Source organism: Marmota monax, unplaced genomic scaffold, assembly GCF_021218885.2.
Source record: "Marmota monax isolate L192 unplaced genomic scaffold, Marmota_monax_Labrador192_F-V1.1 WCK01_AAM20220418_F8-fsc00015, whole genome shotgun sequence".
NCBI classification, from domain to species: Eukaryota; Metazoa; Chordata; class Mammalia; order Rodentia; family Sciuridae; genus Marmota; species Marmota monax.
In genome coordinates, this window is record NW_026692194.1 from 7,942 (window position 1) to 296,299 (window position 288,358).

At 40.6% G+C, this 288,358-nt stretch overlaps 2 protein-coding genes across 2 annotated transcripts; both read right to left on the bottom strand.

Annotated features, from left to right (window-relative positions):
- Positions 1-3,908: 3,908 nt before the first annotated feature.
- Positions 3,909-230,680, bottom strand: Antxr1 (ANTXR cell adhesion molecule 1). Its single transcript, XM_046422452.2, has 18 exons — positions 230,153-230,680; positions 203,283-203,354; positions 198,467-198,538; positions 171,917-171,998; positions 171,250-171,283; positions 169,840-169,919; positions 167,061-167,129; positions 165,564-165,644; positions 152,739-152,799; positions 141,220-141,318; positions 124,616-124,685; positions 123,174-123,252; positions 98,416-98,511; positions 82,628-82,669; positions 69,268-69,363; positions 68,576-68,743; positions 60,522-60,602; positions 3,909-7,773 (listed from the first exon to the last, which is right to left on the bottom strand). The coding sequence occupies exons 1-18, from the start codon at positions 230,302-230,304 to the stop codon at positions 7,513-7,515; spliced, it is 1,695 nt and encodes a 564-aa protein (XP_046278408.1). The 5' UTR covers positions 230,305-230,680; the 3' UTR covers positions 3,909-7,512.
- A 33,929-nt stretch (positions 230,681-264,609) lies between these two features.
- On the bottom strand, positions 264,610-269,656 carry LOC124077867 (gastrokine-1). The gene is made up of 6 exons (XM_046422395.2): positions 269,645-269,656; positions 267,922-267,975; positions 267,696-267,833; positions 266,583-266,693; positions 265,546-265,693; positions 264,610-264,837 (listed from the first exon to the last, which is right to left on the bottom strand). Exons 1-6 carry the CDS (start codon positions 269,654-269,656, stop codon positions 264,743-264,745), a joined length of 558 nt encoding a protein of 185 aa, XP_046278351.1. The 3' UTR covers positions 264,610-264,742.
- Positions 269,657-288,358: the final 18,702 nt, after the last annotated feature.

The window sequence follows — 288,358 nt, forward strand, 5'->3', positions numbered from 1 at the left end:
ACATAATGCCTAGACAGGATACCCCCCAACTTTTTTTTTTTTTTAAACTAATGATTCAAGATTGGATAAGGATCTCTTAAAAGCATATATAGAAATATAATATAAAAGTCCTGATCACTACATTAGAATGCTGTGAAAATCAACAGAAACAACAATAACAGAGTGACCAGGGGCCATTAAAACTGAGCACTTGTTTCAGTAGCTCCCCCTGCGGTTGAACTCAGGGCCTTGCAAAGGCAGACAACACTCTACCACTGAGCTAGGTCACCTGCCCTATTCCAGTGTCTTTCACAGGAGTAGTGAAGACTTCTGAGAAGTGTAGAGGTGGGATCAAGTCCCCCTGGATTTCTGTAGATCTTGTTCTTTGTAGTGATTATCTCACTGGGATAGATAGAACATAAACACTAGCGATGCCCTACAAATGCTCTTTACACCCAATTTTGCCCAGAGTGAAAAAGGCCTTCTATGTTTCTCAAATGAAGAATCTTCTAGGCCTTCTATTCTATTTAGCTTGAGAAAGGATTATCTGTTGTAAACATATGCATGCTTGAAGTAGTAAAGAAAGTTTCTTTCCAGGGAGAGAGTTTGGGTCCCACATGACTTCCCTTCAAAATGAGTTTGTTCACTTAGTGTGTGAAATCCACCATCTTTGCCACCATTTGGAACAAGAAGAAGTGAACAGAATCGAGTCCAGGCAGGAGAAGCCCATTCCTGCAATTTTGGATGAAGAGAAATGCCTTTAGGTCTTCCAAAAACCACTCTTTGGATTTATACAAAATGTTTATCTCCACAAAAGCTTGGTTGGAAATGCAGATTAATTTCAAACTTGTTTTTTTGTAGTATTTATAGGTGTTCCAAAATGTTAACAGCAAAAAGATATGAGCTCCATCCGAATCCTACAAAGTTGGAGTGGCATTCACAAGGACAGATATGTTGAAATGGTTGTATTTTAAAGATATGTGATAGCAGAGGCTGAATAGATTTGCATAAGCTATTCTTGGGGAGACACATTTTTTTGGAAAGGGTTGGTCATGGGTGATTGACGGTTCTCTTGCTTTATAACTTTTCCACGAGAAGAAAGTCAAGTTTTTTTGTACTCTTAGCATTCACAGCTAATATTTTTTGTACTTAAAGAAATGCAAGGGCTGGGGATGTGGCTCAAGTGGTAGCGCGCTCGCTTGGCATGCGTGCGGCCCGGGTTCAATCCTCAGCACCACATACAAACAAAGATGTTGTGCCTGCCGATAACTAAAAATAAATAAATATTAGAAATGCAAGAATGTAAACTACTTAACCAAGGGGAAATGTTTTATTTAAGAGTTACATCCATTTTAATGTTTACAAGAAAATCCCAACTAACGGTGACTGTTGAAGTCCTGAATGTGCACAATTAATTGAACTTCTTTGAATAGGGCTTTGCTTGGAGCTCTAGAGTGACAGACAAAAATCTTGTTATCTGCTGATGTTACACTGTGAAATGGCTCTTAAAAGTAGTTAAAGGAGATGCTGTACAAAATTAAAATGTCTGAAGTTAAGTAGGAAGGGAAGAAGCTATATAACTTGGTGACCATTTGCAATGTTGAGGACAAAGGAGAGACATCCAAGATGACACCTGGTGGGACTTCTAATTTATTTTATTTAGCTATGATTTACTTCAGGATGGGGGTGCAGTGGTTCCGGTGAACACAACACAACTGTGGTCAGAAGGAAAATCATCTGTTCTGCACACACCAACTCTATACCCTTTTATCAAGCCTTCGGTGACTGTGAACTTGACCTTGTTTACAATGTGCACGTGGGCAAAGTGTTATTCTGATTGTTTTCTATCTAAGTGATATGCCATAAATCACAGATTTATCTGAAGACAGAAAATGGGATTTAGTGATGAACAATTGTGGGTCTCAGACTCTGGCTCACTGTGAGCAGCCAGTAAATGATCTTATTCCTTTCATTGGTGATTCATTTCTTTACTTAACTTCATACACCGGAGCACTACTCAAGGTATTTAAAGTGACTTCATAAGAAAAATGATTGGTCATGTAAGCAATATGTGGAATTTCAAAATCTGTACCATAGACAAAACAGTTTTTTCACTTCTAGTACTTACCTTCATGATTTTGTTACACTTAAATATAGCCAGGACTTATTCTGATGTAAGGAGTAAGCTAGGGGCTCCAGATTTTGTTTTTCCTTCTAAGTTGCTAGCTGATTATCTCAAAAACATATATTGAGAATGTCATTTAAATGTCCTTCAATAGATGAATGGATAAAGAGACTGTGGTACATATACACAACGGAATATTACTCAGCATTAAAAGAGAACAAAATGATGGCATTTGCAGGTAAATGGATAGAGCTGGAGAATATCAGGCCAAGTGAAGTAAGCCAGTCCCCCAAAACCAAAGGCCTAATGTTTCCTCTGATAAGTAGATGCTGATCTGTAATGGCGGGGGGGCAGGCATGGGAAGAATGGAGGAACTTTGGATTGGCAAAGGGGAGTGGGGGAAGGTAGAAGGCGGGGGGTGGGTAGGAAAGATGGTGGAATGAGATGGACATCATTACTCTAGGTACATGTATGATTGCACATATGGTACGACTCTACATCAGTGCAACCAGAGAAACAAAAAGTTGTGCTCTATTTATGTACAATGAATTGAAACGCATTCTGCTGTCATGTATAAGTAATTAGAACAAATTTTAAAAAAGGATGTCAATTAAAAATGTGCACATGCCCAAAGATATTAAAGTGAATATTAATGAAATTTTGGAAAAAAAAATATGGCATGACTTTCTGTTTACAGATGGTTTTATTCCAATTAAAATAAATTCAATGCTTAATGAGCCCTTATAATAAATAAATTCAGGAGCTAGTAAGAAATGTTCTTCTCCCTATGAAAAATTTGAATGGAGGAGCTGAAATGAAGCTGTTAAGAGGAATACAGTTAAGTTGCATCATAAATGCACAAACAATAAAAATATTTTAAGTATTTACTACAGCATTATCTATAATTCGATCTGGTTTCTTGGACAGCTGCAAATCTCTGGACTCTGTCAGTAGAATCATAGTTACCTTCCTGCTTTGGCCGCCAAACATAATCCTAACAGACAGAGTACATTGTTTTTTTTTTAATTTATTTTTTTTGTTCTAATTTGTTATACATGACAGCCCAATGCATTTCAGTTCATAGTATACAAATGGAGCACAATTTTTCATTTCTTTGGTTGTATACGAAGTTGAGTCACACCATTCGCATCTTCATACATGTACCTAGGGTAATGATGCTCATCTCATTCCACCACCTTGCCTACCCCCATCCCTACTCCATTCCCCTTCCTCCCCATAAGTTCCTCCATTCCTCCCATGCTCCCCTCTCACCCCCATTATGGATCAGCATTCACTTATCAGAGAAAACATTCAGTCTTTGTTTTTTTGGGATTGGCTTACTTAGCATCATATTCTCCAGCTCCATCTATTTACCTACAAATGCCATCATTTTGTTCTCTTTTAATGTTGAGTGATATTCCATTGAGAGAGAGTACATTTTTTTTGTCCGTGTTTCTGTTCTTTTTTATTTTTATTGTTTCATTTAGTAAGGATTACTTTTTAAATTTGAAAATCATTACCATAGATAAAGAATATTTAATTTTTTTTTAGTTTTAGATGAACATAATACCTTTATTAATTTTTATGTGGTGCTGAGGATTGAATCCCATGCCTACCTCTGAGCTACAACCCCAGCCCAAATAAAGAATATTTTAAATGTTGAAAGAAATGACAGTAATCAAAATAGTTGAGTTTCGTGAAGGGTATAAAATAATTTGAGAAATGCAATTTAATGTACCAACTGACAATTATTTTATTACAATGGGCTGCATTTTATTTTTATAACACACAACCAGCAAAAGAATTGATTTTAGGAATTTATTTTTATTTTTTTTAAAAAAGCAATTTCCAGCAGGGTTTGTCACTATACAAGTTCAGCCCAGTCTCCTACAGCATGGTACAGTGATAACTTTTTTTTTAAAATTTTTATAACAATGACACTGAATATCCATAACTGAATTATCACAGAAAAAGAAAGAGAAGAGTTTAATGTTAAGTGTATTTAAAAACTCATATTCTAATTCTTTTAAATTGGTTATCCAAGTATGATAATATAGCAGAGCTCAGATAACTAGGAAAGGCAATTGACTAGAACACTCCATTCCCACCTCATGTGCATTAACAGGCTTTTTGCTTTCTATATCTTTATATAGTTTGCAAACTAATTCAACCCATTTTACACAGCATTAATTTTTTAAATTGAATTGGCACTGGACCGAAACCGTTGCTTATTAATTCATAATTATTATTTTTTGATGGATTATCCCCCATCTGATAAACTGCTTGCAACCTAGTATATACATGACAATTCAAGATCATCTCTGCTCATTCTAATCACATTTACAATGAGGTTACCCAAGGCTAGATATCCAAGACTATTAATGAATTTATCCACCAACCCTGCTCTTGATCTTGGTAAAAGAGAGACCTTGGGTCTCACTGAAGTGTGTTACCCAGTTCCAGGCAAGAAACTGCCATCTGGATGTCAACAGGAGAAACCACACTTCTTAGCAAGCTTCTTACTAATGCTGTGCAAACAAGGGTCTCGTCGTTTCGGTAACTGTTTGTACATTTATAAAAGCAATACAGTCATGGGAAAAACCAACAAGCACAGCTTGGTAGAAAAACCTGCCATGAAATATCATTGGCTTTATAATAATTTACTACAACTGTTCTTTTTATTCACACTGGATAGGAAATGCTTCCATCTAACACATGGAATACGAATATATACAACAAAAATTTGGCTTTTATATAAAAAAGAAAACTTCGTAAGGACAATAACACGGGGCTTGAAACAATAATTTTGTGCAGTTTCCTGATCACAATCATAAGTCTCTTGTCTTTCACAGGGAATGACACAGAACTGATAGTTTTTTTTTTTTTTTTTGTAAGCCAGTTGAAGAATTTTCCTGCCTGTAACAGCCTACTACAAGAGTATTACCTTGTTCATACAGTGTATAGAAATTTCTCCTTCTTAACTGTAATTCTGAATGACTAGGGATGATTTGATGGGTCAGTTTTCAGAACAAACCCTGCTGATCCTTTTGAAAATCAGCATGTATTGGCAGTTCCCTATTTCATCAAAACAATGTCGCCACAACCTCTTGGAAACTGCACAGGGGCATCTGGCGGATGCTGTTGAGATCCTGAAAATCGCCTTCTCACCTGAGGCCCGCCATCTTGAGGCACAACAATGTCAGCTACTTGGCTTGAACTTTCTGAAGGCCGCATGAGTCATGCGGTAGTGGTGTGGGGGTGGGCTGTTTTGTACTGCCAGCAGTCAAAACAGCTGCCATGGGCTCAAAATCTTTATGCTGTGAGCCCAGGGAACCCATTCGTCTAAGGAATGGTTTTCTGGGGCCCAGTCATGTCACTGCAGGTGGCTGTGACCCCTGTTTCATGAGGGACTACACTAAAGGGGAAGCCTTGTGTTCTAAAAATAGACAATGCAGTAAGGTTGGATGAGGGGGAGAAGGTTTGCTTTCCTAAGTCTTAAAGACCACCTCTGAAGTGGCAGCCGTGGTACAGCTTGGAGGTGTCAGTTTGGTGTTGGCACTATACCGTCACTCTCCTAGGTCTACTTTTCCTGACTGTACCTTTTATGCTGATGGGCTTCCGGTTCCCCCTCACAATCCCTATGTGTTCTGGCTTTCTAGGATAGGGATGCAAATAGGGTTTATCATTCTCAGTTCTGACTAGTGAGTGGCAGGTCTTCAGAGTTGTGACTTGAGAAGGATTGTGAAGAAGTCATTACATTGAATGGGCAATAGTGCTGTGACCAGCAATGTCTTCATGGGCACAAGAACTGGTGTTGACGGAATACATTCCTGGCCCAACACCTCTGTTCTATGCTAGGTGAGGGAATGAGGCTGGCTTAATGAGCTCTCCAGGGATCTTTGGAGACCACAGCCCAATGCACTAATTGCATATTTTCTGTTTTGTTCCAGAGAAATTTTAAGAATATGAGGGAGTTGGGACAAACTTTGAGGACCTGTGGAAAGCTGGAGGGGGAGATCATTTTGAGCAGGTCTTTGACCTATTTTTACCTGTGGGTGATACAACTCAATGTTTAGCAAGTGACTACAAGGCTTACTGATTAAGCCGATTCAGAAAGACTTGGAGAGATGGGTGGGTCCCAGGCATGGTGGGTATTTCAGGCAGAGCATTTCTATGTTGCATACCTGTGTAGTTCCCTTCTCTGAACAGCGATGTTATCTGTGAGCATATTGAAAAGCCAAGGAGAAATAGATTTGCATCTACACACATCTTTTTTTGAGAACCTGGGAATAATTTCCTTATGTCAGGACTGTGGTCTCTCAGCTCTACCTTGACATATCTTTATCAAGAAAGAAAAAGTAAAAACCAAAACCAAAACCAAAACCAAAACCCAAAATCAGTGATATCATGTGGTAGGTGCTAATGATGCTGTTTTGGAAGATCCAACTCATTTGGCTCGGGAAAATAGGTTCAATCACTTCATCCTATCTCTAGTGATTTAAACCAAAGCCAAAGCTTGATTTTCAACATGAGTCATTAACAGGTTGCTCTGCCATAGTCTGTTGATTTAGGGGATCACATCTGGCCAAAGCCACCCATCTCTAGCTACTGATGGCCTGTGGGTTTTAGAAACTGTCTGATGCTCCCATTGATACTCCCCTGCCTACACGCTCGACTGATTTCACTTACTCATCAACATGGCAACATTTCTCTTTCCCATCTGTAAATACCTGCTCCCTTCCTCACCTAAAGAAACTGGGAGAACTTGAAAGGAGAACAAGGCATATGTTTTTATACATCTGTAAATCCCAGGAGAACATCCTTTTGGGTACCTGTCTGATGTTGAGTTTCTTGTCACCCCGGGGACTCCATGTGTTTCCAAAGTTGCAGGCAAAGGTTTCCACCTTCCGCAGCGGTGCACAGGGGTGAGGATTCCTTGGTTCCTAGGCCAAGGATTCGGGGTCAAGTCACTGAGGTGGAGTGGAAGAGGGAGGGTGGCATTGAGAAACCCAGCAGTGTCTTTTCTTATCTGTCTCTGCATTTTGCTCAGCATTTTCCTTCTGTTCTCCGTGAGACATAATCCTGCTGAGAGCATCTTGGCAGTTTCACTGCCTCTGGAACCTTCCAGAGGCGATGGGTGGCTGGCTATAAATGTGGCTGCAGTTGCAACATGATTGTTTTCAGGCAATTCAATGTTTCTGTTTCTTTCCGCAGATCACAATATTTCTATTTCTTTCCGGCGATCACAATTGTCAGTGTATTGGCATCACCAACCAATTTTTAAAGTGTGTGAGCATCAGTGGGCTTAATTACCACTATCTCCTTTAGCTGGAGAGACTTGTTCTAACAGCACAGAGGAGCCTCCTCCCCGAAGTTTCTGAGACAGCCCAGAGCTTGGACTTTGGGTTCTAGACCGAAGGCCTTGGAGGAGGTCGGGAGGGGGGTGGTGCCCTGTTGGGAGGAGGAGCCTGAGGAGGGGGTGGGAGGGTGGAAGGGGGGGAGGGGATAGGAGGTGTGGGGGCACTGGGGGGAGGGGGAGGGCAGTGGGGAGCAGGGGGTGGGGGCGTGTAGATGGGGGCAGGGGGTGGGGAGGTGGTGTGGTAGGCGTTGTTGAGGGGGTACTTGGCTGGCTGGTTGTTCTTGACTCTGGTGAAGTTGATACAGCGCCCCTAGAAGAGAATCAGAGACAGATGTGTGAGCTGATGGCCGTTCAACAGGGCAGGTGGGAAGGCGGCTTGAAATAAATGGGTCAGTAGAAAGGAGCCATGCTGCCAGTGAGGGCGCTCCACTGGCATATGGTGACATTATGACAAAGTAGTCCCCCCAACTCAGTTCCTTAGACTGTGTTGCAAAATTATTTGTTAAAATTCATTTTTTCCTGGAGTCTTTAATTCTCTCAAGGTAGTGATGGGGAGGAGGGGAGAAGGACTGACCTTAATGGACGCAGGGGGTCAAGCTGTGTAGAGAGGTCACTGTAGTTAATCTCAACAGCCTTGCCAGCCACATGTTATGACCAAGTGTCCCATTTCATAGATGAGGAAGCTGAGGCTCAGAAAAGTCAGACCCTTTTGCCAAGGTCACATAACCCAGAATAGACTTCAGAACCTTCAGAGTTGGCTTCTAAGGACGGGGCCCCAAATTTTATAAACCAAAAAAAAAAAAAATAAAATTCTAATCACACTCCTGGAGGCAGGAGAAGGTTACAGTGGAGTATTACTCAGCCATAAAGAAGAATGACTTTATGACACTTGCCAGTAAATGGATGGATATGGAGACTATCATGCTAAGTCAAATAAGCCAGCCCACAAAGACTAATGGTGGAATGTTCTTTCTGATATGTGGACGCTAACCCACAACAAGGGAGGGGTAGAATAGAAGTTCAGTGGATTAGACAAAGGGGAATGAGGGGAAGAGAGGGGGGATAGAAAAAGGAAAGACAATGAAATGAATCTGACATAATTTTTTTCCTATGTTCATATATGAATACGCCATAGTGAATCTCACTATCGTGTACATCCACAAGACTGGGGTCCTAATTAGAATAAGATACATTCTGTGCTTGTATAAATGTATCAAAATGGACTCTATTATCATGTATAAGTAAAAAAAAATACAATTAAAAAAACATTCAAAGTCTAAAGCCACCCCCAAGTAGCCCTGTCTTCCAGGGGTGTTACCTCTCCACCCTCCCTCACCAGGGATTCAGATTCTTCTGCCCAAGGCTGGCTCTGTAAGGGAGGAGTCTCCTGCTGACCATGCTTCCCTTTTAGGGTGTAATCCCCCTTCACTTTCCCCCTAAGACTCTTTCCTCCTTGCAGGAGCAGGTGTGGCTCCTATGAACTCCGTGCCCCACCCCCGCCCCCGGGGGCTTATGGGGAATCAAACTGTTGTTTCTACTTGTGTCCTGGATGCTGTCAGAATCCCTCCCATGGGGACCAGTTGGGTCACAGCTCTTCCCCTCTCTCCTTGTCCTGTTCATTTGAAGTTCATTACTGTGATGGACTATGTCAGAGTCCTGGGACTGTTCCTGGTCTTGTCCACTAGATGGATGCTCGTCCTGTGGTGATGGACCCTGAGTGGGCATGTCCAGAGAGCCCAGAGGTTCCCTTTTAGGCCTTTGGGGAAGGACCTGAAGGAGGGGGAGGCTGCAGAACTGAAGGAACAGTTGGCTCTAGGACTAGAGGGACATGTGGGTGTGTCATTTGACGCTTGGCTCAGGGACATGCTGCATGCTTGTGGGAAATGACAGGGCTGAGCAAACCTTCCCTCACCTGTGCCCCTCCCCACTCATCCTGTAAGTCATACCCAAAGTCCCTTGTTCTCCACACTCTCCCCCCTGATAACTTCAGCTTCCACTGACCCTTTGCTTCTCTAAGTTCTTCTCCAGTTATCATCTAGACCAACTTTGGGGGTGTGGACACTCTAGATGTTTTATCTGTAAATGCCTTGCCTCCTTAGCCAGGTGGGAAACTTCCACAAGGGAGTGGCCTCGTTTTGGACTTTGGACTTTGATGTTCCACAACCCAGAGCTTCATGGGCTGCTTGCTCTTCATAGCAGGGAGACTCGGTCAAAATGGAGTTGTTGCAAGAGACTAGGGCAAAGCAGGGGCTTGGGCAGCATTAGCATGAGCTAACATTCCTTTTCAAGACATGGCATTAGCCAGAGAATCTTGGTGAGGAAAGACCAAGCTTGACTGGGCTTGGTTTGGAAATTACAGTTGGTTTGGGAATTACAAGTCCCTGTGTAGCTGTCTGCACCCTGTTTCCTCTGAATTTGTAATTCATAAAATTAGGCCAGGGCCTCACATTTTGGGGTTCTGCTTGGGGGTCCACTGCCATCCAAGCAGCCGTCTTTTATAGCTTCATAAATCCAAGCCACGGTTACAGTCTATTTATGATGCAGGATAAGCTCTTTCCTTCAAGATGTTATAGCCTGATGGTTACCATCTGTGATAAATTCCTGTAATGACAACTCAGAGTGGGGATTTACTGTACTACCTATTCTGCCCTTCATTCCTAGACATCAAACTCCTACCAAGAGCCTCAGAGAGATTCATTTCCTTTAAGGATGAAGGGAAATTCTGAGTCTGGGGAAAGAACTGCTGGTACCTGGGCTCAGGACCCCATCTGGCTGCAGATCTCCTTTGATGCTGGTCTCTGGGCTGGGAAAGCAAGGAGATAAGAGATCTGGAAGCCCACTTACTGGTTCCATCCAATTGTGACCCTACCATTTTTACCAGAGGCTGTTCTGCCCATAGACAGATCAGGAATCTATAAGCCATATTAGGATCCCCCAAATAATTCACCAAATAAAAGATAATCTCTCCTATCTGTCATCTGAAGATGGAACAACAGAGGGTTATGGGAATTGGGTCACAGGAAAGGCAAGGAGGCGCCCTTCCTACACCCTGGAGGTACACCCACAGGTCTCCTGCACAAGAGCACGTGTATGCTGGTTATTATGGACCCGAGGACAAAAACAACTGAATATAAAAGCCCAGAACTCCCATAAACAGACAGAGGGTGGGTGGAGGCAAGCTCACAGCCTTGTCTCCCACCCTTGGTGGGACTCCCCACAGTGTGACGTGGGTGGGGATCATCACACCACCTGCCACTGGCAGACATTCTGAGAGTTCCCTTAATCACTGCTGGTGAAGGGTCTGGAACAGTGCCCTGCATCTCATGCCCTGCTCAGACACAATAATGACTTTGTCTACAGTAGGCAGCCGGTTGGAGGTCCTGTCAAGTGTTCTGATTCCTGGACTCAGCAGATGCACCCCTGGGGCAATTTAACACTTTCTGAGTGATCTGCAATCTATAATGTCTACACCCTGCACCTGGCTTCTATAATAAAATTTGTAATCGGGAAAAAAAATGTAGCATGGGATGTGACTGAAGCAGCCTTGGAACCTGATTCTGATGCTCCCCTTTTCCTCTCCCATTGTTATATAACTCCTGTAACTTATGTCCTATAGGACCTCCTATGGTGTTTTGCAAATACAGTTGGAAGGATGATATATTTACATATATTTATCTTCCTGAGAAAAGGTGCAGACTCAGCAGATGCACGGAGTGGGGGGGTAGGGTGGGGGGATGGGGGGGCAATTTACAGTAAGACACAAGGTCTCCATAAGAAGGTGTGGCTGCAAATTAAGTTCTTAAAACCTGGTGCCAGAGGCGCCAACACAAACGCTGTAACACTTAGACCATATAATTGGCCTAAAGATTAGTTTACACGACATCATTTTTTGCTTGTGAGAGGATAATAGAAAGGCCAGATGTTCTCGATGTCATATATGCCAGCAAATCTGCACCAGTGTTTGGTTAAAAGGTTGCTAGGATGATTGGAGCTCTCGCTTCACAACATTGGTCTTTGGAACCCAGTTAACAGTACTGTTTTTGGGTGGTTTGATTCAGATCCAAGATTCGGCTCTGACCTCAGTTTACCTTGCCTTCCTCACTTAAAAAGCATGAATGTTGATTATTTTCACACATTAGCAACAAAATACTCTGATAAAATTCTAAGAAGAAAATGCAGTATCTCTTAAGAGATCAGGAGGATTATTAGAAATGTCCAGATACACCATCTTCTTTATTATCAAAACCGTATGTGCTGAGTATCCTCATCTTGATTGTACAGAAGAAAACAGGTCTCATACCCATTTAAATAACTTGCCAAAGACTACATACACAGTCAGGAAGAGGATGAGTGGGATTAAAACTTAATTCTACTTGCCTTAGGAATTCATCTCCTTTTTAACTGTATTAACTTAGATATTGATGATAAGTGCAAACAATTTCTTGAAGGACTTGTAGCTATCATCCCACAATATAGCACTTCACACAATCAATCAGCTCTTGACACAGTTGTCGAGAGAAATTTCCAGAATGTAAGTCCATAAATTACTCTCTAGCTCAAAATTCTTCAATGGCTTTTCTAATGCCTTTATTTTTTTAATTTTTAATTTTTTAAATTTATTTTAATTAGTTACATATGACAGTACAATGATCTTGACATATCATACATTTGAATCAAATGGGGTATAATTTCTCATTATTCTGAGTGTACAGGTTGCAGTATGACCAATGTGATCCTAATGCCTTTAAAATAAAATGCAGACAAATGAATGTCAGTAGAGGGGGCAGAGAGAGAAGAGGGGAGGGGAGGGGAGGGGAGGGGGGATAGTAGAGGATAGGAAAGGCAGCAGAACACAACAGACAATGGCAATATGGCAATATGTAAATCAATGGATGTGTAACTGATGTGATTCTGCAATCTGTATATGGGGTAAAAATGGGAGCTTATAACCCACTTGAATCAAAGTGTGAAATATGATAAGAAAGAACTATGTAATGTTTTGAACAACCAACAATAAAAAAAAAATAAAATGCAAACACCTCCAATAGCATGTGTAACCCTTTTGTGATCTGGTCCTTGCTTACAGCTTTCAGGTAATTTCTTATTCTTTTCCGGCAGGGAGTCTAGCCAGGCCCATCCTAAACCGTCCATAAATACTTGTTCAATGAAAGAATGTTAACATGGCACTTGGTATTGTTCTCTGACTGTTTCTTACTGACTATGATTGGTGAACATCTCTGAGGCATGCTCAAGGTCTCCTCTTGAACCTAGTGCTGCAAAGTTCAAGTTGGCACTCAACAAATGATGCTCCCAGACCTGCGGGTCTCTGAGTTGGAGCAAGATTTCTTAGAAAGTTCAGATTTCCTCTGTAAATTTACGTTCTCAAAATTTCAAGGGTCCCTTAACCCGATTATGAGTTTAAGGATCCTTAAGTTCCTCCCAGTGTCCTCTTTGACCATTTCTAGGCTCTTAATGGAGGCGCCTCAAGGATCCTAGGTGCTCCCTTTGTTTTTCACATTTCAAATGTTAACATGCTACCTTTAAAAGTACTTTTTGGATTACTTTTTATTCATACTCCAAAGAAAATGGCCCTTCCATAAAACCCTGACCCCAGATCAGAGGGGACACACTCTGAAAACACTATGGCAGACTTGGGATTGTTGACCAGGTTCTGGCTCCTTCCCAGGTTTGGCTGCAGACATTGATGTTCCAGGGAGCAGAAAGGAGACTGGCAGCTTGAGACTGTGGTCTTCCTAAGGGTTGGCTAGCAAGTGATCTGCCAGCGACGTCCACTAGAACCTCAGGCAAGACACTTTCTCTCTTTGGGCCTCATCTCCTTCATCTGTAGAATAAAGTTGTTGCACTAGCTAGATGGTGTCCAAGACCTTTCAGCCCTAATATTTTATGATTCCATCAACATTAAAGTGGCTTTGGAACTCTTCACTTGGATATATTAATTTGAATTCTTCTCGGGCAGCCAGTTTGCACATCTTTTTGTATTTCTTAGTTTGGCTAACTCTTTGTATTGCATATTTCCCAGTTGTTCATTTGATTTGGGAAATATTGAAAAATTGGACATTCAAAATTGGAAGCTTCACCTTCTGCTCTTATGTTACAGTGGTGAGGATTCAGGTCCGATCCGGTCTCTGAATTTGGGTTTGTGGGAGAAGAGCTCTGGGCTGATTGTGTGCAAAGGACTAGCCAGGGGTGAGCTCATGTGTGCTGAGTGTTATGAAACATCTGTTTGGGTATCAGGCACGCTCAGTGGAGAGGGAGCTGGCCTTCGGAGACGGTTAAAAATATGCCATGGCTCCCACAGATTAAACCAAATAGTTTCCTATGAACAGAGGTCATTTAAGGAAATTGGATTGCACAGGGAGAATACTAAAATAATTAGATGGAAAAAGCATAATATATATGCCAAGTTTCCTCTGACAAATACCTTTTTTCTCCATGGCCTAGTTCTCCCATTGATTGTCTTCTTTGGAGGGCTATAGGTCTTTCTCAAGTTACAAATGGATGGGGTTTCCAAAGTTTGTTCACAAGCCAGTTGTTTGGAATTAGGAGCATAGTTCCTAATTTAAGTCACTCTTGTAGGTGGGGGCAGTTCTCAGGCTAGACCACAAAAGATCACTGGCTTATTGAAGGCAACTGACGTAATCTGCTGAAGTTGGTGCTCTAGTGATGAGAGGATGGAGGCCTGGATTGGGCGACTTAATAGTGCCTTCTCACCTGCATATAATTCTTTTCATTTGTTAATGCAGAGTGCATGCGTCCTTTTGATCAGTGGCTTCCAAGTGTCAATTATGTCCTAGATATCTCATAAGTTACTGTAGACAGTGATAAGAAAGTGTTAATGTGCCTGCCCCCATGAAGAATATAGTCTAGAGATAGAAACAGACAATAGTCAAATGACCTCAAACAGATTGACCCCAGCAACCATATTTGTGATCTATGACCCTGACCTTGGCCATCATTGACTGGACCAGAGGTGGACACTTAACCTGAGCTAGGCCAATAAGAGGATTTAGAATGACCACAACTGATAGGCAGGCAGGCAGGCAGTTAGAACTGATTTTTTGAGAGGGAATGTAAGTGGGGACTTGATTCATTCTTCTGTCAGTCAGAGAGAAGCAGAGAAAGTTCTGATTCTACTTCTGAAAGATCCTTCATTTCCACGAGCTCCTCCAACTTTCACTGTTGCTCATCTTCTAAAACTGAAGCCACCAAGAAAACTAGTCTTCTGCCCTCAGCCTTTTCCCTTCTACATTGATATACTGGTTTCCATATAAAACACACATACATACACACTCACACACCCTCTCACACTCAAAGCTATCTGCCTCTTTAAACCCTGCAACACTTCCCCATCTTCTATGGGATAATATCCAACGTCCTCAGCATGAACTGGCCCCTGAACTACATTTCTCTCAGCTATCCCATGTCCTTTTCTTTCTTTGAACCCTACACCTTAGCCTCAGTCAATCATTTGAAATAAAACCTGACCACACTCTGGCTTTTCTAGCAACAGCATTCATGTCAGAGGCCTAATTCTATAACAGAGACAAAAATGGCACAGCCACCTGCCTTGGCTCCTCCCCAACACTGAAGCCGGAGCCAAGGCAAAGAGATGGTGTGTTGTGAATTGTGATTCCGGAACCTTCTCTCAACTCTCTTTTCTCCACCTCAAACTTGGCCTCTCTCTAAGCCTCCTATCTAGCTCGCCTTTTATGTTCTGTCCATGGAAAAAGATCCAAGGGCAGAGCTTGGTTATTTGATTCATTCTGCTGACACACATGTTGGCATGCTCTCCATAATAATGTCTTTGGATGCCAAAACTAAGGGTAAGATGAAAGCGCAAAGGAAATATTTGGTAACATGAGGAAACTAGAAAGATGAAGGAATGGGTAGAAATAAAAATGGCATGTCTTTAGTGGGACACGTATAAACATAAGGTTTGTCAAGAATTACTCCTGAGATATAACTTAACAATAAAATCCCCCTTTTTCATCTGATTAAAAGCTTCATATTTGTTGAAAATTTGGAAAAATGCAAAAACGAAAAGAGGAAGGGAAAAGAATTTTAAGTAATAGCAGTAAGAATTAACATTTTGTGCTTAGTTTTTCAGAACACACACACGTATTTACAAAATTGGGATCATCCTGTACAAAATTGGATCATCCTGTACAAAAATAAAAAAAATAAAAAAATAAATGCTCGGACCATGTCTCCCCTGCTGTTTTCAATGGCTGCATAATCTTCTATCACATGGAAGCACCAAATGCAGTTATTAAATTTTAATTGTTAGACATTAAAATTCTAATTTGTCTTCATTATAAACAATGCTGTGATAAAAATCACCTATGAATGAGTATTTTCATACATCCATCAACAGTTTTAGGATGCATGTTTAAGGTAGAATTGCTGGGTCAAAATCTATGCACATTTTAATAGTTTTGGATTATACCATCAAATTTTCTTCTAAAAGAAAGAAATATTCATTTTTAGCCCCAATGCTATTTATTTATGGTAGCTTCTGTTTCCCTGATAATTTTCTAATCAGAAGTTCTTCCAACTGAACCCTCAGAAGGGATGTATCATTATGTCCAACTTTGTTTTTTCATTACTGGTGAGATGAAATGCTGTTTAGATATCTGCTCGTTAATCCTTTGTTCTTCACCCTTAATGACTTGCTTGCTCATACACTTTGCCCACTTTCTATTGAGATTTTGATCTTGCTTTTCTTGTTAATTTTAAGAGCTCTTTGTGTGTGTGGGTGGGTGTGTGGGGGGGCGTTGTTGGGGATTAAGCCCAGGGCAAACACTCTACCAACTGAGCTACATCCCCAGCCTGATTTTAAGAGCTCTTTATAGTGTAATAGGAGTAATGATGAAATCTTGCTATGTAAGCTACTTTTTTTTTGGCTTGTGAGTTGCCTTTTGATTTTGTTCATGGTATAGACACATATCTTTATTTATTTTTATGTGGTGCTGAGGATCAAACTCAGTGCCTCACAAGAGCAAGGCAGGTGCTCTACCACTGAGCTACAGCCCCAGCCCCCTCAGGGTATTTTTTTGATATTTAGAATATAAACATTTTTGTAGGGATGGTCATTTATATCAATCCACAGAGTCTATTTTGCATATGCTTTAGAAAGTCTTTCTGAGGCCAGGGAAGTAGCTATCAGTGATAGAGCACTTGTCCAGCATATGCAAGGTCCTGGGTTCAATTCCTAATATTGGGGGAGGGGGAGGCCTTCATTATTCTTCTTTTCCTAGTTATTTTATAGTTTCATTTTTCTATGTTTGTAGAATATAGTCTCTAAAGCCAAACTACTAGGATCCAAAACTTGTGATATATTGGAAAATTAACCTTATTCTTTTTTTTTTTTTGGTAAATTTTCTTTTCTTTCTTTCTTTTTAAAATTGATTTTATTTTTTAAATACATGACAGCAGAATGCATCACAATTCTTATTACACATATAGAACACAATTTTTCATATCTCTGTATATAAAGTTATAAAGTATGTTCACACCAATTCATGTCTTCTTACATGTACTTTGGATAAGGATGTCCATCACATTCCACCATCATTGCTAACCCCCTGCCCCCTCCCTTCCCCTCTCACCCCTTTGCCCTATCTAGAGATCATCTATTCCTCCCATGCTCCCCCTCCCTATACCACTATGAGTCAGTCACCTTACATCAGAGAAAATATTTGCAATTTGTTTTTTTTGTGGGGGGGATTGGCTAACTTCATTTTTAAAATTTTCTATAAAATGGGGTTAAATAACTGGTTCTGTCTCATAAGATTATCATGAGGATTAATTGAAACTATGAATAACTTTGAACAGTGTCTGACACATAAAAGTACTCAGTAAATGTTAATTATCATCATCTAGAATATATTTTGGTAAAAGGTAAGAGATATGAAGTCAGTTATAATTCATCTTGTTCTAAATGGTTAACCAATTGTGCCAATCCCATCTACCATCTTCCAACCAATTTAATGTTATCCTAATCACATGGTAAGTTCTCATTAGTTCTTATATTAGTTTCTGGCATCTCTGTTCCATATTTCCAATGTATCTGTCCATATCTATAGCAGCAGAGTTCCAAGTATTATAATTTTATAATATATTTTAATATTTATATCATAAGAATAAATTTATTTTTCCTTTTCAAGATTATCTTCATTATTCTCAGTGTTTATTCTACCACTTTAGCTATTCATAATAATTTAATTCATGGATCAAATTAGGGAAAGTGGACTTTTATATTATTATAGTTTCTTATCTATAAATAGCACATTCAAGGAAAGATGTGTGGTTTCTTTCTTTCTCTTCTTTTCTTTTCTTTTTTCTTTCTTTCTTTTGGGGATGGAATCCAGAGTCTTTTGTATGTTCTACCACTAAACTATACCTCCAGATTCTCTCTCTCTCTCTCTTTTTTTTTTTTTTTTTTTACTACCAGGGATTAAACCCATGGGCACTCTACCTCTAAGCTACATCCCAAGTCCTTTTATTTTGAGACAGTCTACATTGCCCAGGCTTACTTTGAACTCAAGATCCTCCTGCCTCAGCCTCTTGAGTTTCTGGCATTACCGTTGTGTGTCACTGAACCCAGCTTCTGTGGTTTTAAAAAATAAAGTCCAGACTGTTTTTTTAAATAATTTGTTCCAATGTCTAAAAATCTAAGTGCATAGCTTACTGCGCAGGGATATCTACAGCTCTTCAGTCTATTGCTATCTTGGCAAGAAAAAAAAATTAAAATGCTGCACCATAAACATCATTGGAGAAAAGCCTCTTCAACAAATGGGAAAACTGGAAATCCATATATAGCAGAATGAAACTGAATCCTGCACAAAACTCAACTAAAAGTGGATTAAGGACTTAGGCATTAGACCAGAGACCCTGTGCCTAAAGAGAAAATGTAGGCCCACTTCTCCATCATGTGGCTTAGGAACCAACTTCCTCAACATGACTCTTAAAGTGCAAGAAGTAAAATCAAGAGTCAGTAAATGGGATGGTATCAAACTCAAAGGCTTCTCACAACAAAGGAAACAGTCAAGAACATGAAGAGAGAGCTTACAGAATGGGAGGAAATCTTTGCCACCTGCACCTTAGGTACAACATTAATCTCCAGGATATTCAAAGAACTCAAAAAACTTAACACCAAAACCCACCAAATAACCCAACCAACAAATGGGCAAAGGAACTGAACAGATACTTCACAGAAGAATGAATAGGAATGGCCAACAAACATATGAAAAAATGTTCAACATCTCTAGCAATTAGAGAAATGTAAATTAAAACTACACTGAGATTTCATCCATCTCCAGTCAGAATGGCAATTATCAAGAATACAAGTACCAATAAATGTTGGTGAGGATATCAGGGAAAAGATTCACTCATATATTCCTGGTGGGACTGCAAATTGGTGTAACCACTCTGGAAAGCAGTATGGAGATTCCTCAGAAAAATTGGAATGGAACAACAATTTGACTCAGTAATCTCATTCCTTGATATATACCCAAAGGTCTTAAACATACTACAATGATGCAGCCACATCAATGTTTATAGCAGCTCCATTCACAATAGCTAGCCTATGGAACCAACTTAGGTGCCCTTCAACAGATGAAGGGATAGAGAAAATGTGGTACATATACACAATGGAGTATTGCTTAGCCATAAAGAATGAAATTATGGCATTTGCTAGTAAATGGATGGAACTGAAGACTATCATGCTAAGTGAAATAAGCTAACACTATAAAACCAAAGGTTGAATGTTTTCTCTAATATGTGAATTCTAACACACAATAAGGGGTGGGGAGGAAAGAATAGAAGTTCATTGGATTAGACAATGAAGGGAAGGGAGGGGGGATGAGAATAGGAAAGACAATAGAATGAATTGGACATAACCTTCCTATGTTCATATATGAATTCATGACCAGTGAAACTCCAATCATGTACAACCACAAGAATGGGATCCTAAGTTATACTCCATGTATGTATAATATGTCAAAATACACTCTACTGTCATGCATATGTAAACAGAACAAATAAGAAATGCTCCAGATTCTTTTTCTTGAGACTCTGCTAGTTCTAGATCTTAACATATTTAAAAGCAAAAGTTTTGATGTTCTTCCTACCCAGTTCCCACCTTACAAATCACTATCCCTCCCGTCTTAGCAAATCGTAATCCCATTCTTCATGTTGTTCAGACAAAGACCTTGGTGCTATTCTTGTTTCCTTTCTTTCTTTCCACTCAACGTTGAATCCATCAGCAAATCCTGCAGGCTTATCTTAAAAATATGTTCACAATCCAACCTCCTTCTCACCATTTCTTCTGCTATCACACTGGTCAAAACTGCTGTTATTTCCCCCTCTGGATTAGTGCAATAACCTCGTAACTATTCCCCGCTGCTTATGTCTTTGTGCCTGTGAAGTCTATTTTTCACATCACAACCTGAATGATTTTTCTAGAAATGTAAATGATTATGCCTCTCATCTGCTCCAAATTCTCAGGTGGTCTCATTTTATACAAAGTAAAAGTCAGATGCTTGACAGTGATCTGCACCCACCTCCATCAACTTCTTCACCCACTGTTGCCTACTTCAGAAGTTCTAATACATCAAGCATCCTTCCCCCAACTACTTGCCCAACGTCTCACCTGGTTCCAGTTCTGTAGTGCTTGGCCTCAGACTGGGAGTTATGCTATTGGCTCCCTGGTTGTCAGACTGGGATTACATCACCAGCTTTCCAGATTTTCTAGCATACAGGTGGCAGATCGTGGGACTTCTTAGCCTCCATAATCACTTGAGCCAATTCCTATAATAAACCTCTCAGTTGTACCTCTATGCTATTTTGACTGTTTCTCCAGAGACTCTGGAGTAGTAATTTAGATATACATATTCTTACATTCAATATAAAACCAGTCCCTCATGTGTTTATGTGTGGATAAAAATGCATTGAGATATTAAAAATGTTGTTTATTATCCTGATATAGACAGTTAAATTTTGACATAGGAGTAAGTTACCAAGAACAAACTAACCAGTTACTCATATGGGTTGTAAATAACATATTTCATTAATTTCAGATATGTAGACTGGAAAAATAGTCTAGAAGCATTATCCCACCTCTCAAAGACCTTCACTTATGCAGAAAGGAACATCCTTATAATGAATAATGTGGTATATGTTAAAGAAAAGTATTATCCTGACACTTGTTAAAATTATAAGGAAGATTTTTTTCAGGACCATTGCCATAGGTGTTGGAACTATTGTGACAGGGAGAGACATAACCTACAATACCAAGGATGAATAGCCAAGGACCAATGACCAGTCTTGTCTAGAAGAAGGCTCAGAGAAGTCCAACTAAAGTGTGTCAAAGGAGAGAAGCTTTGTAACATAAAAGGTCATCTTGAGATTCCATATAGAGTTGATCTGTCTCCAAATATCAGTGAAAAATCAGCCATCATCTAATTTAACAATAGGCATCAATGGACCTTGCTCTAGGAATTGTGCTAAATATGGAGGAAATCAAAGGTGATGAATCCTGACTTGGAGAACTTCCACTCTCATAGGGAGGTCAAGGTGTAAATTAATAATTACAATGTGATACAGCACAGGCTTTAGTATAGAGGTGAAGAACATGTTATGAAATATAGGGTGTAGAGGGAATGAATGCTGAGAAGGGAAAAGAATAGATGTCAAGGAAGTCTTCAAAGAGGTCAAGAAAGTCTTCAGAGATTCTTTGGTTTGGGTTTTGATGGAAAGAGGAACGGTTTTCCAATTAGAAAAAAAGGATTGGAAAAAGGTCTTTCAAGGCAAAAGTGACAACCTTACATAGATTCAGAAATATAAAACAGCAAATGTGATAGCTTAATGAGAAATGTGGAGGAGTGTCTGGAGGGACATGGAAATGGGTAAGGCTGGTCATCACCTTGAGTCAGACGTGAAGGACATTGTACTTGGGCTTAACCCTATAGAAGAAAAAGAGGAAGGGAAGTAAGAAATAGGGTTTATAAAGATTTCTCTGGCACAAGTGGAAGAGGATGAACTGGAGAAGGAACAGATCAAAGGCAAAAAAGTCTAATTGGGCAGTTTCTGAAGAGAAAAACAAAAGAGGGTTCCAAGGAAAGCTAATGGTGTTGGAAAGGAACTATAGATTTAGAAGGTACAGATTTCCATTAGCAATTCCATATTATTTATAAGGAAATAGTGGGATTTAATAATGGCTTCCGGCTAGCCAGGTATTTGTGAAGACAGAGGTGGTATTAACAAAGAAGAGTATGGAGAAAACAAAAATAGATTGTGAGAGATAATGTGGTATATGTTCAATGTTGTGATTTAAGTGATTTGTTTTGTGTATGTTAAATACAACATGCTTGAGAGACTTTCAAGTCTAGATGTTCACTATACAGATCTGTGTGTGGGTTTGTGGCATAATGATGGGTAGAAATTGAGACAGGAATTTGAAATCACTTCAATAGAAATAGGAGTCTGAAGCAGTAGAGAATGAAAGCATACACAGGAAGACTATGTGAGAAGACAATCAAAAATAGCTTGCTGGGTGCACTCATACTTAACAAAAAGCATTGTGTTCAATAAAATAACTCATGTTTTATGTTATACAACTTCAACTGTTTCTAAGGAGGGTATATTAAGTTAACGAGAATAGCCTTGTTTAGTGAATATATTAGTAGGTTTGGATTAGCAAATTTAGGATATTCAAATTTACAGAATCACTCTGCAAATTAGAAAGAGTTAATTTTTTTTTTGGTTAAAAAAGTAGAAAAAAAGAGCAAAAAAAAAAAAAAAAAGGAAGGTTAGCATGCTTAGGAACATCATAGAAACTTTGGTGGGAGCTTTAGGAAAAAATGCCAAAAAAAAAAAAAAAAAGATATGAAGTTCAATGTTGTGATGTAAGTTCTCCCCAGATGGATGAAAACTTCAGAAAGTCTATAATTCATTGATGTTTTGTTTGTAGAGACATTGGCCTAGTCAGCCTACTTTTAAAATTCTATTTCTAGACTTCTTTTATTTTTGTTGTTATTAAATTTAATTTTTATCTATGTTGATATCCTAGTATTAGTATATATATTTTTGTATTGAATATTTTTTTCTTTGATATAATCTTTTAATTTCTAACACTCATCTCTTATTTTTCTTGTCTTATTGCATAGGTTAGAATGGCTAACTTTTTAATAACAGAAGTGATGTCAGCTATCCTTACCTTATTCTAGTCTTTAGTTATTTCATAAATAAAGTAGTTAGATATGCATACTTGTGTTAAGAATATCTTTCAATTCCTAGCTTAAGAGTTTAAATAATGAAAAACTCAAAAAACTTTTAATATAAACAAGATAAACTTTAATTTTTAAAATTCATATTAATAAAATAATTTTCTGTTCACAGTTGAAAGTTTTGAAAAGTACCATTTTAAAATTCATCAGATGCTGGGCATTGAGGAGCACACTTGTAATCCCAGCGGCTCGGGAGGCTGAGGCAAGAGGATCGCGAATTCAAAGACAGCCTCAGCAAAAGCGAGGTGCTAAGTAACTCAATGAGACCCTATCTTTTAATTAAATACAAAATAGGGCTAGGGATGTGGCTCAGTGGTGGAGTGCCTCTGGGTTTAATCTCCAGTAACCCCCCCAAAAAAAAATTTTAAAAATTCATCAGGTATCTTTCTTATATCAATCAAGATCATCCTATTTTTCTCTATTTTGACCTACTATTATGAAGAATTTTATAAATTTTTGTAATAAAAATTATCTGCACATTTCTGAAATAAGCAGAAAAGTTCTGGAATCAATTGCTAATCTTCAATGTAGGATTTTTGTGGCCAGTTTCATAGGTGAGATTGGCCATTTTCCTTTTGTGGTGTACTATTTGTCAACAGGGTTACGTCAACTTTATAAAACAAATGGGAAGGTTTCTATCTTTTAATATGTTGTATATTTTTGAAATAGCACAAGAATTACCGGTACATTATAAGCATAAATTTCAAAAAATTTCTAAACAGGCAGTTTTTCTAGATTGCAGTCCTTTGAAGTCTTTAAATATTTTTGTCAAAGGTATTGCCCTATTTAGGTTTTATATTTTTTCTTGAGTCTTCCCATAATATATTGTCTCTTATAAAATAATAGATTTGTATTTTGTACACAGGAAATTCTTACAGGTAAACAAATCTTTTTATTTGTGGTAATACCCCTTTTGACACTCTTTATGTGTTTTAGTTTTTTGATCTGTTTTTCAAATATCTATGAATGATATTGGTATTTCCAAAGAAGTTTTAAAAGACTAATTTTTCTTTGGGAAATGTGCCAAATTTCTCTTTGTTTTCATTAATTTGTTCTTATATTTATAGATTCTTTGCTTCTGCTTTCTATATATTTGTTTCATATTATTTTTCTAAATTATAATTGATGCTTACTTCATTTGTTTTCATTTTTTCTTGTTTAATAATGAAAGAATTTTAAAATATGATTCCTTTACAAATCCCACAAGTTTTTTTTATGATGTTCCAATTGTGAATATTTTCTAGAATCCCAGTGAATTGCAGTTTTGATTTCTCCTTAGACCTGACAGCAATTTATGAAAATGTTTTAAGACTTCTAAGTCATTTTTTTAAAAAGACAAATTTAAATCTCTTATTGCTAACTTGCAGCCTTTTTTGGGGGGGAGAGGGGTATGATGGGAAAATGTGGCCTGTAAAAATTACACTTTATTCTTTTTTTCAGTTTTTTTTTTTGTGGCCTCAGTTATAGTCAGTTTTTACAAATTAAAAAAAAATAATGTGAATCCTCTATTTGAAGACTGCTTTTAACAAATTCTCCATTAATCACCATTGGATTAGATGAAAGCCTCTGTATCTTTATTTTTTTCATCGGCTTGATTGAAGTCCGAGGGTGAGATGAGTTTATTAAGTTTTTCCCCCAATATTTTACACAATCATATTTGCTCAAATTTTACTTTGCTGTTTCAATTGCTGGGCCACCCAAGAGCAGCGGGGAGGCACCTCTCTCAGAGCCAACTGGGCAGAGAGAATTCCTTCTGTTCCAAAGAATTCTTGCTTCCTGTGGTGGTAGCTTGCCCACAAAGATGGCCACCTTTAATTCCTTCCCTTTTGTATGCCCTGCCACTCCCCCAGTGGTGAGGAGGAATCTAGGTCTCTACTCCCTTAAATTGTGTTGGCATGAGATAGCTTTGAATAATGGAATATGATGGAAGTGATATGCGAGCTTTGAGCCTGACTCTGAGAAGTCTGGCATTTCCTGCTTCCTGGTTTTGGTGCCCTGAGCCTCCATGGAAGAAGTCCAGGCTATGGTAGAGAGAGGTCCTATGGAGGATCAGTGAAGGACAGATGAGTGAGTGAAGAAGTTCTCCTGAATGTCTAGCCCAGTCAACCTTCCGATGATTTCAACTCCACCCACCATCTGCTGGCAACTCTATGAGAGACCTCAAAGGAGAACTCTCCAATGGAACCTGGTCAATCCACAGAACTGGGAGAAAAAACAACTTGTGGTTTAAGTCACATGTTGGAGTGGTTCATTATAAAACAAAACTGAAATAAGTAACAACTCATCTCTTTGCCTAGTAGGCTCTCTCATGGTTTGTGGAAGCTGGAGTTGTTGTAAGTTCCCCCCTACCCGCCACTCTGCTCCTTTTTTAAGAGTCTGAATTTGGCACCTTTCCCAAAGGTGCTGCTAAGGATTCAGATCTGTGCTCTACTCACTGCCTGAGTGGCTAGGACTTTGCACCACTAGATCCAAGGGCCCCCAGGAGAAAGGTGAGGTCCCTGGAATGACAGAATGCTACAACCTCAAAGGTAACCATCACAAATTGCCCTTTCTGTTTTCTTGATATTTTCCTGCACTTCCTGCACTTCATTTTGAAATGAAGGCTGTTACGGTGATGAGAAGCCTGAACTGAAGAAAGACAAGGAAATGTGTTGCAAATATTGAAAGGCTTTTGCCTTTTTACAGTTGTGTATGCTCACTCTTGTAAGCTGGGTCTGTGGCATTCTGCCACCTGCTTTCTTGCTGCCAGTGGGTGGCTCGAGGTTGAAAAGTCTCCCTTTATGCTCAAACTGCCAATTTGACCTGAAAGTCTTTAAAAATATTTTAATAAATAGTTTGACAGAGAGGAAACCCAAATGGGGATGAATGAACTCTGTCCTAAAGTCATAGGAAAGACTGTTAAGTGCTGTGTGTAACCTCTGCCTAAACTTACAATTAATTACTTCTCATATTAACAAATATATTCATAAGTTGAGAAGGAAGATCAATAAGCCACACTCTAGCCAACAGAATAAAAACATACTGGGTGATATCAGAAATTATTTTACAAACAAAACCGCCCTGTCTGATGCCTAAATCTCCCCTCTAATTAATTCTCATGATTATTCAAAACCATGGCACATTATTTTATATTTGTTTCGTTCTGACAATTTTTTTTTAAAGAAACAAAGTAGATTTAGAGAGAAGAGGTCCAGAAAAGGGATCAGGTGAGCAATGTGCCATCACTAAACAGGAACTAGATTTAAAAATTCAGACCTTTCAGGGTGGCAAGACAAAGACTTATGTAGAGATAACCTGGGTAGTGCATTTTATTTATTTATTTTTTTTGGGGGGGGCGGGTAGTGCATTTTAGAAAATAGAAGAGGTTGATAACATTTGTTGGTTCAAGAGAAAGAAAGTCATGCTGAATGGTGACCTGGTGTGGCAGACCCTGAATACTGTTGCATAATCTGACTCTCCTAAAACCCAGCCACTGGCACCGATCATCTTCTCTTCATTGGTGACCTGAAATCCAACGTACACTCTGTGGGTCCTGCCAAGCAGCATAGCAATTACTCCTCCAACGAGCCTGGTTTTAATCGACATTTTGGATGGGTCTCAGCGAAAATACTACTTTAATGCACTTTTCTAAGATTTAGAAGAAAACACTGTGGCATGGTCGTGCTGAGTGGGAGAAAGTCTGACCCAGGACAAACTAATTTTATGCAGTCTTCCCTTTCTCCCTGTCTCTCCCATTAATAATCTGGAGGGTATTTTTCCTGCCCTCATCCATGACTCCAGTTAAATGACTCTAACTACTTAGAACCATCATTAGTGTCGTCTTTCTATTTATTATTTTATTTATGTTGAGGTTATTTGCCTTAAAAAATTGGTGCCAGAAGATAGACTGACTAAGATCACTTGGCCAAGAGTATTATTTAGCTTGGATGTGAAAAGGTAAAATTATGAAATTACTTATGCATCTGGTGCATGGCTCAAACCTCATCCTCCTTTGTATATTCAAGCTCATGGAGGAAGGTTCATTTCCTTTGTTTGCACAATGTGAGGAAAGCCAGATGAGTTCTTTTCCTATGCCTGTAGCTGTCAAAGTGCTTTTTCCCGATGGAGATAATACTAATGAAAAAAATTAATAATTTTGCTTTTGGGATTTCTACAGTGTGGCCAATGGGTGGCTCTGTTATGGACTGAATGTTTGTGTCCTCTCAAATTCATACGATGAAGCCCAAACCCCCAATAGCATGGTATTTGGAGATGGGCCTTTAGGAAGTGATCAGTGTCCTAATAAGAAGAGACATTAGAGAACTTGCTCTCTTTCTTCATGTGCACACACTGAGGAAGGGCCATGTGAACACACCACCTAGAAGACAGCTCTCACAGAACCTGACCATGCTGGCACCCTGACTTTGGACTCCCAGAATCCCTAACTAAGAAAATAAATATCTGTTGCTTAGCCACCCAGTCCACAGTATATTGTTATGGCAGTCTGAATAACAAGACAGGCACCCCAAATGGGGATGCATCTGCTAGGTTCTCAGCACCTCAGTCATGGGCCATTTTCCCATTCCTTGACCTTTTCACACTGGCCAAGTTCCCTACTCACTCATTTGAGGGACCAGTTGCTTGTTATGAGATAAAAAGTTTCATACTATTTTTTTGGGGTGGGGGGGTACCGGGAATTGAACTCGGGGGCCCTCAACCACTGAGCCACATCCCCAGCTCTATTTTGGATTTTATTTAGAGATAGGGTCTCACTGAGTTTCTTAGTGCCTCGCTTCTGCTGAGGCTGGCTTTGAACTCATGATCCTCCTGCCTCAGCCTCCTGAGCCACTGGGATTACAGGTGTGCACCACTGCGCCTGGCTCATACTAATTTCATCTACCATTCACTGTGTGCTTACACTGGGCCAGGCTTGGTACTAGAGGCTTTGCATATATCGTCTCGTTTTGTCCTTCTAACAGCACTGGTGGTTAACACTACTATCCTGTTTCAAAAAATGTAGCAATGGGTTCAGAAGGGCTAATTTGTCCAGAATCTCTTTGGGAGTGACAGAATGGAGATTTAAATCCAGGTCTGTTTATACTCTGTGGTCTTTCTTTTAACTAACATATACTTTTAGATTGGAATTAATCTAGGACAGAATGAATCAAGAAGCACAGCCGCTCAGAGTTAGCTACCAGAATTATGTTGCATTTGAGAATTGGCTTTGGGTTTCAAGGCTGCTCAGCTCCCATGATTCTCACCCAGATTTCCATGCCTCTATTTCTTCTTTCTACAGAATTTAGTGCCCTCTGACTAACTTTTCTGAAGAAGGGCTCTGGGTATCTCCATATCTCCTTCCAATCAAAACTTGCTTGTCCTTGTGCCCCTCGTTTATACTTCTCTGTGCTAAGTGACAACACTCTAATCTGGCCGATGAGCTGGATTCACTAGGGTGGTCTCTTTCTTTTCTTGTTTATTTTTTTTGGGGGGGGGTAGTTTATTTCTTGATAGGCTCTATCTTTCCATCAGCCCAAAAATATACTGGGACAAAGTGGATAATTATCTCCTGTATCTATTTTCACTTTCTTCCTTTGGTAGTAGAACCTGAGCTTCACTGGGCCATGACCACCTAGAAGGACTACATTCCCCATGCTTAAGGTGGTTCAGAGGCAGTAAATGATGCTAAAATGCCTGACCTCATTGGTGCCTGAACTGCAGATGGGTGTAGCCTCCTTTGCATCAAGCTATATTCTTGTTAGTTGGATGTGAGTGGAAGTGATATGTACAAATTCTAGGCTGTGCCTTTAATGAAAGAGGCACATCTTCCCCCTTTACATGGTTGAACTATGCCGATGAGGACCACACTCTACAGGTGGAGGAGAAACAAGATAGAAGTAGCTTGGATCCCTGACAGTGTGGAGCCACCATATTGACCCTGGACAGCTTATGCGTGGAGGGATATTTGTGTGAGAAAAAAAGTGCTACTTTGATTAAGCATCTATTATTTTGAGTTTTTGCTAAATTAGCTGATCCTGTAAACCTAAATCATGTAACCCAAGAAATAAAATACCTTTACAGATGGCGTTTTATTCTAAAGGAGTGGCTTTGATACTGGGCATCTGGGGTGTTATGGCAGGCTCTTGTGGTAACATGTTGGAAGCAGGCTGGGTTTGGGGGTGTCTCTTAATTTTGACCAGGTAGTTGGCTGCCCACTTCAACATGAAATAGGTGACAGGGGTCCAGCTGGCCCCAAAGAGCCTGTTGATTGTTTCCTGGATTTGACTATTTTTCAGGTAGGAGTTCCTATGACACTGCCAAAATGCCTCTCAAACTGAAATCAAAGGAAGACAGTAGTCAAAGCACTAAAATATCATGGCTGATGTTTGCAATCAGTCAAGAGAAATGGAAAATTTATAGCACTCAAAATCTGGGATTCATTTAGGAGTGAAAAGCATTAATTTAAGTTATCCAACCTCAAAATTATTTTCAGGCCTCCACTGGGCCCCAGAACTCTTCCTAATTATGAAACCATGTAGAGTTGGACCTGAAATGAGACCGTGACCCAGTATAAAAAGATTTCATTGCCATGGTGCAGGAAACACCTCACTAATTCAATATTTGTGATCCTCCTCCCCAACCTGGACTGAGCTTAGGTTATGTATGATTTGAGAAGAAATGGTTTATTACGCTCATACTTAATACTACAGGGAAAATCTTTAAAAGGGAAAATTTTATCTTAAGTCCTTTGGAAAGATGCAAGGTATAAAGACAGTAATGATTTTTTAAAATTAGGAATAAAGAATGTTGCTAATTACCAATTAATTTATTGGCTCATGAAAAGCGGACTTAGCAGAGAGCTCCACCTGGAGAGACTCTGATTGGCACTGCCTGCTTTATTTCTATTTCAGTGGTCCCTCCTGGTTGTAAGGATTCTTACCAGAATGGCAAAAGTCACAACAGGTGCCTGTCCAGGCTTTAGTCTCTCCTCATGGGTTATGTTACTGCTCTTGGCTTTCAGAATTCCTTATTTCTTGGCCACTGTTTTGAGTCCTAGGCTCTCCTATTCCTACAGACTGATGAGCACTTTGTTACTTCCTCGACCTTTACCTATTTCTTTATTTAGACACAGTCTTGCTAAGTTGTCCAGGCTGGCCTTGAACTTGCAAGCCTCCTGGCCTCCACCTCCTGTGTAGATAGGGTTACAGGCATGTGCTGATGTGCCCCACAGGACTAGGTGGACCTTTGTCTCCTCCCTGGCTTCATGGCCTACTCTGTGTCTTTCTTTACTTGATTGGCCCTTCACCAGTCCCCAGTCTGCAGGGGCCAGGAATCCAGCTGGTCTCCTGGAGCCCGGTGACAAGAGATCAGCCCTGGAGTGAATGCAGCCAGAGAACCCAAGTCACCCTGTGAATCCAGGCAGTCCAGGGAGAAGAAAGGTGACCTCATGCTTAGTAAGAGCAATCTTTGTTCAGCCTTCAAAGACCCTGCAGTGAGTGTGTGTGGGGGGTGCTAGTGGTTTGGCACACTCTCCCTTCCAATGCCACAGCCACCTACCCCCTCCCAGTTCCACTAAGGGAGAGGATTCATGAGGCCGATGTGGCTGGGACGGAGGTAGAGGAATGCAGCTGTGAGGCAGTGTGGGAAGACACCACAATCCTGAACGGCTCATTCCGATGTGCTGGGGGCTATCGCTGTGAAGTGGTAAAATTATGAATAAACAAACAGCCCAACAGCAAGAGCAATGTGTCCTCTTTCTGGTCATCACCATTTCCACCTGGTCCTTGCATGTTTTCAAGCCTTCTTTCTTTGAAGCCAGAGGCTTTGTCATATTATGTGGTCTAAAGGAAACTTCTAGAATAGCATGGGACACTTGCTAGGTCTTCAATAAATAGGCTGCTGAAAGGGATTGAAAAATCATGTTGCAAAGCTGCAGATGGAGCTCTGGAGTTTGTATTGTCACTTTTTCTGAACTCCTTACTTTTCTCCTCTCAACGCTCTCCTTCATACCATCTCTTTCTTTGCACCTCCCCTGCCCATGAGGTGAATGTCTCTAGGAGTGACTTTAGTAGAACCCCAAATATTCCTTGCCTTGAAACATCCTTTCCTTACTTCCTGTCCAACACTAGGGTCTTCTGTGGGCATCTCATGCAGACCCCTCTTCAAATGTCAGGATGTCACCCAGGAGGGAAAGTCTCTGGTCATGGACATCAAGCAACATGCAGGTTTATCAACATAATTATCTATCTTTTGGAGGTCAGGGAAAAGACAGTTAAAATTTGAGGCTGATGGTGGCCTGGAGAAAAGGATACAGGAAGGGCAAATATTCATGGTGTTGGGGGAGGCAAAAGTGTCAAAGTGTGCAGGTCCCTGGAGAAGGGGCTGGAGAAGCTGGCTGGGAGGTTAGCACAGGAGCTTATCTACTTGGGTCAGGAGAAACACAGAAAAAGGAGGGAGGTGGCACCAAACACCTATCCAGGCCTCCTCTGGCCTGAGGCTCACCTTCCCACATTTGTGCAAGGAGCCCAAGAGAGACTAGTTTAATCTCCATGTGGATTTCTCTTCACATAAAATATAATGTGGACTAATCACTAAGTTTTTAATGTTTTGAGGAATACTTTCTTAAAAGATAAAAGTCACACCCCTCTGTCTCTTATGTAATTTTCAGAGGAAAATGATGTTTTCAAAGCTTCTAGGAGACACAGATTTACATGTTTGGGGACAGGGAGCAGCTGTGTGGGATGTGAACCAAGAGACACGCATCTCAGGACTGTTCTACAGAACCATGCAGTACACTTGACACTCCTTTGTGTTCTTGTGCAAAGAGTGCCCAAGAGAATAGCAGGCATGGAGGGCACTTGAGAACAGAATGCAAGCCCAGTTTGTGCAACTTGGAAGACAGACATTTACGGGTAGGTAGGGATTTGGGGGCAGGGGAGAGGGGTAGAGAGGTAAAAGTTGATAAGGCTAAATAGAAGGGCAGCAAAAGGACTCAGTCCTTCATTTTTCTCATGAACAAAACACCTTCATGGCCAATTACCATCTGGATTACCTTGAGTCTACTTTCAAAGTGTGCTGACACCATCTTCAGTCAATCAAAGCCAACAGGGTTCCAACTTACTGCTTGCAAGGAGATTGGACAGTCTATAAGCATCACTTCTTAGTAGACAATCTGAACTATCAGGTGCAACCTGACAATTGACAAGGGCAATATCTTTTATGGGAATAAAATGGAAATCCCTAAGTCTCTAGGCCTTGAAAATACTTTGAGTTTTTTCCTCATGTTATATATAACTTATTAGAATTCATACTGATACAGGTCACAGTAGTTGTCCCCCCCCCCCAATCTTAAATGCTGATGCACGGCCAAATTGTTGCTATACAGAGCTATCTGCAGGACCAGGTGGAGATGAGAACATCATTTGTGTTTCAGTGTTTAAAACTTGAAGGGGATGAGTAGAGATATGGGTTTTGCTCACCACATACCCAGTGGCTGAAATTGAGTGCACATCTATATCTGAGATCAAACAAATCTTCTGTAATTTTTAGCCATTTTTTCCCTCCAGGCAAGCCACATTTCCCTAGGCAGGGTCTTGCTTGATAGCAGATACTTCTTCTTTACCATCTCAGTTTGTGGTTTGGTTTCCGGGGAGCAACACACAATGAAAATATGAAAGCACTTTTTCACTTTAGGAAAATCTTCTCAAAAATTAAAACTGTTGTAGGGGTCATTTTGGTGGTGGTGAGGATGATGATACTTCAAGAAGTGCTGTCCTTGTTTGAACTGAGCTTCAATGGTGACCTTTGGAGGGGCCTTCCTGGAGACAATCCGGAGTTGTTCTGCTGATGTGCTGAGTGCAGTCCCCTCCACGGTGGCTTTCCTTATGTCCTTCTATGTGTGTAATAATGAAGAGGGAACATTCAGGATTTTCATCTCCTCAAGTTGGTAAGTTAGTAGGAAGGGCATTGACCAGATGGAAGAGAAAAGATCATGAGAGGAAGGCTGCAGGGGATCAGGAAAGGGAGTCAGCTAGAAGCCCATGTGGAAGTTGTCATCTAAAGAAAAGGAACTGGATCTGAGGAAGGCATGGCATTTCCTCTGGTTTGCTAATATTCCAGTTGTTGGTCACATGAGACTGAACAACTTTCCTCCTTATTCATACACCCTTGAAGCAATTCCAAGTCCTGGGCCATCTTCCAACAGGCTCCCAGGGGCCATCAGAGTAGAGGTTACCTGAGGTCAGCTCAGAACTGCTTTAGGTTGGAGGGGAGCCCTTTTCTTGCTTCTCCACAGGGGCCTCCAAGGAGTTTAATAGACTGATACCGCAGTCAAGGGCAAATCACCAAGACATTCTTTAAATAAATAAAGGGATACCCCTTCCCCCTCCTTAACTGAATGCACATTAAGGAACACAAATAGCATAAAAGTAATTATGAAATTGTAATTTATGCAAAAATGCAACCTCACAGAAGGTTCTGGGCCAGGCAAAAGTAGTTTATAGAACAAAAATGTCACGATCCCACCACTCCAGAACACAGCCCTACCTTTGGATCTCTCATCTTGTTAGGTCAGGGCCTGGATAGTGGCCCTGCTCTGTAGGAATCTAAGGAAACCTAGGCAAAGATGCCTCCTCATCCACTGCCCGTTCTCTCTTCACCCCCTTTCCTAACCATCCAGCAACTTCAAGGTCACTCCTCACTCTATTCTGGCTGGCTGATACCCCACTTGATGCTGGAGTAGCCTCCTAAATAGTCCCTGGCAGGTGAGTGGGGGACAAAGTTTTCTTGGGTTTTTGTTTGTAACTAGAGAGTTATTGCTATCGTTATAGAGAATGAGTAATTTCAACTTTGCAGTGGAGACAGCTGGGGACAACAATGGGCCCATCGCTCTGGAATTAACATCTGGCATAAAAACATCACTGTCTAATCAAGTCATTGAAAGAATACTGGACACGGGCTTTTTAAATTCTCAATGTTTTTCACTTTTTAAAAGTTTCAAATCTTGGGCTAGTCTGCCAGAAAACATTACCTCACCATCCACTGTCACTGGGTAAAGAAAAAAGAATCATGAAACAAATGAAGATTGAGTTTCATACCAAAGCTCTGAGTGTCAAAACCTTGGGAGATCACTAGACAAGGAGACAGCCAGAAGATTGGAGAATTTTTTTTTTTTGTTTGTTAAACAATGGTGAACTTGCATATGAGTGTCTTTGGAGACTGAGGCTGCAAAAGTATAGGTGATTTGGACATAACAAAAGCAGAAGTGGCCACTGCAGAGAACTTCTGTGTCCCTGTGTGACCAGCTACTCACACCTTCCCAACTGGACTTGAATGAAATGAGCCGGAACATTTTTTCCACCTAACAGGGAGGGAGTCTAGCTCAGACATCATTGATGTGGTTTTAAAGTTATCTCTTAAAGTACACATCTGCTTCTTTATCTCTCTTAAACTATCACTTCTTTCATTACATAAAAGCAATTAAGGGCATTAAAACATTTATGGGAAAAAAAAAGAGAGAAAAGAGAAATCTAGGTTCACTACCCAACAGGGCCATGATTAATATTCAGAAATCATATCTCTATTTCCACATTTCACCATTTCCCCATTTCATGGGTTCCCCATTTTCTCATAATTTGATAGGAAGCAGGGTTCTCCCCACTTCACGCAAAATTTAACTCACTCTGAGAGTCTTTGATGAACTATCCTGTGATCGGAACTAAGACTTCACTGAATCCCTTTTATTTCACGTGTAGATCTGCTTTTACTCTCACATTAAAAATTGAACTATGTGTGAGGGTCAAAATGGGATTTTATCTGGAAAATGAAAAGAAATCATCTTTCACGACTGGTAATGAGCTAAAAAGTCCCCCCAATTCTAATATAACTTATGTGAAATTTGTACTGTATTTAAGCACATAAAGTTGTACAGCTACTTTTTGAAAGGTGTCTTGAAGTGGGTCTCAATGGAAGGTAACTATTTTGGAGAACTGCCTCCACCGGGTTCTGGTCTGCTATCATTGGAGGGCTCTTACTAGTTCTTGGTCCATAGGTAGCTCTTATAAATGTGTGGTGTAATTTAAGGGTTCCACACTGTTACAAAAAACAAAACAAAACAAATGTCTTCCCCTGTTTCCACTTCTCAGTGAATAAATGAATATTGATAAAGCCTTTCTTGTGACATTCCATTCATCTCCTTTATTATTTAAATAATATTTTTTTTAATAGGACTTCACTTTATTTAGATGGTTCTTCGGAGCTGTGTGCATAGCACACATCAAACAAATTCACCTTCTATATTTGAGGTAATGATGATCTTTTCAAAAGATTCAAAATAAATATGATAAAGAGAAAGAAATCACTGGAATGTGGGGACCTCCAGGAGACAAGCTGTAAGCCAAGACTGGCCCCCAGCAATGCCCACTCAGGAAGACAACAGAACCTGTCTTTACAATCTAGCAGGAGAGTGGACATGCCACTCCCATTCATCTTAAGACGTACATTCTACTTAAGCCAAGATGTGGAATACGTGTCCCCAAAAGTTATAGATAAAGAATAACACATACACTCCTGCTTTAAGAGCAATTATCTAAACTTGTCTTCATTATATGGTGGAAAGCGCCTTTTATATCCTATATACAGGCTGTAAGTTTACTAGTGTCAAAGGCCCAGAGACTTCAATGCAATGATTTGCTGCCCTATTCACAACGCAAGGGAAAATTCAGTCATTGTTCCTGCCACAGATGGACAACAGGGTTCATGGGCAGGTTGCACCTCACATCCTGATGACTCCCAGCTGGAGGGTGCCTAACAGATGCAAGGGAGAATGGGGTCAGAGTGCTAAGGAAAACTGGATAAGCTGGAACAAGAGGTTTCATTAAATGAGATGGTAGTTAGGATTAACAACAGGTCTGGTGTTTAAATAAAAATAATCAATTGAGGAGACACTACGGAGCTAGCATGGGGGAGCCCCGGCCCAGTTACAGCCTATGTGAACAGGACCTGGAGCTTATGGACCATCTGGCCAACATGAAATAGCTGTGTTAAGTGAGGGCTCAAGAAAGCAACTGGGTTCTTTCTATCCTGGGTGATCAGCTCCTCTCTCTTAGTGGGGACACCACAGTCAGGAGGTCTTTGGGAAAACCAGGAAGCCTTTCCAGAGAGAAACCTGAGAATCAGCCTCATCTAAGCTACTTGCTAAAAATAGTTGAGAAAGTTCCACCCTGCACCTACTGAATTAGGCCTACCAAGAGAACCTGCCATTTTAACATATGCTGAAAGTGGTTCTTAGAATCAGGAAGTTTGGGATATGTGAAGACAGTGCCTGGCTTATGATAAAGGACCCAATTATCAGCAATATGAAAACTAAAGAACTTAAATATCTACTCTTAGCCAGTTGGTTAAGGGAGACAGATACTTTAATTTTCATCATTGGGGTGTGTGTGTGTGTATGTGTGTGTGTGTGTGTGTGATTTCTCCTTCTGGGTACTAGGATATTAACTAGGTTCAAGGTCCTTAAGTCAAAGGGATGAATCTTCCTCCTCTCAGGAAATTTCTGGTAGGTAGGTTGGGGAGATACTTATCTCCAGAGAAGTCTTTCTAATCACAGCACAGGCCTGCAGATCACTTTGTGTAAGCATGCTCTGAACGAGCCTCAAATTAGGAGTAGGATCACCAGACCCTGATAAGGATCTGGGGACTTCTTTCTAACAAGACGCTGGCTTTGTGAGAAGATGTCCACTCATGGTAGATGCAGAAGTTGTGATGTTGGGTCTTACTGTGATTTAATTCTTTTAAGCATTAAGTCTATTACACACATACACACACACACACACGTATAAAAATCATAACCATCAGCAAAACCAAGAATGTTTTTCTGATATCAAAACAGAGCAGCTATCAGGGCTCCTGGCTTGTTTTGACTGGATCCGGGCCTTTCAGAGCAAAGTTGTTCCAGCCTTTGGCACCATTTATATTTCTTCTGCCTTGAGGCCCCCACCCCAATGAAATGGTGAGTCTAGGTGGGGCAGGGATATTTAATAGGCCTTTGGTTTTCTGCAAGCCTTTTATTAATGCTGTAAGTTACAGCAGCCAGATGCTCTGGGCCGGGTTTCACCTTCTGGTGCTGGGTTCCCGGCTGTCCTGGTTTTGTTCCCAGTGTGATTTCTGAATCCTGCTGAAAGCTGGTCAATGTTAGAACCGGAAATGCGACATCGAACAGCCCCGTGACCCAGATGGGGATAGGTGCTTTATGAAAAAGTGGGCCTGGCTGCACCCTTGCCCTTCAGGGGTCTTCCCTGCAGTTTTCTGCTTTTTATCCATCCATGTCCCTATCACCCGGTGAGAAGAGCTGGATTCTGAGTTTTCTAAGCAGTCTGCATCTGTGACTATGGCACCTTGGATCCATGACTTTCAGACCAACAAACACAATGGAATCTCCCTGACGACTTCCCTTTAGTATGAGAATATAAAAGTATACCCAACCTTTATTATTTTTTTTTTCAGAACTGAATCATAAAAGAGTTCCCAGCTGCCTTAGTACTATTGCCTTTAGCTCAATAACTTTGAAAAGACCTTGGCTTTGCAAAGTGGTCCAGAAGATCTAAAACCCACTGCAGCTGAATCTTGCAGTTTAACTGTCATCAACAAAGGCATGGGTGACATTTCTGCAGTTTTGACATGAGGACTGGGCACATGGACCCTTTGCCTCCTGGGTTTGTACTGTCCTTCTGAGGGGCCTCCATCTGTCCCTGTCTCCTTAAAGCAGGAGACTTAAGAAGACTCTCTGAATTGCTTCTACTGAGTTCTCTGGGGACAAGGAGCCACCTTGATGAATCTGCCCATGAGATAACCCATGTGAACTTCTGGAAAGTCCTTCCTCTAGGACCAGCCTGGGGCCATTCCTCTAGGGCTTTGGTCTGAACGGGGGCAGCAGATTCACAAACCAGGTGACTGAAAGGGGAAAAACATGATTTCTTTTCCATGAGAATTCAAATTCTACAGGGAAGGGAGTCTTTCCTGTCCACCTCCTAGAACTAGAAAAACCATTGTATTGTGTATGCATGAATATCCCCCTCACAGATGAGCCCTTCGTGGAGGCCTGCCCATTCCCACCCCTGGCTTGTAGTAGTGGATCGATGAGGTCATTTTCTTATAACAACAATCATGCTGATATTCACCAGCCACAGTGCTGAGCACTTCATGCACAAAATTGCCTTCCATCCTCACAGCTCTCCCATGAGCTCATTTTCCAGGTTCAGAGGGCAATCAGCCACAACCACACAGTGAGAGGTAGGGCTGGGCTGCAAACCCAGTTCTGTTTCATTGTAAAGTCTCTGTTCTTACACTCTGAGCTAACCAATCCTGAGCTCTCAATAGGTGTTGCTGATACAGAAATAATTACACTGTATTGTACTTTCAACAGTCGAGTGGCCTGCACCCTCTGATAAAGCCTAAAGGCATTAGGGACCAAGAAGTCATTTCTGTGACCTGGACACTGGCCAGCAGCAGGGATGGGAGACCCTGAGGCCCTAAGCATTTTTGGTGGGAACTGCTGACTGGAGAGATGCATGTCAGGGCTTGGCAGGAAGCTAGGACAAATTATTAAACAGATGGCTTCTAAGTTCCAAAGACAGGAAACAGTGGTCATCTCTGTGAGCAAAGGTTCACAGCGAGTGAACTGTGCCAAACCTCATTTTTTCTGCAAGCCTTACTAGATTCATAGAGGAGGGCGGACAGATGTAATTTGTCTACATCTCAGAAAATCATCTCATACAATGTCTCAAAACACATTTAGGGGAAAGACAGAATGATGTAAATTGGATGTTTGATTGCAATTGAGAAGGCTCAGAGAAGGTTGAATGAACAGCATCCTAAGTGTTGGTTAATGTAGCAATGACAATGGTCATTTGTTGTGAGTGAAAAACACAGAGTCCAGGATACAGCCAGAACTGAGGGAATACTGGATGGTGGTATTAAACTCATGGGGAAGTCTTTCATGGCCCCATGAAAGGGTTCTTCCTTTGACTTATTAAATGTATTATTAAATGATTTATTAAATTTTATTATGTGAATACGTGTGTATATATGCATGTGCGTATGTGTGTGTATGTATATTTGTATATGTGCATATTTGTGTTAGTGTGTGTGGAGGTGCCCACTGCCCACCTAGAACCAGGCCAAATCCACTTATCTGTTTTTCCACACTGGGCTTCTGATAAGATTTCATTTAAATAAGTATTTCTCTTTTTGGCTCAAACCTGTTTGAAAAACCACAGAATCTGATACTATTTAAGATTCCCTCTAGCTGTAAAAATTCACTGATTCTTAAAAATCATGTGGGAGGATGGAGTGCTAAAGGCAAACTTTAAAAATTATTGGCTGTATCTCCCATTTCCTCATTACCTCCTGGCACATGCACTCTCTGTGGCCAATTCTCAAAGTGCCCTGCTTGTGGCCCACCATCTCCCTGCCTGTCAGGTATCCCTCTCAGCTCTCTTCAGGCCCCTGACACTGGTCTTCCAGCACCTTTCTTGTATCCAGTTGCCTTATGTGCAAATGGCTCCCATTTACCCAGTGGAGATATGTGTCAAAAGACACAAACTGGCAGAGAGAATCTGAGATTGGCAGAGTTGTAAGCAGTGTGGCCAGGTGAAGAATTTGAGGAAGGATGGAGGAAATGCTTTGGGGCAGTGGAGCCTCCATGAGTCCTGCCTAGAAAAAATGTGGTCTTTTTCTCAGGTTTATTAATTCATTAAGAACTATTTTTTTTTCAGTACCTACTATTGGCCAGCATTCTACCAGACCCTGGGGAGAAAATGAGTAAAAATCATCTCAGTTCCTACTCCTAAAGCTTACAGATTGGCGGGTGAAGGGGCTACTTTACTTAGTAGTTAATTCATTAACTTGATATTTATCCAGGAAGTGCCTATTATATGTTAGGCTATAGTAATGGATATACCAGATGAAGACCGTGCCCCCATGAGGCTTATATTTAAATGTGTAGGTAATTAAAATCTGAGATCAGTGTTCAATGAATGTTAAAATGGAAATTTTGACTAGATTCCAGGTTGTAAGAGATTCCAATGAGTTGCCTAACCAACCAAAGCCAAGGACACATCTATACACTGGCTCCATGAGGCTTGAACTTCTTAGATGAAGGCTATATAAGGGGTCAGGACAGGAGAAGGATCTATAAAGAAGCCTGGGAGAATGGACACTGTGCTCTGTGTCTCCAGGGGTCCTCTCATTAGGGGAAAGGGGTAAGGTTCCAGGGGCTTCACCTTAATAAGGAGGGTTGTCCCCATGAGGTTACTTGGAGATCTTGGAAATGAGTCCCCTGGAGATGGTGAACACAGATCTCTCATGACTGAGAGGGCCATCTGGCCTGTGGGGCTAGGATCCAGGTGGCTGCATTGAGGCTGGCTATTTCTGGGTTATAAGAGTGACTCCTGAGGACAGGTATGAGCCATGCAGAAAGGGATCTGGGCGGGGGTCCCCTTGGATCTACCCAAGAAGTCTTTCAGCAGGATATGGGAACTTTAGCAGCAAGAGTCTGGGGGTGATTGTTAGATCCTGAGGCTGTGGAAACTGTCACAGGCAAACACTGGAAATAAAGAAATGTCTGTCCATGTCAAGAAAACGGCAGAAAAGAAGAACCTAAAGAAGCTTCAAAGGGCAGCCTGTGGGAAAAACGAGGCAGCCTTAAACACAGCTGGGCCCACAGAGCACAGTGGCCCGACAAGGACCCTGTTCAAGGAAAATCCTCTGCCCACCTGGCCCTGCCTGAGAGGGGCGAGAACCTGGTTCACAGGCAGCGGTAGGGACTTGGGGAGAAGAGCAAAGTAGAGAAACAGAGGAGACAGCCCCACCCTCCCTCTTCACAGTGTGGAGGGTCCAGCTTGGCTAGGGGAAGAGTGAAGATTTAACGCTGGATCAAGTTTGAGGTTTTGATTTATCTCCTGGCTTGGGTTTGCTAACAACTGAATTCAGAGTGTTTTTGATGTAGGACCTGCCAATAATCTACAAGAAGGCAGAACAGTTCTGGGGCCTGCTATGCTTGTAACTGGTGGTAGGAGAAAAATTCCTCTCAATGATTAACATTTACAAGGAGCCAAGGGAAGCACAACTCAGCCACTTTTTGACCAAGTCTTCTTGTCCCATAAACTGGGGACAAGTGATGTGGAAGCTGGGGGGGGGGTGCTTGGTCTCCCTAAACTTGCGGATTCCAGGGTCACTTTTTCTTCTTCCCCATACAGGCCCCAGGAATACTCTCCTGCAGTGTCCTCTCACCCACGTTTACTCAGTGCCCTGACCCTGTAAGGCTGCCCGTGACTCAGTGTGGAGTTGCTGCTCTTGCTCTGGCCTCAGTCCTGCCCTGGCCAAGCCTGCCTTGCTGTGGGCTGCTCTGTGGACCAGAGGGGCTGGGCTGGCCTTTTCCCACACCCCATGCTGGCCTGTTATGTTTGTCATTCATTGCTGGCACCTGGGACATTGTCATCCGCTCACAGCTTGTAAAAGTCAGAGGGAAGGTTGACTGGAACCCAGGACTCCTGGCGTCCAGGCCCGGGCTCTTTCCACATGAACCACATTTGGGAGCCTGATTTAGGTGTTGCCCTGACACTCTGAAATGGAATTTATGCACAAGCATGAAAGAAATACATCTGGGCATTTAACAGAGTGTCAGAGACGGAGTCTGAGGAACCCGCCCAGCTGTGCTTCCATAGGATGAACTTTTCCAGGGTGGAACTCTGGCCTGGCTGCTGGCCTTTGCAGAAAGACTAGTTCCTTTAAGAGAACAAGTTTGTGAAAAGGGGTGGCCATTTTTGTGTGAGTTAGAATAATGAAATTGATATGGAAATGTTTCTTGTGTCTTCATCTCTGGCAACTGGCCATTTGCCTGAGAATGAGATTACCGACTGCCCAGCATAAGACAAGCTTCAAACAGCCCATGTAGTGAGTGTCCTGGACTGAAGCTGCTCTGAGGCCTTTGGGCCGCTTCTCTGCAAAAGCAAGACACTGGCTTTGGCATTAGGCCTCTTATAGCAGTAGCTTTAGACTTATTTAATTTGTACTTTTTTTTTTTAATACCAGGGATTGAACTCTGGGGCACTCAGCCACTGAGCCACATCCCCAGCCCTATTTTGTATTTTATTTAGAGACAGGGTCTCACTGAGTTGCTTAGCACCTCGCTGTTGCTGAGGCTGGCTTTGAACTCGAGATCCTCCTGTCTCAGCCTCTTGAGCCGCTGGGATAACCGGTATGTGCCACTGCACCGGGCTTTAAATTATACTTTGTAGATATTAATTTTAACATTTAGTACCACTGTAGAGTGTATTGCGCTGCTTTCAAAACCAACAAAGAAATGAAGATGTATACTGTTCTCTTAATAATGGAAATGTATGTTATGAGGCACAGGTTGGGGGAATGGTCACAGTCCGAACCTGCATACCTGATTTCAGTGTACCTACCACTTACAGTTGACGCCCTACAAATGGGCACCACCCTTCAACCAAGTGCCACAGGGGGCCATGTCCACATGCCTTGGCAGGTCCCATAAGGGGAACCTTGTAGATCTTCTTTTCCACAGTCAAGGCTGCTTCCCCCGGGGTTTGCCTCCCACCTATACTCAGAAAAAAGTATCATGCTAAGTCCTGTGGAATTTTCTCTGCTTGTCACCTCCCTGGTTTCCTTTCCTCCTTCTCTTCTACCTTTCTTGGTGCTTGTCCTCCTTCACCTCCTTTCTGCTTCTCCTCTTTTTTGATAGGGAATTTATTGAACACCTACCATGTGCCACATATCAGAGATAGAAAGTGGTAGAAATCAGACCCCAAATGCATGTGACATAAAACAGTGTCACATGGTTCTGAGGCAGGAGGCATCTTAAGCTTTCTAGAGAAGAAGGACTCCGGCAGAGTTACGGTGGGAGGAGAGGAAGGGACACAGTAATGGGGCTGAGGGGTGATGTGAGCAGAAGTACAGAGGCAGGAATAGACAAGGCACAGGGGCTGGAAAAAAGTCTTCAAGGACTCCTGAGAGGCAGGCAGGGTCTGACCGCCTGGAGGGCACCAGGGCAAATACGGCTCAGCCCACCGTTTCCCATAATGTCTCCAAAAGCACATTCATCCTGAGTGACGCTCTGTGAAAACAGATGAATAATTTATAAATTGGGCAAAGGTGCGTAAGATTTTCCCCTTTGAGGCATTCCAAGGCACGCCAGCTCATAAAGCATCTTTGAAGTCCCGCAGAGAGAAAAACCCACCTTACATTGTGAGTGCAGCATTTCCCAAACTTATGTGATGCTCAGGGACAACTGTAGAGTAAGTGTTCTGCAGAGCACACCCTGTGTGGGCCGGCAGTGGGAGCCAGTGAAGGATTTAGAGGGAGGGTAGCTTATTGATGTGAAGGAGTAAAAAAAAACTCCCTCATGTCAGAAAGAGGTGGGTGTGGAGTGTATGCAGATGTGCCTAACACCTGCTGCCATGGCTGATCTCTGTGTGTTCCTGGGAGGAAACTGGCTGTGTCAGTAAATGAAGGAGGGCGAGTTCTCATTCCTTAGAACTGACAGCATTTATTGCCCTTGGGGTATTAATGAAGCTCAGTGCTCATGCCAAGAAAAAGTTTTCACTGGCTGGAGAAGGAGCTGCATATACATCTGCATGCACATGCACACTTTTGCTGACTGGTAACCCGTTTTGATTTCATACCCTTCCTGTTTTCATTGTTTAGCCAAGGTCTGAAAGCATCCTCTAAGGAAACGCTCAAGTCACACCTCTTCTCTATAGTCTTTTCAGATCAACCCTGCCCTCCAGCTTGCCCTTCCATCCATGATCTCTCTCTTCATCTTACTGTCAGCAGCAGTAAATGAATAACCACTTAGTGGCACACCATCTGGTTCTCTTTCTCTCTTTTTTAATGAGAAAGGGTCTTGCTAGGTTGGCCTCAAACTTAAGATATTTCTGCCCCAGCCTCCCAAGTAGCAGGGCACACTGGTGTGTCCCACTGCACCCAGCTCCTCATTTGCTTCTTAAATACAGTCCCCTCCTCATTCCCTATGTAGGAGAGCCTACCCCATGCTGTGTCTAAGGATGCTCGGTCCATTTACAGATGATTGGCATATATGACACTGCATTCCTCTGCCTTTTCAGTTTCGAAGTGGTAGTAGGGCGAGTGAATGGACCCACAGCTCGTCTTCTGGCCAGCCAAAATGAGACTGAAAGGACAGAATCCCTTTGCTTTAATTTCCATCAAACAGATTTTGGAATACACCAAGGCCTTATTATTTACTATGGATGTGTTTCTCAAGGTCAAGAGGAATAAGAGGCTAACAGCTAGGCAGGACAGTGAGTTAACAAAACAAAAGAAAGGGGTGATAAATAACGATAATCTGCTCAAGTTGCATTCTGCTTTCTGAGAATTATTATGGAGTGTCTGGGGAAAGACACTGCAGGAGGTGAAGGAGGTGTAAAGAAGAATACAGTGTCCGTCAGCCAGACTCCTTGGCTTTCTCTCCACAATGCTTCCAGAATCCATCTGCTCCTCGCCACAGGGGCCCACTGCCGTGCCAAGACTGGTGCACCAACCTCCCCATGGATGCCCCAGCTTCCACTCTGGCCCCCCTACAGAATTCCTCCCACTGCCTCAGTGTCAAGGGCAGTCTTTGTAGAATGTGAATTTGATCATGTCTCTCCACTGCTGGCCCCTCCATTCTAGAAGCTTTCATTTACACCCAGAGTACAAGCTGAATGCCTTTCCCCAGTTTAAAAGCCCTGCTGCCGTTACCCCTGCCCTCCTCTCTGTGCCCACTGCCTACCCGTGTCCATTACCCTGGCCTGTGCTGGCCTCTGCACCTCCAGCATACCAAGCTCTTTCCAGCCTTTCGGGCTTTCCCTCACTGTCCCTTGATCATAACACGGCCAGCTTCCTCTTGTCATCAGATTTCATGTTCAAAGTCACCTCTTTAGAGACCACTATTCCAATCACATGGGCTAGACAGCCACCCCTTTTCTATTCAACACCCTAATTTAACTCTTAGTGTAGCACTTAACACTTGGTTGCTGTGGACCCTACAAGGAGGATATGAAAAGACATATCCTCCTTGTTCATCAGTGCTGAGCACAGCAAATAAGTGTGTAAGGAATGAATAGATGCAAGTTTCTCCATTGAGTCCCGAGCCCTGGAGTCCTCTGTAAAGAATCCCCTCCTGTGTAAAATGGGAACAAGAACAGAATTACCAAAGAAATGCATTAGAAAATAACTGCAGTAGCTGGGCGTGGTGGTGCATGCCTGTATTCCCAGCTTGGGAGGCTAAAGCGGAAGGATCACAAGTTCAAAGCCAGCCTCAGCAACTTAGCAAGGCTCTAGGTAATTTGGTGAAACTCTGCTCAAATTAAAAAATAAAAAGAGCTGGGGATGTGACTCAGTGGGTAAGTGCCTCTGGGTTCAATCCTTGGTACTAAAAAAAAAAAAGGAAAATAAATGCAAATCATGTGGCTCTTGGCAAATACTAGCTATCATTATTGCTCAAGTCATTTTCCTTTTTGGTGAAATGGAGATAATCACATATTTTGTCACTGCCATTGATTAATAACTTTGACTTTTGAAAAAGTTGTTTGAAAATAAAAAGGTTAAAAAAACAACTCTCTGGAGCCTTACTAGTCTCATGTTAAGCAAATACCCTAAGAATAAATTTGTAATTAGTGTTTTTTTCCATTTTTTCTTTTTGAGGGGAAAATTATGTTCAGAACCCACAGCTGCTCATAACATTTGCTTGCTTTCCAGGAACTTTTCAAAGATAAAGTAGAGCACATAATCCAATAAATATACAAATATTTAGAACAAAGATTTAAATGCTATAAGCCCTATTTTCCTCCCTAGTGGTGTAGGAAAGAAGCAATAGAAAGACTTTGTTAAGTATTGTTTGTTCATAACAAACCCTACCATGCTATTTTGGAGCATGTAAGACTTCTGGCTCACAAGAGAAGTTTGGGGTGGGAATTGCCCAGAAAGATAAAGTCACAGAAATCTAGGAAGGGCAGTGATCATAAGTTCTGAAATTCTTATTGCATCCACAAATGCAATAAGGATCCAGAATCCTGTCATCCTCCTCTCGAAGTGTCTCCCAGGCAAGTCCTCTGGACCTCGTGGTCCAACAGAAACAATGCGAACCACATGGGTGGTTTTAAGTTTTCTGGTGGTCATATTTGCAAATGTGAAGAGAAACAGGTGAAATTCATTGTAATAAGAGATGATATTTAACTTAATATATTCGCCCAATGTGTCTATCTTGGAAAATCCAGAGTGTGTTCTGCATTTATAGCACATCCTTCCTGACTTGCTACATTCAAGGGCCCAATAGCCACATGGGGCTAGTGGCTCTCTCCTTGGACTGTCTGTTCTATATTTTACTTTGGAGGTGTTCTGGGTCTATAAATCTCTTTTGCTTGTGGGAGAGAAAAAGGAGATCACAAATAATTTCTTAAAACATGAGCTCATTTGTAACCCCCTCAGGTTGCCTAGTGTTATACTCTATATAAGAGGACAAAGTCCTGGTAATGTTTTCATTGGCCAGTGGAGAGCTTAAAGGAAAGTTCTTTTTAAGACTTAAATTGCTATCATGGAAATACTTTTATCCTCTGGTCTCTACAGACTCATTAAGACATGTCAAACTGTATTTGAAGTTTCTATCTATCTACCTCAATTCTTTTCATCTATCTTTCTATATAACTTCTAGAAGTGATAGGTAAGAAGACTGCTCATTTAAAATGAAATCCTCTGATCCTAGTATTTCTGGGGAAGATTTATGAAAAGTTCTGTTTCTTTATAGAGGAGCAGTTTTGCCACAGTTTACAAAGCTAAAGAGTTTCAATAATGAAATTGTTGCCATTAAAACAAAATCAAACTTGGAAATGGATTAGAACCAAACATGTTATCAATGGAATGGGCTTGAGAATGCAAGAGAATGATCATGGAGTAAAGCTGTCTGAAAATTATGTGCTCTCCTTTGAACCATAAATCCATTATCAGCCTAGTCTTGGACTTTTTTTTTTTTTGGATGTGGATTGGGTGAGTTCCATAAAGGACAGCCATCAAAGCCTGGCTGTAGATGACACTCTGAGGGTCAGCACATTCAGTTCAGTACTGGACTCTCCAGTTATCTGAGAGATAACTTGGTGAAACTGGAATTTTCACATAGGCAGGTTACCTCTTTTACAAGCCTCCATGTTGCTTATCAGTGTCCTGGTGTGGGACGTTGGCTGGATGCTAATTACCTGTAAGAGCCAGTTTTTTTTTTTTTCCCCAGAGATTCTGTTTTGATCTAGTATCAAGCTCATTTGCAATTTCTGGACTTCCCAACAGAGGATCCAGTGCAGAACAAGTAGGGTAGCTAGCTAATGGGGTGTAGTGGGGACCATGAACTACAGGGAGTTCTCGTGTGTTTTTCCTGGCTTATTTTGGGGGATGGTATGCTTACTGTATATCATAGAAAGTAGTCCCCATTCTGCAGCTGTCTTGGCTAGAGACAGCATGGCATCCCCCAGGCCAACGAACAAGATGAGGCATTGAGGCAATGGCCTCATAAGTTCTGATACACTTGCTATTACTCCTCATCCTCCTTTCTATTTCCCTCTACCACCATGCCTAAGAACCCTAACCTGGTCATAATTACTTCCCTTGCTAGAAAAAAAAAGAAGGGAAACACTTTGTCTTGTGTAGCAATAGGGATGACTCCAGTGTGGACTTTCCATTGGGACCAATTTTATTAGTTATACCACAAAAAGGAATGTTGTCTGTTCAATTTATGTTCAATTTTCCAGACTCTGACATTTAGAGTTTCCCTTTATAATTCACTTTGGGTAAGCAGGAGAGTATATGGAAAAATTTATACAAGTTTTACTCCCATTTAAAGCTTGCATTCAGGTTGAAGCTCAGAGTCCTCCAAAAAGGAAGGATGCCAGTCCAGTGATTGGTGTCAGCTGCTAGGGCCACAACATTCAGTGGGGCAACCCAATCCAGATGTGGAGTGAAACCCAGAAACAGGGGTGTTGAAGCCTAGATGGATGGAATGAGCACCCCCAAGGCTAACTCTGTCATTACTGTGGACTCTGAAAATGACGTTGCTCTCAGTGGTATATTAGCCAAAAAGAAAAACGGAAAAACACTTAATATGACAAATTCATTCTTACGATATTTACTTGAGATGAGACCAGTAAAGTCTCAAAGGGTTGTTTTATTGATTAACATTCTATTTTCAAACACGTTTTTAAAAAGTCCAAGTTATTAATAAATGGCAATGAGAAAACTATGAATAGCAATTGAAATGAAAGTTTACTCTTCCAATAAGCTTCCATCAGCCCCATTTTACCTAGCGGTGCCTTTAGAAGACTTTGTGACCTTCTCTCTTTAGTAAAAGACAGAGGATTTACAATAGGTCTTTTTGCTCACTACTATAACACAGTTGCCTGTGAAGGGATCGCTATAAAGGTTTACCAACTGCTTGACTTGGGGGATTCAGAAAAAGGCATAATCTCCAAAACAAGGAAAAAAGCTGAGCCTTGTTCTCAGTGTCATGAGAGAAAGTAAAAAATCTATGAGCTACAGTCCTTTCTCTCAGATTTCAGCATTGTCAGGGAGTGAAAAGTTAGTGTTGGCTAAAAATAATTTGGCACTAACCTTTATGACACTAGCTATAAGCATAGGAGGAAGAAGGAGCCAGACAATGAGCATCAATTAGATGAGGTCTTGGAGGAAGTGGGACTTCAGCTGAGTACCTGAGGACCTGAAGGAGGTGATTAGATTTATAGAAAAGGCAAAGGCAGGAGTGGGGTGTGGCTGCTCTCACCTTCCTCTTTGGAGTGCTGGCCTATGTTTCCTCTCCGTTCTTCTCCCATTTGGACCCTCACACATGCTTTCTTCTCCAGCTAGAAGTCTTTTCCCTCACTAGGAACTAATCCTTCAGGTATCAGCCAAATATTCTCTTTGGAAGTCTTCCCTGATACCCTGGCCTGGGCTAAATCTCTTTGCTTTGTGTTCCCACAGAACCTCAAATCATATGGAAATATAATTTATATTTTAATTTTTGGGCCACTGGGATTGAACACAATGCCTCACACATGCTAGGAAAATACCATCTAGGTGCATCCCCAACCCTTTTTACTTTTTACTTTATCACCCAGGTTGGCCTCAAACATTTGATATGAAATTGTAATTTAGTGATCTTTCCTGAATACTTTAACCTACACACCACAAGGCTTTGTTGCTCATGTCAAGTCCTGTCTGCCTAGCCTGGTGCCTGATGAAGAGGAATGAATGAATTCCTCTCCACTGAATCAATGAGCATACTCTTATAGCATAGTGTGTGGATGGTTAAAGGGGAAGTTGGGGAGAGGTGAAATCCAGGGAAAGAAAAAAGACCATTAGGTAATCGGGGATCACAACAAAGTGTGCAGAAAAGCAGGCCAGTGGGGGAGGTCTTCAGCAGATGAGGCATGTTGGGCAGGGTATAAAAATGGGAAGATGGTGGAAAATGGGAGAAGGGAGGAGGACAGAAAGGGAGGTGATTTAGGGCCAAGGATAGCTCTGCCTTCTCAAATTGGATTTGGTCCTCTCTTCTCAAAACATCAAATCCAAACTCAACTGCCCCTTCCTCTCCTGACCTTGGATGAGGATTCAACAAGAGATAGGCAGTGTAGGGTTGGTGGGTTCTGATCTTGCCACTTGCACTAACACCCTCTGTGATCTTGAACAGTGCAGGAAACTTATCTAAACCTCATCTTTCTTATAAGCAAGGGAAGGATAAAGTAAGGTGTTGATGGAGAACAAATGAGATAATGTACCTAGGAGGGCTAGGGGATCTCCAGACCTTGATTTCCTCCCCACCTAAAACCAAGGGACTGGGATTATAAGAAATTGCAGGCAGTCCATCCATGGGGCTGTGGGTCAGGTTGAAGTAAGGTGGTCACAGAACTGTCAAGAGAAGATGAGTACATGTGAAAGAACATAGTAGGACAGCTCTTTCCTATATGGCTAATTCTCCAAGTTTATCTCCTAGGTCAGGTGTTGATATCTATGATTCAATCCATCATTTTCAGGCTAGAACAGAACTTGCTGCTAGCCTTGGTTGTGACAATTCTCAATAGAGGTCTGTCACTGAGTTGCAGATTGTCCCTAGAGATGATTTTCTTCAATGCCATCAGCTGAAGGAAAAGACCCACAGAGACCAAGTAGCTAGACAATCAACATCATGTTTGGGTAAAGTAGCATACTTCTTAAAATATTATGCACTTGGGTGAATTTTTGACCCTAGAGACAAGCCCTACTTCCCTCAATCCTGATTCTGTTTGAAAGGAAAAAAAAATAAGAATTTGAAGAGGATACTTGATTACCCAGCTCTTTCTTGTTCAGACTCTAGCATTTACTTCTCCCCTGTTTGCTATTTGCAATACCAGGACTTGACCTTGCCTTGTTTATAGCTGCTTGGGAGATGAGGCAAGTTGAAGTCAAAAGTCCTAAAAGAAGTTACAAAATGATGATGAGGAGCAGGAGGAGAAGGAGGAGTATGTGTGAATGCATATGCTTGTAAAAAAAGGTAGTTTGATTATGGGCTCAGGAAAGAGGGGGAAAAATGTGGGGAGGGAGACAGGCAGAAGAGAGAACATTCACCACCACCAATTACCGCACATTCAGATACACTTCCTATTATGGAAGGAAATTGGTCCAAGAAAAAAATAAACAGCAAGATGTTATATTTTTTGCAGCATCAATTTTCGGCTTGACTTCTCTGAAATAAGATAAAGTTTTCAGGTTTTGGTTATAGTTTGGTTCTGGCTGTGGACAGGGTGTTTTGAACTTGTTCTTTCCAAATCTAGGAAACTGTGCCAAGAATTCAAAGTACTCATCGTCCCCTTTCAATGAGACAGTGAAGGAAAGATTTCCAGGGGTGAGAACCAAATGAATACTACTGAGAATTCAAACATCCAGAGAAGGTGCTGTGCCAAAGTAAATCACACCCTCTAGGAATATTTCCTATAATTTGCTTTTTTCTTTCCTTATTCTTAAATGACCCACTTCTTACAAAAGTTTATAAAAGGTCAAGAGTCAGTGGCCAGCAAACCGGACTTTCTCTCCAGATCTGTTGGGGCCTTCAGCCTGGCGTTAGATAACGACAGAAATTATGAAGATCTCTGTTTATTCAAAGCCAATATAAACACATTGTTATTTGTGCAAGAAAAACTTGACCTTAACATAACAATTTCAATTTGTAGGTAACTTGATTTATTTTCATTATTGCTGATTTGAACATAAGAAAATAATTCTGGTGAAACATTTTTCATGTGTTGAGATGTCTGTCACTAAGTCTCTGAGATCAATTGCCACTTTCAGGGGGAAGGAAGGGAATAAAATGAACTCTCTTATCTATTTGAATGTCCTTTTTTTTTTTCCTTTTCTTCTTCTTTTTTTTTTTTTTTGGTAACAGGGATTGAACTCAGGGGCACTTAACCCCATCCCTGTTTTGTATTTTATTTAGAGACAGGGTCTCACCAAGTTTCTTAGTGCCTTGCTTTTGCTGAGGCTGGCTTTGAACTCGTGATCCTCCTGCCTCAGCTTCCTAAGCTGCTGGGATTACTGAAGTGCGCCACTGTACCCAGCTTAAATGTCCTTTTATTGAGTCCAGAAAAAAAACATGTTTCATTCACAAAGTGGAGACGTCTGCTTTGACAGGAGCAACAGGTTCCCAGGCATGGCTGTCCCCGCCGCCACCCCCCACCTCGTTCTCCCTCCTCAGGCACTCTGCTTTAGCTGCCGTGTTCCTTCAGCACAGAGATGGATGTGTCAAAGGATCCTTTCGGTTTCCTGTCCCCCTGTCCATACCTGGGCTCCACCACTGAGGTCACCAAGGAAGATGGCACTTCCTGGCTTCAGGATTTTTTTTAAAGTTCTAATTTGTTATGTATTACAGCAGAATGCATTACAATTCATGGTACACATATAGAGCACAATTTTTCATATCTCTGGTTTTACACAAAGTAGAGTCACACCATTTGTCTTCATACATGTAGTTAGGATAATGATGTCCATCTCATTCCATTGTCTTTCCTACCCTCATGCTCCCTTCCTCCCCTCCCTTCCCTTTGCTCTATCTAGAGTTCCTCTAATCCACCCATGCTGAATCAGCCTCCTTTGTATCAGAGAAAACATTTGGCATTTGTTTTTTTGGGATTGGCTAACTTCATTTAGCATAATATTCTCCAGCTCCATCAATTTACCTGCAAATGCCATGATTTTATTCTCTTTTAATGCTGAATAATATTCCATTGTGTATATATACCACAGTTTCTTTATCCATTCATCTAATGAAGGGCATCTAGGTGGTTCCACAATTTAGTTATTGTGAATTGTGCTGTTATAAACATTGATGTGGCTGTGTCCCTGTAGTATGCAGTTTCTAAGTCCTTTGGGTATAGACTGAGGAGTGGGATAGCTGGGTAAAAAGGTGGTCCCATTCCCAGTTTTCCAAGGAATCTCCACACTGCTTTCCATATTGGCTGCACCAACTTGCAGTCCCACCAGCAGTGTATGAGTGGTGCTTTTTTTCCCCACATCCTCCTGGCTGCAGGATCTTTACTCCTTTCTCCCAAGGGCTCCTGCATGGTATCCAGGAGCTTTTCTGCTCAACCTCTTCCTCTGCTGGGGTCTGTCACCAGCACTTAATCACACTCAGGTCTCCCTATCCTAATTAGATGATTCCAACTCCAGACTTCCTCCAGTTCCTGCTTCGGTTTCTCTCCATTCTCTGCTAAACTTCCTGGGGCAGCAAGATCATCATGACCTCTTCATTACTCATCTCCTAAGAGGACTGCTTTCAACTTGCTTCTAAATGTTCCATCATTTGACATTGTTGACCTACCCTCCTCCAGGATGTGTCATCTTCCCAAAGCTTCTAGGACCCCAGACTCACTGCAACTTCTCTTTCTCTGTCTGGTCCTTCTTAAGTCTCCCTCTTGCTCACCTTTTCCTTTCTCCACTCCACTTCTAGGATGTGACCCTTGGAGTTCAAGATTTAACCTATATCTCCTTTCTCTGTCTACTCCGCCTGGTTTCCCATCTATTCACATTGGTCTCCACTGCCATGCCGATGACTCCCAGATCTGCACCTCCAGCTCAGAACTCTCACGGGAACAAAACTGCTTCCTGCACAAGGCAGGGCTAAGGTGAGGTGTGTGGGTACCCAGGAAACAACACTTAAGGGAGTATTTGCTCCTCGGTCCCTGCTGGTGCTGATCCTGAATGTGCATGTCCCTGGGAGTGAGCACCTCCTTAGAATTTTTGCTGTGGATGCCTCCCGCTCCTCACCCCAGTCTTGGCCTGCTCCTGGCCACCTCTGTTGGGTGTTACACAGGCCCTGAGAACTGGGAAGTTAAAAAGCAAAGTCCACTCTGCCCTCCCAATGCTCTCCTCCCTGGTGAATTGCAGCATGGCCAGTTCTGACCTTTTCCATCCCGCCCTTGACATCTCCCTGAAGGAACTGAAGTCTCATCATCAGATCTTTGCTCTGGCTTCACTTTCCCTGAAGTACTCCCTTTCCCCCACTCCCTTCTGGTCTTAGCTCAGATGTCACTTTGAGAATCCACTTGACTCCAAGGCTGGTAAGAGGCCTTGCTGGGAGTATTTCTCACACCTCAAGTTCTCTGTTCCATCGTAGACTCTTTCAAACTGAGCAGTGCTTGGGGACTTGCCAGTCCCTGTGAAGGAGTTCAGGAATCCCCTCTGTGGACATTCAAGTCTGGAAGTCCTGAATTCATGCCTCAGATCTGCCTCTTTCTAGCTGGATGTCCTTAGAAAAGTTAAGAACTTTTTCTGAACTTTATTTTGTGCTCTGTGAATTGGAGATCATAGCTACCCCCAAAGCTATCATGAAGGGGTTTGTGCTTCTGGAACCACTTGCAGTTAACAGAATGCTTGACTCTCTTCTCATCCACACCACACACTGAGCTCCAGGAAGCCAGATTTAAGTTCTATGCTAGTAGGTATCTGTAGTGCCCAGCCCAGAAATGGAATCTTAATGGGAGTGCAAATGATGTTTGATTGTTTGAAGGAAGGTAGCCATGGCAAGCCTTAGAAATTGGCAGTGAAGGGGGAAAAAAAGGAGGAAATGCAGGGTAAATGAAGGGAGGAGAAGAGAAACAGAGAACCTGCTTTCTCTGAGGCTTGCTCACACTCCAAGGGACTCATCTGCTTTGGAAGGACCAGGCTAAGGATGCTCCCCCTGGGAGATAACCTGCTTAGGCCAATTCAAGTCAGTCTCTGCGACAGCCGGGCGACACAGTGCCCATGTGACAGGCCTCCCTTATTAGAAACAGCTGTGCAGAAGGCGGCCCCAAGGCTGGAGTTTCTGGAGAGATTTCACAACCTCTGGGGCTGTGCTTCAGTTGCATTTCAAACATTGTTTATGTGCATTTGTGTGTGTGTTTCCTCGGGTCTCTTCTGATTGTGAAGAGACCCAGCCTTGCAAAACAAGCTCAGAGTGTGCCTTTGGGTTGGGTGTGCAGATAGCAATGGAATGCACCAGCCTCCTGATGCCAATTCTGAGAGCAGCTAAGGAGTTGAAAACAAAGAAAAAAAAAAAAAGAAAGAAAGAAATCCAGCCCCAGTGGGTCATCTAGGAGCACGCAAAGTGGGTGGAGTATATGTTGGAGCAAAAAGACTGGGGAGGGCTTCGGTTAGTCCATAGATTGAATTTCTTCCAGGAAAGACATGAAGGAGAGTTCTGTTTTCTCATTGCCATCCTCTTTAGCCAAGCAGTAGCAATAACAGCTGCCAGAATCTAGGTTAACTATCTTCCTTAGAGGAAAAGGGCTGCTGATAGCATATGAAGATTATGCTTATCCATTTCCCTTATGCCTGTGAGACTCTTAGGGGTCCTGAAGGGATGTAAAGAGTTACCTTTAAATGGTTTCAGGCAGGCAAGAGGAGATGCTGCCCGAGTGAAAAATTGGAACTTGGACAGGCTTACTGACTCTCAGGTCTTGCTGCCCTTTAGAATCACCTGGGGAGGCTTTTAAAACTCCAATGCCAAGACCTCACCCCAGACAATTCGGTAGACTCTGTGGGGTGGGACCTGCTCATCAGTGCTTTAAAACCAGGAGGAAATCACTGGAGTCTATGAACTCTGATCTCTGAATTTCCTGACCTATCTGTGTCTGAAATTAGTCATCGAGGTACAGGACTGTCTGCAACTGGGAAGGATTTCTCTAAAACTGATTGTAGCTTAATATTTAGAATTAAGCTAGACTACTCATTTCCCAGACATGTCAATGGGTGTGCTACGGAGAAATATAAGGGAACAGTAACTTGGTGGTCAAATAAGTAGAGAAATGTTGACTTTGACTTAGAACTTGTTTTACCCCGTGTGGTAAGGTTAGCTACTGGGGCATCCGTCTCTGGTACCCCTTGTTCTGTTGCTAAAACTCACATTCTTCAGTTCCTTAAGATGAAATCTGCTTTGCTGGAGTATCTACCCGTAGTTCTGGTTCTGTCTGTTGCAATGACCCAGAGTAAATCTAAATCACTTTCAACATGTCTAAGATATAAGATACTGTTCTGGTTTGGCATAACATGATTCTGTTAGGGCTTCTAGTTAATATAATGAGGACCTCTAGTTTAACATGACACATAGCAGGATAGCTCTCAAATTTCCTCTGAAATACTCAGGAAGAGACAGAAGAAGTAACAACATACATAATTGCCCCAAACTAATATTGAGGGGTAAGCGTAGAAGAAAAAATTTGTGGTCTTTTGGAGTGTGGAAGATTGCTTTAAGTTTGACATCAAAGGCAGAAATTACAAAGATTTATACATTTGATAAAATTACTAGATAACTTAAGAATGTGAATTTAATCAAACTATTAGATAAATTATCTAATAATTATATTACCTATAACTTTAATATATTGTTAAAAAGTTAAAAGATAAATGACAGAATAGAAAGAAGTTGGCACTCTCTATATAATGCTAGACTTTGTTTCATGAGTAAGCACTATACCCTTAATGCATAGCACAGGGCCTACCACACAGTAGGCCTTCAAAATATTTGATTAACATATGAATGAAGATGAATTAGGAAAATAACCATACGAAAACCAATCTTAAAATATCTAATAGGAAAATAGTCCAACAGCCTGTATAGGCAATTGATAAAAGAGAAAAAAATAAACATTTGAAAAATGTTTTCCACTTTACTAGCAATAGAAAGTGTGAAAAAGAAATGAGCATCTATCATGTTCAATAATGCTGGGGAAATGAACTTCTTACAGATGCTGGCGTGAAGGTTAATTTGTATAATCTTTCAGGAGGGCAACCTGGCAATACGTACAAAAGCTTTAAAATTTTCCACACCCTCTGATCCAGTAGAAAGCTGGACTCTCACCTAAGGACATATTCGTGAATGTGTACAATGATTTGAAGATAAGGATACTGATTGTGTCTTCATTTATAATAACAAATACTTGGAAATAAATATCCAAAAAAGGTGGATACACAGTGAAACACAATCTTTTAAAATGACATTAGGCAAGGACATGCGATGGTGTGAAAATCTACTCCTTGAATGTGGTGAAGTGATTAAAAAATAGGTTTGAGCTGAGAGGCATAACAGGACCTCCAAGAAACGATCAATTAAAGAAGTTCTCACGGTTCCTTTAAATCTGCTTTCTCAGATCAGACATTCTAGATTCCTTCAATCACTTGTCCTTGGAAGATGAACACATTTTCTAAACTCAAACAGTGGCCCACGTGTGTAGGAAGCCTTGGGGACCATCCTGGAAAGACACTTCCTCACTTAGTCTCTGTCCAGTGTGTTCTGCTTTGGCAATGTCCTCTTTAAAGCATAGGTCTAGCCAGTGACTTTTAATGTTTACAGGGACACCATGGAGATGGTGAACAATATTACCAAGTTAATAGAAGCTTATTAAGTAGAGAGGATTGGAAAGGAATTCAAAGCACAAAAATTAGAATGTGAAAAGGTAAAGAGACAGGAATGTCCAGGGCTTGATGAGGAATTAATCCCTCCTAAGGAGTGTACCTGGGATAAGTAGCAGACTAAGTAGAACAGTAGGCCTTTCTTTTCTTTCTTTCTTTTTTTTTTTCTTTTAAAGAGAGAGAGTAAGAGAGAGAGAGAAAGACAGAATTTTTTAATATTTATTTTTTAGTTATCAGCAGACACAACATCTTTGTTTGTATGTGGTGCTGAGGATCGAACCCAGGCCACATGCATGCCAGGCGAGCACGCTACCGCTTGAGCCACATCCCCAGCCCTTTTTTTTTTAAAAATATTTATTTTTTAGTTGTTGGTGGACCCAACATCTTTATTTCATTTTTTATGTGGTGCTAAGGTTCGAACCCAGTGCCTCACATGTGCTAAGTGAGCACTCTACCACTGAACCACAACCCCAGCCCAGAACAGTAGGCCTTTCTAAACCAAGTTAAGGATTTGGGGCTTTTCCCATTTTTTTTGCAAGTCTGGAGCCGAGAAGGGTATGCTGAGTTCCATGTTTTAGAAAGAGCACCCAGTAGCTATTTACTGGAAGCAAGAGGATGGTTTAGGCAAAGGACACCATATGCCTAGTAAACTTGCAAAATTTCAGAAAGAGACATGTTACTGGTTTGCTACTTAAAAGTTTCTCTTGGTGTTTTCTCTTTTACGTTGGCCCAGGGATTTCCTGGGCGCTTCTAAGAAACACTGGAGCCCACCCCTGCTGAAAGGGGAAAACAGGTCACATAGATGGGAAACTGTCATGTCTCCTTCTATCCCATTCATTCTTTCCCTGACATGGGGGTTTGGCCAACTCTGAGGTTGGGTGCCAGTTCCTGGGAAGGGTGATAGCTCTGGGTTCAGGCCTCTCAGGCCCCGGCTCTGGGGTGGGTGCTGGAGACACTCAGGCCTTTGGGCTTTCTCAGGGGCTATGTTGGTGGTCTGTGCTGACATCCATAGTGAGGGGTGTATTAGCTGGGAGGAGGTTGGAGGAGGCAGGAACTGAGGAGGAAGAGTTGCCAGGTTTGTACGAGGTCAACATGTGTTTGAAGCCATTTAGAACGTCACTGAGAATGAAATTAGGTGATTTTTGTTTTTGTTTTGTTTTGAAGGAAAAATTCAGAACCTGTGACTCTTGTTCACAAGCACGTGGCTGGATATAGTCATTAGGAGTTTATGGAAAATGTGGTCAGTCCCATAAATCAGAGCTGAGGAATTCTTCAAGTCATCACTGTGTAAGACATGCAGGTCTGTAACGAGTCTGTTAAACTTATGTAAAACAAAGCAGAGGGAGCATGTGGACCAAACTATATTGTGGTCCTCCTCGACCCTAAATTTTTTTTTTTTTGTATAGCCATAAGGCAGCTTTGGATTCCCGCTCCTACTTCTTCTGTGACTGTTCTTGTGTAATTCCATGTGCCCACAGAGAAGTCTATGGCTGTCTCCATGAACACATGGACACAATTCTCTGCATCTGTTTCCCCCATGTATCTTGCAATTTTGGCAGGATTTCTATAAAGGAAGCCCATTTTAAAGTAAACTGAACAGTCATAAACTGTGAGAGGGCTAATAATATGTTCAAACCTATTCTGTCCTTAAAGACTTCCTATTCTTTAAATCTATTATTTTCTGTGACTGGGAATGAGAATTCAAGTTGGTATTGTGTTTCTCATTCAAATGATAATATGATAATATAGACTTCATTCAGAATTAGTAAAGAGGAAGAGATTCAATTTAGGTGTGACTCATTAGAGGAAATTCTGTTTTCATTCCATTGTTCTTGGATTTACACAATCAGACTTGTGCCCTATATCCTATTAATGATTAATGGTTCTTATATCCTATTAATGATATTTCTTCTTATCCTTCCTCTTTCCAACACTCCTTCTACTTCTTCTGTTGACCCAGTTTGTGGATTTGTTTCTGCCAAACTGATCAGTGGGGAATGGAATGTTAACATATTTTAGGGGAGATGTTTTTCAGTTGCTCAAAAAGAAAAAAAAAAGGATTGTGCATGAAATCAATATGTTTTGTAACAAAATGGTACTGCTGAACCCTACTTCAGATATCTTTTTTTTTAATATTTATTTTTTAGTTTTTTAGGTAGACACAATCTTTATTTTTATGTGGTGCTGAGAATTGAACCCAGTGCCTCACACATGCTACCACTTGAGCCACATCCCCAGTCCCTACTTAAAATATCTTACTATTGTTTTTCTTAATCTATTAGACAAGTCTCATGAATGCTAAAAATATTTCATTTTCCACAGAAAACAGATATATCATCTATAGGACCAAACACCCTCACTGAGTACTAACGTTATAACCTATGTTCACTTCTGTTAATTGTAGAGTTTTCATTTTATAAGTTGCTATAGAAGTTGGTTCTAGTTGACTTTCACAGAAAAAAAAATACAAATTCCATATGCCATTAAGGGCCCAGTCGACCCAACACTTATATAAACTGGTTTCATAACACCTTCCTGTTGTCCCAGTTACAACTTGGAGCATAAACAGTCAGCTGGTCAGTAGTTTGCACAAACTATGAAACTTCAGATCAAATTCCCTCAACCTCAAAATGCCCATTGTCACCAGGTGCAAGAGAGTTGTGTACCAGGCTTCACTCCACTTTGTTGGTGATGTCATATTGAAGGGGGCAAGGCAATGATGAGACATATCTAATACACACAGATTGCAATATGGCTTGAATTTGTGCATCAAGCATCCACAGACAGCAGAAGAACACACCACAAATAATCATAATAATATTTTTCACCTATGGGAGAGTTATTGAATGCTCAACAGTGGGCCAGATGCATGAAGCATTTGTCACACTATGAAGCAGTTGTTGTTATCTGCTTCATAAAGATGAAATACCGAGAGGTTGGGTGATTCCAGTCAGGAAAAAGTGATTTTTCAATCCCAAGTTTGACTGATTTGAAAAGAATTCAAGGTTAGACAGCTTTATATTGCTTTTGGTTAAGTGGGCCTGATTCCCAAGGATGAGTATGGAAGATGCAGGTTGCTGGCAGTGGAGGCAGAATTTTGTCCCAAGTCTTGCTCTGTAATAATTGTGGAGGAGAGACTAGCTCTTAGGAGAAGAAATAGCAATGCTATGATTTCAACGGAACTGAGGCTGCTTCCAGCATTGTTATTTGCTTTCTGAACCAGTACAAGTTATGTAACTTTCCTTGTCTGTTTCCTCATTTACAAAATGAAGGCATGGGCTAGATGGTTTCTAAGGTCTCCCTATGTCTCTCCTTTAAAACCACTTCCTAGTTGGAGACACTCCAAGTGTATCCCTATCAGTTCTGGATAAATCCACACCCAGGGTATTAGATCTCCCTATGGACCCAACACCTGCTGGAAAGTGGCAGGAGTTCTCTGTGGTCCTTATTCTGTCACCTGTTTGTGTGACACTGTCACTCTGTTCCTCGCCCCTGGCCAGTGTGGCTCAGGATCAACAGGCTTCCCTCTTGGGACTGCCCAAAGTGTGGGCCAGCCCTGCTCTCTCACTCACTACATGAAAATCGAGAAGCTCTCAAGTTCTAGGAAGTTAAACCCCACATTTCTGTCTTATGAAAACCAGAATTTTGAAAATTAGTATCTGATTTGTCACAATATGAACTAATAGTTGGACTTATATACATGGAATTCTAGCTCTACCAAGACCGAGGAAGAGGACAAAACTGTGTGTGCATGTGTGGGTGTGTATGTGTGCGCATGTGCATTAGGACTAAGGACTCCTACCGTCTCTCCTGGCTGTGGCCGCATCACCGACACACGATCATATCCTTTTCTTAGTAGGACCCACAAGGCATCGAGTTTTCCCTGAAATAAAATAAATGCACCAAGATTAGATATGAAACAGACGAATTGCTGGCCACCGTAGACACTGGGCCTTCCTGTGCTTCTTGCCATGTGCACAGCACACCTCTGCCAGCTTAGTTGTGATAGGACTAGTGACTCGCAGGCTCCGTGATGTAGGAGGAGAAGAGACACACAAAAGATGTTCATGAAGAATACACCCTGAGACCTGGGTGTAGCCACACATTTGCAAACACAAAGTTCATTCAGGCTCTTGGATTTTACCACATTTCTGGGCATATGTTCATATCACAGTCAATCTTTTCAACTTGCATTAAAATTTCTTCTTCCTACTTGGTGTCTAAAGTTCATAGATAATGACAAATTCAGGAAAATTCCTGAGCATGGACAAGGCAAAGGCCCAGTGAAAGGTCCTTGGGACACAGATCTCCTACTATTTTCTAGACAGTTAGTCAGGAGCCCTAGGCTCCAAAATAACCCTAGTGGGGAGGCATGTAATTAGCTGAAATTGGAAAGAACCAATATGTCAGGGCTGTTTTCAGTTCATGATAAAGTGACCCCTGCTCCCTGGAACCTGTGAATATGATACCTGACATGGCAAAAGGAACTTTGCAGATGTGGTTAAGTTAAGGATCTTGAGAGTAGGGGTTTCTCACATGGGCCCAATCCTGCCACATGGGTTTTTCAGAGAGGGAGACAGGAGGATCAGGGCTGATTCGACTTTGTAAACCAGCCCACCCACAGTGCTGTGTGCACTGATCATTCAGCTCCCTGACCCAGGAGGAGCCATGAGATGGAGCTGAAGAAAGACAATTTGGCTGTTGAAGAAGTGTATTAATTAATTCAGCAGAATTTTAAACCTGTATCATAGTGAAGGAACAGAAACCACTTAGATGTGTAGTACCAGGAGAAAAGCTAGTGAATTATGTTCAGTGTTTAAGAGCCCCTGGGTTCAATTCCTGGTACTGAAAAAACAAAACAAAACAACAACAACAAGAAGCAGAGGAATTCAGTGTGAGAAGGACTAAACCCAGTGTTGCCGGCTTTAGGGATAGAAGGGACCACAAGCCAGTGAGTGTGGCAGCCTCTATAACCTGGAATACACAGGGAAATAAATTTTCTCTAGAGCCTCTAAAAGGAACACAGCCCTGCCAACATCTTGATTTTAGCCCAGTGAGACCTGTTTTGAGGTTCTGATCTCTAGCACTGTGAGATGATGATTTGTATTGCTGTGAGCTTGTAGGGGTTGTTGTGTGTTTGTAGTAATTTGTTATAGCAATGATAGGAGACCAGTGCAGCCCTAATCACTAAAGCTAATGTGATTTGAGGGAGGTAAAGGGAATTGAAACTAGGAGTGCTCTACCACTGAACTATACTCCTGGCCCATTTATTTTTTATTTTGAGACAGGGTCTCACTAAGTTTCCCCAGCCAGCCTCAAAATTGCAAGTCATGGGGATTACAGGTGTGCACCATCGTGCCTGCTGCCTATATACTTTCTATTACACCAACTGCTGATTCTGCCTCATGCAGATCTTCTGGCTGGAATGCTTTAATGTAAGTCTTTAGAACAGGGTTTCTAAACTGTGGGTTGCCACCCTTTAAACTCTCATGAGATCAATTTTTGGGTGTTAAGACTAGAATTTTTAAGAAATAAAATAAAATAGAATATGAGGGTTAATTGCACAGAGTGAGAATAAATGTTATTTTGGGAAGATTTTTTCTTCCTCTTAGTTTTGTGCATGTGTGATGTGTGTTTGTGTGTGTGTGTATAGGGGTGCCTGTGTGGCATAATCTGGATCAAAATGTAAAATATCTTTCCTACAGGGGTGTAAGGAATGTCTGACAACACTGATCTGGAAGAGATCTTTGGATGGCAGGCTGGGAAGCCTGTGGATGTCTTGAGAGTTCAAGTTCTACAACACAAAGCAATTATAGTGGCAGCATTAACTTCTCAATCATCTCAAAGACTTTATGTTCTGAAATAATTCTCAGGCAGATTCTACACACATCTAAAAACTATATTCCTGAAACCTTATCAACTGTTCTTCAAGCTCCTGTAGGTTAAACTTTATCTTGCCAAGTGCAGTGTTTCTCTCCTTTGAAAAGAAATTTACAAAAGCATTTGAAAATATTTTTTGAAATGACTTTAGAGCACTGGCTAGAACAACTGCTGTGTTAGGCATGGTTTTCTGCATTAAATGATTTTTTGGGGATAAGCATTTATAGTTCAGGATATAAGCAGGTGGGCTTTCTGGCTCCCCGCTCTGCCTTTTTTGGGAGGGAGAGGGAGGGACTCCCAGCTCCCAGGATTTGACTTTGTAAACCAGCCCACCCACAGTGCTGTGTGCACTGATCACTTAACTCCCTGATAGAGGAGGAGCAATGAGATGGAGCTGAAGGAAGACAATTGGGCTGTTGAAGAGGTGTATTAATTAACTCAGCAGAACTTTAAACCTGTATCATAGTGAAGGAACAGAAACCACCTAGATGTGTAGCACCAGGAGAAAAGGTAGTGAATTATGCTCAGTGTTTAAGAGCCCCTGGGTTCAATTTTTGGTACTGAAAAAACAAAACAAAACAAAACAACAGCAACAAACCCCAAAAGCCTAAACTCCACAAATTGAATGAACTCTTTTCTCTCCCAACCTGCTCTTGCTTTTGCACACCCTGCCTTGGTTCGTGGATGGGAATATTGGACATCAAAGGACCACTCTGATCTCTCTGACACCTCCTCATTTCCAAAACAGACTATGTCTTGGCTATGGTCTCTGTAGCAGCTCTGCAGTCATCTCGCCCTGTCCAGTCCCACCCCAGTCTGTCTTGACCCAGGTCCTCATCACCTGTCACTCATTCTGTGAAGTATTCTGATTGGGTCTTTTACCTCTAGGCTCCTTGTCCTCTCTTGTTTATTAATTAATATCAGATTTCATTGCTAGCCCAAATGGATGCATTGTGGTTAATAAAATAAACCATGAACTATTACTAACAGAGTGAGTCTGGGCAAATATTTAACCTCTCCAGGACTTGGCTTTTCTATTTGCATTGCAAAATGAAAAGAGTAATGGTTTCTACTTTCAAGGCTTATTGTGAGAAATAAACAACTTGGAAGCACTTGGAACCTTACCCTACCTGCAGTGTGTGCATTAGGTGAGTCGTTGTCACTGGTAATTCTGGCCAAAGGGAGACTAGCTAGTTCCATTGTATCTTTGTTGTTCTGACTGTCTCACAGAAAAACCCTGGGTCCCTGGTCTGTGCTGCAGAAAAACAATGTGGGTAATCTACTCCTTCATCAGGTAGGAGTAAGCTTCAGAGAAAGAAGGGTACAAAAAGAGGATAAAAATAACTGACGGAAGTCAAGGAGAGGGGCAGAGGCTCCAGGGGCCTTGGTTTTCTGAATGAAGACAGAAGTCTGTCATTTAAAGATAGTAGCATTTAAAGTGATAAGTGGGCTTATTCATAATATTCCTTTGAGGCCAGAAGTCTCTCAGGGGATTTTCCCCACTGGTTCCCATCTTTCCCTGCAGCCCGGGAGACGCCTTCCGGGTTGGTGCCACCTCATGTCTATCAGGTCTGGGTGTAGACCCTGCAGGAGCCACCTCCACAGGATGCGTTTCAGACACTGGTCCTCACTTCCAGGCGAAATGCCCAACTGCTTCTGTGACACTACAACAGAGATTTCTCCACAAATCTCGGAACCCTCTGCCAGAGTGTATTAAGATGACACTTAAAAATAGCTTTTTTTCCTATGAGGTTAATACAGTTTGACTGCAAAATGAAAAATTTACCCATTCCAGACTTCCACACTGTTTCTCACTTAGCTTCAGACAATAATTTCACAAAGACAAACTGGAAGTTGTATGTAAACTCTGGCTTTTGCTTCTTTTTCCACAGTAAGTCTGGGCTGGAGATGTTTATATGGCCATCATTCAAAGCACCCTGCTGCATGGGTGTTTGTGGCTGGGTTTCTTTCTTTTTTCTTTTCTTTTTTTTTTCCTCTTCCCAGCCCAGCAACATCTGTGTCTTCTCTTCTGGTGTGTCTGCCTTAGCTGGTTGGAAGTTAGCCAGAGATGGAGAATTTTGAGGGTGGTACAACTTATAGGGCCACTACCGACTGACCCATGAATTTTTTTAACCTTGAAAAAAACACCTGGTAGATAGTGTGACCCAGGCTCAAATGAAATTCATGAATACATTTAATGAATTCAAATTAATGGATAAGGTTGGAAGCTTTCCCTGCACATGTACACAGAGGGTCATTTTTTACTATTTTTTTTACCCCCTTTGGGTCTTTTTTAAAGAAAATATTGGAATCATTCTAAAAAGTAGCCCAAGAGGGATGAAATCTGTTCACCATCAACAGCACATCTGACATTCAGTGCTTTGATATGTCTTGCTTAGCTACACACAGCTTCATCTAGTGCAGTGTCATGACGGAATGCTGCTTGACTACAAGGTCAAGGTCAGACTAGGGATCTGATGGGAAATAAATAAAGACCACCCGGCTCCCAGGCCCTGCACGTGGGGCAAGCCAACCCTGCCCCTCACAGTCTGCCTATCTTGTAGGGAAAAGCCTGCCCTGCCTGGCAGGGCAGGTTCTGGCTTTTGTCCTTTGGCTGTCATTTCTGTCACTTCCAGTCATGTGAAGAAGCTACTGGAGAAGGAGAAAAATGGTTTCTCTGAAGACTACAAGCCTTCCAACAAACCTACAGTTGGTTCTGCTTTTAATCTAGCTGGTGGCCATATACACAGGCATGACTTAACTTGTCTAAAATGATCAGTCCCAATTTAATGAGAAGCACGGGGTGTTATAAATCCAGGGGGTGAAAACCCAAGCAAAGGAAAATGGAGGCTAACTGTCAGGGAAAATTTCCTGATCATGAGCCTGGAATGAGGATGGGGGAAGTGTGGTTGTTGTGGTCAGTGCCTTCAATTAGACTGGGGGACGGTGGGTGGAAAAAGAGCCCACTGTAGCCTCTTCCCTCGCTCAGGTCTCACTGGGCATCCTCACAGAAACTGTGCTCACCTGATAGTTCCTGGAATACACGAAGGAAATAAGTCCAGGGCAATCCTGTGAGATGTAGGATTCTGGTTACTTTTTCTGGGGAGCATCTAGGAATCTTCCCAGGGCCTGCGGAAAGTTTTGCTAGATGGAGATGTTCTCCCCAATTAGAGGGAATGAAAGGTGGGCACAGTGTAGATAGATCTTTCTCCATGAGTTGCCTGTCCCTATCATTTATCTGAATTTCTCTGTCTTCCCTGCTCCAGGCCTTGGAAACCTGCCTCTATATCAATGGGCTTCCTTTGGCCAATAGGTGGCACTGGACCCAGAAAGAGATGAGAGCAAGCTGAGGTGCTTATTCCTCCTGCCCCTTCCACCTCTTCAGCAGTGGCTACAATTGTATGAGGCCATGGATCTGAAAACATTTTCTAGAAAGGGCCAGAGAGGAAAGATTGTAGGCTTTGTAGGTCAAGAATCAAAGCTGAGGATATTATATAGCCCCCCATATAATACTTGACCATGTCAAAACCATCCTTTGCTTGTGGGCATACATCAGGTGATGGGGCAGGGTTAGATTGCCTATTCCTGCTTATGGCATAGCTCCAGATGGGTGTTCTCTTCTCTAGAGCTGTGGCTGTCACTGGGCTCTAGTGTCACCATATCCTCCTTGCCCTACAGGCCTAGGGTTGCAAGAGATCCTGTTGCTAGGGCCTAGGGTCTCTCTACCTCTATGAGGTCTTTAATCCTGCCTACCCTTTGTTAGCTCAACCATTTGGAGGGTGCCTTGTTTCAACACAGCACTGTGATGACCTCTGTGAGAAAGTTCAAGAAGGGAGAGCAGAATTATGGCCACATGAGGTTAAATGTTTTGTCCCAGGGGCTAGCAAGTGACATAGGCATTGTAGCTAGAACAGGGCTCAGCATAGAGCATGTGTCTTGTTAAAACTATACAGGGCTGAGGTTCCGATGGCACATCTGTCTTTTTTCCAAATCAAGAGTTCACATTATTACTTAAAAAAATATTTTGTTTTAGTTATAGTTGAACACAATACCTTTATTTTATTTTTAGGTGGTGCAGAGGATCAAACTCAGTGTCCCACAAGTACTAGGCAAGCGCTCTACCCCTGAGCCACAACACCAGCCCCCACACAATTACTTCTGAATTCTTTTCAGCACTTCTATTCTTCTTGTTCCTGCCTTTCCTCACGCACTCAGCCCAGATAAACATTAAATGACCTCTTTTTCTCCTCCTTCCTCCAAGATGGCAAGAGGAATGTCACCTTCCTGGACAGAGAGTATTAATGTGGGCTGTGTGGTTGGGCTGGGAGGACGCTCTGGGAGTGGTTTCATAATTATATTGCATGCTTCAGCTCTTTAACAAGGTTTGGTGGAGTTCCTCTCTCTGCCTGGCACAGTGCTGTTTACTGAGGCTTCAAAGCATAATTAATTGGTGCCTGCCAGGGGTGAAATCTGGTGGAGAGAAAGCTCATAAACCTGAGTAATCACAGCAATGGCTCTCACCCATCTCCCACCTAGCAGAAGTAGGTACATGACAAACCTCATTGAACCACTATTAATTCCAAGAGGATGTTGGGAATGTTTTGGGATTTTTTTTTTTTTTTTTTGATATGGGGAATTGAACCCAGGAGCCCTTAACCACTGAGCCACATTTCCAGCTGTTTTTTGTTTGTTTGTTTGTTTGTTTTTTAAATTTTATTTAGAGACAGGGTCTTGCTGGGTTGCTTAGGGCCTCACTAAATTTCTGAGACTGGCTTTGAACACACGATCCTCCTGCCTCAGGCTCCCAAGCCACATGTTTTTGGATTTCTAAATGTTTTTGACCATATCTTTATTTATTTCAGGAAGCTCAGTCCTAAACTACCAGTTAACAGAGGAATAACATGCACTCAGGCAGAAAGTGGCTTCTTCAAACAGAATTCATGTTCTCTCAACGTGCAAGATTATAGAAACACAAATTCAGCTATGACCAAAGATACCGTGTTAGTCACAAAGTACAGATTCCTGAAAACAACATAATAGAAAATTCCCTCTCTTCTTCATCTCCGAGAATCTCCTCGGCTCCTTCCTGTCTGAACATGTACGCACGCCACTGCATGTTCCCCATTAGAAAAGAATCAGGAGCAAACAGCTGTTCTTCAAGCAAGTTGTTTCTCGCCCACATCTTCCCAGAGTTCAGCCCACTGCCTCAGGGGGAATCTTATCTTAAAAAAGAATCTCACTGCTTTAAACATGGCAAACCAAAGTGGAAATGCATTGCAATTCGTGGTGAACCCGAGTGAACTTGGCTGAGAAAAAATGACTACCAATGAAGTTTTCATTCCACTGTTGGAAATGGTATTTCTTTTGATTTTGTAAGAGAAGTGCTGATCCAAAATTAGCAAATAACTTAGTGGATGATAACAATTATTTTTGTTGTCATTCGGCAGGGGTAAGTCTGTGTGTGTGTGAATGTGTGTGTGTGCGCATGCGCGCACATGGGGTGGCTTGGGAGGCTGGCTCTCATACCCTTCCACGTAAGGTTCTGGAGTGGGCCCAGTCTGTTTGGAGCATGGAACTAGAGGCTGTGGCCTTGAGCTTGGGCCTTGAGTTCTAGCCCCCAGCACAGCATGGACTTTGCCTATCTCAGTTTTCTTCTCTATGAAACGAGGGCATTGTGTCTTTTCAATGATATTTTCTAGAGCTTTCTGAGAACTGGCACAGATGCTTAAGGACAAGGGTGAGAGAAGGGTTGATCCAATTATGTGAATTCAAAGCCATTTGCAACCCGGAGACAAAGAGGCCCTCAGGAAGCATTAACTGCTTCCTGCAGCTTAACCTTCCCAGGAAGCCAATGAGGATTTTAAGATCTGGAGCTGTGGGGGGAAGGAAAATGATAGAAAACTTTCAAAGGAGATTTGCTCTCAGCCAGGAAGAGCGAGTCCTAGAGGGAATCATCTGGAGTCAGGAGACACCTACCTTGATGGGAGAGTACCACTTCCGGGGCGAAGAGGGCCGGCGCATATTGTTGTTGAGATTTCGAGGCTCAGGGAACTCATACTCCTGCTCTGGCATCTTGACTCTTGCATTCTTTGCCTTTTCTAACTTGGCACCTTCTTCTGTGGATCCCTTTTCTCCCCAACGAACCTAATACAAATAAAATATAAGAAGACAAAGTGAAAAAATAAAATAGGCTGCACTTGGGGAATAAGGCTGACAAATAACCATGTGATGTGCCCTGCATGTGCGACCCATGCCTCATTGCTTGTGGGTTTTGAGGGCCAGGGAAGAGGGGGGCTGTGGAAAACAGAAGGAGAGTGGAAGGAACAGAGAGCCCAAGCCATGCGTGTGGATATTTAGGGGAGGAACTGTCCCGGCAGTGGGAGAGCATGTGTAGAAGGCCAGGCAAGGCCAGGCAAGAACTTTGGATGCTATTTTAGTGAGAAAAGAAACCAGTGGGGGAATTTGTCCTATGTGTGACCTTGCTCTGACTCACGGGGGTAAGATGGGGAGGTGCGCAGTTAAAAGGTTGCACCTCTCATCTCTCCATCCTCCTGCCTCACAATCCACTTCCCCACCAGACCGAAAGCAGGAGTTGTCGCCATTTGCTTTGGGTCCCCATCATGGTGTAGACAGAACGAGGATGAGTATGCACCAAGCTGTCCTCTTACCTCCATCCTTTTAATTCCTCCAACGCCTCGCCCACCATAGTAAGATGCATCTACTGTGGGCCATTTTTTCTTAGGTAGACCATCATCATCTTCTTCCTGCAGAGAGATTGTGATACATGAAGGACAAGGCACTGTTCCATGTGTCTGGGTCCACTATGGCAAGGTGGGGGTGGGTGGGAGCAGAGGTTGTGGAGTACAGGGCTAAATCCCAGCGCTTACTGGGATCCTAGGAAAATCACATAACCTATCCATATGCATTAAAAAAATAAATAAATAAAAGCAGGCCTGCCAGGGAAGGCTGGGATGCACTCCCGGGACCTGTTTTCCTCGGCAGCTCCATTCCTTTGAAGGGTGCTATGGTCTGAATGTGTCCTCCAAAGTTCATGCGTTCACTCCCCACTGCAAGAGTGTTAGGAGGTGAGGCCTAACAAGAAGTAATTAGGTCAATAGGGCTGTTCCCTCAGGAACAATGTCATCTGGAGAACAGGTTAGTTATCACAAGAGTGGCCTTTTTAGGCGAGTTGGGCCTCCTCTTGCACATACTTTCTTGCTCTTCTAACTTCTACCATAGGATGACATAGTAAGAGAGCCCTCATCAGATGTGGGTCCCTTGACCTTGGACTTCTCAACCTATAAGTCTCTGGCACTATTCAAAATGAATTTCTTTTCTTTATAAATCATCCAGTCTCTGGCAGTCTGTTACAATGGCAGAAACCAGACCAAGATAAAGGGCTTCTCATCTTATCTTGCCTACATACTCTGAACTCTTAATGTGACTTCATATTCATGTCTTCTCTTGAGAGCTAATAAACATCTCAAGGACATTAAGGCAAAGAGAAATCCTGATTTCCCCACCCAAACCCATTCCTCCTATCATCTTCCCTACTGCCTGAGAATCACTCTTGAATTCTCCCTTTCCCTCTGCTACCCCTTTTACACCCCATCCCAGTTATCAGCTGGTTCTGTCAATCCTACTTGTAAATGATCCCTCCACCTCTGTCTCCACCTCCACCACCCTGGGCACAAGGCCATGTGAGCTTTCATCTGGATACAGTAGAGTCCTCCTAACGAACCAAGCTGCTGTCTTCCTTCTTGTCTATAATCCATTGTCTGCACAGCAGCATAGCAAGTCCAAACTCTGTCCGCTGTGCCTCTGCTCACCCTCCAGCCTCTCCCCCACCAGCATCCACTTGCCATTTTCTGCTCTTCAAATACTCTGAGCACACTCCTGTCTCATGGGCCTGAGCTCAAACTGTCCTCTTGTCAGGGAATACTCTTCCCTGTCTTCTTTCTGGTCACTGCTTAGAGAGGCCTGGACATTCTTCTAAAAGTAGCTCCAGCCTACTGGTTTAATTTATTTATTTGGTACCAGGGATTGAACTCAGGGAACTCAACCCCTGAGCAACATCCTCAGCCCTATCTTGTATTTTATTTAGAGACAGGGTCTCACTGAGCTGCTTAGCACCTCGCTTTTCCTGAGGCTGGCTTTGAACTCCTGATCCTCCTGCCTCAGCCTCCCAAGCTGCTGGGATTACAGGCATGCACCGCTGTGCCTTGCTACTGGTTTTATTTTTAACTTTGGATCCTATCATGGTTTGAAGTTTTCCTTGTCAATCTCCCCACATTAGAAGGTAAATTCCACATAAATTTTGTTGGTTGTGTTCACTATCACAGGGTGCTCCAGGGATTATGATGGGATACATTCAGATACACCTACAGTGAGATGGAAATCTTGAGTTGAAAATGCATCTAACACACCTAATCTACTGCTCACCACAGCTTGGCGGCACAGTGCACTGTAGAGTAGTGACATTTCCCCTGGTAATCGTGTGGCTGACTTGGAGCTGTCACTCGCTGCCACTGCCCACATTATAAGGAACTATCATATTGCATATGGCTAGCCAGGGAAAGATCCAAACTCAAAATTTGAACTACAGTTTCTACTGAATGTGTATCACTTTTGCATCACTGTAAAGCTGAAAAATTGTAAGTTGGGGACCATCTATTATCTCTGCTCTTGGAATAGCACTACTTATCTGTTGAATATGTAAAGAAAGAAATAAGATGCTTCAAACAAAGCAGCCAAGTCAATGTCTGTGACTTAGCTCAGGGGCAGGAAGTTGGTCCTTATATCTTTTAAGATGAAGGGTGAAAACAAGAGGATCATGTAGTTTTATGGGTGGAAAGGGAAGGATAACTAGCAAAACTGCTATTCATCTTGTTGCTGTAATTACCCCTGTTGAAGGAGAAAAGTGTCACTATTCATAGTCACAGATGGATTATGAAGAAGTGCCTGATTTCTCTCCTGGGCAGAGAAAGAAAGGTGAAAAGGAGGTTTGTAAAACACAGGAAATGAGCCAAAGAGGATCAAATTGCTCAAAATGCCTAAGCCTGCTTCTCACAACCTTGGTGGGTGGCATTTGGGGAATCACACTCAGGGTGGAGTCCTACATAAGGCCACCACTGTGTGAAGAGGGGCATTTTATGCTGGATGCAAGGCACAAAGCAAGAAAAAGCAATCAGCAGAAAGGGCGGGGGTCAGGGCCAGAGGTTCCAAAGCAAGACGGGAACACATTAGCACATTGAGACTCCTGGAGTCAAGTGCTGTGCTTGGGATTGTCTGGCTTCTTTAATTTTTTTTAAAAATAAATTTAATATATATTTTTTGTTGTTCTGGGGATTGAACCAAGGAGTTCTTTACCATTGAGCTGCATTCCCCACCTCTTAAAAATTTTGAGATAGGGTCTTGTTAAGTTGCTTAGGGCCCCACTAAGTTGCAGAGGCTGACCTTGAACTTGTGATCCTCCTGCCTCAGCCTCCTGAACTGCTGAGATTACAGGTGTATGCCACCGTGCCCAGCTTTAAATTTAATATATATCTTAAAGGACACAGTGATCATAGCAGACTAGGAGATTTGCCACACTTGGGTATCTTCCTCTCTTTTCCAAATAGATCTGTACTTCTTCCCCATGGGACTGTGGTCCCTGATTGCAGAGTAGATTTTCTTGACCTTTGTATTCTAAGTGCATGGGAGGTGCTCAAAAAACACACACTGAATTCATGATCACACTACTGAATTTATGCAGCCTTTACCATTTATGTGCCAATCACTCTTCTAAGTGTTTTCATGTAACTATTTAATCTCACCACCGACCAGGGAGAAAGGCAGTATTATTATTCACATTTTAGAGACTATGAGTAGTGAGGTTCAGTGACAGGTCACTCAGCTTTCAGTGCTGGATTTGAACTCTGGCAGCCTCACTGCAAGTTCTGGGTTTGGTCCCTTTGTGTTTTGCTTTTTCCCATCATTTGTTGGTATCAGATAAATGCTGATTTTCTACTTCTCAATCCTTGTACCTGCCTATTGTGATAATTTATGACTACAAAATATGACAAAATAAAACTAAGACCTCCTAAATAATAAAATACCAGTTGAGTATTTTACCTTCTGCTCTACTTTCAGAAGGTTTCTGTCAAAGCAGGAATCTTATATATCTTACAGACATGGCTTCACATTACCAGTAAAGGTGGACATATAGCTCTCTGCACGGATACATAAACAATAATAGTGTGAATCCACAGAGCCTGGCATCCCTGATTTAGGACAGTTTACTGAAAGAGATAACAGAAGTGCTATCTCCTACAATAGAACACATCAGCAACAAGAATGTAAGAAAGTGCAAGAAGTCCCCCATTATTCAATAGGTGACTGAAATGAACATGAGTCTCCTAATTTTTTAGATTACAGGAATGCAAACATCAGAGACCATCTAAGGGGCTTTTTCATTGCACAGAAGATGACTATAAGAGCTAGAACAACAGAAGTGACCGATATAGGAGTCTCCTGAGGCCTTGTCCAGGGATAGCACCCCCTGACACCCCCCGCCCCCATACTTTATTATGAACTCCAAGAACGATTTAGAATGATTTTTCCTCTAATTCTCAAACTGCCTGAAAGCTTAGTTATAATAACAAGCATAAAGCTGCCTTCCTTGCACACCACAGAGCCCCTCCACTCATCTCTCCACTCTCCAGTGGGGCGGGGCCCTGGGGAAGGAGGGCGGGTCATCCCTGTGAGCATGCGCAGGGCCAGTGTTCACAACAGGAAATGCCTAGATGTAAAAAGTCTGCTCCACATGCTCCTGATCACCAAGCCCATCCTTTAGTCCTCTGGCCACAGCTTGCCTGCCAAATTCAGCAACAACAAGCACAAATCAACACAAAGGCCTAGGGTTTGACCAAGGGGAGAGTCAGAGTTTCCTTTGCAGCAAGCATGGGTCTGTTTACACATTTTGGAGAACTGGAGGGTTTTGCAATCCCCAGGAAGGGTAGGAAATCTTTGATGTTTCTTTTCATTTGACCAAAAATTGATGGAATAAAATTTCAGACCCCAGCAAGTCCACTATAACAATCAGTAATACCTGGGGGTGAATTTCTACAACTAAGTAAATTAGAAAGCCTCTTGGGACATTTCCCCCACCCTGCCTTTTAAATATGTATCTAGAAATTCTCAGTTTTCTCTCAAATCTCCCTCCCCATCTCTTTCTTTCTTTCTCTTTTAAGCAAAACAAAACAAAAACAATTTTGATGTCCTCAATGGGTACTGGGGACAGGACTGGCTAAGACATATTGTTTTATATGAGCAAGTAGCAGGAATCTGGGGTTTGGGCAGAAGAGGAGCAGAAAAGAGTGGAACTGAACTACCAGCTAACTGCTAGGGGACACTGGCAGAGGTGACCTAGAGTCCCTCCCAGTAGTGGGAATGACAGGGACAGAAAAGGTTGTCAGAAGTTATGTGCTGGCTGCACTGTGTGGTCACCCTGCCCCATACTTTGGTGAAAGCCCCTCTGTAGGGCTGGGGTTTGCCAGACGGTATCTTGCAAACTGGGGAGATGACCTAAGGCAGAAGCTGCAAGGAGTAGAAGTCAGTGGTGCCTGGGAGAAACCGCAGGACCGGGGAGTGATGCTGGTTTCCCAACAGGGGAAGTTGAGTTTAAATCTTAAAGGATGTGGTGGCCCCACATTGGCTAATGTTTGGGTAACACAAGTGGCAGCACATTCCTCAGATAGAACAGACCAATTCTAACCTGCTTGTCCTCAAGCAGACCTGAGTGTGCCCTCAACCTGGTCCTGCTCAGGAAGAATCAGCTGTAGAATTTGGAGTCTGGGTGTATGCATTTGGTGTTAGCCCATAATTGGATGAGTCATGTGCTGTCCTCACACACTGAACTTTTCCATCTTTCCCGAATGTGCTAGGCTTTTTGTCCAGCTCCATGCTTCAACATTAGAAAACCCTTCCCCAGTTCTTCTACCATCCCTTAGGACATCCTTCAAATGTAACCTATTCATTGAAGAACTCCTTGATCCCCCCCGAGAATTCAGTTTCCCTTCTTGTGTTCTCACAGCTCCTTGTATTGACCTTTACTCACCCAAACTATTTAACTATTAGTGAAACCAGTAGTTAGAAAGGGTGAGCTTTCAGATCCTGGGGCTCCCTCCTCCACAGAGACTGTGCGTTGGACAACCTTACCAATTTGATGTGAATAGTGACCCTCCCTCACCCCAATTCCATGCAGGGTACCTGGTGACCCTCAATTCAAGTTCTTTACCATTCTTGCTTTCCTAATATTCATTTGCTAGGAGAGCCAGATGGCCAGTTTGAACCAAGAGGATTCTCAATCCCAAACTCATCGTGGGTACCAATAGAAGAAGAACATAACTGAAACAGAATCTAGCCACAGAGAAATAATTTAAAATCAACTTTTGAATTAATTTTAAGTTTTATTCAACTGTAATATACCTTAAACCCATATGATGAGCCCTGTATGGCTACAAACAAGGGCCTTTTATTTGTCCAATCCCTTCACTCACTCAAGCAACTGTCGTTGAGTCCCCAATTCTTGTCAGCACGGTGATATATTTTGAGAAAAATGGAGAATGCAGCTGTCCACATGTGGTTTGCATTTATAGAGGAGTAAGTTTTGGGAGGTTGTGACATGAAGTAAGGGACAAAGGCCATAGAAACTTCTAGGCCTGGGAGGCTCTGGAGGGCAGAACTAAACTAGAACTGGCTGGACTGTCTTATCTGATCTTTGGTGATAAGCCAGAGAGACCCCCTTCATGTCAGTTTTGGAGGTGAATTCCAAGGAATGAAGTGGCAGGTCAGAAAAATTTGGCACCACTTCTGTTTGTACGTACAAACAATTCTAAAGGATTTAAGGTTTCCTAGTTCTGGGTGGCATTTAGCATGTCATGGCACCATGATAACTGAATACAATCATGAAGGCCAACACAATGATTGTCCTGTATTCTTTTTTTTCTTTCTTTCTTGGTGTTGGGGATTGAAACCAGAAGTGCTTTACCGCTGAGCCACATTCCCAGCCCTTTTCATTGTTATGTTGAGACAGGTTCTCACTGAGCTGCTCAGAGCCTTCCTAAATTACTGAGGTTGGCCTTAGATTTGTGATCTTTCTCACCGGTCTCCCGAGTGGCTGGGATTACAGGCATGAGCCACCACTCCAGGTCTATTCTGTATTCTTCAATAATGAATAGTGTTAATTTTCCTAGGAGGAATGTTCCTTTTTAAAAAAGGGTATTGAATACTGCATACTGTTCCGGCTGGAGTGTGTAAGGGTGCATTTGTGTGTGTGAGAGAATGGGTGTTTGATGTCCACTAGCAAGAAGACCCTCCAGGGTGGGGGCTACTCGAGTGTCTGTGCAGACATAGAGAGGTGCCAGGTCTGTGATACTGGGGAGTCTAACCTATCTGGTCCTAGACAAGTTGTCTAATTTTCCATAGCTCAGTTTTCCTCTCTCAAAATTTCTTGCCACAGAGAAATTGTTAGGGATCAGTGAGCCCAATAATAAACCTGGAAATAACTTCAGTACTTAAAGCCAGATGCTCATTGTTCTTTGGATGCCCACCCAGTGTCAGTGTATTTAATACACATTCCTCTGCTCTTGGATACAAAGTCCATGCTCGCTGTCTCTCTCCCTCACCTTCCCTCCCCTGCCACACTAACCCAGGGAGTTTTATTCTAGAGCATAGTCCTGAAACATGGCCATGGGGGATCGTGAAAAGGAAGACAGGCCAGGAAAGAGACCAAAAGAGCAAACGAGAGCAGAGAAATTAGAAAAGAATAGTCACACACGAGGGCACAGAAAATAAATGGCCATCTTCACACTCGTCTTTTACTTGATAAACTGATTATTAATTAGAGATAGGGTCTTGTTAAATTGTCCAGGCTGGCCTCAAACTCATGGTCCTCCTGTCTCAGGCTCCCGAGTGCCTGGGGACCATAGGTGTGCCCCACTGCACCTGGCTTCACATCAGTCTTAAAAGGGGCTATGGGCCCAGTCTGAGTGTCCCCTAGGTCTAGGTGAGGTGACACTGACATTCCAGAAAGGAGCTCCTGAGGCTCCTGCTGGACTGGAGGCTTCGCTGCTGACTGTAGGACCTATGTGCTCCCCAGGCTCAGGGAGAAAGGGCTGTACTATGCTTCCTCTCCAAGTTCAAGTTCAAAGCCCAGTCCCATCACTTAATTACAGTGTAATCTTGGATGAAATATTGGTTTAATTTGGTTGTGGAATGTTCCCCAAAGACCCATTTGTCAATGGCTTGGTCCCTAGCCTGTGGTGCTGTTGAGAGGTGGTGGAACACTCAGGAGGAGGAGCCTAGTGGGAGGAAGTTACATCTTGGAGGTGTGTCCACAGAGAGGATATTGGGACTCTGACCCCTTCCTGTTACTCTCTTTTGCTTTTCAGCCACCATGTACTTCCACCACAAGACCAAAGTATTGTGGCAAAGCAACTATGGACTAAAACTTCTGAAACCAGGAGCCAAAATAAACCTTTTCTCTTTGAAGTTGAATATCTCAGGTATTTTGTCACAAGGATGGAAAGTTGACTAATACAACTATTCTAACCTCATACCTCATCTTTTCCTCTATAAATGGGGTCATAATAGTGTGTCTTTGTTTTAGGGTTATTGAATAATTAAATGAAATAGTCTAGAAAAAAATTTTTTGTGCAGTTTCTTGGATATATAAATGCTCAGTAGATGTTATCCCTATTAATAACTCTTAGTATTAATTTTGATAGTCTCAGATCTGTAAATGGAGAATCTCTAACCTTCTTCCCAACTAGGGCCAATTAGGTCCACCTTATAAGCCTGCTGTTATATCCTCTCTTAAGGCAAGCTCCTGCATGGAATCTCAGACTTATTCTCATGGCACACAGCAGCACTCATTCTGGGGTTTCTGAAAGAATAAGAATTTTAAGCATCTATAAAACATGGTGGCTACCCACTGAAGTGGCACCCCCTTTCTCTACAGAAAAGTCTTAACTGGGCTTCTCCAGAAATCTTCACCATGGCTGATTTTAGGACTGTCAGCAAAAGAGTCTCTGCAAAAGAGTTCAATGTAGATAACCTTCCTATTTTCCTGTTGCCCTGTTTTACTTGGCCACTGGCCGAGAAGATACCAGCACTCCAGGTGCTGGACACCCTCTTACTAGTTTTTCACAAACATATCCTGTATAGTAGTTTGTAGAAATGTGAAAACAAGGCCTCTGGCCTTGAGCTGGGCTTCACAGAGATGTCTACATTTTTAAGATAAGTTACCAACTGGGTTCCATGATAACAACTGGCAGGAGAGGAAAGAAAGGGGAGAAGAAGCTCTCCCCTTCTCAGGTGTTGTCCTTGAAGAGTTAACTTGCCCAGAACAGTGAAAGAAAAAGCTGCTTTTATGTGAACTTCTGCAGACTGTGAACTTCTGAGCCCCTCCCCTTACATGCTGGGTATAAAACTCTGAAACTACCTGAACTCAGGGTTCAGGGGATTAATTGATTACTGCAAAAGCTGTGCCCTCTGAACCTGGCTGCAGCCAAATAAAACTGTTTCCTGCTGTCTTTGGTGCTTTGCCTCATTTGTCCCTACAACACCACAGACCTTTTACCTCTATCCTATTTAATTTTCCAAATATCAGAGCCTATAGGCCTTAATTTGTCCGATGCTAAAAAATACAATGTTTAAACTTTCACTGCTGAGGCCTCTAATTTGGGTAGTTTCTTGGTTTGTTTATGACAATACATTTAATTGATTAAGACAGAGAGCTTCAAAAGGAAATGAGGAGGAGGGGTCTAGGTTCCAGGAAGGGACTGTTTTGCTGTCATCAAATCAAATGTACTATTAATCTGTCTGGCCTGGGTCTGGCCAAGTCAGCATGATCAAGTTAGAAAATGGTAGGTGTTCATGGGAGCTCTATATTTCACTAAGAAAGAGATGGGAGTGAAGAAGACTTTTCTCTTTCCCACTATGTTTACTTCATATGAAGGTCTGTGTGTATCTGAGACATGACACTTCATAGGGCTGAGCCAGAACCAACTTTCCATTTAGTCATGGGGCTTCCTGTTATGTCTTCCCTGTCAAATGTGTGGACAGTAGGATCTTTGAGAACCCATATGAACTGCAGGTGGAATAAGAATATGGCATAAATTCTTAGCTATTGTTAGCTGTAGTGTGTGTGTGTGTGTGTGTGTTTTCCTGGGGGCTCTGTGCATGCTAGGCAAATGCTGTACCACTGAGTTATATCCCCAGGCCCCTAGCTGTTTGTATTTAATGAGACTGAAGTTTAGTTTATTAAACCATATTACACCAGAGAGGGTATGGTGTCTACACTAGGTCCCACATCTCCTTCCATCCAAGGGAATTTATTCTCTCCTTGCCGAGGGGGGCTGTGGCCTGTTAGGAAGCACATGGTTCTTCTCTTCAGCTGCAGCTAACTGGATCAGGAGGGGGCACTGGATCCAAGCACAGCCAGTCCACTGGTTGGTTGCAATCTGTGGTTTATGATCTATCGTCTAGAGTGAAAAGATGAGTTGGACCAAAGATATTCCCAAGTTGGGAACTGGGAGACAGAAACTGAGAGATTGAGGCTGTATTTTCTGGGGACAGAAGTTTACATGAAGGCCTGGGAAATACCAGCAGGGAGAGTCAGAACAGAAGGGACCTTTACAAACCAGAGTTTTGAAAGCATGGAGGAGGTCAGCTAGAGAGAGAGAAGGAGTAAATTCCAGTCCATGGGCAGAGATTCTGGGAGTGAGGGAGAATGGGGCCCATGAGGAAGTTGGTCTACCTGGGTCCATTCATCTTGAATTAGCCTTGAACTGGTCCCAATTAACAGCTCAAGTGGTCTCAAAACAATTAATAGTTCTACAAAGTCAAATCCTCTCTGTGCCATAAATATGAACAAGTTACGAATCAGTTACCAAAACTTTCATCAGTTCTGTAACTGTCATGTCCTAAGGAGAAATGTCTTTGCTTAAATAACTAAACTTAGACAATGAAGACAACTTTATGAATCTTTATAATGAGCTCTCAGTGGCCCTCTTAATAGGGAATATCAAAATGCACCATGTAAAAAAGCTATTCATTGAGTAGTTTACAGCCTAGTGAGCCTGATAAAAACTAAAATATAGTTAGAGAATCCACGGAAAGGTTTTACATTGAAAATAAAACCATCAAATCCAGTAGTTCATTACTGCATTCTCCCTTAAACTGCCAATTACTTGGAGTAGAGACCTGGTGAAGAAGTCTCACTCTGGTGCTAACTAAAGACTAGCCTTAACCCAGGATGTTCCTCTCTGAGTTGTTAACATTGAACTTCCTTGCTTTTTTTTTTAAGATCTCCAAATTTCAGGTAACCTTTTCTTTCATACTCTTTTTAAACACACTGTTGGTTATATGGAATCTCAGCAAGTCCTGCTTTTTTACATTATGCATGTTTATATTCCCTACTAAAGAGGATTCCATATTAAAAAGGATCATTATAAAGAGTTATACATTTGTCTTCATTCTCTAAGTTATTTATATAGTAGACATGCCTTCCTTAGAATGCCATGGTTATAGAACTGATGAAAGTTTGGGTGATTAATACTTGTTCACAGAGTGTTTGAATTCATACAGCTTGAGTCTTAGACATCATGTTAAGCTCTTTGATGATAAGTCAAAAAATAATTAGACATAAATCTTGACCTTCAAGTAGCTGATTGGCTTAAACTTTGATGCTGAGGGAAGACATTATGAAATACTCTGAGACTATGGAGAAGGAGAAAGGAAATTAATTTTTCTCTCCCTGCTGGTATTTCCCAGGCCCTTATATTAACTTCTGTCCCCAGAAAATACAGCCTAATCTCTCAATTTCTATCTCCCAGTTCCCAACTTGGGAATATCTTTGGTCCAACTCATCTTTTCACTGCAGACCATAGATCATAAACCACAGATCACAACCAACCAGTGGACTGGCTATGCTTGGGTTCAGTGCCCCCTCCTGATCCAGTTAGCTGTGGCTGAAGAGGATAGTCATGTTTTATTGATTGCAGCTATGCAGACGGAGGAATTAGCTTGAAGGAAAGAATCCCAGTGTGTTTGGGGGCAATAGGTGCACATGAGCCATGCTCACAGCAGTGCTAGGATCTGAACCCAGGGAACTGGAGAGACAGTGGTCTAGATTCAGACTGCCATTTTCAGAGTATTGTATAAAGAATTGTGCAGGGGCTAAGTTATACTATTTGTTTTTGTCGGATTTCTTCCCTTTTTTCCTGCCAAAATATATTAGGAAAGAGATTTGGGCCAACATACATGTTGAGGTGATCAGCACAGCCTGTACCTGTTTGGGGCCAGCCCAGAGCTCCTTGAAGCCTCATGCAAACCTTCAGGTCTCAAGTGTTCCAAGACTGTCATTATGTTTCAGACAGCAGGTCTGTTTTCTTTGGTTAAAAGTACAACCTCTATAAAAATATTCGATTCAACTGGAAAAACCCAGCTACTTCTATTTTCTTGCTTTTAGCTATTTCTTTTCTTTTGGGGGCTCCAAAATGGTATAGATGGGTTTAGTGCTGCATCCTACAAATAGCTGTTGAGTTTGCACTGTCTGTGGAACTCCATGCTAGTTGCTGGATCCTGGGGTAAACTAGACTCTCACAGTCTCATACCTGAAGGCTCTATTGTGCTGGGGCCACGGTGGCTGCCACGTCACCTTCTAAAGGCAAATGCAGAGCCAGCATCAGAAGAAAGAGCAACAATTTTTAACTGAATATAAGGGAGGGAGGGAACATTGTTCACTTCAGGGCCAACAGAGCAGCCCCACTGAGGGAGCTTCTAGCTCTGTTTTTCTTCGGGAATCTAAGAGACAGCTGCACATAACAGAAGCAAAGCCAAACTGGAATCATGGAACTAGCCATGGTGCCTTTTCTGGAAGGCTTTTGTGGATGTAAAGAGAGTTTTTTTTTTTTTCTCCTTTCTATTTGCACAGCAATATAATTTCCTCCCTTGATTTCTGGGCAGAAAGTCAGCATTCCAACAAGATGTGCTTTAATTGATTGCAGCTATTAAATCTCTTGGCTTCCAGGCATATGGTCCAGGGCATAAGAGACGCATGGAAATTTTAAATTTAATCATCTTCCTTTCTGTATGTAGGAAACTTGACAAAGGCATTGGGAAAGGGAAGGGTGAGGGGGTGGTGCTCGATTTCCACACCATGATAGCCTTTAGGGATTGAGGTAAGAATTTGAAATCTTATTAATATAGTTTTTGGTTCCCACTAAATTTTTGGATCTGTGTTCTGGTTTCTAAATTGGCAGGTGAGGCTTCTAGGGAGTGCAGCTCTCCCAGATTAGAAAAGCCACGTGCTATGCATTCCTGCCTAGCGACCCATCTTTCTCACGTTATGCCTTAAATGCCTCCATTATACTTCACCCCAGGCCACCCTTGCATCAGAACTGCTTACTGGATGAGTTAGTGGTAGAATATGAACATTTTTTTTTTCTTTAGATGATGAGGATTTAAGAGCAAGCAAGGCCAGGATATTAGCATATCCTCCTCCAGCATATTTTCATTACTGCCTGGCACATCTTTAGGTAATACTGTTTTAAATTAAAGAAAAATGAAATGCTTCAGCTTTGGGTTGTTCCTAGAACCCATGATTGTTTGAAGCACGTGGCAACTTTGCCCTGATCTACACACATGCAGTGGAATTCTGCAGTGAGAAGCGAATCCTAAAATGTTCAAGAGGAAAAACTGGAACCTCAGAGCTTTAAATAATTGTACTGATAAAAAACATTTATGTATGCATCATACATTTTATCTTTGTAGGAAGAAACCATTCTGCTTTTGGCTGCCAGTTTAGTTCAGTTCCTGGCTTCCCTGGTTAGGAAAGGGCCAAAGGCTTCCCTTCCTGCTGCTTCACATGCTGTGGGGCCCAGCTCTGCTTGGCAAGGGACTAGGTGTCTGGCCAGTCCAGTCAGCTCTCTGCCCCACTCTGCCACTCTGACCACCTGGCTGTACCCTGCTCTGGTCACTTACCTCACTCTCTTCAACGGGGGGTGGAGGGACCTCCTTGATAATCTGAAAAACAAAGAAAGAAAGAATAGGTCAGTGAAAATCTCCAGCCACCTGCTTTCTAAAAGGTCTGCTGTTAGGAGGCTGCCTTGGAAGTATGACCATATGACCAGGGGAATGGCTCCAAGCATGGCAGACTTACTCAGTGCCATGATCTACCCGGTCGGAATAGCTCAGTGAGTTAAAGCATAACCCATTCTTAATATTGTAGTTTTGTACAGAGAAATAGGTTCTATAGGTAAGAGTGTCACTTCTTCCCCAGGTAGCTATCTTGCAAATGTATTCACTCATTTATTCATCCAATCTTTCATGTATTGTATTGAAGCCCTCTTCCCTTTATCCAACGGTCCAACAAACCATGACAGACGTTAAGATGGCACTGCAGAGATGAACCAGATATGTCACTGGCCTCAGTGAATACTCATGAAGAGAGGATGTGCTGGTCAGTCAGAGCATTTCCTGACAGAAGGCAGCAAAGGCAGAATGTCTCCTTTTCACTGACATTTAGGGTCATAAACATTTGAATAACAGTTTTATAAGACAGTATTTTGCAGCTGCCCATCATCAGGGCTGAAGAGAGACACATGGACATTTTGGGCAGGCAAGTAATTAGGAACCCCTTCTAATCCATGAGAGGATGGATGACCCAGGGGAGGATAGGGGAGGATGAATGGATGACATGCTTGTCCCAACTTGTTCACTCTACTCATAAAAGGAAAGTCCTTGCAGTTCATTGAATTTAGGATTTCTGACATGGCAGTTTGGCCTTTATCTACTGTGATCCCTCAGGGGCTCCCTATCCTCACCCAAAGTTTATCATCAGGATTTTGAGGGGTCTCCTACATGCATTGTTTTTCTTTAGAAGGTTCTGGTAAGTTCCAAACTCCATCCTATAACTCTCTTGATGTCTCAGCATCAGGGCTGTCCACTTCATAGATGGGCGTTCAGGCATTATCCATGGGTCTCATTCTTTAGACTTCTAGGAAGAGAGCTTGTCCCTGGCTGTAGGACAGGCTGCCTAGTTGGCATCAATCTCCTCACCCTTTCCCTACCAAGCATATATCTCCTCTGATTCCATAATTCTGAGACCTCACTAGGGCTCTGATCTCTATTGCTGTCACTCACCCTACCCTAATCTGCAATGTCATCTCTGTAGGATGAGACCTACCAACTTCATCCTGTGTACGGAGACACCAGCCATCTGAAAGTATGGTATTCAATTAATTGAAGAGGCAGAGATAAAGGCCTCCAGGGGTTTTGAGCTATCATTTCATCTGCCTCCACTTCCTGGCTGCTGTGGGAAGCCATGATTTTGCTCACCCACTCAACTTTGGCTCAGAATTCCTCCAGGAGGTCTCTGGGGAGGACTTGTGACTGCCCCATGTTAATTTCCCATCATCTCAGAAGTAACGAATTATTTTAAAACAGGAAATGCCTGGAAACTGGAGGGGTGAGGAGCTGAGGATAGTGATTTGAGATGAAGAGAGGGGGGTTGATGCTTGATTTAATTTATTAAGTATTGCTTGAGTATCTTTTGAGTATCTCTTCTACATCCTACAATGTGCCAGACTCTTAGGGGAACCCAAAAGACAATGCCAAAATACATGACATTAAATATTAATCAAAGGGGACTAGTCTGATAATTAAGATTCCACATTATAAGCTGGATACTTCAACTTCTGAAAAAATGCCACCATGTTCAGTGGAAAGGAATTAGGCACTTCCAATCTGGTCTCACTGGTTGGGTGTCTGACTACGTTCAGCAAGAATGAGGAGAGGTCTTCCCATTGCTTTAAGCCTATGTACCACTAGTCTGCCCCTGGAGACAGGGAGCAGCTTGCCCATAGGATGGTAAGAGGGCTTTTCTTGTGATCCAGACAGGCTGAACTTGAAGTCATGAAATGATTTATTTCCAAGCAGTGAAGCTGGATGGGTTCTCCATGAGTGGGCCAAATTCTTATGCCAAGACCAACACATGGGCCACCCAAAGGAGTGTTCTGAGCATGGGGACATGTCAGCCCTCTTGGTGCCTCCCATGGACAGCCAGAGCCTGTGTTGCCTGAGAGCTGCTTGGTCAACAGCCTGCCTCACTCCCAAGCCTGCAGCACCACTGCAGCCTGGCTGCTCATGAGTGGCCATAGAAACACACATCTCAAAGGTCTGAGCTCAGCCTTCACTACTTAAAACCTGAAGATGGCTTCCTGTGGGGAAAAAGGGTAAAAATGCCAACTGGCCCCAACACTTCTCCACATCTTCTCTCCTCTTTGCTGTCTGCAATTCCTGCTCCTTCTACTTACTGTGCAGCTTCTCAGCTGCAGTGTCTTTTGCCTAACTGTTCATCTCCCCCTTTATAAAGCTCAGTCAAACCCCTGCATGCTCTGTTCCCAGCTCACTGACCAATCGCTAATAAGTGCATCTCCCCCAGAATCTCTCAGAATGGGCGAAGTCCCCTTTCTGGGCTCTCACAATGTGTGTGTGTGTGTGGGGGGGGGGTATCATTTAAAATCATAATTAAAGGGTAAATTGTGTGATTCTTTACTTCCAACCAGCCATGATCAGAAAGTCTTGATTTCTATCTAGAACACAAGTTAGCATCTGCTACAGAGCTGGGGCTGGGTTTGACCCATTTCCTCTGTGTAGGTTTTGGGAGGTTCTTCTTGCTTGTAGTAGGGTTTTCATTTCTGCCTCATTAAGAGAGACAAGGAGAAGATGGATAAGATTGAAGAGATCCGTAATAAAATATTTAAAAAGAAAACACCCCAACAAGCATATTCATAGGCCTCATGTGGGAGAACTGAATGGCAGTGCTGAGGGTGGCCAGCACCCCTTCCCCACTAAGTACCATCTTTAGGTGGTCAGGAAGTGACCATTTGCCTCTGTGGCAGAGCTTCCCTAGTGCCCCTTTTTCACTTATATTTGGGCTGGTGAAATAAAAGGGATAAGAAAAATGAGATGGATGAAACTTCTATTAGTGTTTCTTTGCCACCTGAGAATTTCTTGAAATTTCTCTAAGTTGGGAGAGGCATCTCCTTGCCTCTCTTATCAATGACTTGAATTCTGAGCTAATCTATCTCTGTTCAGGTGGACATGAAGTGGGTGAGATCTAACAAAGACTGTTGTACATATTTTTTAAAAGTCAGAAAGGCCAGGTAGACTCTTATGAAATTGAAATCTTACTTCTAATTGATTGAAATCATATTCAAGTTTTAATTTTTATTTTATTATTATTTTTTTTATGGTGCAAGGGATTGAACCCAGGGCCTTGTGCATGCAAGGCAAGCCCTCTACCAGCTGAGTATATCCCCAGCCCCATATTCATGTGCACCCCTGAGTGTGGCTGTTGGAAGCAGTAGTGACGAAAGATGTGGAGATTTATTTAGAATGATATGAATAGAGCAGAAAAACCCCATAAGCCAGGACCTATCTGATAACTTCAAAGTTTAACCACTGTGGTTTATTTATCAACTTCAACTGCTGGACCTCTGTAAAGCATCTGGTGAGTTTATTTTGCTTGTTATGCCTTTTTTTTTTCCCCCTCTGAAAGTACTAAAGTTTTGCTCCTAATTTGAAGTTCTGTTCCTTGCCTCTCTTTGCCCTTGCTAACCCTACTGCTATGGTCTTGTGCAATGGAATGCAAATGTGGTCCATCCACATTTTAACATGGGTGCTCCTTCCTCAATCATTTAATGTTGAGGGTCAGGCTACGTGAGGAGCAGGAGGACAAACAGGGCCCCTTGTTTTTCTCTGTCACTTTGTTAAGAAATCCTCCACCATGACTTCACAGTTCTCCTCCTGCTCTTATCATCTGTTTCTTCCCTCATGGCAGGAGTTGGCTATAGGATAATAGGGACAAGCTCCTGGGAGAAGATGATCATCTTGTGGCATTTGATGTGGGTCTAAACAGGAACTCTTTATTAGCTCTTTTCCTCTTAAGCTGAATGTAGCATTTCAGCATTCCTTTTTTAGGAGCTGCCTTTGGGACATCTCTGTACCTCCTCTACACCAAAGGCCTGGTCTCTTGGTTGCTGCAAAGGAAAACTTCCTTGACACACAGGCAACTCTGCTATTTAGACCAAATCCAAGAGAACTGCTTGAGATAACTACTTTATGAATAAAATTAAGCTCCTGTCCTCTAATTTTGGCCAGTGATTTCAAACTTTTTGAGAATCAGAATCACCTGGCTGGTTTCTTACAGCATAAATGTTCTGGGCTGCACTGCCCTATGTCTCATTAGCAGGTCTGGGGCCAGACACTTGCATTTCTAAGACATTCCCAGCTGATGCTGAGCCTGCTGGTCTGTGGACCACATTTGAGAAGTGCAAATTAGCTTATTTCTAATAACTCTGCACGTGAATTAGATATGTGGGGACGTATGGTTTGCCTCAGACCAGACAGGCACTCTGCTGACAGTTGCTTATGGATAGAAACACCAGGTTTGGAAATGTTTCATTCTAACAATGATGGTATTCTTGTTCTGTTGTCAGGAACTCTGGGCTCTCCAAGGCCTCCATTGTCCTTCTGTGGGGAAGACATAAACTGCAATGGAGGAGACTCTCAGCTCTTCTTGTAGGTACCCCTTTGCTTGCTCTAGTGAGCATTTGTATACCTGTGTGCAGAAATGGTATGGTTTTGAATCCTGGACCCAGTACTGAGAAAATTCTAAGCAAATAGTTCCCTGGGAATCGGGGGCTTAGATCTTTTACTAGCGGCACCATTGGCTGTGTTTGCATGAGCTGTGTTTGCATCTCTCTGGATTCTGTGTCTCTAGAAGACAAAGGTACACTTGGCCAGCTTTATCTTTGACACATAGCTCAGCTCCTATTACTCAGTCACTGTTTCTGGAATGAATGAATGAGGGGCATTCCTGTTGAGGGAATGGGAAAGGAAACATTTCTGATGGCCTTAACTTGCTTGCCTCTTAAGTAAGCATACGATGCAAGACTCACTTCTGGTCTTTCAATCCCCCATTGAAATGATTCTTTAGTGATTAAGCTGCTAATAGCCCCAACTGCCAAGAGCAGGTTGTAACCCTTGGATGCATCATGGGGATTTCATTAGTGTCATGGGTTGGACTTAATAATTAATCACGATTATTTACTAGACATCATCTATGTCCCCTTCTATCCCCTTAAGTCACTGTCACCAAGTAGATTCACTGCTTTGAGGGTCAAGATTCCACTTCCCAGTTCTGCATCCCAAGCTAATTTCCAAGAAAACTTCCTAAAATTTGAAAAGTACAGGTGGTCTCTATTATGACACAGTTATACAACATGTGAATTTGACCCCATGTGGTAGGTAAACTGAGAAACACACTTACTAAACTGTGAAATTGTGTTAGCTTGAAATAGGGCTTTTTTTTTTCTTCCTCCTAGAGGTAAAGGAGATGTTGATATGTATTTTGGGCTTTTTTATTTGTGTTTTAGAGACGGTGGCAGTAAAATTCACAAAATATAATGTTAACCATCATACACTGAAACTCACAAGGTGATTATATTTGGTGCCACTGAGTAACATAGGGTTAATGTAAAAATGCCGTCCAGCTTCCACTGATGACCTGGGGAAGTCTGTGCAAAATTCACGCACATCTCATCCGTTTCTCACTTCTGTTTACCCCTGCACGCGCGATGCAAACATAGATTGTGCTCCTGTGTGTGATTTCTTATCTTCACAGGAACTTTTATACAGCATCCTCAATATGAGGGTATGTCCTGGTTATAGGAACCAGGGACTGGACGGAGGAGGAGAACCTTCAGCGTGGGGAAGAGAAGAGACAGGGCAGGAGGCTGTGAGAGCGACAGGTGTCATGAAGCTTCATGGGAGACCCTGCTGAGAACTGAAGGAAAGACAGTGGAACTCTGAGCCTCCATGTGTCTTTACAGGAGAAACTTGTGAAGAACAGGCTGGAAGGCTGAGCAGCGGAATGGTGCTTTCATAGCACTGAATCTTATTCGGAACCACATAAATGGCTTTTTTTTTTAAATGAAAAAGGAACCTGGCAGAACAACAAAAGCCCATTTTCTATTTTAAGCCAGTGCATTAGGAATAACAAGACAATGAGTCACAGCCATTCACCTCTAGTTTTGCGACACTTGGTCCTAAGAATCTCCTTCCTTCCGACTCATCTCTAACTCCAAGCAACAGTGCAGGGCTATACTTGTGCCCACAAATGTTGATCTTTATAACAATCAAGGCAAAGGGCTATGTTTACTACAGCACTTTATTAAGAATTTAAGATATTTAAAATAGTGGGATGATTTATTGAGTTTATTATTCTTTTTAGCATATTATTTTTATAAGACTGTACAGTTTCACATGTTCTGCTCTGAACCATTAATTCTGTTATTTTCATGGGCCAAAATTCCATAATGCAGTGATATTTTTAGGAGTACACTTAAGTTATAGGAGAAATAGTGTCATTGAGAGAATTCTCAGTGCATCTGCTATTTAACAACTCTTGTTAACTTTGGAGAGAGCAAAGGAAATACTGCTGACAGGGCCTGACTTCTTTATCTGATTTCTGGTCTTTGGTGCTTTCCATATGTATAGTACAACCCCAAAGGGTCTGATTAATAATATACCTTGGGTTTTGGGTAATTCTAGATCGTGAGCTCATGTGTCATTTGCATTTATCCCGAGAATCTGATGAGGCTTGTGTTGAGGGACCAACCCACCAGAGGATTTAAGATTCCTCCTGCAGATTCCTAAGTTGTTCTTCTCTGCTTGTGACTTACAGAACCCCAAGGAGTATACACTTGAACTCAAAGACTCTGAGAGTTTATGGTCATGAATTCTCAAGGAAACACTTTAAACCTTTCCTTTCACTCAAGGACCCAACTTAACGCCTAAGACTCAATTCCAACTCCCAAGCTTTTAAAAACCCAGGAAAGGCTATTAAACCAGATTTATAGGTCACTGTGATCAGAAACTCTCTCCCTGGATAGCCACTGCTTTGGGGGTCAGCTGATCCTCTGATTTCCAGATCTTTCACTTTGGACCTGGAAATATCTCCTATTTTCTTGTGAGTCTGGCTCTGCATTTAAAACAATTCTTTCTTGATTTATGCAGGTTATATTTTTTGTTCTTGTTTTGCAGCATAGTCAAGAGTAATTGATTTTTCACAAATGCTTATTTCCTGCATTCTCTGTGGGGTTAGTTCAAATAAATGATGTATTGTGATGGCAAAAAAAAAAAAAAAGAAATGGAGTAAGACCATTGCTTATCCTTGGACTTCTGGGTTGATCTTTTACAGCCAACTCAGCCATTGTTTCCCTTACCAGGTAGGTTCTATAAGAGCAGAAGCCATCAGAACAGAGTAGTTTGTAAAAGAAATGCCAATTCAGATGGAAAAGCCATCTGCCAATGGCTTTAATATCACAGATAAAAGGGATGCTTGCTTTTTATATTCTAGCCTTCCACTTGGATTCCCAAGCCTTACAGGTAAAAATTCTTCTAATAAAAGTCAAGAAACCGAGGAAAATTGAGCAATGTGATATGGAAGACATTCAGGAAGGGCAAGAGTCTAGCTGATGGGAGATGAAGGGATCTTCCCACTATACAGACTGATGAAGTTTAATGGAAACCTCACAAGTGTTTGAGCTGGCGTCGGGCATCAGTGCTGTCCCAGTTCTGCCTGAAGCTTGTACTTATACACTGTAAAAATTTAGCAAAGGCTGGTGCTAAGGGTGTTGATTTGGAATGAAGTACAAGAAGTTTTCAAAGAAATGAGCTCAATTTTTTTTCCCATTTGGCATTCGAATTTCAAATAATTTTTGGTCTCTTATCTCCATGAATCTGGGATTGTTTAAAAGCCATCAATATTTAAGTGAGAATCATGGCAGGAATTTTAACGTGAGTTGATAAGTCCTAAGTGACTTACATGGTAATTTAGAAGAACAGCATGCATATTCTCCATTAGATGACATTCAGTGTCATTGCAAAACTTAGTAAGTGAAATGATAGAATAAATCCATGAATTCAGAACCCCTGAGGCTTGGCAGAGGAGCCTCTGGACTCTACCTGGGTTATGGGCAGGGTTACTCCAGCCACTAGCAGTGCCAGTGGGATCTGAGCAGGGAACACAGGGAAAGAGGATATGTTGATGATGTTTCACATATTTTCAAGCTTGCTAGCACTGGTGCAGCCTCTGAGGAGGGCAGGAAAGAGGCTGGAAGTTCCTCATAATCCAGGAACTTCATCTGTTTCAACATTCTCTAGGAGTGTGTTTCCCAAATATATTTGGTAGAATACCAGTGTCCCTCCAGATGTCAGTATTTGGAAGGTTGGATAGGGATAGGCCAAGGAAGAATTCCAGGATCAGAATAAGTTTGGGGATTCACAATGCAACTTGTCCTATTTAAGGCTCTGAGAAGTCTTGCAACAAAGATAACTATTTAACTTAGTTTAATGGTGTCTTTCAAACTTACTGTCTCACTATCTCTTGTTCTACGGTGTACCTGTTCCATATTTTGCAAGGTATTACTGTCCTGTGGACATAGTTTGGAAAAACTGTCCATGTTTATTTGCACCATAGTACCCTCAGGTATTTCAATGTATGACCATATTTGAGAACCACAGACCAGACAGTCTAGGAAGGGGGAATAGAGTCACTTACAGAAGGTTAGAGAGTAAGAAAACAACCGTAGAGATGACATGATGCCAATATTCTAATTTTTCACATGGGGGAAACTACTGCCAATGAGTTTGCTATTCTTTTAACTAACAGAAGCAGATGTGGTAATGGAAACTATCATCTTCCAAGCAGCTTGCTTCTTTCTAGTGCACCTGCAGCCCTGAGGACAGAGTGGGTTATAAGGCAAGTGGAAAGGTGCTCAGCAGGAATGAGGGGAACCATCAGGGAGAGGTGGGGATGAGAAAGGACTGGGTGTAGGGGATGTGAGGTGCAGAGCTCCAGAGGGGAGGGCAGGGCAGATTATGGAGAAGCTGTGTGTAGTGAGAACTAATCTTTTAAGCTGTAGAGTAAAAAGTGCCCAGATGGGAATGGGTGGAGGCTGGAAGGGGATCAAGAAAGCACTATTAGCCTGGATGAAGAGCTGCTTGTATGAATCATGTTTTAATTAAACAAACTGATGGTAAATCCCCCTGGTGATGTTAGGCTTGGTTGTCTTCTGGCCCTATAAATTAAATGTTACGCTTCATGGTGTGGAGAGCATTATTTGAGGACTTTATTTTTTACTTCAATTTAAGGTATATCAAATGCTCAATTAATTTTTTCCCCTTGCAATTTGCCATTGGAGATACCTAATAGATTTATCTGTTGAACTATCCTTGAAGTTCAATAAAGTGAATTAAACATGATCCTTTACATAATTCTTTAAAAACTGTATATAAGATACCTACAAGGTCATTGAAAATTAAAGGGAACAGAATTTTGTTTACATAGGGAGAAATTCTGAGTGCATGATCATCTCCTAACAGACTGAATGAAAATATTTGCTGTTATTTGAACAGAAATATGTTGCCTTGATTTGATCTACACAGCATGGAGGTTTAATTAGTTGCTGAAGAACTGCAAGCTTATAGCAGGATTTTTTTTTCTTTTTAGTTGTAGAAAATACCACAAAACATAAACTTTGCCTCTTATTATTTTAAGTGTAAGTTCAGTAGCATTATGTATATTCAAACTGTTGTGCAACTGGTTTCCATATTTTTCATCTTACAAAATACAGTAAGATCTTTTCACTCAGATTCCTGATATACCTATTACCCTCCTAATATATTGGGCATATTTCTAGGACTTAAAGAAATGGTTATGTCTTTTGTATGAAATATTTATGCATATAAATATTGCCTTTAACATATATGTAGGTTATGAAATACAACAATACAAACACTCAAGAAACCACCATCCAACAGAGTTCCATCAAATTCTGTGTGGGTTTCTTTTGTATCTAAACTTTTCTCCAAGATGTCAACTTTTTAGTATAGTTTGGGGAAAGAAAAATAATGTACTAAGCACCATACTCCATTTTAGAATTATTTTCTGTGATTAATTTTCCTTTTTCCTGAAGGAGTTCACAGTATAGTTACAGAAATACACATAAAACATGAACACTGTGATAAGATAGACAAATGTTCTAAGATAGGTTTGAATAAAGGTGCTCAGGAAACCACCTGAGGCAGCAGCTAATTTTCCCTGGGGTGGGGGAGGTGTGCTGCAAGCTCTGAGATGGAGTGAGTAATCATTGAGATGATTTTGAAGAAAGAGGAATTGTTGACAGAGTAGAGAAAGATGAAAATATTTCAGCAGAAGAAAACACGATGAGTCAAGAGATCATGGGAAAGAAGCACATGGCATGTGCCAATGTCCCCAAAGAGAAGGGTGTGCCTGGAGATGACCCTCCATTCAATTGAACTTCTCAATAGATTCTAAGATTTATTCAAGAGTTCTGAGTGAGGCACTATGTTAGCTGTGAGAATCTACAGTGTTAACTCCCAACAGCTTCACCTTGATAGGTGAAGACAGACAAGCAGACAGTTATAACAGCATTATCAGGGCCATGAAGGGCAGGCACAGTGCTAAGGTAGTCCCATGCACAGGAGGGAAAAAGGACATGCCAGGCTGGAGAAGTAGGACCAGTTAGGAAGAGCCTACACATGCCACATCAAGGAGTTGGAACTTTATTTGGGAGCCACTGAATAGTCAAGAGGATTTGGACAGGGGAGTGTGTAGGACAAAAGGTCTGATTTTCCTTTTAAAGAAAAATCTCTATAGTAAAGATGAGAAAGACTGAAAGAGCAGTTAGAAAGAAATAGCCCAAGTGGGAGCACCCTAGACTAAGGCAACGGAGTTCATTCATTCATTCATTCCTCAACGATGTTATAAACAACTGCTCAGTGTTAGGTACTGTGCATGTGTTGGAGTAGAGGGAGGGAGGTGAGGGGCAAGATGAGGTGTGAGAGAAGACTCTTAAGTGAGATCAGATGAGGCATGACAGAAGGCACCCGTGATCACTCTGCACTGGGCAGCTCTTAGTGTCACTTCCATGGTTGAAGAGCAGGTGTAGGCGATACGGTGATGAATTTAGTTTGGGACATGTTAGGCAAGATGTCTACATGGGAGAGGTCCACGGGGCCCCTATAATGTGGCCAGGTCCTTTGGAGCCAAGGCCCGTGATGGGTGAACACATCAAGTAATTGAAGTCCTGGGAGTTGGTGATTCTTCCCAGGACAAAGCACAAACATGAGCCTGGGGTTTGCTGAAGGCCTCGTAAAGGTGTCCTGGCCCATCAGCACCCAGGGGCAATTCTTTCCCAAGGTGATCAGTGTCTTGGGAGCGAAGAGAAAACACACAATTGTGTGAGTCTGGGTGTAGGGATGGGCAGGCCCTGAGGTAGGGAATTGAGGGTGTTCCTGGGAGTGTTTCCAGGGACTCAGTAGATGAGAGACCAGGAGGCACTGGTTCCCTCCTCCAGATTTTTGATGTGGAGGAGTCAGTCTCCAGGGCTAAGCAGAGTTGGCCCCTGTCTCACTACCTGCTGAGGCAGGGTGTGAAGGCGTTTGCCTGTGTGGAGTGCATCAAGCTTTCAGCCTGGCTGGGCTGCAGGCTCACCCTGGCAGCTAGGTGAAGGTGAGCTCTCAGGACAGCTTGTACTTTCTAGAACAGGGTAGTGCCCACTCTCACTGAATCATTGCTGACTTTTTTTTTCTGTAAATACTTAAGTTATTTATAACATTCACTCTTCTAAAACATTTCAACTTTCTTCCATGATCCTCTTCTTATTCAGATTTCCTTTTCTTCCTCTTTGAAAAGTTCAATTTAGGGATTTCAACAATATTGATTCTAACTTGTGAGTAGATGGAGTGGGCCTGGCATGAGTTGAGGAGCTCTGGCGACAGCCCCTGTGGAACTGGGGTGAGGCTTTCTTTCAGGTAGAACAACGACATATGAATTTTCATTTTGGAAACTCAATTAAGCCCAGAGGGTGCCTACTCCACTGCCTCTCTTGCTTTCAGTGTGGGTTTTTGTATGTGTGTGTGTGTGTGTGTGTATGTGTGTGTGTGTGTGTGTGCCAGTGACTAAATGTAGGGCTCTTAGAAGCCAAAGGTACCCCTGAAGGGTACTGATAGCCAATTTGGGAGGTACTGAAGGTTTCAATCTGGGTCATTTCCCCACTCTTTCCATCAGTTACTTCTGATAGACTCTACTTAGCTATGCTGATAATAAATTAATCTAAGTCCCATTCAGCTGGGAGTTAAGAGCCCAGATGAGAGTGGGGTCCTTTAAGAGAAGGAAGATGTGATGGGGAGTAACTACCAGCCACTCTCCTCCATCAACTTCATCCAGACAGGATGGGCAGGAAGCAGAAAGCATGCCAAGGCAGAGGGCAGGCCTGACAGTATCCACTGCACCTAGTCTGGTCATGCCGGTCACTGCATGTAAAAATGCTCTTTATGGTTAGTTAAAAGTATCTGCCCTGCCACCCAGGACTTTGTATCCCTTTCCAATATCCAGCCACTGAGGGGTTAATGTTTGGCCCCATTCGGGGTGGGCCTTGCAGACTGTCAAATATTTGGGGTGACTCCTGAAGAGAACATTGCGGCAGGGGAGAGACGGGCCTCATGCAGCCTGCAGCCCACAAGTTGCAGGGTCTTCCTGCTTTTTTTGCTTTGCCAGCAACACCAAGATGTAGTTTTGGTGCCATATCCTGGGCATTTCTCATACTTGGTGGAGGGGCAGGGAGGGTAACGGAGGTTTGGGGACCCCTGTTTACAAAGACAACAGTCCTCTGTTAGTCAGAGGACTGCTGAGGAGGGCTGTCACTCAGGGTAGAGAAACTTTCCAGAATCTTCTGAACCAGGGCCGTGGGGAAGGTTCATACTTGCCCTCCTGCCTACTCCCGTTCCGACAACCCATGACTGCCCCCCCACAGAACCTCATCACTCATCAAGGAGACAAGGGATCAACAAGTAGTTTTGGGGGCACATCAAGCATTGGAGCCCAGGCCAGCTTTCAGAAATAGGAGGTGGGGGCAGTTTTATAGACATTATAAACAGGAAAATTAATCTCCAGGATCTTCCCTCATGAAGAAATCCTTAGGGACTTACAAAACTAGACCACATTAAGACATTTGGGCTGCTTTCCAAAGCAACAGGGACTTAACCAGATAAATTCATTGAAAAATATTTTGAAAATTGCAAAACAATCTGGCCTTGGGTAACACTGCTTCCAATAATGAAAGGTTTGCTTTGAGAAATATTTCCCACCCATATAAGTTGAATGCCATACATCATAAATAGACTCCAATTTTAGCCAAGTATTTTTTTTTTTGTACCAGGGATTGAATTCAGGGACACTTGACCACTGAGCCACATCCCCAGCTCTAATTTGTATTTATTTAGAGACAGCGTCTCACTAAGTTTCTTAGCACCTCACTTTTGCTGAGGCTGGCTTAGAACTTGTGATCTTCTTGTCTCAGCCTCTCGAGCTGCTGGGATCCAGACGTGCGCCACTGCGCCCGGCTACTATCAAGTATTTTTTTAATAATAATAATGATACACAACCTTTGCTCTGTGCTAGGTGCTTCTAAGCATGACATGTATAAACTTCTTTAATCTTTGCCATCTACCTGTGAGGTCAGGCTTTTATTGTCCTCGTTATACCAAAGAGGAAACTGAGACACAGAGAGGTTAAGTAACTTGCCCAAGAAAACAGCCACTAGCTGGTGGAGCACTGCTAGGCTATCCTATTGTTCCCAGCTGTCCCCACCTAAGAGGTGACTGTAAAAATGAAAGGTGAACAGTATTCTAATAGATGTCCTGGTGTTCCCTGATTGCTGCCACTATCCCTGTCCATCTGCTTCTTTAAGAGTTTGCAGAAAGATTTTTTTTTTCCTTCAGAATGTTTTTGAATCATCATAGAAAGGGTTCTGGCTGACTCATGGAGATTTTTGATCCTCAAAATAACATGGTTATAGGCTTTAAGAATTTAAAACTTCATTTAACTCTTGGAGCTGCTGTGGCGAGAATCTGTTTAACATCTTGGGAAGATCAGTCTCGTCGGGATGGTACTAATTGACTGGAGACTTGGGTCCGTCCTGGGTCTGTCCCTGCACACACGGGTTCTGTCTGCCTTGTCATTCCTTTCCAGAGTTCCTGCCACATGGTCCCCATCTTGGCTGGCTGGGTTGCTCATCTCATTTATTTATTTGCCACCTCTTTAAAATGTCATTCGGAGGCATCTTCCCCTCCTTTTCAAGTCCAGCGCTCTCCATGGCTGTGGTCTGAGTTCACCTCAGTTCTGCCCACTGAGTCCTTGGTGCTGTGTGCTACGTGCTGGAGTATCAGAGATAGAACGGGACAGGCCACTGTCCTGGAGAGGGTCCCTGTCTAATTTCCCCTGCTGGCCCCTGCCTGGAAGGACTGAAATACAGGACTGAACGGAAGATGCCCTGGCAGCCAAGCAAGTGGTGGTTGCTTCCAACTCACTGTACAGCGCACACGCGATTCACACAGGCCTGCAGGGCACACAGGTGGAACTAGATGTGTTGGAGCTTGAGCTTTACTCTTTAGTTGGATATTACTTTTTGGGGGCTTTTTATAGTCTAGGGACCAGGGAATAGAAACTGATGACCAGAGCTGGGTGCCGTAGCACATGCCTATAATCACAGCAGCTGGGGGGCGAGTTCAAAGCTAGCCTCAGCAAAAGTGAGGCGCTAAGCAACTCAGTGAGACCCTGTCTCCAAATAAAAAACAAAATAGGGCTGGGGATGTGGCTCAGTGGTCAAGTGCCCTAAGTTCAATCCCTGGTACCCCTCCCCAAATAGAAACTGATGACAAGACATATATCTTTTGGGCACTGAATCAACAGGGCAGGTTATTGCAGGTACTAAACTATTTAGGGAGATGCTGGAGACAGGTGGTGACTCCAGATGACAGTGATGGGAGGAGGCAGGTTCTTATTGATCTTGTAGCCAAAGTGCTTGGACCAGTGGTACTGAGACAGGAGGGGTGCCCTATAAATGTAAGCTAAAGTTAATGAAATAAAGATGGGTGCCTCTCTTCTTTTTTCTTTTTCCTTTATTTATTTTTGGTACTGGGGATTGAATCCAGGGGTGCTTAACCACTGAGTCAAAACCCCATTCCTTTTTTATATTTTATTTTGAGACAGGGTCTCGCTGAGTTGCTAGGTTGCTGAGGCTGGCTTTGAACTTGCAATCCTCCTGCCTCAGCCTCCTGAGTCACTAGATTATGGAGAGTGCCTCTGTGCCTTGCTGGGTGCCTCTCTTGATTGTAAAAAATGAAGAGGCACTGAGACACTCCCTCAGATAGACAGAATACATGCTAAGATCATGGTGGTTTTGGAAGAGTATCAATTCAGGCAACTCAACAAGTGTGTGTGTGTGTGTGTGTGTGTGTGTATGTGTGCGCGTACACACGTGCATCACACACACACATGCATATACTGTATATTTACTACATGTCCAATAACACTCATCACTTAGGGTATCTTGTGTGTGCTGTGGATCTTTCCTAAGCACCAGACCTACAGTGGCCCCTCCAGCAGCCCTACCAAGGGCTGAGCCTAAGGGCAGCTCACACCCCAACCCACATTGACTACTCATGACTCGTGGTTCCACTGATCAATGACAGTTTATGTTGATTTTGCACAAGTTGTATAAAATATGTAAGATTTGTTCCCCACTGCTATAGTTCTTGATCCTTTTCTCCCTACTGGTGGCCCTGGGGACTTCATGTCACTGTTGCCTTGCATGACCCGAGGTTGGGGTACTTACCACAGTGCAGCAAAGGGGCCAGAACCACCAAAGCAGCGCCAGAGCCAAGAGCAGGAACAGAATCAGCAGGGCAATCGCCAGGATGGAACCGTCCGACTGTGGGGCCAAGAGAAAGGCGGTCAGGAGAGGATGGACCACGGGGAGGTCTTCCCTCCCCAAATTCCCACTACCAAGGGCAGAGCTGAGGCCCAGAGAAGCTCTCAGTTTGCCAAGATCAAGGCTGAAACTCTGCCCAGCGTGTTGGGTGAATAGCATCATAACATACTCGGTTTAGCCAATTTTTAAGTGAAATGGATTTGACTTTTCAGGAAGGCCCTGCTCTTCTCTTTAAGTAAGAATTGTAACCTTACAGGGCACTGAGATGGCCTCCCACTGCCCTCTGTCCCTGGAGCTTATTCCCTGTCCACTGACAGCCCCCAGCTCACTGAGACTGATGTTCTAGCCACTATCTGGGCAGACTCAGACAGTCCTACTCAGGATTCTGCCTTCTGCCCCAATCCGAGCCACACAGATCATGTAGCAGACTCCCAAGGCCATGGATGGAAGGCCTTGAGCCCCATGTTGAGATGCTGGGAGTGGAGGAGGGCAACTGCAGCTGAACCTGGGAGGTGAGGGTGGGGTGGCTGAGTCAGATCAAGTGCTGTCAGGGCAACGGAGGGAGGGAGGGAGACACTCGAGAACAATTTCACCCGTTTCCAAGCATGCCTAGGCTAGTCTGAAAATAGACAGGGTTGCTGTGGCTCAGATGGTGGTTAACATTTGCAAACAGAAGTTCCTTTGTGCATCAGCATTGTAGGCTGCTGATTCAAGGAAGCCACTTGAGATCCCAGGTCTAAGTTTCCTCCACGTTCCCTCCCTACCAGCAACTGAGAGCACAAATGGGCACAGCTCTCTGGGGAGGGGGCCTAGGGACACATCATTAGGGTATCAAAAGTGTCCTGAGTAAAACTGGCAGTTTGACTTTTGGCCTAAGAAAATATGGATGTTTGTACAAATAATAATACTAATAAAAGAGGAAAAGAACACAAATGTTTAACAATTTGGGAAGGCTAAATAATGCATTATAGAATTACCATTGAAATCAGGTACTATGTCACCACTATTTTGTGAAACAATATTTAAATGTAATGGGAAAACATTCCTGGAATAAGGAGGGAATTTCTGTATATATGGGTCAAGAGTCAGAGGACAAACTGTTTACTGAATCTTTCACTGGTAGTTTACTGATATTTACTCATGTATTAGCAGTAGTTTCATTAAGAGTAACTTTATGATAATTTAATTCTTTTTTGAAAACCTGTATTTTCTTTCTTCCTCTTTTATCATATCATAATGAGCAAACAAAATTACTGCAATTCCTCTTTAAAAATCCGGTGCCCATTCTGGTGTCAGAGCTCACTGAGTCCAGGGATTCTTATCCAGGTCAGTGGATCTATCCAGTCCAGAGATGGGCTTAGGAGGACGGAAGCTGGTGACCTTCCTGAAAGGACACCCATGATTTTCAGTGCCTCCAGGGGAGCCTGTTCACAGATTCTCGAAGCTATGGCCCTGCCCCACTTACAGAGAAGGGAGGTTGGGTGGTCTTTCCAGGGTAACAGAGCAGATTGAAGGGCAGAGCTGGAGGTGAGTCCCTCCCACTTGAATGCTCATCAGGGGCTACTGGAAGAGGTTTAAAGGCAGCTCTGACTCCCTGGAATTCTCTGGAATGTCTTTGACTGAAAAGCCAGGGAATTCAACACCCCCAGTCCCAAGCAAGAAGCCAAGGTTTGGGAAGGCCAGATTGCCCCCGAGGGAGCCACAGTCTTGGAAGCACAGGTGCAGTGCTGGGCTGAGGCAGGGGTGGGAAGAGTGCACGGGGGCCAGACGGGTGGACACAACCATGGTAGGGTGGATTCTCTGTCTCTGTCACATCATAACATGAGCTCTTGGTGGTGACGGGAAGAAATCACATGTTTTTTCTAAACTTATTATTAGTCAAGGACAATCCTCCTTATCTCTGGTTCTACTTTCCATTAAATGGAGATAATAAACCTCATCTGCCTCGTGGCACCAGTGAGGATAAAACATAAGTAAGATGAAGACAGAAACATCTGGGCAATCTGATGTAAGCCATCCTATCAAACACTGGGCTGTGATTTTCTCTCCCTCTGCTTCTCTGGACAATGAATACTGTGGGCATCTCAGATCATAAATCTGTTTGCACTTGGAATATAAATGTGGGCATAAACCTGTCAATATATCCCAAGTGGTATGCGGAGGGACTTGAGGAAGTCACCGGTTGTCACTGAGTCTCCATTTTCCTTACCTGCAAAACGGAGTGGTTCTGGCCACTGAGAAACTTATAAAACAAGTAGCCTTTTATCCAGACTTGGCATGTAATTTATTCATATCACACACAATTTCCATATTCTATTTTTTCATTTCAGAGAAAGAAATTGTGAGGACATGTGTTTATATCCTTGTGGAAGGAGAAGTTTCCCCGTGAGTGGCAAGGATGAGGGACACACCCACTGAGGTGCTGGGAAGGGACACAGTGGGGGATTTCTCAGATTTGCACAAAATGAGGCTGGCTGGCTTTTCTTTGGCCACCTCTGGTCTGCCTCTCAGGAGCCACAGTTCTGCCTGGCTGCAGTGGAGGGCTTAGAAAGGGGCAAGGTGCAGAGAAGGAGGCCCTGGGGGGTAAAATAACCTCTTGAATTGCTGGGATTACAGGTGGGTGCTACTGGGCTAGGTTCTTTTCTTGAAGAGCTTACATTCTGGTGAGATAACAATAATGATAATAACTGTCATTAGTATAGCTAATACTTATGGAGCACTTACTATGTGCAGTGATTATTTTTTCTGTGTACTAACATGCTTTCCATATGTCAGTTCATTTTATTTTGAGTTCAATAATTTTATTTAAATACTTAGGCAAGGAGGAGTGGGAAAACATGTCCAAAGCCTCACAGAGAAGCCAGAATTTAAATGTGGGCAACTTGGTTCCTTGTTTAACCAGCAGAGTATCGCTGTTAGAAAATAGCCAAGTGCTGAAGAACAGCGCCTGGGAACTAGCACTTTGCAGAGGAGGTGACACTCCAAGAAGCTGCTGCCTGTAGGCACAGGAGAAGCTGGCATTCCTGCACAGAAGGGCAGGCACAAAGCTCTGGGGTCAGGCAGGTATGGGGTGGGGGAATTGCAGAGAAGGTCCATGGAGTCTGCAGCAAGAAAGGAGGGGGAATCCCTGCTGTGACAGGCCCTGCAAGCCCAATGTGGCTTCTATCCTGAGTCAAGGGGAACCCTTGAGCACTGGGGCACTGCTGTCTATACTGAAGAGGAATAAAACTCGAGGAGGGAAGGATCAGGGGGTCTAAGGACAGGCAGGAGGCTGTTGCTAATACACCCAAGTCTTTAGGGATGGCATTTTACAGTGTCATTCCTGAGCACCTGCCTTTTATGAAATCACTCAGTACTGGCTTCACTAACAGTAGCTAACCACACCTGGAGAAAAGTTCCTGGTTTTAGGCAAAGTGATGTGTGGCATTTCTCCAGCCATGTTTGGTCTGCCCCTTAGGAGTCACATTTCCATCTGTGCTCAGTGCTTTCTTTGCATCCTCTTTAATTAGATGAGTTTCATTTAAAAAGCCTCATAGGAGAGGGTGTGGTAATCCCAGTGACTTGGGACAGGAGGATCACAAGTTCAAAGCCACACCCAGCAAAAGTGAGGCGCTAAAACAACTCAGTGAGACCTTGTCTCTAAATAAAATACAAATTAGGGCTGGGGATGTGGCTCAGTGGTTTTGTGCCCCTGAGTTCAATCCCTGATATGCAAAAAAAAAAAAAAAAAAAATTCCAGGGCACAATATGCTCAGCCCTGCTCCTCCCTTGAACCGCCAAATCCCTGCCTCATGGCTTTCTTGAATTCCTTCTGTTCCCAGATCCTGAAAGGAGGACATTACTTTGAAGACAAGGAGGGCATTGTTCTCAAAGGTATAGATTTGGAAACTTGCATAACAAAGACTTCTCCTACTTGGTTGGTGGAATCTAGGGATTCTGGATTTCTGACACATGGCAGGGGATGGGGGTGAGGAATCCCGTCTGGGCTTGTTTGCAACATGATAGGAGAGAGCCAGGCCTTGGATGATATAAACTCAGACACTGCTGCTCTGTTCTGTTTTGTTTTGGGGGTTGCCATGGAAAAGGGAGGAGCATAAAATGGAGAGGAATTAGCGGGAGACGAGGGGGAGTTCAACCAACGTAAAGAAACTTTATGAAATCCTACGTTGGACTTGCACTGGGTTCTACCTAATGCCCATGGCATGGGGTATAGTCAAGTGACTGTCCTGCTGGGCTTGAAGAACTGTCCGTCAAGAAGGGCACCTCTCTCGCTTGCTCCTGATGCTTCTTTCTATGTTGGGGCACAAAGTGTGTCTGACTCCAGGCCTGTCTCTTCCTCTTTACTCATTCAGTAAATAAGGAAAGAGTAAACTGGGTATGTTGGGATGAGCTCCGTCCTTTCTTTCTGGGGAGCCTGAAATCCACAGGAAGGGTTGTCCTCAGTTACCCCAGGCAAGGTTTTACGAGGCCTGATGCTTACACAATTTGGGGGTGGGGGATGAAGAAGCTCTTAAAGAAAAATAACATTACAATACAAAAGCAAAATTATTAGGGTTCCTCCCAGGGCCTTAGAAAGGCCTAGAAGGGCCTGTTCAGATGAGGGTCCCTAAAGCTGAAGCTAATCAGCTCCCAGAAACTTGGCCCCTGGCCGTGTATCTTCCTGGCCAGGCCCCAGACCTGTGATGAGCTGGTAAATCTATTTAATTCTGGGCTCCAGTTTCTAGCCATTTGCTGCCACACTCTGCCAAGGTCTTCAGCTCAGTCATAAAGACAACACTGATGCTTTCATATATCATATTTTGGCCTCGTGTCTCAGTTTATTCAGAATCCGGGCAGGGAAGAGACACGTTTTATTGCTCCCACTATGGTGATACCCACCCCCACCACCCCTGGGGTGTCCAGAATGAGTCCTGGTAAGTGTAACATTTACATTTTGACAGCAGCAGTATGCTCCATCTATTAATAAAGGGACTCTCAGAGCCTTGGCTGGCAGGGCGCTGGGTTTGTCATAGTTTTGGGGTCTAGCTTGGACAGATTCTCAGTATTCACACTGAAGTACAGAGGCCAGTTGGATGCTTTCATATGCATGTACTGTCTTGCAAATATTTAACATGAAAGGATGAATTAGTAGGGTTTATTCTGCCACATTGAAGGGATATTAGCCAGTCTTGGCCAGAGTATGACAGGAAAATAGCTGATGATCCATGAGCGCTCTCAAGAGCTGGCGATGCCGCTGCTTTGGATTCTCCCCTCCGCGGGCACCCGGGGACATGGCAGATAATGTGGGGCTTCCTCTCCCCTTCCTTGCATTCCCTAGTTTTCTAGAACAAGGTGAAGTTGTCTTTGAAGCACCATTGGGAGCCCCCAAGGGAAAGAGAACTTGCAGCCAGGCCAGTGCTGGTCTGTCCTGCTTGTGACTTCAGCAATGGCTTGTGAGAGGGACAGGGGCAGAGATCACAGACTAGGCTCCAAGGAGAGACCCTGGGAGCAGAGGGAGTTGGAGGATGTGGCAGCTGAGCTGAGGGAGGCTGGAGCCTGAGTAACTGCCCCCCCACTCAAGGCCAAGGCTGGTGCTTAGGAGGTGTCACATTCCAGTGCTCTGAAGTGGAATTTAGACCCATCCGAAGCAGCTGCTCTGAGCTCTGTTTCCTGCCCAGACAAAACTGGCAGAGCACAGGCAAGTTTTATTTTGAAAGGTGAAATTTAAGTCATTTTATTGCCGCTGAGAAGTTCTGGATGGGCAAGCTTGGAGACCAAACTTATTCTCTCTCAGAGCTTATATATTCTGACTGTTATTCCTGGAAGCCACCTTAGCGATTATCTAATTTACCCACCCACCCCACCCTGCATTTTATTGCAATCCTATTCCCCTGGCATCTGTGACAGTCCTCTCTGGACCCCCACCCCCCTTCCTATGTGATTATTCCTTTCCACCTTCCTTAGGGGCTTCTCCTGGTGCCAGACCCCTTAAATGTCAGTAGCCATCATTTTTTAAAAAATTTTCCACTTTAAAATTGTGTGTGTGTTCCATCTCTAGCTGTCAGAGAAATGCAAATCAAAACCACCCTAAGATACCATCTCACTCCAGTAAGATTGGCAGCCATTATGAAGTCAAACAACAACAAGTGCTGGCGAGGATGTGGGGAAAAGGGTACACTTGTACATTGCTGGTGGGACTGCAAATTGGTGCAGCCAATTTGGAAAGCAGTATGGAGATTTCTTGGAAAGCTGGGAATGGAGCCACCATTTGACCCAGCTATTCCCCTTCTCGGTCTATTCCCTAAAGACCTAAAAAGAGCATGCTACAGGGACACTGCTACATCGATGTTCATAGCAGCACAATTCACAATAGCAAGACTGTGGAACCAACCTAGATGCCCTTCAATAGACGAATGGATAAAAAAAATGTGGCATTTATACACAATGGAGTATTACTCTGCATTAAAAAATGACAAAATCATAGAATTTACAGGGAAATGGATGGCATTAGAGCAGATTATGCTAAGTGAAGCTAGCCAATCCCTAAAAAACAAATGCCAAATGTCTTCTTTGATATAAGGAGAGTAACTAAGAACAGAGTAGGGACGAAGAGCATGAGAAGAAGATTAACATTAAACAGGGATGAGCGGTGGGAGGGAAAGGGAGAGAGAAGGGAAATTGCATGGAAATGGAAGGAGACCCTCAGGGTTATACAGTGGAGGGGGTAGAGAGAGAGGAGGGGAGGGGAGGGGAGAGGAGGGGAGGGGGGATGGTGGAGGATGGGAAAGGCAGCGGAGCACAACAGACACTAGTATGGCAATATGTAAATCAATGGATGTGTAACTGATGTGATTCTGCAGTCTGTGTATGGGGTGAAGGTGGGAGTTCATAACCCACTTGAATCAAAGTGTGGAATATGATATGTCAAGAAATTTGTAATGTTTTGAACAACCAACAATAAAAAATAAAAAAAATAAATAAAAAAAATAAAATTGTGTGTGTGTATGTGTGTGTGTGTGTGTGTGTGTGTGTGTGATTTTTAAGTCTTCATTCAGCAGCCTTAAGTCTATTCACAGTGTTGTGCCACCCACGGGTCCATCCTTGGTCAGGGGCTGTGTTTCTTTCTAACCCTCTCCACGGTCTGCCTCATTTCCTCTCGTCGAGACACTGATTACTTAAATCTTTATCCTCAATCTAGATCTCTCCCTATTCCAGGCCCTGGTGAGATCTCACACTAACAGTTCACATTGAGCTCATGTTTTCCCCCATAAACCTTTTTGTTCTCATCCTCTCATTTAATGGTACTACTTAGCAACCCTCATTGGAAATCTGGAAATGAATCTGACTTTTCTTTTTGTTCCCCTGTTCTTTCTTCTCCAGGGTCATAACCTCCATCAGTATGTCCTGCTTCTCTGACCTAGATACTTCTCTAAATCTGCCTCTGTCTACTTCATCTCCAGTCTCATGGGTCAGGTTTAGAATCTCATTATTCCTTTCATACATAGTTGCAACGATCTCTTTACTGGTTTCTTCCACTTCAGTCTTCTTACCACTAATTCTATCCTCTACATTGCAGTTAAAGTCAGTCGCTTTAAATGTGATTTTGATAACTTGAACTCTTTACCAGCTCTTCATTGCCTACAAAAATTCTCAACATTTGGGAATTTGGTGACAATGATACATCTCTTTCCTCAGAAAAGTACACATTCACATGTACATACAAGCTCACATTTTTTTATGACAATTTCAGAGGGTCCACACAATCCCTGAATCCATACATGGACCTACTAGGTATAAGATATTGGGTCCTACGTCCACATAAGGCCTCTCTTATTTCTCTAACTGCCTCTCACCATCTCCCTCTTTGAGTTTTGTGCTCTGACGGAACTTTATACTGCTTGCCTTCTCTGATGTTCTTCCCAATATCCTAACTTTCATTACTTGCATAACTTTTTTTTATCTTTCAAGTCTTAGCTGGCTTAGATGGCTATACCTTTCATACTTCCCCAGCTTGCAAAGGAAGCAGTTTTCCTGATGCTGGGTTGTGTGTAAAAGAATACCAAGAATATTTTAGTTGTCACTTATTCAAGTGCTTTAAAGTTAATTTTTTTTTAAGGAAACAAAACATTGAGGCCACTGCTTTGGGCACTGAGTTAACTAACATCTGTTCTAGCAACCATAGTGACAGAAAAAGAATGCTAGCTATGTATGGCTTGTGGCACTGACCCTTGTTTTGCAGAGAAAGAAATTAAATCACTGACTTTTGAATTTCTTTGTTGTCCTAATGCATAGGTGAGAAAACTGTTTTGTAAAAGGAAAAATGCTAATATATTTTCTTAGGACTTAATCATGCTATAGTGACCAGAAGGAAGAGTTTGCCTGCTTTTTGGAAACACAAAAAGTGCAAATTTTTTTTTTCCCCAATAATACCCTGATTAGAAAATACACATAATGACCCTGGGGCAACTTGGGAGTTAGTGCAATGTGACATTGCCAAGTAGGACAATATGGTCTAGTTCAGGATGGGTCTCCTCCCATCCTGTGATAGTCTAGTCCACTGGTTGTGCCAGTTTTGGACTATTTAAATAGTTGGCAATTATTTCAGTGTTGGTAGAAAGAAGATGCTCTTAGGCTTTCATTGTTTTTGGTCCCTTTTGCTAAACTGTTAATCTTACCTATTCTCTTTTCTCTTTCCCCTTTTTCTTCCTATTTTTTCATCCTGCTCCCAAACTTATTGGATCTTCCTTCAATTTTGCACTCCTCCAATCAAGTTACTTTCTTAGCAGGGGCTTCTAATCTAGAAGGCTTAGCCTCAAAGACCCAACCATTTGGAATGACTTTGATAACCCAGGAGCAGGCACGCACAGACATGCTGGTCCTTCAGTAAAATCTGGGTACTCAGGGCACACATATTTTTTTCTCAAGTTCTTATTCAGAGGCTAGGAATTCTTACTTTAGATACAATTTATATGAGCTTGATCGTCTGATATTGGAGCACCCAGAAGCCTAAGTTGTCATATCAGAAAGGGGGCTATCTAGAATGGAAAACACATGTGTAATACCAAATAGTGAGAAACCAGAAAAAAATAGAACCATAAACTATACATTACAAAGCATAGTAATTATGTGATCTTAGGCAGAGTTAATATTGTCAAAATGGCCATACTACCAAACCTGCTATACAGATTTAATGCAATTCCTATTAAAATCCCAACAACATTCTTCACAGAACTTGCAAAAGCAATCATGAAATTCATTTGGAAAAATAAGAGACCCAGATAGCCAAAGCAATCCTTTAGCAAACAGAGTGAAGCAGGAGCCATTACAATGCCAGACCTTAAACTATACTACAGAGCAATAGTAACAAAAATGTCATTGTATTGGCTCCAAAATAGACATGTAGACCAAAGGTACAGAATAGAAGACACAGAGACCAATCCACATAAATACAGTTATTTCATACTAGACAAAGGCACCAAAAACATACACTGGGGAAAGGATAGCCTCCTTAATAAATGGTGCTGGGAAAATTAGAAATCCATATGTAGCAAAATAAAACTAAATCTCTATCTCTCACCATGCACAAAAACTCAACTCAAAGTGGATCAAGGACCTAGGAATTAGACCAGAGACCCTGCACCTAATAGAAGAAAAAGTAGGCCCAAATCTTCATCATGTCGGATTAGACCCTGACTTCCTTAACAAGAGTCTTAAAGCACAAGAAATAAAATCAAGAATCAATAAATGGGATGGATTAGCAAAAAAAAAAATTGTTTCTCAGCAAAAGAAACAATCATTGAGGTAAAGAGAGAGCCCACAGTATGGGAACAAATTTTTATCACATGTACATCAGATAGAGCATTAATATCCAGGATATATAAAGAACTCAAAAAATGATGCCAAAAACAAACAAACAACCCCACAACAACAACCCAATCAATAAATGGGCTAAGAAACTGAACAGACACTTCCCATAAGATATACAGTGATCAACAAATATATGAAAAAGTGTTCAACATCTTTAGTAGTTCGAGAAATGCAAATAAAAACTACTCTAAGATTTCATCTCATCCCAGCCAGAATGGCAATTATCAAGAATACAATCAATAATGAGGGTTGAAGAGGATATGGGGGGAAAAAGATACAATCAAACATTGCTGGAGGGACTGCAAATTGGTGTAACCACTTTGGAAAGCAGTGTGGAGAATCCTCAGAAAACTTGGAATGGAACCACCATTTGACCCAGCTATCCCACTCCTTGATCTATACTCAAAGGATTTAAAATCAGTATATTATAATGACATAGCCATGCCAATGTTTATAGCAGCTTAATTCACAACACTTACACTGTGGAAACAACCTAGATGCCCATCAATAGATGAATGGATAAAGAAACTGTGGTATATCTACACAATGGAATATTACTCAGCATTGAAAGGGAATAAAATTATGGCATTTGCAGGTAAATGGACAGAGTTTGAGAATATTATGCTAAGTGAAGTCAGCCAATCCCCCAAAATTCTCTGATTGGTGGATGCTGATCTATCATGGGAGCGAGGCATGGGGAAAATGGAGGAACTTTGGATTGAGCAAAGTGGAGGGTGGGGAGGGGAGGATAGGAAAGATGGTGGAATGAGATGGACATCATTACCCTAGGTACATGTATGATCGCACAAATGGTGCATCTCTAGATTTTGTACAATCAGAGAATTGAAATGTTGTACTCCATTTGTATGATGAAAGGAAATGCATTCTTCTGTCATGTACAACTAAGTAGAACAAATAAAAATTTTAAAAAGAAGCATAGTAATTAGAGAGTGCCAGGGACAAAGAGCCTTACCAATCAAGGGTTTCATAGTAATTTGGTAAATTTTATTTGGTGATAAAAATGGGGGAAATGAAATGTCAACATACAATGCTTCCCTCAGAAGGGAGACATAGGAGTAGGGGAGGGATGAACTCAGTGGGCATGTGTCTTCCTGGTTCCCTTGGTTACTGACCTCCAGCACTGCCCTTAACCTGTAGCAACACTGCAGGTGGCTCATCTTCCCATCCAGTTTGACCAGCGATGACACAGTTCTTTGGATATGTGTCATTCTGTTTCATCTCCTTCAGGCTCAACAAATAATTCCTTCCTTGCCTCTCTATCTTGTTTTCTGTTCTATTTTTACTTTATTATTGTTGTCCTTCTGTGTTTTGAAGGTATTTTCTCATCTTCTTCTCTGACTGGTCAAAATTTATGTTTAGCTAATTGACTTACAACTTTTCTTCTATTCTAACAAAACCACTTAAAACTATAAGTTTCCCTCTCAGAAACCACTTTAGCTGCATCCTAACTAAATTCTGGTATAGAGCATCTTGGTAGTTGATCAGTTCTGTGTATTTTTTCATTTACATTATGATTTTACTTTAACCCATAAATGATTTGAATGTGTGTTTGAAATTTTGAAACATGTAAGATTTTAAAATTGATTGATAACTTGATTGGCTATTGCTTTTCAATTTTTGTTTTCATTCCAGAATGTGGTCTGTATGGGCTGTCTTGATATTTGCTGACACTTGGCTTTGGCCTATAAAAGTACATAATTATTTTTATGAAAGTATAAAAGTGTGCTTAAAAAGGAATTGGTATTCTCTGTTGGGTGCAGAGTTGCTATAGACAGTAAGCCATTCTCCAAGAGAGACAACCTAGGTTCTTACTTTCCACTGTGCGTAGGGGTGAGTGTGGAGAGGAAATGACTAATCAGTTCTGTTTAGCACATGTTTCATTATCCTCACTTTTGGTACAGTACAGATTGATAGAAAATATTTCACTGGATTTCAGATTGGTCCATCGTAGGATGCCTCATTATTTTATGAGTCATCAGGGGGAGAAAACATTGCTCATTTAAATTGTGATACATTATTGATGAGCTGAGGCATCTCAATTTCAGAGATGTTAAAATGTGGGGGGAAAAGTGTCTTAGAATTGATGAAATACGACCTTTTTGTCATTAACATACAGCCTCTCATTTTATGCAACACCAGGCTTTGGAGTGTTATGCTGATCCTGATTGTGTGTGTACTAGATTATGTTTAATTATATTATTCAAATCATTTATGTTTTATAAATTCTTTTGTCTGGCTGATCCATTAATTACTGAGATGTATGTATATCTCCTTCCATGATGGTGCATTTATCAATTTCTCTTTTCATGTCTCAATTTTTTCCTTATTCTGAGGGTATGCCATTTAGTGAAAATTAGAATTATGATAACTTCTAGGTTAACTGTACTTATTGACATTACACAGTGGTTCTCTTTCTATCAAAAATTCTCTTTTTTTGCCATAAAGTTTACTCTATCCATATTAATATACTCACACTAGCTTTCTTTTCTTCATATTTAATGGGTACAACTTTTCTCACATTTTTATTTTCAATCTTTAGGTTTTCTTAATATTTTATTGAATATATATTTTATTGTAAATAGCATATAGCTGAATATTTTTAAAACACAATCTGTCAATCTGTGTTTTTTAACACCAGGGTTTGTTCTATTACATTTATTTTGCTTACGGATTTCACTTTTCTACCATATTACTATATTCTTATTTCAGGGTTTTCTAGAGCTTAGTTTCAGAAAAGCATTTTTTTTTCTCATTTACTCTCAAAACAAGGAAATTTCAAACTTAGGGCAAACATTCTTTAAAATACTTAGTGATAAAAATATTGAAAAGTCAATTTCTCAAATATCCAAGAAAAACAAATCAGCATGAATCCTCCAAAATATGTTTAAAAGATATTTTTATGCACACAAGGGTTATCAAAATAGAGATGTTGGCAAACTGTTTTTATTCCAGTTCATAAACAATATTTGAGATCTGAGTTCTGCATTCTGATATTTCTGTGGTCTTTTGCCCTTTCCAATGACAGTACATGAAACCACAGGCTATCTTGTTAAGATAACAATAATAAAAAATACTAGGACATTGTTTTTTTATTTTTTTAAATTTGAATTCTCTATGGTTCTACTGAGACTGGCTAATAAATAGAGGAGAATGATTTGTGACTGTTGTACCGACTGTTTGTTAATGAAAGGCTATGTTTTCAGGTTACTTGAAAATAGATTATTCTCAGGAGGAGTTTCAGTCACTCTGGTCTGAAATGTGATCTCGCTTGTATTAGGTAGAAGTTGGCCAATCTGAATACCACTACGAGCAAGTGCCTCCAATAACACCAACAAAGGTCTCTCATATTTATTTTCAAAATGTAAATGCCAAATTCATTGGTTATACTCTGGAGGACTGATGATATTTACCCTGCTCCTTTACTGACATACTCTTAGATCTGCAATCACAGACTCTCAGCACTGGAATCAGTCTGAAAGCTTTTCTAGTCGGATCACCTATCTGATGCATGAATGCCCTTTACATAGTTCTGCCAAGTTGTGAGAATAGGGAGGACAGGGAGCTCACTACCCCCTGAAGCTGCCAGATAGAAAGGACTTTTTAAGTTGGATGTGGTGGTGCAAGCCCGTAATCCCAGCTACAAGGGTTTGAGGCAGGAGGATCACAAGTTCAAGGCCAATCTGGGCAATTTAATGAGACCCTGTCTCAGAAAAAAATAAAAGAGCTGGGGATGTAGCTCAGTGATAGAGCGTTTGTCTAGCATATGTAAAGGCCTGGGAAGAAAGAAAGAAAGAAAGAAAGGGAGGGAGGGAGGAAGGAAGGGAGGAAAGAAAGAAAGAAAGAGAGAGAGAGAGAGAGAGAGAGAGAGAGAGGGAGGGAGGGAGGGAGGGAGGGAGGGAGGAAAGAAAGAAAGAAAGAGAGAGAGAGAGAGAGAGAGGGAGGGAGGGAGGGAGGGAGGGAGGAAGGGAGGAAAGAGAAAGAAAGAAAGAAAGAAAGAAAGAAAGAAAGAAAGAAAGAAAGAAAGAAAGAAAGAAAGAAACTGACTTTAAAAATACTGAGTGAGAAAAATTGTGCCTCTCAGCCTATTCTACTTCTTGGATTTACATAATAAATAATTTACAAAGTTGGTGTGATGGCAAAATCAAACCTGATTATAAAATGAAATTATAAAAATGTTATGGTAAGAAACCAATGCCTGGGAAAAGGGTCAGTTCCCCTCCTCTTCTAATTAACCACAGGTCCTTACCTTTTGGATTGTAAATAACTGTCTCTAGGAGTCTAAGTACTCCCTCTTAAAATACAAACACCCCTATGCCAGGTTTGCAAGGCTAGAGAGTTAACCAATGCCTATGAAAAGAGTGTTTCTTCTTATCTGTTTCTGTAAACCTACTTTATGTTAGAGACACCCCCTACAAACACAAGGCCTTCAGTCATGGTCACATAGATTCGGAATTTAAAACAAACAGACAAACGAAACCAATGATAGGATGGGTCTAAGATGACACTAAATCACATACAAATGTTGTGAGAGACTGTGGGTAAGGGCTCAGAATTTGGAGTTTGTTCTCCTCTGGGCGCATAAAATAAAGTTTGGAGTTCTCCTCCTCTCTGAGGGCTGCTTGCTGCTTCTCCACTGGTCTGTTTCCCACAACACTGGACTCCACATGTGCAGATGTACTCGTTTTAGAACAGCCCTTTGGATGTCGTCTGCATGCTAAATATGTCTCCAAGCTGAAGAGCTTCAATTCTGTATTCTACACAAAGGGCCATATTAGGTAATATTTCTCACACATTCAGTTTCTCTGGGTTCTCCCTAGAGAATACAATACTCAAATGGAGTTTTTTTTATCTTCACTCAGTAAGTTTCTATCACTTCCTTAGTTTTAGATACCACACTTCCAAGAATTCTGCCAGAAGTCAGAAGACCACTGTGCCAGTCTTACAGAGATGGCCACATCAGGGCAAGAAAATGAACACTGGGCAGCCACTGTGTATCAGGCCTTGTGCCACTATTCAGTTCAAGTTACACATCCAGTAAGTAGCGGAACAAGAATTTTAGCCACACTGATCTGACCCCAAAGCCTGTGCTCATTCTCATTTTTCCTGTTTGGCTAAGCCATGTATTTCAATGGATGTGGCCTTTTTAATTACAGCAGGAAAAAGTGTATACCTGGTCATTCTTTTTCAACGCTGAATATGAGGTTCTAAAGATTCATTTGCAGCCCCAGGGCTGTGGATCGGTCACTCTTGGTGCTCAGTTTCTTCAGCCCAAACAATGAAAAAGGGAACTAGAGCCTATTTCTTTTCCAAATGACCAAATTTATAAATTACTGGCCTCCAAATTGATACTTTTTTGTTACAGTTAATACACTTGGAGCACACAACTGCTGTGCATGAGTTTTCCTATAGTAATGCTTGTGCTTCCCTTGAATGACTACCTTGAGCCCAAACTTCATATTGTGTCATTCAAACTCTCTTCAGCATAGCACCTCTCTCCCCTCCAATCTGGACTTCCCTTACTTCCAGGTTATGTGAAGCTTAATGAGTAAGGAGAGGGGCAGGTATGGGAGAATTGGATGGAAAGTGGAATAATATTGTTGGGGTGAAGAAACCCACAAGGGAAAGCCAGTGTGTGTGTGCCTTGGTTCTGTCTCTTCAATTGGTTGTTAGGGAGGGCATTTTCTCCTTCAAGGGTTGATTCCTGGTATCGAGAAACAGTTTGGGAGGGTCTTTTTGGGGAAAAGACACTCATAATATAGAGTTTTGGAGCTGAGAAAATTATGAGCTATCTACATGTTATCCCTGAATTTCTGGGATGAGTTGTCCATTCCCCTCTGTAGAAATGGATGAAAAGCCTTCTTGGGTAACTTGGAAGTAACTCACAAGGCCCATTAAGTGACACTCTTCTGAGTGTGCCACATTTTTGCTAATTTATTTCTCCAAGGACCTGCCTGCATGGAACCTCATGCATCTTTGGAATGGTTGGGGGAATTTCTAAATTCCCAAACTGTGCAATATTTGCCTCTTGAGTGTATATCTTGCCTTGACAACTATACAATAGGCTTCTGGAGGGGAAGGGCTGCCTATTCTTTGAGTCCTTACTAGGACTGGTGTAATACACTGTGATTACACTGGTGTCATTCTGATTGTTATATCACTACCCACAACCTCCTCCCTGTACTTCTTGCCTTCATGAGGAGGCCTACACACTTATAGCTGCTGGTATGTATGATCTATCCAAAAGACAGATATCTGTTTTGATTAATGGACTGTTTTTCCTGAGCTTGGAAAAGAAATAGAAGAAAAAAGTCTTCTCTGAAGAGTGTGCAATAATTTTTTATTATGTTGGAAGGCGAGATTACCACTCAGAACAGGCTACTGGATTTATTTCCCTACCAGGCTGGTGAAATTCAAGAGATTTTGGCAAAGGTGTCCATGCCAGCTCTCTGTTTACCTAGAGAGCGGTCTGACTACAAAACCAGGCTGGATTTTTGTGTTCTCAAGTTCCTTTAAAGCAATTGGTCATGGGGAATTGAACTGATGTAGCAAATGGACCTGGGAAAAGGCCTTGGATAAAATTCTGCAGACAGGCCTGAGAGTGGTCCCTGTCCTTCCCCTGTAGCTTTTTACCTACAGCCACTGTAGCCTCCATTGGGAGCTCCAGCACATTCCCTTCGGAGCCAGCCCTTACTCAAGCAGACTGTGAACCCTCAGTCTTGGTTGGTGGCATCCATACTAGTTGTACTGCTGTAGTCTAAGTTTTTGGTATTCCAGGATGACCTCAGGCCATGTCATTGTCCCCTGAGTCAGAGCTGTTTCACAGTGGCCTCCATTCTCAGTCTCTACAGTTCTTCCTGTGTGCCTTGGGCTGCACACCCTCATAGACTGGAGGCCTGTTCTGAATCTTGATCCAGTTGAGTTGAGCTTGAACAGGCTATTTCTAGACCCTTTCTCCAGGTCTGCATCCCTGGCAGGGGTTTAAGGGGAGTAGATGCTCTTCTGGAGAGTTTTTTTTTTTTTTTTTACTATTACCCTGCTTGGGGGTGCTGGTTAAGTTTCTTACCTGGCAGATGGATCTCTTTTAAATTATGTTAAATCTCCTTGAATATAAAGATTGAACTTTTGACCATCCTTTTTGGAGGCCCAACCTCCAACCAGCTCAGAGCCTCCTGTTCTAATCTGACCTCATGCTGGCTCCCTTCCTTTCCTACCAACAGGTGCCATCATGGTCTAAGTCTGAATTTTGATAGAGTCCATTCATTCTTCTACTTGATCATCAGTTATTTTCTAAGTAAATATCTAGAGACATTGTGCCAGGTGTTGGACTGAAATAGTGAACAAGACACAGTCTGTTTTTCCTGAAGAAGCATATAGGCCACATTGTACCTAAGACACTTCCACTTTACAAGGGCTGTGCTCTCTTTAAAGTCTCCAGTTGTTCCCAAAGCTATGACATAATTCGGCCCCAACTGGGCAGCGGGAGGCCCACTTTCTTGAGAGCCACCAGGATCCATGAGTGTTAGAAACAATACTGATAGTAACTGGGCTCTTTCTTTCTAAAATAAGCAACAAATATATGACTTTCTAGGCATTGGTGTGGGAGGGGGACAGGAAGGGACAAGGAATAAAAAAAAGAAGAATTTAGAAAGGAAATTTTCCAATCTTTGATAACCAAAAGTGAGAAGATTGCTAGTTTGATCATATTGGGCTAAACTTATTCTTTCAGGTAGATTCCTATCTTTTTATCAAAACAAGGATTCCAAAAGAAAGAGCATATAGAGTGGGTTCTGAACTAAAATCTTGAAATTCTTACATGAATGGGATTAGAAGATAACTCATTTTTCTTAGATAAATTTCAATTTTTTTTTAAACTTTGGAGGACAAATTAGAATTAGGGGATTACAGTGTAAGGGTCCTGTGTGTTTAAGATTTACTTGGCAAACTTATTAAAATGCAGAATCCCTCCAAGGAATTCTGATTCTTTGGAATTTTTTCAACCATTGCACTATTGACACTTTAGACCAGACCATTCTTTGTCTTTGGGAGAGTGTTTCAGGTCTCTGTCTCTTTCTGAGTCAAAACAAAATATTTATAGAAAATATCACCTGCTTGGGGGAAACATCCATCTGCATTCATAAAAATCTGAAAGATAAAACGTTTTAAAAAATTCTAGAGAAACAAGTTGGTAGCAGGCGTGTCTCCATAGAAACCAAACCATACGGCAGAAATGGTGAGGTGTATCAGGCTTAATGCAGTCTGTGCTGAGACTGCAGGACTCATTTGCATGAAATGGTACTTGCTCCGGTAGAAGGCCTCCAAATATGCTCAGCCCGACAGAATATTTTAGAGATAATAGGAATTTTCCATGTTCTAATAGTGCATCCACTTTAATAAATACTTGTTTTCATTCATGCTTCTCAATAGTCTAAATGTTGCTCATGTGTTCCTACTAGATTCACTTAAAAAGCAGCACACAGAAGCTTCAAATCAACCTTGTTTGACTTATCACTGAATCTGATTTATTGGCATTTTCTTTCCCTTATTCCTGAAGTAACATCTTCATAGCCAATCTGTTCCTAAAATTCAGGCTTATTATATACTCAAAAGGGAATATGCTTTTTCATCAGGAGAAGTAGTTTGTTTATAAGCCACAGGGCATGTCCAACAAATATTTTAATGGGACAGGGGATGTTTGGTTGGAAAGGAAAGAGAATGAGGTCAATAAACTAATAAATGGCTGTCATTCTTAGACATATTGTTATAAACTCCAATACCTTTTATATATTTCATTTAATCTCCATTATAACCTGGTAGGATAAGTTCTGAGACAGGCAAGGTTAACTTGGGCAAGATCATCCTAGAAAGTAGAGGGGCCAGAATGTGAATTTAGAATTTTGGACAGAATATCCAATATTTTTAATTCCTTCCTTATGCCATAATTATAGAGCAGTGGGTGGCTCTTTTTTTAAAAAAATTATTGGTTCCTTTTAGTCATACATATAGCAGAATACATTTTGATATAATTATACAATCATGAAATATATCTTATTCTATTTAGATATAACTTATGGATGTACATGATGGTGGGATTGACTGTGTTTTCATATATGTAAATGGGAAAATTTTGTCAGATTAATTCTACTGTCTTTCGTTTCCATATCCCCCTTCCCTTTCCTCCATTCCCCATTGTCTCATCTATTGAACTTCTGTTCTTCCCTTCACCCTCCCCTTATTGTGTGTTATCTTTCACATATCAGAGAAAACATTTGACCTTTGGCTTTTTGGGACTGGCTTATTTCACTTAGCATGATGTTCTCCAGATCCACCCATTTGCTGGCAAATGTCACAGAAGAAAAAATACAAATGGTCAACAAATGTATGAAAAAATGTTCAACATCTCTAGCAATTAGAGAAATGCATATTAAAACTATACGGAGATTCCATGTCACTCCAGTCAGAATGGCAATTATCAAGAACACAAGTAACAGTAAATACTAGTGAGGATGTGGAAGAAAAGGATGTGGTGGAAAATACATTGCTGGTGGGACTGCAAACTGGTGCAACCACTATGGAAAGCAGTATGGAGATTCCTCAGAAAACTTGGAATGGAACCACCATTTGACCCGGTTATCCCACTCCTTGGTATATACCCACAGGACTTAAAATCAGCATACTACAGGGACACAGCTACATAACTTTATAACAGTTCAACTCACAATAGCCAAGCTATGGAGCCAACCTAGGTGTCCTTCAACAGATAAATGGATAAAGAAAATGTGGTACATATACACAATGAACAACTACTCAGGCTTAAAGAAGAATGACTTCATGACAGTGGCTCTTGTTTTAACACCTCAAATTCATTGAGTTTTTACCTTCATCCAAAAAAGAAATTCTCTGAACAGTGACATAGGTATTCTCAAACTTAATTAACCTTGTTGCTGTTTGTAGCCAGACTCTTTTTCATATAAATTAGGGGGGAAAGACATAGCTTTCCATTTATTTAGCGTTTATTTTAGAACATTGGGTCTTTCTTTAAGTTACCTTGCTTTTTTAAAAAAAATGTGATATTTTTTCAAATATAGTACAAATCAAATCCTGATCATAGTTAGCAGTAATAAGCACCTACTGTGTCTCATTATCACATAGAGGATGACCAAGATCTAGGACATGGGTTGTATATTGTAGGAGAGGAATAGTTGGCAACTCAAGAAATAGCTCCTGGTCAAAAGGCATGGGAAATTGATACAAAACGAGAGAAAAAGAAGAAATGGAGTCTGTGAGGAACCACAAACAAAACTATGCCAGCGACACATCTAGCCCTTGCTCGGCTTCGTTTTCTTTAGGTAATCATCTCTTCCAACCTCTTTACCTATACTGGTCATTTTTCAAATCACCACTCAGGAATAACCTCCTTTCTAAGGACCTCATGCCTTTTCCTGGCTCCATGCCCCCTCTGAAAGCCTGTAGCATTTATACCTGACTCATACAATCCTCTTCTTTATTATAGGCCTGTGGAACTCATCAATCCAACAGCAGTTTTCTAAGATGTGAGTGGGACGCTGGAGTGTCCCAGATATTTTCAAGAAATAGTTATGGATGATTCCCTGGATTTTATATTCTTTGGGTGGGAAATTACAGAATTGTAAAATATTTAAAAGAAGAAAAATCTTCATGAAAAGTTAAGGTACTAAAATTTGTTTGCTTTTTAATTAAAAGGATAGATGGTTTTACTTCCTTCAAGCAGTACCACATTACTGATTTTCTCGATCTATGGCTAGGGGTTGGGGAGGAAGAGGGAGACCAGTTAAGATGACCGAGATGGAGCACATTGAATGGGCTGGTGACAGAGGACCCTGGACGTCTGACCATTCCCTATAGTCAGGGAACACAGCAAAGTTTACCATTTGCATAGGAATCTTTTAATTCTTGAATGGAAAAATCTCTTTCCCGGAAAACTTCATGGAATTTCTGCCTCTGGCAGGGACCACAGTTATTCACCATGGATCATGAAAACTTGTGACGCAGTTGTCCAAACGGGCACCAAAGAAAGCGAAGAAAGTCTCAACTACATATTTTAAAATGATTTTAGGTTCCAGGTGATGGATTGGGCAGGCTGCAACTGGCACGGACAAGACTAACCCTTTACTCAGACCCAGGGGATCATTTCTGATCTAAAAACCGTGTCCTCCAAACAAACACAGGTCCAAGACCTTACTTCATCGGAGGGACCACACCTTCCACCTGCCTCTCAATTTTGCGCGGTGATAGTTTCGGTCTTTCATTTGAGCGTTTGCGTAGGGCCTACCCAGGGGCTGCAGTTATATGTTTGAATGAAAGTTTCTTTTCCTGGGTGATTTTGGCCATCTGGTCTGCTCCCCCTCCCATCACTTGAGATGGATTGAATGACAAATATGTACTCCTAAGGATGCATCTTGTCTCAGAAGAGCCCCTTTGCTATTACAGAGTTCTGAATCAAGGAGCCAACTCTCTGAGAGGAATCTCCAGTTACATCAAAATTTTTGATTAAGGCTCCACTATAAAATAGCTGACATTTATTGGACACTTCATACCTGCCAAGCCTTATCCCATAGCTACATGTATAGTTTCATTTAATGTTCACAGTACGGTAGGAGATATAAACTATTACTACCTTTTTTTTTTTTTTTTGCACTGGGGATTGAACCCAGGGTGCTCACCACTGAGCCACATCTCCAGCCCATTTTTGTTTATTTATTATTTTGAGACAGGGTCTTGCTAAGTTGCTGAGGGCCTCACTAAGTTGCTGAGGCTGGCTTTAAACTTGTGATCCTCTTGCCTCAGCCTCCCAAGCCATTGGAATTACAGGCGTGCACTACCACACGCACATCTTAGTTCTAACCATCAGTAAACGGAAGCACAAAGGGGCTAAATAACTCGGCCAAGGTCACACAACCAGTAAACAGCAAAAACAGATCCCCCAATTCCCCTCCTCACCCCAGATCTTCTCCTTTAGTCTTCCTCCTGTCTGTCAGTTTATGACAACCCTATTCTTTCAGTTACTGAAACCCAACCCTTGGGGCCATCTTTGATTCTTGTCCTCTCAGCCATATCCAATGATTCCAGAAATCCATTAGCTCTACTTTCAAAATATATGTCACTCTGACCACTTCTCTCCGACTCCACTGACCCTTCCTGATTTGAGCCACCTCTGTCTTTAGCTTGGGATATTGCCAGAACTCTCCTAACTGGTCACATGGCTTCCATTCTTGTCTCCTGTGTCTCCACAGGCTATTCCAGCAGCTGGGGTGATTCAAATGTATGTTAGAACTTGAGGCTCTTCTGCTTGAAAGTCCAAGTCCTAACAAAGCCCTGTCCTCTACCCTGTTACCTCACTGCCTGCTGCTGTTCTCACTCACTCTCTGCCAGGGACGACTATGGGCCTCTTGTTCTTCCTTGAACACCGGGGCTCTCTGGCCTCGGGGTCTTAGCAATATGTCTCTTGATTTGGAATGTTCCACTCTCCCATAGCATCATGGTTAATTTCCTTGCTATCCAGGTATCTACTGAAATGACACCTTAATGTATCCATTAGTTGATTGACACTGAAACACACTCACGAAACCCTCTGTGGTGAGAAGTAACACCACTGAGAAATGTCCATGTCTTGGCCATCTGAGTAATACAAAACCCTCTTACTCTATTTTTTTGTTAGCATGTGTTACCTTTTAACATTGGTATGTAATTTCTTTGTCATGTTTACTATTCTCTGTCCAACCTCTCTCTATAACCGAGATTTCTGTCTGTTGTGTTCTCTGATGTATCCCAAGCACCCAGGAGGGTGCCTAGTCCATTGTGATCAATGAGTATTTGTTGAATCAATGAATAAATGGATGTGGACCTCAAATCTTAGGGGGGTATAATTTTGTTATAGAATAATACAGAAAAGGAAATAATGCAGACTATATAAGGTAGTCTTAATCAAGGGTCAACTGAACAGAAAACTTACTGTATGAAATCATATGAGGGTATTATAAGATGTAAACAGAGGCTAGAGTCGGTTGGGAAAATATAGTGTGAGACCTTATTAGGAATTCTTATAATTTTGTAGTACATTAGCAAAAGGGCACCTTTTCTTCTTTACTTAGAGACCCAGATTTAAATTTGTAGCCCTATATTTGTAATACCAGAACATAGTCCTAGGATGTCCCTGCTTTCCTCTTTCCCTGCTCTTGTGGTCTCAAGGGCAGTAGCTATTTCTCTGTGGTATGGTCAGACATAATGAGAAATACAGGCACATATTGTTGGATCACTCAAAAGCTGGGAGGAATCTGGAATGGAGTTATTGGATTTGGGGTATTTTAATCATTTCCTGCAAGTTTTCAGGTTCCAAAAGAATCAATTTCCAAAAGATTCAGGTAGGGTACACTTGATGAAATTTCACTGCTTCTGCATACAGTTTTCAAATTTGGTGGAGTATTGTTCAGGTAGTCAGTTTTGAGGGTTGACCAGATGCCCGACACATGGACATTTCTCAGTGGTAACACTTCTTTGTGACAATCTTAGTTTCTTGCTTTACTCAAGTTAAACTTTTTCATCATCTATATCCATTTTACTGACTTTCTGGGCTTTCAGGAAAATAGGTTTGGCATTAATACAGGATGAAAAAGGAGAGTAGAGGGAATTAGGAAGAAGTAAGTGTCTCCCATTATGAGGCCTGGCTTCCTCTTTGTTTATGACGTAACTCATTTTTATATCATACGGCGGGGTTTTACCAAGATGTCTTCCAAAGGCAACAAGGTGGTAACCAGTGCAACTACCTGAACTGACCATCAGTCAGCTGCTTTAATGATCTAATGGAGAAAGTGAATTTTGTTAAAGAAACTAAATATTCAGACAAAGGTTGATGTGGAAATGCTCATTTTAGGGGCTAAATTCTTTACATGAGCTAAGCCCTGGCTGTCCCTGACAGGCTGAGCCCTGTGACAGTTACCATGGAGAGGAACAACTACGGAGGCTGAAGGGTTCCCAGCCAAGGCTGCACCCCACCTCCTAAAGGAGGCCTGAAACCACCAAAGCTAGGCTCACGCCAGAGATTTTGGCTCCATCCATCTGGCATGAGGTTGACAGCATTATTTTCCCTAAAAAGTTTTCCAGGTGATTTTACTTGTAGCCAGAAATAAAAACTACCTGACATGAAGGATCCAGAGAAGAGCTATCTGAGACAGTGGTAGAGAGAAAGTAGTTCCCACTCCTGTCTCTTCATCCCTAATGCAGGGGTCCCTTCTCCCCATCTCCTGCCCCATGAGTTTTCCATTTTCTTCTGGATTATTTACACAATCATATAAACAACTCTCAATTTGTCCTGTCCTAAATACAAAGTCTTCTATAAACTTCCTCCTGTCAGTGCCCATTTTCCTGTTTCCCTTGAGAGAAAAGCTCCCTAAGACGTGTTTTCTGAATATGTTGTCCAATCCTTTCTGCTCATTTTCTCTTAAGAGTGCTCTATGCAAGCAGTGACCCTCACTACTGCTCCGACTTGGTGCTTCTTACCCCCCTGGCCAGGCCAGAGCATTCGGGGCTTTCCCTCCACACCAGAAATGCGGAACTCAAGGACCCAACATAGGCTTCCTGGCATATTCCAGAGCATAGCACTCCCTGATCCATGGCTGGCCTCACAGTGCCAGGATCACAGCTCCATGAACAGAAAAAAAGATCCAGAAAACTTCCCAGGAACACATGTGGAGATTGGTGTTTGAGAAATGCTGGCGATGATAATAATGAACCCTTCAGTAAAGGGAGAGGTTCTGACTTACACAGTGCGTGGTAGTGATGATGACTGAACTGGAGATGAAAGAGAGGCCATCGTTCATGCTGACCTGTAGGGCGGCTTTCCTGAAATAACAGGGGAAACAGATGGAGATGAACAGTGGGTGGAGAGCTCCTAACTACCCTGTAGGCTCTTCCCTAAAGGGCCTGAGACTTCTCCTTATGAAATGTGGAGGATAGTCTCTCTGACCCATCCACCTGTAACAATCTAGAATGGTGTCAGGATATGCTTGGCTAGTGTCCCAAGGTGAGGCATTGAGGCCTCATATTGTGGTGAGTAGCACTGAATGAGCGAAGCCTGCTTCTGTTGAACCTACTTGTCACATTGTAATAGGACAAAGTATTATTAAAAAGTGATCCCGTCAAAGGAGATAAACTGGCTAGATGTTCTGCTGTCGTTATCTGGATAATTTGATAGGGGTGCTTTGTTACCATCCTGCAGAGGCACAGAGGTAAAACAGTAGAGAAACTAATTTGCCTGTGTCCTCCTCCCTTCTGTGAGAACTCAAACATGAGATCACATTTTGCAGCGAGGACCCTGAGCTAGTTTGTGAAATCCGTGATATCATAGGTTGATGTCAGACAACCAGAACAGAAGGGTTTACAATAAGATTAAGTGATTAACAGCAGAATTCAGAAGAACAACTTCCACTTTTTTTTCATTAAAGCCAATCTTATCAACAGGCTGTCATCGATACAATTTTGGAAAGGCTCTTTTCTGTCCTCTGCACCGACACTGTTTCCCCACCTAATTCTTCTCTTGCTCAGGTGCTAATTCTCTTTCTTCTGCAGAGGTTTTTGGTCACACTCGCATGAGCACTTACTATCATGATATTTCCCCCATAAATTAGTTCAGGGAGATGTCTGGGTGAGCACCCAATGCTCTGCAGAGAAGTAAGGAAGGGGCGTTAAAGGTGACAGTGAAGTCTGAGCCTGGGGTCTCAGTTTGTCAGGAACCAGTTGATCTCCCACTTCACCTCTCTAAGCCTTCTTTTTGAGTTTCCCTATCTCTCAGGAGGAGATAACAACCATCAAGCAGGAAGATCAGGATGATAGGGTGGGGAAATACATGTACGAACTTTCTAGAAATATAGCTGTGATTTAGTTACAAAGAACTGGAATTGAGCCTAGGCTCTTCCTCTGACTACTGTGTGAACTTGAGCAAGTTACTCAAATTCTCTCAGCCACATCTGCACATCTGTATAATGGGAACATCTGTTTATGGAGAACTGGGGAGGATGAAGAGAGATACTCTGTAAAACAATGATCTTAGTGCCTGGCTCTCTTTAGCCATTGGCGCCAGCATTACTGCAGGAAATCTAGAGAAAGTTTCCATCATGATAATGGAGAGAGTAATTTTCTTTTCCCTTTGTCTGGTTCACCTCCCTTCTCCTCCCTGTCTGAGAGATCATTGCTGGCAAAAACTTACATGCCAACTTCTTTTAAGATAGGCGCTGGACACAGCAAGTAAGTATCTTCCACAGTGAAGGGTTTCTCATCTGTAAAAAGAAGGAAGTAAGTGGGTTAAAAGAAGTGGACAAGCTTACAATTTCAAATCTATTAACTTCTAGAGATCATTGACCAAAAACCCAGGGAGACATGAGGAAGACCAAGCACTTTCTGAAATACAACCTCTACTTGTGCTCTAAAATCCATTAGCAGTGAACTCCAGGACTCCCGCCTGCATACTAGTCTTCTGACCCCACTGTATTCAGTTGAGTCAGTCAGAGCAACTAGAGACTGAATTCATAAGTTATGATCTGAGTTTATTTTCCCCTCAGAAATAACTGAGGGGAAACAGGAAACACTGGACTGTTCCTAACGTATTTCATGTCTAGGTCTAGTTTGAGAAAGAAGCCATATTCGTGGAAAAAGTGTGTGACCAGTACAAGAAGCAGCTAGACCAAAATATCATTGGGCTTCAGGAGACAGGGAGCTCCTTTTACATGGGTGACATGGTAAGGTCACAGGAAAATCCAAACCGTGAGCTTTGCTAGTGGAGAGAAGGGTAAGAGACAATAAGGATACTATCATGAACTAAGACAGGGCAAATGAGGTGTGTCTCAGGGCAGGGGGTTAAGTAGGACTTGAAAAGATAGTGAAGCCAGAATTAGGTAGTCAGTATAGATAGGTAAAATCAATCAGGTTGGATCAAGGAGGCCAATTTTAGCAAGTCTGGGAAGTTGGAGACTGCCCCCTGGGGGACTGAAATGTTAATTCCTTCAGAGCCCTTCCTCCACCCTTATCAAGAACTGCTCCTGCACCAACCTGTGGCTAAGGTAACCTGCCCCTCCCTACAGGGACCTATAAGGTTGTTGATTAATGTGTCAGGGGTGCTCCATCTTGCCCTTCCCCCCTTCAGCCCACCTGTTTCCCACCTTTTGGCCATCCCACCAAGCATTTCCTGAGTCTAGTCATGTAGGGAGGAAGGAGAGATAAGGGTAAGAAAGCAGGACAACCAAGGAAGCCTAGGATATATAAAAAAACAAAACACCCTCGCTGCTTCTTGGGATACCAGGATACCAGCTATGGCCCCCTTCTCCTTCCTGGGAGAAGTCTGTTTCCCCTTTTTAAAAATACCCTGCTTTATATGCTTGCCTTGGCGTGCTTCTCTGTTATGCTTCAACATGTGAGGGAGCAGAACTCTAATTAGTGGTATCAATAGTATAGAAAGAAGTTTGGTCCAAGTTCTCTGAGTTGGCCTGAGGGATTTGGGATCAGATCTATAAAATATGAAAAGAACTTGGAGGATTTCTGAGCAAAATCAAAATGACGAATTTGGAGAATTTAGCAGATATAGCTATGGAAGATGAATTACAGTGGAGAGGGAGACTCAGAGGTGGAGAAATTCTTGCTCTTATAGTTGATTAGAAAAACACTCAAGTACCTTTAATCTCAAACTCCTTAAGAACTTCATTGTGTCTTGGGGCACAGAGGCAGGGCTGAGAAGTTAGTAGACTCAGATGACAACAGTCAATCCTTCATGCCTCAGGGTTCATTGGCTACACAAGCTTTACAGAAGGCTGTGGTATGACCCATCAAAGAAACAAGGATAAATAAAACTTGTCTCTTTAATCTACCCATAGCTAGAAGATACAAAGGGGATACATATATTTTTGAAGGACAATTTTCTGCAACTGTTTTTTGCTATGAAATTGTTGTCTCCTAGGATCTGTGCAAGTCATGACTGCAGAATACATTTGATATCACGTGCTTGCCTGGGTGGAGATTAGTAATTCTTGGTTCCTTCATGCCTGGATTTAGGGACAGATTCCCCTGGGATAGGGGTTAGAGGACATATAAAAGCACTGTGTCCCTCTTGGAAAGTGGAAGAGGATGCTGTCTAGGTAAATCTTCCTATGGTGAAAAGTAGAGGTTCTTCCAAGTCATTTGTTCATTCATATGTCCCACAAATATTTGCTGAAGCCCCATGATGTGCTAGAAATATGGGCCTTTAGCAAAGAATTTCATGAATTTCATAGGAGCTACAGGAGAGATAGTCATTCAACATATTTCTTTTAATTTTTTAAATATATTTATTAAAAATACACACACACATGTTCTTTATGTGTCTAATATGTTCCAAGCACTGTATTAGGACTTGCAAGAACTGACAGGCTAGTAATCATACAAATTCGTATTTAATTATAACCAGGATGAGCACACACAGGTGCAGGGGAGCTGATCCTCATCCGGTTGAGCAGGAAAGGCTTCCCTGAGGAAAGGCTATTTAAACTGAAACCTGAAATTCAGGTGGGGAGGTGGCACTGCAGAAGTCCTGGGGCAGGAAGGAATCCAGACCTTTTGTGGTAAAAGGCCAATGAGACTTGAATTTGATCAAGACACACATGGCTCAAAATGAGACTAGAAAAGGAAGTGGGGTTAGATGACCAAAGCTGGGTCTTGGGTGGGACATGGTGGGACTTTCTGGGATTTTTTTTTTTCCTAAAAGCACCAGGGGTACTGTTGGAGGTTTTCCACTATATTGAGAATCAACTATTGGCAGACTGTGGAAGTACTGGAATGGGGAGGCTGTGTTATATAAAATTGTGAAGCTGATGATGACAGTAGGGGTCATGCAGTACCTAAACCTGGCATTATTGTTTTTTTTCTGGCTATGACGACAATGACAGCTGGGCTCACCTGGGGCATGCCACGTGTGGGTGCTTTCTAAATGCTTCACATGCATCGACTTAGTCAAATCTAACCTTCTAGCAGTGCTAGAGAGGGGTACTGCTCCCTTTATTTTAAAGGTGAGAACACACAGAATAAGTAGCTTGCTCAGAGCTGCATGTGGGCACCTAAATCTTCCCCCAGGCAGGCTGGCTGCAGTCCACAAGCTTATCTGATAGGCTGTTCTGCCGCCCTGGATGACAGCCATGATCACCCAGTCTCTCCACCTGATAGACTCGTGAGCTAAGGCGGAGCAGGGATCATCAGGCTCATTTTTCAGATGTAAAATGGAGGCAAAGGGAGACAACTGTGATTTCTGGTTACATGGCAAGTTGGAGGCAAAACCAGGACTACAATCGAATTCTTCTGCATTATTCCTTCCTCCCTAAAAGACTCTCCATTCCAGGAAAGACTTGCATTAGAGAACAAATCAAAGTGGGGACAGGCATCGCTGAGCAGAACCTATATTTATTTCCTCGTGGCCATGGCTTATCCTGTTGCACATGCCCAGCAATACCTGGGAGTGCAGCTTCCTGCCCACAGAGCCAGCCCACAGATCCTCGGGCAGCCACAGAACAGCCACAGGAGGCCTCGTGACTCTGGGCTGCATTCTGTGGGAAGAGCTGGGTCACGCTGAGGAGGGTGTCTGAGGTGGCACATGGCAGGGACAGAGCCAGGGTGAATGCAGGGGCTGTAGGCCCAAGTTCCTGCCTCAGCTAGTGTCTGAGCTCACTTCTGGGCTGGATACCTCCTGTCTCCTTCCCTCCATCCCAATTGGAAAGGAGGAGGAGGAGGAGGAGGAGCATGACCTAGATAAGTAGGTATTTCTTACTCTCTCCCTCTTTTCCTTCTCCTTTCCTGCCTGGGAGTCCAAATGTTTCTGGAGTAAGGCAGAGGAACACCTTGCCGGGAGGACCAAGAGCTCTGGTCACAGCTGCAGGACAGCTCTGATACCTCCTCTCAGCAGTTTGTCAGCCTCCAAGATTTGTGGGCTGCTCTGAGGAGCTGGCATTTTCTGCTCTGAGAGGGATTGTTTGGTTTGGAGCCTGTTTTCACTTTACCACAAAAATGAGTGGCTTTTTTTTTTCCCTTTTCCCCTCCTCTTTCTCTCTAAACAAAGGAGGGCCATTTGGTTTCCATAACTCAGATCATCTGACTCCTTCCTGGAATGTCCACTTGGGAAGCAGGGCACAAAGCCTTCCTCGTCTGCTCCCTGGCTGGGCCAAGCCTGGCTCAGGGGCCATGCTAGTGCCAAAGCCAGCGAGTTGTATAGTTTATGAGACCGTAATCAACTCTGAGGACAACCCAGGCCCCTTCCTCTCTGCCTACCAGGCAGCCACTTCAATGCTCCTTAGCACTGAGAGGCTAGGAGGAGTGGAGCAGCCTACTGAGCTCTTGTTTGCAACAGAGGGGGAAATAAAGGAAGTGTGAGGAGTTTGAGACCAGAAGTTAAATGGAATTACTAATAGATGATGTTGAAATATAAATTTTCTTGTCATTCCTAATGATATTTCAAGATTCTGTGCATCCTCATGACATAGGTTAACCTAAAGCATCTGTCTACAGGAGTCTGATAATCAAACAGAAGCTTGATTTCAATCAGGACTTGGGGATCAATGAGGGTAATCACATCAGTTAGAACAAAGCACCCCAGATCTAGGAGGTAGGCATCCCAGAAGCTGGATTCAGAGGGCACAGAAAGGGAAGAGGAGACTTTTAGAACCGACAGATTGAGACTACAGTCCCAGATCTTCCCCTTACTAGTATACAACTGGGGAATGACTTCATCTGTAAATGGTGATGACGGCATCACTGCACAGAGGTGTGTGTATGGGGTGGGGGCTAAATATGAAGGTACTAAGCATGACACTTGGCACTTGATAAGGACCCAGGAAATGTCACTCTATTACATGGATATTCACATCTTTAAAATAGACTACATGAATGTGTGGTTTAAAGTCAAAGAACTGAAGGTTTTAAATTTCAAAATTTCTGATTGCTTAATACAGTGGGTTCTACAAAACTAACATATTTTTAGACATCAGGAATTCCTAGAAAAATAAAAGCCTTTAGAGAATGTATGTGTGTGTGTGTGTGCGTGTATATATATATATATATATATACACACACACACACACACACACACACACACACATACATGTGTATATCTACATACACACAATAATTTTGTCTACTATTATATAGCCATGGTCTCATTTGGTGCTTCCACTATTATGGTTATTTGCAGTTTGGAAAACCGAGGCTCAGAGATGTTAGTTGAGTTAGTGCTACACCATGAGAAAGTATCAGAGCTGCAATGTGAACTCAGGTATTGCTGAAATGACTAGTTGGGGTCAATCCAACTGGTCTTATGATGTAGCCAAAAGTACTCCAGAAACTAAGGCTCTTCACACTGAGGTGAATGGTCAATACTGTCAATGGGCAAGGCTGGATACCACCAGAGGTATGCCTTCCAGGAGAGAGGACTAGGGCTGAAGAGCCCTATGATAAGGTCCAGAGTCTTCTGAGAGGCCCTGATCTAACAGGAACAGACCCATGTTCTGAAGTATACACTCAAGTGTATACATTCCCAGTTTTTGGCCTTGGGACTGGTGAAGAAGAACATTTCCAGAATTCTTCCCTGTAGTTTGGTAATTTTCTAATGGGTTTGAGATAAAACCAGGATTAAAATTCATCAGCCAAATCAAACACCGATTGGAGTGAATCCTTTTATAGGGCTGATTAAATAATTCAAATACTTTCCAAGTCTTGGCAATGTTTTCTTGATATAAATATTTATTTCTGGCAAAAAGGAAAAGAAAAATAACCCCTAGTCTTATCTGGGGGAGTTTGTTGAAACCCTCCAAAAGCTGATGTAAGCCCCCAAGTAGAGTTTACATTCCTACTGTGACATTTGCATTAGGTAGTGGGAAAAATAGTAGAGGTTAGGAACTGAATGAGCTCACCCTGCTGTTTCTTCCAATGTCCCCTGGGCCTAGGGAGCATTTTCATGGCATCCCAGAGCCAAGGATAACTGTCCAGCACCAAATTATCAGCTGGTTTGGGAATGTGGCTCCAAATGAAAGGAGAGCAGACAAGCTAGACTGGCGGTTCCCACCTTCTTGCTGCCTTCAAAAATAACCGGTTTAGAAAAAAAGTTATGCTTTTAAATATTATGCAAAATATTTGAAAAAAATCTGAAGTAAAATCATATTCAATAGGACTCCAAGTTGGTGAAATTCAAAGCATCTGGGTTGAGTTTTCTAGAGTCCCAGCCAGAAAGGGGGTAACTGTCCTACTGGGGCTTCTTCAATGATAATTCACAAACGTGGGAGTCTTGTTGAAAGCTTAGCGGGCTCCAGTGCTGAGAGCAGAAAAGAACCAGCATGTATTAGGTAATACTATGTGTCTGGCCCTGGAAGGATTTCATATGTAGGTGTGATACGAAGCGAAGGATTTTTTTTGGGGGGGGGGTACCGAGAATTGAACTCGGGACCACTTGACCACTGAGCCACATCCCCAGCCCTATTTTGTATTTTCTTTAGAGACAGGGTCTCACTGAGTTGCTTAGAACCCCACTTTTGCTGAGGCTGGCTTTGAACTTGGGATCTTCCTGCCTCAGCCTCTAGAGCTGCTGGGATTACAGGTGTGAGCCACCGCACCTGGCTAGCTAAGGGATTCTTTTGACACAGATGTTAAACTCTACCTCAGAGGACAAAGCAGAGATTTTGAAAGTATAGAGAATGATTTCTACTTGGAAAAGCTGAACTGTGGTTGTGAAGTCAGAGGACTGAGTAATGAAAGTCAAAACAAAATGAGAAGAGAGGGTAGAAGGTGCAGGTGGCCTAATCCTTAGACATAACTTAGACCTACCCATTCCTTTCCTGGCCTGGAGTCGTTTAGGATTTCCTTGGAAGACCTCACTGGTTACTTGCCATGAGATAAGAGGACAGGCTGGGTCTACACATAACTATTTCACCAGTTTCTGTATGCTCTAGGTATCCAGGATATGTTTCTTGCTTTCCCATCCTGTTCTGTGGGGCAGAGGAGAATAAGATGGGGAGCAATAAGCCCATGAAGAGCTTGTGCTATGGACAGCCATCATGGCTCTGCCACTCAATGGTAGTGTAATCTTGGGCAAACCTTCTCACCCTATTCATAACTCAAGAGTTCTGTCCTAGAAGATGGGAATAATACTCATTTCATAAATTGTTGTAAAAGTTAACAATGATGGTATTAAATGCCTAGCATTTAATAGGCCTTCAACACATGGGAAATATTATTACTAAGGTGTGGTACTATTGGCCTCATCATCTGTATAACACAAGGTGTAAATGTGTTTGAAAATTGAGCAGGTCTTACAACTTGCCCATCAGGTTAGGTCAGGAGTACATAGTATAGTGAGACAAGAAGCAAGTCCTATATCCAAACAGGATCTGTGGACTTGTATACAGTGCAGTGATCCTCAAATGGGGGTGATTTGCCTCTGAGGGGACAATCAGCAATGTCTGAGACTTTGTTTGTCACAACTGAGGAAGGAATGGTATTAGCATCTACATTGCACAGGGTAGCCCACGCCCCATGAAAAAATTATCCAGCCCCAAATGTCAATACTCCTGAGGTTAAAAAAAAAAATCTGGAATAATGTCTACCAGGGCCTAATACCTTTCTTTTGTCCATTTTAGAGGGACCTGGATATGTTACTGGGTAATTCACAGCTCTCTGGGTAGTGCTGCAATATCCAGAAAGTGCAGAGGTATTATAAGATGAGGAGTAAAGGAGGAAGGGGTAACAGCTAGAGAGGAACTGGAGAACAAGTCCTGGCTAAAGTGAGTAGAGGAGTTGGTAAGTTCCTCCCTGTAGGCTTAGCTGGGTCCAGGTGTTCTTTCTTAGTGGTAGATGGCATAACACCTGAGCCACTCTGCTTTATAAGAGAAATGGGACACTCTGGGAATGGATCTTATGTAGCTGCCTGGGCTCTGAGATGATGTGGGTGAGAAGGCTGTGGAGTCAGAGCACCTTATACTTAAACACCAATGTAGGACGCAGAGACAAGGGCAGTCCCAGAAGGACTCTGGCTTATCTTGGTCACTGTGTTCAAGAGCATCAAGATTACATCCTGGCCCCGGAAGGAGAGGAAGTAAAAGATCAAAGACCATCTATCCCAGAGGAGGGTGGGCCCAGGATGCAGCAGCCCTGGCATCTCTGGATTGTCTCTGTTGGGTTTACATTTTCCCAAGTCCCATGCAAGGTTGTGACCCCTATAGCTCTGGGAACTCCATTCTTTAGAACTGGTTGTCAACACAGCTAATCTGACTTTCTGGGATGTGAATTATCACCTAACCATATTGTTATGTTTATTAACTGTAAAATTATATACATTTAATATGAAAGTCTGGGAAATGTAAAGAAGTTGAAATTTTTTAAAAAAGTAAAAAGTTAAAATCCTTGATAATCCTAATTCCCAATGATAAACACTGTTAATGCCTTGGGGTATACTATTCCAGATTCTTTTCTGTGTATATTATTTTTTTATATAATTGGGACCATAGCATACACAACTTTGTGGTGTTTTGTATTTATATCTCCTGAAGTTAATAGGGCAGTTTTGGGGTGTTGCAAACTATATGAAGATAATGAGGCTCAGGGGTTCCTGCAGAGCATTTTATCCTCTTAATAAATCCACACCAAAAAAAAAATTCTTGACTGCTGACATCTGTAAAACTTACAAATTATCTTCTAAGTAAAGTATCAGCCTTTTAAAATTTTGTAATCCTGAGGTCAGAAAAACTGCTGCACTCAAAACAGCTGTAATTTACTGAGGATAAATATATTTTTAAAGCTTTGTTTTTACTTGCTAAAGGACAACTCAGGATTCATGTACAAGGTATGTGGCTTCTGACACATGAACTCTTGCAGCTGTGCACAATTAGGTTTGGAAGCATTTTACCTTTGGGATTGGGATGGAAGGGCAAGTCTACCAAAATGGCTAAAGACTTCCCTATGATCATGACTCAGCTTGTAACTAACAGTGACTTCTCTTAAAAGACTAAACCTGCATAGAAATGCAGACATGGGAGGAGATGCCAAGCACACACTTGATTAACAGAGAATGGCCCCTAAGCTACTAGGGCACGCAGAATAGGGCAGAGCTGAATCCAACAGAGGAGAGATCTACCAGTAGCACTTTCTTCCTTTTTCTCAGCAGCAGACAATTTTTCTAAATTCAAGTTGAAAAAATATTTCAAGTGTGAAAGGATACATACTATTAGCCTGCTTAGGGTTCCCAGGAATCTGGCCCCTACCAGATTTACCACTTTCTCTTCCATCAAATTATAGAAATGATAAGAAAACATGAGGAAGGGCATCATCCACCATTCACCTGCTGGTCACCATGCATGAAAGCCCAGACTTCTGGGATGCCAACTTGCCCTACTCAGGACAGCAGGGCTAGGGTGAAGGCAGGTTTCAGGGGAGTTCATAAGCATACCTCGCCCCCAACCATGCCTCAAAAAAGTGCTTTGTGGGCCTGAATCTGCACGAAGCTTTCAATTTTCACCTGGAGACCATTGTACATTTGGTAGAGCATGGGCCAAGTAGAGATGACTATTGACAGGCATTGCTGCAGCTCATTTTGTATTGTGCCAACTTCCCCCCAGAATGAGGTATCCTTATCCCAAATGAAAATCTTTGCCACCTTGATGCCTGTGGTGGAGAATCCCTACACCAGTCCAGATGCCTGCAGTAAATTTCAACTGATCTCTCTCTCTTTTTTTTTTCTGGGCCTCAAAGATGGGAATATGCACTAATACACTCTTTCCATGAGCCACTTCAAAAATCAGAGGGAAAAACCAGAGGACTGTCTGAAAGGATGGGCAAAGGAGAAAGAGAAACCACCAGATACACAAAAAGCTCCTGAGGCTCAAGAAAACAATGCCACTCAGGGACCCTCACCTGTGATTACATTGTCAGTGATGGGCACAGATGCTCTAAAGCCTGGGGTTCTTTCTTACTTGGTCTAGGGTCTTTTTGTCTTGAGCCTGAGTTCAAGTCTCTACTGCCTTACTAACATGCTCTGTGATATTGGTAAATATCTCTGAGCTCACTCAGTTTCCCATTGCAAAATGGGGAGAATCTGTCAAAATCAGTGTCCATAAAGTAGGTGCATCAGTCAGGTAACATCAGTCACCTAGGCATGGGGAGCCAAGGGTCTTTGGTGGGGGGAGGTGCGGCGGGTCCTGTGTTTCAGAGGCCATGCAGATAAATGGTCTAAGGCTTTTGGAGTTAGACTGTCTAAGTTCAAATTGTTTCCACCCCTGGCCTTCTGGGTGGTCTTGGGCACTTCACTTCTCTAAGCTCGTTTCCTCATCAACAAAGAATGGGGACACAAATAACTCTACCTTCACTGGGCTGCTGAGATGAGATAGGAAGGGTACTTGAACAATACCAGACACAAGATAGATGCTTATCGATCAGTAGCTGCTATAATTTGGATGCTGCTGTCTAGTGATGTGGACGTGCACTCCCAGTTAGAACAGGGAGACTCAAGCCTTCTTTATGTCTCTTCACTTTGAGTTACACAAAGCATCATCTCATCCTCTTCCTATGACCCCAGAGCCCCAGGGATGCATCTAAATTGCATTAGTATCTTTGACCAATATAAACAATACCATAACCCATGACAGAACAAACAATACGCTTCTGTTTAGGAAGTTTACAGTTCCTCCTCCCCACTGCCTTCCCCACTATCTGCCACCAAAGGTATATTCATGATCTCTTTAGAGGGTTCTCAGCAACCCTGGAGCCTAGATATTTTCTAAGATGTAGTTTCTGGAAATCTGGTCAGATTTTTAAAAACACACACACTGGAACTTCCATATTCAAATGAGTGTCTTTCTTAGGGACACTGAACCTATCTTTGGAACTCTTAGAATTGCCTTTATGACTAATGTTCAGTTTGAGAAAATATCTTCAAAGGGGGCAAACTTTTATCCTTTGGGACTATACAAAAAGTAAAGTGCAACCAGGCCTAGAGAATGAGAGCGTGCCTATGAAACCATGAAACAGATTTCTTGCACGGCTTATATATGAAATATTAGAGAGTTTGTAAAAAATTGGTTTCTTTTTGTTTACAGTCGTATGTCATGTGTCTCCATGCAATGCCAGGGTTAGACTACTTGCTAGACTGCAAATGTTTCATCATTGCATTACTAAAACGTCCATTTATTATTTACCGTGCATAAAATGGATCAATTCTCAGCTCAAACCCCAGTGTCTCCATTTTAGCATTCTAATCTCTCTGCAAATGGATTTTCAGTTGAAAGTAGATCTTTTCTTGGCACAGCATACTGAATACTGGAGTAGGAAAAAGTGCAGCCAGAATAAATAGAGTTTGTGTGAAGATTTCCAAGATATTTTCTTGGCCAGCAGAGAATTTGGCCTGTTGATTGGAGAACCGACCAAGCCCTAACTTTAAGATGTATGCTAGTTCTATATAATTAACAAGAATTTTAAATTAAATTTTAAATAACTTTAGTAAACTTTTTTTGCTTATTATATAAGGGATATATGATAGTCGAAAACTTAGAAAACACAAATAGAAAGAAGAAAATAATAGCATTCTCATTCAGAGGTGACTGCTGTTAACATTTTGATATGTTTTCCAAGCTTCTTTCTGTATGTAAATGTGTGTTTGGAGAAAGAAAAAGAGTATTCAGGTACTTTTTTGGTAACTGATTCTAACATGTGAAGCCATATCATTAACATTTTTCCACATCAGGAATTATTCTTGTACAATATTATTTAATTATTTAGGGGTGAAGTGTAGTTGATATTAGATTATGTATTGTGAAACATTTATTAGACCATCTAGATGTTTTCCTCTTGCTTTTGCTATATCATGATAAACAGCCACACTGTCCAGTCTTTGTGAACATTCCCAATTGCTTCTTTTGATGAAGTGGAAATTGAAATTCTGGGTCAAAAATGTATAAAAGCAGTTTAATTCATTATAAGAATTGTAAAAAGTTCTAAGTGCTGACTCACTGATGGTGAGCGAAAACCTTCTCCTCTACATCTTTATCAATACTAGGTATTATGTCTTTGTTCATCTTTGCCAGTTCGATAAAGTAAAAAATGACAACTGATTATTTCAATTTGCATTTCCTTGTTTACACAGGGCAGTTTCCATACGTTTATTGATCATTAGTTTTTTTCTTTAAAAAAAACTGATTTTTGGAGCTATCTTCATATTACGTATACTGACCCTTTGTTTTATATATATAATAAATCATCTTTCTAGTTTTCTGTTTTCATTTTGCTTTTTTGTTGGAGTGGGTAACAGAAGAATTTAAAAACACTTGCTTGAACTATTGAAATTTTCTTTCATGGTATGTCCCTTCATGCTTAAAAAGTCTTTGCCTGCCAGGCAATTATGCAAATATTTATTTTTGTTCCCTTCTAGTAATTTTATAGTTTTTCATGTTCACATTAAAATTTGTAGTTCATCTGGAATTTTTTAATGTAAAGTATGAGATAAAAATCAAATTTAATTGTTTTTCCAAGTGGTTAGCCAGATGTCTCAACAGTGATTTTGGAATAATTCACTCTTTCCTTACTGATTTGAAAGGTCACTTTATTTTATCCTAAATTCTCATAAGTACATAACTGTTTATGGACCACATTATGAAGCTCAGTTTGCCAATTATGATACCAGTTATACATTGTTTCAATTACGGCAGCTTTTTATACTTCCTGAAATTGATTAGGGCAAGTTTCCACATTTTTTTTCTTGGCTTTTTTGGGGTACAATTATTCGTCCATATAAACTTAAGACTTACTTCGTTAATTGAATAAGCAAGCCCCACTGGAATTTTCATTGAGATTGAATTAAAAGTAAATATTCATTTGAAGACAGTTGATGTTTTTACAACACCCAGTTACTGTTCCACTTAATAATAGTGATAATGATAATAATAAAGTCATACCTGTAGCCAGTAGCCATTGGCTGCTTACAGATGCTAGGCTCTGTTCTAAGCCTAACTCACACATTTAAACCTTATAACAACCTGTGATAAAGGTGCTATTGTTACCATACTTATTTTGGAGACAGAGAAACTGAGGGATGGAGATGTTAACTGACTTGCTAAGGCCACAGAGCCAGGATTCTTCTCCCGGTGCTTTGCCTCTTGAATCTGTGCCCTGCCTTCAGTTTATACCACTTCTCTATGTATTCAGACTTTCTTCATCTCCCTCACAAAGTTTTGTAACTTTCTTTCTAAATATGTTTACAAATATGATCAAATTAGTTATTACTAGATTATATATATTTTATTTTATTTTTTCCCCCTGGCACTGGGAATTGAACTCAGGGGCACTAAACCAATGAGCCACATCTCCAGCCCTAGTTTGAATTTTATTTAGAGACAGGGTCTCACTGAGTTGCTTAGTGCCTTGTTGTTGCTGAGGCTGGCTTTGAACTTGTAATCCTCCTGCCTCAGCTTCCCAAGCCACTGGGATTATATAGGTGTGTACCACTGTTCCTGGCTTATATTTGTTGTTGCTACATTTTTCCTAGGATATTTTCTAACTGATCATTATTGGGTTTTGGTAAAGCTATTGATTGTTTTATGTGAGGTATTTTATTTTGAAAACATTGAGCTTGATAATTTTCTTATTAGTCTAGTAGCTTTGCTAATTCTAGTTTTCTAGGAAAATACAAATATGTTAAAAGCAGTGACATTTTTCAGCTGTTCTCTTGCGCTATTATAATGATCGTGGCATTGGCCAATATGGTAGTCATTGGCATATGTGGCCAGTACACTTATATTGATTAAAATCAAAAGAAATTAATAATTCAATTCTTCAATTGCACTAGCCCTAATTCAAATGCCCAACAGCCACCTATGGCTTGTGGCTACTATCTTGGCTAGCATTTCAGAAGATTTCCATCATCTCTGAGAGTTCTATTGGACAGTGATGTAACACCTCAGATCAATGTTACATAACAGTGGTGAACTGGGTTGTGTTGTTATTTTATTCCTAACTTTAAAGTGAATATCTCTAAATAGAATGATGTTGTCTTTTGAGTCCAAATATCTAGATAAGTTTTTATTATGTTGAAGAAGTCTTATTCTATTCCTAATTTTCTCTCTATATATATTTTTTCAATTTGGGATGGATAATGAATTTTAATACCTTCTTGGCATCAATAAATTTTGCTATGGGAAAGGCAAATTTTCCCTCTTTTTTCAAAATTTTCTTAGCCTGGTCCTTTTGAAATGCATTGCTAGAAGCTACTTGTCAATATTTTATTTAGATGTTTATTTTCAGTGAGCTTCATCTAAAATATTCTCTATTTCTAGTGCTCTCGTCTAGTATTATTTTAAATTGACATTATATCACTGAATATATAAATTGAGAATCTGTTTATTTCTTCTCTGTAAAAAAGGTTGAAAAGTATATATCAGATATGGGTCACCTGTCCATAAAATTATGGTGAAAACAAATCTGGGTCTGGTACTTTGGTTGCGGGTAGCATTTCCTCTCTTTTAGTTCATGCATTTTGTCTGCACATATGTCTAATCACACTGGTTCATCCAGCCATGAAGTTGTGTTTTAGTGAATACACTTTTTCAATTCTAGAATTTACACTCAGTTCTTCTGCACAGGGGCACTTGCCAGGTGTTCTTCTCCTATGACTTCTGTGATCTCTTTACACATTTTTAATGTGTTTATTTTACATTCTCTTTCAAATTGTTCTATATTTCTCCCTTCTTGGTTGTTCTGCTGTTTATTTCATCCATCTTTATATGGTTTGTCTCTTGTGCCAAGAGCCCACCTTTAGAGGGTGTTGTTTGCTGCAGGGTGCCATGGGCTTGGGGGGTGTGCAGGTTCCCACAGAGGGGATGTGGAAACTCTGATGGCCTCATCAGGGCCACAGGGATCAGGGTCTCGTGAACACATTGGGGGTGGGTTTATAGATTTGATGCTTCTGTATCACATGGGTGGTAATAACAACCTGTGGACTTGGTTCTGCTACTTCCTTCCTTGCCCCATTTAATGTGTGGTATATCCCTTTAGGAGTGCTGCTTGCAGCATATAGTTGGATCAGTTGGCCTTTGTCTTCTTTAACTGTTAGTGCTGTGCTGGAAGCTAATTAGGTTTGTGGTTTAAGCCAACTGCCTAACCTAATGGTCTTTATTTCTTTTTTGAATATGAATGAGGCTGAGAGCCTTTGCATGTGTTGGTGAGTATATACAAGGAGAGGAGGGAGTAAGAGGATGAGCTGGTTTCATAAGAAATGAAATTCCATGGAAAAATTGAAAATAAGCCTTCAAAATATTACTGTACATTTGCATTTCATCTTATCCTAACAGAGCATCTTGTGGGACCTTTCAAGTAATGGACTATAGAATAGGCACTTTCTTCCATTTATCTTCATAGAAGTTGAATTTGAAATTTCTCTTGTCTGGGGGAGGTGAATTAAACCCCCAGGAATTTCTGATTAGACTTGGGTTTTTGGTTTCAGGAGAGGGAATGCAGATTTAAGTGACATCACAATTGAAGGGAAAAAGAACTCTGCAGGGAGCACTTATCCAACTGTCACACCTTGACTACTCAGGGACATTGCACAATGTTTTCAAACAGCACACACTTTTTGGATATGTGAGACCATTTCCAATTTTTAGAAAAACTTTCTGAATGCTTCCAATGTTTGATATTATTCCAAGGCCAGGAATTCCAGATGTTTGTAAGAAAGCCACTAAATATCTCTGTTTAAATATTCAAGTGAGTTTTAAGACATCAGGGAGGAAAAAAAAATGCACATCTCTCAATTCTTTTTTAAAGACAGGATCAGACCTTCCTCCCCGGGCTCTAAGGAGGATGGAACTAGTGTGAGTGGTCAGTCAGTCAGTAAATGCAAGTCCTCTCATCCTTGCTCTTTCTACCTGTTAGAGCCACTGTGACAAAATGATGCAGCATTGAGAGCACAGTGCACTTGGGAAAATGCAGTATGAGTGCTGTTTATCATTGCAGATGCAGAATCAATAATTATCTGTGTGATGGATGCCAGATGCAAACAATAACCAGGGCTCCTGGCATCTGCAACTCCCATAGTCAGTGTTCCCCAACTCTCCTGGACAGCCCCATGAATCACACATGGCTTTCAATTAAGAACTTGCCTGCTGCAAATGTCTCCTGCAGGTTCCAATATTATGACAATTCATTTTTCTCATGAAATGCACTTTGTTTTACTTCCATTTTCCTGTATTTCATGTAAGGTATTCACCACGATGAGAGTTTCTTGGCTACTCCAAGTAAGAATCATCCAGATGCAAAGATGTTCCAGAATCTATGCATGCAAACCTAATAGTTTGGCTTTTGGTTTATTCAGGATTAATAAATTTAAGGCACCTCTTTTTTTTCCACTGGAGAGTCTGCAATGCTTTATTAAGAAACCTCAACTCCACAAACCCTGATTATTCAGTGCCTGCACAGCCAACTGGGAGTGACTGACTTTGTAGATGGAAATGGACAAGGAAGCAAGTACTCTCTTCCTCCTGAGGGCAGGAGCAGAACCTCTGCTTGCCGCAGTGAAGCTGGTGGGGAAATGGAGGCTCACATTCAGCCTTGCCCTGCTGCCCAAGTGGGGCACCCTCAGTGCTGTGCCCATGCAGAGGGGCACCTTTTCTGATCAGGACCAAGGCACGATAGGGCTAACTGTGCCCTGCTGGAGAACTTTCCAGTAATGAAGACTCTTCTTTGCAGATTCTATGTGTGTGGCCTTACTGGAAAATGGGCTGGGAATTCCCTCCCCTGAAGCAGGCTGAAAAACCCACCAATTCTGTAAGGACTTACTGAGTGTGACCGAGTCATTGATCTTGAAGCTGCAGAGGACCCTGTCCACGTTGCGGGCATGCCGGAAGCCATTTCCTCTCACAACAACTTGAAATGACTCTGAAATGGAGAATTGACAGGACCCATGACTTGACCATCACCCTTAATCTTCTGGTCTGCTCTGACTTAACAGCTTTTGTTAGCAATTTCGCCAGGCTTAAAATATTTGTTGGAAACCCAAAGCAACCATGTTTGTTCCCTTTCCCACCAACCCACTTGTTCTCACCAGGTGTTCATGACCAAGGCTTATTACCTGGTCTCATGAACTCCCCCCTTCCTACCTTTCCTCTTGAGGATCCTCCTAATTGGAATACCTTCCTCCCTCCTCTTTCCATTCAAATCTTACCTGTATTTTTGAGCCCAGGAAGTTTTTAAAAACAGCAAGAGGGGCCACAGAGAGGGATTCTCCATTCCTTCTTCAATCAACCCAAGTCTCCTTGGGTCTGTTTTACAATTTGGGATCCTGAAAGGATTTCTGTAGAGCCCAGGGTGCCTAACATTTTTTTGGAAACCACTTCTTTCTCAGCCAGCACTGAACAGTGCAGTATGTAATTATGTAACGTCTGCTGTTGTTCTTTTGTCTTTTTTTAATCCCCCAACTAGAAAAACACCACTTTAGTGGTAGTTGTTGGATATGCTGCTGCAATCCTATCTCTGCTGGGGACACAGTGGTGGTGTGTAGGTTTATATAGGAATAACTGTTCTTTTTTTTTTGGTACCAGGGAGTAAACTCAGGGACACTCAACCACTGAGCCACACCCCCAGCCCTATTTAGTATTTTATTTAGAGACAGGGTCTCACTGAGTTGCTTCGCCCCTTGCCTTTGCTGAGACTGGCTTTGAACTCGTGATTCTCCGGCCTCAGCCTCCTGAGTTGCTGGGATTACAGGTGTGCGCCACCGTGCCTGGGGCTGGAATAACTGTTCATAGCAATATATGCAAGTCTTGTTCATCTGTGGTCAATTGTCAAGCAAGACCTGTTTGAACTGACACTGGCCCGTGAGTGTAGCACTTGTTTCTCTCTAAATAGAAGAGATAATATATTTCCCAGGCCTGCATATTATTTAACACTGATGCACATTGAATTAATGTATATGAATAAAATCCTATTATTTATAATAGTTGTATCAAAGAAAAAAACAACTAACAAATTAGCTCAACACTTAGGAATATTTGCTCAAAACTGATGATATCTAATGATCAATGCTCCACTTTCTTTTATTTTTATCACTACTATGTGTATAAAAATTGGGGGTTGGGATAATGCTATATGGCATATAAAAATAGAAACAGACTAAAAGTCAGAGGGAAAAAAACGCAGTATTTTTGCAAATGGATCTTTAATTGTAAACTGCTATCCAAATGGAGACTTTGTTAGAGGGAGAATGGAATTAGAGAACTAGCATATGGGACTCTTTTGGAGTTAAATAACTGTTGAGTCTATGTCACTTTCATCTCAAGAAATTAATTTAGAAGTCGTGTTTGCCAAGACATAATAATTGATGGTTAATCCTTTAGTGTGTGCCAATTTCAATGCTAAACCCTGAATATGTCTGATGTCACTTCAACCTCACTGCAGCCCAGGGAAGAACAAATGAGAAACTGATCTTTGTGAGGTCAGGTAATTTGTCTAAGATTACACAGATAATAACTGTCAGAACCAGAACCAGAATCCAGGTCTGCCAGGAACCAAATGCCATGCTCGTAGAAATCGGCCATTTTCCTCCTAACCATTATGCTAAAATAGATACTCATTGTCTTGTGACAGATGAGTAAGTTAGAAGTTGGGGTTATGATTTTTTTAAAACCTTATTTTATTTTAATTTCAGGCATGTTTGCTCATTTTGCAGAAAAGTGGAGCTGGCCTGGATGTGAAGCAAGAAACTGAAATCTAAGTAAAAGAACCCGGAGGCACTGCATGTACCACAAGGAGTACAAATAAGAACAGAATGCTTTTAGAAGCATAAGAGACCTTAACAATAAGGAAATCGAGATTTTGACATTTTAATGACTTGCTCAGAGTTACGTAATTAGTAGGCAGCACACTGGGACTTATATCCAAGTGTTCAGAGCCTAAGCTGTGAATTATACTAATGAAGGTCATGGGCATATGATTTCTCAGGACCATAGGTCTTATTAAGGATTTACCTATGCATGTTGGTGCCGAGACAAAATTACTACATTTAGAAATTAGAAAGATGGATTTAATACTTTTATTTATATGTTTGCCAGGCATGTGACTGATTATTCAGTTGGTTCAACAAGCATTTTATTAAGTGGCAAGCATTGTGGAAGAATCTTATTGCACCTTACTTGCTCAATTAAGTCTAAAGAAACCTATTTCTATCTCTAGTTTGTATGCTAGACATAGACATCTGCTGTTGGACGTTTTTGCTGATTCCAAATGCTTTTCTGCCTTGCTGCTGTGCCTACTTCTCTTGTTTCCTCAAAAATCAGCAAAGGCAGAGAAGACTTTGGAAACGCAGACTGCGTGCCAAGGTCTCTTCCCTAACACCATATTCCAGCATTACCAGTTCAGCTGCTGAATCCTCTATAAAAGAGGCTGCACACATGTCTGCTTGGCCCAACCTCAGGGAGTTTAGGAAAAAAGACAGCAGGGATCCTGGTTTGGCCCTGGTGGAAACCAAAGAATGCAATCTCCAGGCCTGGGGAGGTGGAGGAAAGGAGGCCCTGGGAAGCACAGGAGAGCAGAGAGACGAGCTCCCAGCATGCCTGGTACAATTTCTCTGTCAGTGCACACATTTGGTTTCCAGAAACCGAACATTTAACCCGGCAGCCCAAACAGAGTGTCAGCTCTTTGCACAAAGATGTTATGTAACTAAATGCTGTTGAATGAATCCACCAGCAAGTGAGAGCCAGGACACATTAGAACTGGGATATATCACTTTAACTCCATTTATCCACAAAGCCTGGTTCTACCTTTCAAAATACGTAAGACTCATTGTTTTTAGGCAATTTTCATTTTGGATTACAGTTTTCTACAGAAATGTCTAGGAACCATAGGACTTTAGAGAGGAATTTTCTACCTGATTTAATTTTTTACGTAACATATCATTTAAGAATGTTTTAAAAGATATAAATTCATTATGATTCTTTAGTCATTTTTATTCCCAACTATAAGTTTTCTGATGGCAACATCAGGCATTTCTATTTCTTCTTAATGCTTGACTGTGCTTAACCCAGGGTTGAGTTGGCCTCAATATGGGCTCACTGAATGAACAAATAAATAATACATCTTGACACAGGGAATAAAGGGGAAGGACAAGGTAGTTATTTACTTAGGAGCCAGCCAGTTTTAATACTGTTAATTTTATGATGTCAATGACTAAAAAGAGGTTCAACATCATTAGTCGTTAGAGAAATATCACAATGAGGTATTACTTCATAGCCATTATGATGGCTACACTAAAAGAAATGGATAACTGGGCTCAGTGGTACATGCCTGTAATCCCAGTGATTTGGGAGGCTGAGGTAGGAGGATTGCAAGGTCAAAACCAGCCTTAGCAACTTAGTGAGGGCCTAAGCATCTTAAAGAGAACCTGTTTCAAAATTTAAAATAAATAAATAGGGATAGGGAAGTGGTTCAGTGGATAAGCACCCCTGAGTTCAATCCATGATATAATAATAATAATAATAATAATAATAATAATAATAATAATAAAAAAACAAGTACTGGTGAAGAAATTAGAAGCTGTGTACGTTTTTGGTGAGTATGTAAAATGGTATGTCTTTGTAAAATAATATACCCAAATTGGAAACAACTCAAATGTCCATTAGCTGATGAATATAGTATTTCTATAAAATGGAATATTATTCTATATAATGGAATATTATCTAGCCATAAAAAGAAATCAAGTTTTGATAATATGCTATGACATGGATGAACATTAAAAACACTATGCTAAATGAAAGAAGTCAGACACAAAAAGGCCACATATTGCATGATTCCATTTATGTGAAATGTTCCAATTAGCAGGTCCATAGAGACAGGAAGTAGATCATCTAGGCCAGAGTTGGAGGGAGGAGGAAGGGGGAACAGCTGCTTGATGGGCATAAGTTTCTTTTGGGCAGATGAAAGTATTCTGGAATCAATAGTGTTTATGGTTGCACAACTCTCTGATATATTGAAAACCACTGAAATGTCTAGTTTATAAGGTGGATTTTATAGTATGTGCATTATAGCTCAATTTAACCCAAGGAAAAAGTCAGCGGTTTGATAAACTTATTCCATTCTGTTCCTTCTTTTCTTTCTTTTGCTTTTATTCCATTTTTTCCTAAAAAAATGTGAAAAACATAGCTTTGAGATGACTTCAGTAAAGATTGCCCATCAGTCACCTTATTGGAAAATGAGACAGCTACATCTTCTCTGCTTGCTCTGCTCACTCAAGACTTTTGTGCCAAATTACTCTTGGTGCAATTTCATCTTGTGAGTTAGTTTGAATTTGCTCTCCTACTAATGCTTAATGTGGCACGAACATCTAACATAAAATATATAGACTGATATTTAGTAGGTAATTTCTCATGGCTGATGAGAAGTTCCTTTGTGCTGCTTCTAATCTCTCTTCCTGCTCTTCCCGACCTCCAATTCCTTGTAACCTCGGATCTGCTCTCTGTAACTGTACATGAGTTTGCATTTTCTAGAATTTTATGAAAATAGAATCATATAATAAGTATTTTTTTTGGACTTGGCTTCTTTTATTCAGCATAATTATTTTAAGACTCATCTATGATTATTTTGAGGTTTAAACATAATTTATTGCTTTTTATTGCTGACTATTATCACAATTTGGTTTATCCACTCATCAGATGATGAACATGTGAGTTGCTTATAGTTTTGGGCTCTTACAAATAGAACTGTTATGGACTTTTGTATATACATCTTTGGTCATAGATTTCCTTTTCTCTTTTATCTTAGATAAACACCTAGGGGTGCAATGGCTGGGTCATATGGTAGGCATATATTTAACTTTTTAAAGAGACTGCCCAATTATTTTCCAAGGTGGTTGTACCATTTTACATTCCAACCAATAGTGACTGAGAATGGAAATATCTTTAAATGAAAGGAAAGACCTAGCAGAGATGAAACAATCCATTCAGAAGCCTAGGGGCCCAGCATGAGTGCTTTGGAAAACAAGAGACAGAAATGGAACCACTACCTGATGTTGCCTGAATGTGTCTATTTTAAGCAGCTAATTTCCAGATGGTAAATACGAAGCCTGAAACAATTTTCCCTGTGGGCTAACTCACCCAGCTCTATCAGAACCAGTGGGGAACACAGTAGGAATGATGTGACTGTCTCTGTGATGACAATGTGAGAAGCTCATTACAACTTCCGTTTCTGGACGTTCTTATGCGAACTTCAAATGCAGAACAGTTGGCAGGTTGCACACTGATTCCAATTAGTTCCTTCCTGGAGTAGTTGCTTACACAGCATACTGTGATCTATGCAAGTCTGAGGCTGAGTTGGACCAGAATTAAACTGTGCTCACGCACAGAGTGCATTTCCTAGAAAGGGACTAAATTAGGTGGAGCCAAACTATTATAGGACCAATTTTCCTAAGTACACAGAGGCTAATCTGTACAAATATCTAATAGGAACTTGTTATTTGTAAGTTTTGGTAATAGGGATGAACTCAGGGGTGCTTTACCACTGAGATACATCCCCAGCCCTTTTAAAATTTTTATTTTGAGACATGGTCTTGCTAAGTTGCTGAGGTTGGCCTCAAATTTGTAATCCTCCTGCCTTAGTCTCCTAAGTGGATGGGATTATAGGTGTGCACCACTGCACCCACCTAGGAAGTTTTTGAAGAGTCCATATTGTGAGCAAAGCAGAATTACTTAAATGCAGGTAATGCCAAAGTTGCTGTAAAGGCTCTCCACTGGTAGATGACTTCTGAATAATTAAAAAGAAGGACTATGAGTCAGTGATGTAAGCACCATGCTAAATGGCAACACTATAATTGTTCTAGTCATTGGGGTAACAACAGGGACTGGTGGGGAGTACATGTGTCTTTTAGAGGGAAGTTATTCAATCCCTAATAACCATTACCTTATAATAAACACAGGTGCAATATGACCAGATCTGATTTTAACAAGATGAAAATATGAATTTTTAGGCAAAATATGAATTTTTCAAATGTTAGCAATAAATTAAATTTTTAAAAAAATGCAATGTCGCTCAAAAAGAACGTGTGCAGATTAGCTAAGGTCCAGAGGTTGCCAGTTTATAATTCCTGAGAGTGGAATTCTGAGAAGGCTCCTCTCCCCAGATAATTTCATCAATGACTGAGTTTTTTTTTTTTTTTTTTAACCAGTACAGATTAAATATTGCCTCAACTGTCTCTCTGGATTAGAATCTCCAGTTAAAATGAAAAATAGTTTCAGGAGTACTCGTTTCTTCAGTCATTAAAAAATAAATCAGCCGTTAATACCTTAGCCCAAACTGAATGGAGTCTTTAGAAACTTCAAGTTGTAAAAAGAGACCCAATGGAGGTCTCCTCTGGATAGCATCTGGTTACAGATGGCCATTCTGCCATTGCTCACATAATACTAGAGGTGGAGACCTCAGGCCATCCACTCCGTTGTTGGAAAACTTGAGTTGTGAAAGTCGCATGGATGAAATCAACATTTGCCTCCCTGAAGTCTTCCAGCCTCTCCGGTGGTGGTCTCCTGAAGCTTATGCTTAATGAGTCTCACATTTCCTTTCTGCATGGGAATCCTCCAGACATTGGAAGATACTCTTGTGAGTCTAAATTCTTTGTCTAATCTCTGGTTATTTTAATCTTTCCTCATTTCACAAGCATCTCATCTCCACTGGGCAGGAGCAGACCTCTGCTATATTGCTCAGTGCATAGTCTTGTCATTTATTTGAGCATCTGGCAACCTCCCAGAGCTGACTGCATTTCATGGGGGACTGGGAGCAAGTCCACTGAGTTTTTGTACTCATAGGTTTTCACATCACCATAGTCGATACTAAGAATTGCCAGAAAGAAAGAAAGGAAGAAATAAGCAGGAAAAGAGCAAGGAAGGATAAAAAGAGGGAAGGAAGGGAGAGGAAAGACATGTGAATGAATTATTACACATGGTTTTCAGCTCCATCACTGTGTCTCCTGTGGACACGCAGTTTCACTGCAAGTCTTTAAGGATGGTCCTTGGACCATGTGGTCTGAACCCCACACTAGGACCTAGATGACTACTGATGCACCCTAAGATTGCATCAGTCCTTTTTGGCCAAAGGCGTTCTTACTGGCTATCAAGAGAGCTAGGATGGTCCTTGGGTTTTCTTGTCCCCTGAAAAAAATCGTGACTAAGTCAGATTTGCCTAAAACTGCTGATTTGTGAAACTGGCTGTTTCAGACCAGGTTTGAAACTTTTCTGTTTGTCTCATGACATTTCACTTTCTTTGCAGCCCTGCACCTAGAGGCCCATGTGGTATCGGGGTTCTGTTGTCCACCCAGGGCATTATCTCGAGGCCTCTCTCAGAGCTCAGTTTATTATCAGAACCACGGCTGAGGCTGAGTTGGGGCAAGAGCCAGGTGAGATCATTGTCTTGGGAGAATGCAGTCGTCAGCAGAGACAGACTTGGGTGGGGCTCCCTAGCTCTGGGGGCCAATGAAGGCATGTAATTTAGAATACGAGGGGAGGGGGCTCGGAGACAATGTTTTGGATGAAAGCAAATTCTGCTTTCTGTCTAGGGCTTGGTGCGACGACCATTGTACTTGAGAAATGGGAACAGTTGTTTCCTTGTTTACCCTCTCCCACAACACATATTGAATTAATTAGTTATTTAGTAGATACTCTGAACTCTATCAATGTCCTCCCTGATTTTCTTTCAGTGGAGAAACACACACGCATGTTTTTCTCATCTAGATATGACATGATTAGCACCATATTTAACCTTTAAATCCTCATTAAAATGATGTTGATGACAATAATGTCACCTTGTTTTGTACCGCAGTTCATGCTTTTTGAAACACTCTCATGGAAATCCCTGGTAAGCCCTGGATCTTCCAAGTAGCCTAATGAAAATCACAGAGGAGTCATGCTTAGGTTTTGGCTCCAGGATCTCAAGGCCATGGACAATGCAATGGGCTCCAATGCTTCCTGAAAGCCTTGCTGACTACAGAGAACAGTCAACGACTGACCTTCAGGAAACCCGTGGAAGAACTTTTGATGTAAGGCTATCCTTTAGAGGTTTGATTTTCTTTCTAGAAACATTATTTTGAGCATGTTTTTGAAATGCTTTTTAATGATTGCATTATCATTAGACATAATAGTTCCTTTTGAAATAAATATTCATGCATATATGGAATATAATTGGCTGCATTACAATCTCTAGTACTTCCACTTTCACTGTCTCCTCCCTTCTCCTGCTTCTCTTCCTCAAAGGTCTTTCTTCTACTCATTTATTTTATTTTTTAATTGGTGCTTTATGGATATACATACAAGGTGAAATTCATTATGGTGTATTCATATATGTACACGGAATAATTTGGTCAATTTCATCTTCAGCTCTTCCCATTTCCGGTCCTTCTTTTACCCTTATGATTCTGATTTAAGAGAAGTAGGAGATTTCCTTTACTCAAAATTTAGGACTAGCTTCCATCACTGTGTATTGTGTTACTTTTTTTCTTTATTAGAAATAAAGGAAATAGAGTTGGATGGTTTGCTCTGATACAGGATAGTTTGTCTATAATATGTGATATTACAAACATGCCAGTGATGTTAAAAATATCTAAAGAAAGATCTTTTAGGTTGACTTTATCAGAAATCTATCTATCTTTTTGGTTCTACTAAGAAAATAGCTCTGGGAATAACTTATTAGTTAAATTGCTTTAATTTGTTTAATTTTTTTAGTGCATTTTTTACTTTTTTCTTGTATTTCACTTAGCTTTAAAAAAAACCTTTTACTAATTCTTAATTTGCTTCTTTTTCTTTTTCACTGAATAAGAAATGTATTAAACCAGTTTTGGTGGCACACTCCTACAATCCCAGCAGTTTGGGAGGTTGAAGCAGGAGGATCACAGGTTGAAAGTCAGCCTCAGCAACTAGGGAGGCCCTAAGCAACTTAGCAAGAACCTGTCTCAAAATTAAACACAAACAAACAAAACAAACAAATAAACAAATAGAAATGTAGAAAAAGTGCCCCTGAGTTCAATCCCTGGTACCAAAAAACAAAAACAAAAACAAAAACAAAAAAAACCCCAAACCCCCAAAACAAAAACCCCCACAAGAAAAGAAATGTATTTAAAAATCCATTAATTTCCTAGGATCACGTATTGTGGCCCTCACATTTCTGCGCCGTATTCAAGTTTATATATGAAGTGCTTTTATAGTCTTGAACACCTTAATGGTATGTGAAGGGATTTTGGTTTACTTGCTGAGACTAGGATTATAGAGGAGCGCTTTTCTCTTGTCCATGTGGTTAAGATTTTACTTATATTTTGGTCTTGTTCTATTTTTGGCTATGAATTTCTAATTGTGCTATTTTCATTAGACAGTTCAACGTAGGACATTAACTTCTTATGAAAGGAGTCAATGAGGATCAAATAAGCAAAAGGCAGTGGCTCTGTGCTTTTAGGGAAGGCAAGAAGCAAGACGTTCAGCCAACTTTTACTGACCACGTGTTAAGTCCAGGCACTTGGCAAGGCAGCAGGCAGTGGGGAGCGATAAGCTTCCTCCTGTGTGTTTAGGATGCCTACAGGAAGGGAGCCGATGATGCTGATGATGCTCTCGTGAATTAGAAATTGTGTTCATAGACTTTGGACTTTCTGCGTATCACACGGTTGCAACACATCCAGTGGGATTGCTAAACTGGAAGTCTGGATTTTCCTCATGAATGGGATAATTGCACAATGGAAGGCTTCCTTGTTTTCCACTTGCTTTAAAATCAGGGAACTATAAAAATGTATTATGCTCTCACACACAATACACAAGACTGATCTGTAATAACCCACACATTTTCTGTACCAGAAGCACACAGAACCCAAAGTGATGATTTACCTTGAAGTTAATAGAGTCTCACTGAAGCTCCTTATGCAGATAAGCCCCTTAAAAGGTTCTGACACTATGTTTATGTGTTCATATTTTTTTGTCAAATTGTGAAGCTTTGAATTTTTTTCCTTGGAGGGGTAAAAAAACAGTTTCCCCTGCCATCTGTATTGCTAGGTAGCAATTTATTTAAACATCAATAGGTAATTTTTTATTGCTTTTCTTTGGAACATTAACATATTTCTGAATAGTCATCAAGTATTCTGCTAACATCTTTATATGTGTTAATATCTATATGCATTTAGTATGTTTATATTTATGTATGTAGGTAATTAGATGCCAAGATTGCTAACTTTACGTAATTATATGTATACTTAATACTTTCATGTTGGCAGATTACTTACTGTAATCTTAGTTAGTGTCTAACTCCTTGAGAATCTTTCAGGTGTCCTAACATATAGAAACTGGGAGGAAATCCTCAAGAGATTCCCTCATTTATACCGATAAAACATGCCATAAGCATTGAAATGTATAGTGTCTGATAAGCCTGAAAGGTCTTCCTTCAAGGCTCACTGTCTTATCAGGGTTGCCTGTCATATTTTCTGTTGGCAAATAATGACCAGCACTTGATAATTCTGCGAGGCCAGACAACTGATCTCAATAGAGAACTCTCGATAGTGAAAGATGAAAGTCCCCGGGGAACAGGGGCTCCCGCAGACAGTTGGTCCTTCTTGTATCTCCAGCACCCACCACAGTCCCTGGTGTGCAGCAAATGCTTAACAATGCTTTTCAAATGAATGAAGGAAGAGTGTTGGGAAATCTGTCTAGAATTATAGGAGAAGAGCTGGCATGGCTGACGTCTCAGGCAGCCTATTATAAAACACAGAAAGAGCAAGACCCCAGTTTTCATCACTTGGAGAAAACATTGTGATTCAAAAAAGGCTGCTTCTGAGTGTAAGTAGAGACTTCCTGTAATAATGACAAAATTATCATGGCTTCTATCAGGACAACTGAAGTCATACACTACCATTTTATGGATCGAACAATTAAGTAAATACATTAACTATGTAGAAAGGATAGCACCCTTGAAATTGATATCCTCCTGCCTCAGCCTCCAGAGCTGCTGAAATTATATGCATGCCCCACTGTGCTTATTGGGTGACTCCATTTCTTTCCAGAGGCAGACTGGTGGTCAGTATTCAGTACTGGTGTGGGAATTCAGCATTTCTAGAATTCCCTTGTAATTTGGTACCACGAGGACAGTATTTGGATGGACTTTTCCAAACTTTAAAAATATGTACATGTTGCTTCTTTCTTCCCCTGAAGAAAAGCAAACTAGCAATTTATATTCCCTTTTTCACCCACCCTCTTCCTGCCCTATCTTCACCGCTCCCCACCAAAGAAGTAAACATGTGGTTTGAATTCAAAATATCAATGGTATGAAAGCAATTAGCATTTAATATCATTTACCTCCTGCACATATGGTGGATGGTTCAGCTGCTAGAATTTCAATGCAGGACTTCTTCAAAATCTAGGAGAAGAAATAAAAAAGTCAATGTCTAGCATAATTTGTTAAGAGATAACTGAGATACAGATAGGAAAATTCAAAGCCTTTAGAAGCAGCAGTAGGTGTAAGGGAGGGTAATATCTTTACTAGTATCATCAACACCAAACATTAATGTGCCAGATTGTGTTAGATGCTGTTGGGTGTCCTATAAGAATTATGAATACGAATTATCAGCAACTGGGAGCAGTTGCACATGTCTGTAACCCCAGCAGCCGGGAGGCTGAGGCAGGAGGATGGTGAGTTCAAAGCCAGCCTCAGCAATTTAGCAAGCCCCTAAGCAACTCAGTGAGACCCTGTCTCAAAATAAAATACAAAAAAAGGACTGGGGATGTGGTTCAGTGGTTAAGTGCCTCTGGGTGCAATCCCTGGTACCAAAAAAAAAAAAAAAAGAAAAAAAAGAAGAAGAAAAGAAAAGAAAAAAGAAAGAAAGAAAGAAAAGGAGAGATAGAAAAAAAGAGAGAATCATCAGTAGAGGCTTGATAAAGAGTTCTTGAAACGTGATGTACACTTGACATGATAAATGACAATGGCCAGTTATGTGGTGGGAGCGAGGGTAAGGAGACACATAGTGGGAGCCCTGAAGCTCTTGGGGAAGATAGTTTGAGCAGGTACATTTCTAAGGGCTTCATGGAAAAAGTGGGAACTGAGGGTGGAGAGGAGATGGAGAGGGGTGGGCAAGGGCATGTTAGGGTCCAGGTTGGGAATGGCAGGAGTGGAAGTGAGAAAGTAGAAATGCACAGACCCCTTCAGCTACCACAAAAAGAGCTTGAAAAGTAGAAATAAAAGAGTGATAATAGATAAGGCTGGAGGGCTAAGGTGCGGATGACCAACTGTCCCTAGGTGCTGCACAGATTACTCTTCTTTTGTAAGAAAAATCTGGAAAGAGGATGTGGCAGAGGGCTGTGCCCCACTCTTCAAGAGGACCTGAGCCTTAGTTAAGGGGAAATGTACTCTACTCTGGAAATGAGCCTTGCAGGGTTCACTGGGAGTCTGATGAACCCAACGACCACACAGGGAATTAGTAATGAAGACTTCTGGCCAGAGCAGGGCATTTGCCCGGTCGGACTTCTCTCTACTAGTTATGAATCCTGCCTCTTGTTGAATACAGATCCTAAAATTTGAACCAAATATTTTAAACAAGTATGGAACATTGAGCTAATTTGCTAACCAAATGTGATATCATTTCTGGGGGCTTACTACTTTGAAATTGGAGATGGTTCAGGGGGCTGGAGGAAACCATTTTTTTTTTCTATTCATGAAAAGACATTTGTTAAAGCAACTAATGATGTAATTATAAAATTTAAACTGTAAAAGAAGAAACCATCTTTTTGCACTGGGGAATGTCTATTTATTTGCATTGATACATTTAGTTAGATATGTTTCTTGTTCCAACTTAAGCAACACATACATCACAAGACACAATAAAATAAAGATGCAATAAATTATAATGGGGGAATGGATTCAAGGGCAAACAGGAGAAAGATGATACAGTGAGTGAGAAAAGCACACAAAAAATATGCTCTGAGGAGTTTATTTCCTGGGTAGAAGTGGACTTAATTCCAAGCTTTCTAGTAGCAAGTGAAAAAGTCAGACATTTATGAGTGTTTCAATCTGTGGAATAAAAACCATTTCTCAGAAGAGCTAATATTTACCCATTCCAGAGAGAAATCTGGGCGTCCTCATAGAGAAGCATTGTGAAAGGAAATGAAGAAATAAGCTTAAGAAAAATCTTTATCTGATGCTTAAATGATAAAATATTAAAAGTTATTCCAACAGGTTCCTTTACAACCATGTCCTTTAGGTAACTCTGTATATCTAAGTCATGCAAAGCAGCATTTCTTTTTTTGGCATTTCTAGAATTCACTCTGTACAATTCCATGGCATTTTAGTACTTTGCTTCCCCTATCTGTTTACAAATTCTATAGTTGGGAGCTGTTCCCTGAGCTTGTGCCTTACTTCCTGGCCTCTGGCTCACCAACCCCCTACCCTCCAGACACAGGTGCAACCTTGGTACCTCCACTGGCCCCTAAGCCTGCCTGACCACAGCAGGAAGCGAGTGTTCCAGACTCTTGTATCCCTCGTGCATCTCTGTTGGAGTCTGTGGTCCTCACACATCTGGCTCTGGGCACCTGGAGTCAACAGTGAGCTCTGGCTTTCTCTTCATTTTCAGTCTGACTTGGCATCAGGGACCCCAAAGACACATGCAGGGCACCCATTTTTCCCTGCTGGCTTTTCCATCCTCCCTTTCTTGTGGTCCATCTGCCTTTCTGGACTCATGCCTTCAGCAATGTCCCATGACTGGGGCTTGCCTGGATCCTGAGGCACAGTGACTTGTATCCAAAATGACAGCTGCTGCACCTGGATGTGAGGATCTCCCCCATCTCCAGTTTTCTGCCATTGGGCTCTTAGTGCCTCATGGGCCATCTCAGCCAGTGGTTTCCATGATTGAGGGAAACTGTCACCCCTCTTGACATGTCCTCAGGCATGAGTGTCCAAACAGACCACATTTGAAGAATTAACTCGGAGGCAAAACCTTGGTAAATAGTGGCATAAGAACAACATGAAGCTATTTTTTGACATTTTAAATAAAATTCCTCAGGCAATGGACATCTCCTAATAAGTTATTTTATCACCCACAACTTAAAGATTTCAAAACAGTCCAAGAATAAGAACTAAACAATCGGATTTATCCTGTCTCCATTTCCCAAGACACATATATAAAATTTCCATGTACATAAGTTTCTGGATTTGGATCAATGTTTTTGAACCAACTCTAACATCTAACCAGGGATCAGTAAAAGAAACACCAGTGAATCTTTGACCACTAAGACACACTAACAAGAGTCTGTCAAAACATACATATGCTATATTATTCTCTCAAAGTGTGTGCAATTAGCTGATAAATCTAAGGAGTGCATCAAGGGCCAAAAAATGTCAGCCAAGTGCTGTGATTCAATCAAGTAAAAACATAGCTTTCCCAATCTTAATTTAAAACATCTGGAAGGGATGCATTACAGCCAATAGAGTAAAATTTATCAGTGAGGGAGATGGGCAGGATTTGTCTGAGATGATGACTTCTATTTGTTTCAAATATCTGCTTCCAAAAAGTAGGAAGTCATAATGGTACTAAGTGGATTTGGGGGGTTCCCTTGATTATTAGCAGCCCAGTCACAGGGTAATTAGTCTGTCTGAACTATAGTAGACAGCAGATCAGTGTAGGGACTGCAGGCTTATAGGGCAGTGAGGAGGTAGAGGCTTCCTCCCCTGCCCCGGGCAACGGTAGCTGTGGAGGAGGTGAAGACACAGCTCCCGGAATCGCTAAAGGGAAATCACTAGATGAAAAGAGACTCACACAGGGTTGGGGTGACATCGAGATAAAGTATAATTGGTTCATATAATAGACCAGGCCAATACTACCACAGGCTTCAGATATGATCTCACGTGAGGAGTTGGGTCTTGGCTGTGATCCTACACTTACCTGATCTAGGCTCCTTGATGATTCTTTGAACTTTTTGAACCCCAATTTTGGGAAGCAATTGAGCACACTGAATACTAGTCTGGAATCAAATTTCTTGGGCTTGAGCAGTGTAAACTTGGGCAAGCCCCATGATTTCTCTGAATCTCTTTCCTCATCTGTAAGAGTGGGATCATGATATACTACCAAAAGCTTAAGCATAAAGTTACTAGGCTGGGAAGATTAAATAAGATCATGCAGGCAGAGCATAGCACAGTGCCTGGAACCTGGTTATGTGCTTGATGAATGTGAGCTATTATTACCAAGAACTTGGGCTCCAGAGATAGAGAAGAGATTTGAGCTCTGAATGTATTTATATTGAGATCCAAGCCCTACCACTTACTGGCCATTGGGCTTGGACAGGTTATTAAATCTCAGAATCTCATCCATAAAACTGAATAAGGAAAACATGACTTCAAAGGGTTGCATGATGGTTCAATGAAATAAGAGACGTGCATGCAGAGATATTGAGTTTGTAAAATCAATTGAACTTAGGTAATAAAACTCATGGGGGACTGGAGGTGAGGCAGAGTGAGATCAAGGCAAGCTATAAGGTTTTTGTCTTATAGACAGAAGACAAAATTGATCGCTCAACAGATAATCCATGTTAAACTATTTTCCAACCCTTTGGCCACCAGCTGGCCTGTGTACTTTGTGAAAATAAGACACCAAGAAATGTGTTCTGAACAACCTTGGTAAAAAGCCTACAGGAGGACATCTGACACATATTCAAAGAATGGTAGCTGTGTGTCATTACCTACCACTGCTGCTACAACCCTTGGGCAGGAACCACAGTTCATATATGTTTCTGCTCTGTCACTCACTGGAGCCTCATGCTTAATCATATAGTGGAGACTGAATCCATGTTAAACTATTTTCCTGTCAACTTTTGGATAGATTTCAATAAGAAAACAGATGAAAAAGCAGGCTTAAATCCATGAAGAACTAAACACAATGTGTTGTTACTGGTAGGGTTACTTTCGAGAACATTCTTGAATTATTGGGGGAGCAAGAGAGGTAGCAGCTGGAAAAGGACTTTGCCGAGTTCAAAGAGCTGTTTAATATGTTTAAGTGAAATCCATTGTGGACCAGTCCAGGTTGTATAAAAGAATTTGCTCTCTTTGGAGTCTAAAAATCTAATGTCCTTTGTTATAAAATTCTCCGTTTATGCAGAGATTTCTCAAGAATCCTTAAAACACGTGAATATTTGCACAGTTATTAGGAATCTCTGCCTTATGACAGACATGCCTCTTTCCCCCCCCCCCACAAGCAGTCAATCTTTACTTGGCCATTTCCTGTTGTGTGGGTTCACCATGGATGATCCTCCTTTTTCCATTCATAGTACAGGGGCCTTTTGCTTTCACATGTTTTCAAAAAGTCTTTTGGAGGATGTTCCTTGATGTCTTCCTTACATGGAGGGGAATGTACTTGTTTTATGAAGTAGGCTGGTTTGAGGATGGTTAGCTATCTGTTGACAGGTTGCATCAATCTAGTTTCCTAAGACAAAAATCCTACTCTTCTCTCTTTGTCATGCTACTACTTCAATATAAACTCTGCCACTAAGTCCTGGTACTCTGACCAGTGCAGTACCACCATGCTTACCTACAATTTAGTATAAACCACTATCCTTCAGAGGACTTCTCATAGTTCAAAATCATATATTTGTTTTTCGGTTGTTTGGTTGTTGTTTTTGTGGATTATGAACTCTACCCGGGCAAGGATTAGATTTGTTTTCACCCACTGCCATAGCCATGATGCCTAACCTGGCACAGGTAGGCATTAAATAAATATTTATTGGATAAATAAATGAATAAATGGCACACTTCCTGCAAGGCTTTATAAATGGGATTATAGCACATTATGTATTAGCTTCATTTTTTTTTTCTTGGAAGTGGAATTAGAAAGTCATCTGAATACAAGATCGTATTCTGCATACTGTAGCGACTGGCTCTTCATGTTAAGCGAGACCATCTTTGGGAACTGCCTTCCTGGGAGGACTGCTTCATCTCCTCCATTTCTTCAATGGCTGATCTCTTCAACAGTCACATTGTAAGTGTATCCTTTCCCCCTAAGATCTAGGTTGCCCTGCTTTTGTAAAAGGCCTTGACCTCTTTACTTGAGAAAAAAATATAGAGTCTGTGTTTGGCAGGTGGGGCTCAGGCTCCTCAGAAGGACCACACCCTCCATCACAGCTGATGGCAGAAAGCACGTTGGATAAGCCTGGGGATCACTGCTTTTAGGAACATCCAGGTAGCCTGGGACATAAAAGTGGCTCCTCTACGAATTCAAGATTGTCACTGTCGCTTCTGTGAATTTTGAAATGATTTACTGTATAATTTATTAGTAAAATGTTAGAAAAAAAAGACATATTCACTTTTCCTAATTAAATTCCATTCCACACTTCAAATTCCACTCCACATCTATTGTTCACAATGGCCATTATCCTAAGTTCATGTCAGTTCTACAGAGTCAGACTCTAAAATAGAATCTGAAAATTATCCACACATCTCTCAGGAATTCATACATGGTTTTATGTATGCTAGGACATTATACCAAATAAAGACTCTTACATGCACAAAACACATCATTAAAGGTTATGGGATTTAAAACAATAAAGCTTTGCCTCAGAACATGCAGAAGTTTTTGCTGAGGAAGGATACTCAGCTTTGCTTACACAAATGCTGGTCTTCTCTGTTAGTTTCACACACAATGAGCATCTGGTCTGGAGAAGTGAAGGACAAACAAGCTTCTGAAACTGAGGAAATTCATTTTTTTGTTGCCCTCTAAGCTATTTTCCTTTCATATTTTCAGAAGGAAAGCTCAGATAGCTGTGAACTCCAAAACGGGGTTTACTTAGTAAGATGAGCTTGTCCAGCTCCTGTGTGCTGGTGGAGGGAATGGCCTTCTGTGGGAGCTGATTTTATTCTAAAATTCTGCTGTTGCTTTTACAATGGGTCTTACCAGATTCCTAGGTGAAGAAGGAGCTGCACAGGAGTGGGATATGCCCCCTCCGCATCTTTGTACCTGTTCAAGCTATGGAATTTGTATTACTTTGAGGCTTTTAAAAAAGCTGAATAGAAACCAACAGCTTAGGAAAACTGGCCCGAGTTTCTGCAAAGTCTGAGTCTAATTAATGACTGCTGAGGCAAACAATTTTTTTTTTTTAAGATTTTCTGCCCTGCTACAGCAACTACAATTGATTCTATTTATATTTTGTATCCAGTCCTGGCAATGTGAATGGAGTCCAGAATGCCATCTTTTCTAGATGAAATCTTGGAAGAGAGAGTCGGTGGGGGGGGGGGCACTGAGGGGATTTTTACAAGAAACAGAGCCATAGAACTGCCCATCTGTTGTGCAGTGTAGGTCTTCCATGGGTCACGAATATTGTACAGTCCTCTGGGCTGCTTTATAATTAATAAATACGCCATGCGCAGTGCTGGAAATATGACACAGCGGGCAGACTCTGGGATTGCACAATTTAGCATCTGTCCATGAGGAATGGTGGATAGCATGGCAGGGATCCAAGTGCCAAGCAAGAGATTCTGAGGACGGATGCTACTGAAGTTCAACGCATCCAGAGTCTGTGACGGAGGAGAGACCAGGGCAGGCTCCCTGGAGGAGACTGAGCAGTGCCTTGGAATTGAGATAGCCCTTGAGACTGGATCAGGATGGGGCAAAGGTGCAGGGGTTTCTACTAATGATAAATAAACTTGATTTAAGAGAAAGACTGCTGCTGCTGAAATGTGCCTTCTGTCTTCTAATCCTGCAAAGAGGGTCAGTTCAACACCCCGACACATCTCGGGAATGTGACATGGATTTTGATTGGAGAGAATCCTTTATCAGTTCCCAGTGGGGTCTTGGAAGGGTGGGTGGGAGGCAAGCCTGGCAGACAGACTTTGCCTCTTGTCACAGTTTTTCCTAGGGCCTGGGCCAGAATTTGGTGGGTACATTCCTTCTACCTTCCCATGAGTGAAAGGGAGAAATCAGCATGGGATCCAGTTTTTATAAATAAAAATTAATTGATATATACCATGGAAGAGACGTATTCTTCAGTTTTGATGATCTTACAGATTTCATGATAGCAAGGATGTTTATGCCAAAGCTTGCAAAAAAATTCTTGCAAATGCTGTTGTGTTTGCTCAATGCTTGCTGTTTACTGTAGATCAAACATGCAGAAAGCTCCATGTGCTGACTCACCCTCTTATTAATAGGAAGCCAAACCAGGATTAAATAGGGCAGGAAAGTGCTCCTAGGTGGAGGTGCTTGGTGCCAGCAACTGGGTTCTCCTTCTCGTAGACAGTGTTCCTGGTTCCAGACACTGCCCTCAAGTGCACAAAAAGTGGGGACAGCTGGGAGGAGAAGGCGTCATGGTAATTGGGTCAAGGGTTGGGATTCAAAGCTGCCAACCCATTTCAGTGTTATCTGAACTCAGCTTTCATGCAGATTCCTGTTTCACTGCCCACAGCACTTTAAAAAGGAGACAAAGACACTGGAATCTTTGCTTCATATTTTCATATAAGAGTTAGTGCTAAATTCACCAGTTATGGTCTGTGGAAATTCCCCCAAAAAAGCCACAAAAGGAAGGCAAAGGAATAGCTTCTTCCTTTACAGCTTTATTGGCTTATAGGGCTATGAACTTGCAAACATCCACATTTTTTCCTTAAAGTTTTATCAGTGTATTCTGCAAAAGCTACTAAAAATACTCTCATGTCCTCAGAGGCAGAGTCCTATGCAAATGTGGAAAGAAAGGTGTTTCTTTTGGTCTGAACATGCCCCTCTGTGATCTCTGTAGCTTTTTCCAGATATGAGAATTTTTATTATATTGGGACATTTTCATTTGCTGAATAGAAATAATATCTTAAGAGAAATGCCTGGCCTAAATGTCTGCCAAAGTCTGAGGCTAATTGTCAAATTGTCACCTTCTCATGATCATGGAAACTTCATCCGGTGAACAGTAGTTGAGATTTTTGGAAGTGCTTTCCATCAGCAGTAAAAGGCAAAGGCTCCCTACCCACCCACTATGCACCCAGACCAGGCTGCAGGGATTCTGGTCTCCTCTCTGAACTTAAGGTATCTACTTTATATCAAGAGCAAATGGTGCTTGTGAGAATCTGATGAGATGATTGTGTAAAATGATTTTCACAGTGCCTGGTATATGATAAAAACTCACTAGCTGGTGGGTTTTGTTATTATTATTATTTTTACCTTTGTAAGGAAACAGAGGCAGGAGAAAGCATGGGCTCTGGAGTCACGGAACTGGGTTCCCACCCTGCTTTCCCCTTTAGAGCTGTGTGCTCTTGGGTGGGCTTTCTAGCTGTAGTTTCTTCACCTGTTAAATGGGGATACAGATATTTACTTCAGGGCATTGGTGGGTTTTATAAATGGAATAATATTAAGTGGGATAAAGGGTCAATTCTTTTATAAAAATATTTTCTAAGCTGTCCACGGACTTTATTTATTTATTTGTTTGTTTATATGTGGTGCTGAGAATTGAACCCAGTGCCTCACACATGCTAGGCAAGTGCTTTACCACTGAGCTACAACCCCAGCCCAAGCAATAGCACTTTGAAAAATAACCCATTCTATAAATCTGATGTCTAAGTACTTTTGCCTTAGAGGAGAGAAGATTGAGAAATTGTGAAAACACCAAGAAGGCACCAGATTTAAGGCATCAGGGGACTTGAGTTCATCCACCTGGATGACTATCCCTGGATAATCAGCTCCTGGTGATCCAGCGGTGACTTCCCATTTCCTTAGACATGCACAGCTGAGCATCACAGAGAGGGCAGGAACTGTGGAGCCAGACCTGGGTTTAAATTCCCCACTCAACCACTATGTGTGGGCAGACATGGAGGTTTATCCAAACTTCCTGAGGCTCAGTCTCCTCACCTGTACACTGGGGATAGAAATCCTTCTCCTGGGAGTGGCTGGAGAGATCCTAGCAGAGGAGCCAGTGGAGAGAGATGCTCAGGAAGTCGGTGCTGTTTCTTCCCATGGGCACAGTCCTGGTGTCCACGGATTCTGAGCGCCTGGGTACTCACCATCCACAGGAGACATGGATAAGATGCCACAGTGTCTCAATCTCCTGAGTCTCGACTGCAGCCATGATTGCTCTGTCATCGGACTCCGTATCTTGCTGTAAGTTCCTGCTGTTCTTCAGGTCAGTTCCACAGCCTTTAGTTGTGTGCTTTTCATCTTCGGTCATTCTCCACCTTCGACACTCCTCTTTCACTCTCTTTTGCACCATCTTAGGACCACGCTCTGCCACCAACATTGTAGCTATGCTCCTCTCATGGATGGCTTCATTTCATCCTTCAGGTTATCCCTACAAACGAGCTTGGGTTCTCTGTCAACCCCTTACTCCTACTCTCAAAATACTATTTCTTTTAACCTTTATTAGTTTTAATTATATATCTTTATATGTATTATAATTTTATATACACACACACACAGTTGTATTTATGTGTCTCTCTCATTAGATCATAAGCTCCACAGGACACAGCCACTATCTGAGTTAGTTGTAACTGAATGGTCAGAAAGGTTTTCAATGCATCTTCGATGGATGAATGAATATTAACCCCTACATCTTCATTTGAGGTTTGAAAATACAATCTCTATGGGCAAAAAAAAAACCCTTTGTAAACCATTTGAGCTTATTAGAAGCTGCTCTGCAACCTTATTTTGAGTAATTAAGCCCAGTTCTATTTGATTATAAGAAAATTACTAGTTGAAAAACAACTTCCATGAGAACAAGCTGGAATAGATGCTTCAGATGGGGCAAAAAATGAGGGTTTTCTTTTCTGTATCCAGAAGGGGAAATGAACCTACTTCTTAAAAATAGTTAGCTGGCTTTTAGGCCATCATTATTTCTGTCTGATTTGAGAAAGATGAGCCCTGCTATGCCTTGTCCCTGTTTCTCTGTCCAAGCAAACCAATTAACAACTGCCATAAACATGGGTTTCAAGTACTGGGAGGATCAAAACCACTAGTCTAACTCCCAGATAAACGCTTGCAAGAATGTTATCATTCAGCTAAACGTTTGGAGACTGAAGTCTCAAATTATTTTTTCTTCCCTTTTTGGGGCACTGTTTTGCTCAACTTCTAACACATCCTTGGAGTTATTTCTGTTTGGGAATGAGGGGAGTTTTACAAACATCCGGGGCTCATGTTGAATATGAGAGAGCTGTTAAGATAAAATATTCAAGGACAAGGATTTATGCAGATAAAAAGAATATAATTTTTTTTGTAGGAACAAACTCTTGAATGTTAAGCACATGGCTCATAAGAAATCTTAGAAATTAAAAAAATGTATAAAAAGATGTACCCCTGTCATCTGAAGGTAGGTCTACTGTCGTCACTACCTGATAGTGCATCTGGTGTCGCCAACCTTCTTCCTATGTATGTAGACACTGCCAATAATCTTCTCCTAAAATATCGTTTGTTGCATGTTAAAAATGTTCCATTACTTTATGAAGGACTAGAAGAGAGGCACTCAAAGGCTCCAGACACACAAAGGAATGATATGGAGATAGAAATGCTAATTATGCTGATTTGATCAAAGCATGTTATATATGCGTATTGAAATACCACACTGTACCCCATAAATAAGTACAACTATTACATGTAAAGAGGAAAGAAAAATAAAATTTAAAGGTTAGAGTAAAAACCCTTTCAAGACTTTTGCAAATCTGTTCCAATCCAATCAATGTCTAGGTTCCATTATTCCTGAAACATTACTGCTAGCCAGTCAGGTATTATCATTATGGCCTCCTGAAGATGCCTGCTCTTTTCCAGCCTCTGGGAAAGAGGCAGAGGTCATGCCATCTCCCCTCTGGTGCCACCCACCAACACCCCACTGAGCTTTCAGTGAGCTAAGTCTGCCCTACTCTCTCATGAAGACTCCCACCAGAAAAATCTACCTCTGAGCTTCTCGAGGATTTGTGGTTAGCCCCAAGTCCTGCTGTCAATCATATTTTGTATTGTTGGGTTGTTCTTTTATATGTATTGTAGTTCTTGGTACTTATATAACCAAGTGTGCTAACCCTATAAATTATTTGGAGCAAAACGCATAACTGGACCCATATTGGACCTGATTCTTTTCTATGCTTTCAATAATTTCCACTTTCTGGCTAAGGTAGTTTGGGTTTTTGTTCCTTGCCAACCACCACATTTTGAATAGGAAAACCATCATTTGTACACAGTTAAGATAAAAATTTCCAACCTAAAATGGGATTATTTTTCACAGTTCTGAAAACTTATGGTCACATATATCAATGTTCTAAAAGTATACCCTGTGCATTTATTCTTTAAAAATGAGACTTAAAATATGCAGATTCCTTGGATAAACCACCACTGACAGCAATAGAATCTTCTGGGAATAGGGCCTAGGAATTGATATTAATTCTCATGTGATCTTTATGCACATTCAAGAAAGCTTAGAGGATCATATAATGATAGGAAATGGGAGAAAAAAATTATTCCTGTGCCTTGAGTACCTATTATGTGCATGGAGAAATATTAGGTATGTCACCAATAACATTAAAATCCTCCAGCAAGACTATAATGTCAGTTTAAACATCAGCCCCTTTTTTACAAATAAGAAAACAAGTATCCAAGGATCTACAAGTGGTGAGTGCCTGGGTCAGCACTGAGACTCTGGACTGACCAGCTCCCAAATTCTTTCTTCTTGCTCTGAGGTCCACTCTGCTCAAGTTCCTAGCAACCCTTGGAGGCAAAGCAACACTGGAGGCTTCCGAGGTTGCTGGGGGTGAGGGACAGATCTTCAGGCCCCAGCTAATGACCCCTAGATCAAGACCCACTTAAGATATCTTATGAGGACAGTGATCCTCTGAGCTCTGAATTTGCATCCTGGAGTCCTAATTGGGAGCCTGGTGAGTTTTCCCCGATGACTGCAGCATACTTGTCTAGTCACAACCTAAAGGTAGAGGCTGTAGCACCTCTGAACATCATTATAGTTGCAGCATACACACTGGCCTTCCAGCTGAGGGTGTAAAGACCAGCACAGGAGAATGGAAAGAAACATGCACAAAAGGCCAAAGGAAGATCTGGGACATAGTAGACCCAAAGATAATACGGGGGAATGTTCTCTCTAGCAGAAAAACACCAGCCTCAGAAAGAGGGGACAGGGGTATTTGTTGCAGACTGGAGACAGAATGCGCACGCACGTCCACCTCAGAGGAAGACCTCTACTCACGGAGTGTATGATGCCCTGCAGCGCCTGGAAGCCATCATTCACTGGAAACACATGATCCTTACTGTCCGCAATCCGGGCCAGCTGAGAACACAGCAAACACACGAATCACATGGAGCCATGTCAGGAGAGGATGTGGAGAATTTAGGAAAGCTACTGGGTCGAGGGGCCCTACCTATTTCTAGAACCTTGAGGAATGTGAGGCCCTCAGTGGGCTCCAGGGCACCTCTGAAGAGCCTTCAGCAGTAATGAGCTTACCAGGAGCCCCTCTGGAGCAAGACTGAGGGGCAGCTCCAGCCTTTACATTTGTTTTAATACTTTTCTCCTTGGGAGCAGAGGTAAGATTGTCCAGATGGATGAACATTTGGCCTGGGTTGATATATTTATGGATTTGGGGATATGCCATTGGCTCATTTTTCTCCCATTCACCCAAATTCCTGTTGGCAACTTTATTTGAATCAAGCAGACTCAAGTTTCCTTTCAGAGCAACTTTAAAAATAGATTCAGGCTTTGGTGTTGGGTTAGGTCAATGAATGTGGACCCCTGAATTTCACTGAAACTGTTGACAAAGGAATGGACCATTGTATTTTTTAATAGCAAAAACTTTAACTGCTCCTGCTTTATCAGAAGACAGAGGGCAAGGAGAAGTTGATCTGAGAGCTTTATCCCAACCTCCATCTTTGTATAGTTTGGGGAGGGCCCCAGTCAGATTCAGTGCTGGCAGGCATGGTTTTAAAAATAGCTCTTACTGTTTTTACCAATTGCAAAAATAACACATACTCATTGTGAAAACTTAGGAAAAACTAAGAGAGTTAACATAAAAAGAAAATAAAAGTTACTCATAAGCCTTCTATCTATATCTATCTTTATCAACAATTATATAAACATACATATATAGTTGTTCATACCTTCTCAGTGCAAATGCATACAAATTTATTCTAAAAGTAGCATTTACTATTATCGTCTTTGTAATTCTGTTTTATTTTATTAATAATATAAGCATTTACTTATGCCATTATAACAAAAAGAAATCAGGAACAATGTTGAGGAGCACTTATTTCAGTCATTAGCAAGTTTTCATGATTTAATGAAATGTACTTGTGCATCTTTTGGCCCACTGGTCCAATTATTTCTATATTTTTGTATTGACCATGCATTGTATTTTTTATAGCAAAAAAAATTGTTGTCGTTTTAATTATTCTGAAAAAGGTTTTCAAGTTAATTCAGGTCTGTTTTAACACCTTGGCAATTTAATGTTCACCAAGAAAGCCAACCAAGAAAGATGCTGCTTAAATGGCTCATGTTGAAGACCCCAAGTGTTTCAAAAAGTGATTTCACATTCTTTACACATCCAATAATTCTTTCCTGCTTAGCATTTGTGGAAAAATAACCTATCTAAGGCATTTCTTTCTTGCCAATGCACCCTCTATACTGAATATATGTTCTCTATGAGTCACAAGTTCAATATGTTCCCACATCTGAGGAAATTCATGAACGTACCTGTGTTTCATTGAAATCTTTGACACCAACACAGTAAACGATTGCACCCAGATCTCGGGATCTGTTAGCCTGGGACAGGGAAACAAAAGACATTAGAAAGGGAAGCAGTGGCAAGAATATTCCTCTTGGATTTGTCAGACTAGATTCAACAGTTAGGTATTTATTGAGCACCTATGCCAGGCATTGCACTGAAGAAACGATCTCTGTCCCCAAGAGCTCCCACTCCAGGGAACATCACATTCTAACCTAATGCAAGTAGGGAGAGTGATAACTCCAGCAAAAGGTATTGAGAAAGATCTTTTGAAGTGGAGTCTTGATGAAGGGGTTTGAAAGGCAAGAGGAAGAAAGGAAAACTGCAGGCTAAGATGAGTCATATTAAATATTCTGGGGAAAGAGCATCTTTCCATTCTTTAACAGAATTTTTTGGACACATTTTTCTTTGTAATGGCAGCATATTATCATAAGAGAATGTGACCTTTGGAACCAGATATATCTCAGTTTGATGGTTGACTTTACTTTGTAAAGTGGTTTGGGGTTAAATGAGATAATACAAGCAGAGCTTGTTCCAGAAGGCCTAGAACAATATAGATTCTTGCATATGTCAGGATTCCCTATGAATAAGGCTTTTTTCATTTCTTAAAAATAATCAGTTTAATGGTAGGTCCATATTTGAATAAGTGAACCCAATTCATTATGTTGTGCTCTCAATAATTAATCACTGAAAGGGCAACATAAGGGCTGGGGTTGTGGCTCAGCAGTAGAGCACTTGCCTAGCATGTGCGAGGCCCTGGGTTCGATCCTCAGCACTACATAAAAATAAATAAAATAAAGGTATTGTGTCCAATTACAAAAAAATATAAATATTTTTTAACAAGAAGAAAGGGCAACATAATGAATAACATTTGGGTTTAGGCTTGATTTTAATATTTGGTTTATTAAAGGCTCTGATATTTGATTTCCAGGTTCTCCCATGTTTCAGAATGAAAACAAAAATTGAAAATCCTTGGCTTATACAGTAGGTACTCAGTGAGTAATCAATAGTGAGCATATAGTAAGTGCTCAATATGTGCTTGTTGATTTGAATTGTGTTATCCTCCCTCCCTCCCCCAATTCTCCAACCTACTTGTGTCTAACACTGAATTCTAGAAGTAACAGAAACACGTTAGAAATATTCCCCGTGTCTTTCAGGATAAAATAAATGTTTAGACTTAGTCTAGCACCCGCCTTATCTGTAACAACTCTGACTGCTCTCCTTTAGCTGGGCTTTCTATAGAATTATCAAGAATGGGAAAGCTTAATTTCTTTATATCTTCTTGAGCTTTATCTTTTTCGTAAAGCTTTCTTCTATTGGCATTGGCATTCCAAATATTTTTCCAAGTCTGTTTGTGCCATACCTAAAATGCCTTTCTACTAACCCCTATTTTAAGCCACTGACACTCATTATTTATTTTATTTTCAGCTCTTCCCTTATGAGGGTTTTTACTTTATTTGGCTATTATTTCTGCATTCCCATCACATAGTTTTGACCTTAGAATATAGAAATGTATCATTTCCCCAATACTCAGGGGTGTCTGTCACATGAACTTGTGTCTTTCCCCATGCTGACCCATCCTCTGTTCCAGTGGGAGGAGGGAGATAATGAAGCCAAACCCTATTTTACGGTGAGACCCCTGAGGGCAGCAACAGCATCTTGCTTACCAGTGTCTCTCGTGTCTAGACAAGAGCTCAACACATGCCAAGCTCTGAATGAGTGAACGAGTACAGACTTCATACTTGCAGAGGGAGCTAAAATTAAACTAAATTGTAGTCAAGAGCTTGAGGCAAGTGTAATACTATGACAAAATCCTTTCCCAGACCCAGCAGTTCTCTCCCCCACTACCTTATCCTTTCCTGTGTTTCTTTCTACCTTGGCCTGAGTGAATCTGTGACATTAATGAGGCTTCATTCAGTACATTCCTACAGCTAACATGTTTCCTTAGCCTATACATAGAGTTCAAGTCCAAAACATGGATGAAAGGCATTTCCTAAGTGTAAATACAACTTTATAATTCCTGAGTAAACCTTTTTTTTTTAAGTTTAATGGAAGCTTCATTTAGAGAATTCCTTCACTTGCTTTGAAGAGTATTTTGAGAAGATAATCAAGGCAAAGAAGAAATACAGAAGGAGAGAATACAATGAAATCTGTCACCAATTATTGTTTAACTTTGGCTCTTGGAGTGACAATCTTAAAGGTTAGCACATGTGGACAAGATTGGCTTTTACATATTTTGAGCAATTCTTTCTCTTTCTCCTGTTTTAGTAGAAAATATGAGGAAAAATGGAGGAACAAATGGTACTAATTTTTTTGCTTAAAAGTATGTCAAATAGTATGTCAAAACTGCTAAAGCAATACGATGCCTTTAATAAAGGCACAATAGATATTTTTTTATCCCTCTAAGCACAAAGCAATATGCAAACTTTTGCAAGGGGAAAAACATCTACCATGTGAAAGACATAAAACTTCACTTTAAAAAATGAATTATTATGATTGTTTTTACATCTGAAACTATTTCATTCAGGGGTTTTACAGAGAACATCTATCACTTTGCCTGAGTAAAGAGGCTCATCTCAAAGAGTGCAGCCCATTTCAAAGACAAGCCCTGTTTCAAGAGTTTTGTTTGTTTTATTGGGATGCTGCAGATTGAACCCAGGGCCTCGCACCTGGTAAGCACAAGCTCTACCACTGAGATACCTCCCTGCCCCCAGGTATGTGTTTAGACAAGGCCGGACCATTACTTACCTCCCTCTCTGAATAGAAAAAGAGATCTTCATGGAGTTCCCCATCAGTCAATGCAATGATGACGCTTGCCGTCCTGTACCCTGCTCAAAACAACACAGACCAACTCAGTCATCCTGCCCCCTGGGAAACCCCCTCTTAGCCCTGGCATTTGATCTCTTATCATCTCAACCACCTGGAAGTTAATATTGTGAGAAATACTATCCTTTCTTTTGGGACTGGGAAGCAATTCCAGGTTGGAGAAAACTTCATCAGAATAGCCTCAAGGAGGCATAAATTTGATTTCCGTGTTTCTCAGTCCCATCTCTCCAAAGAGTCAGACTTGGTGAAATGGTCACTGAATCAATAACTGGCAAGAGCTCCAGTGAACCATGGGTGATTACTTTTTTGTTAGCAATGCATGTGATTGTCACCCAGGCCTCTACCACCGGGCTTACTGGTCCCTCTCACATGCTGTAGTTGACCACATACGCCATCCCTTGAACACGGTTTGGCAAAAAGTAATAGGCATCATGATTCACAGGCTGACTGGAAGTGGTATGGCAGCTGGCAAAACTTATTAGAATTCTTTCAGTGTTATTTAGACTTCTAGAAACAATGCTCATGGTTGATTTATACCAGCAAGTTTTGGTGTTCATTCTGGGTCCCTTCTATTTGTTGCAGTTTAAAGTCAAACAGGAAGTGGATACTTCTACAGGCCTAGCAGGAAAAATCCCCACTACAATATCGATTCTTTGTAAAGAGATTTGCTTGAGATAAACAAAGCCTACCCTTGAAAGACAATGTAGTTATAATAGCTCAAATGATAAAAAATTTTATCAGTATTTCTATTGCTAGCCACTCTACTAAGTATATTTTAAGCATTTTTCATCTAAATGAAGAAATGTTTAAACCAAACTAGAAATCTTGATCTTAATATATTCAATCACAGTTAATGAAGAGGCTTGGAGCTCAGAGAAGGACAAGGTAACAAGATTTGACATGAAAATCCAAGACTTTACTAATCCATCCAACTATTTACTACTTTAATGAACTCAACATGCAAAATTATTCACAGGAATTAAAGACTGTGGTCATAATGGGATCTTAATTATTTTTATGTAATTCTTATTGGCACCCCCAGAACAGTAGAATTTGATCTGGAATGTGCCATTTTCTATGCATTCTTTTTTGGTAATGGAGTGTGTGTTTAAGGATTATAAACAATATCATCCATGTCTTTTGAAACAAAAAATTACTGAGGCATTTTTTTTAGAAACAAACACAGAAATTTTTAAAATATATCTTTATTTATTTTTATGTGGTGCTGAGGATTGAACCCAGGGTGTCACACCTGTGAGGCAAGTGCTCTACCACTGAGCTATAGCCCCAGCCCTAAATATTTCTTAATGGTAATTTATACCACAATCTTACCTTGACTGTTTTCATAATAAATCTGCTCACTGGCCTGAAAAATACATGAACAAGCCATTAGACCTACAACCACTATTTGTCACTCTGAATACCATTTTGGGTGATAGGCTGTGGGCTGGCTATGCAGGCCTGGGCCCAGTCTTGATTCCTTGTGTAATTCACCCAGATATCAATGGGTAATTTTCATGTAAAGTTCCTCTAAATCTTAAGCGATACAGTTGTAATCATGGGTCAATGTCTTACTTCTCAGAGTCTAGACTTGTACATTGCTAGACAGCAGGAAAATCCCACCTATAATACTGATTTGCTTGAGATAACAAAAGGCTTTAATGTCCCTTAAAGACACTGAAATTCTCTCTCAGTCACTATTGCTGCCATCCAACTAAGATCCCTTTAGGAATTAGGGGACTTGGGTGTGGCATGAGTCATGAGCGACATCAATCACTAGTTAACAAGGCCTTCATCAGTGTCAGCGAAGGAAGAAAGATATTCATTTCCTTAGTTGTTTTGGATATAGTTAACCAGTGCAGGGAGAAAAATTGTACCATCTTGCCATTGGGTGTTATTCGGTCGCCTGAAAACATGTGCTTTATCTCATCAGTCATCCCTATGTTGACATTTCAACATCACACTTTATGCCTGGGGTTTAAAATGGTCTTAAAATTACCCTTTCAAATCCTTCATGCATGTAAGTGTCTCCTCCTGGCAGAACCTTCTGGAGTTCTTCTAGGCCTTGACGGATCTGTTCCCTGAAATCCAAAGATACCCTGTTAGTCTTCTAACAACACTGCTTACTTTGCTGTTGAAAGTCTTATGTGCTGGTCATCATATTTCTGTGGCCACTGCTGTATTGCCCCCAAAGTCCCGCTAAAACCATCAAGGGAAAGTCTTTATATTACATTATCCATTTAAGGTTGGCCATAGCATAGGATGAGTGAGATTTCAAGGGCTGAGGGAAAGGTCCCTTCAGCAGGAAATTCTGTTTGCTCATGAAAGTTTTCCCTCCCCATAACAGGGACAAAGTTTTCATTTGGTGTTGGAAATGAGTCTTAAAACACAACTGCTCCAGAGGGGACCCAACAACGTACGCAAGGGCAAGTAGCTCATGTGAACCAGATAAAAAGCATGTACCAGGCAGCCAGAGGAAGGCCACGGCAAGGCCACGGGCAGGAGGGAGAGGCATCCAGAGCAAACTCTGCCACATGCCCGGCTGCGCCAAAGGAAACCATGCAGTCAGCTTTGAAAATAAAGACCCGAGGAATCTATGCTTTCCAGGATGACCAAGAGTGTTTTCTGTGGGCTGGTGCCTGTGTTTTCTTACTCTGGTCCTTCAAGGTGATGGTGGGGACAGGAGGAGGAAGTGGGACATGGCATGGGAAAGAGTGGGACTGGTACTGGAAAACATGAGTGGTTTGGGATCCAAGTGGAACTGTTGTGGACCATTCTCTCTGGAGTATAAGATGCCCACATTCATATCCCTGGCTTTTAAATCGCTCCACATTGTGCCCAAAATGGCCAGAGAGTGTAATTTATGAAAAAAAAAAACCATAACCTTGTTCATAAACTGTAAGCCTACGAAAGGGTTTGAAATTGCCTTCCTCCCACTGAGGGCTCTTTAGTGGCAGAGGTGGAGATGCAGTATTTAAATTAGGAAGGGAAGCTCCTTCTGGGTAGGAAAATAACCTAGCATTTATTGAGCATGTGCTATACTCAAAGCACTGCTCAAAGAGTTCTGACTCCACCTTGTGATAACCACTCAAGGTGGGGGTTTCTGTATCCAATGTGGGTGAGAAAACCTGGGCTCATAGAGGTTCAGGAGGAGAGCAGAGACTTGAAATCAAATCTGTCTGACCCCAAAAAGGCTTAAAATTACTGCGTGAAGCAGTGTCCCAGAATGGAACAGTGTTGGAGAAGCAGGCAGCTCTCAATAACATCTAAAATCAACCTCATATGAAGAGCAATGGTCTTTTCTAACATCAACTGGGTATTTATGATGTTTCAGGCTCTGTTCTGAACACCTGGAATGTTATTCATCTACTTAAGCATAGAACAGTTCTTTGAAGTAGATACCACTGTAACCTCCATTTCCCAGATAAGGAAACTACATCAGAGAGAGAGGTTAAGAAATTTGTCCAAGGCCTCTCAGCTCACCAGTGGCAGAGGTGGGATTTAATCCCAGAGGTCCTGCTCTCAATTGGTGTGAAAAACTCTATCTTGAATGAATGAATGAATGAATGAATGAAACATTACAGTTCATCCTGATAATGCTTGGGGAGAAATTCCAATGAAAAATCAACCTCATTTGAAAACAGATGTGATGGGTAGCCGCAGGTGAGGCTGGATCACCTGGCTGGAGGAGATTTTAAAAGACAGACGGAAAGGGGCTTAGCTGAGGCCTGTCCCTAGGCTGCAGATCCTTCAATGGTGGAATATTTAAGATGACTTCACTCAGACTTGGGGAAATGTACTGATTGTTGTCTATTATCTTATCAGTGCTCAGATATTGAACCACATTCCCAGCTGCCCCAGTCAGAACTGGAAGGCTTCCTTGAACCTCTAGGCAGACTCTTCTCTTTCCTATTCTCCAACATTCGCCAGCAGCACATTTCGTTGTTCTACTGCAAACATATCTAGACCGTGGATTACTTCTCTATCTCTTCTGACAACAACATGGTCTGGGGCATTGTCATCTCATGCTTAGATCACTGGGACTTGCCCTCTTGTCCCCTTTAAAATATACATGAAGTCTTTCTAAAACACACACCAACTCATGCCATTCCCTCCCTTACTCAAAATACTTCAGTAATGGTCCATTATATTTGGGAGCTCTTCCCAAATCCTTCATGGGGCCTTGCAATCTCTACATGGGATGTTTCCTGCCTCCCTGCCTACCTTCATCTTGTACCCCTTTGCCCCTAATTCCTTTGGTCTTCCCATGCTCCTTTCTCTGACAGATCCTTCTCATCAGCAATCACTGCTGCCCAAGAAGCAGTTTATAGGGCTACTTATTTTCTCTGTGACGATGGGAATCAAACCGACGGCCTCACATATGTTAGGCAAGCACTGAGCTACTCTGCCAGCCCCATAGGGCTAATTCTTACCCAAATTTCAGTTCCAACTTAAATGTCAATTGTTCAAAGTAGCCTTACTTGATTTCCCCAATCTAAATGATCTCCATTAGACGTTCTCATGGGATCCCATAACTTTCACTTCATGACACTTTGAACATTTTATAACTAATAATACATAAGTAGGTAATTATTTGTATAGTGTTTTTCCCCACCCAATTTTAGACTTTAAACCCCATCAGAGCTGGAGCATGTGCATTTGGGTCCCCACTCTAGCTTGTGGGTCCATTGGAGTGCCTGAAACAAAATAGACATTCAACAAATATCAAAATGGTGGATGGAAGGAATGAACATCTCCATTGTCAATCACCTGGGAAGAGGTCAATCTGGGGAAAGGGATGAACTTTACTTGGCCATGTGGAGGAAGGTCAAGTAGAAGCTGGCCTAGTAACTGGCATCAGGACAAATCTGGATCCTCCCAATGGTTAAAAAATTCTTTGTGTTGTACTCATTTCATTATCTCCAATATATCTCCAGTATAGCTCAACAAAAAGCATAGTTAAATTTCAACTCTGTTATTTGGTAATGAGAAAGAGGAAACATCCCATGCAGCCTGAGGAGAGATAAAGAAAAGAGCTATGTCCTTCCCCAAGGCCTTCGGGGCGGGGAGTGGATGGCATGAGCAGTCATTTGGCAGAGGGCAGCTTGTCCTGGCAATTCCATGAGGGTCTCAGCAGCAGAGGCAGTGACAAAGTGACATGAGGGTGAGTCTGGGATAGGAAAATCAGGGTCTGTTTCTGTTCCTGAGCACACAGATGTAGCACCACAAAACCGTGCAGAACAGTGGGGGGGCCCTACTAGAGAGGGGGGTAATTTCTGACAACTAGGTAGGAGAAGATTGGGCACTAAAAGTATATATGATCTTATTCTTTGGTTATGGACTAGTGAGATCTGGGAACATTTTGGTAACACTAAAACTGGAAGACTGTGCTAAGACTGAAGTTTTTACAAAGAGGGTTAAAAAAAAGGGGGGCATATTGGGGGTGTGGAAAAGGTTCTTTGGCTTCACTATATTTTTTCCCTGCCAAATAAAATCTGGGAACTGGGGTATTTTTCTCTAAGCCTATTTCCTTTCCTTTATAAGCATTTTTCTTGAGCTTTCTTTCTTTCTTTTTTGTACCAGAACAAGCAAAGGCTGTTTTGGAAAATGTCCTTATCCTTGATGCTTTGTGTCTGTTGAGATAGGAGCTCATGAACTGGGAGCAGTGATCACAACTTCCTGATATACCAGTTTCTTAAGAGATCACGTAGCTCGTGGCCCCACCTCCTCACTCCCAGCCTGTTTTTTAAGCACCCACAACATTTAGACAAACAAAACAGATGCTTTCATGGGAATCGTAGGTCTGTTTTAATTCTGGGACACCAGAAATATTACTAAAGGTCTATTCTTTGCACTCTCTTAGAAACCAGAAAATTGGGAGAGAGATCTTTTAAAGGATGATAAGAACCTCTCTGAGAACTCAGTTATTTCCAGATGCAATGTTATCTTCCTGGGAAACGAGACAGGCTGGAAATCCTAGGAGAGAAACTGCTATTAAAAGGTTTTAATTTTCCTTGGTGGTTTCACATGTCTGCCACTGTTCTTACTTAGGAGCTGAGGGTTTTCAGGCCACTGTCTTGTGTTTCTTTTGTGACTCCTACAACACTTAATAATGGGCACAGAGTTGGTGATTGTTAAAGGAATTATTCCATTTTGGGTACATCATTCATTCACTGCCACTACTATGTTTCTGAGCACATGTTATGCACCAAGCATGCTTGTTTGTAGGGGTAGCCGATGGGGAGAATCAATCACACTATCTTCTGGACTTTTTTGTTGATCTGGGAATTTTTCTACACTTAGGAAAATTATGTTCTGGGATTTGGGTTGTGCTGTGACATTTTGATAATATTCGTTGATGAAAGCCTTAACACATACATGCATGTCAAAAAGCACTTCAACAAGTATCCTACTGATACTCCCACTGCAAAAAATCCCCCTTGGGCTTATGAAGCATTTAGCGTGTTTTTTCCCTACAAAACCCACTTCCACCCCCACCCCCCAAATAACCCGACATCAGCTCTGCATTGTCAACGTTCTTGTTTCTTGTATAAGAATGCCCATGGACTTGAACTTTTCTGAAGTGCCTCACAGTTTTTGGCTTTGCAGTCTCAGCTTGAATAGAAACACAGGTTGATATTTATTATCTCTAACCCTCCTCTAACAATATTTCCAGATGGCCGATGGCTGCAGGCCCTTGATTGAAAATTAAAATGGGTGAACAGAATAGAAAACACAGATTAAAGAACAATTTGTTGCTACTTTTGGAGTAATTAAGTTCTGCAAACAAACAAACAACAACCTGTTTTCATTTGTTTATAATTTATGTGAATCATAGTTTCTTTGGGGCTTTTATTAAGGATAGATCCAGATGATTTGTGATAAGGTTCATGCTGAACCAAGCCTTTCTCTATATTTTTAAATGAGGTGTAATTTAAATGTAGCATATATATGCACAGAGTTTGTTTTTCTACTTTATAATGGTTGAGTTCATTTCTATAAAGGTGTTCATGGTATTCCTTTATCTTCTACCATCTGTAGGATCTGTAGTAATAGCCCCCTTTCTATTCCTGATATTACTTGGGCATTGTATTTTCTGTCCTGCTTTAGAAATCTAGGAATTTGTCAATTTATTTTTTTTTAAATACTTAACTTTATGCTTTGTATCTTTCTCTACTTTCTATTTTCAATTTTCTTTTCTCATTTACTATGATTTTGATAAGCTCTTCATTTTTAGCTTCATAAAGTAAAGAAGGAAATCATTGGTTTCAAATCTTTTAAGCTGTTCTTTTAACTATAACATTTGCAATTTGAGGTATAACAGCAAGACCAGCAAAAATTTCTTATTCTTTCTTCACAATTTCACATGCAGAAGATTCGTTCCTATTATAGATCTTAATAAACTCAGCATACATTTTTTTTTCTTTACTTATGAACTTTTAACTTTTCACCTAAGGGCAGCTCTTTATGGCTTCTCTTTCACATAATAAAACCCTAACATGCCAGCAGCCCAAAATGCTGGCATGTTAGGATTTTATTATCATTCAGTTGGAAACACTTTCCGATTTCCCTTGTGATTTTTCTTTGACACATTGCTTGCTTTTGACACATGGATCTTCTTTGATTACTTCTTTGATTACTTCTTATCGCTAGTAAATTCTTTTTTATCTCAGCATTGACTTTATCTAAAATCAGTGCAGCCATTGCAATGTTATCATGATTGGCATCTGCACAGTATACCTTTTTCTATTCTTTCACTTTACCCTATCACCATACTTATATTTAAAGTGAGTGTCCTATAAATCTTATATAATAGAGTGCAGTGAATTGTTTCGCTAATGTCCCCAGAGACCACACCTTCCAGAATTCCTGTCTGTGAATCGTCCCCTCCCACACTGCCTCTGCACTTGGCCATGCCACTTGTGTTGGCCTATGAGGCATCAGTAGACATGACAAAAGCCAAGGCACCTGTTCATGGGAGTTCACCGTCATGGAATGTTGCAGTCACCATGATCAGGGAGGAAACCTGGTCTTCTAGCCTCCTTGGGAATGGAAGCCCAGTGATCCTCCACCTTCTCGGATGTATTATCTTTCCTAGCACAGCCAAATCTCCTTACCAGAGAATCCTACAGAAAATGAAGCTGCATAAACAAGTCCAGGTGAAACCAGCAAAAGATATTATTATTTCAAACTAATAATATGTGGGGTTTTTTTCAATGCAGCAATTGATGAAGGATATATTGGCTCTTGCTTCTTCATCTAGTATGACATTCTCTGCTTTTTAATTGGAATATTTTGTTCACTTTATAGATATAAAATTTGCAATAGATATTGCAAATATTTACAGGGCTGGGATTGAAACTACATCTTTCTATCTGGTCATTTACTTGGTAATGATCACTTTGTCTCTCTTTTCCTATGTTCTTTTGCACTGATTAAGATTTCTTGGGATTTCTTCTAATATCAACTATGGACTTTTTAAAAGCATAAAGCTATATGTAGCTATTGTTATCTCCTTCTCCTTTTTCTTCTTTAGCAATTGCTTTATGGATTACAATATGTAATATTTTGATACCTCTCAGATAAGGGACAACTCTCTAATATTATATACATCTATATAACTCCCTCTCCTCCTTTGTACTATTATTGTCATACATTTTATTTCTATATTTGTAATGAACTCCAGAATATAATAGTCCCTTCTATCTTCCAGAGCTTTGCTCTAAGACCAGTAGATGCCTGAAACCTCTGATAGTGCTGAACCATAATATATATGAACCATGCATATATAACTATAGGTATGTTTTTTCCCATGCATACAGATGCAGTCTGTCCAATACATTTTATATTCTTCAATCCAAATTTGTTCCTGAATCCATGCAATCAACCTTACTTGCAGTAAGTAGTTGGGGTCACTCATTTCAGGGGATCTCTTGCTGAAGTCTTCATATAGGCTCTATGCTTTCTTGTACAACATGATGTCATCATCATTTGGAACACATTTTCTTTTTATGTTTTCCACCCCTAAATTTAACGCCTTTTCCATCTTAACTAAACACTTAACGCACGATGACTATAACATTTGCAATTTGAGGTATAACAGCAAGACCAGCAAAAATTTCTTATTCTTTCTTCACAATTTCACATGCAGAAGATTTGTTCTTATTATAGATCTTAATAAACTCAGCATACAATTTTTTTTCTTTACTTATGAACTTTTAACTTTTCACCCAAGGGCAGCTCTTTGTGGCTTCTCTTTCACATATTTCAAATAGCTAGTATCACTATTCTTGCATCTTGGGGGCGTTGTTTAAGTATAAAATAAGGGTTAGTTGAACAAAAGCACTGTGATAACCACTACAGGCAATCTGATAGTTGAAAGAGCTAAGTGACTATTGGGTGGGTAGTATACATAGTGTGGATACACTGGCAACACATGATTTACATCGTTGGCAGGATGAAAGTAGGATAGAGCAAGATTTCATCACATTACTCGGAAAGGCACATGATTTAAGACTCATGAATTACTTCTGGAATTTTCCACTTAATATTTTCAGACCAGTTGATTGTGGTAACTGAAACCAGGGAAAACAAACCATAGGTAGGGTGGGGGCAGGGATGACTACTATACAGTGTTAGTGTTTCTGTTTTAAACAGTAAATTGTCCCTTTATCAAATTAAGAAAAGATAAACAATAGCCTTTTAGATTTTCCTAAATATTGATCATTTCTTATACTCTCTTCCTCCTCCCCGCCCCCACTTCTTCCTTCTCCTCCTCCTTGTCCTCCTCTCCCTCCTCTCTCGTCCTCCTCCTCCTCCTCTTCCTCCTTTTCTTCTTCTTTTCCCATTTTCCTTCTCACACCTAGTTTTTACCTAGTGTCAATTTCCTTTGGCCTGAAGAATTCCATTACCCTTTGTTTTTTTTTTTTCTTCTTCTTGTTTTTTTTATTTTTGTAGTGTAGATTTGCTGGTAAGAATTCTCTTATCAGCAAATGAAAATGCATTTTTTCCATGAAAATGTTTTAATATTGCCTTCAATTAAAGATGTTTTAGCTGAACTTAGAACTCTAAATTGGCTTTTTTCTTTCATCTTTTTAAAGACATTGGTCCTTTGTCTTTGTATATTTTTTAATGAAAATAAGTTGTTATTTTCAATATTGTTCCTGTTTGCAAAAGGTCTTTCCCACTTCTCCTCTGGTTGCTTTTAATTTTTTTCAGAAATTTGACTCTGAAGCACTTAGGTGATGTTTTCTTTGTATCTGTTCTGCTTAGAAGTCGTTGAGATTCTTGGATCTAGGTGGGGAATACCATGATTGGTGTTCTGATTATACAAGTATCGGACAACTTGATATCAGCCCAAAAATCACAGGACCTGATATATTCTTTTCCTCTAATGCCCAAATCTTCCCCTTTCCTCTTTCAGTTTGGATAATTTCTATTTACTTGTTTCTAAATTCACAGTCTCTTCCCTGCCGTATCCAATCTGCTTTTAAGCCCATCTAATGAATTTTTTTACTCCAGATATTATATTTTTGAGTTCCAGTTTTCACTTAGTTCTTTGAGTTTTTCTTATCTGTCTTTCTGAGTTCTAGTCATCTTTTTCTGTGAATTCTTTAGTATTTGTTGTAATGGTTGCTTTAAAGTCCCTGTATGCTAATGCCAATAACTGAGCCATGATCTGTGGTTTGCTTCTATTACTGTGTTTTTCTTTACTATGGGTCACATTTCCTTGCTCCTTCCCACCCTCATAATCATTTAATTTGTGTTTTATACACTGTGCATAAAAAAAGCAATGGGGGTTTATTTACAATATGAAATTTTTTTGTTTCCTCACTACAGAGTGTAAGCCCTTTATTCTTTGTGAGCTGGGGTGATGGACTGGTCACTTAAATTCCTCCTTGAGTTAGGCAGAGCTTGGGCTGGGCCACAGCTCCCTGTTATTAGTCCAACCCTTGGCCTTCTGCCCTCCCTGCTTGTGTGCTCTTTTCAGTATTTAAGTTGGGGTTGGGTGAGGTGCAGCTTCAGATGTTTTTTTCCTGACCCTTTCATTCAACTCTGGTAAGAATCTAGAAAATCTAAGTACTTCAAGAACCCATGCGACTAAGAGATTTCTTTCTACTTTCATCAATTCTTTCGCTGTTATTTTCTTTGAAAAATGCCAGAGGTGGGGGTGGGTGGTGAGTCTGTGAGGCTGAGATTTCTTTTCTCATTTCAGAGTCTGGCCCATCCTTCAGGCTGATTTTTCTTTATCTCTGTTCATGGTAGACCTACTCTCCCAACAGCCCATACCCACACCAGCCATCCAACCTCAAGTATGGTGGCTTCTGTGGATCTCTGATGAGCTATAACAGGCTTGTTTCCCTCTAATTCAGTTCATCGGTGCTTCCTGTGTCTCTGCCAGCCCCATGGAAACATATGAATTTTATTTTGTCTGGGCCATTCTGGTTGACCATGGAAATGAAGGTTTTTCACATCCCTCCATATCCTAACCAGAAGCAGACGAACCATACAGGCCACTAAATATTTGCACATTTGTTTCAAGGGAGGAAGCAAAACACGAGGGGCTGATCACCAGCATATTAATATAATTCAGTATGTCTCATCTTTAAAAATAAATCCTCTTTGACCCCACATATTCCCCTGCCATCCTTCTTTATGACATAGTTTCTTAAAATTCAGTTCCTAATTTTCCTGCCTCTCCGGATGAGGCCTCTCATTTAGTGATCTCTGGTTGTTCACACTGAAGGAGCAAGACCAAAAGACATGTGGGAAGCTCCACGGGTATGGTGGGGCATGTCAATGGGTGGATGACTGAATTTTGCAAACAATCTTTTTTCGCTGAGGATCTTCAAGGATCAGTGTAGGGACATTTTTTTTTCTATATGACTTTTATTTTTATAAGGAAGTAGTTTTCACACTCTTTCCTTAGGTGTCAAGTCTGGAATTGGGCAAGAGGGGAGGCTGGAAGTAGTGACATTTGTTATGCAGATGTTTCCATGATCATGTCTGAGCCTGGTGTCCCTAACCACGAAACAGATATTTCTTGTGCAGTTTTGCCAGGGAATATGCTTCTCCTCCCTGGTGGAGGTGGAGAAGGGGTAATCCTTAGACTGCAAGCAGGAGGTGAGAGGGTTGGTGGCCCTGCAGTTTGACTACCCCATTTTCACTTTAGTCCTTTGAGATTTCCAGGCATATGAGAGGCTTCTCAGTTTATTCCTCTTTTGTGACATTTGATGTTTCTCCATGCTGCCCCATCATTTATCACTCCCCTATCTCCTTTTGCCCTCAAACATAGTGTTTTTATGATTTAAATATTTCTTGGTTCTTTCAGTGATGAGCTTTGTGTTTTTGCCTTAAGTTGTTCATTCCAGAATCCCTGGTTTGGGGTGTGCTTTCTTTTAGAGAAAGAGATGAAAATATCTTTATTCCTCATTTTCAAATTCAAAGTCTTCGACTCTCCTGCTGACTTTTGTGTCCACAGCACTAAGACTTCTCCTGTCAAGGTTCTCACACTACCAACCCAGTGGTCACTTCTCTGGCTTCATCTTATGCTACTTCTTTCCGCATGGCCCATGTGACTCCTCCATCACCTAAAACTGTTTTCTTCTCTTGATTTCCATGGCACCATGCTCTTTCTTACCTCACCAGTTCTTTCTCAGATTTCTATGTAGGCTTTTCCTTTTCTTCTAGAATTTTAAAGGTTGGAATGTTCTAGAACTCAGCAACCTACCCACCCCCATTCTCATACCTACGCTATTGTGCAAGGTAATCATTTTCCCCCTGGCTTTAGTACCAAAGTCTATTCAAAGTGGCACTGACTTCTGTTGGAAGATTCGTAACTGAATTCCAGTTTCTTCACTTCTGAGGAAACCTCAGCTAACCTCCCTGAACTTCAGTTTTCTCAAATGTTCAACAGAAGTATAGAACTCTAGGATCTATCAAGTCTCAGAGTACTACACCTAATATTAGGTGGGGACCAAAGAGAGTGAGCAGAAACAGAATCTGGGCATCTGCTGGAAACTGGAAAGGCCACACTGAGTAGATAGGAGTAGCCCATGATGAAGAACTTAAGTTCACCAAAAAGAGCCCATCAAGGAATTTCCAAAGGTTGCAGCCTAAGCTAACTAAAAGGTCAGGAAGGATAATTTACTCACAGGGTGATACATTTGTTCAAACTCCTCTTTATTCAGCTCTGTTATGTGCAATGGCTTCACCACGTGGTTTCTTGTGGTCCCATTTTGCTGGGAGCCATTAGCCAAGTAGGTATGACAATTTCCTTGCCAGCGTACCCCATGTTGCAGTGACATTGAATGTACGTGACCTTGCTCAAGGACCAAGGCAGATTAGGGTGTTCCCGGTTTTAAGATAATCGTGTTTAGGGCGTTCCCAGTTTAGGTTCCAGGTTTAAGGTTTAAGATTATTCCTGCTGGGAATAGGGCGTATCCTGCTGCCTGAGTTCCCCTTGAGTTCTCACGGGATTCAGACAATATATTTTGGAGATAGAAGCCCAGTGGAGGTGGATTTGGGCAGAGAACGTGGATTTCCCCAGAACGTGATTGTAGACGGCTGGTGTGAGTTCGGGAATAAAGAGTTGCTGTTTGAATCTACAAGCGGTGTGGTGGCTCGTGATTGTGTGCCCAGCCAGACTGCGGCATTTGTGCCCAGCCAGACTGCGACATTTGGCGGCCCGTACGGGGAACTTCTGAAGCTTGGAGGTAAGTGAAATTGCTTGCCCCTGAGGAAGAGCGAAAGAATGGGTGACCAATTCAAAAAACAATGTGTTATTGTTTTGATTTATCTTGTTTTTGTTTCAAGCTGCTTATCCCTAGAAATTTCTCAGGCAAACTGGAAAAAATGGTTGACTAAAGGTTTGAAGTTTGTCGGCCCTGAGGAAGAGAAAATTGATACAACGATTTTTTATTCCGTTTTTGTTTCATTCAGTTTCGGCTTTGTTTTGTGCTATCTTATTGGGTTGCGTTATCTTTATAGTAGATTAGAAATTAGTAAAAAACAAACCGAAAAGATGTTAAGTAAATTGTTAGAGGTTCAGACCATGGAGAAAGACATTTTAGATCAAGCAAAAGAGAAGGTCTCTCGAGCTAGTCAGACAGAGGAAGAAAATTTAAAGGAAAAGGGGTTGTTAGGAAAAAGGCCACAACAGGAGGCTTTTAGTAACTCCGTTTTATCACAAGAGGGCGTAATTCAACCAACAGCCCCACCGATGGAGACAGCTGAGTGGCCCTCAAACCCCGTAGTTGATAAATGGGATCCTGAGACAGGACCTCAAAGATTAGCATGCCCTGTACTTGAACAGGCAGGAGGGCAGCGAATTCACCGTGCTTTAGATTTTAAAACAGTGAAGCAGTTAAAGGAGGCTGTAACAACCTATGGTCCCCAAGCTCCCTTCACGGTAAGCATGGTTGAGTCCATTACTAACTTGGACATGACGCCAGCAGATTGGGCTAGCATGTGTAAATCTGTACTAAATGGAGGACAATATTTGTTATGGAAGGTTGCCAATGAGGAATTTTGCGCGGAGACAGCTAGGCGAAATGCAGCAGCCGGTTACCCTCAAAGAAATCTAGATATGTTGTTAGGAAAAGGACCTTATGAGGGTCAACGGCAACAAATTGAATATGATCCTGCTATATATGCACAAATTGCTGCAGACGCAGTTAGGGCATGGAAGACTTTACAAGGACATGGAGATTTACAAGGTCAGCTATCTAAGGTAATACAGAGAGCTAATGAACCTTACGCTGACTTTGTAGATAGGCTAATTCAAACGGCTGCCAAAATTTTTGGGGATACAGAACAAGCAATGCCATTAATAAAACAACTGGCTTATGACCAAGCAAATCGTTGCTGCAGAGAGGTTATTAGACCATGGAGACATGAAGATTTAAACACATATATTAAATTATGTAGAGATATTAATGAACAAGGGCAAGTCTTGGCAGCTGCAGTACAACAGGCTTTAGATGCCAGGCCAAAAACATGCTATGATTGTGAACAAACAGGACATTTTAAAAGGAATTGCCCCATAGGAGGAGGGTTTAACAAAAGTAGGTATCAAAGGAATAGAATACCGGGTATTTGCCCACGATGCCGTAGAGGGAGACATTGGGCTAATGAATGCCGCAGTCTGGCTGGGCACAAATGCCGCAGTCTGGCTGGGCACACAATCACGAGCCACCACACCGCTTGTAGATTCAAACAGCAACTCTTTATTCCCGAACTCACACCAGCCGTCTACAATCACGTTCTGGGGAAATCCACGTTCTCTGCCCAAATCCACCTCCACTGGGCTTCTATCTCCAAAATATATTGTCTGAATCCCGTGAGAACTCAAGGGGAACTCAGGCAGCAGGATACGCCCTATTCCCAGCAGGAATAATCTTAAACCTTAAACCTGGAACCTAAACTGGGAACGCCCTAAACACGATTATCTTAAAACCGGGAACACCCTAATCTGCCTTGGTCCTTGAGCAAGGTCACGTACATTCAATGTCACTGCAACATGGGGTACGCTGGCAAGGAAATTGTCATACCTACTTGGCTAATGGCTCCCAGCACCATTTGACTTTTGAAACACACCATGTAAGATCTTCCCTATCCCTGACTCTTTCCCTCAGCTCAGCCACAGTTTGCAAGCAATGAGAGTTACAGAGAGTGAGCTCTGTTTTCAGGATTGCACAAATGTGTAGTTTTCTCTTATGAGAACCTTCAGTTCTATGCTCCTGTGAGTTCAAGAGAGACTGGGTCTCTCCTGGTGCTGGTGGGCATCTAGAAGGATCAGCATGATGGACTGGAGTTCAGTGCCAATGACCACAGTGAGGGTTGGAGGGGCACAGGAGAGTGGCAGTCTGCCAAGTTCTGCACAGCAGAGACTGGTGGACCCAGCATCAGCTTCTGGGATGGAAGCTGGGAAAGATAGCCCTAAGGTGGATGACAGGCAAGAGTCTTCTGTTGTGGCCAGACCACATCTGTTTAGTGTAGGTCAGCACAGACTGTAGTTCTCTACCAAAGAGAATGTTTTTCTATCACCTTTACAGCAATACTGAACTGCAAAGGTGTGGGAGTGGAAAGGAACATACTAGAGCCATATCAGATAACCCCATCCATAAGTCACATGTGGGGGCATTATCTGTTTGTAAAGAAGAGTTGGGAGATAATATCAAGATATTGAGAGGATGTGGGGCAACAAGAATTCTTACAAATCACTCTGGGAGTGAAAACTGGTGCACCCCCTTTGGAGCTCAATGAAGTAATACCTAGTGAAGTTATGTATTCATATACCCTTAGACCTAGCAATTCCCTAGGTATATAACATAAAGAAATTCTTGCTACTGCCTACCCCACCCCTCAACTGGACACAAGTACAAGAAGGTCCTCTGCAGCATTGTTTATAATAGCAGAAAGTAGGGAACAGACTAATTGTCCACAAATAGGAGAACATAGAAGGTATAGGGAGGTACATCCTCACAATAGAATCTAATTCATTAGAAAAGTATACGATAGTTCAAATAAACCAAGCACATAGATCTACATGGAAAAGGTCTCAAAAACATGAGGTTAAGTGTGAAAAATAAGTTCAAGAAAAATACATACATTATGAGCATATTCTTTAATATGAAAAAATATTTATGGATATATAAAATATACATCTATTAAAATGAAAGACCCCAAATTCAAGATAGTGATTATCTTTGCTGAAAAGAGAGGAGGGAACATGTACGTAGGGGGTATTAACTGTAATACTTTACACAAGTGTGGTGGTGGGTAAAGGGGCTTCATTAACTTTTTTTCCATACTTTTGTTACACCTCAAATATTTAATAATTTTAAGACACTTGCTGAGGTGAGAACAGGGTGAAATATGGAGTTTGTGAGGAGTCATTCAGGGTATCTCTAAGGCAGCACTAAGACCAAGCCTCAGAGGCCACTCCATTGGCTGCTGGGTGTGAAGAGTCAGGTGATGTGGGAGTGTCACTGTCTGATGTTTTTGATGAAAACAAAAAGTTTCCTGGTTTGGGCTGCCACCTTTGGATATGAGAATGCCAGCATGCTTTGGTTCTGTTGACAACTTTGAAATCTGTCTTTCTCTTTTCAACCAGACAACAGAAATGTTTCTGGATGCTACTCTGTCAGCCTGCCTTCCTTCCTTCCTTCCTTCCTTCCTTCCTTCCTTCCTTCCTTCCTTCCTTTTTCTTTATTTGTCTGTATCTGGATGCTACTCTGTCAGCTTGCTTTCTTTCTTTCTCTCTCCCTCCCTTCCTTCCTTCCTTCCTTCCTTCCTTCCTTCCTTCCTTCCTTTCTTTTTCTTTATTTGTCTGTATTTGCCACATGAGGAATAGCAGGTGGATCAATAAGAAATATTTCCTGAGCACCTCTTTTGTGTCAGGGTGTCGGCTGGGCACTTTCCATACATTTATTTGCAAAAGCCTCACACCACCACCGTATGGTGGGCATTATTATTTTCACTAAACGATGAGAAAACAGATCCAGAGAAATGCAGTGACATGCACAGAGTGGTGGAGCCCAGATTGGAACCCTGACCGGATCCTGGTGCAAAGTCCGTATTCTGGCTAGTTCATCTGCAGCACGCAAACTTGGTATGTAACAGTGCACTTTACCCAAAGACATGAAGGACACATTTTTTTTTTTCTAGAGTTTGTAACAGTGTGCTTTATCCAAAGACATGAAGAACACATTTTTTTTTTTTCTGGAGCATAAATCAAACTTCAAAATTGAGAAAAAAACTCAGTGTAAGTTTTATATAATGTAAAATACTGGCATATTATGCAACTGAATATAAATACACATGAATTTTTGAGATAAAGAACTCTGAAGAAATTCCTTCCTTTCAAGACTATATCACATGATACCCTGGGGCCCCAAGGGGGGATTTGTTCTTTCTTCTACCAACCAAAGGACTCCAGAGGAAAAGTTTGAGAAACACCAGATCACAAGGACAAGTCAGTGTGTTCCAGATCCATTCAGCTACCCCAGGTGGGTTCTTGTTATTGTTGTCATGATTCAACCTGGAGAGCTCTCAGACAAAATGTCTTCTGAAGACAATGTCTGTATTTTCTTGACTATTAGACAGTAATTTTTATCTGGCCTCATGCTCAAGCAGAACTTTCTACCACTATCTTTTTACAGGGGCAGACAGGATAAGTGTTAAAAACTTCAGAGAAGGGCATGAACCAGGGAGGGCAGGGTCTCGTTTTTGAAAAACTGTGAATATGCTGTGATAACTCGAGATGGAGTTTGTCTAGGTACTTATCAAAATCCCTAACAACCACTATACTAGTAACAACTGCTTATTGAGCACTTACTGCATGTCTGCATTGATAATTCTTCCAAAAACTTTGTTGGGAAGGGACAATCTATCATTATATTCATTTTTATAGATTAAAAAAAATATAGAGCACAGAGAGGTAAGAAATTTGTTCATGGACTTTCAATAACCAGGACAAGAGAATAAATAAATCCCCCACTACTTTGCCATTTCTCTGAATTTTGCCATGAAGCCCTCTCACCACTGAATGCATACTACCTCAACATGGAATGAATCCAAGTTCTTTCAAGCACTAAATATCTGATGACTCTTCTCTCTCGTTGTTTTTAAATTTAGAAAAGGCTTTGGGAACTCTGTCTCTTGGTAATGGCAACCTGTAATCATTCTGCTCCAGGAATCAAGTGATGCGTCCAGAATATGTCATTTTCCCCTGTGACACTAATGTCAAAACCACACTCTCAACCAAACCAAAGGATGACTGAGAGGGAGAGAGAAGTGTGGTCTCTCGGTTTCCACTCAGCAGCTGGAGCCAAGCATTCTTGGCTTGCGCTCTGCCTCCTTAAGCAATAAGCAGGATCCTGCACCTCTTCACCCATCTGTGAAGTGCTGATGCCACCTCTTTTTACCTCAACGCGAGGAACATTTCCAAGCGTCAGCTTTCAAGACCATGAAGATGAAATGTGTGGCAGGCCTGGGCTTTCAGGGAACTGTTTCCCTGAAGAAGTCAAAAAGCGTCTGGGTAGTGAATTGTGTGTTCTTGGATTTGTTTTTTTAAACAAGTTTAAAATTGTACATAATAGTAAAATTGTGGGAAATCATATCACATAGTGAGTAAGCAATCCACATGGCCCGGGCAGGGGGAGGAACGCTTCCTGGATCAAACCCAGGCCCCTACACTTGTACAGAGTGGCCTTGAGGCCACTATCTGTCTCACTATCCCCAACTCTAATACATAAAATAAATGGAGATATTCTCATAATAATCCTGTTAGGTGAGTACAATTATTTTCCATTATTATAGATGAGTAAAATATTCCAGGTTATTGGTACATAGTAAGCCCTTAATAAAAGATTATATATGGCTACACACCTATGCATATGTATGTGCACATGCATATACCTATATATAAAAGCAATGTGTACCAGATAGCTATAGTAAATGATGGAAAATCACTGGGTTTAATGTTTTAAATTTTGTGAATAAAGCAAAATCCTGGGCTGTCTCTAAGACTATGAATGAATTTGGGCAAATAGCTCAATCTCTTCGGGAATCATTTTTCTCAGCAGTAAAGTGAGGTCAGTGGGCTGGGTAAAATAAAGTAATTCTTTGGCACATGGTTGTTTTGTTATGCTTTGCTTTTTAATCTTGCAAAGTTTGGAAGAAAGACATTTCCAGTCAAAGATAGTGATCTTGGTCTACCCATTTTAACTCTCACTTCTCTTTCCAAATTGTGTAGATAAAAAAAAATCTAGGGCAATCAAGAAAATGTTTTTTTCACTTCTGGCAGATAGGCAGGGGTGTCACAGTCACTGCACAAACAGAGCTGCTGAGATCAGAGTGAGGGAAAGACACCCTACCCTGGAATTCCAGGTCATGAGAAGGGAGGGGGGAGTTCTCCAGAGGGATCCAACGCCTGTATCTGACCATCTTCGTCTGGGTTCCATTTCTTTACTTTGGAAAAACTGCTGGGTCTCTAAGAAAAAATTACACTACCTCTAAATTTACCTATTTTCTTTCGCCTGAGATCATAACATTTTCAATCATGAACTTGCATAGTATCTAACATAAGCCACCCTAAGTCCTGGTACTGAAAAGCCCCATTGGTTCCTTTCTTTGGGAAAAGTCTCAGAAGCTGGGCAGAAGGACCCAATTTAGGAATTTCAGAAAATACTTCTTTGAAATAAACTCACGTGACAAACAGAGGGATACAAACGAATTCTAATTCATATTTATGATGAAGACATTCCATTTCTAAAACATGAGCAAGGTCACACACATAAGGAAAAGCTAAGGAGAAAGAAAGTACTTGTAGAGATGAAGGATATTTATCAGTTGAAAAATGCAAAGTGGTGAAAAGTCAAGTACTATAAGAACAAAAGAAGAAAAGAAAAGAAAAAATTCAAATTAATAAATTAGAGAACCAGTAAGAATTCTATACCCTGAACTTAGAGGAAAAATGATAGATTAAAAATTAGAATATAAAAGAGATCTTGATTAATTTATCAATAAAAACTAAAAAAAAATCAATGAAAAGACAGAAGAACAGAAATGATAAAATAATAAATAACAGAAGAAAAATGTTGTAAGCTGAAGAAATTTAGGCATCTGGATAGAATGGCTTACGTACTATACAAAATTAAAAGAAGGTCCTGTTCTTAGATATATTCTGTAGACATTTTTTTAAGATATCCAAGACAAAGAAAAAAGTTCTACAAGCGTCAAGAGAAGAAATAAAGCTACAGATAAAGAATGATATTAAATTGGCACCTCATTTCTCTGCTACATGCAGAGCTGATAATGGGTTTTTACCTTTAGGAAACAGAAAAAATGATCATCAAGATATGAGAATTTTTTATTTAATTAAAATATTTACCTATAGATGAATAAACAGAAATTTTCAGACAAATAGGAATACAGAAACCTCAATATTCATGTACTTTCAGGAAAGTCTTACCTAAAAAAAGATTCAGCAAAGTGAAAAATTTAAAGACAATAAAAAAACTTCAAGTCCTGGAAAGGAAGAAAGTGTGTATGTATGGTTCATATATATTGAATGAAATCAATAAATCTTAAAAAAAAGTTTAAATAATAATTTTTGATATGCTTGCAAAATATAATGCAAATATTTCTTAAAAAATCAGCAGACAATCTAAAGATATTATTTAATTTTGCTATTATAAAGGGAAAAAATCATTATTAGAATGAAAATGAAATTATACTTTTCAAGTCACTGGAAAATTAGACAAAATAGCAAAGAAGCGTTGAAAATGAAAACATCAATTTATATCAAAAATTTAAACAAAATTTAAATTTAATAAAAGGTGACAAGATTATTTTATATTCTTTAAAAGTATATTCTATCCAGGCATGGTGGCACATGCCTGTAATCTCAGCAGTGGCTCAGGAGGCTGAGGCAGGAGGATCAAAGCCAGCCTCAGCAAAAAGGGAGGTGCTAAGCAACTCAGTGATGCCCTGTCTCTAAATAAAATACAAAATAGGGCTAGGGATGTGGCTCAGTGGTCGAGTGGCCCTGAGTTCAATCCCCAGTACCAAAAAAAAAAAAGTCATTCCCTAATAAAAATGCAAATGAGCTAAATAATACGCTATAAATAATAAAGCGTTACGTTGGAAATTCAAATAAAATAGTCATGGTAGAAAACTTCAAAATGTCTACCTTTACAGACCACATAAATAAAAATATAAAATCTCTGAAAATTTAATATATTTCTTATATGAAACTTTCTACTCATCAGGGCATAGATATTTATTATTTCTAACATCTTTGGACAACAGATAAAATTTGGTCATCTAATAATTTATCAATAAAAACTAATAAATAAAAAAACCTAAAATGACCTAAACCATATTCTCTGAAGAAATTCAATGACTCTAGAAATTGAGAAAAGAATAAACAAAAATTACATGGAAATGGTGAAACACCTTCCTAAATCATTCTAAATCAAGGAGAATATTCTGAATGCAAACTATTTAGAAATTAACAACAATGAGAACAGGACATTTCAGGACAGGTGAGATTCAACAACCACGTTCAGATCTAATGTACAATTTGTAATCATATATAGTTTTGATTATTAATAAAGAAGAAAATATAATGAATAAAATCCCATCTCAAAAATATAAGAAAAGAAAAGCTATAAGAAGCACAAGGAAGGAATTATTAATAGCAGAAGAATAAAATAATAAATCACAGAATCTCTAAAAGTACACAAAACAGAAACAAAGAATAAATTTTAGAAACAAATCATTAGGTAATTAGGATAAGTATCAGAATTCATGAAATGTTTTATTACAACAGTGGGACAAGAAACATATCTATAAAACCAATCATTTCCCTCAGTATTTCTTAAGCTTTTTCTGGGATGGTGGCGTCACAGGCTGCTTCTGATACAAACCACATCCTCTCTCCATAGAAACCCAGTGACATGATTATTTCAGTAAATCACTGTATAGAATTTAACAGAAGCCCATGGACCACACAATGTGAGTTCACTGCTCTAGTGAACAATCCAGACAATAAAGCAGAAAAATATTACATTCACAATGGAAGCAAACTTTAAAATGCCTGGGAATAAAGTTAACAACCATTGTATGAAATTGACCTTCAGGACAAAACCGGACTGAGGGGCACAAAAGAAAAAGTGGTATGTCCTAAAGTAAGAGAATAAGCAGATATAATAAAAGTGCAGAGTCATTGTGGCTGAGATTAATCTGTACTTTTCATACAATTCAAATAAAAATCCCAAGGACATTTTGGAACATAAAAAAGTATTTAAAATGCACATGGTTGGAAAAATCCACTAAAGACCAAGGAGATTTTTGCCCAATATTAGAATTGAGAAGAAACTGGCCCTCCAGATGTTAAAACTAATCAAAACAATGTGATCTGAGTAGAGAAATAGAAAAAGAACAGAATAGTAATAGAATAGAAAACCTACCAATGGACCTAAATCTAGCAAAGAGTTTAATTTTTTAGTAAAATGATTGGTTAAAAACTATTCCACAATGGTGTTGGAAAAACTGGCAAATCACTTGGGGATAAAAGTTGGATGTTGGCCTTGAACCTTATATCATAAATAAATTCTTAAAGAAGTAATGATTTAAATGAAAACAAATTAAGAATACCTAAAAAGATATTCCTAAAAAGAACAAATGCAACACAATCTCAATTATGGTAAAAACTTATAAAGTTTCTGAATAATATATACAAAACAGAATTCAGATATGCATGAAAAAACTACATCATAACCAAGTATAGCCAGAAATATAAGAATAATCCAATATTTTAAAATATTTTTAATAAATTTCACTGTTCTAGTAGATAAAAGAAAAAATTACAACCATGTTAATACGACAAAGTACACATGGATTCATTTTTTTTGCCCATAGTTTTTATTGATGCATTATAATTATACACAATGGTGAGACTTGTGGTTACACATTTTACATGCTCATGCTATAACAATGTAATTTGATCACTATCATTCCTCAGTATTACCTCTTATTCCTGATTTCTTTTAAATAGATTATTGGACTTCCTGGACATGTTCTCATTTCCAAATGATTAAACATTTAAAGTATTTCAGTTAATGTCAAAAATAAGACTATTCTTGGAGTTTTCCGGGAATCATATGAAGAAGCTAACACTATACTCATTTATTCTACTAGTGCATAAATTAGCATTATCTACTCTTATGCTAATGAAATGACCTACACATTTTGTTACCATTTGTCAATTGTTTAAACTGAGGAAGCTAAAAATTCTTGGAAGAGCAGCATGAGATGAATCAAAGTGCACGAACTGGACCAATTTAGAATCCAGAAATCAGGACACTAGTTCTGCCATTTACTAGTTCTTTAGCCTCAGCAAGTTATCTAAATTCATTGAACCTCAAGGTGCAATGAATATAGTGTGCTTGCTACTTGCCTATGTCTCTGACTTCCAAAAAACCATTGGTTAAAATAAAAAACAACAGTGGAAAGACTTCAAAATGTTCACAAGGCTGGTGGATTGGGGAAGTCATTAAAACCTGAAGAAATGAAGGTGAGTTCCATAGTGTTTTCCTCTCTTTTCTCTTATAGTCTTAACCAGAAGGTGGGTCTTAGTCACATGGCAGTGGCTGAGATGTTGCCTTTCTAGGCCAAGAAAATCCCCATATTTCTGGGAACCCTTGGGAAAAGGGCCCCTTATGTGGGGAAAATCTCCATCTTTCTTTTTTTATTCCTGTCTTTCCCAAGGAAGCCTCAGTGGAGAACTATATGTTCAGTGTAGGTGGCCAAGACTCCAACAGAAACCAGGTCTTTCTTGCTAGAGGATTTGGAAAATCAGTTCCCCTGGGCCATTTAGTGTGCGGAGGGATCCTAGAGAGGGTGAGTTGACAGGGATCCCCCAATTCGAATCTGTGTTAGTCCCAGGCTCTTCCCCCCAATGCACATGCGCAGTTTTAGACTCTGGACAGATCCAAGAGTTCAGTAGAGTCTTTGAAAATTGAGCTGAAAACATTGAAACCAGCAGCCACCGAAGAGATAGAATTTGTGGTCTGAACCTAACCAGTATGATTGAATACGTCAGAAAAAAAAATCAACATTTTCCGAGGATTTGAACAGGATCCTAAATCTAAACAACATGAAATTCAAAAATTTCGGGTTATACTCTAAAATTACTCAACATACAAAACACCTAGAAAATATGATCAACTCTCAAGAGAAAAGAATTTTTAAAAGAGAAAAGATAATTTGATGGAATTATAACACAGACTTTAAAACTGTATTCCATGAGATCACAGTACACACACTTGAAATAAACAGAAAGATTGAAATTTTCTAGCCGAGAAATAAAATCTTCAAAAAGAACCAAATGTAAATTTTAGAACTGAAAAAACAAAATATCTGTAACAAAAAAAAATTAAGTTGGTGGGCTCAATAGCTGGAGGAATATGACAGAGGAAAGAGTGAACTTGAGGATTGGTCATCAGAAATTACCCAATTTGATGAACAGAAAAAAAAAATAGAAGAAATGAACAGAATTTCAGGAGCATGTGGGACAAATCTAAAGGTCTAACATTTTTTTGAGTCATTGAGGATCCAGGAAGAGGGGAAAAATGATTGATATAGAAGAAATACTTGAAAAGTAATGGCTGCAAACTTCCCAAATTGGAGGAAAAATACAAGTTTATAGATCCAAGAAGCTCAGCAAGCCAAAACTGGATAAACTCAAAATCATGCTATGACACATCAAAATCAAATTGCTGAGAACTAAAGATAAAGAAGAAATCTTAAAAGCAGAGAAAAACTATATTTTATATAAAACTATGATTTGAATGACCAATAGTCATTATCAGAAATTATAAGAAATGATACATAAAGTGCTTTATTAGGCAGATATCACAAATGGTATCATTATTTTAATTATAGTTTGTTTACTACATCTTAACACACTACATTCATTTTTTCAATCTATTCAACTTTCCCATAGTTTTCCACTATGCATGTATTTTTTAAATTATTTTATTTGTTGTTATTTTTTTTTTAACGTGGAAAGCTGGGGATCAAACCCAGTGCCTCACACATGCTAGGCAAGTGCTCTGCCACTGAGCCACAATCCTGCCTCCACTATGCATATTTGATCCCAAGAATTGTATGCAAATACATCTTGGCTATTATTTCTTTTAATTTAACCCAGATCTTTTGCTCTTGTTGAAATGAGTCTTGGCTAATTCATGTACTGTATTTAAACAAGTTTTAAAAAAAAAATCTCTAAGTTTCTTCAAAGATTACACAGATTAAATGGATCTTTTACTGTCTTATGGAGACATGGTGAAGATCAAATGAAACATACAGAAAAATGTACAGATTTCAGTGCCCAACTAAGACACTGTGAGTCATGTAAATCACAGACAGTAATAGCCTGGAAAGCCTCATTCTTTTGGACAGTCTCCTAAGAAGGCATTTTAGAGAGCTCTCTTGCCCACACCTCTAGGTTGATAAGGTTAGATGAGCGCCAGTAAACCTCCCTGGGTTCTGCCAGCTGAGCCACGGTCAATCCAAGCAGTGGCCATGTGAAGCTCAGTCTTTAACAAGGAATCCCTGGCTGTTGTTGGGTGTGCTTTTGGCCTGTATTAAATACTGTTTCCAGCAAAGTACAGATTCTAAACTCTGCATCTCTTTGGCACAGGAAACATGCAGTTGTGACATTAAGGTAAAAAAAAAATTTCAAGTAGTTTCAGAGGATGACAAATTTCAACAAACACAACAAGCCAAAATGGTTCAGAAAGCCCAGACATTCTGATAGTGTTTATAAATCCCTAACCCCCCTGTGATGATTCCCAGCTTCCCAGAGGCTGCAAGCAGGAGCATACAAATGATCTGGGAGCTTGCTCTCTCTCTCTCTGCCAAAGGCGTATACATGGAACAACAGCCTGAAGCTACATTGCGATGCCCCGGGTTGAAGCCGAGTGAAGAACTCACACAAGTGAGATCTAATATGGGTTTTGACCTGATAAATATGGATATCCCCTTGCAAAGAAGGTCAGCACCCACTGGCAAGCATTAGCTTTAGAATTACCAATTATCCAAGTAGAAGAGGAGTGGGCAACTAAAGCAGTGACAGCTGATTTAAAGAGCCATTCGTAGTTCTCTGTACCAAGTGAGTGTACTCAAACACAAATGCTCCACCTTGAGACAAGCAGAGGCTACTGGCAGAATCAACCAGGTCTTTCCTGTGTTTAGTTCCCCATCTCTGAATCAAAGACATCCCTGCATACCTTTATAACTAAAGGCATCATAGAAACACCGAGTAAGACTTGGGAGTCTTGCAGATGGCTAGAGACATTCAGATTTTCAAAATTCTTGGCCAATCCTAAAGGAAAGCCACGCAGGCTACTTGGGTTTTTGATTCTCTGTTTAACAGAAGGCTGCGGGGTAAAAAAGAATGTGGAGCCTTTTAAAAAACAGGGTTTCTGCTTATTGCAATAGCATGCATGCATATAAGAAGGAACAGAATTTGAAAACATCTAGATGGGAAACAAAGGCACTGAGAAAAGTGGGAACTAGCTTAGATCTGCTGATCTGAGCCAAAAATCTGACTCCACCCTGTAAACTCTGTCCTCATTTCTGTAAGAATGTGGTAGCAGGAAGTTTTCCTGCCCTCCCTCTACTTTCTGCCATGGTTTAGATAGGTTTGAGTGTGTCCTCCAAAGGTTCACATGCCTGCAGCTTGGTCCTCAGCAGGGCAATGTGGGGAGGAGCTGTCTAGTGGAAGGTAATTAGGTCAATGGGGGCACCCCCCCTCGGAAGAGATTAAAGAGGCTCTTGCAGGACGACCTAGGTTGGCTCCTGCATGAGTAAGTCTTTAAAGAAGAGTCAGCTTGGCCCTCAACTGTTTCTGGCTTCCATCTCATCTTGTGATCTCTCCTTCTTTAATATACTCCCACGGTGATGCCATCAATCATGTTAGATGTAGACAGAAGGCCCTCCCCAGGGCTGAGCAGATACTGGTGCCACGTTCCTGAATCTCCAGAAATGTGAATGAAAGAAACAACTTTTCTCTATAAGTACCCAGACTCAGGTATGTATGTATGTATGTATGTATGTATGTATGTATTTACTGTTGATGGACCTTTATTTTAGTCATTTGTTTGAGAATCAAACTCAGTGCCTCACACATGCTAGGCAAGTGCTCTACCACTGAGCCACAACCCCAGCCCCAGGTATTTTGTTAATAGCAACAAAACATGAACTGAAACACTCGCCCTTCTTCCTTTCCTTTTTCCTATTTGTACACATAAAAATCTGCCAATAATCCCACAAGTGTCCCCAACAGTGCCTCCTCATATGGATTTTATCACTTTTTAAAACTTGTGTAGTGTCATTAGTGTAATACAGTTATTCTCTCTTCTCTCCAGTATACCATCCTAACTATCAAAAAAATGACTTGTCCTTGCTATTGTTAGTCTTAATCTTTAAGTAAAATGTGGTTAAATCCAAGAGTATCTTTTTTTAAGCTGGGTCTAACTACTCCTTTTATGTGAACGTTTTTTTCCTTACCCGATTCAAATTTTCTTTTATTTTTTTAGTATCATAAACCCTCCCTTTCCATTCTCTTCCTTGGAAATTACCTATGATAATATTTCAAGCTCTTGCTTCTCTTATGGTACACTCATCATATCTCTGAAACCCTAATCCAAAAAACAAATTAAAGGAAGTATAGCCTCCCAAGAATTCGGTTTGCTAACATTTTGCTCCAAGTTAGCAAACTGAATTACCAAACGTAATATTTATCTTAATATGATTTAGTCACTGATAAAATTTCAACATTAAAAAATTCTGTCAAAAACCACAAGAGAGTAAAATAGCAGAAGGATCCAGATACAAAGTTCAAGGCTTCAGTTAAAATGAGAGAGAGAGCCGTTAGATTAAAATGATCAACAGGCTAAGGCACCAGAGTACAAATCCTAGTTCTACTTAGGAACATGGGGTTTCTAAAGACAGAGCTGAGAAGGATTCTTACCTGTCCTCTGTTAGTTTCATTAAGGTTGTTCCTCGAGTAGAGAAGACAATGAAAGACATTCTTAGCTGGGGGCTGGAAAGGGAAAGAAATTCCATTAAGGCAGACAGAAAAGACCATAGCACACCCTTCCTTTCCATCAAGGTTTCTGACCCATTCTTCTCTTTGAATCATGGCTGCCAGAGCTGAGGACCTATAAGCATTTAACCAGCACTCATCTTGAAGCTGTGAACAAACCAAAGGGGTGGTGACCTGCTGTGTATTTCTGGAAGCCACTTCTGATTGGACACTATTGCTCAGTGAATGGATTACAAGAAAGAAAGACAAAGTCCATCACTACCCTGGGCTGTCTGAAGCATGGCCCTGGGAGACTGGTCTGCAAGGTGTCGACAGGTTCAGAAATTCTGGCAGACAAAGTCTGACTGTGTCCCCACAGTAGCCTGGTGGATCCTGTAATGAAGAGACTGTCTCAGATTGTAGCCGTTTGATGCCACCATCTGTTAACCTCATACCGTGACCTTCCTTTGATCTAAAAGTGACATCATCACCAACTTTTAATTTCTCGTTAGCCTCCCAAGGAGGTTATCTCATAAGGAGAGAATGAATTGACTGGCTGCAGGTTCTCTCTTCCACTTGGTATGTCTCATTCTCTTGTTCTTTTTTTTTTTTTTTTGGTAGGGGGGATTGAACCTAGGGTCACTTCAACACTGAGCTACATCTCCCATCCTTTTTATTTTTAATTTTTCCCACATTTTTAGTTGGTTGCATTATAGCTATACATAGTGACGGGATTTGTTGTTACATATTAATACATGCACACAATACAAAATATAGCAACATAATTAGGTCAATATCACTTCCCAGCACTTCCCACCTCCCACCCCTCGGACCCTTTCCTTCACTGATCTCCTTTTGATTTTCATGAGATCTGCCACCATCTTTCTTTTCCTTTTTCCTCTTTAGCTTCCACATATGAGAGAAAATATATGACCTTTAACCTTCTGAGTGTGGCTTATTTCACTTAACATAATGGTCTCTAGTTCCATCCATTTTCTGGAAAATGACATAATCTCATTTTTCCTTGTGGCTGAATAAAACTTCACTGAGTATAATGCTATATTTTCTTTATCCATTCATCTGTTGGTAGACACATAGTCTAGTCCATTTTATTTTGATTTTTGGGGAGTTACCAGGGATTGAACTCAGGGGCACTTGACCACTGAGCCACATCTCCAGCCATATTTTGTATTTTATTTAGAGTCAGGTTTTCACTAAGTTGCTTAAGGCTTCACTAAGTTGCTGAGGCTGGCCTTGAACCTGTGATCCTCCTGCCTTAGTCTCCCATAGGTGTCATTCTTAATGAACAAATTGACATTGTTTTTATATGGCAATGTTCAGGAGCATTGTCAATGTAAAATTCATACTCTGGGAGACAGAACAACTCTCAGCTGAAGACAAACATACTTCCCACTCTGCAAGAATTCCAGACTGTAGAGGGTTTGGCAAAGCAATTCTATCCTGTGGGCTCCCTCTGGGTGACCAAATAGTGCATCCAGAAGAGCATCAAACTATGTCTTCACTAGATAATAGCCTCCCACACCTGATCTGGTGCTAATAGTTTCCACTTTCCAAAACGTTTCTCAAGCCTGTGGTTTTTCCTTTTCTTAGCTTAGGACCTTGACCTCAATCACCTGACCACTGCAGTTCCTTCATAGCTCATGTCCTTGCTTAGCATCATTCATTGCTCCAATTAATTCTTCACACTTATCTCCCAATTATTTTCCAGATCTTGTCACCTATCTGCTTTAAAACTCTAATGGTTCCTACTGTTTCCAGGATAGAGTCTACATTATTTCTACATATCTGACACATCTCTAGAAACCCTTAGCATGGTGTTTAGTTCTTGGTAGGAGCCTAAGTAGTACCTGGTGAACTGAATACTGGTCTCTCGAAACTAACTTCAGTTCTCTGCCGTGATCCTATGCTACCTGCTACCACCTCACCATTGGTTGGGCAGCAGGACACCATGTTATAAATGATAATTATAATAATGATGATGGTAGTAATATAATAGTGCCAATCTCAACAAGTTCTTACTATGTGCCACACACTATCATGATTTGGCTGTATGATCTCATTAAGCTTGGAACAACTTTATGGGATTGGCACCATTGTTATTCATCATTTCCATAAAGGGAAACTGAGGCTCTGAAAGATTAAAAACTATTTTCCTCAGGTTCCACAGTGGGTGAACGGTGGAGCTGGGGCTTGGAAGCTCTGATTCTAGAATTTGGGCTCTTAACTACTCTATTATACTGCCTTCGCTGCTACTGAGTTTGGCTCCGAAAAGGATGGATTTGATGTCTTGGACACAACTGGTGTATGACTCTAGGCTGGAGACAATTTAACTTTGTGAGTTATTGGGACACTGTTATGATGTGGCAAAGTTGTTCAGAGACAGTATCTACAGTGAGAATGGAGATGAGCCAAATAACGGACCAACGCCAACACTGAAGGGCTAATCAGGAGATTTGTTGTCATTGATTTTGCGGGGAACAAGAAGCAAGAAAGGTTAGTTTATGTCTGTAGACTGCGAGGAAGGAGAGGAAGGAGCCAGGGAAAAGTAGAGGAAGATACAAAAGTGAAATAAGGACCCACAGGAGACTAGAGATAATGGTATTAAGTGGGACCAAAATGGAGAGATTGTCTACAAGGGGTTGCTTGGTTCTCAGGCACTGGTGGGAAAGACGTGCAAGCATCTTCTAAGGAGTAAGATTGGAACTTGAGGTCATCATTCCGTTTACTCTTCTCTGGGTCCTTAATGAGGTAGACTCTTTTCTGATAATGAGGGGTATGAAGTATAGTTTGGGAATTTCCATTTTGAAGAAAGTGGTGCAGAACTAGAATCATTATTAAGAAGATGGGAGGGGTGCGGATCAAGATAAATAAAAGGACTTGAAATATTAAGGATTCCATTGATGTCAGTCATTGTTAATGAATGCATCTTCCTCATGCAGTATCAATGTCTTAGACTATTCTTTAAAATGAATAAATAAAAATCATCCTTTATTCACTTATTTGAAAATACTGATTGAGCATGTATATGCTACTGGGTCTGCCACAGTCACAGGCACTTGGGCTCCAGCAGACAACAAAATACCATCCCTGCCTCATGGGGTTTCCATGACGGTAATACCTTAGTGTCAGACTTTGAGGGGGCCATAACCAAGGAGGACAGAGGTGACAGCCAGCCAGAGGAAAGTGGCTCATGGTCTGGATTAAGTCACACCAACTTCTCTGGTCCTTAGTTATTCATTTATAAAGCAAGGGGAATGGATTAGTCCATCCTTCCTTCCCCTTCTTTGGACTTTAAGATAGTGAAGAGACAGGGACAGCTGCAGGAGAGATGTGTGCCCACTCTAAGCCAGGTGCTGGGTTAGTAAGTTTGCACACAATTTCTTTTGATAATCTCCACATGGAAATCAGGGGTCAGCTAAGGTAAGTAGACTGCTATGGTTGCATAATGGAGCTTGGATTCAAACCCACATCTGCCTAACCTCAAAGCCTGTCCCACTGGACTTCTCTGCTTCAGAAGGAGCAGAAATTGAGGGAAAAAAATGGAGGCAGAGCACATACTGTCAAATGTCTGGAGACAGATGTGTTTTAAGACACTCCAAAGGACCAATGAGTGAGAGTGCAGGAAAGGACATTTTGGCTCAATGACAAAAAGACTTTTCTGAAAACTGAAATTGTCCAGCTACTGGATTGTTTGCTTCAACAGGCAGTAGTTTCTCTCCAGAGCTATTCAAAATAGGGGTTGCTGAAGGCCTCCTAAGACAGATTGGGAAGTTGTTCTTCCCAATTCTAAGTCTCAATGATCCTATTACATATTTTGCAATACCACTCATATGTTGCTTCTCTCTTTTCCCTGTATTTTTACTCCCATCCCTCCCTTTAGCATTTGTTTTCCCCAAATCATCAGAGTCTAAATGACTCCTGCTGCAGCTTCCAATTTTGGGCATTGAGGACAGGCCACTTCCTAATCCATTCCTTCTAATTAGGCAGTTAGGTATGTGTTGATCCATAATTGAATTTGGGAGAAGCATGTCTGTCACTACCTAGGCTCAAAGGATAACCTGTATTCCAAGATAAAGAATAGAATACAACCACAGAACTGCAACTTGTGTTATCCCTTGGAGGCTACACCAGGGAGAGTGAAATGTGACTCATGGGCACCATACTTAATAGAAAGCAGCACCTCGAGGACTCCCCCAATATTTAACTTGACCAGGTTTAAACCTATCTGGGAGAGTGGTGTAGAGGATGCTCAGAAAATTGTACCTGAGAGGGTACATGGCTGGTGCGAGCAACCATGACAATTTACCCAGGACTAAGGTGTGTTCCAGGGAGACTCTTGGTTTGAAAAACAGGAAGCTGTGGGCAAACTGAGATAAGTAGTTTACACCTGATACACCCTACATACAAGTCTGCTAGAATGTGCCCACTCTTCCTGCATGATGCACTGTATAGAAAGAATGTTAATGATCCTTTAACAAGCATACATTATTCAACAACAGAGGAAAAAAACATTAAAATTTTTGGTTTTATATTTAAATCTGGCTCTTCCTGACAACACTAAGCCAAAGTTACTCTAATACATGGCATGGATCAAAACAAATTGTCCCTGATCCAAGACTTGGTAGTTCACCTTTGTCAAAAAGCATCCCCAAAGTGGTTAGGAGTTTGCACAACAACATGATAGACTGGTTTTACTCATGGCAGAGAACTATAAGAGAAGTCAAAGCACTGCATTTCTCACCTGATGAATTTATGAGCCAGCTGTTCCACAAAGTAGTAGATCTCATTCCAGTGATGAAGCACGCTTCCTGACCTAGGAAGACAGAACAGGTATTGTTGACTCAGGAATTCATTTGTCTTCACCTCATGCTATTTCTCTTCATATTCTATCATTTTACATTTGACTTATCCATTAGCAGGGCTCGCTATCTTGGTAACTTTGGAAATTATCCAAAAGGAGGTTTAGACTCCTGTTAGAGTTCTTAACATTTTTGTTCAAGAACTCTCCCAACTCCATCTCCACCATCCCCACTGCTACTCCACATACTGATGTGTTTTTCATACATGCACTGAAAAACACACAACCACACAGAAACACTGATTCATAGGTCAGTTCCAAATCTTCGCAAAATGGTCATTTTTGTGCTATTTAAATTATTTCTCTGATGGCAGAAGAGAAGTTTATTCTAGTTCTTTTAAGTGAAATCAACACAGAGAAAACAAAGATACACAAACTCCCAAGAGTCCAACTTCATTTGTAAATATAGATGTGAAATCCTTAAATAAAATATTAGCAAGGAATCAAAAAAATCATTAATTAACTGGTAGAGTTCTTTTCAGGAAGGTACAGACAAACGTTTAAGGAAATCTAATGTGATTCCTCATATTGTAAACAAACAAACAAAAAAACCAGAACACTCCTATTATATTATATTTTTATTATATTAAAAAGGAATTCTCTTGCTGAAAAGAGGGAATTTGTTTTTCCAGAACATTTGGAATCACAGGATTTTAGATATAGGAAGGATCTTCTTTAGTTCCTAAATCTGACTACTGTTTCACTATTATCATGACCTACCACTTCAATTTAACTCCTATGTGTTTTCTTTTTTGTGGGGGTGGGGACATGAGGCGGTACTGGGGATTGAACTCAGGCACTTGACCACTGAGACCACTGAGCCACATCCCCAGCCCTATTTTGCATTTTATTTAGAGACAAGGTCTCACGGAGTTGCTTAGTGCCTTACTTTTGTTGAGGCTGGCTTTGAAGTCATGATCCTCCTGTTTCAGCCTCCGAAGCCACTGGGGTTACAGGTGTGCACCACCGTGTCCTGCTCCCATGTGTTTTCTGCAGGGCTTGTATTCATTCTGCTACAGTGAGTTCATATTAGCTTTTTCTCTTCAAACCCACTCCTTCCTGTTGCTGAGATGCTTCCTCCTTTCACCTACTGGTCTGTGTCAGCTGAGCCCTAAATCTCTGCCTGCTATCTAATAATTGCTGAGTTCAGACTTTGCTTCTGTTACTGTATTTCAAACCTTTCCCATTAGGTTTTGATTACTTTTTTTGATTGACTCTGGATCTCTATGAAGAGTATGATTTTTCTCTGTCTCATATCCAGAAATGAGAAATTTTTTTTTCTACGTGAAAAAAGTGACACAGTATGTTATGGTCATATAATTAAAGACTCCATATGCTAAGGATGCCTCACTTTCCCCAAGTTTACCTATAATTTCAATTCTAGGGAAAATACTGAAAAAAAAATTTGTGAAACTTAAAAACTGATTGTAAAATGAAGTGAAGATCAAAAGTCGAAAACTATTCAAGATGATGCTGAAAAAGAAGAACAAGGGGAGAGGGATTTCCCTATCAAATATAACGACCCCTGTATACCTGGCATAGAACATTCCAGAGAGTGAATGCAACAGCATAGGCAGCCTGCAGGAGTTCAGATCTGGGATTCCCCCAAAGGTCCAAGTGTTGAAGACTGGCCCTCAACTTGGTGCTACTGGGAGGGGGGGTAGAAACTTTAAGAGTTGGGGTCTAGTGGGAGGTATTAGGTTGCCAGGGACATGCCCTAGAAGAGGCTGGGTATGCCCTAGAAGAGGACTGCCAGACCCCAGCCTCTTCCTCCTCTCTCTTTGCTTCCTGGCCACCTGAGGTGAACAGCTTCATCCACCCCTTACTCCTGCCATGATATGCTGCCACACCACTGGTCCAAAAGGAAGGAGTCCTGACAATGGGCTGAGATCTCCAACACTGAACCAAAATAAACCTTTTCTCTTTATAAGCTGATTTTCTCAGGTATTTGTTACAGAAACAGAAAGCTGACTGACAGAGCTCAAATCTCAATCTATGTGAGCTACAGAGGAAGAGAGACAATTCAGATTTAGGAGGCAGAATAAATCCTCTGGCACAAGATCTCGTGACAAACAGTTTTCTTTAAAATTAAAAAAAAAAGTTAAATTGCTATTTCTTACCAAATGTAACCCTAGATATATTTTAAATCTAATGGAAAAAACAAAATTTTTTTTAAAATCTGTGAGAATTATTAATGATTCTTATGCCCTCAGATCAGTACAGGGGTTCTCAAAGTAGGTATGGAAAATTAAAAATCATTTCTTAATAAAAGCATTATGTAGTTTACTCTAAACACTACATTTCTGAATGATAAAAGATATCATAAACATGTTAAAAGACAAGAAAATAATGAAAGATGTTTGCAATGATTATGTAAAACAAAAGATGGGAAATCAACATTTGAAAAATATTCAACTCCTCTAGTAAACATAGAAATGCATAAACAATTGTGAAATACCGCTTTACACCATTCAGATTTGGAAAATGTCTGACAATATTTGTGTTGGTGAGAAAATGGAATCCTCTTATATTGCTGATAGACATGGGAATTGATGGAACTCCTTTGGAGAGCCATTTGGGAATGCATAGTGTGGTTCAAAGTAAGCATTTCCTAAGACCAGGATTATCATTTGTGGAAACAAGGAACGTGCAGAAGGATTTTGTGTAATAAGGATGGTGACTGCTGCATTGTTTGCCACAGAAAAGTGTTATAAATAACCCCAACTTTAGGAGGTAAGAATGCTGGGAATTGGACTCAGGATATCACACATGCTAGGAAAGTGCTCTTCTGCTGAGCTTCACCCCCAGCCCTTTAAAAAAAAATTATCTTGAAACAGGCTCTTGCCAAATTGCCTAGGCTGGCCATGAACTTGTGATCCTCCTGGCTCAGCCACCTGAGTAGCTGGGATTACAGGCATTACAAATGACCTCAATATCCATCAACATGTAATCTGTGAACACATACACACACACACACACACACACTGCTTATTTCTTTAAAAAAAAAAAAACCCACTAAAATAAGTGTGAAAACCTGTTAATAGTTACTTATTTTATATAGAGAACTCAAGAATATTTATTAAATTTTTATTATTTTTTTAAGAACATAGATTGGCCATGCATAGTGGTGCACACCTGTAATCTCAGCAGCTCAGGAGGCTGAGGCAGGAGGATTGCAAGTTCAAGGCCAGCCTCAGTAACTTAGTGAGGCCCTAAGCAACTCAGTGAGACCCGTCTCTAATAAATATAAAAAGGACTGGGGATATGGCATAGTAGTTAAGCATCCCTGGGTTCAATCTACAGTACCCCCCCCCAAAAAAAGAATATACATTGTTCTAGAATTTTACAAATGACTCTGTAGACAATCAAAATCCTGGGTCCTTCCATATAAAGATAAGAGATATTCAATAAAATTCTATTTTTATGAACTGATTTTAAACCCTACTTCATCTAATTTGAGATAGTATTTGGTATAACCAGCAGCAACAGGGGAATTATACTGAGGATTTCATATTTCTCAAGTTGCAAACATAATTTATTGCCTAGCACTATTATTGGGCTGCCCAACAGGCACAGATGCATAAGAAATAGTGCTTTCTCTCTAAGAACTCAATGTGGAACGGGGGATACAGATAAATTAAAATGTCACATGTCATGACAAGTATTATTGAGGTCTGTGCTTTTGAAACAAAGAAAAGGGAATGGCTTGCTGTGTCTGTGCAGGCTCTGAGGAGGGGACGGTCTTTGACCTGGATCTGGAAGGATGGCTAGAGTTGGGGAAGACAAGGGAGAAAGAGCACCCTCATGAAACACTGAAGTAGGCCAGGCCAGGCTGTGCTGGGGAGGATGGAGCAGATTCATGTGGCAGCACCATAGAGCCCATGGAGGATGGGGTGAGGCGTTGGGGAGAAGGGGCAGGGGTCAGGATGAGCAAGAGGTACAGCAATCTCTTTTGTTGGTTCCCTTCTTGCAGCCTTTGTACCGTCTGTTTGGGACAATCTTGTCCCCACTGGCAAACTCCTACTCGTTGTCTAAGACTCAGCTCGGTGCCACCTGTTGCTTTTGACCAACAGAGAGGGACTCATTGAGCCTGCCTCAGGTTCCTGGGGCACCATGTGCTGTCACCACTGTCTGGTAGTCAATCATGATCATATTTTTCCTCAAGCTCCCAAATCTCATGGATGCCTCTATTCTCATGGAAGCCTCCTGGTCCTCTGCCAACCTGTTGGCCAACAAGTGAAATCACCTTGGCTTGAATAAGCAACCTGGGTTTGGGATTCAGATGGCTCCACACAATTCCTGTGACCCTGTGTGAAACTAAGGAGCCTTCCCATTGCTCCATGGTGACTGGGTCTGCCTGACCATCAACAGTGGCTTCAATAAACAATGGCTGCTGGGAGTCTCCCAAGAGCTCACCAGAAAAGCACATCTTTGCCTCGGGCTTTTAAAGCATTGGAAACGGTTTCATCGGGACCTCAGCCATCCTCTTGAACAGGATTCCCTTGTATGTTTTGAATCTCTAAGACTGGGTCCTGGAGGCTCTTCTTTAGCCATTGGGTAGATGCTCTGGCCCTGGGGATGTTAGGTGGGGTTCTAGCAGGTGAGTGGCCCCACAATGTCCATGTGCCTTAGAAGAGGCTGCACATGACCGTCTAGCAGTCATAGTCAAATCCAGAATCTACATCTCCTTTGCATAGGGCTTAAGAGATTTCCTTGAACAAGATCCATACTTACTTCTGAAATGCAGTGCTATTTTTTGGTATATATTAACAGAATTTAAAATTTGAGGAGTAGGGTAAGATGCCTAAGGATAAATGGGGAACCCCCATACCTCCTCTAACTGTGACTATTTCTTCACCAGTAGAGATATCTGCCCTGAGGAAATTTTACTGGGAGGAACACAAATGAAATAGGAACTCAAACTAAAATCGGGACACTGTTCCTGCCTCCCTTCTTTGGATTACAATTTCTTAATTCTAAGGATTGGCCCTATTTTACAGCCCAGAAATCAATTCATATTCCTTGATTTATTAAACAGGGTCACCTGAAGAAAAGGCACGCTTTATTTTGTCTTAAAACATTTCATTTTCTACTGTCATGTATAACTAATTAAAACAAATTAAAATATTTTTAAAAATATTTCATTTTCACTATTCTATTCAACTGACATGTAAAATTTATATGATTTTGAGATTCACTGGTAAAGAGACAGGTCCAAAGGACTATCCTGGGTGTTAATTTTTTTTTTTTAAATCTGGGGTCATCAAAACCCTTTCTTCTAATGGGCAGATGCCAAATTTTCTCAAGAAGAAAATGGAAGCTTTGACACAAACTGGGGGCCGATGGTACTGACAGACCCGTTTTTCCCATCTCATCCCTGCTAACAGCTGCCCAGTCAATGTTGAGGTTTGTTGTTTCGTATGTGTGCATGTATATGTAAGTGATCATTTCTTACATAATTAACTAATCCTTCACCAAAATATATCCCCTTGTGCCATATTTGAGCTGTACAGTCCTCAAGCATCAAAGCTCATCATCTGACCCTCTAGCAAATACTCATGGGAACCCAGTAGAGTTCCTGCCCCTTTCCCAGGGTGATGCGCATGATGGGACTTTGTCTCAGTCTGAATTTTCTGCTGCATAATGCATGTCTCCCTTGCCTTTTGCCTTGTGAACGACTTTGTGGTTTGGAAACTGCCCCAGGGGCTATTCCCAGAATAATCAACTCTGGGTAATTCAGACCCTTGGCTTCTTCTCAACCCCAAGGATCTAAGTGGAGTCCTAGTCGCAGCTGGAAGAAGCCAGATATTGGTTGGAGAAACAAACGGCAGTGAGTGAATCCAATTCCAGGTTCTCTCCACTTTACACTATATAAAACATCTCATTTATCATGCCAGCCTATTTAAGAGTTAATGACTTTAAATTCTAGCTATGGAGTCCCAATAATACATTCAGACGCTATGGCTTGCCCAGACGTTGTCCCAAGCTGTTAGATAGAAACAAAAAATTCCTTCTGAGTCCAAATACAAATAAGACTCGAAAATGTTCCATTGGACTTAGTTGTGGATATTTTTCTTTCCAGAAATGCTTTTAACACATAATTGCTGAGTAAACTACAGTTACAGAGAGTTACAGTGCCATGTTCTAGAAATCAGTGAATGTGAAAGGTCTCTGATTTTGGTGTCCTCAAATCCTAACTCATAAACAGTTCTAGTCCCTGAAGATTTCCATGTGTCTTCTGGATATCAGGAGGATGTGGAAGGTACAGGCTTCCTCTTGGGATTTTGGACACTTGGTTAATATTCAATTCAATACTCCAGGTCAGAGTCCATACCCTCTCATGCTGTCTTCTGATGTGCCTTTGCAGAAGAGCTTACTCATCACCTAGGGAAGGGAGAGTCACCAGTTCTCACTAGTGGTCTGAGGAGAGTCCCTGCTGGGGGCAGCACCAGAGTTTCTTATTTTTGTTTTGCTATGCTCTCTCCAGTGCTTGGAACATGGTAAGAAGTTAAGAAAGTTTTGTGACATGGCACTCACTGTGTGTTCCCAGTGAGAAATTCTGCATGGAACCAGGCATTGCATTCGATTATTTCCAAGGGTCTAATATGCAAAAAGTAGGAGCAAAATAAGAACCCCAAATTTGGGCTGGGGATGTGGCTCAAGCGGTAATGCGCTCTCCTGGCATGCGCGGGGTGCTGGGTTTGATCCTCAGCACCACATAAAAATAAAATAAAGATGTTGTGTCCATCGAAAACTGAAAAATAAATATTTAAAAATTCTCTCTCTCTCTCTCTCTCTCTCTCTCTAAAAAAAAAAAAAAGAACTCCAAATTTTATTCTGATTTGTTTTCTGGATTAAAAAAAAATGCATTGTTCTGTGTTTATAAGAGTTTCCAAGCCTCTCTGTGGTTTAGCACCTCAGAAAACACAGGCTCTTTCCATTAGCCACACCAGAGTCAGGACTAAATGGGCCAAACTGGCTTGAAATTGTCCCCCTTTCTTTTGCATATAGATTTGAATATAATAAAAGGGAAGAAGGCGGCTTATAGTTGCAACCATCAGCCAGAGTCTCTTAATCTAGAAAAGCAGAATAGCTCTAAGGGTGGAAATTATAAAACTGTCAGCCCCTGCTTTTCCTTAGCCTCACCCAGCTGAAGTCACTAATGACCTCAGTGAACCATACAGGTCCCCAGCCAACCTGGGAAGGCCATGGATATATCAGCAGCCTCACATGTCATTAAGTGGACCCACAATTAGTTCAGAGATGCTGCACCCACCTGCTAGTGTGCCCCTCTCCCCCGCTTCCTCGTTGGCCTCCTCCTTCCTGTGACCTCACACTGCACCCTAACTGGCTGGAACCATAAGCCTGCCCACGCCTTCAGCCTTTGTCCTCCTGTTAACTGTCTGGGGTCACAGCCAAACATCCCTTCTGCTCACAGAGGTTGAGCTTGACTTTTGTCTCCATTCCAACTTCTTTAGATACCAGCCCAGCCCCAAATCCAGTCCCCAAGTACTGTACTCTTGAGTTTGGGACCACCCATCCTGCTCTTTCCTGGGTTGTGGAGACCCCAGCCCAGGATGGCCAGCCCCGCCATACTGATTTGAAAACAATGACTTCTAAACTGCAGAATGCAATCTACTTGTGAATTGGGAAATCAGTTTGGTGGGATATTGCCAACCTTAAAGAAGAAGAAGAATAAAATTGAAATATCAGAATATACTGCATGTAGAACAGAAAGCAATGTTGCATGAAACTTTTGGTCAATTATGTGCATCACATATGTGCTGCATTAAGATGTAATGTGTATTTTTTTCCATGAGTCACATCAAAACAATATTATAACAAAATATGTTTCCTTTATCCCGACTCTACCTTTTCCAACACAAACACACACATACACACACACACACAAACACATAAACACACACAGCAGGAAAAGCCTAAAAACATTTCCTAATATCAACTATAGGTATTCTTGGTGCAAATTCAATATAAGAGAAGGATACCGGTCTTGGTGGCTCACACTTGTAATCCCAGTGGCTCGGGAGGCTGAGGTAGGAGGATTGTGAGTTCAAAGCCAGCCTCAGCAAAAGTGAGGCACTAAACAACTCAGTGAGATCCTGTCCCTAAATAAAATACAAAATAGGGCTGAGTTCAAACCCTGGTACTCCCACCCCTTCAAAAAAAACAAGAAAGACAGTAGAATGAATCTGACATTAATACCCTATCTACATATATGAGTACACGATTCATTGTGATTCTACATCATGTACAACCAGAAGAATGAGAAATTATACTCCATTTATGTATGGTGTGTCAAAGTACATTCTACTGTCATGTATAACTAATTGGAACAACAACAAAAAAAACCCACAGACAATGGGTTAGTTGCCCAGAAGATATTTCCCATAATGAAGTGCACAGCAGTGACTTATTTCTCACACTCTCCACATTCAGAGATAAGGCCATAAGAGCCATTCTGCCTCCCTTCAAAGAGTGGCTATGGATATTATCACCTAGGAGGAAGTGACTCAGAATGAGGGCACTACAGGAGTGGACTTTAAAATACTCTATCACTACAGCAACATGTTCATTGTTAGAAACGGGACCAGGAGGGGACAAGCAAAGAGTAGAAAATGAAAATCACCTATCATCCCACATTGCAGGTATAATCACTGCCCATATTATAGTGACTCAGTTTCTAGACTTTTCCTCTAGGCATGTATACTTTGTCCACTTATAGGTTATTATTCCTGCTCTTCTTACCTGTTAGTATGGTTAATGAACACGACTTTAATTTTCATTAAATAATGTTCCCAAGCATCATTTCCAAGATCTGCATGTTATACATACATTATTATTACCATTAATTCCTTTTTGTACATTGGATAGCTTCCTTTTTTTCACTTTTAACAGCAATATGTTGAACATTTTTATAACTATATTTTTATATATATTAGGGGGAATATTTTAACACTTTACTGTGCTCTTTTTCTCTGGCATTTGTACAGAAAGTGACCTAACACACCATGTCTGTCCAAGGCATCCATCTGCCAGGGACCACAGTCGAGGGGTGGGAGATTGGCTGTTTCAAGCAGTGATGCAAAGAAGAAAAAGCTAATATTTGAGATTTAAAACGTGATTTTGCAGCAAGATAGGTAGTTTGGAAATAAGATTTTGTCCAAAGGGAGATTTTTTTTTTCCTGAATTCTTTAGCTAAAGGAAGAAGACAGAAGCAATAGAGAGTTCTCAGTTGCCCCTTCTGTTCCTTGAGAATTATGAAAAGAGAGAGGGTGGCAGGTGCCAAGAATGGGAGATTCATGTTCAGGTCTTAGGGAGGCAACTGTCCTACAGACTGTGTCCACATCAAGGTAAACCAGACCATGCAGTGAGGTGGCAGGGGAAGGACTAAATGATTTCATTATAGTTTTAATTTGGAAGTATTTAATTATAAGCCACAATTTTAAAAATTTATTGTTCCTTTGGGTTTCTTTGTATCAGTTAGGTCTGGCTACATAATTCGTAGAATCCAGTGTAAAACAAATATGCAGGGCCTCTTTGAAAAGTACTGAGAATTTCAAGATGGTTCTAGCAGCCCATTAAGTCAAATGTTTTGTAAACAAGGGTCCTGGGTGACAGTACAGGTCCACACTCATGAAGCTAACCCTTGTATCATTATTTTCGGCCCATTCTCTATTGAGTTACAGGTTCTCAGCCCAGGATTCAGTGAACTTTTTCTCCAAAGGGCCAGGCAGTAAATATTTTAGGCTGATGAGGGCCGGCCTACGGTCTCCATGGCAACTATTGAACTGTTCTTTTGCAGCACAAAAGCAGCCATTGACAGTAGGAGAACAAATGCATGTGGTTATGCTACAATAAAATTTTATTTACAAAAACAGACTAAAGGCCATAGTTTGCCAACCTCTGTCTCAGACAGTTACTTTCTATTTTTTGCTATCCTTATATCCACTATCATGTCTTTCTCATGACAAGCTAATATAAAAAAAAATCTATATTTCCCCGCCCTGATAACTGAAGTTTTAGTGTACTTCGCCACTCATTTCCTGTTATTTATTACTGAGAATGTGAACTGGAAAAAATTGTGCCTTGGGATATACATGGAGGCATTCTTTGTGACCTAATAAATATTTCATGGGCATTTGAAAGGAAAGTTTATTCTCTGAGGGGCATGGGGTTCAAAATATATTTATTAAATCAGCTTGATTAATTATTATTCATATCTTCTCTGTCCCTGGAACGTGGAAGTATTCAGACAGATGTCTTTCAGATTTCGGCTGAGATAATGTGGTTTTCATCTCCAGCAGTCAAAATAAATGTGAGTTATCTTAAAATATTTTCTAAATATTGAAGCATCCATGCATTTCTAGGATAAATTTTACTGGGTTGTAACATAGTATTCTTTTACTATACTGTTAGTTCTGTTGGAAATGTATTTCATTTAGGATTGAAAGTTTATATTCAAAAGTTGGTAGAAAGTTTTGCCTGTGAACATACTATTTTTGATAGTATTGACGTCTGATGTGTGCTAGCTTCCCAAATAAACTGAGAAATGCTCTATCTTTTCCTGTTTATTTTCTGTTCCTTAAAGATGTCTTAGAACTTTCCATGAAATCAACTGGTCTGGAATCAAATGATCTCCTCACCAGGATAAGTCAGCCACCCTCAAACACCCAGATTCTATTGGTGAGGGAAAGGCAAAATCTAAATGGGGAAATCTTAACTAAGGGAATATCTAAAAAATAACAAGATTGGGTGATTATTACTACTGTGTTCCAGACTTGGGGATTTAGTAGTTGGACTTAGGAGGAAGAAGAGGATTTTGGAAGCTAAAAATAAACTACATATCCATGTATGTATAAATGTAAGAGCAATTATTTTTTGCTATCTTGAATACAGTTTGTCTTTTGAAAATCTATTCTCTAAAGTTTGTGTCTTCCTACATAATAATAACATTATTATTACTTCTTAACTTTTCTAAGGCCATTCCTTATTTCTGGTTCTTTTATGCCATGTCTTTTTCTCATACTTTATTTCAAATATATTTTCCATTTTGACATACAGTATTTTCAAGTATTTTATTCAGCAAGGGCCTGTGGATGGCATACATTGTGAATTTTTGCATGTCTGAGAAATGCTGGCTAAGGAATTTAAAAACCATATTTCACTCAAGATTATAATTATTGAGGCTTTTGAGCATTTACTGTAGAGTTAAAAAAAATAAAGCCAATCAAGTCTCATTTTCTTTCGGTTGGAGAAGCCTCTTATTTTCCTTTTTGGAAGAATGCACATTTTCCCTATTTATTAATATATTTTAAGATTTATTTAAAATTATTGATCATTTTGAAAAATTAGGCTGAGTACTTCATCCATCATTTGGATCTGAAGACTCTGCTCTTTCTGTAGCTCAGGAAAACTATCTGTGTCATGACTGTTTTCTGTGGTATTTCTCATAAAGGCTCTCTTCATAGAATTCTTGTTGACATCCATGAGGTATCCTTTGTATTTCTAAGCTCTTTCTTCATAATTTTAATTTTTGCATACCTCTGCTTAAGTTCTGGAAAAAGTTTCTCAAACTGTCTTCAGATATACTAGATCTGATTTTTGCAGTATTCAGTGGGGGCAGTCAGGGCTGCCAATGGATTTGAATATTCAGAAATATTGTAGGCTTTTTCTCCAAAAATCTCATTTTCAATTTGTTCCTTTCTCATGACGGATTGTTCACGTGTGCTAAAGAGGCTGTCAACTCAACACTTATTGAAAATACTAATAAGACCTACTTTTGCTGAAAAGGTTTTCATGGTCATTACCACTTCTTTTATGTGACAACTATTATAAATGTCTTTTTAAAACTTGATTTGCTTTTTGGATGATAATCTCTTGATGAAAATGATCTGTCTTCTCCTTTCTAGAAGAATGCATATCTATTGGAAATGCTTTCATATTTTCTTCACTTGCAAGTGACACTTGGTTAGGTACACCTGTTAGTCCGTATTTCCACCAGAATAATTTTACCCATTGTAAAAGATGAATTTTATCAATCACACTTTCTCTCCTTTTAACACTGAAGAGTTTTTGTAGGGCATTGTTTTCTTCTCATGTATGATTCTTCTTTAGTCCTTAAAATAAAAAATGTACACCAGGAAATATTTTATTATTTAGTCTCTTAAAAATTAATTAATTTCAATTGTTACTTGGTGAGTCTATTCAATCTGCATCTTCTTAGCATTATAGTCTTTTATCTAAAATCAGAAAAATTCTCTTTGAATGTTTCTTCTAGACTATATTTCCACAATGAAAAATATACAGTAACTTTGAATATCTCTTTTTGTCATTCTCTATGTATCATCTTCTCTCTCATCACTTTTATCTAACTAAATCAGTTTCCTGTTCAAATTATGAGAATTCCTCAAATGTGCCTTTATCATTTATTTCATTTTCTGCATTGCCATCTGCTCTTGACTGCTTCTCAGGTGACTTTAAAAATCCACTATCTTATTTTATACTTCCTGAATTGTTCTAGGTTTCCTTGTCTTCTCATTTCATATTTTAATGTGTTTCACAGTTTTCTTGTTTTATTTAACCTTGATGAAATCACATGGTTCTATAATTTGACCTTTTTTTTCACTACTGAAAATGCTTTCTATTAATACATTCTTCTTTTACCTCAAGAGTTTTGTTTAATCACTTACTTTACTAAAATTTTGCGGGCTCTATTGTTAATCCTTGTATATGATAGGTGTCACTGAGCTCCAAACTATATTTGATATGTACATATGTATATGCATATCATTTGATATGTATGTATCTAATATACATATATTTATATGTGTATATGTGTTATATTGTTTCTTTGCATCATCTCATACTTATATACTTCTCCAAGAACTTAATCTAGGGAATGGGCATTGGTCTTGATGACTAAGTGAGTTTATGTTGTTTTATCAATCAGGGGAGAATGGGGAATGCAACAGAATTGTGGATTATTTCCACAAAGGAACTTTTTCCTTGCAATGTTTATTTGTTTTGGAAATGGATACACCATTCTAGCTTGCCATATGTAGGGCTTTCTTTTTTTTTTGTGTGTGTGTGTGTGTGTGTGTGTGGTCTCTACCCCAGATTCACATTGCACTGTACTGAGGCTAGGGCCTCATTCCTTATCCCCATTGTAGCCACATAATCAAACACAGGATTCTCCCATTCCTCAGGAGGCCCAGGGTCTATGGGAGGGACTCAGTAATGCTGGACAGAGTCACTCTCATGAAGATTCCTGGTGTCCACAGGTGTCTCCTCTGTGGTTTAACTTCCCCTTCTGCCATCCAACGCAGCTGTTTCTTTATAATGAAGCACAATGGCAACAGGGCTTCCTGGGGATGGTCTTGTCCCTCTTGTGTCCCACTATTTACTTCAAACTTACTTACAGATTTGGGGCTGTTCTTGAAACTCTCAACTTGAAAGTCTTCTTTTTAAATTTTTTTATTCTTATTTGTTATATATGACAGCAGAATGCATTACAATTCATATTACATGTATAGAGCACAATTTTTCGTATCTCTGGTTATATACAAAGTATATTCACACCATTTGTGTCTTCATACATGACTTAGAGAAATGATATCCACCTCATTCCACCACGTTTTGTACCCCCTTGCACCCTCCCTTCCCCTCCCTCCCTTTTGCCTTATTTAGAGTTCGTCTAATCTTCCCATGCGCCTCCTTCCAACCCCACTATGAATCAGCCTCCTTATATCAGAGGAAACATTCAGCATTTGGTTTTGGCTAACTTCACTTAGCATCATATTCTCCAATTCCATCCATTTACCTGCAAATGCCATGATTTTATTTCATCTCACTACAGTCAGAATGGCAGCTTAGAATACAAAAAACAATAAGTGTTGGCGAGGATATGGGGGGAAAGATACACTCATACACTGCTCGTGGGACTACAAAATGGTGCAGCTAATATGGAAAGCAGTATGAAGATTCCTTGGAAAACTGGGAATGGAACCACAATTTGACCCAGCTATCCCTCTCCTTGGTCTATAGCCAAAGGACTTACAAACAGCATACTACAGGGACAAAGCCATATCAATGTTTATAGCAACACATTTCACAATAGCTAAACCTAAATTCACATCTAGATTGGTTGCAGAACCAACCTAGGTATGCTTCAATAGATGAATGGATAAAGAAAATGTGGTATATATACACAATGGAATATTACTCCTTGAAAATCTTTTTCTCCGTGTTTTTCATAACTTGGCAACAGAATTGAAAGTCAACTCTGATTGACCTCCTTCAGACTCAGTCCACTGTTTTGCTTTCTAGTGTCGTTTCTTATAAGTGTTTTGCACGTCAGTGCCACCATCCTATGGACATCAGCTTCCCCTGGACACATCCTAAGATCTTCTCTTTGGGGAGAATGGGTCAATTTTAGGTGATAATGGGGGACAAAGGAGGGAGAAGCTGTCTATGCTTAGCTTCTTTTTCCAAAGTTGCAAACTTTCTCATTTTCATTGAGCCCCTTCTATTCAATTTTAGTTTGGGGGCTTACATGATTCCCTGAAATAACACTTCCAAAAGTCATCAAGGCCTTTATTTCAGCTAAAACATTTTAGTTCTTATCTTGCTGGACCTATTTAGAGTGTGCTATTTATTGATTCAGCCAGCTGATTTTTGAGTACCTAGTAGGTTCTTAGTAATGTACAAAGATTGATAATTACAACATTTTCCATGTACTGAGTACTCACTAAGCAGCAGGAATTGTTCTAGGCACTTTATATTCATTGCCATGTCATCATCACAGTTAGCATTGTGACCTGCTCTGTTCTGAGCAGGACCCTATGCAATACATACTACTGTTGCCCTTTTTACAGATGAGAAAACTGACTTCACAGAGAAGCTAAGTACACATTGAGAAGCTCAAGGACACACAGCTATTAAGTGGTAGGATTGGGATTTGAACTCTTTTTTCTTAAGAGTTCATACTCTTGGTTCCAAACACTGTTCATAAAGTCTTCCTGATGTGGAACTCTGTGCTCTTAACCACTGTGCAATGCTGCCCTCGTATGGAGGGGTCAGGAAATGTACAATTACGTTCAGTGTTGGGTCTGAGATAGTGAGCAGTACCAGAGAATTTTCACTAATTATTATGGGAATTTGGGAGTGGGGATTCCAGGAAAAGTTTAAAATTGGGCCACTTTAATGGCACTGGGAGTGCTGACATAGCTCCCCATTTTAATGGAACAAAGTATGCAAGGTGCCTTCAATCCTCCTCCCTTTTATTTCTTTGATATTTTGTATGACAGTTAATACTCAGGAAGACCATTTAATTTAAAATTCAAATGGAGACACTTCTGAGAATTAAAGAGGGCATTGTTAATTACTCTGGGACAATAAGAATAAACCATTGCTGTCATGGACAAATCAGAAAGTTTGGCTGTCCTGTTAACAATGATCTTTATACCTCACATTTATTTATGCTTAGTATGATCCATGGTGACTATGACTGTTGGAAACTTACACTCAAGATTCTTCACTTTTATTTTCTACGTTTTCTATAAACCTAATATTTTCATTATTTTTATGTAGTGGGTAGTGGCAGAATGGTTATGATTCTGATCACAATCTTTATGCCATCAAATGTTGGGAAAGCCATATTCCAGAGGGATCCTACAGGTACTTATTAATCAGGGGTTCATCTTATTGCATATCTGGGATGAGGAAAAGAAGATAAGGTCACTGGAAGAGACACTGGAGGACAAACCCTGGAGTTTTCCATGTCCATTTCTCTCTTTTAAAAATGTTTTTATTATTGCACTGTAGTTATACATAATAGTGGGGTTCATTTTGACATAATCATACATGGATGGAATAATTTGCTCCATTTTAGTCCCCAGTACTTCTACTTTCCCTCCCATCATCCCTTCTTGGTTTCTCTTCCTTTATTTTCTTCTCCATTTCTTGATAATGTACCACTGCACTGCTTATTATGGGATATGAGTTATATGGGGCTGTGAAATTCTGAACATGGAAGGGATTTTTTTTTTTTTAATCAGGGATTGAACTCAGAGCCACATTCCCAACCCTATTTTGTATTTTATTTAGAGACAGGTCTCACTGAGTTGCTTATTGCCTTGCTTTTGCTGAGGCTGGCTTTGAACTTGTGATCCTCCTGCCTCAGCTTCCTGAGCAGCTGGGATTACTTGCGTGCACCACCTTGCCTGGCCAGGGAAGGGATTTTGAATAAAGATGTAATGTGGGAGGGGGCTGTTTTTTCTTAACTACTTTTGGAACACAGGGAGCCCACAACTAATGATGGGAGGGGACCCATTAGGAGTAATCTTATCAAAGGATAAGTGGGTACCACCTAGGTAAGGATGGGAGCAGTGGTGAAGGGCATCACAGCTAGTGGCAAGAAAATGCACGGGTTAGTTTCAGAAACTGCACAGTAGTTTCATTAGAAATTGCAAAGGTGCAGGAAGTGGTCAGAGATGAAACTGGGAAACACACAGTGGACCGAGCAATAAGGGTCTTGCATATTTATTAAGAAGTTTATACTTTAACTGAAAAAGTTTCATAGGTGTTTAAAGGCCAAGAGGTGGGGCTTGGAGAAGATGGTATTGAGCTTATATTTATGTTTTAAAAGATCAATTTGGGACCAGTGCCAAGAATACAAAATATGGAGAGGGGTTAAGAAAGGAGGCAAAGAGAGTTGTTTTGAGAATGTTTCAGTAAACTAGGAAAACATGGTGGAGATAAGGCACCGAGAAGCCAGAGAATGGGTATTCCAGGGCAGCTGTGGGAGTTGACATGGTCAGGCCTTGCAGAGTGATAAAGAGGAGTACTGCCCCGGTTTATGGTGCCACCAAGACTAGGAATAGAGAAGGAAAGGACTGTGGGGGGGAACTCCTAGATGAGCACCCTTCTTTTGAAAAGCGGTCCCTCCTGGTACCAGGGTTCAGTTCTCCACCGGATCTCTACCCCCCTCACTGCTCTGACTGCTTCTTCTCAGCTCTGAATAATGAAGCTTCTTCTTTTACCCAGACAATTCCTGTTGGCAAGTCCTCTGGGCTGGACCTTGGCCATCTTCCTCTTCAAACTGCATCTCTTCCTGACATTTTAAAATCCTGATAATATCTTGATATTATTTATTAGCCATACCCACATTCTCAACTACTGCCCTTGGGCTAACAACATTCAAGCCTTTATTTTCAGTTCCAACTCACTAATCCAACCGCCTACTCAACGTCTCCACCCAAATATCCTGCATGTTCAGACTCAGCATGTCCATACCAAGCTTTTTCCCTCTGAAACATGCTCCTTACTGCCCCATTTGCTCTCAGTAAGTCGCTCAAGTCCTATCGCTACTCTGTATAAAGAGCTTCCAATTTCATTTATTCTTTTCTCCACATCCTCACTACAAGAATAGGTGATACCCACACAGAGACACTTGCCTTCTCTGTCTTTACAAACTTGCATCCCAAAACATACTTTCGTTGGGATAAAATCCAAACCCTCTCCAGAGTCGCACTCATATCACAGAGAAGAAGATATGTCACCTACCTTTCCTATATGTTTATAATCTGACAAAATCCTGTTCAATGTCACCTCCTCTATGAAGCCTCCTAAATCCCCCTCATATCAACCAAAATTATTTTAACAACTGTTTCCCCAATGCCTGTCTCTTCCACTAAGCTAAGAGCTCCTTGAGAATCAGGATATGTCTCTCAAGCATTTTGTAATTCCACAAGTCCAGCACAGTATGATAAATACCAAGCTGACATGATGTGTTCCTTACCCTAGACTCCTTAAAATCTAAGGACCACACTGTTTCTCTAGGGGCAATTACCACCACCACCATGACCACAAACATCATCATTACCATCGCCACCACCATTACCCCATCACCACCACCACCACTGACATCTCTTACCACCATCATCATTATCATTCCTATCACCATCACTACCATCACGATCATCACTACCATCACCATCAATATCACCACCACTACTGTCACCAGTGCTAACATCATCATGAATAGCCTCATCATCCTTACCATCATTATCATCACTAGCACCATTACTACCATCACCAGTATCTCTATCTTCATCACCATCTATCACTTGGCACACAAGTGCCAAATAATTTCTTGAAAGGCTTTAATTTTATTTAATCCTTACAACACTTCTGTGAGCATACATTAAAATGCCTATTATATTAATGAAAAAAAAAACACCTGAGTTTCAGAGAGACTTAAATAATCTGCCAAGCTCATAATGCTTGGTGAATGATGGAGCTGACACTTGAAAATGGAAATACCTAATACCAAAGCTGTTCCTCTGAACTCCTATGTTTGAGGCTCTGTTCATCGCCATGAAGCACCAGAGTACAGTCCATGCCTGGAGTCTTGTCAGAAAGGGAGCAGAAATCTGTCCAAGTTAGTGAACAGCGTGGTTTACATGTGTATGCAGACGTGGTGGGACCTGGTGACACTGAAGAGCAAAGCACAACCTACCTGTAACCTTGTCTTTTCTTCCTCTATATCATGTTGAGCTCCTCTTACCACAATCTAAAATAACATCTCTCTGGGCACAGTGGCACATGCCTCTATTCCATGCAACTTGAGTGGCTGAGGCAAGAGGATCACAAATTCAAGGCTGTCCTCAGCAGTTTAGAGAGACCCTCAGCAACTTAGCAAGACCCTGTCTCTAAATAAAATATTTAAAAAATGGCTGGGGATGTGGCTCATTGGTTAAGTGCCCCGGGTTCCATTCCTGGTACCAAAAATAAAAATAAAAGCAAATGCAAAGGCATTTATGTATTGGTTATCACAATGACTAGAAGGCTAATGGTACTCGGAAAGCAAGGATCAGAGAGGCTAAGCATCCTCCAGTCCTTTCTAGTGAAAAACTATCTCACTGAATAGCCAACAACACCCACTTGGAGAAACACTAGTTGGAGCCCAGACACTTGATTCAACTCTGAGTCAGTCTCTTAGTATATGGGCATCCTTCTTAGTTCAGCCGCTACAGCATTTAAGGGCTTCTTTCCCTCCCCGGCCTGTCAAATTCCCTCACATTCCATCAACTATGGAAAAAGAGATTCTTATCTTTCACAAATATTCATGTAAACTTAGGTGGCAGAGAAGCACTTCTAATCTCTCTTTCAACCTTTCATTTAATCTAATTTATCCCCTACCCACTGCACTGAATGTTTCACCTGAAGTAGGGAAGGTTGGGGAGAGGAGGAAATGAACAGGAGGCATCACATTCCAATCCTGGGCAGATGTGAAGTCTCATGTCTGACAGTAATTCCAGACTGATGAAGAGAGCCAAGACATAGCTCCAAATTGACCTTTTTTCCAGAAGTCTTACCTCTTCCCCTATCTCTATGATTATTTCTTTCTTGCTTACTCAGGTCATAGCAGTGTATAATTATGTTTGCAGTAGAGGCATTTCATGCCCACTCATTTCTGGCTTTCCTTTTCTTTTGGACACATCTCTTTGGTCCCTTTCCATAGGATGAGGCCATGTGAACTAGTTCTGGCCAATGGGCTGCCATTTCTGGCTGGAGCATCTCCCTGCCAACAAGGCATTTTCCAGCATTTTCTTCCTTTGCAGCTGGATGGTGAAACAGGTGCCAAGAAGGAGTCTCTGTCAGCCTGGCTCCCAAAACAACCACGAGGAGCCCCTGTTCTACCCCATCAAACATGGAGCATATCCAAAGAATAAACTTTTCCTGTTTTACTGAAATTGGGCCTGTTTGTTACCACAGCATAACCTCACCAACTCTGATTGTCTCAATGTTTGTTTGTTTCTTTGTTTATATTTTGGGTACCGAGGATTGAACCCAGGGCACTTGACCACTGAGCCTCATCCCCAGCCCTATTTTGTATTTTATTTAGAGACAGGGTCTCACTGAGTTACTTAGCACCCTGCCTTTGCTGAGGCTGGCTTTGAACTCGCAATCCTCCTGCCTCAGCCTCCTGAGCTGCTGGGATTTCAGGTGTGCACCACCAAGCCCGGCTGGTTAAATGTTCTTTGGCCTATTCGGATTCTTCATCTTAGTACAGAGATTGTGAGTCAGAGAGGCTTGGGGCTGAGCCTTGATTTCACCACTGAGAGTGGCCTGGGCTAGCTTCCCTAAACCTCATTTTCCTCATGTGTGAAATGGTGATCGTGACTGTATAGATATTATGAGAACTGCACAGACTAAATGGTGAAATGTTACCAGACATTGTTTGCATCAAGTATTGTGTTATACCTATCTTTACTGTTGTCCACTCCTAAGTTCAATATTGAGATGTATTTACACTAAATGAATGGAAAGAATCAGTTGAGTCAAACTGAAGAAATCTCATTACTTTTTCAATATGACCCTGACACATCAGAAAACCATGACAAGTAATGCCCAAATACCTTCTTTCTCTTTTGGTACAGAATCATGAGTGGGAGAAGTGAGATCCATTCTCTTGCTCCCACACCAAAAATGGATACACGTTCTAAATTAGCATGAAGCAAATCTCATTTGCATTTATGTGACAGCCAAGTCTCCTTAAGGGATGCCAAAGGTCTTTATTCCTAGACCACTAGGAGTCCTTTAGCATTTGGAGATAATTATAGGTTATCTTAGGACGGATGTCTTCTTCCAGCACTCCTGGATTCTATTCTCAGCTTGACATTGAGTTTTACCAGTTCTCCACAGCTAAGGAAAGTAGAGATAATTACTTGGCTGACCCAGACAGAAAAACAAAACACTTTTGCCTTATTTACTTTATTTTTGACCCATATGCCAAACCTTCCAATTTGTGGGAAGTTCTACCAACTATTGCCTGGCCTGATAAGCCTTCTCCAAATCTGGAAACCAATATGTGAAATATTTTTAAAAAATATTTTTTAGTTATAGATGGGCACAATGCATTTATTTTATTCATTTATTTTTATGTGGTGCTGAGGATTGAACCCAGGGCCTCACCCATGCTAGGTAGGCAAGGGCTCTACCACTGAGCTACAACTTCAGCCCCTAGGTGGAGCATTTAGAACTAACCACAGAATCCATCTCAAGACAGAGAAAGAGAGAAATAAAGAAAGAAAGGGAGGGAGGGAGGGAAAAATATCCTGTCCTCTGAAGAATTCTTTTTCTGATGTCTTTTTAAGTTATTATTGCAGCACTTTAAAAGTACTTTCTAATGGACTCGTTTTCCTTCTTCAGAGCCAATTTTGCATTTTCATTATGTTAAGCCATCTTCCAAAGTATTTCTGAAATAAGCTACATCCATGTGTCTTAGCCCACCTGCAAACTTGAGTTTCCCTCTTCCATTCAGATTCAGTCTGAACAATTCACCAACTTATAGGACCTTTAAGTGCAGGATAAACAGATGTCCTAATATACCTCAAGGTCAGCTCCATCACTTCACCCCCCCCCAGATCCTTATAGCATCTGGGTGGGCTGCAGGGGGTCGGAGTTCCTGAAACTTTCAATCAACTGCAGCTGATTTAACAGTGGAGCAGTAGTTCCTCAATTAAGCAATCTGAGCTGCTTTCTGTACCATGATTTACTGAAACTCTGATGCAGGGAATTTTAACTCCTGGAACCCACCCAGTTCCTCCAGTTGTACTGCCATGTGCTTCTCATTATAGCCCAACTGTGCAGGGCAGAGATGAACAGAAAGAACTGGGCTGGGAGTCAGAAGCAGACGTCGTTCTAGTTGTGTCATGATCTAATCCCCGTCCCTGAGCAGGTCACTTAACCCAGTGGGTTGAACAAAGATTTTCTTCTTATCCATAAATTAGGAACAGCAATCCTGCTGGCTCTACCTACCAAAAAAGGTTGTCTCTGATGTCCTCGTAAAGGAGTGTAAGAGTTTGTGAGACTTGCATAAGTTTCAACTCTAAAGAATTTCTTTTGTGAGTAGATAGTTGGGAATCCAGAAGGTATTTTCTCAGAAAAGCAATACTAGACCCGGTAGTGATGTTTCCAGTCTAACACTACAAAAATCTGTCTCATGACCATACCTCTGGGGCATAACACATAGTAAGGGTCCTACAAATCATCACCACCAGGGGGTCACCCAATGCTGGGTGCTGTGGTTGGAAGTCTGGGTGGATGGCAAGATGGGGTGCCTGTGTATGGGGAAAAGAGGTGAAAACTGATGCTGGACAAAAAGGAAAAGGGACTTGGGGCTACCATGGTAAGGAGCACATGGTGAGGCTGTGGGGGGCCTTTTTCAATGTAAGGATTTATTGGGTGCAGGAAAGAAATGACAGGTTTTGACTTTGGAAAGTTCTATAAATAGAGCTGTTCAGTGCCTTCTCCCACCCTGCCACCTCCTCCACTCTCCTGTTCTATTCCCTATGTTCTATTTTTGAAGTCTTTAGGGCATGTATACTATAGCCAGAGTCAAGATGGAAAATCCACTTTCTGCAATTAAGTGTCTAATAGCTCAATTTTTATAAAATAAACCAATGTGTGATACATAAATGTATATTGTAATAACAGAAGGGCCCTGAAGGAGAGGGCCATTTTTGTCCAGGGGTTGGTCAAATGGGTGCACTGATCTTTGCAATCCTGGCCTGGAAGACTTAGAAGAGGCTAACTGCTCCTTTACTGTTTTTCTTCTGGACAGAGGCCTTCCAAATCTGACTTTTCAAATCCCTGATTGAATTCCCAGCAATCTACTTTTCCTGACTATAACAAGAAAAGCATGTTTAAATGAACATGAAATTCCATCAGTATAAAGCCTAGTGCAGCCCAGTCGCCAAAGCTGCTAATAATGCCCTATTGTGTTACTGTGGTGTCCTAGGTTATCATTATGCAGTCTTTGCTCCTGGTTGAGAAAACATGACATTCCATTAAATGCATAATCTGGGTTCCCTCCAAGCCAGAGATGCATCCTGCCTGAAGTCGAAATGAGCTGGGATTCAATGCCATGGAAAAGAGAACCAGTTGCAGGGTTGGGGAGAAGAAGAGAATGGTGGATTCCTTTCCCTGTGATCCACTGGTCTCAGCCTGTAGACAGGGTCTAGGCAGCCAGCAGATCTTAGAAGCCCAAGGAAAAAACGAGTCAGCATTTTTTCCCTTCCTGCTCTGCTGTGGTTGGGTGCTGGACAGCAATGTCTCAGGAGGTTCTAAGACAAAAGACTATATCTTTAGGGACCACCCCAGGAGGCTGTCTGTCCTGGTTGCCTGTTGGCCCATCCCCCAGCTCTGGACTCAACAGTCACATAAATTAGCCTGGCTGGACACATGAACAACCAAATCCTAGCAAGTTTTTATTCAGCACATAGTATCCCTGCCTTCAGGTAACAGGACAACCAAAGGAACTCAAAGTCATCCACCTAAATGTAAAGGTATGTGCCTGTAAAGGTTTCCCTACCCCTTGAGCATTTTGGGGTCCCTAATGTGCTTCAAAAGATCCACTAGCACATTCAAAAATTTATTTCAGGAGTAAATACAAAAGAAGCAACTTCCTGTATAAATAGAGGGGCAAGGAACTCAGCACACTGGTTAGAGACCTTCTTTCTCCACACCTGATTTTTAAAAAAACTAATGTATTTTTGTTGAAAATAAAATTAATATATGCTTATTATAGAAAATTTTAAAAATTCAGAAAAGCATAAAAACAGAAGTTAAAAAATCATGCTTCTAGAGAGAAATACCATTACCATATCAGGTAAATAGTCATACATAAATGTGTTTCATTTTTTACAAAGGTAGAATCAAAATGCATACAATGTTTGGTAACTAACCACATTTTCTCCCTAGAGTATAAACATTGCCTATTTCTCCTAAAATATCTTCCCAGCATGCAAAATATACAATACATATTTAATACTCTGCATATTACATGTCTTACTTAAATCCCCTGTTGTTGAACATTTATGTCATTTTCAACTTTTTATTGCTTTAAACAGCACGACCATTAGCATATGTTTAGGTACTTTTCTGTGACCATTTGGATTTATCTTTAAGATATGGAATTGTTGGATGGAAAAGTAGACCCCATCATATTTTTTAAAGCATATGATATATATTGCCAAATTATCTTCTGGTCTTCAATACAGTAACCACATGTGACTATTTAAATTAACAAATAAAATAAAAATTCACGTCCTCAACCTCCCTAGACACATTTCAAGTGTCAACAGTCACATATGGCTAGAAGCTACCCTATTGGACAACACAGACACAGAACATTTTCATTATCCTAGAAAGTTCTATTGAACAACGCAAGTCTAGAAAGAGGGTACCAATTTATATTTTCCCTAGTAAGATGTGACAGTGCTTACAAGCTGGCCAGTAATGAATATTGTGAATCTTTAAAATTTTTTGCCAACCTAATAACAATTTTATCTTGTTTGATTTTTTTTCCATTTCTCTGATTACTAGTAAAGTTGAACTTTTTTGACTATTTGTTGACTTTCATATATATTTTTCTCCTGTAAATTATGCAGTAAGACTATTTTTATTGAGGTGATGCATGTGTGTGTTTTAATATGTAAATACAATATAGCTGGTATGTATTATATTTATATATAGTTTATACACATAAATATGTATATCATATATTTATATATATATATTTGTGTGTGTATATTTATTTTTCTTTTTTGGTGTTGGGACCAAACCCAGGACCTCCCACATGCTAGGTAAGCACTTTAGCACTAAGCTACGTCCTTTCTGGCCCCTCCACATTTTATATAGTAAGATCATCTTAAGAGAATGATTAATGTTGCAAACATTTCTGTAACTTGTTATTATATCTTATTCATGCCTTTTTATTTATGAAAGTGTAGAATTTTGATATATTCAAATCTGAATTTTTCTTTATGGTTTCTATACTATTATTATACTTTAAAAGCTCTAAACCTAAGATTATAGCAATATTCATCTAAATGATCTTCTAGCTCTTTGATCATTTCATTTTAAACATTTAAATTTTCAGTCCTTCTAGAATTTATTTTGGTGTGTGGTACAAAGTATAAATCTATCCTTTGGATCCCCACACGTTATCAATCCTTTGTCCAAAAAAATTCCCTACTGATTCAAAATTTCACTAAATGCTTATATGTACTTGGATTTCTATTTTTGTCTCTCTGTTCTTTGGCCTTTACCCTCCTGTTTTAATTAACTTGTATTTTTTTAATATTTGGAAAGTATTTCTTTATTATTCATTTCCAAAAATGTTTTATTTCTTTTTACTTGTGTTTTTCCCCTATCAGATAAGCCTAGAACCATTTTGTTAAATTCCAGCCATCACCAAAATAAATTCTTTCAGAACTTAAGACTAAAAAGTTTAATTCACTGTATGAACTGCTTTGGGGAGAACTGATTATCTCTATAGTTTTGAGGCATTCCATTCAGGGAATGGTGATTCTGCCCATTTTGTCAAGTTTTTTCTGTTTGCCCCTCTGAACTAGTTTTCAAAACAACACAAATGCTGATCATCTCTGAGGGTTTTCAGACGGTGTCCCTGAGTCTAGGATCTAGTGCTCCCAGCCACCAGAAGTTAACAAAAGAAATTCCACTTCTTAGTATTGGATTATATTTTCAGTATCCACCTTCTCATAAATCTGCAAGAAAGAGATCTCACTTTTCATCCAAAGAATCTGGAGTTCAAAACAGACTTTACGGAAAAACCAAACTCCAGGGGCAACTGCAAAGCACATTTGGTGTCTAGCTGGCCAGCTTATTTTGCTGGACTCTTTTTCCAATTCCCAAATACTTTCCAGTCTGTGAAATTCATCTCCCTACCGCTGTAACTGCAAGGCGCTCCACTGGTTTTAGTGAGCAGGGATCTTCTCTGAGGGGCTTTTTTTTTTTTTTTTTTTTTTTTTTTTTATTGTTGAAGGTGGTTTTTAACAGATAGCAGGGAGCTTCCCTGAGTGCAGCTTGGCAAGCCTATGGGGAATCTGGGAAGTGTTGAACTGGTCAGAGTTCAGCTCTCCCTTGATCAAAGTCCTGAAGTCTAAACACTCTCCACCTTTAACAAGGAAACCAGGGCTCCAGCACCTCCCTGGTAGCCCACTAGTCAAAATGATCAAGAGCCTGATTTCTCCTCCACCGAGGTTCTCAAGGCAAAGGAGAGAGAGAATTTACCAGGCAGAGGGGAAATGTGGCTGATATCTTATGAGCCAAGGTTGCAACTAAACATCCTGCAATGTACAGGACAGTCTCCACAACAAAGAATGACCAAGCTTAAACCTCAATAGTGTTATGGTTGAGAAACCCTATCTTGCATTTTCATTAAGTGCCCAGGCTGAACATACATTATATTATGGGGGACAAGAAGAATGCATTTTTTGTAGGACACGGTTTTTAAAAAGAGACCATTGACTTTGAAATGCCGAGGTCTCTTTAAAGTGTCTGCAAGTTCTGCCTCTGGCAAGCAAGACTTTCTCAGGAAAATGAGAGGGAGCCTCAGAAACGCAGTGAGTCAATAGCATCCTCCAAGTTTCACGCACGCTCCTCGGTCACAAAGAGCAAGACAGAAAAGAAGTTTGTGCCCCAAACCAGCAGCGTCGCCTCTCCAGCGGGCTGGGGCGGCACAGGAGAGGGATGGGAGGAGCGCTCCCCAACAAAGGCGCAGCACTCGCCGCCACCACCTCCCGTGGTCCCTCTTGGTCCCTTGAGATGCAAGCCTGTCCCAAAGCGACCCTGCCAACCCGCCCTGACCGGGGAGAAAGCATCATCACCAGCTTAGCCTACAGTGAAAGGCTCATGGCACTTACTTGTCCAAAATGAAGTACAGGTCAAATCCCCCGTAGCAGGCTGGACCCCCATCCTCCCTGCGTCCCCCTTGCCCGGCGCAGATAAGCACAAGAGTGGCCAAAGAGAGCCACTTGAAGCCAATGACGAGGGCTTTCTGCTCCACGGTGGCCATGACCCACAGCCCAGGGAGAGAGAGTGGGGTCTTCTTCTCACGCTCCGCGAGCTCGCCACGACCCTCAGGGACACGCCATCCGAGGGCCCCTCCTTTTGGGCTCTTTATTCCCCCTCGCTCCCTAGAAACTCCCCGGAAGCAATTGTCTGGAGGAGTTCAAGGTTTTCCTTCTGGTTTCCGCTTCGATTCTGTTTCTAGGTTTCAGGTTTCAAGAATCTCAATACTGTACTCCGCTTTTTCAAAAAAAAGACCGCTCCGGGGTTCGGACGGTGGGACCGCTCCCCAGGCTGCGCGGAGGTTTTGCAATTGAAGCAGTTCCGTCCTGACGGTTCTTTGTCCCAGATTTTAAGTATTATGGGGTGGTTTTTCAAATTGTTCTTGGTTGGGGCAGTGCTTTGCCTTTTCTCCCTCCCCCTTACCCCCCTTTCTTATTTTTGGAGGAACAAAGTCCAAAGAGTGCCACCTTGTGGCCAGAGATGGCGAAAGCACGCACCGGGGTCCGTGGGAATGTGGCTCAGAAGGGAGCTGGGGAGACTTAAGAGATGCGATGCGGGGTACAAACCTTATGTTCCTTATCATTTTCAGGTAAAGGGCATATGTTTTCTTATTCCTTCCTTTTCCTTGTGCACCTTCCTCCTTTCCCCCCCCCCCCCCCACCCAACCACTTCTCCCTTCTCTCTAGTCTTCTTATACTTTCTCTTCCTTCTCTATGTCTGCGGATACGGGCAGTGTAAACATTTGATGAGAACTCATTTCCTCCAAGCATTGTGGCTTCGACTCCAGGCTTGGAAACACAGACCATTGTGCAAGTCAAGCAGAGAAAAACAAGTCTTTGTGATCTGAATTATCAAGTGACCTTATATACTCTTAGCCCAGATCATGAAAGAGATTGTTAGGACTCTTTTGAAAGCAGCACGCCTAATGTCCAAAGTTTCCTACTCCCTCTGCTCCAGGCTTGGAACAGCTGAACCCTCTACATTGTCTCCATCTCCATATTTTAGCGGTTCTGTGACAACAGTTCATCCTTTCAGCCTGTGAACTTTGACTTTCTTTCCCCATCTTTGATGTAGGACAGAAGAAGTAAACAGCTTACAGAAGTGCAGACAGTTCTAAAAAATCCTGTGCTCTCCTTTCTAAACTGCAGAATCTTTCTTTAGAGTGGTCTCTGAGCCCCAGTTCAAGATAAGACCCTAGATCTACCTTCCCCTGCCTTCCACTTTGGGAGTCCTCAATGCACATGCATGCTTCATTGTTTAGGATTCTTCCCCCAGACCGACACACATATTCCTTTCTACTTTTGATCCCTCAAGACACACACCAGTGAACTATCCAAGGTGGTTCTCATGTGTATACCATGAAATCCTAGTGTCTTGAAATGCTCCATGCAGCATTAATTGCATTTTCAAATAAGTCTTGGAGACTCATAATGCATTGCACTGGCCTGCCTCCAAAATGATCCCTAGTGTCCCTCACCTCCTGGTATTCACATTCCTTCCACATGGACATGACTGACTCATAAGTAATTAATAAGATATTGCAGAACTCATGGTGTGTGACTTCTGGGGCTAGGCCATGGAGATTGTGTGTTTTCCCCTTTGTTCTATGGGTCACTCTGGGGGAACCCGTTGTCATATCATGAGTGCACCCAAGCAGCCCTCTGGAGGAATCCAGACAGCAGGAAACTTGAGCTTCCTTGCTGACAGCCAACATCAACTGCCAGCCATGTGAGTATCCCATCTTAGAAGTGGATCTCCCAGCCCTGTCAAGCTTTCCGGTGATTCTAGCCTCACCAGAGACCACACCCCACCCTCAAAGCAGAACCCTTCCTGATTCCTGAACCATATAAAAGGTTTATTGGTGTTTTAAGCCTCTAACTTTGGGACGATTTGTTATGCAATAATACATAACTAATAAATGCCTATTAAAAGCCTGGATATTTCTGTGGGGAGATTTTTTTTTAATTGTTTCCCAGATTTCCTTGACCATGAAACTATTCTTTTCAGATGCTACTCATTGACACTCATATTTTGTAAATTACTGCTTTCTGGAAAAAAAATAACTGTGGGGATTAAAAATACTCTAATCTGTCCAAGTCTTCTTTTTCTATACTTTTCTCATTTTCAAAAGATGATAAACCCATCTTGTTCCTGCTACAGACCTGTGATGAGAAAGGAGGGGAAATCTATAGAAATTAGCTGGGTACATGAAGGCTGGGAAACCGGAGGGAACTAACTGGTCAGGAAAGTAAGGGAATATGAGCTAGGACAATACGGTAGGGAGAATGTCTGTGGGATTGGCAGGAAGGGGCTTGAATGTCCCTTAAGGGACTGGGGGGGGGGCAGAAAGAATCAGGGAGGCATTAGGAAAGTCTTATCTCATCCTTATGCCCCCAGGACCCTCTTAGATTGTTTAACAGTTTGAGTTACAGGGGAATATCTTGAGCATTTCATTGGGAAAATAATTTATGAAGTTAGCCAGAAGAGGGGAAGCATGAGGTGTCCTAATAGAGGTCTTCAAATTAGAGACATCCACATCAAAGACAGGGGAAGGCCCACATTCTGGATGCAGGTGTATATTCCATGTGAATAAATGTATAGGGAAGGGGAGAGGGTGAAAGAGTCTCCCCTAGGACAAGTATGGTGCTTAAGAGGAGAGGGAAGTAGTTGCAATGGTTAAAAATATTTGAGTGTATCAGCTGCCTCTGCTTTTCTTCCAAGATTCTAGAAAGATATCTATTGGTACAAGTTGATCATCTCCAGATTCTAAAATGGATCTACCCTTCTCTTTGTCTATCTCAGAGAAATCCATTCCATGCTGCCTCACTCACTGGAGGAGATGTCTCCCAAACATTCTCATGAAGTGAACTTGACATTGAATTACAGACATATGGTTTTTCAGGGGAAGGTTAAAATAGACAAAGATGTCCATGGTTTCCAACAATGGTAAATGAAGTCTCTTGTATGATCTTAGCGTGGTAGCTCATTGGGGAAGGTGACAGTATCCAGTGCTCTGAATTGGCATCAGCTTGTGCCTTTAGTTGTTGGGATTTGGCAACCTCAAACTTAGTGCACATAGGGAGACAGGAGAGGTGAATCAGTCCCTGGAGGCTAGACCAGGATTTGGGAAGAGTCTCTCAGTAGAGAATTTCCCAGATTAATTTCAGAGTTCAGAGACATTTGAATATCCAGAGTCCCCTGCCTAAATGTTACCATCCTTTTGAAGTAATGTTCAATATTCTGATCTGATTGGAAATATCCTGACCCTACTCCTTTTGAAGGACTCCAGTGCTCTGGAAGAGATGGATAGGCCAAGGTTCATGGAGATAGATATATGAGGCTTGGAAGGAATTCCCCTGCCTCTTAAATTTAAATGAGTGGCAGAACAATGTACACGGTGATGTCAAGGCTATGGATAGATATTTCTGGAGTTGAATAAATGCAGGAGAAAATTAATCATTCATGTGGAAGCCAAGGCAGGGAAGAAGTAGTCAATAGTGCTCATGCTGTGGAAGTCAGGAGAATAAGCCCTGACAAAAACCCATTGATTTGACATGAATGTCACTGTACCACCCAGGAGCATTCCAATGAAGGTGAGGGATGTTAGATTGCACTGAGTTAATAGCAAGGGGAAACCTCTCTTTCAAGAGATAACTTGCAAATGTTCAGATGTTTTATTTGCCACAGGAAGAATCTCAAGATATTTAAGCATGCCAGAAATGTCAAGTTCCTTTGGAGAGTTTGTCTTACTAGACTCATCATGGCAAGGCTTTCATCCTGAACTACAATCACTGCTGTATCTGAATTTACAGTAATTGTTAAATAATATTAAATTATTAAATAGGTTCTTTACTTGCATACTCTCACACTCCCTAACAATTGTGACCTAGCCCCTTTTGTCAAGATGTCTAACATGAAGCTTGCCTTTCTAATAATTTTGCCATCTAACCTTTCAAGAATCCCACTGGACATTTAAGTGCTGTTTGAGTTCTTGACAAAGATTCTGGAAAAAGTTCCAGATAACAAACTATCCAAGAAAAATTTGTGAAAAAAATTTCTTAGAAATACTTGCCACAATAGGGACAAATCTGATACTTTCCAGTAAATTTTGTGTCAATCAACTATATCCACTTTTGGAGGTCTCACTGGTCCCTGGACTACTATCTGCAAAAAATAAAGAGGGTATTTCCAAAAGCAATTTATCAACTGGAACAACAAAGTTTCTGAAGAATTCAAATCAACCAAGTAATAGGTTTTACCAATAGAAAAAACAAAGGCACTAGTAATAAAGTTAAGCCCAGATGCAGAACCACAGTCTAGGGCAAGATGCCCTGATGGTATCCCAAAGGCCAAGCCATCCACAATTTCAGCCCAGTAACGGTCAAAGCCTTGTTGAGCAAAGCATCCCATTAATCCCTCAACCGAAGCTTAGGCAATTCTAGTTTAAGAATAAATTCAGCCCAATATATCTTCTGATTTAATTCAGGGCAAACCAAACCCCAGCCCAAAGCTCTGTTAATAATGACCTCAATGCAGAGATGAAACCCATTCAAGTGGGCCCCAATCCAACTTGACTAATTCAGAATCTTTCATAAAATGAGCTCAATTCACATATCAGTCAATATCAGCCCAGATATTTATTTAATTCAGTTCACAACAACTCAGCTAAGGCCACACACCACTCCAGGGGATCCTAAGCCACAGCCAAACCTTCCGAAGAGCACATTCCTTCAAGGACCTAGTCAAGAGAATAATCTATAATTTAAAACAGCATATCCTAAATCCTCTATCCCAGATCCTTGAAAGGATGCAAAATCTTGTGAGCAGACTTTTCATTTTATCTAGCGAAGAGACAAGGTCAATCCTACTCAAAATTCAGATGAAGGTTGAAATGGACCAGTACAATCCAGGATTCTGACAAGCCCAGAGACTGCAAATGCCTAATGGAAGATTGTGATTGTGTGTGTGTGTGTGGGGGGGGGGGGATTGAACCCAGGAATGCATAACCACTGAACCCACATCCCCAGTGTCCCCCTCCATTTAAATTTTATTTATTTATCTATTTTGAGACAGGGTCTTGTTAAGTTGCTTAGGGCCTTGCTAATTTGCTGAGGCTGGCTTTGAACTTGCAATCCTCCTGCCTTAGCCTCCCAAGTCGATGGGATTACAGGCGCGCACCACCATGCCCAGTCTGGAAAATTGTATTTGACAAGTCAAAGCCAGCACAAAGCTGAGCACAAGACTAAGTCAACCCAATCCTACCAGTGCTATTCAAAGACCCCAAATCAACTCACAACTGAAGAAATCAGGAGAAATATAACTAGACCTCTCCAGCCGATAACCTCCTTGACCTTTTAGCTAATGGCCACCATCCAAGTCATCCGCTGGAGGGACTGGAGGTTGTGAGTATGTGAACACACGTGTGTGGATAAGGATGTGTGGAAGGAGTGCTGTGAAGGTGGACAAGCAGCCTCACTAATTGTGGAATAACCAGTGGATATTTTTAAAGGTACAAATGTCTGGAGACTGTGAGAAATGGGTTTGGGGGTAAGGGACACAGTGGCCAATTTTGTTTCTTTCCTTGCCTATGACCCTTTTCCTCCCTAATGAGATCTATCAAAATACACAGGATTAATGATAATTCCTCCAAATTGAGAACTTGGCAGGACAACACACTAATGAATAACCTCACATCAGGCTATTTGGGGCAAAGCTCAACTCTGCCAGTACCAAGTTGTTGAGTTTGAAAGTTACTTGACTTGTTCATACCACAACTTTCTATCAGCAGATGAAGATTATAATATTACCTACCTCATTGTGTTGTTGGGCAGTTACAATGAGTTAATATGTCATGTAGTATAGCCCTCAGGCTGCACACAATCATTGCTGTTGGGAGATTCTGAGAAATTGCACTTGAACTTCTTGTAGAGGTAAGAACGTATTTATAAGACCCACTTGTAGAGCATTTGATTTTTCTACTATCAGGGAACAAAAGCTATTGCTATAATATGAATATTCATATTATCAACTTTGAAAAAATGCAAAGATGAAGACTCTGGCTCATTCAGGAACTACTGGGAGTTGGTGGTTTCCTAGGATACATTCAGAAAACAAACAGGAGACACATTTAGGGACTATCAATAATCTATTGGCAGCAAAGCTGTTTCCACCAGCCAAGAATGTTAGATAGATAAATTCTAATGAAATGTCTGAGTACATTGAAATAACTGGTGATGCTTCTTTCTGTGATTGGCTTCCATATTAGTCCTGTTCATTAACTCATTTATTTATCAGAAAGTAATATTTAGGTATCTATGATATGGGCCATCTCCATGCTTACACTGAAGATAATGAATATAACCTGGATCTTAACAGAGTCTATTTGGGAGACCAAAATGTATTGGCACAAAATATGGTTAGTTTGTTTTTTAGAGGAAACACAACATGTCCCTTCTACCCCACCATGCCAATCCTAAGGGAAGTAGGTCTAACCCAGTAGAGTCCTTAGTATGCATTGTTGGACCACAACTCTTAGGAAGACTTGTCCTAGGTGATGAGTGAATTAAGACCTGGCAAATGTCTCTTCCTGCCAGTAATAAGATACCCCTTCTGTAGGAAGATCCAACAGTGGTCATGAAGGAGCCTCTGGCAAGGGGACCAAGGTCTAGGCTACTTAGACTGTCTCCATTCTGGGCAAAAGAGATCCCCAGAATACTTGATCTTACTCATGATCCATCAGAGGTCACCAGGACACAGAAAGGCTTGGGGGCAGAGCTATAGCTCAGCTCATGACAAGATAAGCATTAACCTGATGAATTTGCCTCTGAGCATTGACGCCTTCAGGAACCACTTGGGAGCAGTCAGAACCGGTCTGGAGCTTCAGGCTAAAATTATCATGTGTCTAAATTGGGTGTAAAGAAGTAGGCTCCTCAAGGAACTGCACATAGAAAAACATTTATTCTTCTTGTGGCCAAAGCAACACTGGAGAAATCATACATCACTCCTGTGAGAGGGTCTGAAGTTCCTTGCCATAAGGAATGATTCCTGAAGCTACAGCAGACTCCTCTCAAAATAGGTGGGGCTTAAGGTCTGGGTGGAGTGGCCATCCCAGGTTTGTTTTCTTCTCTATCACATTTTTCATCAAGGGTGAGACTGGCCTGCTATGCAATCTTAATCAAATCATAAACCTAGGGACTTAAATTGTGACTTTAACCCTCAGAAAACAGTGGAGTCGATAAGTAAACACACACCGATGACTTTGGGCCTCTCCAACAAAGGGGACTCACTATCTTAGGTTGAAATGGAGGAAACACTCAATGGAATTATTACAGCTCCAAGAGCCAACGAGAAAGAAATTCAGACCCATACTTGGAAAACATTGATCTAGACATCAGATTTGCTCAGAGGCAGAGGGGGAAACCCTAGGTAGTATATGAGGAGGTTCTACAATTTGCTCTCTAAAGAGAAAACTATAAAACAGAAGTATGGAAGGAATTTATTGCAAACTCAGAAAGTAATGAGGTAAGCCTGAGACACAATTCTTAATCACGTACTCAATTCAGGAACTGTGGGAGTGGGGAAAAGAAAAACATACAAATCTGGAAAATGGTAATACTCGATGCATATGTTGTAGACATTTTTGGAATGTTTTTTCCACATGTTGATATTTCCTCATAAATCATGTTCTACTACTAGCAGAATTAAAACAACTCATTTCCTAGTCTTCATTTCTCCTGGAGTTAAATACACAAACTATAGTACTACTATGCCTCTCCAATTGGATAATTTTCTCCCTCTCGAGATGTTCTTTATACCGTTTCTTTATAATTCACAGTATATTCTTTTTCACTCTTCATTGATGCAACCATTTCATGTTTAATTGCAAAATTATAAACCAAAAAATACATATATGAATGAAAAAAAAATTTAGTTGTAGATGGACACAATGCCTTTATTTTATTTATTTATTCTTATGTGATGCTGAGGATCGAAACCCAGTGCCTTGCACTGGCTAGGCAAGCGCTCTACCACTGAGCCACAACCCCAACCCCATATATGAATTTTATTCTCAGGCACAAGGCCTGGCTGAAAAGCTTTGGGAGTCATGAGAGTATGAGCTGAAGCTATGTGTGTGTTTAAATACCACCTTAGGCTAAATAAACACTGATAAGAATTGAGGGTCCAGGATGGAACACACAGGAGAGTACCAACATTTTTAGAGCTGACAGAAAGAGGAACTAAAAAGGTAAATAAGCCAGGTGTGGTTACATGCCTATAATCCCAGGTACTTGGGAGGCTGACATGGGAAAGATTACAAGTTTAAAGTCAGCCCAGGCATCATAGTGAGACCCTGATAGTAGGGAGGGAGAGAGAGGAGGAGATGGAAAGGGAGGGGAGAGGGGAGAGAAGAGAGACTTCTAGAAGGGACAGTCATGTGCACCAACTGGAGTAGAGAGATGGAGAAGCTAAGAACTGAAAACTATTCATCATATTTAGTAATTAGGAGTTCTTTGGTGATCTTCATGAAAGGAGCTTAGTGGAAATGCAGGAGGAAAATTCATACTGCCCTGGAAAGAAAAGTGTAGTTGCCATCAGGTAAAGATAGTGGATGGAACCCAACCTCTTGCTCCCACAAAACCTCACTAAAACCAAAGTAAGGGAAGTAAAACAACAGCAAACCCCAGAAGAACAGGAAGGGGAGGAAGAGAGAATAACATCTGCAAATCTGAAAGCCAGAAAGCCGCAGCTATGCTGGTAGTGGCAAAAGCCACGAAGCTTCCTGATCCACACTGTGAACTCTCCTGTGCTGAGGGAGACAGCGTAAGGCTGAAACCAGGAAGATGATTTGAAAACTGTTTACAGAGCAGTTAGATCCCCAGATGCCCTCTGGACAGTTGTTCTTCCTCAACCTCAGCAGCAGATTGGAATGTTACTCCCTGAAGGACATAAAGGAGGCTTTTTGGACTGAGGTTACCAGGCACAGCTGAGGCTGCTGGTACCTTAAGTGGGATTGGAGAAATGCTGAGTGCTTTGGGCCCTACTCCCTCCTGGGCTCCCAGGGTGCTGGCAGCTGGATCTTGACCTTCCAGCTGGGAAGGAGACTGAAATGTTTTTTTCTGAGAATTTATCAACCCCAAATGAAAATCCTACAGATACTAACACAGGGCTTTCTCAAAGGTGAATAGCCCAGTCACTCTGCAGCAAAGCCTACAGAAGACAAGATCATCCTGCAAACTTAGAACTTCTGATCAGCTTTTCAGTTTCACATTCTTAAATAGTCAGATAAGCAAGAATAACCACAACGAGGCAGAAAGAAGTGTTACAAAAGTTGGAGTCAAAAACCACATATCAGAGAAAAGACCTCAGAGATTGTTGGAAGAAGAAACAGCTCATAACTTAAAATTTGTTTGGAGAAAAAACAAGAGAAGATATTAACATCCATAAATTCAGAAGAATATGCTAGAAAAAAAAAGAGAAATCCAGAAAGGAAAAAAAAAAAAACTCTTAAAAATTAGAGCCCAATAATAAAATTGAAAAACCTAAACAAAATAGTTGGAAAAGAAGCCTGAAGACTTTGGGGGAAGTAGAATTAAAAAAAAAAGATAGTTCAGTGAAAAAAGACACAAGTGAAACAATGAACAAGCCCAGGCTGTTCAACATCCAAATAACGGAACCATAGAAGGGAGAATGGAGAAAACAAAGGGGAGAAATCCTAATAGACATTTTCCTGGAAAGGGCCTGAGCTTCTAGATTGGAGGGATCTTCTGAGTGCTCAGAACAAGAGCTAAATAGAGACCTACCCTGAGCTCATCACGACATTTCAGAACATTTGGGTCGGAGAATGAGATTTTGTAAGATTGTAAAGGGAGAAATCAGGACATATATGGAGGATCAGGAATGAGAATGTCCTCAGACCCCTCAACAGTGACACATAAAGCCAGCAGATAATGGAACTCTCCAGGGCTGGGGGACCACTGAAGGGACCTCTGAAGGAGAACCGTTTACAACCCAGAATTATATCTACAGCCAAGCTATGAAGGAAATGTCAGGCTAGAATAAGACATGTTCTAATATGCGTGGTCTCAAGAAATTCGCCTGCCGTGCTTACTTTTCCAAGATGGTCCTGGAGGAGCTCCATCAAAATGAAAGAGGAAACCAAGACAGGAAGACATGATAGCCAGGAAGCAGGGAGCCCGACTGCGAGGGCTCATTCTCTGTGTTGACTTGGCTTAGCTGTCATGGCCAGTTGCTTGGTCAAACACCAGCCTAGATGTTTCTCTGAAGGTGATTTTGAAATGGGATTAGTATTTTAATCAGTAGACTTTGAGAAAAGCAGGTTACCCTTCATAATGTGGATGGGTGTCATCCAATCAGTTGAAGGCCTTAAGAAAAAAGAACGAGGTCCTCCAGCGAAGAAGGAATTCTGCCTCCAGATTGCCGGGGACCCCAGACTGCAACATCAGTTGGGAGTCCAGCCTGCTGGTCTGCCCTACAATTGTGCAAGCCCGTTTCTTAAAATATCTTCTCTCTTTGTCTCTCAATTGAATAAAACACAACATAAATGAGCCCCTAATAGAAGTATATAATACATATCCTTATTGGTTTTGATTCTCTGGAGAAATCTACCGGTACCAACTCAGGAGAAAGGAAAAGGGAATCCTAGGCTGAGAACAAAGGGCCTTCTAGGAAGATGATTAAGCAGATGGCCTGGAACTCAACCAGTCCAGGAAGGAGGGGGACGAAGGTTTTCAAGAAGGACCCTGACAAGGTGGAGAGGAGAAATCAATAGCTATCTTTCTAAAAGAAAGGCAATAGATAATGTCTGAACTTGATACATCAAACTATAACAGTGCATGCACATCCTTTAAAAACAACATGTAGGTGACAGAAGAATTAGCTAGAACTGTGGAAAGGAGATAAGAATTAGGAGACTGGGGAGCAGGAAATGGGAGTATTCGCTTAAAGACTTGTGGATAATTTGACTTTTCAACTATGCACATTTATTATTTAAAGTAAAAATTTCTCACAATTCTATTAAGGAATCTTGCTTTGTCCTATCCAACTATTGGCACAAAGGAAGGTCAAGTCATGTTAAAAAGCAACAACCCATGTGAACTACATAATAATGGATGGAATACTTATAAAGCCTAAAAAATTAAAAAAGTTGAAAAATATAGACAGCATAATTTATAAACATTCAAAGATAACACTTAAAAATCATATACAAGATACAGTAAAATGTGGCACATCTGACAATAACATACAATACCTTCTCTTTAATGTTTGTTACTCTATATTTATTTTACACACATGTATATATTTACATACACACACAACCCAACAGTTATAATTAGAATGTAAAATAATGTTCAATATTAGAATGACTTTAAAAGTTTTGAATGAGTAACAAAATGGTATACTATGTAGCCCCTGCAGAAAAAAATCTGAAGACTGAAAAACATGAGGAAGGAAGTGTTCATGGTGCGTTTTTCATGAAAAAGATACTTTGGTTATAATGGCATTATGAAAAATGTTCATGTAGATGAGAGCTGAGGAGTAAATTTTACAAGTCAAATAGTGTTTAAAGCCAAACCAAAAAATGTAAAGGGAAGGGAAGACAGTGGACACAGTGTGCGAAGTTCACTGTGAAGCTGCAGAGGGCAACGCTGGGGTCGAGTTGGAGAAGGGAAGAAACATACCTAGTGGAAGAGGGTATTTTTGTATTTGCTTATTTGCATAATTCTTTTTCTATGTTGGGAGGTGTTTAAATGGGTATCTATGATGGGAAAAGAAGCCAGGAAATACAGACTGACAATGAAGGACAGAGAGAGAGAGGGGGGGGGGTGCTTGAGATCCAGGGAACAGAGAAGAGGTTAGCATTGATCTGGGAAGTGAATTGCTATATGATAGGAAATCTGCTGGGGACTCGTGAATGCTAATTTAATACTCACAACAACTGTGATCTCAATATTATGATCCTCATTCCATGATTGAAAACCTGAGACTCAGAGAAGGCAAATGCCTCTGTTAAGTATCTGTGTCCCTGGATGGAGAGAGCTGGGATGAAGTCTAGGTTTATTTGCCTACACACTTCCTTCCAATTCAAGGCTGGAGGTGAAGGACAGGATGTTGACAAATCTGTGAGTGGGAAGGCAAAGAGTTGGAGAAGTTTTGAAAGATTAAGCTTAAACATGATAATCCCCTCCCCCCCTTCTCTTTCACTAGTAGAATTCCTGGGAACTAGAATTTCTGGATTTCATTTATAACATAGTGCTTAGCTTTGCTATTTTTTTTCATTCTGCTGCCAGGAAATTGGGTTTTTGAATCATAAGTTTGCAATCTATCTAAATGTTGTAAATCCTTTTCGTGACAGTTTAGCCACCGAGTTTAGGTAAGTGGATGACGAGATGTCTTCCTTTGACTAACTAATGTAAAGGTAAAAGACCTTTGAATTCAAACACAGAGTTGCTTTTTTACTTCCTGTAAAATTACTTTTACACAGCAGATGTCCAAAACAAACAAACAAGGAAGAGTTATTTGAATAAAAGGATAATTGCTTTTGTTTCCCGGCAGATTGACCGGTTCCTATGAACATCTCCCATGTTCTGAAGGGTGGGAAATCAAGGGTTGCTGAACGGCTGCCAGATCCTCTGGGGCCTTTCTGAGGTTCAGACCTTGTCTATCCACATGTCTTCCCATAGGCTTGTGTTCCTTGGAGCTTGTGAAATAGGAGAGGTCAGTGCAGAATTCTGGGGAATCAGTTCTCAAATCCCTCTTGAATGTGGCATCAGGTTACACTTGCAGTCCCAGGCAAAGATCATCTGTTAATTGAAAATCAGAGTCCTTTCGGTCTGAGTTTGAGTCATTCTGAGTCTCCTTGAAGGAGGAGAGTTGGGAAATATACATGCAGAATTCAGAGTAGCCATCTCCTTTCAACCCCTGGAAGAACTTGAACCTTCACTTGTCCACTTCTTCCTCAGTTGTTGCCAAATTGATCCTGAGTGCTTCTCACACGTGGGTACCTTTGCAGACCCTTGAAGCGGCTGAAAATGGAGTTGAGCTAATGCCATAATCCTTGCCAAAGAGCTTCCATTGTCCTGGAAAGGAGCAGTCAGGATCAGCACCAGAAGTCAGCTCTGTGGAGTTTGGGGGTGAGAGGTAAGGTTGTAGAGTTGCAGAGTCTCTGTGCACCAGGGTCCTGCATGGCCTCAGTGGCCAGTGGAGATATTAACTGCTGGCCAGCTTTCTTGTTGCCTACTGCTACAAAATAAACTCCTCCCAAAGATGGATTTAAAATAACAGTTTATATTACTTCCCAGGGTTATCAGAGTTGACTAGGGATCTCTCTTGTGCTTGCAGAAAGATTCAGATGGGCTACAGCCTTGTAAAGGATCAGCTGTGCTGGATGTCCAAGACAGCCCACTCGCATGGATGGCACTTGATGCTGGCTGTTGGAAGGAGTTCAGCTGGACTGTAAATCTTAACATGTACATGTGACTTCCTCATGTGGCATGGACTTCTAACGGCTTGGCAACTGGGTTCCCAAAGGGAGTGATCCAATAGGGAGCATTTCAACGGACTTGGGCAGAGGCTACAAGCTTTCTCATGCCTTACCCTCAGAAGTCTCAAAAAGTCATTTCTGCATCTCTCCTCTGGTCAAAGGAAGTCACTAAGTCCAGTGGAGATTCAAAGGGAGAGCAAATTAGACTCTACTTTTTTCTTTTTTTTTTTTAATTTTTTATTGTGGGTTGTTCAAAACATTACAAATTTCTTGACATATCATATTCCACACTTTGATTCAAGTGGGTTATGAACTCCCACCTTCACCCCATACACAGATTGCAGAATCACATCAGTTACACATCCATTGATTTTTTTTTTTTTAATTATTTATTGTGGGTTGTTCAAAACATTACAAATTTCTTGACATATCATATTCCACACTTTGATTCAAGTGGGTTATGAACTCCCACCTTCACCCCATACACAGATTGCAGATTCACATCAGTTACACATCCATTGATTTACAAATTGCCATACTAGTTTCTGTTGTGCTCCGCTGCCTTTCCCATCATCCACCCTCCCCCCTCCCCACCTCTCCCCTCCCCTCCCCTCCTCTCTCTCTACCCCCTCCACTGTATAACCCTGAGGGTCTCCTTCCATTACCGTGCAATTTCCCTTCTCTCTCCCTTTCCCTCCCACCTCTCATCCCTGTTAAATGTTAATCTTCTTCTACTGTTCTTGGTCCCTACTCTGTTCTTAGTTACTCTCCTTATATCAAAGAAGACATTTGGCATTTGTTTTTTAGGGATTGACTAGCTTCACTTAGCATAATCTGCTCTAATGCCATCCATTTCCCTGTAAATTCTATGATTTTGTCATTTTTTAATGCAGAGTAATACTCCATTGTGTATAAATGCCACATTTTTTTTTATCCATTCGTCTATTGAAGGGCATCTAGGTTGGTTCCACAGTCTTGCTATTGTGAACTGTGCTGCTATGAACATCGATGTAGCAGTGTCCCTGTAGCATGCTCTTTTTAGGTCCTTAGGGAATAGACCGAGAAGGGGAATAGCTGGGTCAAATGGTGGCTCCATTCCCAGCTTTCCAAGAAATCTCCATACTGCTTTCCAAATTGGCTGCACCAATTTGCAGTCCCACCAGCAATGTACAAGTGTACCCTTTTCCCCACAACCTCGCCAGCACTTGTTGTTGTTTGACTTCATAATGGCTGCCAATCTAACTGGAGTGAGATGGTATCTTAGGGTGGTTTTGATTTGCATTTCTCTGACTGCTAGAGATGGTGAGCATTTTTTCATGTACTTGTTGATTGACTGTATGTCCTCCTCTGAGAAGTGTCTGTTCAGGTCCTTGGCCCATTTGTTGATTGGGTTATTTGTTCTCTTATTGTCTAATTTTTGGAGTTCTTTGTATACTCTGGATATTAGGGCTCTATCTGAAGTGTGAGGAGTAAAGATTTGTTCCCAGGATGTAGGCTCTCTATTTACCTCTCTTATTGTATCTTTTGCTGAGAAAAAACTTTTTAGTTTGAGTAAGTCCCATTTGTTGATTCTAGTTATTAACTTTTGTGCTATGGGTGTCCTATTGAGGAATTTGGAGCCCGACCCCACCAACTGTAGATCGTAGCCAACTTTTTCTTCTATCAGACGGCGCGTCTCTGATTTGATATCAAGCTCCTTGATCCATTTTGAATTCACTTTTGTGCATGGCGAGAGAAAGGGATTCAGTTTCATTTTGTTGCATATGGATTTCCAGTTTTCCCAGCACCATTTGTTGAAGATGCTATCCTTCCTCCATTGCATGCTTTTAGCCCCTTTATCAAATATAAGGTAGTTGTAGTTTTGTGGATTGGTTTCTGTGTCCTCTATTCTGTACCATTGGTCCACCCGCCTGTTTTGGTACCAGTACCATGCTGTTTTTGTTACTATTGCTCTGTAGTATAGTTTGAAGTCTGGTATCGATATACCGCCTGATTCACACTTCTTGCTTAGCATTGTTTTTGCTATTCTGGGTCTTTTGTTTTTCCATATGAATTTCATGATTGCTTTCTCTATTTCTACAAGAAATGCCGTTGGGATTTTGATTGGCATTGCATTAAACCTATAGAGAACTTTTGGTAATATCGCCATTTTGATGAAGTTAGTTCTGCCTATCCATGAACAGGGTATATTTTTCCATCTTCTAAGATCTTCTTCTATTTCTCTCTTTAGGGTTCTGTAGTTTTCATTGTATAAGTCTTTCACCTCTTTTGTTAGGTTGATTCCCAAGTATTTTATTTTTTTTGAAGATATTGTGAATGGAGTGGTTGTCCTCATTTCCATTTCAGAGGATTTGTCGCTGATATACAGGAATGCCTTTGATTTATGCGTGTTGATTTTATATCCTGCCACTTTGCTGAATTCATTTATTAGCTCTAATAGTTTCTTTGTAGAGCCTTTTGGGTCTGCTAGGTATAGAATCATGTCATCTGCAAAGAGTGATAATTTAAGTTCTTCTTTTCCTATTTTGATGCCTTTAATTTCTTTCGTCTGTCTAATTGCTCTGGCCAGTGTTTCGAGAACTATGTTGAACAGAAGTGGTGAGAGAGGGCATCCCTGTCTTGTTCCAGATTTTAGAGGGAATGCCTTCAATTTTTCTCCATTCAGAATGATGCTAGCCTGAGGCTTAGCATAGATTGCTTTTACAATATTGAGGTATGTTCCTGTTATCCCTAGTTTTTCTAGAGTTTTGAACATAAAGGGATGCTGTACTTTGTCAAATGCTTTTTCCGCATCTATCGAGATGATCATATGATTCTTATTTTTAAGTCTATTGATGTGGTGAATAACATTTATTGATTTCCATATATTGAACCAGCCTTGCATCCCAGGGATGAATCCTGCTTGATCATGGTGCACAATTTTTTTGATAAGTTTTTGTATCCGAGTGGCCAGAATTTTATTGAGGATTTTTGCATCTAGGTTCATTAGAGATATTGGTCTGTAGTTTTCTTTCTTTGAAGTGTCTTTGTCTGGTTTAGGTATCAGGGTGATGTTGGCCTCGTAGAATGAATTTGGAAGTTCTCCCTCTTTTTCTATTTCCTGAAGTAGCTTGAAAAGTATTGGTATTAGTTCCTCTTTAAAGGTTTTGTAAAACTCTGCTGTATACCCATCCGGTCCTGGGCTTTTCTTAGTTGGTAGTCTTTTGATGGTTTCTTCTATTTCCTCAATTGATATTGGTCTGTTTAGGTTGTCTATATCCTCCTGACTCAATCTGGGCAGATCATATGACTTAAGAAATTTATCGATGCCTTCACTATCTTCTAATTTATTGGAGTATAAGGATTCAAAATAATTTTTGATTATCTTCTGTATTTCTGAAGTGTCTGTTGTGATATTGCCTCTTTCATCCCGTATGTTAGTAATTTGAGTTCTCTCTCTTCTTCTCTTCGCTAGCATGGCTAAGGGTCTGTCGATTTTGTTTATTTTTTCAAAGAACCAACTTTTAGTTTTGTCAATTTTTTCAATTGTTTCTTTTGTTTCGATTTCATTAATTTCAGCTCTGATTTTAATTATTTCTTGCCTTCTACTTCTTTTGCTGTTGTTTTGCTCTTCTTTTTCTAGGATTTTGAGATGAAGTATGAGATCATTTATTTGTTGGTTTTTTCTTTTTTTAAGGAATGAACTCCAAGCAATGAATTTTCCTCTTAGAACTGCTTTCAATGTGTCCCATAGATTCGGATATGTTGTGTCTGTGTTTTCATTAATCTCTAAGAATTTTTTAATTTCTTCCTTGATGTCTTCTATAACCCATTGATCATTCAGTAACCTATTGTTCATTCTCCAAGTGATGTATTCTTTTCCCTTCCTTCTTTTATCGTTGATTTTCAGTTCCATTCCATTATGATCAGATAGGATGCATGGTATTATCTCTACTCCTTTATATTGTCTAAGAGTTTCCCTGTGACATAATATATGATCTATTTTTGAGAAGGATCCATGTGCTGCTGAGAAAAAAGTGTAACTGCTTGATGTTGGGTGGTATATTCTATATATGTTAATTAAGTCTAGGTTATTAATTGTGTTATTGAGTTCTATAGTTTCCTTATTCAACTTTTGTTTGGAAGATCTGTCCAGTGGTGATAGAGGTGTGTTGAAGTCTCCCATGATTATTGTATGGTGGTCTATTAGACTCTTGAACTTGAGAAGAGTTTGTTTGATGAACATAGCTGCACCATTGTTTGGGGCATATATATTTATGATTGTTATGTCTTGTTGGTGTATGGTTCCCTTGAGCAGTATGTAGTGTCCCTCTTTATCCCTTTTGATTAACTTTGGCTTGAAATCTATTTTATTTGATATGAGTATGGATACTCCTGCTTGTTTCCGAGGTCCATATGAGTGATATGATTTTTCCCAACCTTTCACCTTCAGCCTATGTATGTCTTTTCCTATCAAATGCGTCTCCTGTAGGCAGCATATTGTTGGGTCTTGTTTTGTGATCCATTCTACTAGCCTGTGTCTCTTGATTGGTGAGTTTAAGCCATTAACATTTAGGGTTATTATTGAGATATGGGTTGTTCTTCCAGCCATATTTGTTTATTTATGTTACTAAACATGATTTGTTTTCCTCTTTGATTATTTTCCCCCCTTTAGTGTCCTACCTCCCACTGTTGGTTTTCATTGTTATTTTCCATTTCCTCTTCCTGTAATGTTTTGCCAAGGATGTTTTGAAGAGATGGTTTTCTAGCTGCAAATTCTTTTAACTTTTGTTTATCGTGGAAGGTTTTAATTTCATCTTCCATCCTGAAGCTTAATTTCGCTGGAAACACAATTCTTGGTTGGAACCCATTTTCTTTCAGTGTTTGAAATATGTTATTCCAGGATCTTCTAGCTTTCAGAGTCTGTGTTGAAAGATCAGCTGTTATCCTGATTGGCTTACCCCTAAATGTAATCTGCTTCCTTTCTCTTGTAGCTTTTAAAATTCTCTCCTTTTTCTGTATGTTGGGCATCTTCATTATAATGTGTCTAGGTGTGGATCTCTTATGATTTTGCACATTCGGTGTCCTGTAGGCTTCTAGAATTTGGGATTCTGTCTCATTCTTCAAGTCTGGGAAGTTTTCTCGTATTATTTCATTGAATAGACTGCTCATTCCTTTGGTTTGGAGCTCTGTACCTTCCTGTATCCCAATGACTCTTAAGTTTGGTCTCTTAATATTATCCCATATTTCTTGGATGTTCTGCTCATGGTTTCTTAACAGTCTTGCTGAACTGTCTATGTTCTTTTCCAGTTGAAATACTTTGTCTTCATTGTCTGATGTTCTATCTTCTAAGTGTTCTACTCTTCTGGTAGTATTCTCCATTGAGTTTTTAAGTTGGTTTATTGCTTCCTGCATTTCTAGGATTTCTGTTTGTTTGTTTTTTATAACCTCTATCTCCCTGTATAGTTGATCCTTTGCTTCCTGGATTTGTTTGCATAATTCATTGTCGAAGTGATCTTTCATTGTCTGATTTTGCTGTTTAATGTCTTCCTTGATACTCCAGATCATCTGAAGCATGTATATCCTGAATTCTTTATCTGACATTCCATCTGCTGCAGCTGTTACCTCTTCTAAAGTTGCGTTGACCTGCATTGCTTGTGGTCCTTTCTTTCCTTGTCTTTTCATACTGCTTGCGTATCTTTCCTGCAGGCGCGGGCGGCGGCTCTGCTCTCTCCTTATTCCAATTGGGGTGTCGTGGCTACCACGCCGGCAGGTCACTGGGCCTGTTCTGGGCGCTGGCGGCGGCTCTGTTCTGCCCCTACTCCAATTGGGGTGACGAGTGTACCACGCCGGCAGGCCACTGGGCCTGATCCGCCGGTCGGTTGCAGGTTTGCCTACCCTGCAGGCGAGGGCGGCGGCTCTACTCTGCCCTTTCTCCAAATGGGGTGACGTGTCTGTCGTACCGGCAGGCCACTGGGCCTGTCCCGCTGGTCGGTCGCAGATCTGCCCACCTTTCGGGCACGGCTGGAGGCTCTGTTCTGCCCCTACTCCAATTGGGGTGTCGTGACTACCCCGCCTGCAGGACGCTGGGCCTGTTCCTGGCACGGGCAGTGACTCTGCTCTGCCCCTACTCCAATTAGGGTGGTGTGTGTACCACGCCGGCAGGCTCCTGGGCCTGATCCGCCGGTCTGTTGCAGGTCTGCCTACCTTGGAGGCGTGGGCGGCGAATCTGCCCTGCCCCTTCTACCACGCCTGCGGACCCCTGGGCCTGATCTGCAGGTTGGTCACAGGTCTGCTCACCCTGCGGGCACGGGTGGCGGTTCCGCTCCGCCCCCACTCCAATTGGGGTCACGTGACCACCACACCGGCAGGGCCTGATCCGGGTGTGGGAGAAGGATCTGCTCTGCCCCTACTCCAGTTGGGGTGACGTGTGTACCACACTGGCAGGCCACTGGGCCTGACCCGCCAGGCTGTCACAGGTCTGTTTACCTTGCAAGCGCGAACGGCGGCTCTGCCCTGCCCCTCCTACCACGCCCATGTACCACTGGGTTGCGGGTCTGCCCCCCTTGCGGGTGCGGGTGGCGGCTCCGCTCCGCCCCCTCTCCAATTGGGGTCACGCGGTCACCACGCTGGCGAGCCGCTGGGCCTGCTCCGGGCGCTGGCGGCGGCCCGGCTCCTCCCCTCTGGCTCGACGACAAATTGAGGAGACTCGGGTGTCTGTGCCTCACCCCCCCTACCAGGAGACCAACTGTTTCTGTCGCTGCTGGTATTGATGAAGTTCTCTCCTCCGCCGCTTTCTGATGACATCAGATCTCTGCCATGTTGGTATCCTATGCGAATGGCAGCATTTCGTTCCCCTTGCCGGGCAACCAAAGCAATGGGTGAGTCCTGACCGGCCCTCAGCAGGACCCGGACCGAGAAGCAGTTTCCGCGGGCTCCTAGCCCCGGGCCAGGGAAGTTCCGGGAGCCGGAACTCGGCTACTCCGTGCTCGGTGTAAGCTCCTATAAGTGTAGGCTCCAAGAAGCAGTTCCCGCGGGCTCAGTTCCGGGAGCCGGAATTCGGCCGCTTAGTGCTTGGTGTATGCTCTGATAGGAGCAGGGTCCAAGAAGCAGCCTCCGCAGGCTCTGCAGCCCTGGGCCCAGACTCTACTTTTTTCAAGGAAGCATGCCTATAGGGAGAGGGAAGGAATTGATGGAGGCCATATTTGGTTGGTTACACCAGCCTAGACAGACTTTCGCCAGAGCATGACAGTGATAGCCCTGGATTGTATATAATGGAAGGAAATGAGTAGTTATTAAATGCATTTTCTACATCAACACCTATGCATACATTATTACATTTAATCTTCTCAACAACCACATGAAATATTGGGGCAGACTGAATTTTCAGCTCCAATCTTTCACTGCTCCCTGGATCCATGTCTTTGTCATGGCTCATTCACTGCCTCTCACATGAGAAAAGCATAAGAAGGCTACATCTCTGTACCTTGACCTCTACCTTGAGTCTATGACCTACTTTGGTCCATGGGGTAATAGTAGATGTGTTGAAAATAGATTTCAAATGTGCTTCTACATATGAACACACTCTCTGGCACTTTTGTAATGCCCTGAGAAGGATTCCTCTCTGGCATGGGATGCCTTTTCTACTTGGAATCCAGAATGAGGCACATGGAACAGACTGGAGCAAGTTGGACCCACAGCTTGAAGAAGAGGTATTCAGCTAATCAAGCTCAATCAGGCAGTTCCCAGCTAGCTGACCACAGATAGGTGGAAAATGCTTCTTATTTGAATGCTAATGAAGTTTCATGGTTGTTTGTAACAGTTGACTGTTAGCTCTGTTCCCCTCATCCCACCAAGGTCCTGAGAAGTTAATTAATTTGGCTAGAGACCAGTTTTTGAATTGAATTCTGATTAACCCATCACCACACTGTCTGCTGCACAGGAGATACATTAAGGCAGGTATGGCCATGTTCTGATGGACCTTGTAGGGTGGGATGGGGGTGCTAGAAGGCATTGGTTTTGAAAGACTTAAGTCTTGTCTGAATTTCTTCCCTAGGAAGTTCTTGGAGTTTCCTCAGATTTGATCTTGTCGTGTGTGTGTGTGTGTGTGTGTGTGTGTGTGTTGAGATTGCTGTGCTGTTTCAGTTTCCTGAGCAATTTCCACTGAAGAGATGAAAAACGGAGGAGGGAGGGTCCATCTGTTTTTCTCAGGCATAAAAGAGAGCATTGTTGATTTGACTGCCTTCTGTGGCTAGAGAACTTAAAAGGCCCTGGGTGGACATTGCTCTTATTGAGATCAACTCTCTCTCTCTCTCTCTCTCTCTGTGTATGCACACATACAAATGCATGTGTGTGTTTGGGTTATGTGAATGCATGTGCCCTAAAGCGCTGATGTTTGATGTTCTTCACAATGAACAGAAAATTTAGCCTTCATCTAAGACTTAGTTTTTAATACTGGTGCAGATTAAAGCTCTCTTTTTCATAACCCATTCTTGTTCCCCATTTGAATGAAGGTGTGAGAAAAGAATGCCGGACTCACAGAGAGCCAAATGAGGCTCAGCCCGTGGTCCTTCAGCATTTACGAATAGCTATATGGTTCTGCGTGAATCCCTTTGCCTGGCTAAGGTTCAGTTTCCATATGGCACCATGATGTCTGCCCCAGCTACCTCACACCCTGAGGGACAGTGAGAGCTTGATGAAGGACACGCCTTCATAAAATAGGTGCTGGGTGAGCAAATTCACATATTTCTGGAATGTAATTGTTAACAGGTATCAAAAAACCTAGAGAGACAGTTTCTTACTCATTTTTGCCATTGGAGTCAAGTTAGTAATATTCTCATGAAATGAATATGGTTCTTGTTTATACACTATACACTTGAATAGTTTGTATAAGAGAAGGGAAATCTGTATCATCAGACCAATGTATATATATTAGATTCTCCGTAAAAAACCATATTAGCCTGGAATTTTTAAAAATTGATTTATTTATTCTAATTTGTTATATATGACAGCAGAATGCATTTCAATTCATAGTACACATATAGAGCACAATTTTTCATGTCTGGTTGTACACAAAGTAGAATCACACCGTTCGTGTCTTCATACATGTGGTTAGGGTAATGATGTCCATCTTATTCCACTGTCTTTTCTAACCCCGCCTCCCCCCTTCCCTTCCTTCCCTTTTACTGTTCCTCCATTTCTCCCATGCTATCCCCCACATCCGCAATATGGATCAACATCCTCATATCAGAGAAAACATTCAGAATTTGTTTTTTGGGATTGGCTTACTTCACTTAGCAAAATATTCTCCAACTCCATCAATTTACCTGCAAATGCAATGAGTTTATTCTCTTATAATGCTGAATAAATATTCCATTGTGTGTGTTTATCCACAGTTTCTTTATCCATTCATCTAATGAAGAATAACTAGGTTGGTTCCACAATTTAGCTATTGTGAACTGTGCTTCTACAAAATATTAACGTGGCTGCATTACTATAGTATCCTGTTTTAAAGCCCTTTGGGTATAAACCGAGGAGTGGGATAGCTGGGTCAAATGGTGGTTCCATTCCAAGTTTTTCAAGCAGTCTCCATACTGCTTTTCATATTGGTTGCACCAATTTGCAGTCCCACCAGTAATGTATGATTGTGCCTTTCTCCCCACATCCTCGCTAACATTTATTGTTGTTTGTACTCTTAATAGCTGTGATTCTGACTGGAGTGAAATGAAATCTTAGAGTAGGTTGATTTGCATTTCTCTAATTAACTAGAGATGTTGAACATTTTTTCATATATTTGTTGATTGATTGTATATCCTCTTCTGAGAAGTATCTGTTGAATTTCATGGCCCATTTATTGATTGGGTTATTTGCTTTTTTTAGTGTTAAGATGCCGCAGTCTGGCTGGGCACAAAATCATGAGCCACTCAAGCAGGAACAAACTTTATTTTTTGAAACTGCCGCCAATACCCCTTAGACGCCCGGGAAAAATCGCCGATCCACACACGCGGCGTTCTCCCGGAACCCCCAGAGGAAGTTCCTCCCCCTGAACTCCCTCCTACTATACTTCCCCAACCAATGGGAACTCTCTAGGAGTCCCGTAGCAGGCCGAGGTGAACAGCAGGAGTCCAATATCCATATGAATGCAAATCTTAACATAATCATATCATCTCAATGGCTAGCTGGAGTCACCTTTCAACCAAAAATGCCATGCATCATATACTTGGCTGACTCTTAGCATTAAGATTTTTGAGTTCTTTATGTATCTTAGAGATTAGTGCTCTGATGTGTTTGTGGTAAAAATTTTCTCCCATTCTGTAGGCTCTTTATTCACCTCACTGATTATTTCTTTTGCTGAGAAGAAACATTTTACTTTGAATCCATCCAATTTATTGATTCTTGATTTTATTTCTTGTGCGATAGGAGTCTTATTAAGGAAGTTGGGGCCTAATCCAATATGATGAAGATTTGGGCCTACTTTTTTCTTCTCTGGTTTAATTCCTAGGTCCTTGATCCACTTTGAGTTGAGTTTTGTGCATGGTGAGGGTTAGGGGCTTAATTTCATTTTGTTGCATATGGATTTTCAGTTTTCCCAGTACCATTTGTTGAAGAGGCTATCCTTTCTCCAATATGTTTTTGGTGCCTTTGTCTAATATGAGATAAATATATTTATATGGGTTTGTCTCTGTGTCTTCTATTCTGTATCTTTGTTCTACAAGTCTATTTTGGTGCCAATACTAAAATGCTTTTGTTACTATTGCTCTGTAGTATGGTTTAAGATCTGGTATTGTGTTGCCACTTGCTTCACTCTTCTTGCTAAGGATTGCTTTGACTATTCTGGGTCCTTTATTTTTCCAGATGAATTTAGTGACTGCTTTTTCTATTTCTATAAGGAATGCCATTGGAATTTTGATTAGAGTTTCATTAAATCTGTATAGTGCTTTTGGTAGTGTGGTCATTTTGATGATATTAATTCTACCTATCCAAGAACAAGGGAGATCTTTCCAACTCCTAAGGGCTTCTTTAATTTCTTTCTTTAGAGTTCTGTAATTTTCATTGTAGAGGTTTTTCACCTCTTTTGTTGATTCCCAAGTATTTTATTATTTTTTTGAGACTATTGTAAATGGGGTAGTTTTCCTAGTTTCTCTTTCAGAGGATTTGTCACTGATGTATAGAAATGCCTTTGATTTATGGGTGTTGGTTGTATATCCTACTACTTTGCCAAATTCATTTAATAGTTCTAGAAATTTTCTGGTGGAACTTTTTGGGTCTTCTAGATATGGAATCATATCATTGGCAATAATGATAATTTGAGTTCTTTTTTTCCTTTCTGTATCCCTTTAATTTCTTTTATCTGTCTAATTGCTCTGACTAGAGTTTCAAGAACTATGTTAAATAGAAGTGGTAAAAGAGGGCATCCCTGTCTTGTTCCAGTTTTTAAAGGGAATGCTTTCAATTTTTCTCCATTTAAAATGATGTTGGGGGGCTGGGGATGTGGCTCAAGCGGTAGCGCGCTCGCCTGGCATGCGTGCGGCCCGGGTTCGATCCTCAGCACCACATACAAACAAAGATGTTGTGTCCGCCAAGAACTAAAAAATAAATATTAAAAAATTCTCTCTATCTCTCTCACTCTCTCTTAAAAAAAAAAAAAAATAAAATAAAATAAAATGATGTTGGCCTGGAGCTTAGCATAGATAGCCTTTATGATGTTGAGATGTTACTGTTATCCCCAGTTTTTCTAGTGTTTTGAATATAAATGGGTGCTGTATTTTGTCAAATGCTTTTTTTGGCGTCTATTGAGATGATCAGATGATTGTTATCTTTAAGTTTATTGATGTGATGAATTAAATTATTGATTTCCATATGTTGAACCAACCTTGCATCCCTGGGATGAACCCCAGTTGATCGTGGTGCACTATCTTTTTGATATGTTTTTGTATTTGATTTGCCAGAATTTTATTAAGAATTTTTGCATCTATGTTCATTAGAGATATTGGTCTGAAGTTTTCTTTCTTTGTCTTTGTCTGGTTTGGGAATCAGTGTGATATTGGCATCATAGAATGAGTTTGGAAGTGTTCCTTTTTTTTCTATTTCATGAAATAATTTGAGGAGTATTAGTATTAGTTCTTCTAAAAGGTCTTGTATAACTCAGATGTGTATCCATCTAGTCCTGGATAGGCTTGGTTGGTAGGCTTCTGATAGTGTCTTCTATTTCATTGTTTGAAATTGATCTGTTTAACTGTGTATATCATCCTTATTCAGTTTGGGCAAATCATATGACTCTAGATATTTTTTGATGCCTTCAATATTTTCTATTTTATTTTATTTATTTTCAAAATAATTTCTAATTATCTTCTGTATTCTGTAGTGTTGGTCATGATATTTCCTTTTTCATCACCAATGTTAATAATTTGAGTTTTCTCTCTCCTTCTCTTCATTAGCATGGCTAAAGGGTTTATCAATTTTATTTATTTTTTCAAAGAACCAAAGAATTTGTTTTGTCAATGGTTTCAATTGTTTCTTTTGTTTCAATTTCATTGATTTCAGCTCTGATTTTAATTACTTCCTGTATTCTGCTTTTTGCATTCATTTGTTCTTCTTTTTCTAAGGCTTTGAGATGTAATGTTAGGTCACTTATTTGTTGACTTTTTCTTCTTTTAAGGAATGAACTCCATGCAATGAACTTTCCTCTTAGTACTGCCTTCATAGAATCCCAGAGATTTCAGTATGTTGTATCAATGTTCTCATTTACCTCTAAGAATTTTTAATCTCTTCTTTGATATCTTTTGCAACCCATTGTTCATTCAATAGCATATTATTTAGTTTCCAGGTTTTGGAGTAGCTTCTATTTTTATTTTATCATTGATTTCTAATTTCATTTCATTATGATCTGATAGAATGCAGGGTGGTATCTCTATTTTTTTGTATTTGCAAAAATTTGCTTTGTGGCATAATATATGGTCTATTTGAGAGGAGGATCCATGTGCTGCTGAGAAGAAAGTGTATTCACTCATTAATGGGTGAAATATTCTATATATGTCTGTTAAGTCTAAGTTATTGTATTATTGAGTTCTATATTTCTTTGTTTAGCTTTTGTTTGGAAGATCTATCTAGTGGTGAAAAAGGGTGTTTAAGTCACCCAGAATTATTGTGTTGTGGTCTATTTGACTCTTAAACTTGAAAAGAGTTTGTTTGATGAACGTAAATGCTCCATTGTTTGGGGTATATATATTTATAATTGTTATGTCTTGTTGATGTGTGATTCCCTTAAGCAGTATGTAATATCCTTCTTTATCCCTTTTGATTAACTTTGGCTTGAAGTCTACTTTATTTCACAGGAAGATGGAAATTCCTGCTTGTTTATGCAGTCCATGTGAGTGGTATGCTTTTTCCCAACTTTTTTACCTTCGATCTGTACATGTCTTCTTCTATGAGATGAGTTTCTTGGAGACAGCATATTGTTGAACTTTTTTTTTTAAATCCAATCCACCAGTCTATGTCTTTTGATTGGTGAATTTTGGCCATTATCCTTCAGGGTTATTTTTGAGACATGATTTGTATTCCCAGTTATATTTGTTTATTTTTTTTTTTTGTATTTAGCTTGACTTTGTTTCTCCTTTGATTAGTATTTCTTTTAGTGTAATACCTCCTTTTGCTGATTTTCATGTTGTTTTTCATTTCCTCCTCATGGAATATTTTGCCAAGGATGTTCTGTAGTGCAGGCTTTCTAGTTATAGATTCTTTTAACTTTTGTTTATCATGGAAGGTTTTTATTTCATCATCAAATATAAAGTTTAATTTTTCTGTATATAATATTTTTGGTTGTCATCCATTTTCCTTCAGAGCTCAGTATATATTGTCCAGGATCTTCTAGCTTTCAGGGTCTGGGTTGAAAAATCTGCAGATATCCTAATTGGTTTTCCCCTATGTGTAATCTGATTCTTTTCTCTTGTGGCATTTAAAATTCTCTCCTTATTCTGCATGCTAGGCATTTTCATTATAATTGCCTTGGTGTGACTCTATTGTGATCTTGTATATTTGGTGCCCTGTAAGCCTCTTGTATTTGATTTTCCAATTCATTCTTCATGTTTGGAAATTTTTCTACTATTATTTCATTGAATAGATTTTTCATTCCTTTGGTTTGGAACTTTATGCCTTCCTCTATCCCAATAATTCTTAAATTTGGTCTTTTTATGTTATTCCATGATTTTTAAAAGTTCTGCTTATGGTTTCTTACCATCTTCACTATGTGGCCAACATTCTTTTCAAGATTATATATTTTGTCTTCATTGTCTGAGGTCCTGTCTTCCAAGTGATCTAGTCTGTTGGTGATGCTTTCTATTGAGCTTTTAATTTGATTTATTGTTTCTTTCATTTCAAGGATTTCTCTTTTTCCCCCCCAGAACCTCAATCTCCTTATTGAAGTAATCTTTTGCTTCCTGTATTTGCTCATGAAGCTCTTTATTGAAGCAATCTTTTGTTGCATGTGTTTGCTCTCTTATATCATCCTTTAGTTCACAGAACATTTTAATTATGTACATTCTGAACTCCTTCTCTGTATTTCCTTCTGTTGTGCTAGCCATGGGTTCTAGTAATGTAATATCTTGGTTTATTGGGGGCACTTTCTTCCCTAAGTTTTTCTTGTTGTTCATGTGTCTTCCCTTCTAGCACTATGGATCTGAGACATTACAGTTTTTACCCTACAGGTTTATAGTGTCTCTGCAGGTTTCTAATACCTCTCCTTTAAGGGAGGAGAACAATGTCAACAGATCCCAATTCAAACAATATTCAACCTTAAACCAAATAGCTGTTATAAAGATACTTATCGGTTTGTCCCAATATACATAAATAGTAAATTCAATTATTATCTACAATATAAATAATAGGTTTGCAAAAGGGCCTACAGTTTCTGATGGTGGATAAAGGACCAGGGTGAGGTGTAGGGTGAGATGTTTGAGGGGTAAGAGGTTATTTGATCTTAGAAAGTGTGAAAGAGGAATCTAAAGATGTTGGTTAGTAGAAAGAGAAGAGAAAGTGATTTTGAGGAGACAAGTAAGTGGGGAGACAGTAGAGTACAAAAACCAAACAAACATAAATATTAAAAAAGTAAAAATTGTAAAAATAGGAGATAAAAGAATATACAACACCACTGTAATATACTATTCAGACATCCCCATTCTCAGTAGCCTAATTCATAAAAATATTTGGTTTTACAAATGTTGGGGATATGAGGATAGGCATAGAGAGAGAGAAAAAATATCTCAAAGGAAGATAAAAGGATTGTTTTTATTGGAAATCAGTATCTTTCTAGTTTTCCTTCTCATCCAACAGGTGGGGTTGTCTGTTGTTTGCTGGTATCTCCACCCTCAGGATGGTGAAGGTTAGTAGGGTAGGAAGGTTGGTCTTAGGGGTGTGGCTCCTGGAGGTACTTCCCAGTCCCCGGTGGCAGACTGCACCTCAAGGATCTCCTTTGGGGCCCACTCATGTGATGTGGGCACCTGATCTTATCTCCTTATATTGCCTGTAGACCTCACAATTCCTGGTCTCTAATTTAGTCTCTATACTACCTCTCTCTCACCCTGTCCCTTTCTACTTCCCAATCAGAAACCCTTCTCTCCAGAGGTCTTGTGGGCTGTGCTCTGGGGGCTGTGCACCTGTTGCAGAGGGCTGCTTTTGGGGCAGTTCAGGACCTGGTTTTACAACCTGGTTTTGTGAACTACTACTGGTCGCATAGCCTCAGGCACTGTGCTGGGTTAGCAGCTGCTGGGAGGGAGGGAGGAGTTGGGGACTTTTTGTAATTTGATATTGTTTCTAAGCCCCAACTGGTGCTCCTAGCTGGGAGTTGCTCCAACCAAAGATGTCAGTGAAGGTGTCCCAAGATGGAGGTGGCTGCTTTCAGCGTTGGGGTGTCGGGTTGGGCAGGGATGGGTGGTGTCTTTGAGCAGTGGGTTCAGAGATGCACCTCTATGGTGTGCATTATTGTGGCTGGTGGCTGTCACTGGACCCAGTGAAGGCTACAGTGTGTAGGGGACTGTGGCAGTGGTTGCAGTGCCCCAAGATGGAGGTGACTGGAGGAGCCTCATGTTGGTAGATGGGGGTCCACACAGGAGTGGCTGCTGGAGTTCCTTTGCTGAATATCTGGGTATCTTGTGTGGGAGCAGCGTCCAGGACTCCTGCAGGGGTGGGAGGCCAAGGGTCCTGTGCAGGTGCTAATGCTGGTGGTCCTACTTGGCACGTGGAGAACCTTCTTGGATGAGCAGCCAAGAGTCCTGCACTGACACTGAGGCCAAGATGATTCCTGTGTGGGAGCAGCTGTTGGGGGTCCTCTAATCACTCGCAGAGAAACAGTATTCCCACTACTTGAATCCCAGGTCTCAGAGCAACACAGAATGCTGCCTTCTTCTTGCCTACCATCTTGGAACCAGCCTGGAAATTTTTTGTGAATCTTTTAAACTTCTGAACCAATTTTATTTTATTTTTTTTTAATTTTTATTTATTTTTTAATATTTATTTTTTAGGTATAGATGGACACAACACAATGCCTTTATTTTTATGTGTTGCTGAGGATTGAACCTGGGTCCTGCCCATGCTAGGCAAGCGCTCTACTGCTGAACCACAATCCCAGCCTCCCGATTTTATTTTTACTGATTACATAGAACTATTCAGGGGCTGGGGTTGTGGCTCAGCGGTGGAGCGCTAGCCTCGCTCGTAAGGCACTGGGTTCGATCCTCAGCACCACATAAATTTGAATAAACAAAATAAAGGTATTGTGTCCATCTACAACTAAGAAAAAAATTTAAAAAAAGAACTATTCAGACTTTCTATTTTAAAAATATTTTTGTTGTCGATGGATATAATAACTTTATTTTATTTTATTTTTATGTGGTGCTGTGGATTGAACCTAGTGCCTCACATGTAAGGGTTAGGCTCTCTACCACTGAGCCACAACCCCAGCCCCAGAGTCAGCTTTAGAAAGGTACTTTTTTTTAGAAATTCAGTTGACCCAAGCATTCAAATATATTGAAATAAAGTCATTGACATATCGTCTTACTAATATCTTAATATCTATGGCATCTGTTTATAGCTTAGTCTATTTTACTGTTCCTTGTATTGCTTTCTTTGTGACTTATACTTTTATTTATTTTTTTCAATTTTACACTTTTTCAAAGAATCAATGTTTTTACTTTGTTGAGCCTTACTGTTATTGTATGTATATTTTCCACTTTATTAATTTCTTATATTAGTATCTTTCCTATTGCTTATTTTGGATATATTATAGGTTATGATTTTCCCTCATTTTTAAAGTTGAAAGACTAAATCAATGTTCAGCCTTTCTCCTTTTATTAAAATGAGGATTCAAGGCTATAAATTTCGACTACACAGGGGTCTATATACTACTTATCTAGGTTTTATATGCAGGGCTTTTATTATTTCAAAGTTATAAGTGTATTGTACTTTTGATTATGAATTTTTTAGGTCTTAAATTATTTAGAAGTATGCTACATAATTCCAAAATAAATGGAGTTATTTTGTTTTGTTTGGAGAGGAATATTTAGTCTATTTAAATTAAATTGAGACCAGAAAAATGTGTCCTTTATGAGGCCAATGATTTGAAAGTTTTTGAGATTTGATTTATGTATCAGCATGTGATCATTATTTATAAATGTCCCATATATGCTTAAGAATATGTATTCTGTAGTGTTCTATATATGTTCATTAAAATATGCTTATTAATTAAGTTTAAATTGTATGCTTAACTGCTTCCTCTGTATGTTACTGAAAGATATATGTTAAAATCTTCAATGAGGCTAGTGACATACTTTAATTTTCTTTGCAATTCTTTTACTTTTTCTTTGTTTATCTTGATAGGTGTGTATGATCCAGAATTTTTATAACTTCTCTGTGAATTTAATTTTTTGTTCTGAATTAAAGACTAGACAGTTCTCCTATAAAACATAGGGTTTATCACTTCCCAAAAGTCAGGTATATAACTTGGTACATATTGGTACATATTAGCATTCCCCAGGTGGTGTGAATCAATATCTTTAGTTTTGTTTGTTGGGGTTATTTGGGGCTATCTTACCAATGACATGATAATGGATTAAATTTCCTCTTATGGCATCAAAGAGTTTAAAAATATATATAGGAGCATCTTTTATAAATGAACTATATTTTCATGTTGTAATATATAACATTTGAAATCTGTTTTCTCTGAGATCATCCTCCGCCTCTGGAGACTGCACCATGTGGGAACCATGTGACTTCATGGTCTCTCCAGGCCGTCAACAAATGGAGGTTGTGGATTGTTGAATCAAACAGGGTCAAGAAAAATTGGAATTGAGATTCATCCTTAAACATTATCCCTTGAACTGAAAAGAAATGTACCACGGAAGGTGAAGTTGACCTTCTGGTTCAGCTATCTTCTGCTATGAGCACAGAAAACTCCATCTTCAGGATGAAAAGAAGAGGGAAATGGAATCGAGAGAGGAACAGAGAAGAGGGGAGATGTGGCTTCAGGGAGAGAGGAAAGCAGTCTTCGGTCTTGGTGTCTATAGAGCTCCTGGTTTGAGTCTCTTTGATACCCAGCTGCTTTTCTTTTCTTTTTTTTTTTTATTGGTTGTTCAAAACATTACAAAGCTCATGACATATCATCTTTCATACATTTGACTCAATTGGGTTATGAACTCCCATTTTTACCCCAAATACAAATTGCAGAATCACATCGGTTACACACTCACATTTTTACATACTGGCATATTAGTGACTGTTGTATTCTGCTGCCTTTCCTATCCCCTACTATCCCCCCTCCCCTCCCCTCCCATCTTCCCTCTCTACCTCATCTGCTGTTGTTCAATTCTCTCCCTTGTTTCCCCCCCCCCTTTCCCCTCACAACCTCTTATATGTAATTTTGTGTAACATTGAGGGTCTCCTACCATTTCCATATGCTTTCCCTTCTCTCTCCCTTTCTCTCCCCCCACTCGTCTTTGTTTAATGTTAATCTTTTCCTCATGCTCTTCCTCCCTGTTCTGTTCTTAGTTGCTCTCTTTATATCAAAGAAGACATTTGGCATTTGTTTTTTAAGGATTGGCTAGCTTCGCTTAGCATAATCTGCTCTAATGCCATCCATTTCCCTGCAAATTCTATGATTTTGTCATTTTTTAATGCAGAGTAATACTCCATTGTGTATAGATGCCACATTTTTTATCTATTCATCTATTGAAGGGCATCTAGGTTGGTTCCACAGACTAGCTATTGTGAATTGTGCCGCTATGATCATTGATGTGGCAGTATCCCTATAGTACACTCTTTTAAGACCCTCAGGGAATAGTCCGAGAAGGGCGATAGCTGGGTCAAATGGTGGATCCATTCCCAGCTTTCCCAGGAATCTCCATACTGCTTTCCAAATTGGCCTCACCAATTTGCAGTCCCACCAGCAGTATACAAGTGTACACTTTTCCCCACATCCTCACCAACACTTATTGTTGTTTGACTTCATAATGGCTGCCAGTCTTACTGGAGTGAGATGGTATCTTAGGGTGGTTTTGATTTGCATTTCTCTGACTGCTAGAGATGGTGAGCATTTTTTCATGTACTTGTTGATTGATTGTATGTCCTCCTCTGTGAAGAGTCTGTTCAGGTCCTTGGCCCATTTGTTGATTGGGTTATTTGTTATCTATTGTTTAATTTTTTGAGTTCTTTGTATATTCTGGATATTAGGGCTCTATCTGAAGTGTGAGGGGTAAAAATTTGTTCCCAGGATGTAGGCTCTCTATTTACCTCTGTTATTGTTTCTCTTGCTGAGAAAAAACTTTTTAGTTTAAGTAATTCCCATTTGTTTATTCTTGTTATTAACTCTTGGGCTATGGGCGTCCTATTAAGGAATTTGGAGCCTGACCCCACAGTATGTAGATCGTAGCCAACTTTTTCTTCTATCAGATGCAGTGTCTCTGATTTGATATCTAGCTCCTTAATCCATTTTGAGTTAACTTTTGTGCATGGCGAGAGAAAGGGATTCAGTTTCATTTTGTTGCATATGGATTTCCAATTTTTCCAGCACCATTTGTTGAAGATGCTATCCTCCTCCATTGCATGCTTTTAGCCCCTTTATCAAATATAAGAAGGTTGTAATTTTGTGGATTGGTCGCTGTGTCCTCTATTCTGTACCATTGGTCCACCTGCCTGTTTTGGTACCAGTACCATGCTGTTTTTGTTACTATTGCTTTGTAGTACAGTTTGAACTCTGGTATCGCTATACCTCCAGATTCACACTTCCTGCTTAGAATTGCTTTTGCTATTCTGGGTCTTTTGTTTTTCCATATGAATTTCATGATTGTTTTATCTATTTCTACAAGAAATGCCATTGGGATTTTGATTGGCATCGCATTAAACCTGTAGAGAACTTTGGGTAATATCGCCATTTTGATGATATTAGTTCTGCCTATCCATGAACAGGGTACATTTTTCCATCTTCTAAGATCTTGCCCTTGGATTATTTTAGATATTCCTAGATTCTGGCAATGAACCTTCCTTTGGGGCTTGGGTTACTTTTGAGTGGATTTTTTTCTGCTGATCTGAAATATTCCTTTGCATACCAGCTATAGAGCAGCCTTCAGAGCAGTTGGACAGTTTTGGAACCATTCCCAGGGCTATGGTTAGCAGTATCTAAAGCATCTGAAGGGGTTCTTTATAGGGGACGGGTTTTGAGTAAGGATAACAGTGGGTTCAATGCACTCCAACCGCTTGCCACCACCACCCGACCTATGATCCTGTCCCTTCCCCATAGAAATCATAAGGAATGTTATTATAAACTGAATTCAGTGCTAAATGGGTTTATTGAAGCTTAAGGAAACCAAACATAACTAGCAGAAACCATTTCAGAATGACATGATAAAAAACATTAAGACCCATATTTTTCTACATAGCATACTCTGATGACTAAATCCAGAGTGTCTTTAAAATATTTGTTTTAGTTCTCCACTGTGCTTCCACAGAAGGAAATGTTCAGAATCCAGAGTATGTCAGCACTGTAGCACTTTTCTGAGTAAAAAAACAGGTTTGCTCCTGATAAAAAGAAAAAAGTCTGTATCAATTACTGTTCAAGTACTCTTTTGGGGGATGGATGCAAGTCATGTAAATATACAAACTAGCTATGCATTAATTTCAAGATCAATTTATCTGCCTGTCTGTCTACCTATCTATCTGTCTCTCTATCTATCAAAATAAAACTACTAAATTCAGAGATCTGGAAAGTTGCTGTTGGATTAGGGTCCTAGATGGACACTTTGTTTTGGTGTAGACTATTCTTTAACCAGAAATTAAGCAATAATTTGAGCTATAGAGAGAGAGTAGATTCTATTGGCATTCTCTTTCATTTAGTTATTTCTTGCATTCTTTTGAATATGCCTAGAGTTTATTCTGGATCCACCCCTGAAAGGCAATATTCCATAAAGAATATTGAATCAAGAACACAGAATCCAGAACCAAAATGCTTGGGATTGACCCAGGCGAGAACTTTGAGTTCTTTTTCTGTACCTCAGTTTCCTTATTCATAAGGTAGAACTGACAATAGAACTTGTAATATAAGATTGTTGTGAGGAACAAATGAATTAACACATTTACAGCATGTGGAACAGTGCCTGGAATAGAGTGCCAACAATTGGTAGCCTTGATGACATTCCTGGGTGACTGGTCTCCTCTATGGACATGTCCTAGATAGTCTGGTCATTTTGCCAGCGCTAACGTGGAATGTACAGGAGGGAGCATACTCACTTGGAATCTCATCAGCCACATAGGTTGGAATCCCCTGGCACATGCCAGCAATGTTTTTTCCAAATCTGTTCAGGTCATCAACTTGGTTAGGGTTGACTGAGTACATCAGACCCTTGGGAGATGGTTTTCTTGGTCCTTTACCCTGAAGCTGAGCATGAAGAAGGCACACAGAAAGGAAGAAAGAGAAAGTATGAGTGCCAAGCCAGTGTTTTGTGGATTTGAAGGGGTACAAAGCCAACAGGGGGATTGCTTGACTATAGGTTTTTCAGAAATCAAGATGAATAAGAGCCAATTCCAGTTTTATTTATCTCCATATTTCTAAAAGCATTGGCTGATTTATCTCATAAATACAGAACTCTGAGGCTAAATGTATTCTGAAACTTGGGCCTCATTTGGTCATCTTAGATTCCTTGGATTGGGCCACGTGATAATCAACTTCCAGGAATGTAGTTGATTTATTTTTCTCTGCCTTGTTAATGAAAGGCACCTATTTATCAGTTATAGGAGTATATGAACTCAGACCAACACTTAAGAAACCGTGGATCCTCTCTTTCCATCTACCTCAATGATAGTTGCCACATAAAATATAGGACAGCCAGGCACATTTGAATTTCAGATAGACAACAGATCATTTTTTATTGTAAGCATATCCCAAATATAACAGGACACACTTATAAACAATCTACTGTGTATCTGAAACTCATATGTAACTGGATATCTTTTATATTTATTTGCTAAATCTGATAACCTTAACTAACTCTTGCAGAAACATGTCTGTGGAGAATTTCCCAGGGCTTGCATTGATGTGACTGGAACTTTGTTCTGTATCGGTCAAGGTCATCAGGTGTTCTGCTCAGCTCTTTAGAGGCCTGTGTGAGCCACACTGGTGTGTAAAGGTACCTCCCTTGAAGCAATTACCAAGTACACTTTGTGCTATACACTACATCACACTGTGGTCAGAGGGAATGTGATCTCCTCAGTATTTACTGGAGGTTGTAAGTTTTCCTATGAGAAAAAGTTGAAAAACTTATCTTTACCTTCTTCTCCTTGACCAGTGCATCAAGGGCTTGAATGGAGGGCATGACATCAGTTTTCATTTTATGCACAATACATGACTTCTTGACAAAGAGTCTGGTTGCAGCGAAGCCCTGGTAAAGAAGGTGATGGTAGAAGGTGAGGGAGAAGTGTATGCTCCCCAAGGAGTTTTTCTTATCAGAGATCAGTTCTACCAGCAAAGGGAAGTGGAATTCCATGATCAGACGAACTGGGATAAGCACAGTGGATCTGTGATCTGTTGCTGACATTTGTCAGCTACAGGCTCCTTGAAGGAAAAGAGTGAGTATCTAACTCATTGCGTTATCCTCAATTCTGGCAGAAGAGGCACTTACATATGTCGATATTACTGAAATAAAGTTTCAAAAGCTATCACATCTTAGTTTCCTTTGATCCTCATGACATTTCAAGGAAGCAGGTAAGACAGGAAGTCGTTTTCTCACTGATCAGATGATAAAACTGAAACAATAAAGAATTTGCTTTTTAAAAGTACTAAGTTTGTAAAATACAGGGCTGCTAATTGCAGAGTTGGGTCTCTTAACTAGTGGCAAGTGTATTTTAGTTTTCCCCTTTGATCCTTTGGAGTTAGAAGTGAAGGGTCCACTTCTGTCTTTTTAGAAGAAAACTAAAAACTGTGATAGATGATTGGCAGTGGTACTAATATACAGGTCTTTTATCATAATCAAGGGCATCTGCAGGTGAGGCAAAGAGATGATTTTCCTCATATCCTTACTATTTTTTGAAGCTAGTTGACTCTAATAACTCTTCATTGGTTTGAATTATATAACTAATTGCGCAAGACTTATGAATAGTAGTTATAGCTAGCAAGTAAAATTGGATGAGGAAAATAGGCAATTTTAATTACTATGCTTGTGGCAGGGGATATGGCTCAGTGGTAAAGCTCCTGCCTGGCATGCATGAGGCCTGGGTTCGATCCCGAGCATCACACACACAAAAAATAACTAATATGCTCATGTGCATGTAGAATTTACTGTATTTAATTCTCTCTCTTTTTTTAGTTAGCTGGTACATTAATTTTTTCTTAAAAAAAAACCCACATTTTTTTAAAGAATGGGAATTGCACGCTGGCTACCTACAGTGTTATAATCCCAGAGGGTGTTCCAGGAGTTCCATCCGTTGTTATTGTCGATATTGGCCACATTGTGTTCGTTGTTGACACTCACTGTCTGTTGCCCACTTCCAGCAGTGTTGCCATCATCATTGATGTTGATATTCTGAAGTTTATAAGAAATGAAGAGTGATTTAATACCACAGTTCTCTGCAAATGCATTTTGGTAACAAACCAGAAAGAATGAGACTTACATAGTCAGCAAAAGCAGATGCTATGAAGAGTCCAAGAAGCCCAATAGGAATCATCTGAAATCACACACACACACAAAAATCATCAACATGATATACTCTCTCTTTTCTTTCTACATCCAAATTTATGAAAAATAGTTAACCAACTTAACCAACGTGATGAACAATCTGTGTTTTCTTCTTACCCTTTATTTTAGATTTGCATATTATCTTTCTTTGGTTATTTGAAATGTTAAAAATTTATTTTTTACCAAAGACAACATATTTAAAACATTGATTAATATCCTAGAAATAAAACTCTGTTGAAATAGACTTGAAATGTTTATATTTTTTAGAAGATTTTGAAATACCTAAAGGAAAAAATTAACTATTCAAGACACCAGAAATGGAGTTAAACAGTAACTGGAGAATAAATCATCTTTACTAAAGTTTACTATAAATACCCTAAAGTTTACCCTAAAATACCCTATTCACATTATTTTTCATAAATCCCAACTTCAAATAAACCCTATTTTGGATAATTTTGTGTCACTATAGTAAGTCATCTTGCTCTACAATGTTTTTTAACCTTCCACAATTTTAATACTAATACAGAATTATTAATGAATTATAAATAATTTTATTAATATGATACATAATTTTTAGAATTTTGAATTTAGACCTTATCAAAAAAGGATGAAGAATAAATTTTTAAATGAATAGAATAATGGAAAATGGTTACAAGTTCTGAAAAATCACAGCTGAAAAATAAATGTTCACTTTCCTATTTGATCCGGGGTATTCCTCCTAATAGCGGAAGTACTTTTATTATTTTCATTAGTTTAAGAAATTTCTGTTATTTTTCTTATTAGTTTAAGTAGGAGTTAAAATTCATCTCCTAAAAAGTCAGGAGTGGAAGAAATTTTAGAGAACATTTAGTACAATGTAATCTTTATGCAGATGAGGATACTGAGCTGTAGAGGCTAAGGTCTTGACCAAAATCATACCTCTTGTTCACAGCAGAACTAGAAATCAGATCTTCTGACCCATGTCTAGAGTCCCCCCCCCCCCCCCGCTCTTTATAAACCTCACCTCTATTAAGAATACTTATTTCCAAACAAGTATTTTACACGTGCAACCCCATTATAAAGCAGAGTTTTCAACACCCCAGTGTTTGGGGGTGTTGAAACATGAAATTATTTGATTCTAGCTCCATTTGCATTAGGACACTGGGGACTGTGAATACCACTGACAGAATTTTGAGGTCCACCTCAACATTCCTAGGCTTCCGCCTGAAACTGCAGGTGAGACTAGGCATCAGCTTCATGCTTCACATGTTTTCCCAAAGAAATGGCCAAGGACAGGCCCCTGGCAGGGCCAACCTTGTTTACTTAGAGATTCATCCCATGCTGAAGAATGTGACAGCAAGTCACTACCCAGTTATTATGATAATTAGCTTTTTATCTGGCTGGAACATGCTCAGGAGTTGTGGTTAAAGATGGAACTCAAGAATGGGGAAAGATCAGGCACTTTCTAAAACTTAGGGACTTCTTGTTCTACGTAGAGATCTGAACAGTTATGTAGAGAAGGTTAACTATAAAGGCCATGATCCATGAAAAGGAAAGAGAATTTTTTTCAAGGTTTTCCATCATGGTGACATTGCTATAAGAAGCAGACCTCTTCTATCAGAATATTAACAGTCTCAGTTAGATGGTAATAAGTCCAAAAGGAAAAAATATCTACTCACTGTGAACTTCATGTCTTTGTGAATGCAGGGGAGCAGAGGAGCTGTGAGGCATGAGCTTGGACGAGCAGCCTTCCTGTATTTATACGTGACCAGCTCTACTCAAAATAGGTGTGCTCAGGTGGAGTCAAAGACTTATCTTTCTCCTTTTCCTATATCTGTGCCATGACCTGGTATACCAGGAAGCCTTTCCAAGCAGCTATCTCTGAGATACTTTGACATGGAGTTGATCTGACTCATCATCTGTTGAAGTTGAAGGTATCACAAAAAACTCAATATGATTTGTGATAACATCTGGTCCAATCAGAGCCGTGGGTGTGGGTGTTTGGTACATTGACATAGCTCAGATTTAGAAAAAGAATAATCCCTAAAACCAAACAAGATCGCAGATGAAAAATTATGCCTACATCTAGCCTTCCAGAGATTAGCTCTTGGAGGAATATGGGAACAGTTTCCCCTTCTTGCCTTTATCTGACCTTCATACAATGATTTTGCTTAGGAAAAACATGTTTTATGAGCTGCTCTGATCAAACTGATCCAGTTTTCTACATCCTTGAGATGTCTCAATAATAGTACTACAAATCTGCTTAGAAAACCGGGGGGCTGCTATCAGCATTTCCTTCCCACACTGATATTTAGTTAGTGACCTGAACATAGTTATTACACCTCAGAAATGCCTCTCGAGTCTGGCCTTGGAGACAGCTTCCCACACAGGACATTCACTCCTGCTGTGTAGTTGACCATCCTAGTCATGGGTCTCTTATATTTCAACATATTTTCTCCATTTCCCCTAAAGTTATCTCTCTAAAGTGCATTTGTAAATAAATATGACTCTACCATGCTTAGAAACCTTCCCTGGCAGAACTCAACATGAAGTTCAAATGCACTGGAACGACATCCATGTTCCTTTATAATAATGTCTCCAGTTTCCTCAGCTGGGTCTGCCTCTCTGTCATGCACCTGTATTCCAGCCACACCAGAGTCTGCCTCATGCCTTCTCATGTGCTTTGCTTACCATGAAGTGCCAGCCCCTTGCCTTTCTCTCACAGCAAATTGAACTATTCCCCTTTCAAGGCCCTAGCTCAAATATCACTATTTCTATCCCTTCCCCATATCCAGGATGAAAACTTTCTCTTTTTTTTTCTCTTGGAGCTATAAAAGAAATCTTTTTATTTGCCTCTGCACTATTTAATTTTCAGAAATTACATTAAAATAATAAAGCTTTCATCAGAAAGATAAAATGTGGGCCGACAAGCAACTGCTCAAAACATTCATGGAGACAAATTAAAGTTTATTTTTTTTCTTGCTCTCTCCTACAAACTGAAGCTGTTGAGTCAAACTTGCTGAAAACCTGTATCTCATTAATTGCTGATCAAAAATTTCTCCCTTGGAAACCTTCTTGTGCTGGCAATTGTGCCCTGTACATAGATTGGACCTATAAGAAGAAGGGGTTCTGCTTGAACTGAATTGGAGCCTTAGCTGAAACTTACTTCATGATGAAAGTATGAGTTTATTTCTGGATTCTCTGTTCTATTCCATGGATCGATCTAATTTTTACATCAATAACATACTTCTTTGAATACAGTAGCTCTATGATGTCTTTAAATCATTTAGAATCACCCAAATTTTGCTGTTGTTGTTTGCTTTTGCAAGACTAAAAAAATTCTTAGCCCTTATGTTTGCACATAAGTTTTAGAATCAATTTATTGATTTCCATTTTAAAAAATAGTTCAGATTTTGATTAAGATTGCTTTGAAACTATGGTTCAATTTGAGTTGATTTAACATATTTACAATTCTGAATTTTCTAAAGCATAATAAGCATGCTATATTTTCTCATTTATTTATGTGCTCTTTACTTTCTTTTAACTATGTTTTGTGTTTTCAGTGTACACACTTCATACTTAAGTATTTCAAGTTTTCTGAACACGAATGTACATAGTATCTATTTTTAATTTCCAAAATTTTCAGCTATAATATGGAAATAAACTGATCTTTTATGTTAAAAGAAGAAGAAGAAGAAGAAGGGGTTTCATCGTTCTGAAGCGTGGATGTCAACATCTCTTCCAAATGTTGGTTGAGTAGATTAGGTCAGTTCTAGAAAGATATTACTTAAGTTTTTAACGCATCCACCAATACTTTTCAAACTCACTATTAGCTGCAAAGATCAATAAGCCTGGGCTTTGGGGCAGACATGTGTAAAGAGGTTTTCATCTACTTTAGGAACTGTCACAACACTGTAAGGTCGAAGAGTGGGAAGTATGGTCTGTCTTTAGGTTCAGCCTTGGGTTGTCATGTTAGTATATTATTGTAGTACGTAGTACATATTTTGCAGGTCATACCTTACGTGTGACTTGAGGTTGACATATTTTGTAGTGGATCTGTGAAATGCTGATATGGCAGATAGAGAGAGAGAGAGAGAGAGAGAGAGAGAGAGAGAGAGAGAGAGAGAGATAGGTTCAGGGTTTCCATCTTCAAAATAGACAATTCACATTCACATATTGAATGTGTTAAGAAATTTGTAGGAGAGAAATCTGTGCCCATTGTTTCATCCAGATTCTCTTAAACTTAATCAACAACAGAACCTCATTATGTTCCTTTTCCTTTTATTAACTTTCCTAACACCTGTTAATATTTATAAGGGCACCTTCCTTAGGGAATCAATATTGGTACTGACTCTGAGGTTGCACCTTGGGTTTGAAAATCCATTCGGTGAGCTACTAGATGAAGCTAGGATTCAGGAGACCTATATTCTGTTCTTCTTCCTTCTTTCAATGAGTCATTTTTCCCCCTCTAGGCTTTAGATTTCCTGTGGGCAATAAAGAAGAAATTCCTCCTTTATACAATATTGTTATTTCAATAGTTCCCCAAATCAGAATGGTGGCTTTACGAGTATGTGTGGCAGGGGACAGGTACCAACCTTCACTTCAATCCTGGTCTCATTCAAAGCTAAAAATATTAGTGAAGTATCAGCAACTCTCTCTGCTCCTTCTTGCCTTGAGAGTTACATTTCATGCCCTCTTGGGAGGAAGGCAAAATGTGTCGATTTTTTTTTTTGGTCACTTTCATAGGACCTAGAATATTCTGACACATGATACTTACTAGGTCCTTTTAAAATATTTGAATTGTGTAAATCAGATGATACAATGTGCACTATATTTATCCATTTCTGTGTTTGGGGGTTAGCTTGAGAGGTGCTGCCATCCCTTGGCTGTGGTGGTACCTGGAAGGAGTCTGATGATAGTGCAGCCCCAGTGCCCTGGGATTACTGTGGGGCCAACCAGTCCATAGGTAAATAGATCTGCCCTGCCCACAGAGGTTAATGCTGGGCCACACCAAAAAGCAAACCCCTATTATCATTTTATCTTACAGTGCACACATGCCCAAGACTTCATTGTACTCCACACCCTGATTGTTGCACTAAGTGAAAACTCCCCTTCTCTGGAACAAACAAGATGAATTCCATGCACCGTATGCTCCTACCACTGATGTGGAGACTTAGAGCTTTCCCACAGAAATCAGGCTTTTTGCATTTCTCTCTCTCTTTCCCTGCCTCAATGACCCCCTACCCTTCAAGTGGAAGGGAATCTTACTTGTGGGACACATTGCCATCCTTAAATAATCTTGTTCTGGGGTTCCCTCTACTGTGTTTGCTAGCTAGTAGACTGGCCTGTCAGTCATTGATAACTATGAAGCCTTCCCTGGAATTTTTGCCCCATTTCTCTTATTTAGAACTTAGCTGGCTTTAGTCCATTAATTCTCATGCTATAATGTATTTGAGTGTGGAAGTTCCTTCCTGCAGAGATTTTTTTTTTTCTAAACTACCTGTGCACCAATTTGCTGGGTTATTTTTTAATAGCCCAAGTCAGGTGGCTCATTATGAAGTCTAAACATATTTTATGTCTGGGCAAATTTCTGACCCCTCCTGCATCTGGGTTTACCAGTTTTTAGCTAAAACTACCAATAACTCCTGTGACTATAGCCCTGGCTTTGTGGGAATAGTATACTTGTATCAAATCTTCCATATGTCCTTGTGGCCAGAAATGACATATTTTAAAAAGAGCAATAAGAATGTGTAAAATAGCATTTTAATCATTATTACTAGTAAGATTCCACTTCCAGAAAATCCAAACTTATAATGTAGTTGTTTTTGTATAGAAGAGAAATTCTTTTCAAATGACAGCAAACTTGAGGGAGCTCTTTCTTGAGGCATCGCTGAGGTTTTTATTCTTGCTCTTTCCTCTGGGATCATTGCATTCCAGAATACATTTAAATATGCCTTTCTGTTGCTGCTTGTATAAGCCTGTTCAATTGCATTTTCCAAGAAGTCTGGGTCCCCTCAGGGATGAACAGTGATATATTATGGCTCAGATTAGTTGTTAGTTGAGTGTTACAGTGTGTAAACTGGGTTTGGAAAAATCTTGCTAAAAGAAGTTCTCCTGAGTAATTTCATCATTGGTATAAAATATACAAAAGTATATTTTTTCATCATTTTGGAGAATGGTCAAACCTGGTTAAGTATTTCTGTTATGAAAAGATGATTTTTTTTTTGTAGAAAATACACCCATATGAGGAATAGAAATCACAAAGTGATAATAAGATGCTGCTTTTATAATTACCCTGTGGTTTCAGAAAAATAACATCACTATTCTCTTTCAGCATTCATATTGAAGCAGTTTGGTGACAAGGGTATAAAAGCACTCATGATTAAAGTTTATTCGCTCGATCTTACCCTTCAGGCCTGGAAAGGACAGAACTGCTCACTGAAAGATGAGAATCTGATCCCACATGGACCAGAACCAGAGTGCTGGAGCTGGCAGAGCCACACCAAGAGCCAGAGTGGCCCTGCATGACACTGTCTTCCAGAGCTTACTTGGCAGAAGAAGCCAAAGTAAAGGACTTGCCCCAAGTCCACTGAACAATGAAACACAGTTTTGTGAATCACAGTTTTCTGCAGAGTGACTGTTTGGAACTGATTTCCTTTTCTACATTTTAAATAGAACACATATACCTATGCATACTCTTCACTTCTGGGAGAACATGGCCTCAGATGGAGACTTTGGATCCCCAGAGGATTTCTGAACTTGCATGACTATTCAGTTGCTCTCTTCCCCACAATCCCAGGATCTTGTTCCTGAAAATGCTTAAGAAACTGCATCCATTGGGACTTATTCAGGAGTGCTTTTCCTTTAGAAGTCTCACTGGAACTGAAAACATAGAAAAGCAGAACTCCCCTCATGCAAACTAAAGAAGTTTTGTCCTTGCTGCTCAGCAAAGGGTACCTGAGCCTACAACCCTATACTCATCTTCTCATATTGAAAACAAATCAATTGATAGCAATTCATTAGCTCCAACTAATGCAATGTCCCATTTAAGCATAAGAGCTATGAAACATTTAAAAGCGTAAAATAACCAGTGCTCAAGTTCCTGAAATCTGTATAAAAGGAAGTGTGGCTTTACAGACAGGTGACAAGTATGCCTCCAAGGTCCACGCTCTGGTGCAGGAAGGATCAAGACCAGAAACATACATCTACATTCTATGTTGCAGGATGGAGTTCCAGGAAACTTTGAGGATGTGCACTAATCTTACAAATGTGCACTCCCTGCTGACCAAGGGAGTGTGACATCAATTGATAAATCAAAAGCACCATTTAAGGTCAAGAGAAAGAGACAATTTATGGATGAAAGGAAAAAACTTCCCCCCCTCCTACTGTTTGAACAAGGGGTCCCCTATTCCCATTTGTACTGGGCTTTGCAAATGGCATAATGGATTCTGATGGAAGGCAACACATCAATATTATGGATACCAAAGAAAGGTAAGGAAAGTGTTGGTTTTGAGAGGCTTTGTAGCTGGTCCCAGATCACATGGCAGGTAATAATGGATCAGTGACTTTACATACGTAGGAGCATGTGCTTTGTCCTTTATACCTTGCAGCTTCTTCATGAATAGTGGGGACAAATGTTCGCAAGATTGTGGCCTTTCTGAGCTGGAGTGGTTGCAGAGGCTCCTTGCAGCAGGTAGACCTTTGGCTGAGCCCTATGAGACAGACTCACAGACACATAGGGAAGAGGGTTGTACCCTCCAGCCTAAGAAGAAGTAGCGGAGCCAAATGGTGTGAACTGGGGATTCAGTGGCCACAGGGAAGACTCCTTATAACATTTCTAATACTCAACTTCATGGTCATTCAGAATCTCACTTAGTCACAAGGAGAGACAAAAATTGAGTCAGACTATCCAACTAATCAACCATTTGCTCTACACTGAGCTGGAGATATTATAGGGATTTCATCTTCACCAGTAGCCACTTGAAACTGCCCTTTCTCTTGGGTCCAACATGTCTCTGAACGTCTGAGAGCTCCTTGCTCTTTCCTCCACCTATGTGTTCTAATATCCTTGATCTCCTCCCACTAAATTAATATTTTAGTTGGTAGCCATGGGTGTTCCTCTAGAAAAGCAATCTCACTTACCTTTTTCATAATTGACACACCTTTAAATTTGATCTAGTCTCTTCGTAAAGGAATATCAGGCACGTATAAAAGTAGGTATATAAACAAGCTTATGTATTTGGGGAATGTAAAGACTCTTTATTATTGGAAATATTCTGACTCCTTTTAAAATAGATCAAATGTTATAGACAGATGATGTTAGTGGCCTCCTTGTGTGTCTATCAGACTGAGGAATTCTCGCTGTATGACTCAAACCCCTTATATCTCCAATATGTCCTGCCATGTGATTAGGGCTCAGTAAAGGATTACCTCAACTGAAATTCAGGTACAAAATAGGTTCTCCAATATTGGCCACCTTTCTCAAATCTAGACAAGGCCCAATAATCCCCAAAGCCCTTTCTTTTCCTTCTTGAGTAGAAGTTAAAATAAAAAAAGAGTTTAAACTCAAAACCAATTCTTCTTGGACCTGTAGTAGTATCAGTGGAATTCAATGTTTTTGTTTTTGTTGTTTGTTTATTTGTCTGTAGTCAACTTCTTCCCTCTTCCTTTCCATGGCTGTTCACATCTTTGTCAGTCTTCTATGTCTTCCCATCCTTCACCTATCTACCCTGTCCACTAAAAACCCGGAAGGTATTATGCATCTTCCAATCTCTATCTTCACCCCATCTTCATTCATCCATCCTGGAGAAATGTGTTCTTTTTTTTTAGTTGTCAATGGACCTTTATTTTATTTACTTATATATGGTGCAGAGAATCAAACCTAGTCCCTCACACATGCTAGTCTTGCACTCTACCACTGAGCCACAATCCCAGCCCAGTGTTCTTAATATATTGCTTCCAAGACCAACATTTCTCTGATTTCCACTTTCCTGAATCAAATAGCTGTCATTTATCTCAGGCTTCAATCTCTTCCTATTGGTTTGTTCCTTCTTATTGGGTCAAATATCCCCAATACTAACAAATCAAAGCAAAAGTAAGCATAAAATCCTTCCCTTAACTCTACTTTCCTCATGAACAGAGACCTTGCACTTGTCCTCCTCTTTACATCTATTAAGAGAATCACATATTTTCTAATTCTACTTCCTCACTTACAGGCATAGCTCAGCTCTCTGCAGTTTGGCTTCAGGGTAATCAAAGGCTAACCATGGTACTGGGGCTCAAAATGAGCCTCTGACCCCAGGCTTCTCAGTGCCCCACTGACTTGACTTTGTGCTTTTTAATCCTGCTCTTCTCTTACTTTTGGAAATGGTCTCCTGCCTGGAGTTCTGTGACGTCCTTTTCCCATTTCTACTTCTACCATCCCATCATTTGAGTTCCTCTTTTCTATCATGGGTCCCTTCAGTGTCGGGATTGTATTCTCTCCTTGATCTTCTTTTTTCACCCTTTGCCTCTTTCCGGTGTGACTTGCTCTGCTCTGAACACTTGAGCCACCTTTACATCATTGAAAAGTGGGACTCAACCCTACCAAGCTTCGTTTTTATTTATTGCATGTGTTAGATAACTATGTTCCAAAGTCAGATAGACTTTAGACCAAACCACTTTCACTATTTCTCAAACACGCTGATTTTCTGTAATTTCTATTAGTTTTAATAGCATTTTAAACTCGAGTCAATCAAGGTAGGTACCTCAGCCATCCTCGACTCTGATTCTTCACCCACTCTCTTCCTCCTTATGCACAATTGCTCACCATTTAAATATCACTTTTTAACAATAATCCCAAACTTTCTTTTGGTCATCAAAAATAATTCCTACAATTTCTACGATTGTAGAAAACATGGAACATTGTCAAAGAATAATTGGCGCATATCATTATACTACACAGAGCTATTCACTTAATCTATTTAGGATTTTTTAAATTTCTCTTAAGACTTTGATATATGTGCTATTAGAAATATGTTGTTCAGACTTCCGACAATTGGGGATTTTCCAGTTATATTTCTGTTATTGATTTCTAATTTAATTCCATTGTGGTTTGACAATATGCTTTGTAGTTCTATTCTTTTAAATTTATTAAGGTGCATTTTGTGGATCAGAATATGATCTACTGGGTGAGTTTTTCATAAAAGCTTGAGAAACATCTATATTCTGCTGCTGTTTAAAGAAGGATTCTGTAAATGTCAAATGACTCCAATTTATTGTTAGTGCTGTTCAGTTTGATTATATCCTTACTGATTTTCTGTTTATATAATCTATCAATGAATGATAGAAGAGTATTGAAGTCTTCAGCTATGAGTGAGTTTGTCTATTTCTTTTTGTAGTTCCATCAATATTTAAAGGACTATTTATTTTTTTTAACAAATAGCCCTTTAAATATTTTCAAAAAAATAGATTTTATTTTTAGAGAAGTTTTAGGTTCACAGAAAAATTGATTAAAAGGTTTGGAATTTTCTAATTAACACCTCCCCTCAACACACACACCCCAAGGAAGCTACATCCTCACCGCCTCCCGCCCCTTTTTTTGAGACAAGTTCTCACTAAATTGCTGAAGTGTCCTTTGAACTTGTGATCTTCCTGCCTTTGCCTCTTGAGTTGCTGGAATTAGTAGCATGTGCCAACAACCCAGTTGCCTCACATATCTTGAGGCTCTGTTGTTAAGTGAATAATTAAGAATTGTTGTTTCCTCTGGAAGAACTGATTCTTTTATAATTGTGTAAATTATACTTATCACTGATAATTTCCCTTAATCTCAATTCTGCTTTATCTGAAATTAATACAGCTGCTCCAGCTGACTTTTGATTAGCATTAGTTGGGTATCTCTCTCCATCTCTGTTTTTAACTGATGTCTTTATATTTAAAGTGCATTTATAGACAACATATAGCTGAGTCTTTTTTAACCTTCTCAGATAATCTATTTTTCTTGGTGTATTTAGATCATTCACATTCAAAATCGTTATTGATATCATTGGATCAATAGCTACGATGTCTGTAACTTTTCTGTTTATGGAACTTTTTTATTTCTGGTTTTCTTTCTCTAACTAAACATTTTATATGATTTTATATGACACTCTTCTCTCTCTTTTCTTGGCATATCAAATATACTTGATAGTTTTTGTTGTTGTTGTTTTAGAGGTCACTGAGTTTTCAAAATACATTTATAGCCAATCTAACTCCACTTTTAAACAATCGTATGTTGCTTCAAAGGTAGCTGAGCCTTCTTGCTATTTCTCACATGTGCATTTTTTTTTGTTTTATGAAAAAATGTTCGATATCTTTAGTAATTAGAGAATTGCTAAATCAAAACTACTCCAAAATTTCATCTCACACCCGTCAGAATGGCAGTTATCAAGAATTCAGACAAGAATAAATGTTGGCAAGGATGTAGGGAAAAAGGCACATTCATACATTGCTTGTGGGACTGCAAATTGGGACAACTAATATGGAAAACAGTATGGAGATTCCTTAGAAAACTTGGAATGGAACCACCATTTGACTAAGTTATCCCTCTCCTTGGTCTATACCCAAAGGACTTAAAATCAGCATACTACAGTGATGCAGCCACATCAATCTTCATAGCAGCTCAATTCACAATAGCTAAACTGTGGAAGCAACTTAGATGCCCTTCAATAGATGAATGGATAAAGAAATTGTGATATATAGACACAATGGATTATTACTCAACATTAAAAGAGAATAAAATTATGGCATTTACAGGTAAATGGATGGAGTTGGAGAACATCATGCTAAGTGAAGTAAGCCAATCCCCCAACACCAAAGGCTGAATGTTCTCTCTGATAAGTGGATGCTGATCCATCCATAATGGGGAGCAGGGAAGCATGGGAAAAATGAAGGAACATTGATTGGGCAAAGGAGAGGGATGGTAGGGAGAGTGTATGGGGGCAAGAAAGATGGTGGAATGAGATGGACATCATTGCCCTAGGTACATGTATGACTGCACATATGGTGTGATGCTACATCCTGTACAACCAAAAAAATGTAAAGTTGTGCCGCAATTGTGTGCAATGAATCAAAATGCATTCTGCTGCCATATATACCTAATTAAAATAAATTAATTAATTTTAAAAAGGTAGCTAAGCATGATGTTTTAGGTGATAGACTTGAGATATTTTATGTATGACATTTTATGTTAATCTGATTGGGAGTTGGTTTGTGTATACTGTCTGTGTATAAGCACTAGGGGCTTCACTCAGAATACTGTATTTGAGATTATTATGTGTTGAGGTATATCCTTTCTTACTGATTTTTTAATCATAAAGTAGTGTTCTATTACATAAATTTACCATGGTTTGGCTATAAACAGTTGAAAAGCATTTGAGTTGTTTCTGGTTTTGCATGATAGAAAGCCACTCCAAATATTCATGCACAGTTTCTAATGTGGCTACATATTTTCATTTCCCTTGGTTAGATGCCTGGGAGTGAGATGTTTGGGCCATAAGGTAATTATATGTAACTTGATGAGAAATTGCCAAATTGTTTTCCATATTGCTCTTGCCATCTTGCATTCCCACAGCAGTGCATAAATTTTCCAGGTCCTCCAATCATAATTTTCAATGCTTTTTCAATCTGCTTCTTTGTTGTTTCAGCCATTCTGATGTGCGTATAGTGGTACCACATCATGATTTTAATTTGCATTTCCCTAATTATCAATGAAGCTGAGCATCTACTTATGTACCTACTTGCTATCTATGTATCTTCTTTGGTCCATTGTCTCTTCAAATCTTCTGCTTGTTTTTAATTTTCTTGAATTTGGGTGTTCTTTGCATATTCTAGAGTATCAGTTCTTGTATTAGGTATGTATTTTGCAACTGTTTTCTCCCACTCTGTGGCTTTTATTTTCATATTCTTGAGAGAGTATGTTTGGAAGAACAAAAATTTTAACTTTACTAAAGTCCCACTTATTAATTTTTTTGTGAATTTTAAAGTGTGACATAGCTGAAGGGTTTTTTCTTTTTCTTTCCTTTTTTGCAGATGTCCTTTATCAGGATGTGGCAACTCCTTCCTACTCCTCATTTCCTAAGAGTTGCTATCATCAGAATGTTGAATTTTGCCAAATGTTTTCCTGTATCTATCAAAATTATATATCTTTTAATTTTCAGTTTACAGTATGTTGGATTACATTGGTTGATTTTTAAGTGTTGTCAAAAACCCTAACATTCCAGGAAAAACTTCATTTGATCACAATGTAATATTATTTTTATATATTGTTGTATTCAATGGGCTAACATTTTGAAAGATTCTTTTTATCTGTATTCATGCAGGATTTTGGTTTGTAGTTTTCTTTTCCTCTGTATGAGAGTACTGGCCTTAACTGTGAGTAGGGAAATGTACTCGCCTCTCTTGTTTTCTAGAAGAATTTGCATGGAATTGATATTATATTCTCTCTCTCTCTCTCTCTCTCTCTCTCTCTCTCTCCCCACTGGGGTTTGAACCCAGGGGTGCTTAACCACTGACCCACATCCCCAACCTTTGTTAATATTTTTTATTTAGAGACAGAGTCTCGCTGAGTTGCTAATCTGCTGAGGTTATTTTGCTTATGGTAGAATCACTATTAGATTTTCCTAAATAACTGTACCCACATTACAGGGATACTTAGAGTTGGATTTTCTTTTTCCCAATAATACTTTTTGAGTCCTTACTTGACATATTGCAGCAAAAGTCAGAGCTGGCCTACCATATTAAAGTGGATCTTTGGCAGAACAGGGAGTAAAGGGATATGTTATGGCCTGTGTATGTGATTCTCAGATTCTGCATATCTCATCAGTAGAATTTAGGGCCATTAAAGGAAATGAGTGCCTGTTTTATATAATATAGGAAACAATGGAGACTATAAATATGCTTTTATTTATCACTGATAGATATGATCAGTACAATTTGTATTCTGGATTATCAAATAATTCTACTTGTACTTCTCTTCTGAAACTTTATAATCGATACCTGTTATGGTTTTGATGTGAGGTGTCCCCCAAAAGCTCATGTGTGAGAAAAATACAAGAAGGTTCAGAGGAAAAATGATTATTATGAGAGCCTTAACCCAATCAGCACATTAATCACCCGATGGGATTAATTGGTAACTGAAGGCAGGTGGGAAGTGGCTGGAGGAGGTGGGGCATTGGGAGTATGACTTTGGGGTATATATTTGTGTTTGGCAAGTGGAGATCTCTCTCTCTCTGCTTCCTGATTGTTACGTGAGTTGCTTCCCTCTGCCATACTCTTCCGCCATTATGTTTAGCCCTGAGGAATGGAGACTGCTGTCTATGGACTGAGCCCTCTGAAACACGAGCCCTTGAATAAACTTTCCCTCCTCTACAGTTGTTTTGGTAAGGTATTTTAGTCACAGCAGCAAAAAAGCTGAATAAAACAATATCTTTTAATATTTATATTTTCTGCTACACAGCAAATTCTCTGAAGACAGATATTCCTTGCCTCTAGTTGATCTTTTATTCTTTTCAGGATTTTTTCCCAGTGATTTTCATAAGGTAGGCAGTCTTTAAGAACAGGAGGGAAAAAGGAACTAAAGGAGGGATGGAGAGAAAAAGAGGAGAAAGAAAGACAAAATGAAGAAAGGAGTATGGAAGAATAGCATGAAAAAAAAGGTGGGGAATTAGTGATATGCAGAGAAAAAATATGACAGTACAATAGGATGGCTTGGGTGTCTCTAGTGGCAATTCAGTACCTGAGAATCTTTCTGACTCTATAAGCACTTTTTCTTTCTTTCATTTGGAATATTTCCTTTTGTGGTAGTCAGCTTTCTGTTACTGTGACAAAATATGTGAGGTGATCAACTTAAAAGGAGGAAAGATTTATTTTGGCTCATGGTTTCAAAGGACTCAGTCCATAGTTACTCTGTCCCATTGATTTGGGCCTGTGGTGGCACAGTACATCATGGTAGAAAAACATGTCAGAAGAGGCCTATTCATTTCATGGCAGCTGAAAAACAAAAGAGAGACAGATAGGAAGGGGCTGGGGTACTAGAATCCCCTTCAAGGTCATACCCCCAATAACTAACTTCCTTCTACTAGGTTCCACCTCCTAAGGGTTACACCACCTCCCAATAGCATTACAGGCTGGTGTCCAGGCCTTCAGCAAATGGGCCTTTGGAGGGAATTCAAGATCCAAATTGTAGCACCTTTTCTCATACCACATGGGGAAGTTACGTTGGGACAAGACTGTAGAGTGAATTAAATTTCACGTTTTAAACTTTGTCCTTTACTCGATGAAGAATTTTAAAAAGTGTTTGAACAAAGAGAAATGTAGGCAAAATGATGTTTCCAAGCCATGAATTAATGGTGATGGTAAGGATGAAGGGAAGTCAATTTTGGTCTTTTGGTATAGACTGGCTTCTTAGGTACAGGGTTGAGCTCCATTTTCCTAATAACTAGATGGGGCTGTGCCATTGCTCTTTGCTAAAGGACAGTGAGCAGAGGAGGCCACTTTCCGTCTGAAGAAGTTAAAAGCAGGTGTTAATCTAACCTAACTGTTGGTCTAGCCCTCTTTCTACCACCTGGAGGATACCAGGATAATCCTGAAGCTACAGAGTGAGACTAGGGAAGCCACATAAGACAGAAGCTAAAATCCATGATTCATTACTTGGAGGGGAGCTACCCACCAAGAACATCAGCTGCACTGGACTTCACATGAATTAGAAAAAAATTTTTTTCTCAAATCACTATGAATTAGGCATTGTTTGTTATGGTAGCTAGTGCAGATAATTTTAACTAATAAAGGTCACTGTGATAGGGAGTATGTAGTGGCGAGGACAAGGAATGGAAGTTTGGTATGATGAATGGAAAAGGAAGACATATAGGGGGAAAAGGCATGACATCCCAGAGAAATGGCAGAAGAATCAAGGAAGACATGAAGAAATTGTCAACAGAAATGATAGTATCCAAGGTAAGAGCTGCTTTGGGGGAATAAAGCAACTACTTTTATTTCAGACTTAGTGAACTTGCTTATTATAGTACATGCAAATAAAAATGTCTGGCAAATATTGTAAAAACAGAGAATTTAGGTTTCAAAATTAAAAGGGTCATAGTTAGAATGGGCCTAAAGTGGGTCTGCTTGTCAAGAGGGGCAACTGACCATATCAGTAGTTGGAGTGGATTTTCTATTTGGTTTGAACAATCCAATAGTTAGGAAAAAAAAATCTATCTATAGATATAGATATAGATAGATATAGATAAAGGTGTTTAAGACACCCAAAGATACAAATGAAGACATTACATATATAAGAAATTATTAAACAAAACATGTTGGAATAAAATAGTGTATTACTATGAAAAAGAATAAATTAGGAAGATCATGATTACACAGGTAGCATGTTCATGTCAGCAACAGTAGGTGCCAAGAGGCAATGGCATAATGCTAGAAAGAAAACAGATGTAAACCTATCACTGCTCATTAAAAGTGAGGAGAAAACAAAGACACTTTCAGACATGAAAAGACCAAGCACATTTAACATTGGTAGGTTCCCAATAAAAGAACAATTAAGATATATACTTACACAAAAAGCAAAGTAAATTTGGGGAATATGAGAAAAATAATTAGCACAGGAATTGACAAAACAGTAAATTTAACAACCACTGATAGTAAGCTTACATATTATTTTTTATTTTTTTAGAGTAAGTAAAATTCTACACAATTATAACAATATTGGGCTAGAAAACATGCTTAGTAATTGGTTAAAGGGTACTGAGTTTATTGTCTCTTTGGGGAAGAAGATAAAAACATAGGATTTGTAGGAAATATGAGCAATTAAGTATGCATATTAAGGTTTCAATGTAATAAGTAATAAAATTAAATCATAATGACGGGAAAAGAAAGAAAAAAGTATTTATAAATGAAGGCAGAAAAATGGGAGAGAATGCAAAGAAAAAGCAGTAAGTACACAATACAGCAAGAGAGTAGAAAAAAGTCCAAAATATATTAGTAATCACAATGAAGAAAAAAATGATATTCATAAATTGAAAGAGTCAGACTGGTAAAATGCTAAATGCAAGAGAAACATCTAAAGCAATACCACATAGAAAAGTGGAAAATAAAAGGACCAAAGAACTGTTCCAGCCAAAGAATATCAAAGAAAGCAAACTAACCAGGAACACAAAACAAAGCAAAACAAAGCCATAAACAGAGGCAAAGTGGAACATACTACATAAAATGAAAATGAAAGACCTTGATCTTAAGGACAACATGCTAAGATGAACTTACACAGAATCAGACAAAAGCATAATCATAAAGATAATTTTTGATGCAGCTCTAGTAGAATTAGTTACATCAGGTGGATCCAAAATTGGGAATAATGTTAATAGTTGGAAAATAAGGGCTGGGGATATAGCTCAGTTGGTAGAGTGCTTGCCTTGCATGCACAAGGCCCTGGGTTCCATCCCCAGCACTTAAAAAAAAAAAGGAAAATAAAATTAATAAGTTTGATCTAATTTTAAAATCCATTTCAAATGTAATCACCAGACAGAAAACACACATTTGATATACATTTATTTCAAATATGTGTGGAATGTGAAAGGACACTTGCAGAGTCCATGCAAAGTCCAAACATCACACCACACACCGAAATCCCACACAAGAGATTTATTGTTGGTAACATGAAGCATACCAACAAGGTTGTCCCTCCAAGGAGGGCAGCAGCCTATCGGCACTCACAAGAGGAATCTCATAAGCTGCTTAGGAGTATAAGCTGGGGTGGGGTTGAGAGCAGGCCCATGTTCTTAGGGAAGTTAAGCAGCTTTGCCTCAGAATTGAAACTTTGGAACCTCTAGATAAAATGGCTCCTGACCTAAAATGGTGAATCTGATGCCAATAGAATGTCTACAAATTATGCAGAAGAAGGAGGGGAAGAAAGAGAGAGAGAGAAAAAAAGAGAGAAAGTTAGAGAGAGAGATATGAAAATTCCTTAACTCCAGAGACTGAAAAGTATCCCTGACAACTGTTGGGTTAAGGAGTGAAACTAAGAAATATTAAGAACTGATGTAGGCCAGGCATGGTGGTGAATGCCTGTAATCCCAGTGGCTCTGGAGTCTGAGGCAGAAGGATCAAGAGTTCAAAGCCAGCCTCATCAACTTGATGAAACCATAAGTAACTTAGTGAGACCCTGTCTCAAAATAAAAAGGGCTGGGGATGTGGCTCAGTGGTTCAGCATCCCTGATACCAAAACCAAAACCAAACCAAACCAAACCAAACAGAAACCCTGATGAAATAGGTGAGGCATGCAAATGAAATGTACTTAGAGGTAAACACGTATTTTTGAATATTTTCTTTAAAACATGGCAAGAGATATTGAACTTAAATGGATGGTACCCAACTCAAAAAGTTAGAAAAATAACAGTGATTTTGAGGTTAGTTGAATAGAAATCAATGACAAGGAGAATGCACAATAAAGAAAACTCATGAGAATAGCCATGACAATTAGGAAAAACAGCAAGGCTGGGAGATTGGATCTGCCATATATCAGAACTTACTTATGGAGACAGTGAAATTTTTTATATTTATTTTTTAGTTATAGTTGGACACAATGTATTTATTTTTATGTGGTGCTGAGGATTGAACTCAGGGCCTCGCAAGTGCTAGGCGAGCACTCTACGGCTAAGCCACAACCTCAGCCTGAGACAGTAAAATTAATACTGGTATTCAGTGTTTTTTTGCATAAATAAATATACCAATGAAATAGACAATGATCAGCTAGTGTATACATGGAAACTATATGACTTTGTAAGTCAGTAAAAATAAAAAAGGCTAAGCTATTCAATAAGAGATGCTGGCACAACCAGATATCCAAATGGGGGGAAAAATTGGGCTGAAGCCTAATACTATACTAAAATATAATAGTAAAATTAAATGTGAAAAACAAGACTTGAAGGAAATGTAGGAAAATACATTAAAGACATTAGAAACATTTCTTAAGCAGGACTCCAAACACAAATTGTTGAAGGAAATATTTCTCATTTTGACACTGAAATTCAAAACTTCTGTAAAACAAATCACATCATAAACAAGGTTGGTACATGACGAGCTATACACCAGGAGAAGATTATCTATTCCAGAATATGTATTCTGAATATAAAAAAAATTCTATGTAGCAATTACAAATGCACATAAATTAGAAAAAATGACCAGTAAATTATAGATGAGGAACCTGGAATGGACAAATTTATGAGAAAGATACTATTAACTCAATATTAATAGTATCAGGTGGGGTTGGTACAAATTAGCACGACAATGGATATCACTTGATACTCATCAAAAATTTAAAAATCTGAAAATGCCAAGTCTTGGGAAGATCTAGTGAACCAGGTGTCACACTATAATTTGGATCAACTTTTTTGGGAAATGCGTTAGTTGACTGTACACCTCTTGTGACCCAAGCAAAGCATACAGTCCAGGGCACGTGACCACTTGCAAACGTGTTGGTGTCCATACTGTTGGGCTCAGCTAAGCAATGACCAGGAGTAGAGTGGATAAATAAGTATCAATCCTTTCATTCACTGAAGTTCTTTTTTCAAAGGTTTCAGTGATTTACCTACTAAGGATTACTGAAATCAAAGAGGTGTGGGAAATAGTCTTGTTTTTCTCACTGACTGTATACAGACTTGGGCAAGTTCCTTAGGTAACCTTGCGCTTAGGAGGGACTAAAAACATCTATTTCAATCAGAATAACCCATGTAAGTTTTAGAAGCTTACATGCCTGCACCCCTTCTCAGACTTATTGCATCAGAGACCCAAAGTGTGGACACACCCAACACCCCTTCTGTAGCAGTGATTTTACCACCTCAGTGGGGAGCTGGGCAGCTGAGACATGAATTTCATTCATAGAAACTTTTACAAATACAGCTTCTCATTCCCCCTGTTTTCATTTTTGAGTTGTGGGTTGTACTGAGGATTTCCAAGTCTCCATCTCAGTAGCATTCTGGAAACAGAAGCCTTCTTGCTAATGCTCCTATCACTGCAGGGTAAGCAGTTACACTTAACCCAGCAAATAATCCCAGAGGACATATGGTTCTTGTAGTTAAGAGGGTGGACAATGCTGCCGACCTGGGCTCAACTTTGCACTCCTGCCCTTACAAGTTGTGTGACTCTGGGGAGTTACTTATATATTAGTCAGGTTTTGTGTCTCTGTGATGAAAATACCCAACAATTACAACTTAGGGGAGGAAAAGTTCATTTTCAGTCCATGGTGATTTGAGTCTATTGCTCTAGACCAAGGTGAGGCAGAACATCATGGCAGAAGGGTGTTTATGCTCCACTCATGGAAGCCAGGAGTTGGGGGCGCGGAGCATGGGAGAGAGAGCCAGTGCAAGCGAACAGAG

Coding starts and splice junctions, on each gene's coding strand:
- Antxr1 (XM_046422452.2), bottom strand. CDS start 230,304: ATGGCCACCGTGGAGCAGAAAGCCCTCGTCATTGGCTTCAAGTGGCTC. Junction 203,355..230,152: donor CTGTACTTCATTTTGGACAA/GTAAGTGCCATG, acceptor CTGTCTTCCTAG/GTCAGGAAGCGTGCTTCATC. Junction 198,539..203,282: donor CTGGCTCATAAATTCATCAG/GTGAGAAATGCA, acceptor TTCCCTTTCCAG/CCCCCAGCTAAGAATGTCTT.
- LOC124077867 (XM_046422395.2), bottom strand. Junction 265,694..266,582: donor CACTGGTCAAGGAGAAGAAG/GTAAAGATAAGT, acceptor CTTCATGCTCAG/CTTCAGGGTAAAGGACCAAG. Junction 264,838..265,545: donor TGTGGCTGATGAGATTCCAA/GTGAGTATGCTC, acceptor TCTTTTTATCAG/GAGCAAACCTGTTTTTTTAC.